At 42.0% G+C, this 226,169-nt stretch overlaps 2 protein-coding genes across 4 annotated transcripts; one reads left to right on the forward strand and one right to left on the reverse strand.

Moving 5' to 3' along the window:
• Nucleotides 1-7,685: 7,685 nt before the first annotated feature.
• Nucleotides 7,686-16,458, forward strand: CHST1 (carbohydrate sulfotransferase 1). Of its 3 annotated transcripts, none has more exons than XM_058829303.1 (2): nt 7,686-7,923; nt 14,445-16,458. In XM_058829303.1, the coding sequence occupies exon 2, from the start codon at nt 14,489-14,491 to the stop codon at nt 15,746-15,748; it is 1,260 nt and encodes a 419-aa protein (XP_058685286.1). In that variant the 5' UTR covers nt 7,686-7,923; nt 14,445-14,488; the 3' UTR covers nt 15,749-16,458. The 3 variants fall into 3 exon arrangements, with proteins under 3 accessions (XP_058685286.1, XP_058685287.1, XP_058685288.1); XM_058829304.1 differs by lacking the exon at nt 7,686-7,923 and adding an exon at nt 7,976-8,255; XM_058829305.1 differs by lacking the exon at nt 7,686-7,923 and adding an exon at nt 7,976-8,251.
• Nucleotides 16,459-18,813: 2,355 nt separating this feature from the next.
• Nucleotides 18,814-221,537, reverse strand: LOC131574081 (transmembrane protein 263-like). Its single transcript, XM_058828464.1, has 3 exons — nt 221,405-221,537; nt 208,541-208,631; nt 18,814-23,669 (listed from the first exon to the last, which is right to left on the reverse strand). The coding sequence occupies exons 1-3, from the start codon at nt 221,408-221,410 to the stop codon at nt 23,383-23,385; spliced, it is 384 nt and encodes a 127-aa protein (XP_058684447.1). The 5' UTR covers nt 221,411-221,537; the 3' UTR covers nt 18,814-23,382.
• Between the last annotated feature and the right edge of the window lie 4,632 nt (nt 221,538-226,169).

Genomic DNA, 226,169 nt, shown 5'->3' on the forward strand with positions numbered 1-226,169 from the left:
CCTCACCACGGGCACGGCATCGCGTCTCTTGGCGCTTTCCAAGCTGACTTTGTTGGCCGTCCCCAGCCCCTCCATGTGAAGCTGCAGCTCTGCTCAGCAAGGCCAGCACCGCTCCAGTGCTCCTCAAAGCTGCTGATGGGCACTCCCCGAGCTCTCTGCTCCCACTCTCCCTGGGACAGGGCTGAGTGGGATCCAGCCTGGCTGGGGAGGGAACAGTGGCAGGACTCCAGCTCTCCCTGGCCCTTGGAGCTGCTGCAGCCAGCAGCACACACACAAATCAGAGGAAGGAAGGACGCCTGACTGGGGATGCTGGCCCCAAGGCTTCCGGCACCTGCAGCCAAGGGAGGCCAGGCTGGGATGTACCTTGCGAGGCATGGCAGGGTGCCAGAGGCAAAGCCCCCCAGATTCTCCTACCCTACTCCCCTGAGAGGTGTGTCAAAGGAAACATTACTTCCACGGTGACCTGGCTGCATGACCTGTCAAATGGTAAACAGCATTTTCCCTTTCCAGCTCCTGTGCTAGGACACGTGGGCAGTGTTTCAGGGATTGGGTGTTTCAGGACAGGGTAAGCAGCAGCTCCCCACCCTTGCCAGCACAGACCCAGAGGAAAGCAGGTTCATCCCCTCCTTCCCAGGGCAGCCCTGCACACTCGCAAGGAGCGGTGCACAGCTGCCACTGAGGAAGCCCTTTCCAGGCTCATGGATGCCACGGTGTTTTGGGCAGGGAACATAGAGCTGCTACCCAACACTGCACAGGGATTCAGTGCACAGCTTCCTGCACCCTCTGAGCAGCAGCTGCAGGAGGCAGGGTCCCCTTGGGGACCCATCTGTCTTTAGAGAGACAGGCAGATGCTTGGGGCGCTTTCTGGGCTTGCAGTGGCAATGTCATCAGCTCACGTGCATTTCAGTGATGTGCAGGTTCCCGCAGAGGCTTTGCGAACTTCAGGCAGTTTAGGATGAAATGAGAGACTCCACTGATACTGAGCTAATTCAAGGTTCTGCAGAAGTGTGACAACCACATCAAAAGGGCTGGGAGGCAGAGCGGATGATGTGCATGCCGGTGATGTGGGTCACACCCCGCTCTCCAGCTGAGACACAGCTCTGGGATGCTGGGAGCACCACTGCCCTGGATGCTCTGCCAGAGATAGTCCTTGCCTCTTGGGGTCAGGGCTGGGGGCACAGTGGGTCACATCACCTCCTGCTGCTGTATGGCCAGGCCAGCAGCCCCTCCCTGGGCAGGCACCCTGTTCCCTTATGGCAGACATGGCCTCACCAGTGCCATCCCTGGGCTGGAATAGAGGCAAAACTATCTCAGGACAGAACTATAGCACTCCAGTCAGACTTTCTCTAGTCTCAAGTACTGCAGACAGGATTCAGCAGCCTCCCCACCTTCCCTAGGGACTGGCCAGTTCTCTCAAGATGCCTCTGCTCTGTGGGAATCCCTATCAAATGTGGTGGCCATGGTCATACAGAGCAACTTAAAAACCCCCAAAGCACTGTGAGTAAAAATAGGAACAAACAGCACCACATACAATCTAAGACCTTGCATCCTTGTTTTTCCAATACGAGAAACTAATCTGACCCAAAATGCCTGAACACTAAGACAGATCTGGTCTAAGATCCAGCAGAGCCTACACCTCCCTCTCTGGCCAGCATCCCAGCCTTGGCAGTTTGCAAGGAGGGGCTCTCATTTCCCCTACATCCCGGCCTAGCAGGTGGCAGGCTGTTGCCTTGGTCCTTGCAGAGTCTTTTCCTGCAAATATTAAGACTGGCGGATGCTAGACAAATGCAAGCTCATGTGTGTATGAACTTGGGGAAAAGCAGAACAGGGGCTGAAAGAAGGGCTGTATTCATAAGCAAGGATGCATTTCCAGTTAGTCAAGCAGAGCACCGCCAATCCCAGGTCTGATAAGCCTCAGGACAAACGCTGTGTTAGCAGAAGACAGCAGCATGTTATTACTTCCTGTTAACCCAGCAGGAACATAGTTGCAAAAGACAACTCTGAACAGACAGACAATATCAGTCCAATAAACTGGTTCAGGATTTCCCAGCAAGAGGAATGCAGGAATCATAGAAAGGACCCAGCAACCAGCATCCCCTGTCCTCTGGGTCACAGAGATCCTGGAGAACCCCAGGGGATGCACATCTTGGTGTTTGTACATAAGAGAACATGAATGGGGAAACACATTAGAGATTTTGTATGATAAAGTTGCCTTCCCCTCTGCAAGACCTTGCTGTCTTGCACCATGATTGAATGACCCCTGCTCTTCAATCACTGACAGGAATTTTCAGGACACGTGAGTGTGTGAATGTGGAGCACCTTACCCTGGCACAGCATGAAGGCAGCACTCATGGCTGGCTTTGATGGCCCTGTCATTTGTTCTGGGATCAAAGCAACCTATGTACGTGATGCCACCAAGAATTACTGAGAGATAGTTTCTGAGGGCTTTTCTACCCATCTGAGGCAGCTGGGAAGGCTCTGTGGGGCTGCCATGGAGGCAGCAGCCCAGGACTGGTTAGGAAGGAGTGTGGGTTGTCAAAAAGACAAATTGCTCTTTAACCAGGCTTTCAATCTCCAGCCTTCACTGGCACTTTCACAAATTCCCCCTTTTTCACTCCAGTGAAATATGGAGCATCTTAGTAAATTCACACCCAACCCCTGTGCAAATTTATAATATGTGAATGATTTTTATTAAAAACACCAGAAGCAGTGTTAAAGTCACTACTGTATTTCTGACTCCCAAGGAAATGGGACTACAAAAGATACAGGGTGAGTAAAAGTGTTGACTTGGATACAGCATGATTTATGGGGCACATTTAACATCGTGAAGCCTGAAGTACACCTTTAAAGAGAAGAAAACAAAAATACAAAGATATGTGTAAGTCCAGTATGGCTTTTGATACTGGCTTGGGGTCTCCATCAGTAGGTGGTTTTCCTCTTCACCTCAAGGGAGGTGGGAATGGGGCTGGGAGGGGCTGAGCAAAGTTGGGGAAGAACTGCACTGAGTCCCATTTATGTTATTTTCTGTGCTAGGAGTAAGGCAGACCCCAGGAGCTTATCAGGTCTGACCTTTTCCTGGGAGGTTTCTCAGGAGCAAGATGGGAGGCTAGGGAGATGACCAGCCCAGGCTGTTATGGATCACAATGTGCCAAGCAGATGTGCTGAGTCAAGGCAGGATCCTCAGCTGAGTTAGCACAGCTGCTCTCATGGTCAGTCCCAAGATGCTGGCTGTGCTTCTGGGGTGTGTGTTTTCAAACATCAGACAGGCTGGAGAGACCAGCAAGAATCATGAAAAGCCCAGAAAACTCTGCTTCAGTATGGGAGATAAGTTTTGTCTATTTAACTTCTCAGAGAGAAGGTTAAGAGGTGCCTTGATCATGATCTATTAATACCTACACAGGAGAAACAGTTCAGATAGTAGATAGCTCTTTAATCTAATAGGCAAAGGCATAATGTGATCCAGTGGCTGGAAGCCAAAACTCAATGTCTCCAGCCTAGAAATAAGGGGAATGTTTAACCATCAGGCACATCAAGCTCTGGAACAACTCACCCACAGCAGCAAAGGCATCTCTCCTGAGACAAAGGTGTGCCCATGCTGACAGCTCTGGCACGGGAATTACTGGGTACAAGACTGTAGCCTGTCATCCACAGGGGCAAGGCTGAGCAGCCACAATGACTATTTGGCACTGAAAATCTGGGATTTTACAAATCGGTGATGGACTGAGTTAATTTTTGTATAGAGGAGTGGGAGAATTTCTCCCACCGCTCCTGCCCAGCAATTTAAACCTGATCTGCAGCCACGATTCTGTGAGTATGTCAAAGTGACTGCATAGCACTGAAGCAGTTACTTTTGTCCTCATCCATTTCCTTTACCTTATGTGTTATATTGACTTCTCGTGGCTCTTGGGAGGGCAAACCAAAGAAGGGGGAGTGAAAGGCAGGGGTAAATAAACACATCCTTGGGACATTACCACTTCTGCACACACAGAATTTATAAGCTACTCAAGAGAAGGGATTATAGCATGAGCTGTTTATCTCCCCTTCTGAACTACAGAAGCATGATAAGACTCAAGTATTTTGTTAAAGCTTCTACATGAAGGCCAGTGAGAAAGAACATTTTCTGAAAGTCACGTGTGCCCACAATATTCCAGTCTTTGTCCCTTAAGATCAAGATATCAAAAAATCACCCTGTGAGAAACCTCGGCGGGCGCTCCTGCAGGGCTTAGGAACGATTTCAGTAAGCCCATGGGGCTCTGGCAGACTTTCGAAACTCCTCGAGGGGAGGTTTGGACCCCCCAGCCCCTCAGAGGGAGCCCCGGGGCGGGGAGGAGGCGCGGCGGCCCCGCTCCTTCGCAGCGCTCCCGCAGCTCCCGGGCTGCTGCAATGCCCCAGCCGCGGCCGCCGGCAGCGGCTCTTCCTCTGCTACACACCTCCCCGTCCTCCGGGGATGGCAGCGAAGTTTGTCCCTTCCCGGCCCGGAGAGGCGCTTCCTTGCAGCATGGAAAGCCTGAGCCGGGGGGGATCCTGCGCTGCTGCCGGCACTGCAGCCCGGGGAGAGCCTCCCCTCTCCGGCACAGAAAACACGGAGCACGCAGGTGGGCTTACAAACGCCACACTGCCATCTGACACAGACTTGCGAAATGCCGTGCTTAAGCACACAAATAATTCTTTCTGTTGGTTTGCCTTTAAATTTACGTGCCTTAATGCATCGCTCTTTATATTACCGGCGTTTGGCAGGATACGCGAGGTATGTAACGTGGCCAGGTTACTGACGGAATCATAACTTTGCTCCCGACTGCATTTGGAGTGATTAGAACAGTAACCTTCATATCACCTTAACAGCCACGTTGATATTTTATTACATATATTCCCAAACATGCTGTTAAAGTAGGTTTTTTGAACGTTAAGAGAAGAAAATACAAACCCTTTGCAGAAGTCTGTTGCTGAAGAGCATGAAAATTGGATATTTTCAAACTGCATTTTGGCTCAGATGAAAATTTACAAGGTGAGTTTCCTTGACTCACCAACTCACCAGCAGTCTCTCTGCTCTCCTGCCTGGAACCACACAGGGGAAAAAATGATGCCTTTTAAACAGAAACAAATTTTCTTGATGAGGGTGAGGTGCAGCCACAGCAGACCTTCCCTCTGAAAACAAACTGACCACAAACACACACCACAGAGCCTAATTAATATTTTAATAGTCAACAGTCAGAGATAGAGAGCTGTAATATGTACTAACAAACAGCAGCTCTCTAGATTAACACTTAAAATACCAGGGCAGCATCAGAAAACATGATCATGCCCAGCTGAAATAATCAGAAGCATCTGTTTATCTTTCAACCCTGATTGTAGTCCTCATTTTTTTGCACTATTCTCTCAAATTGCTTTCTTTTGTGTGAGACAGCCTCTATAGCACCTGTGGGTATGAGTCCAAGGATCTCTGGGACTGTTCCAAGTTGTGGGATGCCCTGGATTTTTGCAGATGTACTTTAGAGCAGTCTCAGTGGTGTGTAAGAGAGGAGCAAACCCTGGCTCCTTGGAAAGATCGGGAAGCACGCAGGTGCCTGCCTGGTCTCGTATTCTTACTGCAAGCCCCTTGATTTCTTCCTGGCAGTGGTCCCTGGATTGGTTTATGCCCCCTTTGGCCAAACCCCTTGAAATCCTGCCATTCCTGCACTTCCAGTGCCTTTGCCCCCAGTGGCAGTGGAGCACAGCCATGGCCGTGGGCCAGCTGGATGCCTGCTCGCAGCTGCTCCCCACCACTCGCTGGAGGTGCCAGGGAAGTGGGAGCCCAGGTCAGGTGCATGCCTTGGGCACCCGGAGCTGTCTCAGGCTCACACGGGGGTGGCACTCAGGGCCATTGCACAGGTACTGTGGGCTCACAGGGACCAGGTGGGCTACACCAAGGCAAATGAATCAGCGGGAAGGTGATGGCCTGAGCCAGCACATCACCTGAGAAGCACCAGGGCCACCGGCTTGTTTCCAGCAGCAGCTGGTGGCATGGCTCTTTCCCAGCTCCAGGAAGAGTCAGACAGGCAGGAGCCTCAGTCCTTGTCCTTTGCAAGGTGTAGGAAAACAAGCAAGAGAGCAAATGGCTTCAAGGCTTTCTCATTCAAAACAGGGATACACCAATGCAATAGCACTGTATAATGAACGCTACAATGGGGAGCTGTTGCTATGGTGAGGGAAATAATATTTAAACACCAACTGTTTATAAATATAAAATCCCTACAAAGTTTTCTAAAATTAGATTAAGGGGGCTAGGGCTGTCAGGATATTGTAAAAAACTTGTGAAATACCAGTATTTTTGAACACACAAGATCTGGGTACTCCTTAAACAGCAAATGTGAGTCCAAAATGCTAAACAACGAACGTGACAATCTGCCGTTGTGCTTCTCGAGTTTTAAAGGCAGTCTCATAGCTCTGAACTCACTGTTGCAGCCTGGCAGGCCTCTGAGAGTGGAAGGCAAGACCGGTGTTCCCAGGGATTTGTTCTTCTTTTGGCACAAGTGCAGCGCAGAGACCTGGGCCCCACTGCTACTCGTAGCCTGCTCTCTGCCAAGAGTAGTTCTGAGCTGCTGCCGAACATGCTGGTACTGTGATCCCATAGTTACATGTAGCTAATCCTGGAGTCAGAAGTAAAGATTTGGAAATCCCTGAGCTGGGGAGTCAGCTCCTCACAGAGCTCAGGGCTTTTTCAGGAGATACATGTTGTTCACATGGATGTAAGAAAACTGTTGTGCCCAGTGCCCAGGCAGCTCCAAACATGCCCCAGATAAAACAGGGATATAAAAAATGAATATCCATTGTAGCATCTCCAGAATCACAACCTATCTTTTGCTGGTAGCTGCCATTTCAGCAGAGCTGCAGTTAAACTGCTAAAAATGCAGTTTAGTTGGCAAGCGCTGGACAAAAGGGAAACATTCAAAGTTGCCAAAAGTAAATGTCTGACCTGTTTCTAGGGGTCGAACAGCAGCAGAAGGAGCAATGTGACTGTCAGAGCACAGCCACTTCAGCTGCTCTGACACACTCCCGTGCTTCTTTTCCTCTGTTCTATCCCACCTTCCAAGGCGGGATGGATGGTGGGAAGGTGCCATCACCTGTCAATATTTTGGCACTGGCACCACTGAGGATGGTTTTGGACCCTGCCCGTGGCAGTGAGCCCTGTTTTAGGCAGCACAGGGAGGATTCCTGGCTCTGGAGAACTAGTCCCCATGACAATATTGTTTTTGATGAGCAAAGGCCACCGGAAAATGAGGGAATGAATATGCACCATCATCGCTACCAAGTCAGGCAGGGCCGGAGAGGCGAGGAGGGTGTGAGGTACCCGCTGCCTCGCGTCCGGCCGCTCCACAGGGATCCATCCCTATCAGAAGCCAGCCTGGGGGACACATTTCACCGGGCCCCCCTCCCGCCCCCGCCACGGGAGGGAGGGGCTCTGGCCGCCCCGGCCGGGCGCCTCGGGGAGCTAAAGAAGGAAACGGGGAGTTTCCTGCTGGGCAAAGCCGGGGGGCCCGGCGGCCGGGCTGGGGTGCGCGGGCGGCGCGGAGCGGAGGCTGTGCCGGAGCGGTGCCGGTGCCTGGCGCTGCGCTGCGGGAGCCCGTGCGCGCTACCGGGCGGAGGGAGGGAGGGAAGGAAGGAGGGAGGGAAGGAGGGAGGGGAGCGGCGCAGCCCCTCGCCGCCCGCCCGCCCCTCGCCCGGCGCGGCGCGGAGGGCGTGGAGAGGCGGCCCCGCTCGGCGGGTGCCCGGGCGGGCAGGGCAGGGCAGGGCTCGGCGGGCAGGGATGAGCACCCGCAGCGCCGCCCGCTGAGCTCCGCCGGCTGCCGCCCCCGGGCCGGGCCGGGCTGGGCCGGGCTCGGCGTCCCCCGCCCCAGGAGCCGCGGCCGGGGATGCGGGGGGCAGCCCGCCGGGGCGTTCCGCCAGGTAAGGGGCGCAGGCGGTAGGGGGAGAGCGGCGCAGAGCGGTGGGGGTGCCCGGGGGCGGCGGGCTGGGGCTCTCTCGTAACCCTTTCCGCGCCACCAACTTTCCAAGGCAGCGAGACGCCGCCCGCAGCGGCGGGAAGGACTTTTCCCTCTGGTGCCCAGCCCGGCTGCGGTGGGACCCGGGGCCGGGCTGAGAGCGCCCAGGGGGAGCCGCCTCCCGGGGCTGCCTTAGCGGCGAGGGCACGGCAGTCCTGGCCCCAGACCTCCGGGGGAACGAGCTGCCGCCAAACTTGGGCTGCTGTTGGGCGAGGAGCTGCTGCCTGGAGCAAGTGAGTAAGTCCCCGGTGGCGCGGGGAGGCCGGATGCCCTGCCCGGCCGTGTAGCCGCGGCAGCCGGCGGAACGAATGCCCCGGTGTTCGCTGTCAGACCTCCGGGCGGTCTGACAAACCTGCCGTGAGGGCGCAGGCTGACGAGGAGACCTCGCAGAGTGGGGTGCAAGCACGCCATAGCATGGAGCAATCCTACGGGAAAGCTGTGCGGTTCGAGATTTGGGCTCTTGACGCGGCCGGAGGCTGGGGACGTCGCAAAAAGAGTGTTTTGAGGTGATGAATGAGCGCGTTCATCCCAAAAGAGCCTTCCCAGCTCCTGCCAGGGAGTGCTCTGGGAGTGAGCGGGCACCAGCAGGCTGGTGGAGATGGCTCAGGGGAAGGTGGAGAGCACAAACCCTCTGTATTTGGTTTATCTAGGCGTTCGTATCCTCGGGAAGAGGCAGATGCAGTTCAGCAGATGAGGGATAAACAGACGCAGCTGGATGTTGCGATAAGAAAACTCTGGGACCGGCTGGGGCTGGCATTACTTGAAAGTGACTGATTAATTAACTGAAAATGTGTATGCTGTGTGCCAGTAGGAAAGAGACAGATTCCCTGCTGAAAGTCCTGCGATTCTTTAAGTGCTGGTCAAAGTGGGCAGCAGTCTTCTGGTATTAAAGGATCTGTTGGTCTCTCTGAAATGCAGAGGGAATGAACAGAGATAGGGGAACAGGGCACACACAGTGTGCCTTTGAGCACAGGAGTCCTGTGCCTTTTCGTAAGAAAAGTGCTCTAGGAGGTGATGGATGCAAGAGCAGAATGAGTCTGGGGGCACGAAGCACCTCTGCTAGGCACACGGTGAGGCACCTGAGGAAGGTGGTGGGCACGAGTCCCCAGCTGGCATTTGAAGCTGTGACTGTAGGGAAGCTTTAGTCCTGAACGGCTGAAGAGGAGGAGGCAAGGCTGAAAATTCATTCCCAACACGTCAGGATCTCACATTGGTGGGGCTTGATGAGGGGGAGGCTTGGGGACAGAGACCAGCCCTGCTCACATGTCTATGGTGATGTCCAAAGTCAAGTAGTGCCTGTGGTGAGGGGATGGGGGACAGCTTGGCGCTGCTTTTTCTCCGTGATCTCTCCTTCCTCTGGGGAGTGGTGGGGTCCAGCCAGCCAGCACCCAGTGTTTGGTGTCTGCCAGCCTTTGCAGAGCTGGCAGCATGACTAAGCCACTGCGATCAAGAGGGATGCTTGCAGCCCACCAGAAGCCTGCCTTCCCTGCCTCAGTGGCCACAATGTTGTTTTATGGGATAAACTCTTTGCTCCGTGGGAGAACGCTGGGATGTGTCGGCCTCTGCCAGTGGGTCACTGGCTGAGAGCTGTTTTACAAACCTGCAACTTAACTTTTGTGCCTGGGTGGCGAGGTGGGGAGGACTGGGGCTGCAGGAGGGAGCTGCTGGCTGGGCAGCACACAGGGTGCTGGCTGCCACCAGTCCCCTCCAGCAGCCCTCAACAAGCCGTACGGCTCTGGGCAAGGCATGCAGGGGTGCTCCATGCTGGGCAGGGGACAGAGGCGCAGGTGCAGGGCTGAGCAGGCGCTGAAGTTGGTGCTATGAATTCTCTGGGTGACTACACATGCATGAGTCCCTGGGTGGAGGAAGGGAAAGGGGGAAGAGGGGTTGTCTGCCATGAGTCAGACTCACATTTTGGGATGTGTCCCCTGGTGAGCCTGCTGCAGTCTCACTTGTGTCAGGAGAGGGGTTTTGCCTCACAACTCTTGGCCTTGTGCAGGGTGTGCCGTGTGCTCCTCTGTGCCGGGGTGAGGGCAGGTGGGCAGCCCTGCCCAGGCCCGCAGTCATCCACCGCTCTCCCTGGCACCGAGACCCCGGCGCTTCTCAGCTCACTCAGATCACTGCTCACAGTTGTGTTTTCCAGCTGGGCCCAAAGTCCTGAGTCACTCTGTGGTTTCCATGGAAACAGCCTTGCTGGCGGGAATCAGTTTTGGGGGTAGAGGGTGCCGGTAGCTGGACTGGCACCAGGCAGGCTTGTGGGAAGGACTGGCAAGGCTCAGGCACTCCTCCAGTGCATCATCTTTGTGCCAGGGCTTTTACAAAGGCTGGAGCAGGCGCCTCTGTTGCACAGACCCTCGCACCTTTTTCCGCTCCCTTTTCCCTTCCTCCCTCCGTGGGGGAGCAGAGAGGTTTCCCTGGCAGTGGTGAGGGAGCTAAGGATGAGCCCAGCCGGGTGGAGGGTACAACTTCTGGGGAGCTGTTGAGAGAGGGGGACAGCCTGGATGGCAACAAAAAAGAGCAGGGTTTTTTTTGACTGCCTGTGAGAGCCTTGGGAACAGCAATAGCAGCGTCAGGAAGTGCAAGGGCTTCTGCCATCACCCCTGAGTCGCCTGAACACAGCCACCTCCGGGGAACAAGGGAACCTGCAGGGAAGGCTTGGGGCAGGAGTCAAGGCAGCTGCCCATGTGGAGACGCTGTGGGAGCCCCCTGCGAGGATGAGTGTGCCACGGTGCCCTGCGTAACACTTAGCTGCTTTTAGAGCGCAGGAGACCTGTGAATTGTACTGACCCCTGCAACTTCCCCACAGACTCCAGCCTGCCTGGCAGCGCCTGAACTCGGCTGCCACTGCAGCCTTCAGTGCCACGGCCTGGCTGCGTGGCTCCAAAAGCAGGTAATTCCCATCAAACCTAGGAAGACCGTGCCCAAAAGAGGAGCCCCCGGTCCCTGCTGCACGATGGCTGGCCGGCCGCATTCACTGCTCCTGCACCGGTGACTCACAGATGCCATTCAGCTTAATTCATCACCTCCGATCTCCCCGGCGCTCCTGGGCTGTCTTGCTGGCTTCTCGCCTGCTCATCTCCCTCAGAGCAGTGCTGGGAGTCAGTGGAGGAGGAGGAGGAGGAGGAAGAGGAAGGCAGGTGATTACGCATCTGCCGCTGTTGGCAGGTGCACAGGGTGGGGGAGGTTGCACTGCTTGCGCCCATCCTCTCCCTTCCTCCAGGCTCAAGGCTGCGGGAAGTGGGGCAGGGGAGAGGAAAGGCTCAGCACCTTCCTCTTCCCACAGACAATGCTCCTGTCCCTGTGCCAGGCACTGGCTGGCCTCCTGCTGCACTTAGAGCCGGCTGCCGGATGCCGTGCATCCCTTGTGGACAGCCCGGTCCCAATGCGACTGCAGGCAGCTGCACAGGAATGCAGGCACGGCAGCAGAGTGCAGTCTGGCATGCTGTGACCGCAAGGGGGTTGGGGTTGGGAAAGGGGCAGTGGTGGCCCCAGCACAGTGCCAAAAGCCCCCACGTGCCTTCTGGCAGGCCCCTTGCAGTACCAGCAGTGCCAAGGGCGGGAAGGTGTGAGAGATGTACCCCCACCCCACGCTCCATCTCACGGTCCCAGCTGCCTGCAGGGACACACTGAACTCGGCTCCCACCCTTGGGCTGAGTTTGCTCATCATCTTTGGTGGAGCCGAGCTGGAGACAGAGCAAAGGGTGATTTTGACTGGGAACACTTCTAGCACGGAAACATCTATGAGGCCAGCGTTCCAGATGACTCCCATGGTCTGGGGCTGAGGAGCCAAAACGATCCATGCCTCACACAGCGCCATGTGGGCACGGCTCTCTCTCCAGCTGCTGTCTGAACTGCTGGCCCTGGTATCAGTGTCTGAAGAGGAACAGGCCAATTTAAGAACAAGGTTCCTTGGGGCAGGAACGGGAGTGTGAGTGGCTGTCCTGCTGTGCCTGTGTGCAGGACACATCCTCCTGGGGCCTGCTGGCCGCAGCCACTGCTCAGCCTGCCCTCTCCAAGCCGTGTGGAGCCCTGCACAGCTCCTCCTTGGCAGGTGTTCACACCAGCCTGGCTCTGTCTGACAGATGAACAAGGGGTGGTGGCAGTAAAAGTGATCCTCAGTTGTCCTGGCAGCTCCCAGGTGCCATGTGCTTCTGCTGCCCCAGGAGCTCCTCCAGAGCACTCAGCTGCCGGTCACCATTGCCTCTGGAGCCCAGGGCCGGATCGAGCAGGAACTGCAGCCCCTCTGCAGGGACAGGCAGTGATGGGAGGAGGCAGGAGAGCCAGTTGGGAGGTGAGAGGAGATTCTGGCTGGCTTTAAAGGCCACAGATGAGACATCAGGGAGGGAAGTCTTCTCCCAAAACCTTCCCCTCCCTGGTTGCAGCTCAGCAGATGGGCAGGGCGCACGCCAAGGGTGTCAGGGGCAGCAAAGGCTGAAGCTGTGCTGTGGTTTAGCACTTGCTCAGTCAAGGAGAAGGAGGTGAATCAATTCTCCATTTCCCCCCCTCTGCCACCTGGGATTTTGCAAAGGGGAATGGGTCAGTGTGGGTGGAGAACCTGAAATGCTCATAGCCATTGAGTGATTTGGTGGGAATTGGGACCGAGAAGGCATCTAGTCTCTGGTTTGCCTTTTTTGGGGAGCCGGAAGCAGGTTTCTGCTGTAACCAGGACAATCTGAGTCTCATCTGCTCCAGCATCCATCAGCAATGAAGCAAAGAGTAGGAGTTGAGGTTGTGTGTGAGGGATGCAGTGTGGTTGGCCATCACTAGAGAGCAGGAAAGCATTCCCACTGCAGCTTCCACCTAGGCAGCATGCAGAAGACACTTGGGTTAGGAGATGCCAGCAGGGACTCTCCTGTTCTTGTTCTGCCTTAGGAGACTTGGAGAAACACTTTATCCAAGGGATAGAATATATCATGTGGACACTGGGGCTGGGTTTCCCCTTTGCAGGGTGGGTAACCCCAATCCAGCAGCAGCAATAGCCAAGCATCTCTGACTTCGGTCCTCCAGCCATGTGCCACAATCCTTGGCAGGCAGCAGTCCAGGTGAAAGCAACCTGTACTCAAAGCATCATTTTGGGTCTAAAGCACAGCTCTTGGTGCACTGGCACAGGGAGCACTAGTAGGGGGCTGCATGCAGCAGCTGTGCCAGACCCCCTGTCCTGGGGTCCTGCTCTAAACCTCTGCTCCCAGTGAGAGATACTCTGGAGTTGATAGTTCCTGAAGCTTCCTGCCTCCACAAATCAGCTGGGGCAATCAGTAAACAATAAAAATATTAATTTTAAAAAACCAAGGCTTTTTTACTCACCTGCAGGTCTGAGCTGCCCTCCTGGTGTCACTTGCTGGGTGACAGGGTTTCCCCGGGGACTAGAACATGTTGAGGATATGAGAACAACAGACCGTGGCAGCTGCTACGGGCTCTGCAGGCACCACATGTTAATGAACAGCAGTAATACTGAAGCACCACCACAGTTACATCCCTTCCCAGCAATGGAGCAGGCATGACAGCTACTACCCCCCTGATGGTCCCTGAGCATCCCATCCAAGGGTCCTGCTCAGTTTCCCCTGCCCTTGCCCATGTGTGGGCAGCAGCAAGGCAAAGCTAGCACCACTGAAGTTGTTCTTTGACCCACTCTTCCCTGCACCCATCCCTGGTGCCAAGGGCTACTGCCCTGACTGGCAATAGAACATAGAAGACATGCAGTTCTGCATGCTTCCTCTGCAGTATTGTTTTTCCCCTCGGGTGCTCAGAATAGGAGAGCCCTGAATCCCAGAGTGGAGCAGGATCTTACCAGCCCCATGAGCTCATTGCTGAGGGCACAGCTCTGGCTGTGCTTGTCCCCAGAGGCTGACAGACTGAGCTGGCTGTTGGACCTCTGTGCAAAGAGGCTTGCAGCTCCAGGAGAGACATTGCCACTCTCCCAAGCATGAGGTGGCTGGCCTGGATGGGTCATGCCTTATCCTGACAGCTGGACAGAAAGGATGGAGACAGGATAGCACCATCCTCTGACCTTTCCCTGCCATGGCTCCTGCACTGGGTGTGAAAGACACTGTCTGGTAGGGTGACAGGTGACTCACAGGGCAGCTGGGGAAGAGAGTTTGCAGCAGCTGGATGGAGCCAGTGTCACCGCCAGGTTCTAACATCCCCCTGCCTGGGTTGCAGGGCATGGGGTGAGCTATGGGCCACAAGATTTATGTGCACTCACAGCCTGGAAGGAACCGGGCTGAAGTCCTAGCTGTACATGTTTCCCTAGGCTTGCCAGCCTCTGCTTGTTATTTTTCTTGTCTGAAATGGGGCTCTGCAGGGAGTGACTGGGATTCACATGGTTATGACTGGTGGACATACATTAGGAGGGCATTTGTTGATACCTGCATCAGTTGGATATTTGGCAGTCCATGCTCAACCTGTGAACTTTCTGTTGCGTTGCAGACACCAAGACGACCTGTGAAGAAGCTCCATGAAGGTGACCAGCCATGCAATGTTCCTGGAAGGCTGTACTCCTCCTAGCCTTGGCATCCATTGCAATCCAGTACACAGCAATCCGGACCTTCACTGCCAAGTCCTTCCACAGCTGCCCCATCCCTAATCCTGTGAACTGCAGCCTGAGCCAGGACACCGATGTGGCTGACAGGCTGTGCGATGAGAATCCCACTTTCCCGTATAACCTCTCCAGGAAGACTCATGTTCTCATCCTTGCCACAACCCGCAGCGGCTCCTCATTTGTCGGGCAGCTGTTCAATCAGCACTTCGATGTCTTCTATTTATTTGAGCCCCTCTACCACGTCCAGTACACCCTGATCCCAAAGCTGACCCAGAGCAAGAGTACGACGGACAGGCGGGTCATGCTGGGGGCCAGCCGAGACCTGCTGAGGAGCCTGTATGACTGCGACCTCTACTTCCTGGAGAACTACATCAAGCCCCAGCCTGTCAACCACACCACCGACCGCCTCTTCCGCAGGGGAGCCAGCAAGGCCCTGTGCTCACCACCCGTATGTGAGTCCCTGGGAGCTGTGGATCTCCACTTGGAGGAAGGCGACTGCGTGAAGAAGTGTGGGACCTTGAACCTGACACTGGCCACTGAATCCTGCAGAGAGCACGGCCACGTGGCCATCAAAACCGTACGGGTGCCCGAGGTCAATGACCTCCGGGCCCTGGTGGAGGACCCACGGCTGAACTTGAAGGTCATCCAGCTGGTGAGGGACCCCCGGGGGATCCTGGCATCCCGGAGCGAGACCTTCCGAGACACCTACAGGCTCTGGAGGATCTGGGATGGCACCGGCAGGAAGCCATACAACCTGGACGTGACCCAGCTCACCACAGTGTGCGAGGACTTCTGGAACTCTGTGTCCACTGGCCTCAACCGGCCACCGTGGCTCAAAGGCAAGTACATGCTGGTGCGGTACGAAGATCTGGCCAGGAACCCCATGAAAAAGACTGAGGAGATCTATGATTTCCTGGGCATCCCCATGGACAGCAACGTGGAGCGCTGGATACAGAACAACACCCGAGGAGACAGGTCCTCCTCCAAACACAAGTATGGGACGGTGCGCAACTCGGCGGCAACGGCGGAGAAGTGGCGCTTCCGTCTGTCCTACGAGATCGTGGCGTTCACCCAGCACGCCTGCCAGCAGGTGCTGGCACAGCTCGGCTACAAAACTGCTGGCTCCGAGGAGGAGCTGAAGAACCTCTCCATCAGCCTGGTGGAGGAGAGAGACTTCCTGCCCTTCTCCTAAGGCAGCCCCAACGGGCCTGGTTTTGATGTGTACTGTTTCTAACTGATGCCTTATTTTATTTTCTTTCCTTTTTTCCCCCCCTCTTTCTCTCTCTTGTCTTTTCCTCTCCAAAATTTGCACTAAATCTTGAGCGGGAATCTCAACGGCCGAGTCCAGGGGAAGTGACTGCTGCCCCTCAATACATTTTGGATGCCAGGAGGAGTTGGGTCTCTCCAAGCAAGAGCTAGAACTCTGGATGGGTAACAATGTTTACAAAACACACAAAATGTATAAAGCAACCTTCAAGCTTTCCAAACCGAAGGGTATCTGGGGTACTGTACTTTTGCACTGTTTACTTTTACAATGTAAGAGGTAAATATAAATATAATTTATGAATGGTATCATCCCCTCCAGAATTAAGTCCCCCTGCCCCCAATGAGCAGGTTAGACTGGAAGCTGAAAGCGGAACAACCTCCTCATTTTTTGATCTCAGTGCGACATGTCTGTCTGTTGAAGTCCTGTTATTGGGCTGGGCAGTTGGTCAAGCTGCTCCTACATGGTTGTTTGGTAACACCTGTGATATTTCTTTGTGCCAAAAACCCACAAAAGAAAAAAAAAAAAAGGGAAAAAAAGCGATTGGGTCATTTGGTAAAAACCCAAGACATTTAATGCTTTATTTCTGTGTTTTCTGTAAATAAAAGTGCAATAAAACTGACCTAGGGGTGAACTTCGACTGAAAGACCTGAGCGAGTATACTGAGGTGGATGCACCACCAGGCAAACAGCAGCATCTCCTGCTTTGCTTGACTCCTTTGAGGCTGGGAGCAGGTAGGGCAAGGCTGGGGGAGGAGACACCACAGCCCCCAGGGTGGCAGGGAGCTGCAGCTACCTCCTCGGGGTGTGTGCATGTTTGCATCTGAAGTGTGTCAAAAATGCAAGCAGTTAAGTCAAAAGCAAGAAGCCACGGTTATTTGCTGACCTGAAAGCTTGTTGGTTTGCATGGGGGCATGGGACTTGCTGAAGTGCCTGACTCCAGAGTGCTAATGGCACCAGCACAGTGAAACCATTCCTGTCAGGCTGCCCCCCCACCATGTCTGACCGTGCTGATGCTGGTGTTGGCATGGCCTGCCCTGGCAGACAGGGAAGTGCTCTGGTGCAGGTCATGAAACTGCCAGAATGAAAACAAGCTAACAAGATGATCCTGGCAATACACAAGTATTCCTTCATGAGCTGCCTGCTGCCTGCAAGACACCTGGGCCTGTGGGCTGGGCAGGTCAGAAAGCTGCTGAGGGGGGAGCCAGGCATGCAGGGCAGGAACGCTGAAAGTCTTACACAAGACATTGCTGGTCCACTTGATCCCTGTCTGATGAAAAACTGGCCAGCTCCTCCAACCCAGCTGTCGGAGTCCCAACAGTCGAGCCCTTGAGACATGTCCTGCAGACCACAAGCAGGTGGGAAGCCACTGGGGCCAGTCCCCAGGGTAAGAGTACAAGAGTGCCCCAGCATTTTCCCCGTTGCTCCTGGAGCCAGGCAGGGCAGTGGCCCACAGAGAGATGAGACCACAACTTCTGACATCTACTGACAGCTGCACACTCCCAGCTTTGGGCCCTCTCCTGGCCCAGAAGTGTCTGAGCCACCCACAGCCCACCTGCCTGGGCAGGTCTTCTCTTCAAAGGTTTCTTCTGAGCTTTGCTGCCCACCAGCTTTTGCCCCACTCTGATTTGGGAGAAGAGTGGGTGCTGCAATTGCACACAGCGGGATGGGACACACTGCCTGAGTAAGACAGGGCAAAGCTGTAACTAGAGGTGATTTTGCACCATCCTTTCACCCCTTAAAAGACCTCTGGAGGAGCGGCTTGTTAGTGTTGTTTTGCAACTTGGCTTAATGTGGCAAACCAGCTGGGCTGCAGGAGAGGTGAGAAGCTGTGATGTACCTGAGAACTTCTCAGGGCTCACAGCTCCAGCACCTGTACTTCATCTGTGCTGTCTGCAAGGCTACATGGATGGCTCTGTGAGGAGGAATGGGGGGATAGCGTGCACTTGCTGGGGGATGGGCACTGACTTCCCTTGTCTCCCTCCCCACAGTGGGCATAGGGGCAGCTTCTGGAAGAGACCTTCCCGTCACTGCCAAAGCTGCTCCTGCCACCAGCTTGGTGCCTCCCAAGCCACACTGCCAGGCTGAGTCTGCAAGAGAGGATGGAGGAAAGGGGAAGGTGGAAGAGGTGGCTGCAAACAGCCTTATTGCTGCGCTGTGTGCTGCTCTTCCCAAGCAGCTGGCAGCAAAATGCCAACCAAATAAATGGCTTGATTGCCCTGTTATTAGTTACTAAATTAATCCTTTTGTCAGCACTTAACAAATGCTGAGCTGTTTGCTCCTGGCCTCGACCCAGTAAAAGGGACACCCTGTCTTGTGGCTCATTCAGCACTGCCTGGCCACTGGGCTGCAATCCACCCTGAGGGCTGAGCATTCCCGGGAGCACTGCGTAGCTCTGGCCTGGGTTAAGTGCCCATGGTAGAGCAGATGAGGTGGCTGGAGTTGCTGGCTGTGCTCCCCAGCACCAACACTGCCAACCAGCCAGCAGAGGGTCAGGCTGGCCCATGGGGGCTCGCTGCAGCTCTGGGGAGGAATGTCAAACTGCCATCTCCCGCAGAAAGAGCAGGCTGCTGTGAGGAGAATTTACTTCCTCAGCTGGGAAAAGTGGCTATGCAAACCTGCCTGAAGGAACAGCGGCTTCCCATCTTCAGCTGCCGAGATCCCACTTTGAGGGCTAGGCCAGCTGTCCCCAGCCTGAAAGCCCTCTCATGCACTGGTCTTTAAACCAACACAAAAAATTGAGTTTAGAAGTCTTATCCAAACTGTTCTTACCATTCCAATCAGGAAAGGCGCCTGCAGCAAAATGGCTTTTGAACTGCAGTTGAAAGCTATGTCCTAGTTTAAGCAGCGATGGAGATTCATCCTTGCTTGGTGCCTCATCTAGAGCCCTTAGGGGAGAGATTTAATTTCCCAAGGAATCTCTAACATCTTCCTTCAACTGTGCTTCCTCTCCTCATTTCCCCCCACTAGGAACAAGAGCCAGCATAATCACGGTTTTTATCCTCAAATTTTACTGTAATTAAAATACAGAGATGCAGAATATTCCCAGAAACACACTGCAAAACAAACCAAGCAAACAAATTCAGTAGGAAAATAATTACAGACAATGAAATGATAAAGAACAAAAGTGTTCTCTGGAGCCCAGCACTGTGCATGGGACCGCGTCACCACATTTCTGGGTTGCCAAAGGCCTCCTCAGCTCCTACAGAAGCAGAGTTGGGCCCTGGCTCTGCAGCTCTCTCTAACCATCTCCATATTCCCACTCATGCTGTTGTTTTTACAAGGATGACTTTGCAATGGAGACACAGAAATGACCCACCCACAGGGATAAGAGCCAACAAGGGAACCCAGAGAAAAAGAAGTGGGTTAAGATTTTCCACACACAAAACACAAGGGGACAGAGAGGGGTCAAAGACATGCACTCCTCTCCCAGCCAGGGGAGCTGTGGGGGCAATCACCTTCTTCCCCCCTAGACACTGCGAGTGTGGATGTTTAATGAAGGTCTCAGCAAAAGCTTTGGGGAGCTCTATCCACGGGCAAGACCAAAAGCTAAGGGAGGAATAAAAAAGTAAAGGATAATGAGACAAAAGTCAGGGAAAAGGAAGGAGAGGATGCACCTGTGGGTCTCCTTTCAGCTAGGGCACATTCGTTGAGCACAGGGACCAGCCAGGCAAGGTGGGACACAGGGCTGTGAACAGGGCCACATCCCACCTCCACCATGGTGGAGACCCAGCCCCATCATGGGGAAATCATAACAAAAGTCTGGGGGAGACTGGGGAAGGGTGGGTGATAAGAAGGGAGCTGATCTGATGCTTCAACCATCCATTGATCTGTTTAAATGGAGATCACCAGCAATCATCATTACTATGGAAGCAGGGCACAAGCTGGGCATGTACCACCACCACACACTAAAACCCACACTGACCCACTCCCCTTTCTGTGCTCCTCCCTAGGACAAACTCCATTGCATTCATCTTCTGATTCAAAGCCTGTCCTAAGAAACAAATTCCTTCCACGGTCCCTTATTTTCTTGTTCCTTCACTCCTCAACTCCTCCTGTCACACCACTCTCTCCTCATCTTCTCCCAACTCCCTTTAATCCTTCCCTCTACCCCAATGCTACCCGCTCCTATTTTGTACCAAGCGACCCCATCTGGTAGCCATGGGATTTATGCACAAAAGAGTTTTTGCCTTTTGTACCACGAATGGGCAGTGAGAGAAGGGCTGCACCGGTGGCCCAGGTGGCTGGAATCTCTGTAGTGGGAGAAGAGGAAAGACAGGGCATCTGACAAGAGCCAGCAGCTTCCCCATCCAATCCATATCCCACTGTCCTGCAACCAAAGCTGTCAGAAGGCATCTTTACTTTTAAATTGGGAAGACTGACCCTGTTTTCCCTCTGCTCTGGCACTGTAAATGTCCAGAAGAGCAGGCTGGGACTGGGTCACCATAGTGAATTGAGCAGGCCTAGAACAGACTTTCTTAAAGCCTTTGAGTCCTGGAGAGTTACTTATTCCTGAATGCCTGTTTAGCAGTGTGAGGCCTTGTTTTTGGAGTAGATTTAATCTTCTACCCCTGCCTGCTAATTTGATCTCTTGCTACTCATGGTCCCTGCGCTCTCCTTTAGCTGGGCTGTAAGAACAGTGATTTAGGCTGTGAGTTCTCCTCTCAAGCTCATCTCTACTACTCCAGGCCATCCTGCAAGGAAATGGCAGTTCCAGACAAATGGTAGGCTTTATTTCCTGCAAGGATGCACAGAAGAGAAGAAATAAAAAGATGAGAAACGCTCAGGGCCCCTGTGGCCTTCCTTACATCACCTTTATCCCACTTGCCATGCCTGCTCTGCACACACAGTGCTTGCAGACAACAGCTTGGGCAGGAGGTACTGCCTCTACCAGCAAGAGCCTGTGTGAGACACTATTTAGCCAAAAGCATGATCAGCCTCTCACCACCCACCCAGGGCTGGCTGCTGAAGGTTCTTACATTTTATCTTCTCCTGTGCAAGACCTGGGAGAGGCATTAAGGAAGAAGACTCTTCTGTCCCAATTGGCCAGAAGCTATCTTTCTCAGACGGCTGGTGACAACATAGCTAGTTACACACAAGCAGCTTTCAGCTTTAGGGCTAGAGCTCGCTTCAGGGACAGTCTGTGATCTGGAATAAGAGATGAGATGTGCTCAGGGAGAGCAGTGAGCAGAGATCCATGCAGTGCAAACTGTCCTCCAGCTTTGCAGGGTGTTTGAGACAAAGGGAGAACAGACAAGACTTCTTCTGGCCTTGACAACTGCCACGGGCATCCCAGCAAAGTACAGGCACACATCAAGGCCTGATCTTTTCTGTGAAGCTGCTGCCTTCAGAGACAAAACCGACATGTCTGGGTCAACTTGGCCTTCACCAGAACAAAGGACACAAAGTGAGGAAATGCACACACCTACCAAATGCTGCTTCCTCTTCAGAAACAAAAACGTAAGTCAAACCTCTCTCTTGCTATCAAGTGTAGCAAACTGTAGAGATCAGCAGCTTCTTACCATCGCAAACAGCAGGGACTACCTAGCAAAGGGTATGGAGAGTGACTAACACCAGCATGATTATCAGGGGGACACAGCAACAAACATCCCAAAATGTGGATTTAATAAAGGTCAGAATGAAAACTGCATCACAAGCTCAAGAACATTCAGCAAAAACGGTGGTGGGGGTGTGTGTGTGTGTGTTGTACTTAAATATTCCCTGATGTCTAAGTCCTAAGCACAAGAGAGCAGTCAGGAAGTGCAACAACCTCCAAGGGGAAATGAAGATCAAGAAAGTTGGCTTCAACGTCCAAAAGATAGGGCTGAGAGAAAACAAACAGCACAGACAGGAGAAAGGGGATTTTTCACATTCCTTTGGTTTCGATAAACTATGCTCTTGGGCAAAAGAGGGCAAAACATCCTCTAAAACATGATTTTTCTTTTGACCAGGACCCTATATAAAAACTATAAGCTGAAAGTGCCAAAGATGACTATGTAAACTCCTCTGTGGCAGTGGCACATGTTTGTTTCCCTGGCTGAAGACATGCCTGTGGACTAACATGTACACATGCACGCTAACACAGATGCATATTTATCAAATACAGCACAAGCACTGCTTCACTTGCCTATGCATCCAACACCTGGCCAAAAATAGGAGCAGCAGAGTTAATGTGGGGCCTGTGGTTTTCCTCATCCCAAGAATTGCATGGGACCCTGGAGTGAGTGAATGAGTGAGTGAGTGCACGTTTGTGTTTGTATGTGAGTGTACAATGCCACATGGCCCCTTGAGCATCATGGGCCAGGCTGAGGATGGCTGTGACTCCCAGATGGATGCAGGTGCCTGGGTTTCTGCAGCACTACGACTATGGGTGGGCTATTTAGTGCAATGTGGTCATTTAGAGGAGCTGGGCTGGGGCCCCAGGAGCAGCAGAAGAGGAGTTGCTGGTGCCCTGTGCAGGCTAAGTGCTGTTGGAGCATTCTCAGCCCCTTGGGAAGTGTTCTCCAACATGGTGCAGCCCACTCAAACCCAGGCCACCACTCCCAGGGTACTGAATCGTGGGGAGAGCAACACTCTCAGCTTCTCCTCCATCCCTGCAGCAGAATTTGGGTGCATTTGGGAACACACTTGCTCCTGGTTGCTACTGACATCTGTGGAGTGTGAGTGTGGCCAAGAGACAAAATGCCCTTGTTACAGACAGGGATACTGGAAGGACTTCAAGGGTCAAACAAAAGGCCTGGTCTCTCTATGGAACACCACTGCCTGTACTGCAATATCACAGAGGCCTGGCAAGTGCCACTGTCAGCTCCTTCCCCAAATGGGAACATACAGCAGCTTTTATATTTCTCCCCCTCACCAAGAAAATCTGTGCAGAAGTTGATGGTCTGGGATGTATCATATTCTGGTGTGGCATCACCCCAGAGCTGCTCTGCTGAGAGTTCCCTCTCTGAAAGGTTTAATTCAGCTGGGGAATAAGTGACTGGAAGCAGCTTGTGGGGATGGGCCCTGCAAAGAAAAGGTAAGAGGTGCAGGGCAGGAGGGAGGCTTCCCCCTCTTCACAGTATCTCTCCTTTGTGTCAATGGGACTTCTGCAGCTCTCTGCTAGGCACACCTCCCAAACACACCTCCCAGAGGGAAGGGGTGTTTCAGAGGCTGTCTTCCCAGCTGAAGTTGAATTTGACTACACAACCCACACTTCAAGCCAGGCATAGTTTGCCCCCATCCCCTGTTACTCCCTTCACCTCCAGGCAGATGGAGCCTAATGCCTTCTCCCATCCCTCCATGCTTACAAGAGCAAGAAGGGAGGAAGGAAACTACAAGACAGAGATAACTGCGCCTTTAAAGTCCTCAGAGTAAAGATGGTTCCCAGTAGGTGATGGGAGTGAAAGGCATTGACAGTGGCTCTGTGAGCTCTGAGCCAGGCAGGCGGTGCTGAGCAGGCTGCAGCCGGAATCTGCTCGGGTGCTCGACCCTCCCTGAAGCGGCTGGTTCCAACTCAAAGAGGTGCTGGGTAGGGGGAGAGTATGGGCAGGTTGATCTTTTGGAAGGGACCTGTGACAGGGATTAGTCAGCCTTGTCCTTCTTCTTTGCAGTGAAAGGGACTTTGCTGGCGACCGCACTGCCCACAGCTCCGACGCCGCCGGTCACTGCTGAGACGCTGCCCTTCACCAGTCCAACGCCGGCAGCGGGGACACTGGTCACAGCTGTTTTGGTGAGCTCCAGACTCTTGCTGCCCACCCAGGCAACTCCTCCCAGTGTCGCCCCCACAGCTCCCCGGGTGATGCTGAACAGGCCGCCTGTCACTCTCCAGATGACTCCTGCCTGCTGCTGTGGGTGGTCCTTGCTGGCATCTGTGGGGAGAGAGAGAAAGGGAATGTCAGAAGTGGTCATGCTGGAGACCTCCCTGGGCACCTCTTCTAGCCCAGGATGGTTGTCAACCATGGCACATGCTCTCATATGCATAATGCCTCGCCTTGCAGCCCTAGACCTCTTGGTCCCTGAAGGAGTAACCAAGGTGATCCCAGGCCTACAGCATAGCAGGAAAGGACTTTGAGAGGGTAGGAATGGGAACAGAATTGCCTGTGTGACAGAGAAGGGAAGAAGGCGGGTCAGTTACAGCCCCAAACTTGCAAACCTTCATGCTGCAATGCAACACAAATCCCACTTTACAAGAGATGTAATTCCCCTCCCGTGCGTGTTGGCTAATGCCAGTAAATCGCAGACTAATGCCAGCACAGGAGGCATGAACTACAGACAGCAACAGCTGACGTTTATGTGGCCTGCAGGTCCTCAGAGGCATCTGTTTGGAAGCAGGTCTGGGCTCATGTCAGATGTGGAACTGAGGCACAGCACAGGCTTATCTGTGAGAGTAGTAATTGAGCGAGCAGAGATAGCAAACTGCAGTAAAGATACAGTGACAGAAACGTCACCTCGGGTTGTACAAGCCCTCCAGAGATCTCAGCTATGTATTTAATAGTGTTAAGACAGTGCTTAAGTTACTATAGTGTGTCACTGCTGGCTTACCTGTGCCAGCTGGATCAAGGCCAGCATGATATACCCACCCAAGCTGCCGTCACACCTGCCCACAACACTGCAGACATAGCGTTCACAGCTCACCACTTCTTGGGAAACGGTTGACTCTGAACTGCTTCTCATGGGATTCAAACCTGACAACGCTCCTGCTGGCCCATACACAACCCTCTCCCTTTGCATCAGCCAACAAAGTAGTGTGCAGGCAGCAATGCAGTCTTCGTGGGGCAAGATATTTTGGGTACTCAGCCTTCTGATTCCCTGCCAGTTCTGTCCATGAGATGAGTTACTCATAATTGCAAAAACACAATAAAGTAATCCTGGCAGGAAAAAAAGGAATGTGTTCACCCTGAATTGCACGGAGAGCTGGTGTGGAAGGTTTGCAGGTCTAACTATAAGAATTAATTTCCTGCTTCTATTATGCCACTGTAGCTTGTGCTGTGTTCAAACACAAGTGACAACACCCACAAAAGTAGAGGTGGTGGGCAGGTGATGTCAAATCCATTGAAGTTTCCATTCTGGGAGGGTGATTTAGTTCAGAAAGTGGCCAGTCCATCCTACCTGTTAATGTTTCTAATTCTCCAGCATGAAATAATGCCCCTGACCTCACAGTGTAAGAAAATAGCTTCAGCTGGGGTAATGAATATTGTATTTCTGGCTCTGTTACAAAGACAGAAAAGTGGTGAATGTTTGTGCTTCTGCAACTGCAGATGGTGCTAAGTGGGAATAATTTTTAGATGGACAAGTTGTGTCAGAGGAGAGGAAAACCTAAATGTTTATAGGCTGTGCTTTTTTTTTCTCTCCAGTGACTCACAAAGTGAGCATCAGTAAAAAAATGCAGACAAAAGAGGTAAAAAGAGGTAAAAAAAAAAAAGGCAGAACATGAGTTAGGTCTGTAAAAAGCTAAATAGCAGTTACTTGAGAATGATGCTGGCACGTGTTTGGTTATCCTACAGCTTTGTTAGATCTTTTCCTGAAAAGATTATTCAGTGGAGAATCTTTTTAGGTGGAGAGGACTACAGACTATTGCTGGCTGTTCAATCACTGCAGTTTTGTTGTATTGGCATAAAGCAAAGCTATATCAGACTCCAATTTTTTGTGAAAGCATCCTGATCCTGCTTATCACAGCCCAGCAGAAGGTGCTGAAATATTCCCCATTAGCCTAAGAAGAACCCTAATACATCACCATGGGTTTCCATATCAGAAAAATGTGGGAGCAGCAATGTTGGGGCCCTGTTGGGGTTGCCTTGGGATGTCTTTTCCAGCCCCAGTGTTCCTGGAGCTGTAGGCTCTTTGACTCTCTTAATCCTAACCATAAACCAGAATCAGGTTGTGTGATGATCTTTCCCTAGGTATTTTTGTACTGGATTCATCTAAAATTCTTGAGAGTTTGGAGTTTTCTTGGATTCATACATTTTCCCCTAAGCTTCTCCCAGTCTGAACAGAGGTCTCCCTCAGGCACGAAGTCTGATGTTCACTAGCTTTGATGACTTGGAATAAGCCTTAACTTGCACATCTATCTGATAACATGGACTGCAACATGGAGTTGGAGAAGGGTCAGTACAGTTTCCAGTGTACAGTTCTACCCAGTATACAACTTATTCCTTATCTATTCCTCAACAGTTTCTCAAGAGGTTTTCTTTTTCTCCTCTCCCTGTTTCTGAGACCCATCGACACCATGTCCAGTTTAGCTGCTAGTCCTCAACTGCTCCACAGAGTTTATCCAGTATGGTCATTTCTGTGTTTTGTCTGCAGTCTGAGGGCAGGAAGAGCTGAGGGGTCCAGAAATCCACGCAACTGTAAAGCAGGACTAGGTAAAAGCCAGAGTGGTCCCGCAAACAAACACCGTTTCAATGATGACAGCTCTTGTGTTCCTGCTCCCCTGTGTGAGGAAGCAGATCCTTCGTGTCCCAGAGGACTGCAATGCAGAAGCTTTGGACATTAAACACCTATTGGCATGCTCAGCTGCAGAACCAAGACCTATATCAAAGTAGCAACAATCTTTCTGGCTCTCCCCCAGTAACACTGCATCTTAGGCTACCTGGAACCTATCTATAGGAAGATTTATGCCTCTGGAGCTGCCCAGCTATCTGAACTACACTAGTGTGAGAATCTCTCACATGGTATGTGAATGCCTGCAGGTGGACAGCCTATGGACCATAGAAAATGTGGCAGCTGCAGAGGAGATTGAGGGAGGATGTTGCTCTGCCAGCAGAGAGCTAGAACATATTGGACAAAGTATCAGGAAATACTAATTTAGACAAGACAAGGCTCTTTCTGATTAACCTAGGTAGAGACAACAAAGTTGCAGTGTACTGGAGCACCAGTGCTTGCACACTGCCTGCACCTGATCTGCAGCCACTTTCACAGTCCTTTAAACTCCTCAGGGAGAAGGGATGGAAGAACTGTCCCTGGGAGGTGGGATGCTATTACAGAAGCACTCTAACAGCTCCAACACAAAACAGAAGATGTACCACACCAAAAAAACCCTAAACAGATCAACAAAATCTACAAAAAAACAAAGCAAAACCCAAACATGCTCAGGTTTGAATAGATTTGAACAGAAGAAGATAAATCCCTGGTGACCCCAAGCACAAGGGGCCACATCCTAACCTGGTGGCAAACTGAAATGGGTCATATTTGTTCTATATTCCAGATGATGTGTTGAAAGCTTTCAAGCCATCCCTGGTTAGTTTGTCTTCAGGATTGCAATAAACCCCACAGTAAGCTGTCATGTAAGATAAGCATCAGATTTACAGTGCAAATTAGTCTCTCAGACAATGGAGCGAGCTAAGCATTTTGTTGGCGCAGAGGAGCCCAGATTAAGAGCAAGACAGACAGCAGAGATGAAATACACAAAATAATCAGAGAGACAGACACACCGCCTAAGCAGGGGAACACTTCTGTTCCCTGGAGCTGGCTGCAGCCCATGCTGCTCATGAAAGCTCTTAACAATCTATGGAGCCCTTTTTCCTCTTCATCAATGACCTGGCCTTTTCAAGGGTCCCTTCAGCTTCACTTCATCCCATGTCAGCTTAGAACAGAAGAATAAGTAGGAGAAAAGAGTTGAATGAAAGGCTCTCCTGTATGAATGCCTGCATTCTGGGCTGGGGCCAGCACCCCACACAATAGAGGTATCTCCCTACACCCTCCTCCTCGGCCATTGCCACCTGCACTCCCCAGTGGCTTCTCTTCCAGAGCAGGGGTCATGCTCACCGGGGCAGTTCTTCTCACCTGATCCTAACAGCATCTATGACTTGGGCAGAAGTGAGATTGTTAATAACAGATACAACTTTCTGTGTTGCCGTGACACTCCTGAGGGCTTTGCACTGCATTCATTTGGAGAGACAAAATGCGAGCCTGTGCTGGTGCCCAGTACAAATGGCACAGGCACTACTCTTGCCCTCAGCCCCTGCCAGCAGGTGATATGACAGGCAGGGTGAATTATTTACTTTCAGAAGGACTTGTGCAAGTTGCTCTTTCCTACTAACTTATAAAAACAGCCCCAAGCCAGGAAAGCAGTGTCAGGGAGCAGCACTGGTTTTGCATCTTTCCATTCCTGTTGGGACCCAGAAAAAGCAGCCAGGCTGCTCAGAGACCTGATGTAAACAGTCAGTGTCATCAGTCTATCCCTCAGCAGATGTGAGAGGAAAGGGTGAGGTCACTAGTTCAAACCTGAATCACTCCTCTGACAGCTATTAAGTAGCCACTGGTTGATTTAGGCCGGTTCCCTCACCTAGAAAAATGTTTGGTCTGGAGGAATAAGAAGGGGATGGAGGGTCAGCTACTCACACAGTTTAGTCCCAGCTTTTCCCAGCTCATTTTTAAGCAACACTGAGCAAGTCATTCTGACCTTTACTGCCTCTGCCCCACTGTGATTGAGAATGTGTGATTTTCTGAAAGCCTTGGTTATTGAGTTACAAATAAGCATATATGGGAGTGAAGTTTCAAGTCCTGATGTTTCTTGGAGAAAAAACTGAAAGTTTGATTCAAATGCACTCTTAATGCTCTGAGAATCCCAAGAGGATTATTGTTTTTTTTAACCTTGTGACTTTTTCAAGCCTACCTCAATTTGAAATGCATGGGGCTGGCACTGATGTTTCTCTTCCCTTTCTGTAAAGCAAAGCTGAAGTTAATGATCCCTATTTCCTTGTATTGCTGTGCTGTCATGAAGGTTAATTAGGTACACTTGGTGGAGTGCTTTAAACAAGGAAATTTTACTTGTATCCTCATGACTGGCACTGATATGATTCCTGTTCCCATTCTCAGTTGAGACACCAATGACAACTTCCAGTTTATCTCTGGAGAAGTTTCAAATTTCCAGACAAATCACAAAGGTGAGAAGAAAATTTGCCCCATCCCCATGCATGCCAGCCTACTATCGTAGGGCCACACAAGTTCATCCTGCAGCCAAGACCTTCTTGTTGGGCAATATGCTCCTTGGCTAGCACAGGCAGCTGAAGCTGGAAGAGACCATTCTGACTGCTGGGCACAAATGAAATCTCACTGTCCACCACCTAGCATCACCCATCTCCAGAGAATGACCAACACCATCTTCTTCCAAGCCTGTCTGCTGCTGGAGACAGCTTAGCTGAACCTTGCAGGGCACATCTGTAACAGGCATTTATGTCTGAGAGGAAAGAACTGCTGTTCACATCCTTTTTGTCATTTTTGGATCAAAGATCTAGATCCTGCAGTGTTACAGGCAAAATGTTAAAGGGAGCGCTACAAAGGGTTTGTTCTTCAAACACTTGTGCTTCACTCCTGTCATCAGTCCCATGCTGCAGCTGCTGGAAAAGGCTTTGCAGGCTCAGCAGCTGGGTTCTACCCAGCCCTTCTCTGCCCAGGCACCAAATGCTACAAACCATGACGGCTGCCACCAGCAAAAAGCCTAGAAATGCCACATTGAGTTTAGCCCTTGAGTTTTAAACTTTAACTCTGCAATCAGCAGGACATACTCGTCTCTCTGCAACAGGATTGTTCAGGAAGCTGCTGCACACAGCAAAATGGGGGCAGCTGTCTCCACAGCCCAGCTCACCCCAGGGCTCTTCACTGGCACAAAGAGCTTTAATTGCTCCTTGTACATGCCCTAGGAGCAATATTAACTGCTGAAGCATCTACCTTGAAACACTGAGAGACAGGGTTCAGGAGGGTAAACGAACAGTGATATGGAGTGGCTTGTTTTCCTCCCCTGAGCCCCGGGGGAGAAGCAGCTGAAGCTCTGACTCTGGAAGTGTGAGGCTTAGTTGTTTGGGAGCTTCCTGACTCTCTTTTTTAGGAAGTTTAGTGTCAACAAAACAGAAACTCTTTGTAAAAACACGATGGTATTCTTCAAACTTTCACTGAGGAAAGAATTCAGGGAGATTGGCCTCAGAGCAGGTAATAACCTGGTGGACAAGGGATTCCACCAGGCTTGAGTCAGCCCAAGGACACTGCTGGCCACACACACACACACATGAACACACACACTAAATGACCCAAGCGGCAGCTATTTGCCCCTTTTTTTAATAACTGTTTCACTTAGCAAGAAGAGATACTAGTTGGAGGAGAAACATAAATTTACCCTCTTACTTCCTAAACACTTTCAAATACCAAAGCCAAGATCTCCCCTGATACTAGTTTCTGTTTCTTGAAAAATAGTTGTTCCTTTGCTCTGCCATTCCTTTGCAGGAAGTGGCTGAGTTTTTTGATCTAGAAATATCTCTTTTATATAGCTATAACAGTTCATCAGGAACAGCCAGAGTCTCCTTCAACCAGCATATAATGGGACCCTTTCATTCTTCCAAGACTTCAGCTGCTCTGGTGTATAGAGATGGTCTCTAATGAAGCTGAAGACAGGATGTCGCACAGTCCAGAAGTAATGCTCCATGTGCTCCAGAAAAACACAAGTGAGTTGCCAGACATGTAGTATCATCTACTAGAAAGGATGTGGATGAGGCAGGAGCCTGGAGACCCAGCTCTGCTATCAGCATTGTTGCTGACAGCTATATCTCCTCTGCTTCCTCTCCATGCTCCTGGCCTGTTTCAGCCAGGGATGGTGTGACTGCCCAGACAACATGCAGGGGATCCTGCATGACCTGCAGTGCAGTGGGCTGGCAGGCAGGAGTTAATCCCAGCTCTGCAAAGCCCAGCAAGCTGGGAAAGGGACAAGTGCACCCTTTGCAGAGGAAACACTATGAACACTAACTGGTTGGCCTTGTGGTACTTAGAAACAATCCCTCAGCTCCCAGTGACGTACTTAGCCTCTCATCTTGGAGAGAAACAAATGCACACCAGGACAAAGTTCTCCAAAGCTTGCCATCCTTCTGATGCAGCTCACAAGGGCTTAAAGGATGAGGATTTACCCTTTCTACAGGCAGCTGGTTTAAGACTCTTGTCTCATTTGATGCAAATATCATCTCTTACCATGGTGTGTATAGGTTGTAAGAAAGATGAGCCCGCAGAAAAGAACTAGAGCAAAACTACGAGTGGTGTTGGCCCTTCAGGAAGAAAGAAATCTGGACATTCCCTCTTCTATTTCCATTGCAATATATCTCTCCATATGGAATAGATACAGAAATGGGCTTTTGCTACTGGCCAGTCAGGTCATTAAAAAGCCTGTAGGATGTCTCAAGGCTGCTGACAGAGTGGAAAGATGATCTCAAAAGGCAAGAAATTCCAGCTCACCACAAAGAACTGTGCACAGTGACTGCTTCCTCCCTACCCTCGCCACCCTCTGGGCCCTGTGCTAAAAAATGCACTGGTGCATTATGGCAAGTATGAACAGCAAGGGGCAGCTGGGCTCTACCTTTCCTGTACTTGTGTTAAAAGCATCAAAAGTGGCCATCACACTTGACTTGTTTGAACTTTATGTTCCTGCCTGTCTTCAATTTCTACTTTGTGCTCCACCTACAAGCACTTGGATCACTCAAGAGGCTTGCTTAAAGGCTTGGCAAGAAGGAGCACATAAAGCTGCACCAATGGCTTCTTTTCCTTTTGGACTCTGATCATTGCTGCACTGAGATGTGGGATCACAATGACAGGAATCACCTTTTGCCATGAATATGGACTCTTGATCCCACTTGGGGATCTGTGGGTGGAACAGGAATAATCCAGAAGACTCAATGATTTGCTGTGGCCTTGAGCTTTAAAGCTATGAGGAGGAGAGCTTTCCAACAGCAAAATTTATTCCTTACAAATAACCCTTCCTAGCATTTGTGCCCAGGCTGAAGAGACCATCTTTTTAAGCTTGCTCTTTGACCCATGCTAGCTCAGCTCTTGTCAGGGCACATCACCTCCCCTGTCAATTCTGTAGCAGTGGTTGCACATTCTTCACTGAGCTGCTTTCAGCTGCTTGTGATAGTACCTGGCACAAAAAGACCACAAATGAATCAGAGGATCTTGTTAAACAGTCTTGTTAATTCAGCTCTGATAAAGACACGGGAGAAAAAAAAAAAAAATCAATATTTGTAAAGTGAAAAAAGACAAAATCCATAGAGAAATAAGGTCATTTTCACGGTTCTATGAGGCCCCTACAAACAATGGAGAGTAAATAACATAATCCAAGCTTATGTAAGAAATAACTTTTCTTCCATGCTCTAGTGCTACCCAGTGGATTTCAAACAAAGGCAGACTCGGTTAAACCTCCTCTGTCCAGTGAGGCTAAAAGTCCTTTCTGCAAGAGTATTGCTAACTCACAATTTATCAAAAAAGCACATGAAGTTAGGTCCCAGCAGCAGTCTGGGGAGAAGCATAGGAGTGAGAAGAGACTAACTAACAGGAAGATGGTCTAGGCTTTAAAGATCAGACATCAAAAAAGTCCCCTGTATTTGTTCACCAACTGCCATTTTGAGTACTCTGCCATTGTATTATTCAAGGCCTAATCTCTTAATCTCTGGAAACACATGATTGTAATTTGAGCATTTTACAGCTGAGATATCCAAGAATTTTTCCAAAAATACTCCTAGTAAAGTTGGGAACATATCCTGCCTTGGTAGTAGGGAAGGATCCAGGTCCAGACATTTCCTCTTTCCATTCCTGGAGCAGTTGAGCAACGGATGCTGATGCTTCTCAGCAGGATGGCTGGCACCAGTGAAATATTCAGAAATTATGCATTTATTCTGATTATGTGCTCCCTACTCTTCTCCAAGGCACATGGAGGAATTGAAGAAAAAAATGAATGGCAGCTCAAAAAGCAAAGGCAAAAATTTTAACTGACCTTTGACTCAAAGAAATGACCTGTTCATCCCAGAGGCTATCCAGGGGGTCTTCCTGTCTATCCAAAGGATAACAAGGCAGTTAAGCTAAAAGCTGTGTCCTATAGAAGAAGCTGAGCTGGGGATTTACTGGGGAGGTACAGATATGCTTGCCTGCTCGTGCTCCAGTATGCCAGGAACAGGCAGGATAGGCCTTTATTATTCTGCTAGTGGATGGCATTTGATGGCCTAGTCTCAAAAACTCATTACACATCTCAGCTGACAAGGGGAGAGCACTGCAGTCATGAGTGGGCAGGTATGCTGCCTCTGGGAGCAAACAGGTAGAGCATCCCTCCCCCGCAGCCAGGCTGAACAGAGGACAGGAGCCATCCGTGTCTCAGACTATTAGATCTATTGTAGTGCAAAAATCATCCCCTAGCTCTGCACCCAAACCTCTCAAGTGTCCCCTCACCCTGTCACTTCAGAGAGAGCCAGCTGGTCCTACCTGTCTTTCCTCTGTGAAAGTCACCTGGAAATCTCAGCCCAGAATGCATAAATTAGAGATAGCACTAACACTGCCCAAAGAGACATCAAACCTCCACCTCTGCACTGCACAGACAAAGAGCTGCTGCTTAGGAACAGGAACCCAAGTGTGACAGTTCCTTTCACTTCCTTCCATATTCATGTCCTTTCTCTTTCCAGGGCAGATTTCAATACAGCACAGCAGGGATCCTATGCACACTTGGCTTCTGGGTGGTTACTGAAGGGCTCTCCCTGGTGCTGAATGGAGCCAGGGTCTAGTTTGGCTCTCAGAAATGCTAAGATATCTAGGCCTCCCTTTAGTGCTTCATATAGTTGGAGGAATATTTGGAATAAGAGAGACTCCTGCTTGCTGCCACCAATCAGTCCCTACATTCTCAGTCTCTCATGGGAGGGCCTGATAAACAGGCTGTGCTTTATCTGAAAGGGAGAAGCCCCTATTACCTCTTGGCTTTCTCCTGAGCCAGTGTTGACTCTAGCTTGGGATATCCCCTGCCACTGCCTGGAGACCAGCTGACCATAAAGTAGTAGAATCACAGTGTGTGAAGCGAGAGAGACCAATTTCCTCTCTATTCCAGTTTCAGTTCTCCTGAAGAGTTTCTATCCTGAAGTGCATCTCTGTTGCACCAGGAGGGGGAATATTAAACAACCTCCTACCCATTTCAGCAAAACCTTCTCTAACTCAAAGATGTCCTTTCAGCCTGGTAAACCCAGTTCCCAGCAGGGATTTAATGTAAGACCAGTTTCAAAAACATTGCTAATACTTCTGCTCTCATTTGGTGTAACAATTGCTGAAAATCTTCCCGTATACCTGACTGGGATAGTGATGTGCTGCAGAAGGCTGAAAGCCTGGAGAATCCAAGACCCCTCTGGATCCAGTCTGCCCTTCTCTGGTATCTACCTGTTGTGAAGCAAAGCCAAGCAAAACTGCACTTGGATGTCAGAACAAGGGTTCTGTGAAAAAAAAAAAAATCAGCTGCACACCTACAGCAGCCTTTCAGCCTTCAAGTTAAGACATTTTCTGTCTTGATTCTGTGGTGCAGCCCAGCCTGGAAATGCTGTCATGCTTCTACTATTGGGAAATGAAGAGCAGCATTACCCTCCTCTACTGATTCCCCTAAATTTTCTTCTGCAGTTCTGTACACACAGGGGAGCAACAGGGCAGAACAACTGATTCCTTTAAAAATGAGGGAGAATCCAAGGATGCTTTCAAGTATCACACTGCACAGCTGCAGGATCTATGTGTTAGGCTTTTCCCAGATTTCACATAAGGATGCCCAGCTCAGCTTGTGGTCCACATGCATGCACATGCTACCCTCATTCTTGACAGGACAAAACTTTTGAAATTCCAGATCCCACCATGCCACATTCTAGCTTGGCTAGTGCAATCATCACAGAAACTCATTTGCACCTCTATTTTCTTCCATTTGTTTCCAATCAGATGCATACAGGGAGTGACTGGAATGACGTGAATCTAATCAGAGACTGATGCCACATCAGAAATCCCATCAAGCTATCTTCCAGTCCCAACAAGCTTTCCTCTGTAACAAAACATCTTGTCATAGCTTGGAGAACCCCTGTGTGTATTGTGTTCCCAGCAGGGTTTCTTAAAGGGCTCAGTAGTCAGAAACTGAGTTTCATTTTACAAACTACAGACTAAAAACTTTTCTATTTAAATACCCTCCTAGCTCTTATTGGTGTTTTTCTGGACCATTTCCCTACCAAAACCAACTCTGTATTGAGAGATTCCAGGCAGAGGAATCTTAATTTTCCAACAACACAAAGCTTAAATGGCCTAGGAGCCTATGCACTTAGCATTTCATGCCTGCTATGCATAAGCAGAGCCCAGCAGGTGTTGGCTGGGGGGAGCCAGGCAACCTCTACAAATCCCCTGCTTTCCTTTCAGGCATACAAGTGGAAATCGCGTCCTGACCCACACCTGAATGATGCCAGGGGCAAGAAGAAGGAGGGGCTAGAGGGGCAGTGCTCTGGCCCCAGCAAGCAGCTGGGAGGGGCAGCAGGGTGGGCAAACCTACCAGTGCCAGAGAACCAGGCAGCCTTGCCTGGTGCTCTGGAGGAAGAGGGGCTGCACACCCCTGGCACCTGTGGAACAAGAGAAGGCAAATTTGGCCTCTCTGTGCATCAAGCAGGCAACCCAAACAGAGACTCTGGCACAAGAGGAAAATGCAGCCACTCCTCCAGCTGTTGACTAGGAGACACTGACAAAGACCCCAGCACAAGAGGAAAATTCAGCTGCTCCTCAGCTCATTGAGCAGGAATCACAGACTGAGTCCCTGGCACCAGGCGCTGCAGTGAAGCCCTTCTGCACATGGTCTTGAGGAGAGGGCTGGAAAGGGCAGCCTACTGGGAAGGACACTGGCCTACTGAGTGGCCACCAGGTGACACCTACATCTCACAGGAGCTCTGGCACATCTGGAGGAGACAGAAAGCTCCCTGGGCCCAAACCAAACATCCCACCACATTCTGGATGATGTTAGGACGGACGAGGTGTCATGCTTCTGCTGCCCAGGTTACAGCAGGGATCCGCACATTCTTCCCATGAGGTAAAAGGCACCCAAGAGCAGGCCAAGAGGGATCTTCAACTTGGAAAATCCAGTTATTATCACAAAAACTAGCCCAGGCTGCAAAACTTACTAATCCTAAATGCTAAGTCCTGTTTCTGAAATGGACTAAAAGACACATGGCCTTCAATACCCAACTTCCAGTCTGATGTTTAAGAAGTTTTATCAAGGCTCCTGAGGCTGCATTCAAGCATCTTTCCAGCTTGGGGCCATCCTGTGCACGCACAGCTGCATTCTGCCAAGCGCTAAAGGCCTTTCTTCCCCTACAGCAACAACTTGGCTGCCCGCTCCCTAGCTGGCTGATGGCAGCACCTGGATGCTGTCCAAAGGCAGTAAGTTTCTTGCAGCTGAATATGTTTAGTCCCTCTCCTAGGGCATGCTCTCCATTACACAGCTATTGTTTATGACCCCAATTATCTCCCAGAAACTGGTCCTTGCCTGCAGTTAATAACCAAGGCTAAATGATCAAGTGTTAGGGCTCAGGCAAACTGGTTGTTAACTTCTCTGTCAACCAAGTTCAGAGTCTTTTACTGCTATTAGAAACTCAGATTAATGACGCATAACAGAAATGAACTCTCCAGTGACACAGCTAGGTGAGGTTAGGAGAGGGGGGAAAAGAATCACTCCTTTTACCTGGAGGTATCAGCTGAGCAAGGAGATGAGCCCTCCTTTAACTCTCTTCTCAGCCTCCCTGATGTCTGGGAGACAAATATCAAAGAATATCTTATTTTGCAGAGTACTTTAAAGTTTCTTAGGGTCTGGATCATGTGGGCAGATCTGTAAGTGAAATGGGCTCACTGACCAGAAGCTGCTTTCAGAAATTTAGTAGATTTGCATGGCAAGGTTTTGGTAGCAGGGGCATTACAGGGGTGGCTTCTGTAAGAGGCTGACAGAAATATCCCTCATGTCTGACAGGGCCAATGCCAGCCCACTACAAGCTGGATCCATCACTGGCCAAGGCCAAGCCCATCAGCAATGGTGGTAATGTCTCCATGGTAACACACTGAAGAAGAGAAAAAAATTACTGCACAGAAGTACTTGTGGTCAGAGAAGTGAGAATATGTGAGAGAAACAACTGCACAGACACCAAGGTCAGTGCAGAAGGAGGGGCAGGAGGTGCTCCAGGAACTGAAGCTGAGATTTCCCTGCAGCCCGTGGTGCAGACCATGGTGGGACAGCTGTGTCCCTGCAGCCCAGGCAGGTCAATGGGGGTGCAGAGATCCTCCTGCAGCCCTGGAGACCCCAGTGCTGGAGCAGGTGGGTGCCCAAAGGAGGCTGTGATCTGCTGGGAAGCCCAGGTTGAAGCAGGTTCCTGGCAGAACTTGTGGAGCCCATGTGGAGCAGCTTTGCTGGTTGGACCTGTGACCCTGTGGCAGATCCAGGTTGGGCACTGTTCTTGAAGGACCGAAACTCATGGAAAGGGACCCAAACTGGAGCAGTTTGTGAAGAACTGTGGTCCGTGGGAAGGACTCGTGTTGAAGAAGTTTGTGGAGGACTGTCTCCTGTGAGACCTCACAACGGAGCAGGGGAAGGTGTCTTTCTCCTGAGGAGGACAGCAGCAGAAACCATGTAATGAACCATGACCCCCATTCCTGTCTCCCTGCATCACTGAGGGGGAGGAAGTAGAAAACTGGGAATAAAGTTAAGCATGGGAAGGAGGGAAGGTTGGGGGGAAGGGTGTTTTTAAGATTTGTTTTACTTCTCATTATGCTACTTTGATTTTGCTTTGTAATAAATTAAATAATCTTGTCATGTTGAGTCTGTTTTGCTTGTGATGGTAAACAGTGAGTGATCTCTCCCCATCCTCATCTCAGCTCACAAGTTCTCATTATATTTTATCTCCTCTGTTCTGTTGAGGAGAGGAGTGAAAGAGGGCTTTGGTGGGCATCTGGCATCCAGCAGGGTCAAACCACTACAAGGGACCTCTTCCAAACTGTAATTCCTGCCCTAATATTTCAGATTTCCAACAGTTAACAAGAGCTGGTGAATTCTGCAAACCCCTGTAGGGCAGGAAAGCAAGACCTCACTTCAGAAAGAAAGGCTATGAAGAATGAACATGCATAGAAATGAATGTCAGGTTTCAAAGGGAAATCTACCAATAACAGACGTATTGTCAGCCTTTCCCAGCCTACTCCTCACTGGTTCATCTGTAAAGCAGCCCTCCAACAACTCCTCAGAAAATAGTAGCTTCAATCCAGAAAATGTTGATGCTGAATCCCTCTCACAGATCTTTCTGAACACTAATGGGAGACCATCACCCTTGTACTTACAGGGGCCACTAGGTATCTTAGAGGACATAATTTTCTCAAGAGATCCACCAACTTCTACCCATAAAGTACAGAAGCCTGACTTTGGGCAATTACCACTATGGCTTTGGTAGTTGGTTTGACTACTGGTTTTGACTACCCAACCCATACATAGCCACTCTGTGAGTACCAGAAAAATAAACCAGGCAGTGCAGCTGTGCAACCCTGGGATCTGGGACAAATGGACAAGGACATGAGAAGAGGAAGAGTAGCTAGAAAAAACATAAAGATTTATGTCTGGATATACATAACAGTAGGAACTGCTGCCTACAAACGACTTTGGGTGTGATGAGCTCACTGCCTGAATCTTGGAGTATGACTATCTCTTCCTGCCACCACAGATATGCTGGGAATGGGAAAAGGAAAGGTGTTGAAAGGTCTTTTGCAGCCAACCTCTCCTGCTCAGATACCTGTCCCTTCAGCTCTCTTCTGGGACAGATGATACTCCAGACTCCTTCTTTTCAAAATCTGCCAGATACTGCCCAAAAGGCATTTATTCTCCTACCACTCCACGCATCAGCTGGGAAAAGGCAGACAAGGAAGGAAAACTTGGAACAGAAGAGGGCACTTTTCCCAGTCTGATCAACTGTTGGATGACAGAAGGCCACCGATGTGTGTCACCATGTGTGCCAGGCTGGTAAAGATGGATGCCTCTTCCATCAGTAGATGGTGAAGGAAACACCAGTGATACAGGAAGAAACAGATTTTCTGGTGGTGTGAAGAGGATGCAAGGATCATCCTGCACTTACAGAGCAGCACTCAAAGCATGCAACATTTCTTGCAGAAGTTTGCTTGTACTTTTTCTGTCCTGCCCAATCCATTCCCAGCCACAACCTTCATACCCGTGTGAACACAGTGACACTTACTAATGAAAATGGAATGCTATTTATTATTTATTCAGACTGCCATCAAGGGAGAAGCCCTGTTAGTACACACACCAGCACTCAGCTGCCCCACAGAGACATCTGAAGGGCAGCTGGAAGATGTACAGATAAATGCTTTGGTGTCAGGCCATGCCTGTAAGACAACAGCCATCAGCTAGGGAGCTTGTGGGCTGGCTGGTCCCAAGGAGAGCTGAGTGGTTCCTGAGTCCTCAGCTGCCATCCTCCCGCAGGGCCTGGCAAAAGCAACCTGGCCACCACTCCTTGAGACTGCTCAGGCAGCTTTAAAAACACACTCTTTCATCCTTATGCACGGATTTACTTATTCATGTATTCTCAACAGAAGCACCATCGGCCATAATTGGATCCATTACTGGGTTATTAGAGCTCTCAGTCACTGCCTCTGCAGCTTTGCACGGTGCTGGGGGAATGCACAGGAAGAACAAACAGGGCAGAGGCACGGCCAGTGGCTGGGGCTTTAAAAATCCATTAAGTTGTTGCTGTGGCAACTAAAACAAAATTTCTGGCAGGAGCTACTATATGTGGAGAACTGTAAACTTCTCCATTTGTGGAAAACATTGGTCATGTGTCTGAAAGGGAGGTGGCAGAAAGAATGGCTCTTTTCAGAGACTGTTACAGTAAGAGCCAAAACTGGTCTGCTTACAAATTTATTCTTATGGCAAGCCCTGACGATGGTTGGATTCTACATACCAGAGCTTCCCAGGAGCCAGTGCACCGAGACAGAGCTGGCATGTTTGGAGGAGCATTTCTAGGTATTCAGTCCAGCTGCTCTTGAATGCCAGGAAAGCCACTGAACTGCAGCACAGACACAGCGCTGCAGTCCACTCACTTCTACCTTCACCTGCCTCCTCTGCCCCACAACCTCTCCAGGGTCTCCACGGAAAATTGAAGCTTGTCTGGGAATTAGCTTTCACCAAGATGACAGATTCTGGAACACCAAAGTTTCCATCCATAAACAGTGGGAAATGAAAAAGCAGTTGTTAGGTCTGGAAAAACTAAAATCTGTCTAGAAAGGCTGTTTCTGGTCTCAGAAAACACGACAAGTTTTTAAGAGTGGTCAGCAGGGCAGTAACCACCTAGATGAATAGTCACGTAACCAAACTTCAGAAAGTACCCACTACTTTAACATCACAACAGGGGTTGCAAACTTTCAGGCATCTCAAGTTCACATTTAATTATAATGTAAGACCTGCAAAAACAGAATCTGTGTTGATTTAATGTTGATTGATTTACGCTAAACAAGCTGTGCTGTGCCACCTGTTTAATTTTCTGGGAGATCTCCCAGATCAAGTCTGAGCCTGCTTAGCTAACACAGACCAACAGCCCCACACCTAACTTTTCCTGTTCAAGGATCATGGTTCATCAGTTTATTATTTATGAAGCAACTCACTCAGTTTGGAAATTCAGAACAGCACAGATTCCTGATGTGTAACTATGAATTCTCTCAAGTTTAGTGTATAGGTTGGAGCTACCTAATGGGCACTTTGCAAAAAGATTCAAGAGTGACAGTGGACACTGCCAGCAGAAAATTTGCCTACTGAGAGATATTGTATAGGCAAAATGACTGATGACAATATCTAGCTTTTTTCTGGAGTCAGCAACTTAAGTACAAAGACTTTACTGCACGTTAGAGTCCCTTGTGGGATTGATTTCCACTGTGAAAGGAGGCATAGAGGGAATGGGAAGACAAAGATATGGGAACTGGTGTTGGGGTCAGCACAGGGAGTGGCATGCAAGCAGCCCCATTATAATGCTGCCAGTCTCCTCTCCTCTGTCCCCTGGTGATATAGAGGCTCACAGCTTTCTGACCCTGGCTCTCATGGCTCACATGACTTCACTGCATTAATGATCTCAGTGAGAATTTTTTAAGCTGATTGACAGAAACCTGGAAAAAAACCACCTAGGAGCTATGAAATGGCACCATTGCCAAAGGGGAGCTCAATACAGGGCAGAAAAGAGGCACTGGCTAAAGGCACAGGAGATTTTTAAATAGACACCCTAGGTCTGGTCTGTACAGCATTAAGGATTGTGGTGAGTGTCTGAGGTCAAGGTAAGAAACTAATACTTACAAAGCTCATTGAGGCTTATGTTTACAATACAGCACTAATTATCCTGTTAATCAAAGTAAAAATCCTCCAGTTTTGCAAATCCATCCAGCAAAAGGCTGCAGATCCACAGCTCAGACATTTAACCCCCAACTACCCTATATGCTAGAAAGCAAATTAATAGGAAAGTTTGAAAGGCTTTGAAATTTTACTGCACTCTACCTCCTTAAAACCTTCTGCCTTCATTTCTATCTTACACCACTCAGATAAGAAATTGTTAACAAGGAGGTTTAGAGAAAAAATATAAGATGCTATCTGCCTGTAGCTTTTAAAATCTTAAATCTGTAGTATATGAATGTTGTTTGTCTAGACAAAAATCTTTTTTTGGCATAAATATCCCCCTCAATCCATACTTCAGCCATACACCTGAAGTGTATGTCATATATCAAAATCTTACGTATTTTATTTTGGTCAATACAGTTCATTGTGTGGTTACTTCTAGTGAACAACAAAATTTTCTTCACTGCAAGCTACCTCTTTTAAAGTAGCCTGCTGCTTTAGAGACACACAGACTTTGGTTTAAATGCTACAGTAAGGAAGGGAAAAAATCAGTCTATCAAACAAGAGAAAGGTAGACCACACACAGATCACTTCTCAATTTTCAAAGTCACTGATGCGTTGAGGATATATGTTGCTTGAGAACAGGCTTGTCACTGGCTTTGGGTGGTGAAAGATCAGCAGCAGTTAAGGTTGGCTGGGAAATTTTCACTGGGCACAAATGACAATTTGAGTCTTGATATTATAGCTGTTAACACCTGCACCTAAGCATTTCCCAACTTAGAAGCAGCCCTAGGCCTTGAAAAAAAGAGACTGCTCTCATAAATTAGGACCCCATCATAGCTAATTAAGTAAGTATGAGTTTTACTTTAAATTCATAATTTTGAGGGTTGACCCTTGTTTGTTTAGAACTTCTTTTTAATTATGAAGAATTAAATGGTAGAAATTACAGTGAAGCACTCATACATATGATGTCTCTGACTCTGGAAATATCAAATATGGAGAGTGCTTTTTTCAGGCTGATTTTCCCATATGCAAATATAAACCACATATAAATAATTTTCAGTCTGCCAGTGTCAGGTATGGTAGTGGAGGTCCCACACCTAAGCACAGTTTTTTTGTTATTATTAAAGTAACCAAATCCCATTATAGAAAGAGTTAGGTTATTTGCCCTAGTATTTGTACTTGGATATCTAAATATCATACTGGTTTTTTGCTTAGAAACTTAATTTGCAGCCTAAATTTATTCATGGGCCATTTATACCCATTTCCTCTTGTGGCAATGTTGTCTTTCAGTTTAAATTGCTGTTCTCCCTCCCTGGTGTTTACTCCTCTGACGTATTTATAGAGAACATTCATATCTCCTCTCAGCCTCTGTTTTGCTGGATTAAACAAGCCAAACACTTCTAGTTCTCATGTATATAATAGATTCTGCACTGTCCCCCTTATCTCAGAAGCCTTTGATTTTCTTGTGTCTGCTGTTGGGTAGTGTGCAGAGAACTGACAAAGCCATGATACTGCCTTCTCCCTCAAGGGACAGCTTGCCTTATACAATCTAGAAGTGCATTTGGTTTTCAGGATACTGGTAGGGTATAGGAATTTCTGTCATTAACTAACATACTCTAACCTCTAATCCTACTCTTCCCTCAACCCCCTAATGAGCTTGCAGTTTATACCACACTTCTTGTTACAAGTCCTTAGGTTATAGTATGTTTTTTTTTCCTGATAATGTTAACAAATGTTGCATTTATGTTATATTTGCCATTAGTCACCAGTTTTTGCTGTATGACATCCAAGCATTACTCTCAGTAATGGCAATATTCTAATTGCTTTGTACGATACTTTTTCATATATCCATATCCAACGAAAAATCTGAGCTGGAATCTAGAAATGCTGCAAGTCATCCCAGGCAAGTACCTGCTCCAGACTAGGAAGAGGACTGGCTTTCTTCCAGAACCAGCCTCCACCAACTGAGAAAAACACCATTTCATCAGCATGTGATCTCCTCCTGAAATGGGCACAAGCTGCATCTTGCTACTCCCCAAGACTCCAAACCCTCTTACAAACATACTGGATCCTGGCTGTGAGACTGGAGACCTTGGGAAGAAGCCAAGGTGATGTTTTTGCATCAGTCTGGTTGCAAAGACAGAAGAGGGAACTGTCCTGTCCAACAATGTTTTCTGAGTACCAGCTTACCTTCCTGTTCCAACTCCATGGGCAGAGAGAACCACTCAAAGAAGATCAGGCATGCCTTTTTGGTCCTCAAAGCTCTTGCAGCTTTTAATTTTGTGAACCTGTTGAGCTCTAGGCTTTTCACAATTTCCTCCTTACACTGTGGTTTGCTTTTGGATGGTGGGAAGAGAAGCTGCTTTCTTCTACAGCTACTATATCTGACACATTTGCAGCCTTTGTGCTACAAAATTACTTTTCTCCCCTAATTATTTCTCATTTCTCCACTTCTACTTTACTTGTTTTGTTGAGCTGAAATTCTTGAGGGGAGCATGGCACTACAGCACTCATCAGAGACTGCAGCATGCAACTCTAAAATACAGCAAAGGTAGTAATACTTCTCTCAGATCACTCACAGTCTTGCTACCATAACAAAAAGCATGTGGAAATATTTATCAATAACATTGATTACAGCCCAGATGCTTAGGCTGGCTAAGTATTCTCTAGTGCTCAAGAAAGCTGCTTGAGAGTGATAGTCTTGCTCTAGCAGGACTCAAGTTGTTTTAGATGACTTTGGCCCAAAAGCAAATTGGTTTAATTAATACCCTATCCATATGGGCCTGTAAACTGAAGAGCAGATGAAGCTCTCGTGAGAAAGGAAGAGAACAGAAAAGCCTGGTCCTGAGACGGCTGTTTCCAAACCTGTTTACTTAACTATGAGTGAGGGTGGCTTCTCTTTAATTTATTTACATAGAATGTTTCTGTAACCATCTGCTCTTAAGCTAAACGAAAAATTATCATCTTTCTCCTGCTGCTGCGGAGACTCCCTTGGATGTTCTTAGTAATACAAAAAAATCTATCATTTTAATGCAGACAGCTTGGCTAATAAAAATGATCTGTACCATTAGTAATTATGCCACAAATACAATGCAAACAAGCAGCCTTTCCCTGAAGAGGCCAAGCATAAAACACTTCTCTCACCACCAGGGGCCAGAGATGATGGCGCAGGTGCAGGACTTGGCTTCTCAATTCTGTACCACCAAAGAGCAGAGGGCAATTTATTGAAGTTCCTATTACTGGCTTCTTCAACAAGCTTTAGGTGCTTCAGTCAAACCTGCCCAGGCCCCATGTTCCTAGGGAGTTTTTCTGTTAATACAGAGCCATGTTCCTGAAGAGGGATATCTTGGTGTCCCAGCTTCTACAGTCTTCACAGTGTCAGAACCCTTTATGGCTCTGATGTATCCACCTTTGCAGTGAGGCAAGCTGATGCAGCTGGTCCCAGTTAACATATGGGAAACTGAGGCAGACAGCAACTTAAAGGACCAGCGAAGATGATGAAAGAAAGCGCTTAAGCAAGAAAGTTCAAGCCATGAAACCATTAATGAGCAATTGAAAACATCACTCTAGGTAGGGCCTTCTTAAAAAAGCCCCACCATGGGCAGTTTGACTAATAAATGGAAGGACAGAACTACTGGCCCATCTGTTGCCTGATACCACTTCAGTGTGGCCAGTGCTGGAGCAGCAGATGTGATACCTAGATGATGTTTCTCATCAACTGCTGCTTGCTTCTACAAATGGCAGCAAATCACTTAACCTCCACAAGTCTGTTTTCTCCCCTAAAAGAAGAATTAGAATGTTTAGAGATTCAGGGATGAATGAAAGAAAAACAAACCAAAGCAACAGAGGATGAACTGCTGTTTTCTTTAAACAAGTACTAAGGGGAAAGGAGTGAGATTACACCTCAAATTATATCAATAAAATATGAACATACCTCTTTACTAAATAATTCAATTGATAAAGCAATGTGTTTAAAGAAATATAATCAATGTCTTGGGGATTTTAGACACTTCACAGAGATGAACATTCTAAGAAATAAAATGCAAACAAATTGGAAGGCCAGTACATGTCCTGAATTCTTGTGGCCTAGAGGTCTGGCAATTCCCATGTGCTGCATGAAGAAATGGGAGTGGCACTGGCGGCTGGGCAGGGGGCTGCTGAAGGGTCGCTCATGGAAGCACAGTCCAAGAAGCAAAAGATTTAATCATAACTGTTTGTTGATCCTAATTTCCTCTGCTTCTGTGTCTCAGTCTATAAAATGGGGCTAGGGGAAGGTCTGCCGTGAGATTCGGGGATGGCTCATATCTGCATTTCATTTCAAAAGCTAAAGATGCACAAAGGAGGGCACTTCTTTGCTAGGCAGGCAAGAAAAGTGAGCTACAATGGATGATACCAGGCAGGCATTAATTGACTCCTCTGTGAAAGTACTGCAGAAAAGCATCAAAGCTGGTGCATCACAGGACAGATCATGCAAAAACATAACCAGCAATTTCCCGAGCTATAGCTGAGGAAGCAATCCATGCACAGGGAGATGGAGCTGTGGCTGTGAGCCAGTCCAAGAAATGCAGGGAAAAATATAGGAGCTTTATCTGCTGATGTTTTATACTGGTGTTAGAGATCTAGAGAGATCATTGATATGGATTGGTATCTTGCCCATGAAGGGGATTATAAAGAATAAGCCAAGCTACTATTAAAAACAATGCTTTGGATAGCTGAAGTGCAGATCTTGGCTTGGTTAGGGCTGCTACGGAAGATTGACAACTGGTGCATAGGGATCAGCTACTTTAGTTGCACTCATACCTACACAGAGGCTGCAAGCTGCAGAGCTGAAATGGGTTCAGGTAAGCTATCAAATTCCCAAGCCCCATCCCCAAATCTGGCAGGGTTTGTGAGTGATGAGCTGCAAGCAGAAGCAAGGTGAAAGGGAAACTGTTGTGCTACATCAGATAGCAGTTGCTCAACCCCCATCTCATCACCATTTTTGCCTTGTATTATTTCAAGGCATATTAATATTCATAAGAGCTGTTTTATTGTGTTTGCACTTTTCTATCATGCTCACAGGCCTGATCCCTTTTGCCTTAATAGGATGCAAACCTCATGATATCAGATCTTATTAGCCAAACTCCATCAGACGCCCTCAGCAACACAGTACCTCAGTCCCCACTCCTGCTAAAGTGAAAGGGAAGCCTTTCACAGTGTTGACATGTGTAGAACTTTTAATCTAATACGACATTTCAATCTTAAGAGCAGAAATGAATAGGAGTTAAACACAGTGCAGGGAAAGCCACTGAATGCTGCTGAGTCAAGCCCCACAGCATCACAGCCAAGAGATGCAGAAGTCCTTAGAAAAAAACTTTCTATTCCTGGCTTGCAACAAACCTGATCGAACAAAGGTGCTGGTTCATTAAAATCTTTATCTCACTGGTGGAAGACTGCTGACTTACCCCCAGATGAGTTCCTCCAAACTGTCTTAGACCACAAATGTCTCGGCTTTGTCCCACATGACAGTGATTCTATCCTGGTGTACAACCTCACCTCTTGGGGCCTTACACCAAGAAAACAGAAGGGAATGAGCAAGAAAAGGCAGTGCTGAGAAGTGGTGATTTTATCCACCATCTCTGCTCCCTGCCCCTCCTAAGCTATAAACCTACTGATTTGACAAACATGCATACATTTTCAGCTCCTGGTCTTGCAGAGCTGAGAGAGGAGGAGATTGCAGCCTGCAGTGCAGCACCAATGAGGATGCTCTGCACTTCTAGGACACGTGCCTTGAGTCCTGCCTTATGTCTGCTCCACACCAGTGACGACAATGCCATAGATTGATTTTTCCAGATCCCAGGTGAAGTCTGTGCCTCTGGCAGAAAGAAAAATCATTGCTGGAGATGGAAAGTGAAGAGATTTTGTAAGTCAGTGAGTGAAGACAAATACAAAATGTAGAGTGCCACACTGCTGCTCATTCGTTTTCCTAAGTAGAACGGTATATTAACACACTAATTTCAAAATAATTTCCAGCTGCAATAGCTAGCAAAGACCTCTATATGAGACTCCTACTCACTGAGTAAGACCTGAACTGCCTAAATCCTTTCTGCTTAATTCGCGACCTTCTCATTGGATCAACAATAACTGATAGCAATTTGATGGAAAATTGCTGACCTAATACTTGGACACTTTGCCAATCAGGTTTGATACAGAATCGTTCAGCGGTGTATTTCTCCCACTCTCAATACAAGGGAGCACAAGCTCTTGCAAAGATCACATCTTATTCAATAGATGGTTAAGAAAATGAGACTAGGCCCATATGGATCCAAATTGCTGGCAGCAGAGCTGGGATTCAGTCATAGCCTTTCTTGCTGTGGCGGGGTAAAAAGCTCTTTCAAATAACCCACATTATCAAGAGGTCCCAAGTGCAAGAGCTCAGGAGTATCTTATCTTTAGTAATTTCTAGTCACAGGCTTTAAAACATCGTTTTAAAAAATCTGTTCTGTGAACATCAAAGGAATGGAGAAATCTGTTGCTATTATTATCTGTTCAAACTTACAGCAAGGAAATTCAGCCATACTGTACGACCATTTATCTCTAACTACAAGGATTCTTCTGAGTGAGAGGATTAAGGGGAACTGGTACTGTGACTAAAGGATAGCTGTGAAATTCCAAAAACATAGTCAGATATTTAGATTTTCAAATTATTGTAAAAGGTATGTGCTGCAATTTATAGCCAGTTGAAACTGCAAAAGTTAGCTGGACAAGAGTAGATTATTGTATTGACTAAGGCTTTGTACAAGGGTACCACCCCAATTCAGCATCCCAATGTGTAAGGTTGGGAGGGACAGGGAATTCTGATACATAAGACAGTTTCAGGAACACTGTTAATCTCAGCTTAATTGCCACTTTCTCTGAATCAAGATATCTCTGATTCATTTACAGACCTCACAAAAGGTTTCTCTAAAACATGGGAATAGGTTCTCCATAGGAATAGGTTATTGGAGCAGAATTACCAGGGTACTGCAGCAGCTGCTACCTCAAGGTTGTACGTGTAGCACACTGAAATCATCCCAGCAGAGTATGATAAAGAATGCCCTCCGGATCACAGATATCTTAAACAAATGAAAGCTTTCCCAAGCCTTTCAATCAGTGTCACAGACACACAAAACCACCTTTCAATACCATGTGGTTGTCGTTACTTATGTAGTGCCTGAAGAAAAAGATGTGTTATGCTTTTTCCCTGTTGCATTCAACTAAAACTTCAAGAAACCTGTTCCTCAAGCTGTGCCAACATCATTTAGGTTGTTGGTGTGCAAACAAGGAGGTAAACAACAACAACAACCACAAAAAAATCGTGTTAATTTCAAGCTCCATTAGAAATGCAGGGTTTGGCAGCAAGAAAAATCAATGTTTGTCCACTGGAAAAAAAAATAAACCACCAGCACTGATAGGGACAAAGGGCTGTTTTTAAGAGGATGTAAAAATCTTGGTACTCAATATCCTCTGAGCTGGGGAAAAATTATTTTCTTACCACAGAGACTATTTGATTCTGACACAGGGAGTATTTTCATGTGAATTATCCAGTCCCAGATACTGTCTGGTGATGTTTTCCTTCCTTTATACATCTGATCATCCTCCCTGGCCTCATTTAGGGAAGCAGCATTTTAATTTCTGAGAAATAGCAGGTCTCTATTAGACTCACAGTTTGTTCATCTTTAGGAAAAATCACAGTCATTTGCTGCCATGACTATGTTAATTTGTTTAAATGCAGCAAAACTCTAAAGCTCTGGGCCCTCCCAAAGCACCAGTGTGCATTAGGCTAAACTGCAGTCTACCTCATGTACCAATTCACCAAACATCAGGGCTGTTGCCTGATGGGAAAATCCCAAGACTTGCACTCCCCAGCAGCCTACTTGTGTGCTTGGGGCCAGACCCTGCCCTTGGCTATGCAAACCCAGGAAATCCCTCTCTCTTTTAATGGGCTCTGCATGACCAGGAGCCTGCCCCTACGGCAGAACTCAGCTCTACCAAGTTGCTTGGAGCATGGTGACCGATTCACCCCCTGCAGCTGCCATCTTGAGCACTTACTTTTCTTTACAGAAGCACTAAAATAACCTCCTGGGGAAAAAGACAAAAAAAAAGGAGAACGAAAAAAAAACCAAAAAAGAAAAAAAAGGCAAGCCAGAAAGCCCAAATGACTGTTTAAAATAAAACAGATTTTCTACCCTTTGCTGGAGGTTATTAGTTCCCTGCTGGCACAGTCCAGCATGGACAAAGTGACAACTGTGTATTACATGAGGAGGCTGCAGCTAGAAAAAGTGTATGATATCAGCTGTGTTCTTCTGTCACTGGCTGGAAGTTAAACACTCCTTGCCTGCAGGTATTCCTACAGGACTGTGAAGACTGAAGTTCATCCAGAGATGAAATCCAGCTGCTATGCTCAGCAGTCCTAAACCAGAGACCTCACTGCCAAAAAACAAGAAATAATTCCCCTTTGTTCTCAACAGATTGTCTGTCTTCACTGTCAAAAATGAAAAATATCCCAGAGAACATCCATTTAGCAGAGATGACACATTAAATGACCCATACCAGGGAGGGCTAATACCGTCCTCTGGCAAGTGCACCTTAATTTTCTATGAGAAGTATCACATCATGTGTCAGCTTTCAACAATCCAAGGATCTCAAAGTAAAGTGGAACTTGTGGAAATCAGAGAGCCAAGATCAAAATGAAATGCGCCAAGCACTTTGAGTTAAAGCTCTAAGTGTTGGAGCGTTTCACACCTCATATCTCAGTTATGAGGAGGAATCCTGCTACTACTGAAGAGACCAGCATCTGACAGTGAAATGTGTAAGCCAAATCAGAATGGTTAATTTCCAGATTTAATGTACAGTACTGGCATGTGTAAGCTTCCCCCTCTACTTGTAAAGTTAACTGGTTGCTTTGCAGCTTGACTTCCTGCGTGCTTTCAAATGAGCTATAGCTAAAGTGAAGATGCTCAGTCTCCAGTGCAGACAAATCCTAGTGGGATATCAAGGAGAAAGCATATGCTAACACGTGCCAGGGATCCACCAAAGTCTCAGATTGTATCAATAAATAAACAGACAGTTTTGTAACTCTTACCAGCAGATAAGAACGATGTACACTTCAACAGCAATACAGCATCTGTTATGCACTATCAACTAAAGAAAAGACTAGGCAGTTCTTGTGAGGGAGGGTAAGGTCAGGAGCTGAAGAGATTCAACAGCTCTTGCTTCAGAGAACAAGCACAAGCACGTGTCAATTCATTCACGGATTCTGACACCAATTTAGACTAAGTCTGTCTTTAATTTATAACTTTCTGAATTTTGACAGCCCTCTGGGACTGTTAATTTATTTGGTGTCTGTAGAGTATGTATCAAAGGATGGAAAAAAGACCAGCCCAAATATATTATCCAGGCAGCAAAGCAGAGAGAAGACACCTTTGTTAGGAAGGCTATTTTTTTTTACCCAATTAGAGAACTTACTTTTCTTTAACCTAAAATACTTAGATGTAAGGTTCAAAGGTGATTCTTCATTATAAAGCTCTATTTCCAACCCAACAATTCCTCAAAAGATTAACCTCTCATATTCAAATTTCACAGTCCTGCACCCTCTTCAAAGACGCTATTTTCTTGGGACACTTGATCAAATTGCTTCTGACCTTTTCCAGTATGCTGAGAAGCAGTGAGGAAAGCAAGAGGGAGAAGGATGGTAGGGAAGGGATATGGAGAACAGGAAAAATTCTCACAGAAGAAGAATTCTTGTTAGCCTATTCCTGAACAGCTCCACAATCAAAAGGTTTTGAAGTAGAAATTGGCATGGAAATATTTCTGCCTGAAGGATTTCAAAGAATAATCCTGGAAGTGTTCCTTGGGCATGGCTGGACTCTAGTGGGAATTAGTTTTGATTTGACCCAATTATACATGTTTAAAAAGCACATGCTGAGTATGCCTGTGGGGTTTTCTGTTAAGCTCATTAAAGAGTTGATTTTGTCCTGAACTAAGTGCTCTACCTCAGTCCTGAAAAATGCTGCCTAAAACCATGAGACTCATAAAAGTCCATAGGACATTGCATATTCCTTAAAATTAAGCAGGTGCCTTTGTGCTATGCTGGATTAGACTTGACCTGTGGTTTTCCATGAATTCAACCTTTGGTCCCAGAATGGCTTTCTAACAGAGATCCTGATCTCTCTGAAATTTTGCAAATGTGGCATTTTACAAATGCTTGCAAATATTAAGTAACCTGAACAAACTTTGCAGACCCATTCAAAATAATCCAAAGCTGGTCCCAACCTAGATACTATATACTAATGATGATGATGATGATAACAATTATAATAATACTACCCCAAGCATGTTGAAACAGGTACATTTTGAAAAAAAATATTAACTAAGAGAAAGATCTGCTTCAACTCAAGGTCTATATAAAATCTTTCAGCACAGAGAAGACAGAACCAGAAACCATTGCCTTGCTCAACAGGAAACACTCTAGTTTATCCAGAAAACAACATGCCCTTTATGGTGCTTTTTAGAAGGAAAAAAAATTTATGAAAATGAATGGTTGGATTCACAAAACTGGCAGTGCATTAAGTTTTATGTAACAGCTCAGAGGTGAGAGCATTCACCAAGGATAGAAGAAAACTAGGCTTAATGGCCCTAAAGATTCAAATTTTTATCTCCAAACTGCTTGTGGAGTACTCTAAACTAGGCTACCCTGTTTTTTGGAATGGACTTCATTTAGCATTTTTTTCTATGCAAAAATAATTAAACATGCAATGGGGCAAGAAGTGGAATTAAAGCACTCTCCCTGCCAACTTGGCATTCTCACCATCAGTACCTTCACAAGACTACAAGAAGCATGACTAAGGGCATCGGCCTCAAAACAGTCTCTCGCTTGTTAGAAAAGCAACTTTTTTAAAGAATGGAGAGCCCTCTGACCTGAAAGGATGGACTTGCATCTGCCTCTCCTATTTTTCCCATGAGCACTTAAGCTAGAAGTCTTCCATAGACAGGATAGGATCCATATAGTAATTTCTTGTAGTGTCTCCTCAATTCCCTCTTGCTGTTTCCTCATTGAACATTACTAGAAAATAGAGGTTTACATGAGAAAATGGTTAAGTAATTGCCTCCCATCCCTTTCTGCAAACATACTCACATTATAAAAAATGTTGCCAAGCTCAACTAGATATGAAAAATAATTGCAGTTAACAGAATGTAATTTAAATTTCAGTATAAGCAGACTGACCTTAACAGACCAGAGGTGGACTTTATTTCACTGGGGGAAGAAGGAAGTTGAATCACACATAGGGTTAATGCAAGTCTGCAGATAATTTAGAACCCTATTTATTTACCTTATTCCCTAAATTACAGCTAAGGAGTACTGCATTCACCGTATGTATGAATAGTCAAATCAGGTACATCATTAGCTGCCTCAGCTTCAGGGAAGAACTTATCTAATAAGGTTACTTGCAAAATTATTAGTGCAAGTGATTTACTGAGAATGTCTGTAAAAGGTCCAATTCAGACACCCCATGACAATGAAAACAGGGAGACATAGCACAAGAAAATTAAAATCCTACAAATGTTTCTAAACTTGCATACAAATTACCATATTACATTATAATGTATTATTTGAGAACTATTGTCATAGTATTATTAAATACTATATTGTAATGCAAATGCAGCAAAAAAGCAGAGACAGGATTTCTCTGCAAAAACTGATGATACATAATTTCAGAATTTTGTAACTTTCTCTTGCCTCCTTAGTGTTCTCCTACTTTCTCTTAGACTCTCTAGTCCTGTACTCTCTACTGATCCATGGTAGGGCACAGACTATGAAGTTCAAGCTCAGTATAAACTACTGGAACCCTACAACTCTTGGAAAGCACAATAAATACAGAAACTGCTACTGGGCCCCAGACTGCTGCAATAGTAAGAGTTTACAAGCCATCTACTGAAATAGTTTGCAATGTATTTTCACATTTTCATCTGGGGGTGAGGGAGGCAGGGGGAGAAGGCCATGGCTGCATGAATGAAACACTAGTGGCCTCACAAACTACTCCTCTGCTGGCAACAGCTGCCACTAAAGAAGAAGCTGCTAGAAGAACAGACCCATTGGGTAAATCCACTTGCTGCAAGCACCAAAAGGTCCAAATCTTCTGTGAACCATGAAACAGACAAACAAATGTTTGATAGAAATATAATTCAAGAAAATAAAAGCCCTGCTCAGCTTAGCAATGAAATATACTGGTTATTTGGAGGAATAAATCTGCAGCATGCACCGATTACATGCAGACTGTAATGTGAAAAATCTCCTAAAATGTTTCCTGAGGAAGCAACATAACCTTTAACATGAGAAAATTTACCGTATGTTGGGACATTGCATTTCAAGGGTCACTGCTGTTGCAGTTTAATTGCTTGCCCTGTAAGTACTGCCCAGACATTGTGTTACACTGATGTACTATTCTACTCCATGAACTGAGGTCCTGCCAAGCTTAGAGCAATCTTTTAGAAGTCAGCCATTAGATTTCTTCCTCAGGATGCCTTTGAAAGGAATGATGTAAGACCAAACACAAAAATTGGGCATTAAGGAGTGGGAACACTGGAAAATGCAGTGTAATAAAGTACACTGGACTTTTGTTAAAAATGGGATTTTATCTGGTTATTTCTTGGTAAAGGGGTAGAAGAAAGTGCAAGAAACATGAAATGTGAAAGAAAAATTAAGGTTCTTTAATGACATTTAGAAATCAGTGGACAGGTGGCAAACATTCTACCTCTCACATCAGTTACATAGACCATCAAGGTCTGCATAGTCCTGCCATTATTATCTAGTTGTGTAAGCTCAGGGAAGCGATGAAGACCTTGAAAGCAAGAGCTAGATAAACAAACAAACCCACATACAGAAGCCTTGCAAATGCCATTACTATCTCCAGTATTTTCCTAGTAGTCACTCTGAAGATCTTCTCTCTCTTTGCTCTATCATCTCCTGCTTCATTTCACCTGTTCTCATCCCATGAAGACCTGCTTCCATGGGTACCATGGGAAAATCCTGCCCAATACATCACCTAAAGGCAGGCAAACAAGGAGCCCTCTAGCCAGTGCAACCATGCAATGCATCACCTTGCATGGCATTTCTCTTCCTCTGGACTTCCATAAACTTTCTGGAGAAGAGACCTTCATTTATTTGTCATGTCCAATACTTAAAGAGAGAATGAGAAGATCTGAAGAGGTGACTTCCGTCTAGCTTCCTGACAGTCACAAATATAATGAACAGAAGTAAAGCTTATTCATGGCAGGAGACGCAGAGCAGAGGCCCATACAATTATTGTGTAAGCCTAGGTTTGAAGGCAAGAATGCAGAACTGTGTCTGCAAAGCACAGGAGGAATCCTGAGATGAAATCTGTTCACTGTTTTGAAACATGTCCACAGAGGTATTGTTTTGCTCTCAGAAGTTACAAAGGAGAAGGAGGCAGGGAAGAAGCAGAAACCAGATAAAGAAAATTCCCCATAGATGTTTCCTCAGGATTTTTGCAGCTACCATCTGGTTTGAAATGAAGGGTTTAATTCCATAAATTCACAAGTACAGCACATTTTATAAGTAGGAATAGGAAGGGAAGGTAGTTTGGCATCAGGGTAAGAATGTAGAAGAGTATGCTGTTAGTCTGTGATCCAGACACAGAATTAACATCTCATGAATGAATCATGCCATACAGACTGACAATCTGACAAAGCTAACCCGAGCTACACCAAGAAATCAAATCTCTAGAACTACCTAGTCCTTTGTCTTAATCTGTGCCTGTGTCTGGCACCTCTTCATCCCTGACGCAGTTTGTTTATGCAGTTTATGGTCTCCAGGCCCACACTGGTAAAGCATGGCTGACAGTCATTTTGAAACAAGCAAAATCCTGCAGCATGGGCTGTCTGAACACATTTGGTTGGTGTCTGTGTCAGAGATGGTTGTGCTCTGATAGGAAAGATCTAAAAAGGCACTAGAGAGAAAAGTATCTAAGCAAGAGCCAGAGCCAGATAGACAAGCAAAGTCCTTACATTACTATTTGTCCCTGAATTAAGCCTAACCTGAGAAGAGGAGTCATGTACTTGGGATTAGATTCACTACAAATAAGAACCATTATAGTTCGTACATTAAAGGATCAGGCAGCACCTGTGACCAGCACTTGGTGCATATCAATTCTGCATTTCCATGCCTGTGGCACCAGAGGAAAAAACAACATTATGGCTACAACTGAATCATACTCTTTTGATGATTCACTCACAATAACCCTAGGGCACAGTAAAAAATTGTGGCTTCCATGGTCTGCTGTCTCTCGTAAGGGCTGAAATTTCAGACAGCCATGACTTGAGTTCAGATGCATTGCTAATGCATCACTTGTGCATTGCTGTCAGCATGGGGAGGGGAAGAAAGAATGAAAGAAAGAAAAGAAAGAACAGAAAGAATGAAAGAACAGAAAGGAAGGAAGGAAGGAAGGAAGGAAGGAAGGAAGGAAGGAAGGAAGGAAGGAAGGAAGGAAGGAAGGAAGGAAGGAAGGAAGGAAGGAAGGAAGGAAGGAAGGAAGGAAGGAAGGAAGGAAGGAAGGAAGGAAGGAAGGAAGGAAGGAAGGAAGGAAGGAAGGAAGGAAGGAAGGAAGGAAGGAAGGAAGGAAGGAAGGAAGGAAGGAAGGAAGGAAGGAAGGAAGGAAGGAAGGAAGGAAGGAAGGAAGGAAGGAAGGAAGGAAGGAAGGAAGGAAGGAAGGAAGGAAGGAAGGAAGGAAGGAAGGAAGGAAGGAAGGAAGGAAGGAAGGAAGGAAGGAAGGAAGGAAGGAAGGAAGGAAGGAAGGAAGGAAGGAAGGAAGGAAGGAAGGAAGGAAGGAAGGAAGGAAGGAAGGAAGGAAGGAAGGAAGGAAGGAAGAAAGAAAGAAAGAAAGAAAGAAAGAAAGAAAGAAAGAAAGAAAGAAAGAAAGAAAGAAAGAAAGAAAGAAAGAAAGAAAGAAAGAAAGAAAGAAAGAAAGAAAGAAAGAAAGAAAGAAAGAAAGAAAGAAAGAAAGAAAGAAAGAAAGAGAAAAGGGTTTCACATTTGGGCTTTGTGAAGTGAAGGAAGAGGAGATATTTTAATGAGCATCACTGAGGTACATTATATGACAGCACGTACAGGTTCTTGGGAAAAAACACTTCCCCAAACACCTGGAAAAAATGGTGCTCTAAGAACCTTAGGAGAGAGGAAGAGAAAAGCTAGGATAAACAGAGTGTTCAAGGTGACAGAAAGTTCAGGTGTCTCTTTACACAGAGAAGTTTTCTTTCATCACTGCAAGTGGCATTACACCACTGGGGACAAAGCCACCCTGCAGACTCACTGTTGTTATCCCCGTCAGGCACTGGACAACAGAAAATCTCAAGCAAACCTATACAAGGAACTTTCAGCCCATAATTTGATACATCTGGCTTTCCTTCTTTTTTCTCCAAGCACATCCTGTCAGGCGGCTGACTGCAAAAATCTTGATCTGCTTTAAAGTAGTGGCAAATGCTTTCCACAGCCTGTTGTTCTATATGGAAGCACTGTGCCAGTGTGGTGGGTTTCAAACTGTATCCTGTAGAGGGTGGGTCATTTGTCTTGTGACTGTCCATCTCCAGAGTCACTGGCAGCAAAAGGGCAATGCCAAAGAGAAAAAGGAACTTGTGGCTTCCAAGAGTAATAGAGCTGGGCCACAACTTCCTGCAAGAGTTCCAGGACAAGACTCAATCATAATAATAACTGCCCAAGATACAGCGCCTTGCTTTTACTCTTCTGGAAATCTTTAATCTCTGTTAGCTGAGTTCACCTTTCTGTTAGCTAGAGTTTTCTTAGACGGATGCAACTGTGGAGTCCTTGAGCTGCCAATGACACAGCCACCCCCTCCCAAGCACATCTCTGCCACTGCACTTCTGCAGCAGGTTCCCAAAATGTCGTCTTGAGAAGATGTTCCTCAAGATCATGTTTTCCTAAGTTTAGAACAGTGGCACAAGAGATAATGAACCAGTTTAGTAGGATGTGGAGTTTGGAGTGGGGGAGGGAAGCGACAGATGAAAGAAAAGGTTTGGGATGTGAATGCAATTTCCAGTATGAAAACAAATAACATTCTGAACTTAGCAATTCAATTCAGTCTTCAGAACTCATGCTCCTTGAACATACAACTCAAAGATTACCTTTTGTCGGTAGGAGGGCTGGCAAAGCTTGAGCGCTGTGAAACCCGCCAAATGCCAATGGGAATGACAAAATCACTCTTAAATTAGAATGTGCACTCATGCACTGTGGCTCATGCCACAAAATAACTGAGAAATATAATTTTTCTCATATTCCCTGATTGGTACCTCTTAAAATAGGAGGAAAGTGGTCTTCACTGAAGAGATGGGGGTTGCACTAAGTTCATACAATAAAACAAATTCTAGGCACTCAGCCTTCTATCTTAGAGCAACTTGCTATTATTAAGCAATAACTAGAGCACCTTGGCATTATTAAGCAATAACTCCTTGAAAATAAAGCTTCTGAAGTGAAACCAAATAGCTCAGAAATGCAAGGCATCCAGGAGTTAATTTTTCTAAGTAACAGAAAAGTAGAACCCACCTACATTTCTGACATCTTCCATTAGTAAGTTTTCTAGATGAGCAATTCATGACACTGAAGAAACGAGATCATTAGAATGTGAACTGAAGGGTGATGGATGGAGACCGTAGCAAAGAAAATGATAAATCATGATCTGAGCTATAGATGTACAATTCGGGAGAATGTAGCTTCTTCTGACTCCATGGGATTGTGTTAGACCACAGCTTCCCAATTACATTCCTCTGTAGTCTTCTGCTGTGAAATTAAACTAGGGCTGTAGCCCTCATGAATGAACTACAACTAAGAAAGAACTAAGAAGTCTTAAATATGCTACTGTATAAATCAACATGAAGCACATATCTACAATACTATGCACAATTATGATTTTTTCACCTTGAAAAGAACATAATAGAACTAGATAAAATAATGTTGCAATTCTGTTGGCTGAGAGTTACAAAGCAGCTTCCAGATGAGAATGAAATAAATAGTTTATATCTTTGCAGCTTGGAAAAGATATGACTGAAGATGAATATGATAGAAAGCTTTAAAACCATGAATGGTATACAGAATCTGAATAGGGGATGATTGTTCATTATTTTTTATACCACACGAAGTAGAAGGCAGCCAGTAAAATTATCAAGCAGCAGGTTTAAAACAAATGAAAGAAAGGATTTTTTAAAAAATAACACACACTTGAATTGGGGAATTAGACCACAGGTTTCTCTGGAGGTCAAAAGTACAAATGGCTCCAAATGTAGTTACATAAATTCATTGAGGACAGGTCTATCAGTGACTATCAGACATGATGGTTCAGATGGAGTATTTGGCTCAGAAAATGCCTAAAATGCAGATTGCTAAAAGTTAGAAAGATACATTGGGGAATATTCACCCCAAACCTCCTCTAGCAGTGGAGTAGAAAACACACAATAACATTTAAAAGTCTCAAAAACATCTCACTTTGAAGGGAAGTCTGATTACTGACCCAGGCAGATCCACCATGCCAGTGGAATGGCATGCCTAGTATACAGATCACCTTGGGAGTGCCAGCTGGAAAGAGATTTAAGAATAGGATGAATCAATTTCACTGGATTACAGAACAAAGGCAATTATTTGGATTATGCAATTGAAAGGAAAAACAGGTGCAGTAATTCTGAAGGAGCACTGCCATAGACTTTCATTGCCTCCTTCAATCTTGGGAAGTGTCTGTTTTGTGCAGTCTTCTGGGGAAATGAGGAAAACAACAAAGTGCGTTAATATCTACTTGAAACTTAATTCTGATTTTCTGCTCTGGATTCTGTCCAGTGCTTCCTCCAACATCAAGGTGTAGAGGACAAACCCAGCAACACTTCACTACTGAGCATTATTTCAGAGAACTAAGCTGGAGATGCTCCCTAAGCACTGGCACAGAGGGCTTGAATTCACAATGCAATATGGTGTCTCACGCATTCAAATCATGACTCAGAAGTATAGTCTCACTAAATGTCTTTTTTTCCCTTAGGGCATTTTTTTCTTAAGGCATCTGATACTGCCTTTCTTATCCCTCACCCACTTCTTAATACAGGTAAGTACACTTTTCTGCAGCCATAGTTAAATGAAAAATAGGAGGAAGGCAAAGGAAACAACCCTAAATGCATCTAGGGGCAAGCTCACTTTTGGTTGCTGGGGGAGACTCTTTTAGATGCAGTGATTTATTATGACTTACTACAAGCTTGGATTATCACAGATTAGGCTGCTTCCCTAGACAACAAAATCCTCTTTCTGATCTCACAGTGTCGTACGAATCACCAAGCATAGAACGTATTCATGCTATAATGATTTTCTGATAATCTCATGACCTCTAACAGAGTGCACGATGCAGCTAGATATGGTACACATCACATTAATATTGCTGACAACTCACTTGACAACAGGGAGTTCACACATCATCACCTTTTTCCTACAATACAAACAAAACATCCCATACTCATCTGAAAGTTTTTTTGAGCTGTTCAAAGCATTTTGGGGTTAACTATGTTATACTTAAGTGTTTCAACACTACTATCACAGAATCAAAGAAAAATTCATATACCATTGCACTTGTGATTTTCAACTTGTCTTGGCAGCACACAGAGACCAAACATCATACACACACCAGACAGGTGTCTGTCCCATGCAGAGCCCTGCTTGTCCAGTGGAGGGACAACCCTGTACAAAGCCATCTGTGTAAAGCACCAGAGTAACAGCTCTATTATTTGATGTGAGGAACCTATACTGTTACTTAATATACATGTGCATCGACTTCCTGATGCAACGTGCCACTGAGCTATCTTTGTTTTCCTCATTTCACTTCCTTACATTCAAAATGTCACCAGCCATCACTTCCCAATAGGCATGTCACACTGAAAAAGGCCAGTGACTCCCAGACACTAATTTTTTTTTTCCAGCACATTAGGTATGTATGAAATCCATTCAGGCCCAGTGTCTCTGAAGACAATGTTGTTCAGGTCTCCATGGCCTCCCTGAAAAGTCCCTAGGCCTGTCTGTGCCACATCATGACTCTCAGCCTCTGCAAAATAGGGTTGTTGCCATATAGAACTTCATCTCCTCAAGGCCAGTTTCTCTTTCTTATCCTTCAGTCTTCTGCACTTTGACTTCTTAAGGTGTTTGTGAATTCTTGACTGAACATCCCAAGCTCCGAAGTGACGGGTCCAGCACAGTCTCACTAGGGGTCAGGCAGTTCAGCAGCCTGAAGAGCCATTGCCAGGAACTCTTAATATTGGTATGGCCTCAGAATTCATTTGGTGCTTTTGCCTTCTATTTAATCCAAAACTTGGATAAACAGTAACTAGGATGCCAACCTGTGATCTTTGTTCTCTCATGCACTTTCTTTCTTGCTGCATTCTCACTGGATAGATTTTTCCCTTTGCTTGGACTGCAAGATCTATTGGGACAGAAATATCTCTCATATTCTGGGGAAAATCCAGTTCATATTGCCAACAACAATAGGTTTCAGTGAAAATTCTGCACATGAAGAACTATGGAATTAGGTACAACCTGACAGTATTTGGTCATAATATCTGTGACATCTTTCAGAATGATCCAATTTGGAAGAGTTACCAGCAAAGCAAAGAGACAGCACCCACACAGTGTGATTCCATGGACTCACACCTACCTTCACCCACAAGCTTCTTGCAGTCATCGTGAAAATGCTGAAACACATCTTTTCATGCCAAGATCTCTCACCAGGGAACAGATACTGTGAATGGCACAGACAACGCTGGGTGCAAGTTAACTAGAGTATGGGCTCAAGAGAGTCAGGCTGCTGCACCATGAAAGAGAAGACTACCAGGACAAACGCAAATCTGAAGCAAAGTGTCAGTTCTTTTCCTCCCAGAACTGCTCAGTTTTGTGGTTTGCCAGTCAGGAAATCAGAGTGCACACAGAAAAGCAAAGATCTAGTGCTCATAAAAAACTGTTACATTTCAGACACATTCATTTGCAAGCATCCCCCATGTGAACAACTTCTGATACTTAAATTTTTCTTTTAAATGCAATGAAAATAAAACTGTTGCACATTAAACCAAAAGAAGATGCTGTGTTATCTTATTTTCTTCATTGTTGTCCCTAGAGTATCAGCCTCATCATAAACAATCCTTTTGTCCTCCAGGTACACCACAAACAAATATCTGCAGACAAAACCATTTCCAGCTCTTTTTTCATGAGTGAACGTTCTTTGCACCCTGTAGTGCATTATCTCTAAAACGTCTTCCAAAGATCAAATCCATCCCACGGTTCCTATAAAAGGTCACGTTTTGCAATGTAGCCTACAGAACAATGACATTTCAGGGATCAAAGAAAAGGTTAAAATATTCCTATAAATCTATTCTTGGGATTTTTAAGTATTTTCTACGCAGAGGGAAATGTCATTTTTCTTCAGGAGCAACTGAGGGCTCTGTGATAGGTAATGGGTCTGTTACGTTTTATATGGTGAAAGAAAGATGCACTTTACTCCCCAACTCATGCAAATGAAACCTAATTTAATTTTAAACCTCATTTATTTATTTAGATTTAATCTAAAACTCCCACATCAAAGCAAACAGAAAAACAACAAATACTATTGGGGCCTTAATAAAAAGAAATTGCGGCAAGCCAAAATAAAACTCAGAGGAGCAGCTTCTGCATAACGTTATAAATTATGGCCTTGTAGAGCACCCCAGCCCGTGAAATCCTTTACTCAGTCAGGCTGACGCCAAGTGAATGCTGAGGATTTAATTCAGTCACTTAATGCGCTGTAAATCTGAGCTGGCATTGAATTTTGAGATCTGGAGCTTGGTGGTTAGAATTACGGCAGTGAGGTGGAGAAGCTTTTGTGGTGAGAAAGCAGACGGTACCCTCTCTGGGCTCCCAGGAGGCCATTTCCAGGTTCTAAATGAAATGAGCTTATGGCTCCCACTCACTTCTTAATTAGCACTAAATTACACTCACACAGACGGCAGATACTGTACACAGGGGAAAGAAAGTGGCAGGCTAGAAAAGACTGGGAGATGGTGAGAAGCCACACTTTCCATTTCTGCTGTTCACAGTAGCATGACAGTCCTGCCCCTGCTGCTCAGGTCCTGCTGGCTCACGGTACATTTCTAACTTCACATGTTCTTTACCTGAAATGATTTGTAAAAGAGAAACTGAATGGCTCAGGAATCAGAAGGAATATATAAAATTTAATTGTTTTAGCTGGAACTGGATTTATTTACGCCAGTTCCTAGTGAGGCAAAACTCTCCACAACAAAAAACTAAATACTGCAGATTCTAATGGGTTGCTTCACTCTTGGCAGTCTCACCAGTGCCACATGGAGGACCAAACAATCAACCCAGTCTTCAATTCCTGCACACCAAGGATAAAACCCATTGGCAAGAGAAGCACTGTGCATTTTAGCCTGTTTTGATGTTCACTGTTACAAAGCAGAAGAGTTACAAAACAGAACTATTTAACTTTACAGTGCTGACATGAAAATCTTTAGGAGTTAGGTATTGAGGGCACAAACCTGATAATGGCCAGGAGAGAAGCTTACCTCATACCTGACCAATGGGAATTCTTCAGAAAGGAAAACAATGTTCCCCCAGTTTCCCTTATGAGTCTGAGATCCCTCTATTTCATATTTGTGGCTTAGGTAACTGGCCTCTGCTCCTTCTTGTAAACATCAATGTTGGGCTGGCATTGGTGCCAATAGTGGCTTTATGTGGCACCTAAGCAGAGTCAGGCTAAAACCAGAACACCAGGAACCAAGTCTGACAACATTTTGATCACCCACAGCACCTTGTGCACCTATCTGTAGGCATCCAGCACACGGACCACAAATACTCCCACTCAGCCCAGACACAACCTCCACATGAATCCACAGATGCTTTCATGTTACACAGACCATTTCTGTGAATTCCAGATGCTACATAAAGCTATACTCAGAATAGCTGAGACCGCTGTGACTAATTGTAGTTCTAATCATCCATGTTCTAATCATCAAACTCAGTTACAGGTTACGTCAGAGGATTCTGACTCTAGATGGAGAATCCTCATCCCAGGCATCTGGATCTGTCCCCATGCTCTTCTGCATGGCTATATAATTTTCATAACTTATTGAATCCATTCATTGTTGTTTGCTGTTGCTTTTTGTTGGGTTGTTTTTTTGTTATTTTTTTCATATTTTCTTTCTTTCTATGGATCTTCCTTACTTATTAATTACCAGTCATTGAATCATGCCAGAAGACTTTCCAGACTGAACTGCTGAAAGGTTTATTTTTATACTTCCTCCTCTTTTCTCATGTCCATATAGCCTCACTTACCACACTAGTGGTGTAAATTCTGGACATGTTCAGAGTTGCACCAGACTTCCTATTTGTGTCTTTTCCAAATGTTGAAGCATCCAATTCTGCTCTCTTTTCCCTACACTGACAGTTTACGTGCACTTTATAATCTGGAAAGAACCCCTGCAATTCTTAAAACCCATGGTCCCATGTCAGATCTTAGTAATCGTAATCTACAGACAGGACTTAACTGAGCTGTGACTAGGAGACAAAGGATTTTTAGCCCTAAGAGCCACTTTGATATACAGAAATAGAGTTGTACAATACAGTATGTGCTTGTGCAAAAGAAGTCATTGAACCTATAAGGACCTGTTAAGACCAGGGCTCACTTGTCTTTTGTGCTGTCTAGTGCTTACAAAATATGAAGACATGAACAAAAGATTCTAACCTTCAGCACAGTCCAAAAAAAGACTTCCAGCTATTACCAAAATAAACAAAAATAAAAAAACCCCCACAACTTCCCCTCCCAAAACCCCCAAAACCCCAAACCAAACCCCCCCCCCCCCCGCTAAAGTTAAGGAAACTATGTTATTTCAGAATTGGTTCATTACTTCTGCTGGATGACTTTGCTCTGTAACACAACAATGTATTCTGTTCCAGTTTCTTAAAATAAACAATTGGTCTGTAGCTTGTCAACAAAGCTCCATTTTCAATCACCCAGAGAGACAAGGCAAAGCACATCTTGCAGCGACCCCATTGCTATAAGAAGGGTTTGGGGACACTTCAAGCTGAGAATTTCTTTTGCTTTGCCTTAGAGTGATTTGCTGCCTAAGTTATGATAGATTTGTGTTGACAACTGGACCTTACAAGTTTAAGGAACTCTTAAAGCAAGAGGGGAATATTTATTGACAAGCTTATGTCTTGCTCTGGATCCAAAATTCTCTTCCTTCTAGACCAGAGCACCCATTAGAACAATGAAAACTGGGGATGATAACACAGGGGCTAACAGGAGAGTGGACGGTGTAAGGGCAGATCACCTTGCAGAATTTGATTCAGAGTACTACATGTCTGTCACAGAAAGAGTAAGGATAGTTTGCCACTTTCAACAGGCCTTGTGGCATTTACTTTTTGTATTGAATGTTATACCTTCACCTTCTGCAGACTCAGGCTGAGAAGAGAAAAAACATGCACCAACTAGGATTTCAGCAAAGAAAAAACTACCAGGGATGCAATGAAAAAAGAAAAAAAAATCCATCTTTCCCTTTTACTAACGAATAAACCATAATCCTACCTGCACATAATGTAGAACATCTTTGAACTTTACAGCGCTGCCAGGATTGAAGGAGATTAATTTTTTAAAAATGGGAAAGATATTAAGATTCTTCAACATGTATAAGGCACAGGCAGCAGCTGAGCTATATAGTTTGAGCTGAGAAGCAATTTGCATTATGTGTGTGAGGGAAGAAGGCAGTTGCTCACCTGTGCTGCCTCATGATCTTTACAATCAACAGACATAGAAAAGACACACTGACGAAGGCAAAAATTTGCAGGGGAATTCGGAAGACAGGCTGCCCTGTCCCCTTCTTTTAGAAAACTCCAAGAATAAATCAAAGAAAGGATGAAGAGAGAACAAGCGCAGGGAGCTGTCAGCACATTGCAGCTTTTGGCTGTTCAGTTTCCACACCAGGGAATCAGGGATCCATTTCATGTGCTGACCTGACCAAGGAAAATGACAGTGAAGGACAAAGACACGTAGGAGGGTTGCTAGCTTAGAGTTAGCAGTACCAAAGGTCTCGGAACTGGTCTGAATAAATCAGCACAATTAGACTCCAATTACAGCCTTTATGTGCTACCACAATATAAATATTTAATAAGAAGCTTGATGGCTAGAAGATGATTAGTAATCTGCAGCTAAGCAGTATTAGTGAAAGCAGAGCTTCCGGACAAGACAAGATATTCCAAAAAGTTACACAGGAACACAAGACCATACATTTAGAACAAAGACACCTGGAAAATTTGGCACTATAAATGCACATGCTTTGGAGGTGGAGATTACAGGGAAGAGGCAGAATACACTCAGACAATGTGAAGAACAAGCCCCTAGCTGAGACCATCTTCTTCTTTTGCTCAGATTCCAAGAAGACCATGACGTGGAGTGTGCAGCGAGAGCTCCCTGGAGAGCATGGGTGAAAGGGGAAGGTCCAGACCTACAGGTAGGAGTGAAGGAGCTGGAAAGGTCCTCAGAAATAAGACCTAGCTGGAACCTGGAAACCCTTCAAAAGCTTTCCATTCCAAGAGTTAAAGGGAAGACGCAGACTTTAGCAAGACTTGTAGTTTTGGTTCAAATGTGAAACACAGCCCTTGTAAGAGACACTGTAAGAAATAAAAGGCTTTAAAGACTTTTTTTAAAGGCTTTACAGAGTAAAGCAGATTCCAGCTAAAGTAATGTCCTTAAAGTGGCTAATGAAATTCTTTAAAATTCTGAGACATGAGATAAAAGACACAGGAGGACGTTGGAAACGAGAAGTTAAATTACAGAACTTCCTCAAAGCAGAGGAAATTGTTCTCTGTAGTTCAAAAGATAAAAAGCATATGGAAACTAAAATAGAGGCTTAAAAAAAGCCTTTTAAGCTGCAGTCGGTATGCTTTCAGCAAGGTACATATTTCTCAAAATTTTACTGTATATTTGTATATAAATAAGATTTCTTAATAAAAAAGGTCCATTAGAAAACATAAACTTACAAGATTAATTTATTAGAAGAAGAGTTTATAAGAAATTCTGGGCCATTAGAAGTAAGTAGCATGGCAAAAGACCCAACAGACAAATGAGGATGGTCATGTTCTTCCCTACCAGGTAACAGTCCGTTCTGATAAGAAGAGAGTCAAGACAAAAGACATCTTGTGTGACAGGACAGCAGCAATTCAACAAAGCACCGAGCACAGAAGACAGCATGAGCTGTTGAACACAAGCACGGTGCTGCCTGCCTTCAGGCCATGCAGATGAGAGAGCACTGGGGGACACAGCACATTCGTAGGGAGCACAGATGGTACACACACTAATGTCTGTTACAGGGGTTCCAAATGCATGGGCAAATGTGAATGAAGGCACCCTTTGCTTTTATTTACAAACTGGGGAGGTGAGCTGTGAGGTGCTGTGTAGTACATTGGTTGTCATATTGAACCTGCATTTGTAGGACTGCACCTCAGCCCTAGGCAGGATAGTGAAGGAAATGTACTGTGCTTTCAGGGAAGCAGGAGAGGAGACAGCTCAGGTTCCCACCCTGGACCAGTGAGACTGACAGGTTCCTGAAGACACACAAATTTTCAAGGAAAGGCATAGGTTGTCTGAAGATTAAAGACAAATTGTCATAAAGCTTTAAGTAAGTTCAGTCACTCCTTCCTTCCCTCCCAATTTTGTTAGTCTCTTCAGTGTAGGGGAGATCAGGCACTGTATCCTGGGCTGGGAATGTTACAGTCAGACAAAGAAGCACAGCTGCACTATCCTTCTTCACCCGATCTCTGGCTGCCAGGCTGACAAACAGGGAAGCCAGACTGAAAAGCTGCTTGCAGAGACAGGAGACACCTGACAAAAATTCACCCTGGCTGATAAGGCATTGTTGCAGCACACAGCATTTTTCTCAGTTGTCAGAAGAGGTGCTTCCTGAGAAGCTTCTGCATAAAGGCATGCAGACTCTTTGTTTCAGGAAGGCAGAGAAAGCAAAAAGCTGAAGAAATGCATTATGGAAAACCAAGAATTTCTATTATTATGACGACACCTACAGAATTATCGAATTTTAGAATGGTTTGGTTTGGAAAGAACCTTGAAGACCATCCAGAGCTGAACCCCCTGATGTGGGTAGGGACACATTCCACTAGACCAGATTGCTAAAAGCCCCATTCAGTCTTGCCCTGAACACTTCCAGTGATGGGACATCCACAGCCTCACTGAGCAACCTGCTCCAGTGCTTCACCACCCTCACAGTAAAGAACTTCCTCCTAACATCTAATCTAAACCTAGTCTCTTTCAGTTTGAAGCCATTCCTCTCTGTCTTGTCACTACTGGAAGGTTGCAGTAAAACCTTCCTGGAGCCTCTCTTCTCCAAGCTGAACGGCTCCACTTCTTTCACCCTGTCTACACAGGAGAAGTGTTCCAGCCCTCTGATCATCTTCCTCACTTTCCCCTGGACTTGATCCAGCAAGTCCATGTTCTTATTTAATTGGAGACCACAGAGCTGGACTCAGTACTTCAGATTGGGGTCTCATGAAAATGGAGTTGAGAGGGAGAAACATCTCCCTCAACCTGCTGTTCACATTGGTTTTGCACAAATGCCCAGCACATGGTTGGCCTTCTGGGCTGCAGGAGCATGGGTTGGGTCATGTTGAGCTTCTCATCCACAAACATTCCACAGTCCTTCTCCTCAGGGCTGTTCTCAATCCATTCTTTGCCCAACTGTGTTTGCACTTGGGATTGCCCAACCAAGGTGCAGAACCTTGCCCTTGGCTGTGTTTGACCTCATAAGGTTCACACAGACCCATCTCTCAAGCCTGCCAAGGTGCCTCTGGAAGTTATCCCTTCCCTGCAGAGTGTCAATCACAGCACACAGCCTGGTGCTGTCAGCAGCCTTGCTGAGGGTGTGATCAGTCCCACTGTCCATGTCACTGACACAGGTGTTCAACAGTTCCAGTCCCAATGCCAACCCCTGGGGAACACCACTCATCACTGGTCTCCACTTGGACATCGAGCTGTTGACGGCAACTCTTTGAGTGTGACCATCGATTCCCTACATCCACCAAGTGATCCAAATAAGTTGTATCTCCATGTATGCTACTGACTGAGCTTGCATTTTGGTGCTTCCATAACACAAGCACCTTTAGAGAAAAGCTAAGTCTCCCAAAGTTAGCATTTTTCTTTCCAGAAGTAGGCTAGGCTGTTTTGAAGTACTCTGCTGAACATTTCATATATGTCTTTATATGATGAACTAGAAAAGCCATAACCAGGATGGATTAAGTTGGAAAAAGATATTATTCATGACTCCACAAACACAGATCTCTTGGCAGTTATATTACAGTACTGGGGAGACACCAGGATGTGGTATGGGACCCTGCCAAAGTTGTGCAACCTGCCTCTAACAGCTCAAGTGACACACATGTAGGACTGGATACAAAGTAGAGATTATTAAAATCAGATACTAAAGATGAATGGAACTTTTCTAAAGAAAGATATTATGCAACAGGATAAGAATTTGTTCACTGGGTAAACTTGTCCTGAAGCTAAAGTAGGGATGCCTGACCCATCATAGGAAGTTCAGGGTCAATAACAAATTAATGGGATCAGTGGCCCCATTAGTCTTCCTATAACGAACACAAACTCAAATCAAACCTTCCCAAATACTCAAAGACATTTTATGCTGGCAACAAATTTACCTTAGTGAACCTAAAATCATATAAAAGTGATTTAAATGTACTGAGCTCAGGACACTCCCTGAAACGCAGAAGGCACTTTGAAACAGTACCCCAGCAGAAGGTAGGCTGATACCATAAATTAGTGCATTAACCTTCAACTCTTGGAGAACTGAGTGAGGTCACCAGAGTAATAAATTTTGGTGTTGCCCCCACAGGCTTTGGTGGATATTTGCCCGTTGCAGAAGTTACACAGTATGGCAGCATGCTGCAAATGGCATCGTCCGCTCAGAAATAGCACACAGCTGGGACAGATGGGGATAGCACAAGCAAAGCTATTCTGAGTTCGCAGCCTTGGAGAAAAGGATGGATAAACAGAAATAGAATATGAAGTTTACAACAATGGAGGATTAAGAAGTACTGGCAAATTATGGGACACGACATGCCCATTTCCTGCTCTGACTTCCTTTCCTTTTCTGGTTTGTAGTTACAATTCCAGCTTTTATCTGATCTCTTTCACACAAAAGTCTGTGCAAGCAGTAATGAAACCAGGCTTAACTGTTCATATTACCAAACTGAAATGGCAGTTTCATTAAGTCCAGCGAGCTAAAAAGACTGGCTAGTACAAATTACCAGCTGCATTTCTACCTCTCCTGATTTCAGTGATTTCTGCAGTTAAGACACAAAATAAGATGTCTGAACAGCAGCTTGGAAGTTTTATGTTCAACCTGCTCATCAAGCACAGACTGGAAGTAGATTTTGAAAATATTTTATTTCCCATGGAGACACTTAAAAGAAATAGCCTGATTCTCAGTGGGAGCTGGATATTGCCCTCATGTTAACAACTTTTGAAAAAAAAACTGGTGAAAAAACCCAAACTTTAGGACAAACATAATACTTCTGGAAGTCGGTTGCCATTACCAAGATGTGACTGTTGTCCAGTTGAAAAATCATCTTGAGCACACTTAAGAGCAATGAGGATATATTTTCAATTGCAGAAAGACTCATCTCTGTGAAGACCTAGGGCTTCCTGTGTCTTGGTAAGAAAAGGAGCATGAATTAAAGCCAGTTTGTTGCTTAGGGACTGCTTTAAACTAAACCTATGTTCTCAAGAAACCAAGTACTGAGGGAATTAAACAATAAACCCAAGCAGTATTTTCTCACTTATTACTGATTTATTCCCTTGCGTTGCAGGTAAGGAAAGGCAAAAAGGAAAAGAGGGGAATCAAATATTCCTCCACTGCTCACATGCATCCCTCATATCGGCACTTAGGACAACACCAGCAGTTGGAACCTTGCCCCCGCTCTGGTTGAGTGGTTTTAATAACTAAAGGAAAGTATGCAGACCACTGCATACTGGAGGTTTACTGGAGGTTTGAGATCATGTGAGAAAAGTCTCCCTGTATTACTCAACCTCCTACCAGAGCACATTCCTCTAACAGGACCCTGCCATATTTTATAGCAGAAGAGACAATCTATTTCATTGCACGTGTGCTCACATCTGTACTGATGTCAGGACTCCAACATGCTTTCCCCAGAGTGCACTTGGTTTTGAACACACCTTTAATCTGGCAAAGCCACAGAAAGCAATGCAACTGGTCCTCCCTCTCCACCAAAAATGACACCAACTGTGGCATTGTTTTATTGGATCTATGGAAAAAAAAACCTTTTAAGCTACTCACAACATAATACCTTGCTCATTAGCACTGGCTAACAGCTGGAGCACACCCCAGCTGTGTTTGCCTGGACAGTCTCAATTCTGTGCATTTTACACTGTGAATTTACTTCAATTATAGAATGGTGAACTCAGGTGCTGAATGTAAAACTAAGCCAAATATTCTTCCACAAAGTAGCATGGAGGAGACTGTTGAAGGATGCTGCCACAGAAAGGCCTAAGATTACATACAGACTCACGTCCCACGGAGACCTATATGCTAATTCAAATGAGATCTTAAGAATTTTTTACTGAGAATTTCCATTTTCCATTTAAATACATTGTGAATCTACGTTCTTAGCCAGTGAAATTGCTTAAAATGGCATGAAATTGAATGCCCTCCCAACAAACACCACCTCACAAGACTGATAAAGCAAATGCTGATATTTAGACTAGACAAGATTAAATTCTATTATTTAGAGTGTAACAGTTTGTAATTAGGGCAGCCCTGGTCTTTGTTCGAAATGTAAAATGTTTTTGTATCAAATGCACAAGAAGGATCATCAAATTCTATCACTTTTTCATAGCTTTAAATAAAGATTTTATCATATACTAGGGAACTTTCTTTAATAAACACTTGAACTGATAAAATAAACCTATTAATATTGAATAAATCCCCACTAATCTACAGATGCCATAAACAGCAAACTCAAGATGCAGAAAAGGACAGAATGGTTCAATGAAAGTTTCTGCTCAAATACAACTCTTTGTTACAAAGAAATTGCACTGAAGACACTGGACACCAGTGCATTTTCCTGACTGGCTACCAAAGCCACCGCTTGCGCATTTGCTGTGTGCACCACACACAGCACACAAACAAATGAGACTATAGTGCTATTTGCTTTGTGATTTGCATTTCACAGCAGCAACAGGACAGGCCAAACAAAGCATTTCCTGAATAACAATTATTTACTCCCAGACAATTAAATCACTTTGGTTTAGCTTGTATTTATATCAGGGTTAGAAGCAATATGCTGTAACTGTTCAAGAACATGGATCCTTACATGGTTGTTTCTATTTTATAATAAACCAGGAATCTATTTAACTAATACCTGTTCAAGTAACTAACCTATTATAAAAAAAAAGTAAGTCAATGTACCAAGGTTATGCATCTAAAAGAACTTTATTTTTGTTTCTTTCATTTAAATTTCAAACTCGATGTCAATGTTTTTTTGTATCTACAAAGACAATTATTTCATGCTCTGTCAGGTTACTTGCAAATCATCACAAATACACCAGGGTCTACCAAGATACTGATTTCAAAGTGCATTGATATTCCACAGTCTTCTCCCTCTGTAGTATCTGGATGGATTGGATTCCCTAGTCTAGCTTTCACTTATTAAAGTTTTCCTTCTTCCAGATGAAGAGAATGAATACACAATGCAGACATGTTATGTGATCCTTGGCTTTTCAAGGTTTGATCTCTGTAACTGCAGACTGTCTCTGAACTGTATTGCTCATTTTCATATGGGCTGACTTTTGCAGTCTCACAGCTCTCCGTGAAGAGATGCACCCGTGCAGGACTGACACACTACAGTAAAGCTGATGGTCTGAAGAACAGCACATTCTTATGCACTGTTACTCTCCTCTTTTCATACTGTGTTGCTTCACAGGTGTTGCTTCAGGGCAACTGAAGATAAGCTGTCCCAGGTTTACATCAATTTCATGCTGGTAGAAACAAAACTGCTTAAAATTTTCCAAGTTGAGTACTGTGTTTTAGTAAGAGCTTGTTGTTTGGCTCCTTCTGATTCTTTTGAAAATAATTAGCCGCAATAAGAACTCTTATAGTGCTCAAGAGCTGTCCTTTGTAGCTTGGGCCTCTAGAAATTGAAGTTGCTTCCTAACATATTTTCAAAAACAGTATTTATTTAAAAATGTTTAAATGCATCTCTTGTGTTATGTAGTATTAATCCATAGATTAAGACTACTTTGTCCTCTGTACAAAGAAAGTGACAGAGGCTCTTTTTATTCAAAGTGAATAATCTTATCATAAATAATTCTGATACTTGATCCTTTGCTTAAATTGAATCCACATTAGATCACCCTAAACAATCATCCATATTCCTGTTACTTTTATAAATTGCCTTGTAGTCAAGGTACACCTATGTAAGCTTTTCAATGTCTGTTCTCCTAAGTCATTCCCACACCCTCTTAAGTCATCACTGCTGCTTCTCTGCATGGGGTTTTCATGCAAGTATAAGCAGATACAGATACAGATACCAAAGGCATTTTGTGTTGTCTTGTAAAGTGCAACAATTGAGCTCACTTATGGGGACACAGTATTGAAAAAGATCTGTCAAAATTATTTATTTACAAGCCATGACTGGACTATTATGGATCGCTCTGGTATCAAGAATAAACAGCTGAGGCTGGCTAGCAGAAGGGGAGTGCACTGACAGCCAAGCTCTGGAATAAGAGCTTGCAGCAAAGTCAAAAGCCTGATGGTTTTCGTAAAGAGTTATGATTCTGACCATTTTTTTATCCCCCAGGCAACAATGCACATCTACCATCTTCAAAAAGCAATGTACTTGTTGCATAAGCAATTGCTGTGTTGGTCCCCTACTTTCTTAGTGACCAACCTCAGAGATGAGCTTTCCATTTCAAATACCATAAAAGGTGTAATACCATATTTGGTTATTATATATGGCATATATACCATATATGGTATAATATAGTGAGGCTGCTATTACCAGCAAGATCTTGACACACACACAAAACCTGCTGCAAAAGTCACGTCACACCTTCCCAAACCAACAGCTCAGCATATGCTTTTTCCTTCTGATGCATGCATTTCATTCACAAAGATAGCTCATAACCCAATGACATTAAGAAAATGACTTTGGTTTATGGTTGCCACAGATCAGAGCCTATCAGGCAACTTGTAGAAATGTAAGCAAGAGAGCTCTTCCTGAAGCCCTGCATCCAATCTCACATGCCAGCAGCTACCCCTTGCTGCAAGCGGACAGAATGGGAACGTGCACATCACAATAAGCTCCAGAGCAAATCCTGCTATCTGATGAGCCTTTCCCATGCAATCCTTCCCTCTCCCAGAAAACCAGGAAAATAGTGCAGAAAGTTCTTAGGGAGCCCCTTTTCAATCTGAAGAGAGCCCTTCCTCAAGCACTGCTTCTTAACAGGTGGACAACTCCCAAAATTCAACAGTAGGAAACACTTTACCTTTAACAAGCTCCAGCCACTCTAACCAGATTGTCAATAAACAGAGCATATTGCACAGATGGACTAATAACGCAACCCTAATTCAATTGCCTACAACCATCTTCTGTGTACACTCTATTAAAAGCAGCCACTCGGCTTGCAGCAGCTCAGAAACGAGGACAGGGTCCCCTTCTGAAGGAGAGCAGGGAGGAGCGCTGAGTCTGATCAGCTGGCAGCTGGGAGACAGCTCCCTCAGCACCACACTGACAAGCTGCCCGCAACCTTACGCCTGTGTGTGGTGGCCTGCAGCCACCACAGTGGGGAAAGCAGCTTGGTCTTTATCCTTGGCTAACCTGTCAGCTGTGTGGCTTTTAAGTGACTCAGCTACCTGAATGAGAAGTCTGACAGCCTCACCCACCATCTGCATCGATATCTGCATCTGAAGAGATAACAGCAAACACTCAAGCCCTGTTAACCGGCATTCTCCTCCTTGTCCTGTTTTCCAAGTAGCCCACACAGAATGAAGGCTTCCAAAGAAGTTGGTGTCCCAGAATTATGGTCAGGTCATGGTGTGACTCCTTGGTCTTTAGCTTATATTCGACTTCTGCATTGATTTCCATATGCTTGCCTTCTCTCAGCACTAGCTAGGCAGCATTATGAACAACGTTTAGGTATAGGAAAGAGTGACAGGAGCCAAAACCCGCTGGTATTATTTTCAAAGTTTGTTCTACCTCTTTTAAAGTCAGACTGCCAGAAGCCACAGGCTGATGCATAACATTCATCATTATCTTTTGCAGACAGTACCTTTGAAGTGCTCAAGATTCAAATCAGTTGCAAATAGGGGACCTGAGGCCCACTGACAGCCATGCTGCTTGGGGCCAGGAAAGTCCAAAGAGCTGGCTCATGCTTGCATCTGCACTCCAGACTGTGGGGATGTAACACAGGCCACAAAGAGTCTGGCTCTCTTTCCAAATGCCATTTCCCTGTCTGCCCTGGATTCAAGGTTGGAGCTACACAGTACCTGACACAAAGCACACCACCACAGCACACACGCACAGTGTAGACTGATTAGAGGAGCTTGAAAAGAGCTTTTCATGTCACTTGCTGTTTGTGTTTCCTTGTTGTGAGAGCATCCCAGAGCCTCCATGATTCTTCAGAGAGGAATGTATTTATGCAGAGCCACGACAATTTTTACTTCTCCCTTAATCTCCTTTCAGGAATTGTCATGTGGCCTATGCAGTCTGCCCCCTTTGAGCATTTTCTCCTCCTCTCTCTGCTCCTGGACAGTACTAGTATCCCTAGGAGAACCCATAGCTGCTGAGCACCCCTTTGAAGTTAATGTGACTGGATGGGCTGTTGTGGCCAGCTGGGATCTATCCACTCCATGCTCATGGCCAAAAGCTCTCTTTAGCCCATGGCTTAGTGGGATTAGCTACTTCTTTGCTGCTTTCCCTACCTCATTTTTAATATATAATTGACTTTAGCATTACCCTGGGGCAAAAATTACTGAACGTTGTCATGGATGTCATCCAGGGTAAGGGTTTGGATTTTTGCCGCAGCTGTCTTCTCCTCTGACATCTTGACAAGCTGTTGGACAGAACTGGTTGAGAACTAGCAGCACTGTTTGCACTTCCAAGAGCTCTTTTACAACTGCCACCCACAGGAGAAAAGGCCAGTGGATGAGTAACTGAGCAAGAAGAGATTTTTATGTTAATACAGCCATGTCCATGTGTTTTTTAAGCAGTATCTTCAGGGGGAAAAAAAAAAGAGGCTGTGCATTTATAGCCAGTTCTTTTGAAAAAGCAGCTGCAATAGCAATGGAAAACTCAATTTAGTCAAAGAATGCATTGTGATAACAAAAAAATTAGTTGCATCCAATGCCTATGATAGCCTCAATAAGCTGAGGTAGAACTAAGCATAATGTACATAGATAGTTCTCTCAAGTCCTGCCAAAGAGGGGACTGAGTACTAAATACTGTTTTAAAGGATTAGGGCTCTCCAAATACTATCCCACTGCTTACCTAACCTGAAGCCCTGCTCTCTTTTTTAGCATAAAAAGCAAGGAAAAGTGTAATTTCAAAACAGGTGGCATGGAAGGAGAAAGCATTTAACATGTTCTAGGCAGAGTCTCTCCAGCTCATTTCACCTGTGATCCATGTAAAATCTGAGATTAAATACAGTAATTCACTGCAATACTTATGGACCTCAAACTGATTAAAAATGAGCAAAGATAGAGATGTCTGACAGACAGAAATTTAGCTGACTGATCTTGCATGCAGATAATGAGCTAAAAAAAAAGTTGTTGCAAAAAGGAAAAATGTCTATCAAAGTCCAAGTATGCTAATTATTAAGAATTTAATGGAAACTCACTTCCTGACAAATTACATGTTAGGAAATGAGACAGACAGCTGAATATCTTAATATCAGGTCTCTCTGGGGGAAAAAATAAAATAAAAAGAAAAAGATCGTTTTCTTCATTAAGAAAAAGAAGTCTCATTGGAAAAGTTAGCTGTGGCTAGATGATCTCTTGGGAAATAAGGCAATGCAATGCTCATTTCAAGAATGGATGATGATGCTTCTAACAGAGACCTGCAGCCAGGTCCATCCTCCCATAATAACCCAATTAAAGAGTTATCATTCATGCAAGGGAGACAAACTAGTTGAAGAGACACAACAGATAACATGACAAGTGAGCTAGGCCAGCTGACAAGTACTCCAAGGAATCAAGTCTAAGAGAAAAGTGAAGTTCTGAACACTAGTGATTAGACAGAGCCAACCTCTCCTGCTCCACGATGCTGACAGCACCGGATACACTGACTGAACTGACTGCCAGAGAACACGCAAGACTCGCTTTCCTTTTATTAATTTCTTCTATTGCTATGCAAAGTCCTAAGTAAAGGGCATTTGGTTCTGTGCAGACACTTAGGAATGGGTTCTTCAGAAAGCACAACTGATGAGGCTTCTATGCTCACAGCTGTAGATAACCTTGGAGCTTTGCAAGAAGAGCAAACAGCCAGATGAAAATCCCATTGTTCAAGGAACTAGCTGTATTCATACCAACAGTTCTGAATACAGTAACACTTGGCTAAGTCTACAAAGCTTTTCAAAGGTAGAAAAGGCTGTCTAAGTTTTAACAGATATTAACTTAGAAATAAAAGAATTTAAAAAGTCACCCCCATCTGCTAATTTACCATTTGGTGATTGCAAAGTTTCACAATTCATAAACATATGGTATTAGAGACTCACAAGGTACTGTGGTTTGGGTAGCAATTCAAAAACTATCAAGTTCTGCTTTGTAGGTGGTGGTTATCAGTGGAAAAGTAAAGTAAGCTAACATAAATCCAGTAATCCTCTTTCACAGGAAAGTGAAATCAATCGAATGACCTCCTGTTGGATAAGAATACACAAGCAAGAAGCTATTCCAGTTTGATGGACACAGATGGGCTGGATCATGAATCAGAGCCCTCACTTTGAATTCAATATTTTTCCTGAATACTAGCTTTTGCTTGCCTGTACCTGTAGCAAGAAGCAGGAAAGATGCTGCAGCAGAAAAAAAAAAAGGAAAAAAGGAATTTGCATTAAATTAAGAAATCCACAGTACTAGCTCTTCTCACCCTATGACTGGCCAAAGACCTCCTAAAAGCTCAACAAGACTGACAATGCTGGTAAAGGGCAGATCTCGAAACAGTAATTGCTTCAGAAACCTTCTGAGGAGTAGCAAGCTTTACAAGGATTGGACAACATCTAGAAATTTTGACTAATGGACTTCATCCCTGCTACCTCCACACCAAATATGATTTGCTAGAAGGAACTATAATTCTCCAATAACCAGTGTTAAGCTTCTGTTCAATTGGACAGTTTTAAACCAATGCTTTACTGTTTGCTTTCATATGTAATGATAAGACCACCCTGGGTTTCATATTTAGACAACTAAATACAGTTTTCCATCTGAGATCAAAGACAGGGGTTGAAAAAGGAGGTTGTGAACACAGGGGATTAGAAAGTACTAACATTCTCAGAAGCAGCTGTCCTGGATGTAAGACACCAGAGAGAGGGAAAACACCACCAGCAACCCAGATTAAGATGAGTACATCTAAAGTCTCAGTCACAAACATCTCCAGCTGGCTCACAGAATTAAATGGGGGATTTAATTGGCAATATAGAAGGAACTGCATTAATTCTTATTTTCAAGGACAGTGATAAACCTTCAGTTTCACATATAGCAAGGATATTCATCAGAATATTTAACTGTCTTTAAAAGGGAGCCAGGACTGTGACTGCAGAATAAGTGAAACCCCACACCTGCCAAGGGAAAAGGAAAAACTCCTATTCTACAACTGATCACTCCTTCCTCTGAGCTCAGGAAGATTCCATTCTGTTTATCAGTTATTATTAGTCTGTATTCACATGATCCACTCCTCTCCTAATCCTGCCCTGCTATGTTGCCTGCCAGCAATCTCTTTTCCAGGAGGTCAGTGTCAGGGGATGTGGGACCGCAGTGTGAGGTGCCAACTCATGGCATTGCAGCTGAACTACTGGGACATGTATGGTGGGATAGTACACAACGGAGCTGGGTTACCATGTCTAATGCTGCAGCAAATCTTTGGGACATCTGTATATTCTGTAACTTATGGTAACAGTACTGAAGTTACTAAGAACTAACCACAAAAGCCTCCAAAAAACCAGCACAAACCTAATGTCCTTCTAAGGCACTCAAATGACAGTCAGTACTTGATTAAAATAAAAAAAAAAAGGCAATTTATAGTTTATAAGCCCTAAATTCCAGTGGTCTCTGATGTGTGACAAAACAAACATAACACCATTATATAAATATTTAAGAAGGAAACAAACATGAGAGAATCCAGTTGAAACTGCAGAGAGATGCACACTGTCATAACCACACTCACTGAAATCCAACCAGAGCACCAGATTTCAGCAGCTCAGTTCTTTTTGAAAAGGGACCAGAACATCTAAGAAGACCTTGGGATCCAACCAGATTAAGAATGGTGCTTTGGATGGAGAAGCGTGAGGAATTCTGAAAAGCAACATTAGAGTTTTGGCAATCCTTAAATCTGAAGTTGGTTACAAATCCGTCTCCATTACCACAGTTCCTGGTAGTAGATGAGTGCTGGAGAGATAAAACTATCCCTACCAGACACAGGTACTTTGCAACGTCAGTGTGGCACTAACTGTAGTTCAGTCCCTTCCATCACAGCCCAGCCTTCATGTCTGGATGAGGGGATCAAGTGCACCTCCAGTAAATTTGTGGATGACACCAAAATAGGTGGAAGTGTTGATCTGCTGGAGGGCAGGGAGGCTGTGCAGAGGGACCTGTACAGGCTGGATCCATGGGCTGAGGCCAGCTGTATGAGGTTCAACAAGGTGAAGTGTCAGGTCCTGCATTTGGGTCACAACCACCCCAAGCAGCACCACAGCTTGCAGGGAGAGTGGCTGGAAAGCTGCCCAGCAGAAAAGGACCTGGAGGTGCTGGTTGACAGCAGCTGAACATGATCCAGCAGTGTCCAGGTGGTCAAGAAGGTCAACGGCATCCTGGCCTGTATCAGCAACAGTGTGGCCAGCAGGACCAGGGCAGTGATCGTCCCCCTGTACTCAGCACTGGTGAGGCCACAGCTCAAGTGCTGTGGCCACTTTTGGGCCCCTCACTACAAGAAGGTCACTGAGGGGCTGGAGCATGTCCAGGGAAGGACAATGAGCCTGGTGAAGGGTCTGGAGCACAGGTCCTTTGAGGAGTGGCTGAAGGAGCTGGGGTTGTTTAGTCTGGAGAAGAGAAGACTTAGGGGAGACCTTATTGCTCTCTACAGCTCCCTGAAAGGAGGGTGCAGCCAGGTGGGGTGCAGCCCCTTCTCCCAGCCAAACAGCAACAGGACAAGAGGCCATGGCCTCCAGCTGTGCCAGGGGACATTGACGCCAGACATTGGGAGGGATTTCTTCATGGAAAGGGTTGTTAAACACAGAAATGAACTGCCCATGAAGGTGGTGGAGTCACCATCCCTGGAGGTGTTCAAGGAACAACACAACATGGCACTTAGTACCATGGTCTATTTGACAAGGTGGTGACCAGTCAAAGGTTGGACTCAATGACCTCAGAGGTCTTTTCCAACCTAAATGATTCTGTGTTTCTGTGGTGTATTTAAACATGAAGGGAAAAGTTTTCAAAACAGTGAATATATAAAGAAGGTAGAAAACAAACAGAAACAAAAAAAGAAAGAGCAAGGGAGCATGGCCAGATTTCAAGGGTCACATTAGAAATTGTATTTCTTAACAAGTTCTTCATCAACACAGCTATTGCTCAGGATGGCAGGGATGGTGACACGTGAGGGGACACACAAATTCTATTTCAGATCAGAAGTAAAGACAACTCTCCACTCTAAATCTTGTTGATGTGTAAAGTTGCTGGAAAAACCAACATTTCATGAGGCCACAGCTTCCCTTGCAGTTCCCAGCATTACCCTCAGGCAGCTAAAGTGCCTTTTGATCCTTCCCAAGACCCTCACACCAAATGCCAACACCAGCCTGCTCCCAAAACCCCTCCTCCTCTTTGAGTGATTTTGAAGGATTCTCTACCATGGAAACGAGACTCTGGAAATAAAGAGCTGACTCTAAATGGTGCATGCAGTGAAAATTCAAGGACCGATATTTGTGTGTGCCGCCCTTCCCAGGAATGACTAGCTAGCAGGCAGGACAGTCGTGTGGTCGGTGGAGATTTGCAGGAGCATGAAACACAGATTTATGTGTCTTTATCTATGGTTTATGTGTTGCCTAGTAATAACATGCTAGACTGGATCACAGATGCATTCAAGTGGCTGGAGGCTTGGATAAGCAAGATGATAGGTGTTCTTTCAGGTAAGTAAACCTCCCAGAGCCCACAAGAAGGTAGGCTGTACTCTAGCCAGAGAAACAGATGGCTTCTCTCCGCCCAAATATTCACCTCTTGATCCCCAGTGTGATCTCTGTGTCTCCATGGGCTGTGCACATGTCAGAATAAAACTTCTGCCATTTTAGTAGCCAAGAAAGATGGGTTTGCTTTCATCTTTCAGCACAAATTCCAAAGGGAGACAGGCAAAAGGGGGTTGTAGGGAGAGACAACATTTTGAGAGTATGCAATAATAAAAAAAATGACAGAAGCCACAGACAGAGGAGCAAAGAGCCTCCTTGCTTCCCATGCACAATCACAGATGAAAAGGAATGGATGACAGATCAGGCAGCAGCAGGCTGCATTCAGAACAGACAGTGCACTGCCTCATTCCACTGGGACCACCAAGTATTGAAGAGTATGCATGCAATTGCTACATCAGTTCCATGCTTTTCCTGAATTCTTCGCTAGCATGGATAAGGATAGTTGGACTTTTTCTGATGTTATTGTAAAGGGTAATAATCTAGCCTTAAATTACTTATGCTGTGACCACATTTGGACTAGCTGACACTCCGGAGAAAGCAATCCTCCTGTCTCCATCCCAAAGTGGGTCATTAATTAAGGATCTTCCACTCTCCAGACTGTACCTGAAAAGTGGACAAGTGATTTTGCTGCAGGGCAATATTCAGCACAGTGACCCATTAAACCTACTTAGCCAGAACAGACTAAGTTACAGTTGGAATTCACAAATGGAGCAAGACCTCCAAGGACTTTAAGGGTGGCACAGGAAAATCTTAGCATTTGTCAGCTGAGATCCACTGCTGCATTTACATTTCACAGCTGCACAGTAATTTCTAGCATGGAAAACATGAAATAACTGTTGAAAGATCCAGTTCAGCTCTCAGGAGATAGCATCTGCACCATATTATTCAGTAGAGTGGCCAAGGATGAAACCGGCCTTCCTCTTAAGGAAGGCCACTTCCACTTAAAGAAATCTTCACAATGCAGGAAATGTAGAAGAGCATGAGGTAGAAGAGTGTGGGGCAGGTGCAAGTACATGTACCTGCTGGGAGCACTGCTGCTATCAGTTAGTGCTTGGTGGTCTGGTTCCCTCTTTCTCAAAACATCTTGGAGCTGCTTTGGAAAAAGAAGATGGAAAGAAGATTTTAGGTCTGGCAAGGGATGATCTGAGGGTTAGTTATCCCACCAGGAATTACTCATTCCTTCTTAACCCAGCTAACAGTGCCCGCCTTGGAAGCATCTTTCAACTGCACCAGCTCAGGACTGTGATGTCCCTTGAGTCCCTCCCCTTTTCCTGCCTCCTACCCTACTTCTGTGAGCATTATCACTGTTCTCCTCTCCAATGCTTGTGACGTCAAACTTTGCCAACTTTTCCTGTCCTCTTCTTCTACTCCATACCCAAACTGTTACTAGTCCTTTTCCTCTTCAGGAAATAGGATCCTGGCCAGTGGTACTGTCACAATAAGCACTGTTTTCAGAAGGCCCATGGGAAAGATGGATCATTACATGTCAGGACACGTGCTCATTATTATGCAAGTCCATCGTTATGCAAGTCAATGCTGGAGCCATTTTGTTTCAATTTGCTTTTCTTCAGGGCCCAAGGATCTGCTCACTCATTATACTAAATGAGGTGGTTTCCCAGCTTGAAAGTGCATTTTTAAAAATCCTACTCTGCTTAATGATTCTTTTTGTTAATTTTAAATAGATTTTTAGAATCATTCTTTCTGCTGGTAAAGTACCCACAGCAGTGGAAACTATGTGTGGAGCTTCTGCTCCATGTAGTGCATCCTTAATGACTCAAATATTTTCTGGAAGAAACGTCTCTATATATGTACAGGTGAGATGTGTTTCACACTCCTGATTTTCAAAGAATGTCATTCAGCACAGGAACTGAGGAAGCTTTTCCTTACAGGAAAGAATCAGAGATGTTGAATAGAGCACTGGAACATCTGAAATTCAAACTCACACTGTGACAGTGTTGCAACAGGTATTGCAGGTGACAGGTCTATTGCTCAGGATCTGTCTGTGAGGGAAATACAACCTCAGAGATCACTTCTTAAAGATTGCCAGCTGCGAGTCTGATCAGTCTGCTGATGTGCACTGATAAGGCACAGGTGTCCAGGCAGAGTCCAGCTGTCAACGCAGGCCAAACCGCTCCCCCACACCTGGCCCTTTCCAGAAGAAGGTCATGGATGTGCCAGCCCATGTCTTTCTTTAGATCTGTCTTCAGCAAGGGCAGGGACTGTTCTGCCCTGGAGAGGAGCTGCTCCAATAGATGTTCCTGCTGTTCAGCCACTCCCCACAAAGGCTGTAGGGGCAGAAAGATGTGCTGGCACAACCGCAGCTCAGCACAGAAGAGCCCAAATGGCCTCAGAGGAGCTGCTTCCTCAGACCTGCATTTTAGAATGAAGCTAGGTTAAGATGCAAGCCAATAAATTGCAGGAGCAATGGCACTTCCTTCATCTTACCTCAGAAGAGCTTGTGCTGCGCTCTCCAAGCACGAGGGACAGGCCACAGACTGCTGGACATTAATTGCTGTGGCATTAATTATTGCACATACAGAATGAGGCACTGGAGACACTCTTCTTTGCTAACAGGGTTGAATGCTATTAATAGTTTAGCCATATAAAAAATGCATTTTGAACTGGCAAAAGATGCAGGAAGACAATCCACATAATGAGGTATTTGTGTCACTATTTTACTCCTCTGCTTCCCTGTTGCATTCACTTGATGGGTTTCATTGTAGAACACTGATAAGTCCTTTGGACCAGAAACTGTCTTGTCAAAAGCATGTAAAGCACAGACCACAACACTCACCTGAACTTGGTGCCAACAGGTTCTATCTGATACAAGCCACAAAATCTTAAAATTTGAACAAATCTGAAATAGTATTACACTAGTCAGCATCTAGCATACATCCAAAACAAAAAGACCTCAGAATCAAGATATTCCCCTTTTCAAGCCTGTTTAGGCTCTCTGTGGCGGATAAAAAATTGGGAACTCCATGGGAATCAATACGTGACAAATGCTTAAGAGCCCAGAAAATGCTAAAATCGAAGTGAAGTAGTGAGAGAGAGGGGACTACTAAGTGACATTCAGATTGCATGTGACATTGCATGCTACAGACACAATATTCAATTAATATGCAATAATATTTAAATGGTAGGTTCAGTGAATATTTGTCACCACTTGAATAACTGTATGTTCAAACATAACAGCAAAAAATACTTGTATGCCTTCAGGTTTTAATGGGAGGTTTGTAGGGTGATGATTCTCTCTTGGTCAGCTAATTTAATCCTTGGACTAACAAGTTTTCATCTTACCTTCCAAGGTTTGTCTTTCCTACAAGCACTGTCTGCCTTTACACATGAAACTGGAGCAATAGTTCAAATTATTTACTCTACCTTTCAAAGGGGACTGTGTTTTAAACAGGGTTGAAGTACAGCAGTGCAACCAGGAGCACTGCGACAAGTTACCTTGTTGAAAGTGCGTGGCTCACAATATTCCTGGGCAGCTGTTCTTCACTTCAAAGTGGAACCTAGTGTTTGTACCTCAAAGCCATGGCATATAAAGCTAAATTTCCTATTGATTGCATCTGATAGCAATGGTAAGCACTAGAGCTAAGCTGCAGCAGTTGGTTAATTTTATTAAGTTTGGGTACTGAAAAGCCCTGAAGACTTATAGAGTGGACTTTAATATTTCTGTTTAACAATTTGAATCCTTTACTGTCTCCCCTAATGTGTTTGTGCCTGTTTAATCTTCTGTAAACTCTTATCTCTGCCCTTCTGATGTATACAAAGTACATTTGAAGACGGCAACAAACAGAAATGAAAATTCTTGGTAAACAGAATTCGACACATCCCTCGAAGGAAACGTTTGCTGCCCACAGTCTGCACCGAGTGCAAAACACTACATTGTGCAAGTGGGGGTTTACAGACCCCAAGCCAGACCACAGCAAAAGCCCCACATTAAAGTCTGCCTCAGGCAACCATTTATTATTTCAAGATACACCTCTGAAAAATACTGATGCAAAAGATGTTATCCGTTTTGCCACATGTTCAGTTTTTCAAAGTCAATTCCATTGTCTCAGCAAAACTGGGCACGTTTCTGGCTGTTGTCATGTGAATTTTCAATTCATAGAGTAAGGGGAAAGAAAATAATTTTGTTGCTTTGATGAAGACGCCTTGCACGTTTTGACAAACTCAAGTCCCTCCAGGGTGCTTACTGGCCATGAAGCTCTTTCATATCTCATTCATTATCAGAGAGAGACAGGAAAACACTTCCTCATTTCTCTTGCGAATGAGTAAATTAGTGAAAACCACAGAGACTGAGATTCATTAAAAGTGATGGAGTGAGACTGGCTGCAGCCACTGCACAGTGGGGACCGGGCTGAGCTGACTCAGTGCAGTCTGCCTGGCAAATGCAGGTAAAAAGATTAACTGGAAATTTCTCTGCTGAAGCGCTAACTGCTTACTGCAGCCAAATTCCAAGACAGCTTGATGCTGTAAAACCTGAACTCGGAGCCCTCAACTCAAAAGCTAGTTGAATGTGTCGTGTTCCTCAGCTCCATCACTGCACAGATTTTAGATGCCCATATGCTAGACCTGCATTTCCCTGCAAGTTTCAAGCCAATGCTATTACCATCACCAACTGTTATCATTTCTACTAAGTGACAGCCGATGGCTAATATTTCTGAAGCATCTTTCCTCTCAAGTTTGCCAAGGGAAGTAAAAGCCCCCAAAACCCTGGGGATTAACTTCAAGACCAGCTGTCTCCCATTACAAAGCAAAGAAATGCTTGAGATGCAAGTGAAGTGGGACAAGCCATTTGAATATAAGCTAAGCCAAACCTCTATCATTCCACTGAAAATTTGCTAAAACCTTCTGCTTTTCCTGAAATTTTCACTGTTGCTGTGTACCTCCATGATGAACAGCATCACAAGAAACAGGAGTGAAAATGCTGATGGTAGTTTAAACTCCTGCCTCTGTGGTGCCTGGGCTTGCCTGAACAGAGTGGCAGGAGTGTCACTGCCTGATAAGGTTTTGTGTAGATAATGGGTCCTATCTGCTAGTTTTCACTGGTGATGCTCACAAGAGCAGGATAATGCAGACGGCTGATAAAACCTTATGTTACAATTATATGTGAATACCCTGAAATCCACAGGGAGAAGAATCAGAGTGAACTGTGGGTTACAGCAGCAGCCTTTAATTTCGGAAGTAGGGCAGCAAAGGAGGAGGAGTAATTGGAATCACTCTACTCTGCACCATAATGTCTTCACACCAGCGGACAGCATGATGCATACCAACCTCATAACTACGTTCAGCCCTCAAGTCAGGCTCTAAGCTCTCTGGCAGCAATAACTGATTATCTGGCAGTAGGTTCAAGAGAAGCCTAAACCTGGCAGTAGAGGCACTGCTGTGGTCTGTGACTTAAGCATACCCTGATTTCTAAATGTGGCACGCTACCTATCTATGTTATGTTTGACTCAATCTACTGCTCCAAGTCTTTCGGTTTTACACCTTTTTCTTCCTAGTCCCTGCTGACCTCAAAGACAGCAAAATCAAGGTACTGGCAAGTTATTTATTCAAGTGTGGGTCTTGATTCCCATGATGAGTTAAAAAAAAATCCACATGGATTAGATTGTCATAAGATCCCCAACCAGGTGGCATAACCCTGTTTGGATGACTTAACACAACTGACTTCTAGCTCTACTCAGCTCCAATGTCCAGAAAATCTGTGTTCCTACTGAGTGTGATAATATATTGCACATGCTCCTTTTCCAATGCTTTCTCTCAGAAAAAGCTCTGATCCTTTTGTAAGCTGTTCTCTGGGGAACTCTCTCACCTCATGAGGCTCACATCTCACAAGCTCAGGAGCCATGGGCATTTCACAAATTACTGGGTCAGATATGTGAAAATGTGAGATTTTGGAATATCCAGTATACAACCCAGTCACCTAGGTCCTGTTATGGAGTATCCATTAACCTGCTGTGCTAACATCCATGGAAAGCAGGAAGTAAGATCCATGCTGAGCTGGGTGCAAATTCAATCCTTAGAAAAACACAAGGAACAGCAACACCGTCAGAGGAGAATGAGACAGAAACATGGTGATCACCTTTTTAAACAATTCAGCAAAACAGTCAGCCTCTGAGGTGGAAGGGTAACAAAATATAACCCCAAGGGTCTTGCTACTAGTGGGCATCACAAGGGATGAGCAGTACTTTTCTTCTATTTTTGAGGTAATTAGAAAACTTTTTCTCACTGAAAATTAGTAGGCACAATGCTCCTGGTGAAAATAATTCAAACCACCCCTTCTCCAAGATGACTGATAAGACAACAGTACAGTGAAGCTGACATGCAAGTGGGTTGGGATATGATGGGGAGGGTAGAGATGAACAGCTGCTCTCTGACAAGATGCCTGATGTATGCTGCCAAGAAAACAACGCCAACTACAGATAAGTCATCTCAAGTAAGCAGATAACAAAACCATGAAGGCTAAAAAAGCTTATTTTCAGGTGGGAAGACAGAACAGTGCATGATGTGAAGGTATGATGCTGCCCACAATGTGTCCAAGAATATACCGCTGGTGCATGTAATGCTGTGCAACTCCCAGAGACACTACATGTCCTATTATGAAATACATTATTTTGAGCTGCACAACCCCAAACCACCTTTATTTCACAGCCCAGTGTTCTTTTGTGCAGAAAGTTAGTCTACATGAGTTACTCTCTCATCAGTATTCAAGAGATATATGGGCAGCACTTCCATTTCATGTTTGGAAAGAAATACTAATTCTGAATTACATATAATTTCTAAAGAAATACTATGCTGAAAAGCAACATTTCACCATTAGCAGAAGTAGTTTTCTCAAACAATGTTGTCATAAAACAGCCGCTGTGTTATTTTTGAGAGGCAACTATACTTGAGCAGTGGGAAACTTGACTCCCACATCGTGAGCAAAACTGTGGCCTTGATCCAAAGTGTGGTGGTGTCCTTATGAGGTAGATCTAGGAGCTGTTCTGCTGATTCAAGGCAACGTCCCCAAGGGAAAAATCATGTATTTCTGGCAAAAATGCCAGATTAATACCCCTCTCTTGGAGCTTGCTGACAGACAGAAATGAGTGTGTAGATCTGGGGCCACAGGTTTCCCTTTGTCCAAATCCACCTCAGCTCTACAGAAAGATACCAATACACATTGGGAGGAAGCAATGGGTCTGACTGACACTATGTCTCTGCAAATCAAATATGAAGCTGGAAATGAAAGATAGGAAAGAGGACGAAATGAGAGCCATGTTTGAAACTTTTAGGCATAAAAGAGTTGATAAAAGATGGGATTTTCTCTCATTTTACTCCTGTTACAAAGAAAGCAAAAAACACCAAACTTGTTTTGAACCAGTTGGATTCAGTGACTGTACCCCACCTTCAGTATAATCCACAAGGGTTATAGAGATGGCAAAAGGCCCTGAGCTACTACTGGAAAGCTGCTGTTTAACCACCTAGCGAGGACTCAGCTCTTCATTTCTTTGCTTTTGCAGGCTTGTGTTAGATGTGTGTGTAGCATCATTCTGCTTCACAAATAACGTCTGTACTTGAAACTTCGGCTTATTTACTTACTTGGAGTGCTTAGCCTCCGAGAAAGCCTTCATACACCACACAGACCAAACATTTCATCTTTCTTTGTTATTGCAGAATGTTTAACAAAGAAGCATAGTGTGTGAAAGAGGGAATCTTGTGTTTGCCAATTCATACAATTGACCCATTCAATCTTGTCTGTTTCCAACCCTCCAGCACTTAGGCTTATACATAAAAAACAGAAACAAAAGATAATCCTAAATCCAGCATTAAAAAACAAATATGTACACTGTGGCAAATTTACTCAAGATTCACTTCTGAGAGATACTCACAGACATGGACAATGCTATTTTTTTTAATTCTCTGGTCAACACTGAAAACCAGGACTGCCAAGAAATACATAATTCAGCCTTAACCAAAACTCAGTGACTTCATGCTAAGCTTTTATAAAGAAATAAACCAAACAATTACAAAGTAATATTTAAGAACTAAATCTATGTGTAATCTGTCCCTGGCTACCCACCTTCTTTCAAAAGGGAAAAAAATACACTCCAATTAAAACTTCTCTGAGCGCACAACTCTAACCATGGTACTGCTACCACACGGCATCTGGTTTCAGCAAGTTTCCCAGCTGCTGGATTATTCTGCATCAACTAGGATGCAGGGAGTTTCCCCTCAGCCACTTGCATTGCATCACATGCTGTCAGGGTCAGGGTTACATGAAAAAAAGAAATCAGATTCCAGCTATTTGTTTTCACCACAGCTTCAATTCTTTCACTCTAAGAACTGAAAACATAAATTCAGTTCTGGAGAAGCAAAGCACAGAAAATCAGCAATGAAGACTCAGGCAGACTTCAGATGGGGGTAGATGACCACGAAGGGATGCAAAGCCTCCAATTTAACAAGCCAAATCATTCTACTGTGAGCAGTGAACAAAGGTGTTACTGTATGACCAAGACTATACAAGATTGCTTTATTCCTGTTTGTGTTGAGACAGTCACTTGTTTAAAACCACTACCTCAAATATTTCGAAAACCCAGTGACGTCACCTAGCCAGTTGGAGTCAGTCTATGGAAAACTCATTCACAATTCTTCCAAGAGCCCTCCAAAGACAAATCATACTGGAATGAAGAAAGGGAACACTGATCCTTCCTCCCCTTTTCTGCATATGACACTGCTTCTCAATATTTTGTATCAATACTTTTTCAATCTCAGTTACTCCTCTGCAAGAACCTCTGTACTGAGGCACAGATCATAACTGATGCCAAGAAGTATACCAGTAAAGCCAGTAACTTCCCAGGATCCAGACAGTATCAGCTACTGTCTACCTGTTTGTCCACTGGCTTCTTTGCAGTGGCTTGTTTACAGTCACTCCTCAAGTGCCAGTGAGCCAAAGAAAACGTCTTTAATGCAGCTCTGCTGCAATATCAGCCCTTTGCCTGTGGCTGAATGACAATTATTATGACCACAGTTATTTTTCTGTTATGGCTGAGATGAAGCATGGTGGTGTCAAAGACCCACAAACTCACCCTGAGAGTCTTTCACATGTGTCTCACCCAGTATCTTGGGACCGTAAACAAACTTGCACCGAAGTAAAAGCTGTAAGAATTAAAACTGGTTACTTCTGTTCAAGTTCACACAGACATTTTCCAATAAAAGTATCTAAATTCAACAGGTACTTCCAGTGTGGCCTTACACAATGTTTTTCCAAATAAAACTATTGGATGAAAATCTCTCTCTAGACATTCTAATTTAATCATAAAAGTATTTTGTATTTGACCTAAGTATTATATGTGCCTTCATATATGAATAAAAGAGAAGAAAGCTGAGGGATAAAGAATTGACCATGTGCAAGAAGCTGGGGAGAAGATGAAGTGGGACAACCAATTTGGACAACACAGTCAGCACACAGAGATAAATTATACCCCACATTATTATGCAAGAATGTCCCAGGCTTGTGCTAGGAACAGCAATGCAGAAATCTGCACATATGTATTTACTCTCCATGGCTGGGAGAGGATGACAGTGGGTTGAGAATAAAGCAATGAAAAATCTGGAAAGCTCAGTCCTGGCTTGGATGATTTTTTTAAAAGAAAGAGACCAGGACATGAATGGTCATGCCCAGTGGTTAGGATCAATGTCTGCAACTTTGGATGCCGAACAAAGACAGGAACCAAACTAGAAAGCGAGGTTAAAGTCAGAATATAAGATGAGGAAAATGATAGATACAACACAGAACAACAGCCAGAAGCTCAGCTGTTAGGCTGAGGAGCCACCTTTAATTCAGCTTTCATTAATCACCAAAACCAGGAACTCAACATGCTCATCCATATCTACCACTGTTCAACTGTAAGGCCAGCTTACCTTTTAACTGCTTCAAGTCTCAGCTGAGGGGCAACTGGTTTTAAGGCCAAGGCTCACTGTCATTGTTTAAAGAGAAAACAATGTACTTATTGTGAGGGAAAGGAAGGTGAGTGGTTTAGACTGGCATATTGCAATTTGCTTTATAAGGAAATAACTGCAGTTGTTTAATCCTGTTTATTTTTCTGTTGGGTGATGGCTACAGATGGCAATTTTTCAATCTTCTAGAGAGTGAGTGCAGCTAAGAAAGAACAATATGTTATTTAATTTACCAGTGCATTCAACATGGGCAATTTATGGGTAAGTCTGAGTTTAGAAAAATGTAATAGGGAAGGATATAGCATTTTATATATTAATTTTTATAAGAGAGGTGGAGGGGGTAGCAATAGGTTTGGAAGACACACATGGTCTTCAGGGAAGCAAGAAGACTCAGCTGTCAACAGGCACGAATTCTGAGGGCTGCATGCAGAAAATGGGTGCACCCACGAAGTGTGAGGGCGCGCAAAAGGAGGCGGCTGACTCAGCAACTGTGCAAGTATCTTCCATAGCTACAACAAAAATTCTCATTCCTGGAGGATGACATGTTCTCCTGGTGTGGCAGCTCTCTGAAAACCCAATTACTCCATCCAGTTTGATACATATTAGGTATGCCTCAGTGATGGATAAGCTTGGCAATAACTCTATCTGCAAGAACTCTCATCGGAAGAGTGAGCCCCCAGCAGCAAAAATAATCAAAAAGCAGGCAGGAGCAAGGCTAATCCATTTAAGCAAGACTAAAACAGCCATTATTAATAATAATAAAAAATAGGCTTAACTAGTGATGCTAGAAATTATCTGTGTCGGTCAAGCGAAGCACAGATCATGCAGCTACTGAGTGTAACCAGATCTGTGGGTAAGGAAGGAAGAAAAAGAGAATGGGAACTGAGGATACTTGGAAAAAGACAATACACTATCAGCTCTCTCAGTCTCTCACAGCATTTCATTGGCTTCACCCCATCAACTCAGAAATCAAAGAGCTTCAAGCATCAGACATTTGCGTCTGCTCCATCTTCATCACAGCCAGACACGGCCCTGCGATTAAAAGAATGGAGAAATAAGGAGCTTACAGATTCACTTTCCTCAGCTGATGCAGTGACTCACAGCACCGAGGTATCGATCCACAGGTCTGGCCTCTGCCGATAACTACACGCCACGGGGGTTAATTCAACTCCCCAACACCTGGCACTGTCTCAGACACTTTGCAGAGAACAGTTATAAATTATATAGCACTCCAAAGGTGCAGAGCAGGAGAGCATTTTTTCAGCACATTTCTTTTGTTACCCATCCTCCTGCAAACAGATCTGCTTTGCTGCTTCCAAGTCTCACTTGTTTTCTTCCTGAACTTATATTGCAGCAGCACAGACTGCTCACAGGACACTGTAAATTAGAGTAACAGAAAGGAAAAAGGGTAAAAAAAGAGTAGCCTTTCAAAACAGCCAGTCATTTTTATTTAATATACCAGAGTACAGACATGCATGCGCATGCATGCATACACACCAGGGAAAGCAATTTCTGCAAGGAAGCTTAAGTAAACATACAACTAATCTTCATCTTACAGACATGCTGGTGATTTTAGAAATAGCACTACCTTGAAAGAATATAACAGTGAAAAGTGAAAGGACACAGACAGAATTTGTTATAGTGATAGATTCTCCACTTCAATATGTCAGCGCTGTACAGCAAAGGGCAATTTGGAAAAAGAAGATCAAAGCCTCCTCATTTTAAAACTTCCTTCATCCAGTCCTAACTTGTACCTGGTTTACCGATAAAAAACCCTTTAAGGTCAAACAGACCTGGGTTGAAACCAGTTCAACCCTTGCAAACTTTTTGATTGTATGAAATAGATGTCCGAGTTTTACAGATGCTCACCATGGTATCTCTCAGCAGAATTTCTGGTGTATATAATCTCATGGCAGAACTGAACATCTGACTACCCATTAAACTATGCTCCATCAGATTTATGCTCGTGATCTTTCCTAAAATCCCATCTCTTCCATTCAGCCTGTGTACAAGCTACTGCACGAGTCTCACTGATATCACTGTTTGTTTCTGAATCTAGGCAAACATTTCCCTTGGATATTACATGCTAGAGCAACTGTCATCATGTGCTTTCAATTGTGGTAACCTGTGAAATGTTAAATTGAGACATGGACAAAAGCTTTCCTCTTGGAGTGTGGGCGATATACCATCCTTAATTAGAGTCCAAGGAAATAGGACTTCGTGTTTGGTTGTTTCTTTTTTGTTTGTTTGTTTGGTGGATTTTTTGTTTTGTGTTTTTAAACATAACAGCCTATATGTTTCTCTTTATTTGTAGTGATCACCATATCCTTTACCAAGTTATTGTATTTTCAGGTGTTTCTGCAGTTTAAGACATCCTCTTCCTCCCATTGCCCTGGCACTCAGGTATGAGCTCCAGCTTAAAATCTGAGAATTACAATAGAAATTGCCAGACACCAGTATTTTACTTTGGCATTTCAGATTTTAAAATGCCTGCATTAGAAGTATTAAAAAATGAAATTCTGTTTTATGCAGTCTGTTAGCCCTGCCTGCAGCCCTGCCACAGAGGGCTTAGCTCGGAGTATAAAAATTCCCATGTTCCTGAATCAGTGAGAGACTGTCTAGCCTGCTCCTCTATCTCTGACAGTAGTCAATACCAGAAAACTTAGATAAGAGTGCAAAACCACACTGAAGCAGAGTATTACAGAATATTCTGCACACAGTATAACTTCTCCCTTTCCCCTTACTCCTTTAATTTCAAGTGCTGTGCAGTTTTTTTATGGATATGAAATTCTTTCTTTACCATCGGTGATGATTGTTTCATGAGCAGAGGTAACTAACCATACCTGCTTGAAAGGGAGAACAGGACTTGTATCTGATAGAGAGTGACTACTGCTCTCCAGACTCTCCTGAGCTATTATGGCTTATTTCACTTAGAGCATGTCTACAATTAAAGGAAACTCAGGCAAAGTAAGCCAAATTAAGTACAGGTGTAAGCTTAAGATGCATTAAGTAAGGAACTCCCATACAGATGTTTTCAGGCAGAAGTCAAAACGAGTCTGAGCAAGCTAATGAGAACTCAGAGCAATTTATTTCTTGAGAGTGTTGACGGGGTTTAGTGAGTTCTAATATACCTGAAATTCAACTCTTTTCATTAACTTGGTTTCACTTAACCGAGTACTCCTGGGTAGACAGACCTGTGAAATCTGTATGTGACAGTCCTTGCTGAACCTTTACAAGTCACTCAAGCACTCGTGATTCTCCTGGACGTGGCATGTGAACAAATGGAGGAAAAGACTAATTCATCTCTGCATGTAATTTTGTCAGATCATATGCAGATGCTTGCTCAGGGCTGAGATTTGTTAGCAGTAGACAGAAAAAGGAGATACATACCTCAGCTTGAGATTTTGGCAATCTTCTGCATATAAGCATGTGTAAAATGCTGCATAACAGCCTTTTCATTTCATCTCATTCTTATCTGTGATGCTTTCAGAAACCAAAGTATGACATTTGTGCATTTCGTGATTATAATTTTATTGACAGAAGAAGATATAATAGTTACATCTAATGTATCCCTAAGGGTTGATAATTGGATGTAGATTGTATTCTGGGATGGGAGATCTGACATAAATGCATCTAAATCTCTGAAATAGACTGGAATGTGATGGGCCGGAAGGTAAAGGCAGGAGAATGATGCATTAGGTATGAATATAATGTGCACTTTCATTTCATCATTTCCAGCAAAACTTAATAGTTATATTCACTCACTGTCCCACTACAGTCTCCTCTCAAAAGTATATAGCAAACAAACAAAAAGAGGTAATGAAGACTGTGAAAAAACACGAGAAGTGCTGGGGCTCTTCTGGCTGGGTAATTTCTAAGAGGAGACAAAAAATATTAGCTTATGAACTCAGTCTCATTCACAACCACCATTTTCTGAGCATGGACTACAAATCAGAACATTACCCCTCTGGCTTTGAAGCATTTCATTAGGCACCAACAGCAACTGGAAAGATGACTGGTCAGTCATGCTGCTGCCTCCTCCTGGCTGGTAGAAAGCTTCAGAGTGAACAGGCATAATAGCTAGAGAGACACATCTACCACCTGGTGGTTTCAATCTCAGACTAATGCAAAACAGCTTTTGCAAGGAGTTTGCGTGCCAAACTCCTAAGAAACCAAGCACTTGGTTTTTTTTAATTGATTGCGGGGTGAAGTTAGGATGTGTAACACTGGGGGTGAAAGGAGCATGATGAGACATAAAGGGATAGTAAAGTATCACTGGGGACTCAAGGAAAGACACAACCCCTTGGAATGGGAAGCACTACCATCTCAGCTGTATAAGAAGGGTTAGATTTAATTTCTCAGTACCATAAGTGGTACTATACAGAGATGACAGCTAAACTAGTTTTAACCAGTTATCCTGCATATTAAAAGCTATGCAGCTGCATTTAGCACTGAAGTCCTTACGTGAAAATTCACCTACGCACTGTACAGAACAAGCGTAGGCTAACCTGCCAGAATACTGAAGGAAAGCCTACGGAAGTCAACAGGTGTCCAGATGCAAGACATGGTGTGTCTACAGGTGAGTGGCAATTCATCCCATGCCACTCCAGAATTCCATACACTCTCCTGAATGAAAGAGGCTTTTCAGATTTTGCTCCAGACCAAGCAAAAAGGCTTCTAAGAGCTGCCAAGTCATTTAGTAGCCAGAACTCTCACCTAGTCTCGAAAAGTGAAGTCCAAGCCTTTGTTTTAATTCAGAGAGAGGAAGAAACTGAATTGCGTTCTCTTACATTGCAAATGACAGTACTGAACATAGAAAGGAGCCTCTTGAATTTTTCTTGAAATTTCTCCCTGGAAACAGGATACTATTCCAATGAAAGTCTCCACAGTGCAAAACATTTTTGTTTGTCAAACCATCATTTCCTAAGTATTTAGTTTTCTCAAAATGCCTTCAGGTAGCTTCAGGCACGAGCTTTCTGAAGCGTCCTTTTGCAGTCCCTGTTTCGCTGTCTGTGCCACACTGCCCACCAGACTGAGAAGCAGCCTACAGCAAGCACATGAAAGACCAGGTGTGAAGACAAGTGTAAAGTTTTGATCTAGCAAATAAAACTGCAAGTTCATTTTGTTTTCAATTCAAAGGATTTAAGAGAGATGCAGATTTCTTCCATTTCAGTAGAATGTCTATCACCACATTTGCTGTAACTCTCACAAGCCAATATATTACAGCACTGTTAAGAGAAGTGCTTGGGCTTCACTGTCAAAAATGCTTTTGTCTGTTGCATTAACACTGAGAGATTTAAAGGTGATTTCTAAGTGCAGAGATTTGTTTTTCCTTACACTATATTACTCAGTGTTTGTCAGCCTTTGCAATTTACAGACCCCTGAAGACATTTTCCAGGGTAGGTGCAGAGCCTTATACGCAAGCCTGAGTCCACAGCCAATTGATTTTTCTTAGTTGCTTTTAACAGACTCCCACTGCTCCCCCTCAATTAGCACATGGGTCCCCAAGGGCCTGCTGATTGCAACTTGAAGGCTGCTGCTCTGCCATAGCAAGCCAGTTCAAGAGTTGTTTACATAGAACACAGCACTGGCCTGACGCTGGTGTAGGAAGCTGGACACCTCTACTGAGTTCAAGAAAACCTGTGGCAGCACAGCAGAGAAGGTAGTCAGAAGTCAGGCCAAGTCAGAAAGCTTTTTAAACATTGTACTTCTGGAATTGTAGTTCTGGAAATACATATAAGATACACATTAATAAGTATCAAGGATTGTGACAATCAAAGCATATCCTGTTCTGCTGATAAAAAAAATCCTTTGAGTAGAAATGACTTGTCGAGCCAGCTAGGTTTTTTCCTACAAAAGCTTACACTAAAAAAGCCTCAGCTAAACTAAGAAGAATGGGAGCCGAGATCCAAGTGAAGCATCTCCACTCTAGAGAAACCCAACAACATGCACATATAACAGCATTAGAAAGCTGCTGCCACCTATAGTTAACCACCGGCTTTATCCACCCAGATCCCAGTTGTGAGAGGCATGCAGCTGCCTAATTGGCTCATACAGTATTCAAAGGTGAGCCAAAACACTTTTGCACACCCACTTCTTACTATCAAAGCAGCTTATTATCAACATGCCTACAAAATAATGGCATGGGAAAAGAGCAGAGGTTAATCTGTAAAAGGGGCACAACAACTGATGAAGACCCACAGCTGCTGCCTCTGGCAGCCAGTCCATACAAAGCAGGTCAGCAGCTCCACTGGGAAGACTACGCTCAGGCTGGCTGATGGGGTCATAAAATAGACTCTCCTGTCTCAAAATCACTGTAATCAACTCTGACTAAGGAAAAAGCAACTCTAGAGCTGCTGAGGCACTCAAGAACAACAGGAGCACATCAGGACAAGAAAAAAGTAGAAGCAGGCAGCACACTAAGTATGCCTAGAGTCTCAGCTGGGAGCCTCAATCTGTGCTTCCAAAGACAAAGTAACACAAAATAAAAGTCACCAAGAAGCCAAATCACTTTAATTTAACCTTAAGGGCTGCAAGTGTCATAAAAAGGAAATCCAAGTAAAGTATGGAAATTACCAAGCTTCAAAACACTATTGTATTGAGACAAGAGACATTTCAGAGGGAACCTCATAAACACAATTGGAAGAGAACCACTCAGGCAGGAAGTACTGAGTGCTTTCAAGCAGCTTCTCGTAGAACTCTGCCCTGTCTCGACTCCTGTGGAAATTTTATTGTGAGATGCTGAAGAAAAAGGGCAATTCTTGACTATCAGACTTACAGTAAAAAATTATTTTAAAACATGAAAGGACCAAGAAGAGGGGAAGCAAGAGGAGTTCAGGAAAGCCCAGGGCTGCCGAAGAATCAGCTACTTGCTCACCCTCTCACCATGCCTCCCTGGAGAGACTGTTTGCTGCAGGTACCAGCTACCGAGCACACCACCTACAGACAAAAGCAGAATAGTGAGGAGCTACATTTGAACAAGAACAAACAATGAGGAAAGCTGCCCAAAACCTTTAGTTGCACCAGCCTGGTGTTTCCCAGTGATTTCCACTGGCAACAGAAGAAAGATGTGGTGATCTGCATGCACTGTTTGCCTACTCAATTGTTACTGCTCGTTCAAGCTTTGTCTTTCATACACTACTCCATATTTCCCCTGTCAGAATGGGGGAGACATCTGATTAGCTTCTAGAAGCAGTTTAAGCAATAAGGACATGGTAGACTGAATTTCTGGGCAGCAAAAGGCCACCTTGGGTACTATGACAAGGTATTCACTATCTGATTTCGTAGATTAAGGAGGAACCTGGCTCTTTTGTCTCTTCAGTGTGTGTGCAGCTCCCATTAGCATTAATGCAGGCTGTGTACAGGCACTGAGAGCCTGCCAAACAAGTGACAAACAGCAGCTTTTCATTCAGCATAGGTGAGGAAAAAGGGGGCACAAGACACTCAGCCATCTATTGCAAGCACCTGACAACTATTTAAACATTGAGTCAAATCCAGGAGTTTTATGTAACAGAATGACATAGAAAACATTCACTGGGAAAGCAACAAGAATACAATACATACCCTGTCACATGTTTCTGCATGGAGAAGATAGTTCCAAAATGATGTATGATAATATAAATAACAAAAAATCAAAACTACGTTGATTTTTTTTTTGAAAGATTGCCCAGGGCATAAATCCTCGGACTCCAACTAAGCCAAGCTCTCCTGAGACTAGTATAAATGATCCATTTTCTCCTCCAAATAGAATATTAAATTTTTCAGCCTACACATTAGGTATAAATTTGGAATAAAGGTATAACCACTGTTGAAAAAAAAAAAAAAAGAAGTGCAAGTACCCCAAAACAACCAACTTAAAAACAAAGCAAAGATTGAAATGACTCCCCATCTTTGACTTGACATTGAGACACACATGACAAAAGGAAACAAGAATTTCTCAGTCTCTAAGATGTGGAACAAGAACTACCACATTTCCTAGAGCAGCCTTTCCTAGGAAATGCCACTCCTCTACTAGGAAGGTTTGAGCAAGCATCCACAGCACAACCTGACATCAGTAGAAATTTGTAGGGGCTGTCAGCCAGACAATCAGCATAAAGGACTATCATCTAGAACCTGAAAACCAGGAGCAGCCAAACCAGCATTTTGTTCATTTTGTGCCTAGGCTGCACTTCGTGATTTTATGCACAATTTCCACCCCTGTTCCCCTGCCTGGGGCTGGGAGAGAATGTTACCTATTAAAGGAGCAAATATCAATGGTATTATGCTGTAAAAAGAGACATTACTACTAACATCTGCAGTTTTATGCTGTACAGAAAAATATTTCCTGAAATGATAATAATAGTAGAAATAATAATACAATGCTGTGTAAGTTTATTGAATACAATACATTCTACAAAGCCTCAGATAGCTTGTTAAATATTTAACAAACACAAATATTTAGTATTTAATAAGAACTAAATATTAGTGGAAATAAAAAGTAACAGGCATTTTTCTGATGCTTCCAAAATTAATTCCAGTCAAATGATGCCCACCTACAAGAGATATCAGAAACACTGCTCCAAACTGGGGCATCTAAGACGTTCAAAACTGTTGTAAGGCAAATGCTGGTAATTTTTTCCATCAATTCATAGTTATTTTAACAGTGGCTAAAAGTTAATTGAAACAAATTCTTAATAAATAGTAATAGATTTACCTTCCCACCCTCAGGGACTGTTGGAAGGATTAGTCAATATTTGCTCATAGCTTTCAAGTTGGAAATACTGTATGAATGCAATTATAATATTCTTATAGAACCCTTCTTTAGCAGCTTACTCTTGCCTGTAATTAGATGTAGTGATCAGATTATATTTTATATTACAGTAGCATTTTCCTTTATCAACATTCAGCAAGTGGCTCCAGAGGGCACCTATGGCCCTTTAATGACTTTACTGTTTTTCAGTTAGCAGCCATCAAATAGAGTAATCACATTCACAAAGAAAATGAAGTAACCTGCAGGTATACACACAGCAAAAAGCAGAATGCTTCCCTTCTTAAACTAACTGAGCTAACGATAATAGTTTAATAATGAAACAGATGCTCAGCATGGCTTGGCTGCTTTATCCAGAAACAGCCCTGTAGGAACCCCCCCACCCTTGCTCACTCCATAAGTGAAGTTGATGGCAGACTGCAGAACAACCTTCCCTTTTATTTTTCACCTCCTGGAAGTGACAGGCTGTGTTTCGTAAGTTCTTGCCATATATTTTCTCTACACAGTCCTCCCTCAAATAGAGTTGAGGAGACTTATTTCTAATGGAGCCTGGCAATCTTTTACCAGTACTATAGTAATGGGGAGGAAACAGCAAAAAAGACAACCGGACTGGTTCTCACTGTGTACTGAAGGATGCAGTGTCAGAAATCATATTCTCACTGCCTGCTCTACGTCCCTGACTGAAAGAATCTAAGCAGGAGAGGAAAGGTTTGTGAGAAATACCTCAGCAGCAAAATTACATGAGGTTTGTGCCTTTGGAGAAGATGGTTCAGTGCTGATTGCTCTTGTGGGATGAAGACAGTACAGCTGCTCTTGTATTAGCTGCTCAGGGTCATACACCTCCAGCTACCAAATCGCTGCTCACGGATACACCTGGCACAGGATCTGTGGCCATGAGAGGCCAGTGGGAGCCTGTATTGGCATTCCATCACTAGCCTGTATGCAACTGGTTGTCCTTGCATGGCCTGCATTTCTCAGTGTCCTGCTGTACCTGCCTGTGGAGGCTTTAACCAACCATGCACTAAATATACCAGGGGAAGACAAAAACGATGTGCTTCTCTCATCTCTCTCCTCCCTCCCAGGCTCTGAAACATGTACACTCTCTGTATCACATGATGAGAAAGGACAATCCGTGATATGTAAAAATGGGAAGGAGCTTCATATTCTGCCATGTATAAATCCCTGAAGATCATGTGTGTGGGATACAAATTAAACCTCTCCACATTTTTAGAAAAATCCAACTGCCAGTGCTTTAACACAACAACAAAAAATTTAAACATTTCTGAGGCAGCTCAAATAATAGCCTTGCAGGCTGAATGTGATAGATCTTCTATTCCAATTCTACACCTCTCATCTCTCGGCCACACTACAAATGCAAGAGGGAGGCTACAGGGTATTTGTTTCCAGCCATCAATAAATAAGTGAAGTCTGTTTCAATTCCTCTAAACCAATCTGCTAAAAAAGATTAAAACCAGCTACCATTTGATGCTACTGTGACAGGTCCAGGAGAGGAACTGAACACAGCTGAAATATTTATCTTTCTAGAAGGCTTTCACTGATTCAGGGAAGCAACATCACCAAAATATGCAGGCATGATGGTCCAGGGCAGAATTAGGTTTTAAACCTGCTACAGAGCAGTCCATAACAGCCATGTTTCCCTAGTTTTAAGATTATAAAGACTCACAGGAAAGCTGGTGCTACTGATTTCCAGATTTCCTGCTAATCCACCAACTAAGACCAGAAGAACACTGAACTAGCACTGTTTCAATGCAAAGTGCAGTTTTAAATGTGTCACTTTTGCAGCCATTTTTAGTCCCAGGCAAATGGCATGGTCACAATTTACACTCACTCTCACTAATGTAGAGCTTTAAATAGGGGTTTTCCAGCCTTAAATCAGTGTCAGCCCATTACTAAGGGAGCGTATAGCAGTCAGGAATTTAATGGATTTAAAGGGCGGATGTATTGATGGCTGTGAAGTGGAAACTATTTATCCTGTAAATACTGTAACAGCTAAGACAGCTCATTATAATTTATTTGTATCAAATGTTAGCCTAGGGAAGGGTTGGCAGCTGCAGGTTCTGTTACTGGAAGAGGTGTGGAACAGGGGCCTGCTGCTGTAGGCATGGCTGCTGGGGGTGACCAACAGCTGGGAACCTGCACTTGCACCTTTTACCCCAGCTAACCAAGAGTCCTTCTCTGAGTAAGTCAGACACATACATATGCCTTCAGGTCTCCAAGCTCCACTACCTGACCTTCTCCATGCACTGCCATGTATGACTTAAAGTGCTGCATGGACCAGGCTAGACTGTGGAATTCCCACCCCAGGACAGTACAGAGGTCGTCAGCAAGCCACTGTTCCATTTGGAAAGCATCATATGGAAATATGTAGTTTAAATTGAAAGTTGTCATAGCCATTTTCAGTACTCTTGGACAGGCTGAGATGTCAGAAAGTTGGGATGCTTGCTTCCCCCTCCTGTCCTTGCCAAACCTCAGAAAATGACCTTGACAAAAAATTTTAGAAGTAGGAAAGATGGATTTTTCAGCCAACTAGTAGCACATCCAATAACTATTGAACTGTTCTGGCTGGATAGGAGCCTGAGAGCATCTTAAAGCCCCTAGCTTAGTGATTCTCAGTCTCCAAATTGTTCAGCTCTGTATAACCTTTCAACTGAATTATCTGTGAAAAAATTGGGAGATAATCCCAATGATTTCCACATAAAACCCTGCTAGGCCCTGTGAGCATTAGAAGACTGGAGTGGGAATGAGAGGGAGGGATGAAGACAGTAAATACTGCATACTTCATTTTCCTTCAAGGAGTGCAATATTTATAGTTCTCTTTTAGGTTTTTTTTCCCTAAGATTTGTTTACTCTGCTTTGTTATCAAGCCAATTAGGATGCAAACCTACCTCCTGCCTCCACAAAAAGATGTCTGCGGGCAAGTGGAAGACCTGATATTTCTCATTCCGTGCAAAGGATGATGCAAATCAGCATTGTCTATTAGATACTCTTTCAGCAATAACCCCAGTACTGGCTTTCCCTGAAGCTACAATTTTATGCTTTTTGACCACAGAAATACTTTGTTTTTACATGAAAATATTTAATAGTTATCTAGTGATCAATACTTACAAGTTTGGGCAAATGCTTCACCTCTCAGGAAGAAAGGAATGATGATTCTGATAACTCTTGGGTATATAGCATCTAAAACATGTCTCCAAGGCCTGCCTTGCCTCTCAGTCAGCAGTCTCCTTGGAGCCACTGAAGCTGCCACTGAGACTCTTTCCAATTGCAAGACACATGTGTCAGGTTAAAGTCTAAAATTAGAGGTGTGTGTGGACATACTGTGATGCTCAGGCCAGTTCAATGCACTTCATGGCACCAAAATTCATCAACACTACCTCTCGTTTTGTTGCTAGCATACAAGAAGATGTTCTAGAAGGAACTTGATACAAAAATACAGGGATGCTTTAAAGCTGCTACAAGAGGTACCAAGACTTTAATTCTCACATGTTACTAAAAAAAAGAAGCCCTTCCACTTTCCCATTCTTGGCTGTTAACTTTCATTTGTTTAGATGCCAGCACACTACACTTCATAAAAATTAACACTTTTTTTTTCTTTAAACACTTACAAGCTTATTTTCCTCTTGCCTGTACCAGCTGTTTATCTCCTGACTTGATGATTCTCTTTGGAAATGTGAGCTGACATCTGGGTATGAGCGGATGCTGTAAATTGCCAACATTTCTGTCTACTTATGCAAGCAAAGATTAGTTCCTCCAACTAGAGTAGCATCTCTTCTAAGAATGCTAGCATTATGATACATAACAACCCTCTTCTTTCAGTGCTATTACCCCTTTCTTTTCATTCAAGTACCTTTTTCTTTTGCTGAAGGCAAAGCAATGCATTAAGGCACTAGGCAATACAAATAAACATAATTTAAAGAGAAAGCTTTCCAGAAAGTTCTTTTTCTCATTTTCAATAGGCAGTAAGGGGTAGGTGTGAATGAAGTACAGCTCTTGGAACAGGTCAGAGGACACAGGATGAAGTGAATCTATGGGCTCTGCCTAACTGAGCACAGCAGCTGAAGAAGCCTCTGGTCTGGACCCAATTCTTTCCCAGGACAGAAAAAATAGAAAAGGGAGAGGCAGCTGCAGAAAGCACCAGGTACTTCAGTGTGACCCTGGATTGCTCATTTGACCAGTCAGAGGAAAATACTCCATATTTGTTTCCCCTCATGCTCACTTTTAACAATTTTTCACAGCTTTTACAATTTTAGGTATCCCATGCTTGGATAACAGCGGGGTATATACACATAATGCCTATCCCCATGCTTCATGCATTCCCACAGAACTGCTGTGTCTTCCAACACCCAACACACACAGGAGAATCCACCTTCTCCATCCTCTTAAAGAATGACATATTGAAACACTGGCAAGACAACATGAAAGGTATCACAGTGCCAAAGGCTTCCAGTTAAACTGTTCCTCCTTAAGCCAAATGGTTGTTAGCAGGATGGGAAAATCAACAGATGCACCTGAGCTATACTACTCATCCTATTTCAAGCTTTAAAGGTTAAACCCAACACCTTAAATTAGATGAGGAATGCAAGGCAGGCATGGAACTGAAGTGTCACATGCTCCCTTGAGAGAAATGTGTCTCAGACAAGGAACAACACTGTCAGAAGCAGTTTTACACATAATCTTTGCAGACAGAAAATCAACACTTTGAGGTTTATTCCATGACTCTTGGATTTGGGAGAATCAATGTAACGCAGTGGTCTCCCAAATACAAAATAGTAACTGTTTTTCATAAGCTGAGAGGGGATTTTTTTGTGTACTAAATTAAAACTGTCAAAACTTTTTAAAGCTTCCACGCCCAAAGCAAGGAAAACTCTAACATTCTTTGTACTTGGAAAAGCTTTCTGAGTTCATAAATAATAACCCTGCAAAAAAATCCCACCATGTTGAGCAGAATAGAAAGCACAGAGCAGCATGGAATAAGCTGTGTGATTGTGGTTTCTACTGAAGTTATTATTTATCTACCATTGGATATGGAGTACAGTGAGGAATAGAAATGAAGAAAAGGAGGAGGAAAACAAGTTGGGTCTCTGCCCAGAGAAGGAAGATGCTATTTAGTTGAACAAGAATCAGCTCCACAGAAATACTGATGGATGGCTGGGAAATAATGTGCTGTTATGAAGGGGGGAAAAATACCATACATAAGTTTTATAGGCTGTTATATACGAATGATCCCTTAGCCTCTGCTTAAAGGCAGCTTACCATTGTGGTGTTAACACTGGTGAGAAAAGGAGCTGATGCAATCAGGCCTTCTACCTACTATGAGTATTCATTGCCATTTTGATAACTTTAGAGTGACAGGAGCTCTAGCTGATCCCTCTGCCACAGACTGTTCCAAATGCTCAAAGCTGAGGCCACTGCATTTTAGAGTCTCCTTACCACCTTGTTTCTACACTTCAGGAGGGAAGTCAAGTCCTACACAGACATCTGGAGACACTGTGGGAAGCAAAAATCATGACCAGGATTAAATGCATGCAGGTTACATTGCACTGTAATAGAATGAAATACTTTTGATGTAAGGAAAAGGAAAGCAAGAGGCACACTTTGCTATTAAATTACATAAACATTGCTTTGATTGAACTGAGACTCCCCTATCAACAGATCAACTTGCTTGCTCACTTATCTCCTCCTGCTTCACACTGTTCCCCCACACACTCTTCCAAAACAGCCTCCCTTACTCATTTAGCTTGTTCAACCATACAGGAAAATGTTTCTGAAAATAAACCAGTTCTGACATAATTCTGAGATCTTAAGTTCTTGCTTTACCCAACAGCCCAAGTTACTGCTCCACCCAAAGCAGAGTATTCAGGTATGTTCAGACGTCTGGGAAAATTTGTTTGTGTGATGCGTTATTTGAAGAAGGGCTAAATTATTTGTGATTCCCAAAGCCCAGGAGACAGTAATCAAAGGAGGCACCACAGACACAAACTGTTCATGGAGCCTCTTTAATGTATTATGCTTATCCATTGTAAGCTTGCTGGTCACACTGATATTTTTCCATTTTGTTTTTGCATTACTTACCTAGAGATGAGTATGGTTCTGAGCAGAGATCAATAAATGTCTCCAGGAATGCACATAACACAGAAAGAATCAGGAATTTTAGTGCTTACCCTACTTGCTCAATGCCCTTCTCACCTTGCTTGTAGTCACACTTTTTCACAGCAGCAGTTTTCCATAGAAGTAGTGTGACATAGGGCTTGATGCAACATAGACCTGGGATTTGTTAATGCATCGAACCATTTGGAGAAGTGAGAGGCAAAAATCCTTTTTGAGCACAGGCAGCTCTGGCTCTCTTCTCACACGAGACAGAACAAAATGAAGGACAGTGAAGGAGACTGGGGGAAAAGGAAGATTTCATGGAATGAAACTGCAATGCCACTGACATTCACCTTACTCTTCTGCTTATGCCAAGTAAAGACAGATGGAAAAACAATCCTGACCCAAGAACTTCGTTAGGTGTCTTGAAGTTGATGAAAAAAGAGCACGAGTCCACATACACCTCTGAACAGGGTCCAGCAACTACTTGTCCTCCCACAAGACATAAACAAACCAGATGGAAACTCCCTGCTGAACACACAAGTGGTGATCTCCAGGTTTTCACTACAGTGTTAGTATCTCTTCTGAGCTTATGTTGTCCCCACTGCAATAGGGTATTGATTCTAGGTAGGTGACTCTGCCCTGTGCCACGGCCTGCCCTAGAGCAATCTCATGCAGAACAGAGCTTGCAGCCTGTGTTGGCTTCCATTGCCTCAGCTAGTAAGGTGATCATCAAATGCATGGAGACTGCTCCTCTGCCAAGAAACACTCCCATTCCTTGCAAAGCACTTGGTATGTCACAGGACAGTAATTTAAAAGCATCACTGCCTCCTGTTTAGTATTATTTTGATTGAGTGGCAACAAAGAAGTTCTCCATTACTAATAAGAAAAATAACTAAAACCCCTGAAAAGGCCTGACAGCTCACCAACACAGGGCAAAGCTCCACAGGAACTGTCCCCATGGGAACTGGCAAGTACAGTGCACAGGAAAATGAGAACTGTTTGAATTAACAGGGAACATTTGCTCTAAATAAAAGCTATTTTGAGGAATTAAAGCAAACAAATGTCAGCTCCGTGTTGCAGCGCGTTGGGATGTGATGTGCTGTAATGTGTTGTGACACTTCACTTCATAAATTAAAGCTCTTTTTTCTCCCCCAGGGAAAGAGAATTCAAGTGCAGTCAAACACTTGCACTTGGAAGGTCTGCAGGCTTGACACTTACCCGTTTGTGACTCCGCTGATCCCCCTGAGAGGGGACACCTTAATGCCTGCCCTGTGGGCTCCTCTGTCCTCCCTTGGCCCCAGGAAATAGCCACACAAGAAGCCTGGAACTCGCAGGCAGACAGCAATGCCATCACCTCACCCTGGCTGCCAAGCTCCAGATAATGCTCATCAATTGACAAGGTGAAACCAGCTGATGTCACAGCCAAAACTCTTGGTCTGAGCTTACACTTATTTTCTATCCTACTTATCCATCCAAGCACATAGCATTCATTTGCGATATTTACTGTATATGAAGCTAGCAGTCTCACAAGACTAACTGTGGAATGAAAGACCAAACCCACCCACTTAGATTATCATCCTGCTTCAACTGGCATGATCCAGAGATGAAATGAGTGTGGGCTTAAGTGTCATCACTCAATTCTCTGGCACTGAAAGTTGAACTGCACAACAGTAACCCTATTGCTAAACTAAACTAGATCAACACAAGGCCTGTAACACTCCGTGAGGAATGAAGACAATTCTGCTTTCCTGATGCCCAGCACAGAGGAGCACACATACCCATCATGGTTGTTTGTCATGCACAGGTCATTGAGAAGACCTTCAAAATAGAGAAGGAAACAAAATGAGAAAAAGACTTAAGAAATAAGACACTCTAGATGACCTTATTCTTAAAAAAAGAAAAAGGAAAAAAAGAAAACACCCAAGAACCACCACTTTCCTCAGAGCATTCAGCATTTTCCAGTCACTGCCTGGAAGGTGCCAATAATGAGCTCAGAGCTGTACAACCTAAAGAGACGCCAAGGCAGTTCATTAATTAGATATGAAACCCAGAAAGCCAAAAGACACCATGAAATTACACAAGTAGTCAACTTTAATTTTTCTATCCCCTCTGATATTCTGTATACAAAATTCAAAGAAAAAGTCTTAACTTCAAGTATTAACTCAAAATGGAGCCCGAAAGGGTTTTTATGACTTGGCCCTGCAAAATAAGAGGTATAGGCAACAGTGAGATGTAACAAAGCTGAGTCAGACATAGTCACAAATCCCTTTTTAAGATCCTTGATATGCAGTTACCATTCTTGCAGTAACGAAAACTGAGACATGGCTATAACTGCAGCATAGCATGCAACTGCATCTCTTATTAATGTGCTGAACATTTAATGGTAAATGTAACATGTCAAAGCTTGCTCAAGTGTGCCATTGTGTCCTTACAGTGCAGCCGTGGCAAATGACATTTATGTGAGGAGACTTAAGGCTTCCTCCTTGTGTGGTGTGCACAGCAGGGACACAGTTACCTGCTGGAAGCTGAGACCTGGTGGGAAATGGTGCTCAGAAAGCAGCTTCTACACTTTAGTGTATCCACAACAGAACTTTGCCAGGCGTGGGAATGCAACCATGTTCTGGCTTGGGCAGAGTTTGAGAGGCAGCATAGTCCCAACACACCACCCTGGATGAGACTTCAGCCCTCATCCCCCTCTTGGGTGCTCCTCCCGCTGCTGGTACTGCCACAGCTGCAAGCTAGCACCGCCCATGGTGCCGAAGTCCCACAGAAGAAAGCTAAGGAATCTAAGCCAATGAGCATGGCAATGACCTCTTACATTTCTGCCTTCCCCTCATAATTCTCAGCCTGTGCAGTGCAATGCCAGATGGAAATTCCAGTGTAAGTCCCCAAAACAGCAAAGCCATGTCACTGAAGGTGTGTCCCTGAGTTCATCAGCCTTGTATCTCACCCACCCCTGTAGACCAATAGTTTCCAGCTTTGGAGCAAACCCGCCCACAACTACCTCACAAGTTTTTGTATCATAATGTGTGGATGTGCCCTTTTAAATATTCAGGGAAGCCTCACCCAATACACTACCTCTGATGGAAAGAAAGAGCCCTTATCTGCAGATCTCCACAATGTCACTTCTATTTCTGTAGTTAGGCTCTTGGAACAACAAGAAAAAGCTTTCTGCCAGAACCTACCAGAGGTCTTTCTTATGCTGTGAAATGGTTTGGTTAAGACAACAAACTCCTTCTAAAAAAGTCCACAGCAGTATTCTCCCTAAGTTTGGTCACAGCAGGACTATCCTTTTCAGCTGGAACTCTGTGACTACCCACGCAGACAGGCTCACAGAAAGATAGCTGCTGAAACCTGAAGCCTTTGATCTATTGCCTAAACTCTCGAGCAATAAGGGACACTTTGCTCCCACTTGTAAGCTCAGACCACTACTAGGCTCAGATAGATGCATCCTCAGAGTTCTCAAGGGAACATTTCAAAGTTTTAATGGCAGTGGCAGCTGCTCTTTATAAGCTGAAGGCAGCGACACTTCATTTTTTAAATGGAGGCACATTCTGATTTATAAATATGAAAATTGAATGTATGCAAAAGCACAGCCCTTCTTCTCTTTGCGCATACACAATTCAGATAACTGAACTGATCAGTCACCAAACTGTGCTGAAAGTCATTATGCCGAAGAAAAGACCTTGCTTGCCTAACCTCAATCCAGAATGAATCTAAACCTCTACTTTCCAACCCTCCGAATATGAATAGGGACAGCATGAATACGCTGACAGGTCTTTTATTATAGCTAGAGGGTGTAGTAATAATTAAAAACCAAATCTTGTATGTATGCAGCTAAGACACTTTGCAAAGAAATACACTTGACTTGGTCTTTTTGCAAGATTAGGTTGTCAAAATGGTATTTTTTTAAGTCAGTAAGATAGCACAACACCTGGGATTTCCACATAAAGGAAGCTTAGAGACACTGCAAAAGGGACGGATGACTACTGTTGTTCTCCAAACTTCCCTGTGCTAGTCTGTGCATGTAACTGTGTGCAAAACACAAGAGCTCAATGTTGCAGCTCAAATGTGACACACAAAGATAGGGAACTTCCAATTCATGGTTTCTTCAGCAACAATTCACTCCTACAAAGCCTGCATCCATGCTTCCTGGAGAAAACACACTGGCATTTTGACCAGGTTGCTGTAGGAGCCCTAACACTTGGAGGTTTACTACTTCAATTAGGAGATGAAGCATAACCCTCCACCTACATCATTCTAACTAATTTCTCAGCTGATCTTTTGAGCTCTGCAGAGAGCACATTTCTCACTGAGCACTACAGGTAGCACAAGCAAGTGTGTGAAGTCAAAAGGGATATGAATTATTAAAACATCTGAGCAACTGAGGTTAAAGGGGAAAAAACAGAGAGAAGAAAAGCTCTTTTTTTTTAACTCAGGAATGACAACATAGTTATTTTAAAGCATGCAAAAAGGTCTTTTCAAGGTTGAAACAAATGGTGAAAGAGAAAAAGCTTGCACATTGAGAGTTCTGGCAGACTTCAGATAAGGGCAAGGGCACATGGAGATCATTAGCTTTGGGATGGGGGTCATTTCCCGTGTCCAGAGAGGCTTCTCCCATAAATTTCACAACTTTGCTGATGTCTGGTCACAAACGTGGAGAGAGAATACAAAAACAAAGCAAATTTATGTCCAACTATTTCAATCCCAAATGTGAACATCAAGCAGCAGCCATACAGACTTGTGTCAGACAGTGCTTCAGAAAAATCAGCTGTTCCCAAGTCTGTTAGTCAAACTTATCCTAATTGTGCTTGGGAGCTGTTTTCGCATGTGTCACCCTAAAAGACATCACAGCTTTGTCTATAAACTGCTTTCAGCGTATTTCTGACCAATAATAACAGCAACTTTTCCTGGCATAATAGCTTGTTTATCAATTTAGAAATGGCAGTGGGCTAATATCTGGTGCTAGAGCAGTAGCTCTAGGCAGCATCTCAGAACGGCTCCTCGGGTGTTGTTTGCACAGACACCTGCACTCAGCAGGTCACTCTGCCCTGGCCCAGTAGGTCACAAAGATTTTGCCACACTGCTACAGAACTCATCATCTACATCTCGCTTTCAAACCACAACCTTGTATCTGCTGCTAAATGCAATACTTTTTAAGATAATAACTGAATAGCCCATGTTAATATCCAACTCCCCCTTTTGTTAGGCTCCTGAAGGATTCCAGGCAGCTGCTTAATGCTTTCCATCTCTAGGGATTTATATTTTCCCATACGCTACTGAGCTGCAAGTTGAACAGTTGTGTTGTACCACACATGCCTGGCAGAAGAATGAAACGTGATGGAAATTTGAATTATTGCCTCTGAGTCTTTAAGACTTCAGTTTTTCCTCATCTTCAGAAGACTCTTTTTTCTTTTTTTTTTTTTTTTTTTTTTCCCTTAATCTGTCCTGCTCCTTCTTTTCATAAGAATACTGTTGCCTGAATCAAGAGAGAAGCAAAGACAATCTGTATTAGGTCAAGCAAATTGCAGCAGTGGGCAGCCCAGCTGGGGTCCTCATCATGGACAAGCAGTTGTGTGCTGCAGACAGCTTTACCTGGGATTGCAGAGTGCCCCTGCCAGGCTCCTATCAAGGCTCAGAGGACAAAAAAGTATCTCTAATAAGCTCCATTTTTGTGAATTGTTGAGGAGGAGGAGATAGAAAATCATTCCTGTAACACCTCTGGAAAACTTGAAGAGGCTATTGCTATGGAAACTGCTCCAGCAAAGCAGGTGCAGAAAAGGGGAGCAGCAGAGAGATGCACAGTGCACAGAATAGAAATTCTTAACACCTGAAATTAAACCCTGCACACCTCTGGCAATGCAATCTATTTTGGATAACATCAACAATCTGCCCTTGGTTTTGTATCAACAAAACCACAGGTAAGTGACAATGAAATGAACACATTAGGCTGTGCAGGAGAGCACCGGCTGCAGAACCACACTAAAAATCAGTATATATGGCAGCAGAGAATATCTGGTATAGAATAGGGCTACGTGTTTTTAACTCCAGCTGAACTAATGCAAACCTTACAGTGGAGCTTGTCAAATACAAGCAGGGAAGCAACAGAGTTTCTTTTCATCAGCCTTTGATGGTAAAATAAAGCTAGGCTGGAGGAAGCCTTTAGCACAAGAATGGAACAGAGGAGCTCTGATTATGCCACACCAATGGCTGTGCCACAGAAAGAAAATACCCTACTGAAATAGGGATTGGAAAAGGAATTGTTCAGTGAAGAAAGAAAAATCAGTTAAAAAATGAGGTGACAAACAAGAAACTCTTTGAAAGTGACTTTACCCTACCAAAAAAACCCTGTGAATCCACATCAATGGCTTTATATCAGTTTTAATACTGGGTATAAAATCTCTTCCTTTGAGCATACCTGCCTGTGTGTATACTTATATTTTTTCCTCCACAAGAGTGTGGCCCCAAGTGTCCCCAAGGATACTGTGAGTGACAAACACATCAGTTTGTCAGATGGGTAAGGAAATGGCTGACAAAAAGGGTGAGCACAAAGGGTGATACTGAATGGGTTTACATCAGGCTGGCAACTGGTCACTAATAGGTTGGATATTCGGAAAAGGTTTTTTCACCCAGAGGGTGGTTTGGGCACTGGAACAGGCTCCTCGACAAAGCGGTCATAGCACTGGCCCTGACAGAGTTCAAGAGATATTTGGACAATATTCTTGGGCACATTTTGTGACTTCTGGGATGATCCTGTTCAGGACCAAGAGCTGGACTGTGATTCCTGTGAATCCCTTCCAACTGAGCACATTCTGTGATTTTAAATGCAATATTCAATCACCACAGCAGAGTTTTGATATGTGTTTAAATGGTCTAAATCGAGGCTTGTGCCTATACAAACACATCCACAGTAAACTGGAGGAACTGGAGGTTTTGCATGAAAAGATGGAGTCTTTTCTGGTGCAATGATGTCATTTTGGTGAGCTGAAAATCTTTACATGAACTATTTCCTAATAGAGGATATGTTACCAAGAAATGGGGGGAGTGAAGAACTACAACACTAAGAAGCTTTCTGAGGTCTTCATATCTTCAGGAAAATAAAAGCCAAGCTCCCCTGGTGTACATTTAACAACGTGCCTTTAACTTGGCTTGTTTCCTTTTTCGCTGCATGATCATCTGTAACTCCCAAATTCCTGTTGCTATTCCCACCAGCTGGTGCAACTGAAACTGATCCAGCAGAGGAAGTCTGAGCCCCACCAGCACATTGAAAAGTATAACCCCATTGGGCACGACACAGCTCCACCATGTAATATATGATATTAATATATCTATAATATCTAATATAAAACCATGCAGTGCATTTCCAAACTTAAACAAATGCAAACCATAAACCAAAACATGTCAGAGACACAGCTGTAAGGTATGGATGGGATGAATCATTTGCCTTTCCTTACCAGAGAAATCACACAAAGGTAACAGTAAAGGTCTCCCGAGGAAGGCATAGGTGATGTAAACTACTCTGGGCTGCTAAGGGTTAACCTCAGCACTGGCAGCATGTTTTCAGTCAAGTGTCTAAGCTTCTGCTAGAGGGGAATTTTACAAATAAACTTACAGGCTTTGCAGATCAATTTTCTACTTGGTTTTATCACTCTTTTCTCCTGAACAGACTGACTGCATCTCAGTTTCCTTTTCGGATGCATTTTAAAGTTTTAGTGCCATTTTTGAAACAATACAGGCCCCCCAGTACTTGAAACCACATATGGAGCTTTGGTAGTATTTGTATTTCTATCAAGAGTATTTAGTAATAAACAGCTATGATAAACATTACCCTCAGGCTCCAGCACTGTGGAGCATGCAGTACAGACCTTCACTGACTGAATACTCAGCAAGCATTTAAATGATAATATTACATTAGAGTGGTGGCTGTAGCTGTGTAAATAATTGTGCATTGTCCCTGCTCATTGATTTATTTTCATACGTGCACACGTACACGTCTGAAAAAGCACTTAAAAAAATTCAAAACCCAGACAGCAATAATCTAATAAACTCCAAAGTGAATCAATAGACTACTTAACAGCAGAGAGATAAACTGCATTTAATAAGAGTTAGAAGAGATGGAGAGAAGGCTGTGCAAGATTCAGCCAGCAATACCAGAAGCATAGAGACTCGAGTGAGAGAGAGGAGCCTGAGATAGGTGGAGAGGGAGACCAGGCAGCACAGGGAGCAAAGCACTTTGGAAAAAAAAACCTTCCAGTTTTCAAAGTGATGTTTACAGAGCAATAGGAGTCAGGAGATTTCTTGACAGACAAAAAAAATGTAACAGAACCCAGTAAATATTCAGGACAGGATGACCTTCGAAGGAGCTCTCAGCAGCTGATAAATTTAGTTTGTGCTAATGCAGGGGCTCTCATACAGCTGTGCAGAAGTCATCTAAAAACTGGGTCTCATATAGTTGTGACATAGAGGTTCCCTTGTGAGAAAGCACTGAACGTTTTTATTCCAAAGTTATTTCTAGGCACTCATGGCATTTAAAGGTATTGAAACGGAGGCACAAAAATTAAGCAATGTGCCAAAATTTACAAAGCATCGGTAGCAGAGCTGAAAATGGGTTTATTTCACTTGACTATCAGTCCTGTGCTCTGTCACTGGCCATTTTTTCTGTTTTCACTGTGCCCTACAATCTTTAAGATAAAGAATTGACTACAGAATACAGATTCCTGCATGCAATGCAAGCAGCACACTAAACGAGAAAGTCATGTATGGCAAAACCACCTCTTCAATACATATGAGGACACTGTAGCACAATCTCTTCATAGTGTGTCTTTAACTTACAATTTATGCAGTTTCAGCAACAATTCATAACTACCCTCCTCTTAGCAGTGTCAGCAAAAAGGCCAAAATCAGAACAGACTGTTCTGGGACCAAACTGTTTCACTCCCTCTTGCCATGTTAAGTCTAAAGTACCTCAAGCAAATATGAAGAAGTTGAAGGATGAAAAAAAATTCTCCTTTGTTTATTTCTTCTTACAAATGGACATCTATGCACATCTAGTATAGAGACAACACAGTAATATTTCAGTATTTCAGGAATTCTGATATGTTACATTTCTTTATTATTACTAAACAAAGCCTTGCAAGGCATTATCATTGTGATTCTGTGTTACAAGCTCTCCCTGACAGCAAGAGCCTGAAAGAAACTTTAAAATGTTTAGAGAACAACTGAGTGCATTCATCTCTGATACTATTCCTTCTCAGTTAGCAGAAGAAACAGATGAGATGCCACCTGAACCACCGTGTTTCTCTCATGTCTGGCACTCATGCTCTGATTTTCCCCTTAGCTGCACAGTCTATAAAAATTATTATTAGACAAACATAGTTCAAAGATCTTATCCTGAACCTACAGTTTGAGTCTCAGACAATCTGGTTGCACCCTGAGCCAGGCTATGTCTTATTTCAGTCTCACATTTAAGTTACCTCAGACTAAACAACTCCAACCACGCCGCTTTCACAGGACAAATTTTCAGGGCTAATATCCACACTCGAGGCCCATTATCTATGGTTGTAGCACCAAGGTGCTCTTGCCCTGCAAGGAAGGTATGCAAAACACACAGAGAAGATTTAACAAAGCCTTCTGTAATGTCTTAAACATATAGAGCCCAGTTTATTTTAAAAATAAACCTTCTGAGTGTAACACTCCACTCTGTACCGCATCCTTTTCTTCCAAACCTTAGCAGAAGGACGGAGAAGGGGGAGACGTCTTAGCTGTAGTAAGGAAAGTGAGATTTTTCCACTGCCTCCAAGACCAACTTTAGGAGTTCTTATAATCTTAGCCTAGTGAAAATTCAGTGAAATAAACCATCTTCTAGTGTCTTATAACGTTTGGGAATTTCCTGGGACTGAAATGAAAGTATCACATGACACCAACCACATTGAAACGCTAGATCAACTTTTTCATTACAGGCATTTCCTTAAGGTGTCAACCTCAACACAGACAGAAAAAGCATTAAGTAACCTCCAGTACCCAGTGAAGACCTGTCAAACTACACAGCTGCAGCTGTGAGCCTCTCCTTTACCTTCCATCTCTTCCTTCCAAATAATGTTATTTGGAATTACATTTTCTTAGTCTCCTTCCAGCGATTCTTCCAGTCTTCTCATCAAAGCAGCAGAATGCATGTCATCACCATTAACACAGTAAACGTGAGGTGTGGATACATCTCACAACAACGTGGTGATGAGCTGGCAAGTAGGACCAACTACCTTGCCAGGCAGTCCAGACTGTGCTCTCACACAAAGTTCTCCATCTTCACATCACATTTTCTACTGCAGTGGTATCTGGATAATGAGCAGGTGTACTGACACATCCATGGATGAGCTACAGATCATGCTGCCTTTCAGCAGACTTTATCCTGTCCAGGCTACTTCCAAACAGCAGCCAGCACCTCTCTCAAGGGACCTACCACTCCTTCCAGGTGCCTCTGAGTTGATTAACACTACAGATGATGACTTAATCAAAGACAGGCTTTGAAGGAAGTCACAATGTTGGGTTAGGAAGAGTAAGAAGGGGAGGAACAGGGCAGACCACAAATCTGCTGATGTTGGCAGCGTGGTGCTTCATTTGCAAAACCTCGGTTTTTCTTCTTTCAATCCCAGTTGCTGGCAGAGTGCACTAGAAGTGGCATTTTGGAGCTACAGCTAACTACTCTAAGAGCACAAAATAAAAGGCTGTGGCCTGCGAAAACAAAATACAAAAAGAATAAATTAAAAAAAGAAAAGAGAGAGAGAAGGAGGAAACAAGTTTAAGGTTAGTTCCTCTGGTTTTACACTGATGGAAAAAAATGATAAGTAACTTCTGTTTTCAGGCTGAGAGACAAAAAAACTCCATGAACAAATCACCATGGATTTCCAATCATACTTTTCCTAGCTGTCTCATTGAGCAATCCAAAGTCCCAGCTACTTCTTTTCTCCCTGAGTCACACATATGAAGCATTCTGCCAAAAAAAGCAAGTGAAGATTCATCTGTCCTAAGGACTACTGGATTAAAATCTCCAAACCCAGCACTACCATCAGATACTTTTCTCGAGTGTATTAAACACATTTAAACAATATCCCTTTATTGCTGGCAAAGTCTATGGCTTCCCCTGCCCTGCCTCCATTCTCTTTCCCTTTCTTTTGGGGAACAGCAGCTGGTGAGAGAACAGAACAGTGTTACTAGATGCACAGCTCTGCTGCTTTTCACTACACTAAAACATAAGTGAATGTTGTATATACCGAATGGAAACTGAAAATCAGGATTGCTTCAAAGCAATGTAGAATACAGCATCTTGTCTCGAGGAGTTGATTGTACATACACCTGTCTTGAGAACATAAAGCAAATAGGCTATCCTACCTTTTGTGCCATGGATTGAAAAAGGAAGGGGGAAAAAAAGCAAGCCCAGATACACAACTTTTTGGCACAGCAGAAAACAGCACTTGAATGCAGTGATTCAGTTGAAAGAGCAGTTCAGATTTACACAGGTAATTACAGTGTCCAAGCACGAACACAACCCTATCTCACACTGAATCTCCTCTGTATCCCAACACATCCAGATAGGAGATGAAAAAACCAGAGAAAGGGGAGAGACATTTTGTAGTATGTCAGTCAGCAAATTCACAGAAAGGAGATAGAACTATGCAGTTAATGCAAAGCAAAGGAGCCATGCTGACACTGGTGACTGTACAGTTGAGCACAGAGATCTTTTCTCATAGTGAGCACGTAGTCCATCTGCAAGGAATAGTCACAGACTATTTAATAAGGTGCTAGCCAAGTCTTTCTAAGCCATGGAAAACTAAGCAACATGCATACTTATGACTCCAGACTGCACAGGCTAGTAATAAGCATACTCGAAAGGAAAGCTAAAAAATCAGTAAGTAGAGAAAAGGAGAGGCAGAAGATGCCCAGACGACAGAAGAAATTCATATAAGATGTTATATAGGAAAAAATTAGGGAAGAAGATTGAAAATGACAGGCAAGTAATGATTGAAAAAAAGCACAGTGACTAACTGCCACTGGAGCAACCCTCACCCTCCCAAATTCAACTAAAGGAGAGAAAACAAAAGGAAAGATAAGGCAATGAACTATCTTCCTTTTACCAGGTGCTAAGAACTTTAAAGGTACAGTCTAGAAGACACAGAATGAATTGAACCCATTACAAAATTACTTTTGTTATGTGCACTGAAATTAAAGATTATCTCAATTCCAGATGCTTAAATAGCATCAAGTTCATTAGTTCCGTGTATTTTCGCCACAGAATTCTCTTCATTCTAATTAAGTAATTCAATAAAATTAATTGCATTTGTATTTGATTAATGAAAATATACATTTTGTAACAGCACCCATGTAAGAAAAGCCTGGATTCAGATTGCTCTCTAGCTGCTTACATTATTTCACTAGAAAATAAGAAATATTTCAAAAACTATTCACAGGGAAGTAGAGTAAGGTCAGGTCAGCAGAGTCCTCAAATCAGTCAGGGACACTTATCCATAGATTTTGCTTTGGGTTTCCCTGGTAGCACTGGAATTCCAGTCCACCTTATTTCCTCATCCCAAACTAAGTTGAGAGCACGAATAGGGATTGCGAAGAAACTGGAGGACATCTGTGGCTGCTACCTATTTCTGCTATATTCACTATTTTTGATGATCACATTCATGACTGTATTGACATTTCACACTGAATGAAATGAATTTGGTTTCCTAAGTCTTTCCTCAGCTCAAAAGCAACGAACAAGCAAACTGTTCATGCTCTATTGGTGGGCAGCATTAGAGGGCATTTAGATTAACTGTTGAAAAAGGGCAGAGAACAATGAAACACCATGCTTATTTCTGCTTAAAAATTTATGTAATTTATTGGCCCTGAAGGTGACTGCCAGTTTACATGAAGGATATGTTTTTCTAGCTTATCTAGACTAAGATAAAGGAATGAAATGCAGGAAAGAAGCTTTTCTGTACAGTGAGTCGTATCAATTAACTTGGTTGATAGGAAATACAAACACATTTGATCATACATCATTCAAGGGGACTTCTTACTTAATAAAAATGCAAAGTATGTTTTTGGAAGGATTTACAGCTCCTTTCTGCTCACTAATCAGCCATTTACTGGCCTTTATAAACCAGAAAGCTCCCTGATGTCCCACGAGGGCACAACACACTTGAAAGAAGGCAAGACTGTCAGTGCTCATTTCCAGCTCTGCTGTGTTCCTTATCACTTACTTCCAGCTGCAATCCAGCATCTTTACAATAGAAGTGGAAAAAGGTCCCTCTCTGTCATCTTATGTACATTCTATCCTCTTGAACATAATCATTATCCTCATAAAAAGCATTTGCCAGAACATGGGCCCTCAGTTCCTCCCAGACTGGTTACCTGGCAGATGACTAGTGAATCTGGAAGCCCTCTGTGAGCAAAAGACTTGATATTCTTCAGCCCCAGAATGGAATTACAGCTGTGTCGTGCCCATGGTTGACATGATTCAGAGCAGAACTAAGGAGCCTGACACAAGCTAAGTTTATAATCTCTTGGTGTTGAAGCAGGCACACATGCACATCGAAGGCAAATGCGCACAGGGCAATTTAAAAGGTCAAACATATACTTAATCCATCCAGAGTATTATCAAGGGGAAACTGGTTTCTAGGATTTGGATAGATTTTTTTATCCAATTTTATATCGAGCCTACAGTGGTTTGCAAAAGTCAGTTTCAGGAAATGACTGATGCTTCCTTTCTGAAAAATCCCAGTGCCTCTGGCTGCAGTATCACTAATGGGCAAAGCTGCCATAAGCTGACATTGCTGCTGGAAGCAGTCCTTCCTCCCTACCCCAGCCTCTTCTTACTACCCTTAGGCTGCCCTGACCAAAAACCCCACGTCAGCTTCTCAATCTGATTTACTATAAAGTTACACAAACTTTTACACTAACAAAAGAGATGAGCAAGGGAACGAATGGCTGGGAGCAGAAATTACTCCTGTCAGAGGCAAAGTTGACTGAGAACATTATCTTAACAGAGTCAAATCACAGCTAAAATACCCAGTGAAAATTTAGAAATTGCTTTATCACAGCAAGCAGAAATTCTTCAAGCTTCTTCTGAAAGCAGTTCTGTCAGGAAATCTTTCCTCACATCAGCACTGTTCTGGTTACAAATAGTTATGTGAATACACAACTGTATACGTAGCTTTACATACCCACATGGTAGACCCAAACAGGATGATTCCAGTAGAGCCCAAAGCTGAGCTTCATCTCCTAAAAACAAGGAATCTGCTTCACAGTTGTCAGTATTTACCATAAAAGCTGAGAACAGGCGGCACTATAGCTGTACTTAATAAGAAGACACTCTAAACTCTGTTTGCCATCAGTAGGATGTGTTTACTTAAAACAAAGCCACAAACAAAAATGCAGAAGTCCCAAATCCAGCAACAACAACAAATAAAACCTGTTCCATTTCATATATACTACATCATCTCCTGAGTTTGTGACAAGCATCGACAGATAGAACAGTGACCTTATGTAAATTGAGTCAAGCTTACACACAGTAGTATGAAATTATTTTCAATCAGGAATTGGCTGCTTTCCCACACTATAATCTGCACTTTTGAGAACAATTATATTTCATCCCAACATGGAAGTCTTACATTTTATGTTACAGAAATTTTTTTGCAAACTAGCAAACAAAAAGCACCACAAAATTTATGTAAGAGCAAAGCTAGTTGGCTTGAAGAACTGTTATGATTATAACTTCCAAACCCAGAAATAATAATCAAAAAGCTTATGAAGTCTCAGGTAAAGGGGAACTTTTGCATGACAGACAAATTGACATCATTTTGCAAATGGTCACTGCCCTGAAAACCAAATTCATGCTAAGAAAGAAAATACCTCGTGACTTCACAGATAGCATCTCCAAACTACTCCAGCTGGTGCCCCTAGATAGCACAAGCAAGCCAACACTGCTGACGAAGCTGCTGACTGCAGAGAGAGACATGGCTGGAGCTGAACTGGCAGCCTGCAGTATGGAACCACAGAACCAGGGAACTGGTCAGCTTGGATGAGGCCTCTTCAAACCTCAACCCCTCTCCTCAAAGTACAATTAATCAAAGTAGAGGTTGGCTATATACATAAAATAGATTAATGATCTTCCATAGAATGATCAGGATTAGGAAAAAAATAGGCCCTATCAACATAAAGACAATCTAAAATCTGCAAGCCAGTCTAACTGGGCCATATTCAACCTTCTGCAGAGTTCAAACAATGTTCCTGAGAACTCTGTATGGCCCCACAGGCTCTTGACCAGACAAGCACTTAATAAAACATTCATCTAATTTAGCGATTATTTTTGTGGAAAGTATTATTCTGCTCCATCAAAAGTGTCACACCTTCCTCTGCTGTTTCCAGCCAGGACCTGTTTTCTTGCTCTCTCTCCCCTCAGCTCCCATCGCCCTCCCCCTGTGCTGCCCCACACAGGTGGGCTGAGGGAGCTGAACAGCTGCTGACTTGGCAGAAAGATAAATGGCTGGAACAACTCTTCCATATCCTGGGACTCTTCAAATGCAAGAGCCTTAAATAGCCCTTCAAGCTGAGACCTTGAAATATGGGCCAGGTCACACAGATAAGGGAAATTAAGGCTATTCACAAATATAATTGACACATGAGAAAATTATGACTATTTTACCAGCAACTATTTTCAGCAGTGACTCTACCTGCATCTGCTTGCACAGAGTGGTACATCTTATATAACAACAGGCTAAATTAACACTGCTGCATCTTTCAGAAAGTTAAGAAGATCTCTTCAGCTCCTCTGTACCTTCCAGTACACGTGACCCTGCTACAGATGTATCAGCAGGGGAATCTCACTTTTTTATCATCATCTTTTTTAAACAAGCTTTTATGCTGCTGATAGTGGTTCCTCCTCTAAAGGCAGAACAGACAACCTTGGATGAAAAGTGATAGGCATGCCCAGGATTGAATTAAATCAGGTACTAGAGCACTGGTCCAAGGCTGACATTCTGCCCCAAGTCCAGAATACACATATTTATTTGATTCTCCTGCCTTCAAGGAAGCATGGTAATGGGTAACAGGGAACTGAGCCACTACTGCTGAAGGTGTAACATCAATCAGACCAGAACAGTGACTCTCCTCAGTATCTTTCCTATGCCCTTAAAAGTTAGGAGAATTATCAATTCCCTGATTGATGCTGAAAAACTACCTTTACCTTTTGGTATTCTGTATTAAAAAAAAATAAACCAAAATTCACAAAAACTGTATTTGCAAAATAGCTCCAAAACCAGTAACTGACCCCATGAAAAATACAAGTTTCATTCCTATGGTCCCAATACAGCAAATGCAGGTATGATACAGACAACATGAGGCTAAAAATAATATAAAAAAACTATGAGAATTTTTTTAGTATGGCAACAAAGGTATTATACACTTGTGAGTGTCTGTGTGGAAGAGTATCAGTTCAAAGTCATACAGACATTGTGAGATGCTTCTCATGTGGCTTCTGAGAGGGGGGTGACATAGCAATTTTTGTGAGCATTCATTCCAGTTTGATGTGGACTTGGTCAACGGGGCAACGTGCTGTTAAACAATATAATAAAACAAGCTGGCCAGCTCAGCACATTAGCAATGGAAAATTGAATTCCTAGTTTACCAATCTGAATATTATTTAGACTGGAAAACAACCAAACATTAATAGTGCTACATGCAGACTGGGTTCTAGACCCACTTCCTGAATTATCACCAAAGCTAGCCAACCAGATTGTAATTCCAGGATCAAAAAGGTTATTATTACCTATTTTTCACCTGTATTAGATTGTGAGGGATCAAGTCAGATGATTTAAAAAGTGAGATTTCCCTCATTTTTGCCAAACTTTTATCTCTTCTGGAAATAATTAACTGAAGTGAGTTTGAGACTCAAAATCTCTCACAAGCTCCAAACATACAAAATCCCTTTATAAATCCACCTTGCCCACGTAATCTACTAACAAACCTGTCACAGTCATATAGAAAACCGCTTCTGGGACCTCTGTAGTTTATTAGCATGAAAGCTTCTGGGGAAGAAGGGTTGAATGCAAGAGCTTCTCACAAAATATTCTTTTCTATTTAGTTAGAAAGTGAAAATACCATGAGCATATTTCAAAACTAAGAACTAATCCTTGTTTAAAAAAACTCCTTAATAAGAAGTGTCTCTTTTTATGATTTTCTTTCTTTGACTCAGTGCATTGGCAAGTACTTAGTAGTACTGGGTATTTATTTTCTTTATTTTCATTTCTTTCTTCAGCTCTGACATCCAGGCAGTCACCAGGTGTATGCTGAGGCTCCACACTGCAAACAGACCAGCTGCTGAATCGTATTTTATGGGCCTTGTTTCCTGAGACAGACCTCTTGAACCCTTAGCAAGATGGATTCTCCCACTTACCAAGGACAACCTGATGGTACAGATAGGAATGCTGGAACTGAGCAGTGAAAATCATAATGCTATTTATGAGTGAGCAAAATAAGGGAAAGATTAAAGACTTTAAACTTTGAAATTAACGGTGAGCTTGCCATTTAAGTCTGACAGAACTCAAGGTTGTGCTAAATGATATATACAACAGTGATGAAAAACTCCCTCCTGTGACATTCTACATGCTGTTTGCTCTCAGATGATTTTCATACACCTTAAAAAAACAGAACAACAAAAGATTTTTTGAAAGTCATCACAGGTCTTGAAAATTCATTATGTTTATAATCTGGAGCAACTTAGCCTTCTCCTCATAGCACTGTCAGTATTTTGGGTTTTGTCACAAAGCCTACAGTATTAGCATTCTGTATAAATCTTAAGCTCCCAGAGTTATACGATGAGAGGAGGATCTCATCTGGAGTATGAAAAAAAAAAAAAAAAGCTTGAGTGTGTGATCATTAAGAACAAAAATATAAATGATGTGCATTTTTATTTTTTATATAAGATCTGCAACTGCAGCATCTCATTATTATGGCAACCTCAGAATTTCCAAAAAAAAGGGTTCAAAGGCTACAAAAATATTTCATTCTCATCTGTGTCTAGGGTCTGAAATTCCTGAATCTCATTTTTCAAGGTAAGACTTTGTCCTGTCCACAAACCACAAGTGAAGGTCTCAAATGCCTAACTACAATTCATTTAGATGTATATATATTTTAACTACTATTACAGAACTAATATCTTTTGCCTCAAGCCTTCACTCTCACTTAAGGATCAAGAAGTGCATCACCAGCCAGCTGAAGCACAGAATTTATTCTTGTCATAAGTCTATCTCATAGCATGCACTCCAGACACTGTGAGTTGCAATGTGATAAGGGTATAAATGCATTATTTACTTTCTCCTTATGTGTAGCCTAATATTCTGAGTTTTTATATTCGCTTGACAAGTAAAGAGCAACAAGTCATGGGGCAAGAAAAACTGGAAGTCCCAACCTAAGTTAAGTCATAATTTGGAAAATCTGGCAATGTACAGATAAAGAATCATCCACAGCACTGAAGATCACATCAGTACATGTGTGAGGCTAAAACCTCAATTTTTCAATGTATAGCTTGTTTAGTCCCTGCTTCAGGTGGCACTTCTCATGTTCAGAATCTTCCCATGACCATCCCATACAAGATGACTTGTTTAGCTCTGCGGCCCAGTTGTTCTGGATGATAATGTAGCTCTTTAACCAATGTGCCTTCCTCCAAAGAAATAATTATTGAAACTTAAAAACCTTCAGTTAATTGGTCACTGATAAATATAAGGACACCCCTTCCAGGACTCCATCCCTGAATCAGAAGAGAAACCATAACAAGATGACCCTGGGCACCCTCACTGGAACACTCACTTAAGGGAGACAAGGCAGTTCAGCCATCTGAGTGTCCAGGTAATCAGTATTACTTGCAGGGCCAAGCAGCTCAGGTGTCACATCTCAGTTCTCTGACAAATTGCAGACCTGCACCTCAAACACTGTCTAAATGCAAAGAGAGAGCACGTACCTGAACTGCCCTTTGACTTGAAAAGATTAAAATTACATGAGTAAAATAAAATGGCTCTCAGAATAAAAAAAAAAAATCAAGTTTATAAAACACAAAAGAATCAAATTACAGATTTAAAATTTCAGAAGTGAAAAAAGAAAAAAATTACAAAGGATTACATATCCCATGGATCTGAATGTGTCAAATCCCAAGCAAAAAGAAGCTGTTGCTTTTTTATGAAAAATAAAATTGTATGTAAAATCTATTTTAAATTGTGCTGTGAGTTTCTTAGCTGGGGAGCAGTATTTCTCAATGAACAGAAGAAAATTATCTGGGGAACTACCAACTCCACGGCTGTTACTCTACCGTTGTTAGATTACACCAGAAACTACATAAGGAAAGAAACGGAAAGGTCAGAGCTCTTTTAATGATCGTTTTACAGCTGAACAGAAGCAGGGTACACTGCGTGACACAGAGTTTATCTCTTAGGTCACTAAAAAGTGCACAGCTTTGCAAGACGGATGGTGCCAGCAAAGCCATCACACAGGCAGACCAGGGAGACAGACACCTTCTTGTCCCTGTATTTTTCATTTAATGGCAAAATGTGATCTTTCCAATGTTCAGCCTCAAAGTCAAGCAAGACGGTAGAATAATTTATCAGGCAAGCCCTTTAAGTGTTTCTCAGACACCAGTAAATATGAATGTCTCAGTGGAGCACAACCAATTTTAGGTCCCTGCCTCATTCCCAAATCTAAGTTCCCTCAGAGAACTATGTGCTCTCTATTGGACACAGATGTTAAATGTCAATGATCAGCAACTTCTTAATGAGAAACAGGCTTATCTAAAGAAAATGTGCTGACCTTTGCCACCTGCAAGGCAGTAAATAAACACTAGTTTGTTTGGGATTTTTTAGAATCCTTCAGAAAAATACAGATATCAGACCACTGTTCAATCAATCAATCAATCAATCAATTACAATCCTCTCACAAAATACGCAGAAGTATTATGTGCTTTCAGAAACCCAGTGATAACTGCACATTTTATTTTTAAAATGTAACTAAGATTTAGTCAGTGAATTGATCCTTCTCTCACTGGCAGCAGAGGCACCTCCCCCTGTGGTCCCTGCCACATGCAACATCTTTTCTAACTATGTTCTCCATTAAGCTAACCAGAAAATGTTTCCCCTCTGTTGTTTACATCTGTCTTTTTAGCCTCTCACCTTTGGCATTTCATTATTCCCACTAAGTAAAATGGAACTGTATTTTTAAAATAAGTTTGCAAGGGAAGAAAAAGGACCTCTGCAGTCCCCTTTGGTGCAGATGAAAGTTCTTTGCTCTCCTGGGTCACCAACTAGCAGAGATCCATCCACATGGGTTAAAGCAGACACTTAAAGAAAAGCCTCTCTTTGTTGAAACAGCAGCAGAATGAAACATGGAACCTTTATCACAGCTGCTCTGCAGAGTTAATCCATTAACTCTCCTTTCCCTTCTGCCTCTTTTCTTTCAATTTCTAGGTCAAGCTATCAGGTTTCATTCTGCTAACCAAAAGAGAGGATTTAACACAGCTTCCAAGCAATCGTGTGCTATGAATCAACTACAGCTTTTACAAAACTGGTCTTACAGAAAGGCATGTTCAAAAGATGGCTGCAAGGAAGCACTACAAGATGGTAAACTAAGTCACGCAGGAGCTTCAAGGCAGAAGAAATCAGATGGCCAAGATCTCATGGGAAGACAAAACCTGCCCAATGCTGGCTGAATTCTCACCAGGCAGCAGGACCTGGTGTGGCAGAACCAAAAACACCGAAGTGTGTGATGGTGCTCATGGACTCACTGCAACAGCCCTGGGAAAGCTCTGATGGGGCTAACAATAAAAGGTTTTCTGTAGCCTATTTCTTTAGCGCTCTTTATTTAGACTACACCCATTTGGGGCTAACTATCAGCCAGTTTGCATATGGTAAAATCATGGCTTTACCTTTTATTTTTTTTTTTACAATGTAGGGAAAAGTGTAAGATGGGTGCATTTCCAGCACTTTTTGGTAACTCCTTCTGGCAGTATTTTATGATCTCTCCAACCTTGTATTCTGGCCACTACTGACTCTTCCCTTTTGCCCGTATTTCTTCTTTACTTCAAAGTCTGTCAGGAGACTAAAAGGTAGAAACATCCTCATTACCATTCCAGACACAAAGTTGTCTTTTATGTCACCACCTAGACAATATTATCTTTATTTCAACACCTCTGAATACTCTCATTAGGCTGTTTTCTCTCAGATCTGTGCTCTGTTTTCTGCTGTAGCTAAATGTCATAAAAAGTCAGCATTACCAAGCAGACGATCTTTCGCAGCCACCTCTCCAGTTGTCTTTGATGTAGCACACTGGTTTTCTGGGAAATCCACTAGAAACAGATAGGCTGTTGGTAGACACACCTCCTTCTGGTGTTTTGTAAAAAAAATAACAAACAAACCAGCCGCTAGCCCCTCTCTCCCCATAAAAATTTCTACTCTGAATGATAATTAGGTTTCCCCTGTTATCTTCATGAAGTGCAGGAGCACCAGTAAGGTTATCAGTTACACTTAAAAATTCTGCATTTTAATCCAATTTGTCACCCTTAACACCTGCTTGCTTTAGTTAATGTAAGAACAGCCCTGTTTGCTAATCCAATTCATGATATTGGACTAAAATGCTGAGACTTCAGGATTTGCAGGTAAAATTGCCTTTATCTCTCTTTCTTCTCAGGATAACATGTACAGTAAATAGTAGTTTTTGTGTTCCTGAGAAAACTGGTCTAACTGAGGTAAGTGGCCCCTTAGGATTCATCTTCTCCAGCTGACTAAACGATCTACACAACACCTGAGTTAAAGAGAACAAAAGCAGATGTGTCCTTAGCAGTCTCACACCTTTTCTAACCTCATTCAGGACATTTCTGAAGGTGCAGCTCCATGGGATAGACTGCCCCAGCAGATGGGCTCTGCAAGTTAAATTCAACTATTCAGTTATGTAAAAGCCTGCACACTTGTCCCTTCCACATGTTCATACTCTAAAATTTAAAATCCCACTACTAGTGGAAATAAGTTTAGTTAGTGCCTGAAGTGTGAGATGCAAACCTGGCTGCTGGAGCTTTGGTCACAGAAAAGCTGTAACCTCCCACCTGCACATCTGTGCACATTTACTGATGCAAAAGGGGGCTTCAGGGTTCCTGGTCAGCTTTTTTCCCCACTGCAACTGAGCCTGTTAGATGCCAAACATGCAAGTTAAAACCTGACACCTTCCACCTCCCCTACATTTTTTGTTGGAGACAGAAATGAAAAATCACATGAAGAAACAACAGCTTTATTTTTTAAATTGGTTGAATTTTACATCACTTTTGGCACTGTCATCATTTTTCTTCACCATCAATATTACATATAATTTGAACTATGTCCAGATGTTCCCTTCTTCACAAACAAACCATGTGAGCTCATCACCAGGGCTTACCCTGCACTGGAGGGACTGAGAAGTTTCAGCTATTGCACTACGTATCTCTTAGAGACCCTGTCAAACTGCTGGCTGTCCTGTCATGTCACACCACTCCAAAAGGGCTCTGTGTCACTATTGCATTATTCCAATTCAAGCACAACTGCTGTGTAACTAAACTGAACAACCCATGACACAGTCACTAAAGGCAGGTATCTTGTCATGATGTGATGTCTCAAAGACTTTCACCTGAAGGAGCATGGCTCCCAAGAATAAGGAGTTCTAGCTGCCCAGCTGCCTCTCCTCCACCTTTGCTGAAAAGAGATTTAACTAATTGCACTGTGGAGCCCTGGGTGTAATCAGAGAACAGTTTAGATTGGAAGGGACCTTTGAAGACCATCTAGTTTCCATTCTGCTGGCATGAGTAGGGACATTTTCACTGGATTGGGTGATGATGCAAAGCTCTGTGGAACTTGACCTTGAACACTTTCAAGGATGAAGCATAGTTAACTTTTCTGGGAAACCTGTTCCAGTACTTCATCACCCTCTGAATAAAGAATTTCTGCCTAAGATCTAATCTAAGTCTACCCTCTTTCAATTCACCCTTGTCTTGTCATTACAGGCCTTGGTAAAACGTCTTTCTACAACTTTCTTACTTTTATATCGAAGGGTGTAGTGACAACTCCTCAGTGCTTCCACAGGCTGAACAGCTCCAACTCTCTCAGTCTTTAATCATAGCAGAGTGCTCCAGCCCCGATCAACCTTTGTGGGCATCCTCTGGACTTGTTCCAAGAGGTCCATCCTTCCTGTTCGGAGGACTTGAGCTGGATGCAACACTCTAGGTTGGGTATCATGAGAACAGAATTGAGAGGAAGAATCATCTCCCTTGACCTGCTGACCATGTCTTTTTAGGCAAACTGGGATTTGACTGACTTTCTAGGCTGTAAGCACATGTTCCCAGCTTATATTTAATTTTTTCATCTACCAGTATCCCCAAGTCTTTCTCACCTGAGTTGCTCTAAATCCATTCATCACCCATAATCTCTCTTCACTACCCAGTGCTTGCATTCTGGCCAGGAATTTCTAATGGTTTTGAATGAAACAAATACAAGGTAGCATGGTGTGATGAAAAGATTCCAAGAGGTGGTAAACAAATCATACCAGTCATCTTAAACAGAATAGAAATATTTTTTTTTTAATCCCATCTACCATGCTGCTCTATTTTAGGCTATTTTAAAGAGTTCTGTGGTATTTTATTGGTACTATTTTCCATATGGCCTATAAAACCAAGTCACCTTAATACTCTAAGTCCAACTGTGCATGCCCTGGCAGCAAAAGAAAATTTAAACTGTTCTAAAACCTGTAGCATCTCTACAATAGTTGTTAAACATATAAGAATGAACTTTTAGTAAAATTCCAGATATCCAGGCACCTTCCAGGATTAGAAGCAAATGCATGTGTTCTGGCAACATTTTTTTTTTCCAATAAAAGTGCCTTTTTGGAGCCCTTCTAATTCTGGAAATTACCTAATACAGACAAGGCTGTTACTTGAAAAAGATGTGCACAACTCAAGCTTATGGTCTGTAACCCCAACCTTACAGAGCTGTAACCACTTGGATAAATACTTGCTCCTCTGAAGAATCACATGCACTTCATTACTACTCTCTAACATCACATAATGCATATAATGAATTCTGCATATAATGAATTTGACGATAAAGGAAGAAAATACAAAAATTCTAAACCATAGCAATAGTGAGAGAAGCAGAAAACAGACAAGATTGGAGAAATGTAAAAGGTACTATTCCAGGGATTTATGCCTTGTACAAAAATGCACATGTTTGGGAGGCATATGTGACAAGGCATTTAGATTATAGTATGCACAAATATATTCACATAAAGAAAAAGCAACAAGGCTGTGCATGCAGTGCTAATGCAGCTATTGCCTGAATTTTGAGCATAAAAATATGTGAAGGATAATATTCTCAGGCTTCTTTTTTTTTCACATTGCATGCTCAGACGGTAGAAAGGAATGCTAGAAAGAAAACTCCATATATAACACTAAGATCCAGAGGGCTTGTCTTCCATTGAACTATAAGGACTACATATCAAAAGTATTTGTCTTCATGTTTTTTTTCTGAGCTGGACATCTTTTCTTAATGAGGTCATACAACGAATCAGGTAAAAGGTCTTCAAGGAGTCATACTGCAAGCACCAAGCCAGCCCTCACTGGAAGATGCAAAATCACTTATCACATGGAAGCACTTATGTGATAAATTTCAGCTTCTTACTCATGCAATTCTATTGATACAACACAGCTCTGAAAAACTTCCCACTGTCTTAAGACACCTTATTCACCCCTCTTGCGGTCAGAGAAGCCCCCTTAAAATTTCTCAAACATATTTACATTTGGGGGAAAGCAAGCCCAAGAATGTAATGCCTAGGCTGACAAGGAAAACAAAATTAAGTAACTGAAAGCAGGTTATTATACTGGGAATACTGAGGTAACTACATCCTGTATAGGTGAGGTCAGATCATTTGTGTCAATGACAACACATGTAAAGATACATATCACAGGGAAGCAAAAATGTAGCCATTCTCACAGGTAACAATCTAGCTTGGTTCCAGCTAGCTGAAGTTACCTTTGCACCACAAACTTCATTATGGTAAAAGATTCACAGGTTGTTACAGATAACACAGACGTTAAACATAAAAGCACAAGTACTAAAACAACATATTCTTCTGTGCATTTAAATATAAGACCTTATAAAGTGAACTTACTCCTGATTTTCTACACACTTCCTTTCTATTCTTTCAGAACAGAGTTTTGACTTCACAGCGTAAGCCTGAAATTGGATTGTGGGTTGGAAGCAAGAAGACAACTTCAATATGATGGAAAAGCGCTCATTTAGCTTTCCTTGTGAAGTCTGAAATGAGACAGGCTAATTATATGTGGGGAATGTGTCCTATCCCTGAAGACAATGACTATTAAGGGGTTTAACAGAAAGAACATGTCAGAAACAGATTTTCCAGCAGTTACATTGAAATTACATGTGTAAAAATGTACACTTGTTTCTGTCTAAAGCATCACCAAAAAGCCAGAATCTGTCCATAAGTAGTTGTCCACTGACATACAATTTGAAGACCACATAAGAGAGTATATGACAAGCCATTCTCCTACTCAACCAGGTTTATAAGTGGACTGGTCACTTCTTAGAAACATAAAAAGGAAAACAGCCAATTTCTACAGTCTATTTTCAGAATGCCTCTAACTTGTGCAATCCTAAATAAGAGTCACTATTTAGTATGGAAAACAGGAGATGGGCAATGCACTGGATTGTTTTTCTGAGTGTTTCAGGTACACACAGTCCCAAACTCCAACTGTCACACAATCCTTGCCAACAGTTGAAAGGGAGAGGCAGAGTCATACTTCGGCAGTTTTTGGAAATAACAAGCCCCTTGAAAATTCTTGACTAAACGTCTGTTTAACTAGGGTCAAACTTCTCACTCTAAGTTTCAGGATATCTTAACAGCTGCCAAAGCTAGATGCCAAAAGCTGAACTCCAAGCTGTGTAGTTGGACACCAAAAATGACCAACTCCTCACACACACAGAACAGAGCCCACTAAAACCAATATGAGAAACAGATGCCCTGTGTTCCTGAAAACATGGGTTGTATGTCAGTGGACCAACAATAACTCAAAACCAACTTTTAGAAGAGGAATAAGGTTACTTTGCTTTTTGTGGAAAACAGTCAAAAAGGCACAGTGAAATCAGCAAGGTTTATGTGAAAAATGCAAGTTATAACTTAAAAATAGCATTACTGCTGCATAAGATGACTACTGCCAATAAAAGCCTCACTTTTCTGAATAGCAGTGTATTAGTCATCCTCTGATGCCTAACAGAGAAAACTGGACAAGCTGCAAGAAAGACCAACCGTGATGGATACTGAAGAGATGCTAAGAAAACTGTTTCAGGCTTTATACTTACTGTGTCAGTGCTTTAATTCCACCTGCTTTCAAAGATTCTTCTATCATTTGTCTTGCATACAATTATATCTCAGAAGGTGGGTGCATTTCCTCTACCTTTCATCACTCTTCTGGCTAGGGATTTATGTGGGTCTATCAATGACCAAACAAAATTAACTGCTATAAATGGCAGCTGTACTCAAGCATTTAAAAATAAAAATTAAAAAGAAAAATGAAAAAGTCAGTAATCAGTCATTTGAATTTCAGAGAGATATAAAGACAACATTTCTATAGCAATTTCAGGATTGCACAAATCACTCAAGGAGAGATTTTTAAAGGAAAATAAAGAGTCAGGTACTGAAATACTATCAAAAGTCAATGCAGGTGGGAAGCAAGCATCTTTAGTGTCTCCCAAGAATTTCAGCATTGAGGGAACAGCAAACTCTGCTTTCCTTCAATGCACTGGATATAATTACTGGAGCCAATCTATTGCTTCTCATTCAGTTCCATACAACATAGTACAAGTTATTTTGCAGGGCAAGATGATTATTAGGAACAGGCATTGTTGTTAACTAATGCCAGCAAATATCTGCAGGAATGGCAAACTTATTGTGAAATAATGGAGGTGAAGCCCTTTTAAAAAAAACTTGGTATTTACATATATTAATAGTAAAAAACATTAATGAGCAAAAACTGGTGCAGCAAGGAACCTCTCAGAGGCTCTCGGGGGATCAATTAAGATAGACTTATTTGAAATACAACTGTTTAAAAGGACACATTAAATGTAATCCAGGGCAAGGAAAATTCCCTGTTAAAAGAAATGGTTGTTTCTCATACCAATGATGAGCTTTCTAGACTTGTTTTGTAAATACAAAATTACAACAGTTCCAAAAGACATAGAAGGCCTGAATTGTAGTTTTTCCATTTGTTGCTTATTGCCATATAATGAAGGAACACATCAACTTAAGAAGGTGACTTGCATATTATTTCAGCAAAATACACCCTAGGAAGTGGTAACAATTATTTTGCCATCCAACAATGGTTCACCTAAAATCTGCCTCTCATAAGGTCCATGTTTACCTCAGAACAGAGACCATCTTTGCTGAACATTACTGGAATAATGGTTGATCTACCAGCAATAAAATTTTGAAACTGGAGTAAATCAGGACATGACAAAAACATAAAGGACTTAATCTAAATACTCATCTTGGAAAGGTTTACTTGAGGGACATCTCCAAAGATCCAAAATAAGATATGTTCTCCTGCCAGCAAGTGTGCAAACTGTCTAATTAGGAAATGCTCTCAGCTTCCAGACACAGGCTGCTTCACAGCATTTCTGTCAAATCACTGTAAAGGAGATGTGTCCCAGTCTTTGTAAGATGCCCACTGCAGTTTCCCTTGTTGAAATGCTAGACATTCTTCTCCACAGATCCATCTAGATAGTATTTGAATTAATCTTCTAATTAATTCACTTTTCAATATCATTAATTAAAGGCAGATTCTGCCTTGCCTATTACAAGACCCCTAATTTCCACTCCCCCCACCAGATTTAATTAGTACTGGAGTTGGTTGAAGCTCCTGCCTCTTCTATGCTACAAAGACTGATGTTACTTTTGCCAGGAACTGCTCTAACAACCAACTGGGACACATTCCCTGGCATTTCATAGTATGGGGAGCTGAAGGAGCGAGAGTGTTCAAGTCAAGGAGATCTCTCACAGTTTAGTGTGGAAGCCAAGTTGGAAGAAGAATAAAGAAAGAGATGATGCTCTTTGGCGGCACATAACCATGCTGCAAGAAATTTACAACTGGTTTCCCATAATGCCTCCCCTTTTATATCATCATTATCACAAGAGTAATTTACAATCAGACTCACCAGTTGCATTAACAGTCTCTTGCAAGTTTATAAAAAGAAGATTGTAGCAAGAGATGTCAATTAAAAACACATTAAAACAGATGCACTGTGAGACACATCAAGGTTCCAGCCCCAGCTTGCAGGAGGAACAGGTGGCACATGCAGTCTCCCATTCAGCGTTCAGCAAAGAGAGACCCCAAAGGACTCCAGAGGGAGCTTCTTACTTGGTTGAAAGGTGATCTCTAGGATGCAAGGAGAACAGTGGAGTATAATTAAAAGAAGATAGTAAATTGTCTCGTGGATGCAAAAAAAACCAGTAGATGTCTCAGCAACTTGACACTGCAAGAATAATACAAATTTCTTTGATTAGGTACAGCTACTTCCTAATTAAGTGAAGGTTGGGATCAGAAACTTCTTTCTGAGCTCAGAAAGTATACCAACAGCTACACACATCCTCCAGGTTATTGTAAATGTCAAAAAAATTATCCACCAATACCATGCTAATTTGCACAAAATTAATTTATGTAAATATAACTAAGGCAGGATTGGGACTGTGAGTCAGAGAATTCGGGCTAACCTTCTTCCACTCAGCCTGATTAAAGCAAGGATCTGAAGAAAGCAAGACATGGGTAGCAAATTGTAGCAACAGTTAACCTCAAGTGGGTGTTATTCTCAGAGCAGAGAAGCAAAAGAGGAGTGGAGAAAGGGCTTGTGCTGACAGTGCTGATGGTCCATTAAGTACAGCAGTTCTGCTGCCCAAATGATCAAACTCAGGTTTAGCAGCAGTACATCTTCTCACTTTACAAGGAAGGAACAGAAGGGGCTTGATCCAGCTTATCAATTTTGAGCTTTTAGTCCAACTGACAAGAATCTACTCATTAACAGAGACCTAAGATCTGAAAGAATTCATGTTACTGACTTACCATATCACCCAAATATAACCTCCAGATTCCCTAATTGCTCTTGTGTTTCTCTTCACATCACTTGAGCAAGAGAATCAAGGATATTAAGACCACTTTCACGCACTTGATTAAAAGAATACAAACTACACTAGCTGAAAGCTTTTAAAAGCCCTATAGGCTTATGAAAAAAGGTGAGGTCATTATGCTCTGGTATTCTCAGCTGCCCTCAGTGGGTATCAGTCATCATTACAGCACTCAGAATCATAATGGACTCCAACAGTTTAATAATGATTGCAACACCCTTCCTAATGAGGTTGGTGCTGTCCTCTGATGTGAATATTCATAAAACTGGGCTGGTAATGGGTTCTGTCTTGATTAGCAGGCTGTGGTTCTGTATCATGTTTGAGAGACATCTTTTGATGCAAAAAAAAAAAAAATCATCAAATTAAATCCTTGTTTCAAGCTGAGTAAATGAATTTGACTTTAGGTGATCAAGAGGGGAAAAACTTCTAATTAGAGACGCAAGCAATCATCTTGTTCAGTGTTCCTTCACAGAAGGGCTATAGGGACAGAGAATCCTAATAAACCTTCCCTCAATCACCTTTTAGATAAATGTTAAGGATTAAAATTAAATGTAATTAAAGTTTGTTAATCTGATATGGTATCCACTGATAGTCCTTTTTTTTTTTTTCTTTGCCCTGTTATCCTTTGCTTATTCCTGAGTCCCTCCCCTCTTTTACTACCAGTATCATCTCATCCACCAGGGAAGGCAGAAAGGCAAATTGCTGCTTGGGATATCAGACCCCAGTGGTAATTAAATCGATGGATTGGCACTTGCTCACACCACACTGCCCCCACACTGCATATGGCAGTCACTGCTGCATCTGCTTTGAACATGGGGGTTTTCACAGTTTCCATCACTGCAGAATCAGAAGTATGTTCCAAGTAATTAACATACCAACACTTCTGGTTCCTTTTTTTTGAAGACAGAGGTGGGTACCTAGTCCTCTCTTTGCAGTTGTTGACAATTTCACCTCATCACTAAAAAAGTATATGAAATTAGCCTCCAAATATTAGGATTTAAGCTTCTGACCATTAAATTCATACAAAGACTTCCATTTTTTCCTAGGTCCAGAATGAGGCCAACACACCCTCTGGGATGCCCTTGAAGCCAGCCGACCCACAGAGCTGGAATTTGTGGGATTACCCTTATAAATAAGAAGTTTTCTGTCAAATAAAACAAAAATTGCAGCTGTCCTGCTGTTAATCTTGCTGGGCGGAAAGAGACTGATTTAAGCTAAGCTTCTGCTCGCTTTTGCAAAGAAAAGAAACCAAACATTTATCCCCCTCTGTTCACACAAGATGTTCACTGCACAACAGGAAAAAGAAGAGGAAGACAGGTTCTTTGTTCAACAGTAAGAACTGGACTGGACTGAAGAAATATTAGTAATTATAACAACTGTAATAATGATGATGATGATGATGATGATGATGATGATGATGATGATGATAATAATAATAATAATAATAATAATAATAATAATAATAATAATAATGGTTTTGCACTCCAACATCAGAGTCACAGCAGAAAGAAGCCTCCAACGTGGAATAGATTTCTAACCAAATCCCTCTAACGGGCAAGAGGAGAAAGAAAAGGAAGAACTGGAAGTGACTCTAAATGAAGGAAGCTCTTTCAGTCACAGTACAAAACCTGAAACAGATACCTAGTACCTCTAAACCTCTAATAAGGTGCTAATTTGAGCTATCTATCCCATTGCAGCTTCATGTAGTACTGATCCGAATAAAGGGGACGAGACTGCCAAAACCACAGAGCAAACAGCATCTAAGAGCCAGGATTTTCCTTGCCCTCCTCCATTTATAATCAGCCAGAATTAACTTGGGCAAAACACGTCTTCCCATCCCTGCTCGGATGCTCAAAAGCGTGATGAAATAATGAATTCGTCACGGACTCCAGGCCTCTGCCCAGCTCCCAGCCCGGCCTGCGCTGCTTGAAACCCCCGGCACGTCGGTGCTGCGCTGCCAGCGCTCGGTACAGCCGTGGCGAGCGGCTGCTGTGTCACTGCCAGGCCTCTTCTCCTGCGGCAGAGCCGCCACTGGCCCCAGCAGCTCGGTGCCAAGCCCATGGACCACCGGGGGCCAGCAAGCAGATGGCTTATCTCAAAGTCTAATTATCGGTGCTGACTGAAAAGCCTGCAGCCGAGAGCAGCGTGGGGCAGGACTCTGCTGGGTTACTGTTTAGGAGAAAAGGTGGAAAAATAGGATGGGTTAAGGATGGATGACTTGAGATTTTCCTGCCAGGCTCCCAGCGCACCACAAGGTGTTAGGAAAAGCAGGGCTGAGTTCTGGTCTGGGTTCTGCTGACATCTGGCTGCTTGTGAACAGCACCCTAGGAAACATGAAATGGCTTTTACAAAAACAGAAGCAAAATCAAAATCCTCCTACCATTCTTTTCAGGTTTCACAGAAAATGGTGCAGCAGGAATTAACTATACTTCCTTCTCTTTTGTCTGCAGTAAACACTGCATGTTGCACTGAGCTGCACAGACCATATTTGATCTGAGCTGACAGCTCAGAACAGATTCCGCCCATTCCTTTTTTTTTTTTCCCTGAGCTTGCAATGAAAAACCCCAAATAAGTGAGCTAGCGACTCAATTTTAACCACACCTGTTTCATTCACTATAAGAAAAGAACAGCAACATAGGCAGCCACATTAAAATGAAAAACCAGTCAAGAAGTTCTGGGGTTTGTTTTTAAACCTAGGCAAATTTAGAGCTATCTCTCAGCTCAAATTAAGAAGATAGTAAAGCTGACCCAAAGTGAAATCAACCCAGCATGCCAATGCCTCTCTGTGCTTGTCAAACTACTGCCTCAACATCCTTGGGCTGGTTTGGGACCTCCCCTGTTCTGCACGGGACCTTGTTTGTAACACCGCCTGCTCTCCAGGAGCAGTAGGTACTGAGTCTTGTCCTAGACACCACTGATCTCATACTTCCTCCTCCATCTGCAAAAACTCTAGGTTTCATCATCTAGAAGAGTGTGGATCAGGCTAAGAGTCAAGGAACTCATTTTAGTTTGGAAAAAAGAGACTCTCCTTTCCCTTTTCAGACAAATGACAAGTTGAATGCTATCTTATCAGTAACACTGTACCCCAATCTGTGGTGAAAACCATCAGTTTTCTTTCAATTGTGTCACTTACCCTTCTGTATCTGAAAATGCTAATAGCTGCTTTATTCCTGTTTAGCAACTATGACAATAAGAAATTCTCCAATGACAGAACAAAAGCATCATTGTGGCAACTCCTACAAAGGAAAGAAATTTCACAAAAGCAAGGAGAACTGCATTGTAAGAGCTGGCCTTAGTGAGACAGACACAAAATAAAACTATTTAAATGAAAAAGTGAGGAAAAGAAGACAGATCTGAAACTCAAGCAAAATATTCCCTAATTCTGCAAATTAATTGTACTAATGAAGAAGACAAAAAAGGCCATATGTTGTTACATGAAAAGGGCCATGTGCTGTTACATGACAGCCACATGGCTGAGGGCATCCCAAGGCTTTTTATAGAGGAGAGCATTTGTATCGACATCATGAATTAACATTTGTATGTATTGCCTTCTACAGCCTTGAAGCAACCAACATTTGTTTTCCAGCTCAGTATGTCACCAATTCTGTGTACTTCCCATTAACCTGCCTTTTTGCACTTGTGTGCAAAACTGTCTGTGACAGGCATTTATAAACTCCATTCCACACATCCAGACATCACAGAGTAGAGGAGAACAGCAGCAAGAGATTGCTTACCCCATCTTCAAGGTTAGGGAGATTCATGTAACTGGACACTGAAGGGGAAGGCAGAAGAATCCCCTCTAGTTGAGTATCTGTCTACCTAGAATTTTGTAAAACGCATTACATCGATTAAAAAGAGACCACAAAATGTTAGTATGACTTGACAAACAAGCTGCTTATTCCATTGTACAGCTTATTCTAAGTGTGCCCCACAATAAGTTGGAGCAATCTGGGCATGAGAATCAGCAGGCTGGCAGCGCTCTCCAACAGGCTGCCTCCCAGTCAGGGGCTGGAAATGCTACAGTGAGAGAGCTCTGCAGGACACAGCTCAGATCTGCTCAGGACATCTTTGAGCAGCTAGTTTGAGAGTAAGATGTCCAGAGCAGCTGCAGTTCAAAGGAGGTTTGGACCTGCCACACTAACAATACACCACTGCTGCTGCTGCTTCTATGACCATAAATCAAACGCCTTTGGAAGTGTTCCCATGCTCAGGTATATTCAGTTCTTCATTTCTGTTTCTCCTGACAAAACAGACCAAACATGAGGCAAAGACTGGAGCTTCAACACAAGGCATTAAGTAGGAGTATGTAACATTTGTAGCTCTAGATTTCAATTTTACAATAAAGGTGTCAATAAAAAGAAAGGAAGAGGAATTTAAACACTGTCAGTAAAGTACTCTTAATTATGTATCACCTCTGTCCCTAAGAGCCTGTATGACTTTAGAGATCACAGTATCTTTTTAAGAATTCCAGCACTTCCCACAGTTGCACAAAACACCATGGGCATAAAAGTATTCTATATTTTTAAAAAAGGAAACTTATGCTGGGATGCATGGGCAGAATGAGATACAAAGCACTGGCTGGAAGGGATAATGGGTAGGATTCAGCAGACTGCTTTCCACAGCAATCATTATCAGATGTTTACAGGCAGATTCTGAAAAGCACATAAAGGAATTAACTAGCCTAAAGGAAACAACAATTACATCCTATAGCAAGAACCTTGGTTTTTCTTTTTTTTAAAGTGCAAATGATTGAAAACTGGATCAGACCAAAACCCTTGTCCAGTATCTCTCTCACTTGGTTCATCTGACACGTCATGGTTTCCCAGCCACCCAGTCGCCTCCACAGAGCTCCAGTAAAAGCAATATTGTGAAGTGTTTAATCTCATCTGTTTTTTCCTCCTTACCAGTTTCAGGTTGAGACTATGAGACAACATGCTTGCCATTAAGCATTCCTTGCTATGTCACCAACTTCACTTATTTTACTGCTAAAAAGAATAAGAATTTTTCATCTTGCTCCAATTCAAAACACAGAAGTAAATAATTGTGCTTTGAACTCTCACCAAGCCTTTGACTTCTACCTATGTAACACTTGAATATTTAGAGGTCTAGCCTATATATGTCTCCATTTTTTTTCTAGTCTCTTTCACAGATCTCTAGGCTTGTAGAGATAGACCTGAAATCTTGTGAAGGCACTCTTGTCACAAGATTAGCATTAATATTCCTGCAACAAAGATAAATTATTAAATTAGGTGCAGAAGACTGTTGTGGATACACCTAAGCATAATTCCAGAATCTCTTAATATAAAAATGCATCTAAACATTTTGACAGAGAAACTTAAGGAAAGACAAGTATTCCTCCCTCCTTCTCTTACCCTACTATTCTCTGCAGATTCAAAGCAGCATCTCATGAACTCAAGTACTCTGAGAGTAACATTGTACAACATGCTACATCCCAACAGACACCTGTGATTAAAGGTGCCTGATAAAAATATTTCGTGGTAGATTCTTGATTGCCTCACACTTGGTCTCTAACACAGGAGACTGATGAAATCAATATTACAGTATATAGTTCCAACTCAGTAAAGCAGAATAGTCACATTCTACTTGCTTACATGAATATAAATTAATATAATCAATAAATGAGTATAAATTGAAACATATTTCTGCAGAAGCATCAGGCATGGATGTCTACCGCCTATCCTCTCACAAAGACAAATTAAGATTAAAAAATCCATTAGTAAAGTGAGAATATTATGTCTATACTTTTACTGCTAATAGATGCATTTCTTCTACTTTACTCGTTCACTTCTTCTCACTTTTGGCTTGTCCTTCTGGTAGCTAGGAATTTCAGAAGAATCAGCAAGTTGACTCACTGGATGGGCCATTAGTCAGTCAGTATAAATCTCTTTTTTCAGTGTCAGAAAATGATCTTGCTCTAGAAGAGACTGACCTGCAAAGAGGAGCATAAAACACTCAACCAAGAAAATACCCCATACACATTAGAAATAGATAATTATGTGGCAAAATACCCTCATATTTAAAATGTCTTTAGGGAGAGATGCACTGATTTAGTTTAAGTGTGTCTATTGCTTTGAACATTGGCTAAACGGTACAATTTCCTAAGCACACTACCCATTACCAACAAATCCAAAGTATTTCAAGCAGACACAATATACAATAATGTATTTCAGCTGTTCTCTCTAGCTTTATTTGCATCCATAATGTAATGGAAAACACACCTGTGCTAACTTAGATTTTTGCCTGTCATAGCAAGCTGGATACTTTGTTTGTTAACTATTACCGTGCACTTCTCTTCTTCCAGCAACTATAAACCCGTCTCTTGTTTTGTCACTATTCATGCCATCCTAGAGCTTCTTCATAGTTTTAGGAGACTACCCCAGTGTTTAGACACATGGGAATGAAACTTGTCTTTTGCGAAATCCAGTGAGTCATGTGGTAAACTGGAATTCAGTTGTTACTGACAGGTGCAGGGGCAGCTGGGCCAAGAGCACAAGCACAATTCCTTCACTGAAGTCTCAGAATACTCACAGAGTGTCTGGAACAGCCAGCTTATGCAAGGTGACAAGCGCACACCTTTCTGGAGAGTAAGCACAGGCTACAGTGCTGCCCTATCTGCTGGGCCACGGCCTGGAATTTTGTGTAGCATCTCTGAACAGGTGAGGTGTTGGGATGGGTTTGGGTCCAGAGTCTCTCAGGCAGGGCCAGGACTTTCAAAATTAAATTTCTTTGAATTACGGAGCTAGTCTGTATAACTTAATTTGGATGAAAATGTATGCGTCAAAATTAAATGGAATCATGCCTAACTTAGAAAATTAAATTCTTGCACTGCAGAGACAACACATACAAAGCCTGTCTGTGTAGGGTACGTTTGCTATGGGAAACCAACCACAGCCATTTCTAAGTTAATTAATGTTTGGTGTTAACAGATGCTTCATAACTGAGCTGCCATTTTCAAAATTCCCGTTCTTGTGCTGTTGAGTCATTTGAACAAAGCGAACGAGGCTCAGCAATGGTTTCACTGATAATCACATTCCTGTATCTGTTCTTCAGGTTTCATACACTCTTCTTCTGGGGTATCAAAATTCTGGGGGTTCTTGAGACAAGGACTTATTCCTAATGCTGAAAACAATGGTGTTCTATGACCCACAACTACACCTATGTAAACGTAATACTTTGGGGGACTTCAGGTTGTAAGCTTAGAAACTAAAAAATGTATCAAAAATCCAGTTAACTATTTTTTCCTGCTTTCTCTAAGATGTTTCTCTCACCAAAGGTCTTCATTTCCTTTTAGCACAGCCTGAAAAATGACAATAGAGAAAACTATATATGACCCTTTTTATTCCATCTCAAGTTATGAATAAAGCTATGGATCCTTTTCTTTACTACAAATTTTCAAAGCTGTGAAGATTTTATTGTTTGTTTTGTTGGGTTTTTTCCTTTAAATTATGCTACCCAACTGTGATGGGGATAAAGAGAAAAATTAAATCATATCTACAGATAGGCAGTGAGCCAAGCAACACGGTGAACAAGAAAATCCAGTGGGGTCCTCTTCCCCACCCCACCTAATTTAATAAAATCCAGACTACACCCAGTCAAGGACAATCATGGGAGCAGGAGGGGATACTGAAGTGCAAAGCAAATTAACTTTTTGGTTTTGCTAGGACAGGTTGTTGGGAAAAGACAGATTAGGAGGGCTACCCAATACCCTCATTGTTGCAATTCCCCAGGGATAAATGAACTTTTTTCTGATGAAATCAGAGTATGCAGGAAATTTAAATGACTGATGAATAGGTAACACAAGAATATTCTGCTCATTTCTAAATAGGCAACTAAACCAAGATAACTTATCTGTTCTTTATGTGCACCCCTTACATTTAAAAAAAATCCCATTTTTTAAGTAACATGGAATATGACTATTAAAAACATATTTCAGTCAATGAGTTACTCAGAAATTATTCTAATAATCATTATTGCTGAACTTGAACATTGTGATTCATCATCTTAATTTTGAAGACTTTCTCTGTTCCCTGACTAGGCTTCCTAACCACTCCACTGAAAATACACAAAAGGCTTTCTGTAACTGCTTCCTTCAATTACACTTCAGAACGACGAAAATACTTCCAATACTTCACCGGTCTTAAATAAATTATGAAATCCTGGACAGACTTTCCAAAATAGAAATGCTGGCTTTACCAACTGCACGATGGCTTTTATTTCCCTGGTCATGAAGGGCTACATTTTAACACCATCTTACAGGAAAGTAAAACCTGGAGCAAAACTCGGAAGAGATTCATAATACAAGCAATGGCAGCTCCAGAGGAGCTGCTGGCATTAAAGTTTACCCAAAGCTCGCTTGTTGCCTCGGCTTTCACCAGAAATCTCTGACTGCAGTAAACTCAAGCAAACAGAAGATGACAAGGACAACAGAAATAGTTTTTTGTTGTTTTTTTTTTTTTTAAAGAAAATCCAAACATCCTGTAAAAGAAATTTCCCAATAAAGCATGACACAGAAGCTAGGTATCTTTGGATATTTCAGCAGGTCTATTGAAACAATCTCCACCTTGAATTGACAGCAGTCATCTAGTCTTTGTGCTTTGCAAGGCCGCTGGCTCTGCTTAAGAACTCCCAGTGGAGAACTACAGAAGTTCTGTGGTACACATCCACCTTAGAAGACTGACCACCATAAAACAAACCCAAATTCTTCCTCTTTTAGAATACAGTTGAGGAAAAGAAGAATACTATAGCTCACAAAAGTGAATTTGAGTGGCAAGTAAGTACAATATAATAAGGAAGAAAGGGAAGACAGAATACAAAGTTCTTGGCAGTGGGAAAAAGGAAAAGAGCCTGCATAGGAAGTAGTACAATTCCACTGGGAATATGAAATGGAAAGGGCATGTTAAGGGAAGAAAGATGAGAAGCACATGTGAAGGGGGAGAAAGTGTAAAGCAGAACAAAGGCTGCATTTAGGTGAGAACAGAACTGTGTAGGTGATTTCTTTAGATGGTAAGACACCAGATACCAACTAGGTAGATCACTACTGTTTTTCTAACAGTGTCTTAGGTTTCTAACAGCATTCATTCCTTTTCATTAATGTGGCCTTTCTTTTACTGTTTTGCTTCATTGCAGCCAGGTAGTTCAGTGCCTATGAAGGTTACACCTCTGACCTGAACTGGACAAGTACGAGATTTATTCACAGAGCATTTTAGAATTATTATAGTGAACTCACTGTCTAGTGGCTGCCTATTCCCCATCACATCCATTATCAACAGCTATCAAATCCTCTAAAATACAGCAGCTCTTCAGAAACTGATGTTTTCCATACAGAAAGAACATGTTAGACTTGAGTACGGCACAGAGACACTCAGCCACATGATCAATGTTAATCATGTCTCAGCAAAATTCCGTCACTCAATATGGTTTTATATCTGCTTTACACAATATAGTACAGTTTACTAATATATTTATCAGAATTGTGCAGGAGTAAATGACACTACAAACCACTTGTCCACATTGACATTTATTTTTCCTAAGCACACCAACAAGTCATTAATCTAGACTATTTGTAAGTAAACAGCTACATGACCTGAACTTTAAATTAAACCAAAAGTTTGAGCATATATATAGCAACATTTCTTTAAAAAGATCCATCATCAATACATATGTTATGCAAAGCTAGTGGATCACATTACTGTATACTCATATCTTTTAAAATTTACTTTTCTAAATATTGCTTCTGAAAGTCCTAATATGGTCTACATATAAATCTTCTCTAGTCTGCTCTAGTGGATAGTCATCCCTGATTGCCATTTTAGAATATCTTTACCGGACTTATGCATTCATTCAACTGCTTTTCCAGGTTCATTTTAATTATTAAGTAAGTTTAACATACAAAAAATGCCAAAAAAGGCTAATTTTAAGAAAGTTGTTTCTTTACATGTGTTAGCATATTTAGATGTTGAATGCTATGCATTACAGAACTACTGAAAACCCTCTCCAATAACAGTGCAGATGGTACATAAAGGTTTGGCATTTCTTCTTATTATCTTTTGTAGGTTCACTACAGGAACAAAAAGGAATAAATATTATGAAAGCTCACAAAACTAATGAGTAGCTAGTGCTGGGAGGTAATACTGAAACAGGAAAGAAATTCAAAATCTGGTATTTCATATCATATCATATCTAGATGCTTCTCATATATACATATACAGGTATAATATGTGCATGCATATATATTTTATAGATGGCACAAAACAAAATTTGAATGGAGGAGCTAGAAATAAATTTTTAAATTAGAAAATTTCTTCTTTCAGGGGAAACTCCAAGCCATTAGATGAATACACTTAGAGCTGTTTTCACTGTCAGATAAGGTTTTTGCTTCAGGGAACTAATGTATAGGAACTTCTTCAAAGTAAAGGAGTGAATGCAGGCACAAGATAAACTGGGCAGGCACAGTCTCAAAAATAAATTCAAGTCCTGACCTCACCTAAATTCCTTTGTGGCAAGATGGACAACTTTTTTTTTTTCCCCTTGTTATGTCAAAGTAACTAATTTTCATTACAACTAAGTGGACTTTTCTTGTTCATATATAAATCAGACATTGAAACCAACATGATGTTGTTTTGTGACACTGTCTACATATAATCTCTGTTCCCGAGGAAATCAGCTGTCCTCTTAGTAGAATCTCTCATGAAGAATTCCAAGTTTTCCCTATTTTCTTGCTGTCTCTGGCACCCCAAGAATTCCTGTTTCCTTTTTGTCTCTTTTAACTAGGAAGAAACCTAAGAAACTCAGATACAGTAATTCAAATCTTCCTCTGTCCTTTTCCCTTCTTATTTTGTCTCTGATAACTCACTCTGATTCTTTTGCTGTCCCTTCTTCTAATCCATCCAGGTAACAGCAACTTCAAGCTATCCCTTCCCCTTGTTTCCAGTCTTCACTGTACAACCTCAGACTCCTTCACTGCTGCCAGCAATGACATTTCACCATTCTCTTGCTTGCCCTCTTACTTTCAACTCCCAGTTGCTTGTCCACTTAGACTTTCATTTCTATTTCTTAAATTCCACTTTTTCCTGACACCTTTTATAGGACATCCATTTCACTGTAAACATATGAAAACTTTGGTACAGCTAACTCCTGGAACTTAATGCAATACTCCTAGCTACTGGTTTTATCTGTCAGAACACACCTAAAAGAGGTGAGTTTAGAGATAGTTGAAAAGGTCTGTATTTTTCTTTAATTATGGCAGAATTTACAGGAACTCATGTAAGTTAAAGAGAAGAGCAGTGCAATGCCAGATTATTATTCACCAGAGAAGGCCTCAAGAAGCTTGGAAGGTGGTAGTAAGCTACAGCCCTATGGACAACAAAGGATGTACTCATGGGTTGCCACACTGCATTGATTGTTGTATTTTATTCAGGAGATCTTTGCACAAAAACTTCTAGTTTGTGAATACTGGGCCATATGGACCTGGCTGGGCAAATACCATCTGGGCAGATTAAAGGCATCTGAAAGCAATTGGGTAAATAAAATCATGAGAGGAGATAGTAAGAGTAATAGTTTTTGTCTGCCTTAGACTGATAAATATTAAAAATGCTTGACCTGTTTGTGAATGGACATGTTATGTCCTTGTAGGAAAAAATTGTCTAATTAATTTTAATTTTATTCAGACTACATATTTATGGTTTCTTCTAGTCCCATGCAGTGATGGTCATTTTCTGTAAATAGCACAGAAAGGACACTAACTCTCTATTCAGTGAGGATAACTCAAAAACAGATACAATAGAAAAAACATGCTCATTTTAGAGGAGGCAGACATCAGGCATGTGTTTCTCTAGGAAGAATATTACTTAAAGCTGAAGTTCTTAAAGTATGGCTATTCCTACAAGGCAAAGAAAACTTCAGATAGACTGTAGCTGAGCTCTTAATGATCTCTTCTCTTTCATTAGCTGTGGGTAGGAAGAGTAAGTAAAGGACTGCAAACGTATTCATGACTGTCATTAGCAAAAATGGCACTGTGCAAATCAATTTCCATGGATCCTGCTAGGATGGGCTTTCTAATTAGTCCATCATTAGACAGCTAACTTCTCACCACTTCTCAGACATCAAATAGTCCATCACCAACACATCACCCGAGTTAACAAGGAGAATTTTAATGAAAGCAAGGCAAATTGGCTTCTACCACAGAAAGCAGACAATAGGCTTTGTTACTAATCTTTCCCTATCCTCATTTCTATTCGTTATTTTAGTTTCTGTTCTTATAAACCTTTTAGTTTGCATCAATAATTTTTTAACCTCCTTTTACTAAAGAATAGAGCAGCTGTAGCATGGAGGGGGTGGGGGAAAATGCTCGGATAAAGCCAAATAAGGTACAAGCTGAGATTGCTTCTGGGTATTTCAGAGCTCTCCATCTTATGATGCTGAAGAGAAATGTCAGCTTGCTGCTTGTGGTTTTAAATGGAAACAGCCTGTGAAAAGCGTTGGACTGATTGGCTCAGCAGTGTGGTTTAGATGAGCTTCCACCATGGTCATCCTGCTTCACACAGGGCAGATGCTCCAATCCAAATGGTGGAGTTTGGACTTGAAAATCCTATCAGCAGGCACAAAAAGGGAAACTCCCTTAAGATTAAAAGTGACTTGACAAACAGATACACAAAGGAATAAAAGAACGCCTACCAAAGATAAAAATCTCTCCCTGAACAACGCAGTCATCTCAGTATTTGAGTAACAACATCAGTATTTATAATTTTTTTTTTAATTGAGGAGAAAATATTTAAAAGCCTAAATTCTACATGGACATGTCCTTAATTTAAAATAGCTGTTCCTGCCTGAAGGAAAATCTGCTGCCCTACTGTTCAGACACAAGTCTGCCCATACCAATTTTCTGGTTTTCTGTATTTCACCTCCCTTTCTTCTTCATTACCAAGGACATTTACATGAAACAGCATTTTTGCTCTTAAGAGTTCATCTGTTCCTGCTGCTTATCCCCCCACCTGAAGTCATAATCCTCCATTTGTGATGACATAATAATTTCCACTGCAACCAATTGTGATGCCACAAACGGAGGATTATGACTTTAGGTTGGAAATAAACAGCAGGAACAGATGAACACTTAAGAAACAAAGATCCTGTTTTCATGCAAATGTCTTTTGTCATCAAGAACAAGGTTAGAGAAATTCAGAAAATATACGATAAGAGCAAGCCAGCAAAATGGGTACTAAAGAGAAACTCTCCAAATTTTCCAGGAGGCATTCAGCTGCTCTTTCAAATTAACTTCCTACATAACTAGGAATTTTAAATGTTTCTGAAACATAGGTAACTTCCTATTGGATTGAATTGCCAGCATAATGTGATCTGAATTATTGACGTCTTCTCACCAGCAGGGCTAAGGCACTTTGCCATAGGGGTCATGACTGGATGAAAAGCCCCCTGATAGTGGGAACAAAGGGAAATCATCAGAAATAGGACCAAGAGAAGTTTCTAAAGCTCAGCTGGACTATTTTCCTCCCCCTTCTTCAAAACCAAAATTCTCCAATTTCAGAAGTATTACTAACTTAAGAAATACTCAGGTGATCCAAACAGCATGAGCAGCAGAAGCAATTTGTGTTTTAATTTAGTTGGATCAATTTTGAGGTTGCTGCAGTTATAATTACAGGGCTGCAACGAATGGTGAAGCTCCCTCTAAATTTAGTCTGAACACAGCCTAAAAGACGCAGTCCAAAAGGACACACCTAACAAAGCAAAGCAAGTATTTTTGCTGTGGTTAATGAATGGATGGGAAAAAATGAATCCACGAAGAAGAAAAACATCTGAATTTATCTTTCCTCTTGGAATAAAACCAACTCCTAAGCAAAACAGTTTAAGAAAAATTATTGACATTTTCACTATGAACTTTTTTGCTTTAAAATGGCAGGTATTCTAGAATAAATATTCAAAATACAGGCTCAGAAACATTTTCTGTGTTAAAAAAACAACTGTTTAGGTTAATTGCATTTGGTTTTGGTTCTGATGCACTCATAACATCACCACAGCGGTGATAAGAACTGCTCTCCTACTTCATGAGAAGTAGAACTGGGATGGATGGATGGATGGATGGATGGATGGATGGATGGATGGATGGATGGATGGATGGATGTGTATGACCATTCTCCTCTCTCAAATAAAGATTCCAGAAATGGGAGAGAGTGGATGTTGGGGAGAGGGGACTGGCTGTTGAATGTGTATGTATACATTTATTTATTTTACTACAGTAAGTAGTAAATATACTTACTTACCATACTAAGCATTCACCTGCTGTGAGTTTCCCATCTGGGACTTTTGCCCACATGAACCATGGTAGGCTCTCAAATGCAAACTGTTGTGCCTGTCTAAAGGTGGGAATGTGGCCTGACACACCAAGAGCACACACAAAATGGGACAGGGGCTCAGAACTCTGGTATCTTGTGTTGAAAGGTCACCTCATGTCCTGAAATGGATCAAACAGACCAAGGCAGGTAATAGTAATGTGATTTCTTGCTTGTTCTTTAGTTTTTACTTTTCAAAGATGCAGGACCTTGGCTTAGATCTATCCAGCCTAGTTTTAAGCAGCTGGCTGAATTCCTGAATTAAAGACACAATTTTCCTTATCTTCCTACACAAACAGGAGCTCCAGAAGATGATTCACACCAAATTCTGAATCACCCTTGTGAAGTGTCTCACTGACCACAGAAGGAAGGGAGTGATGAACATTTATAAAGGACAATGTCTACCTGTGCGTACCATTCAGGTCTCCAGTCCCCAAGCAATCTAATTCCATCCCACTTTCCCTCTCAGACACACAACAGGTGAACCATGGTCTTCCAGTGCTAGCAGCAAACTTTTCAGCCTGCCACTCACAGTACTATGTTCAGACAACCATTCTGTGGAGTCTCTGCTGAGAAACAGGGAAAAGAAAATTATCCCACTATTACACTGTCACATTTCATGAACATCCTAAAGTCTAATTTCTGAGAGTATTTTAAATAAGTTATAGGCAAACTACACCTTTATCTTCTAGCTTTTATTGCATAAGTTTTCTTATTTTGGTTTTAAAGTAGTATTTGAAATTCAGAAAGAAAAGGGGGAAAAAAGAATATAAAACCAAAGGTGCAATTTTTAAAGAATGTCTTTTTTAAAATGTATTCTTCCATACAGCTGCTCCTTTAAGCCAACAGCAGCGCTCAAAGAAGCACAGAAATCAGGTCTCTAAAAACGGGTGTTTAATAATTAAGTTACATAAATTGAACATAATTAAGTTATACCAGCTGGGCATGTGCTATGTGTATTTGAATTAGGAGGTTGGCAGTAAAAAGCAAAACAGAACAGATGATAAGGAATTTCTATACAATACTCCACCTATATTAAATAGGTGGAATATTGTATATATAATGTATATTAAATGTGCCAAGATATTCAGACTCTAAAGGAGCCTTAAGTAGGTACGGGAAGACAGTTTGTATTTTAAATTAATTTAATAGATCCAATTAAAAAGTGAAATATGAAAAATTAAAACATCTCTCCATTATTGCCAGTTTGATAAAATGGAAATGAAGAGGGACAAATGAAACTATTTCACTCTCAAATCTGCCTGCAGTTTTTTACGTGACCCCAAGCCATAATTCTCAAATCAACACAGAAGAAAAATTACCTATTCTTGATAGTCTCTAGAAGTCAGTTTTCTTAATAAAAGCATTTTTGCTTTTACTACTAGATCTAGTTGAGAATTGTTCAGAGAAATTTGGACCCAGCAGACTAAATCATAGTATTTTATACACTTGAAAAGACATATACCATATCCAAAATGTCTCATCCATAAAAGCACTTCAGACAAATCTGCAGTGCAACATGAAATGCTAAAAATAAATAAACCACCAACAAATAAAAGTAATCCAAACCAGAAACAAACAAACAAACAAAAATCCCAGAAATTAAAGGGATACAAGAAATGATAACAAGTTGTCTAGCCTATCCATTGTCCACAGAAGAATCAAGGTTTATGGTTTTCTTGAGAAAAACTCCAACAGCACTCCAACAATTAAGACTCCATGATATCACAATCTGCTTCACAATTTGACAGAATTCCTTCTGTTAGAAATATTTTCCCAACTTGCATCTACCTTTCTAGAGCAGTTTAGAGTTCTTTGCCACTTCTCCTACCCACCCTGTACACAAAGGATTTCTTTTTTTGCAACAGACTTTTAAGTGTTTGAAGATTATTTTTTAAATCCCCTCTCCCATCTTGTCTTCTTTAGATTAACCAGCCCAGATACTTCAGTTCTCCTCCAGACACCAAGTTATCTAAGGCTGATTATCTTCACTGCTCTCCTCTGTACTCCCACTGCTTCACCTCCTCCCTGAAGGATGCACAGAAGAAAACACCACACTTCAGTTTAGGCCTTAGGGATTATTTCACAAGGTTTCTTGTGTGAATTCTGATGTCCTTTTCACAAATTTAACCCTTCAGCCTTGGTGGACCACAGACTAAACATTAACATCAGATCTTTTTTCTACAGAACTGCCCCCTAGCCAGTTATTCTCTACCCTATGTTCATGCATTTTATGCCCCTTATTGCTCTAAAGTCTAGGAATTGATGCTTCTCTTTACATGGTGTCATCCCACTTTCCTCCCAAACCACTTCTCCAACCTGCCAAGATTATGCTCAATTCTCACTGTGTCCTTCAACGTATTTGCAGTCCCTCCCAAGTGCGCATAATTTGCAAATTTAGTAACTGTAATTCAGATGACAGAATGAAAAGCAGTAATGATTGTGCTGAGTATTACTGGTCCAGAACTATCTCCCTCCCTCCAAGAGTGACTCAACGGGTCCAGCAAGCAGCCTGATTTTACACTCTTCACACTGGAGACTGAGCTTTTTTCCAGGTACAAATACTACATCAGAAATCTTCTACTTTATTTCCCAAAATAGATCTTTGGCAGACACTCAACTGCGCACAAAATGATACCCAGGTACCATTAAATATGTTATTGATATTTATATTGGCAGAGACAAACGGAGCAATCTACTGTCTCCTCACCAGAGGACCTCTGTTTCAAGCTTTATCTGAGAATGTACATTTATGTATGAGCAATGTACCTTCACATACAAGGCAGTTAAAATGAACACACTAGTAATAAATTCAAGTGTTGAACATTTTGATAGGCACAAAAAACTCCAGTGTTTTAGTCTTTCTATAACCAGAAAAAACAGGGATTCTGCATACAATTGCACTGTGTTCATTGTACATTAATTATTTTCTCTGTTCCTCGTAAAGACGATGACAGACTTGGCTTTGGTTTCTCTGTACCTCAAGTGAATCTAGGCATTTGATTATGTCCACAGAAAGGAAGTACTTTAGCAGGCTTCATCAAGGAGATGTCAAATGCATATTATATATGCATCCATCCTTACTACAGCTCTTGTTTTGATATTATCTGACTTTAGAGAAATTGAGAAAAAGGCATCACTTCTTCAGAAGGTAAAGTATATTAACTAATAACAGTGCTTTACTGAGACTTTTTTTTATAAAGTCTGCTAAGGTACATGTTCAGTAACCACCCATGGCAGAACCAAACACGGAATTGAGATACCAGCCACTGTTAAAGCAGTTAAAAAGGAAGTAAGAAATTTTATTTGTACTGGAATTCAAAAACTTATCACTAGATTTTTTCTAACTCTAGCTCATTAGGATTACTATATATGCCATGTATTTTTTAGTATGGTGTCAGGAAAAGAAAAGACATTGCTAAAACAAAATGGCAACAAAAACATTAGGTAGACATCTATATGTCTGCCTTAGAAACCCAATACAGTATTGTTGTAATTTGCTCTCAATAAATGATCATTAACTAATCTTTTATGAGAAGTTTATGGTGATAAGCTTCTACTGATTTTAAAGTTAAGAATATAACTGGAAAATAACTGCATGCAGAATGCCTTCCAAAAGTGTAGCACAATAAATATGCTTTGCTTCCCGCATTAATCTCTGCAAAATTATGTACTGAGATAAGATTAAGTCCTTGCTCAACTCACAACAATGCAAGCATTGCAGTAAACTGCAGTAACTGTGGAAAAAGCTGGCCCTACTGATGCACTGGGAGCTCTTCGTATTAAAGAGGATTTCACACATTCTAAGCTTCTTCAATCGAAAAGGAAATCAATGTTTACCACCCAGAGCAACACATGGAATTAGTTCTCATCCAACCTCTGAAAAGTCATTTATTTTCTATCCTTGAAAGAGCTCTACATCTCAGAAAGTTAAAATACATTGAGTAAGGTCTCTACAAATAATCTTTAATCCTCCATTTCAAAGCCTTCACTCTACCTCCACAAGACACATTTGGGTGAATAATAAATTTTCTAAAAGAGAATTGCATAGTCTAAAAGCTTGTTTTTAACCAACTAATAATACTAGAACCATTAATAAGGGGCCTTTTCTTCCAAGGGCAAATGCATTGGAAATACTACCTCCCCCTGAAGCACTCACTAGAAATTAATTGTTTCACAATTTATAATCAAAGTATTGACCCAGAGAAAAGTCACAATCTAAATTTCTTGTCAATGATAATCAAAATATTGGAAAGATATGCAATATCAGCTATCAGAAATATTAGAGAGAAGCTTACATTTTAATAAAGCTGACTTTGCAAATTCCTTTGCATTTAGACCTCTATCCATGTTATATTGCTGTTGTCGTTTATGAACTTGTGATCCATTACAAATTTACAAGTCAACAGAGCGTGCCAGCTGAATTTAGATACAAATGACAGAGATCACAAACATCTACTGACCTTTCTGCCAGAGGGCAGGATCAGGAGGAGGGGGAGGGAGTCTACTTCTCCATTTTAACTGCATGCCATAAAAGCAGAGATTGGAAAACAATTCCTTTACTGTCTTCCCAACTAATAAAATACTTAAATTCTGGAAAACTCTTTCCAGTACTACTAGAAAGTTCCAGGATTAAACATCAGGTTCATACACCCTGAGAAGTCACTGGAAACTATTCTCTCTCCATTACCAACACATTCTTTGCCCCTCTGCTTACACACAATTCACATGAAATACACATATGAAGGGCAATGTTTGAGGATTGTCTGTATTTGATGTTGATTCATTACGAACAAAATGTTACCAAGACTAACACATCATCTGACAAACCACAGGCTTGCAGCTTTCATGATAGATAAATAATGGCTAGATAAAATGATAGATGGCTAGATAAACTTGCTCAAATCTGAAACTCAGCCAGTATCCTGTGAGATCAGCCCCATTTGATCAGTCACTCCCTGCCATAAGCAAGGCAAGGAAGCTGTGAGCTGACAGTCTGAGAGCTTCCGCTGCGCCACGAACTCAGAGCTTCTGCTCTTCAGCGTAACTTTCATGCACAATCTTGACATAATTATCTACATTTAAAATCTCTTCTGCAGAATGTTTGCAAATTTTTAGCCCACTTCTTAAAATTCAGATGAGAATTCCACAGCTTGACAAGCTTTAACTTCTTCATTTCTTGAATGAAGAGTTCTGGATATGGAAAGAATAAATACTCAAAAAAACACTCCGTATCTGCTTTAAGAACTAGATCACAGTTCCTGTGAAAACTACTGATGTTTAATTTAGCATGATCAGATTTATTTTTTTAAATTTAGATTTACATTTCCAAATCATCTTTAGAGGGGAACAAAATAGCATGGCAGTATTGTTGGGTAATGCTGCATTATTAATAATATAAATCCCTCCAAAATGAAGATAAGTCATCTTACTTTTTTCCAGTATTGAAAAGAGTAAAAATGGTTTCCCAAAATTTCAGTAGACAATTTAAACCTTATTCAACCAGCATGTTTTGGTTTTAACACTTCATTTAACTAAAGAAAGTGTCTTGTTGCCTTCTTCGTTTCTCTGAGGAATAATGGCTACTCTCTAAAGACATACAGGTTTGTAAAGCCCATGCTCAGAGCAGTCAAATTCATGTCATAAAACCAACATGTGCTCTAGGTACCCAAACTTTAACTGGATTCAACTGCTGTCTGAAACCACCCAATTAGCAAGTCTGCTGTCCTAAACCACTGTTAAAGTGACCCAACAATTAAAAGGTGCTCATATACCACAGCAGAAAATTAGTTTAAAATTTAAGTAACATTACTAAATTAGGAGTTAAATTGTCCACAGATGAATATAGATTAAGGGCATTTTTCTGTTTGGGGTTTTGTTTGGTTTGTTAACTGCACTAAAAAGGAAGTCTTTCTACTGAGTTAATTTAGGGCATAATTTTCAGAGACATGCATCCACAGCATGTGCGTGTTACAGCACCTAATTAAACCACAATCAATCAACTGCTGCTCTTGCTCAGAAAAGTTACAGCAAAATTCTGAACTCTAATTTCCAGCAAGAAAAAAAAGTACATTATGCCTGCCCCTCCTCCACACCCCCAGCTCTTTCAAGGCAGTCTTCCAGTCTTCCCTTCCTCCAGCTGCACATAAAGATTACTCCTTTCCCTTTCTTTTTATATATATACACCACTACATATAAAAAACCCCTTACTCTCCCTATATATATCTTTATATATAGTCTTTCACCTGTTAATTAGTTTTCTCACATGCCTAGGCCTTACCATTGGTTTCATTTAAATTCCACAGCCTGAGAAGAGTGTATGTGCTAGCAAGACATCCAACCATTTGTTTCAGCCTTGCCTGAGAACTCGAGCTGGGGGCGGCCGGACCAGAGTGCACCTGCCCTGCTGAGGAACCCCACTGCACACAGGGGCACCAGCACTCACACACCACATGGAAACAGGTCACAGCTTCAAGGAAGTCATGGCAAATGCCTCCATCCCACCAAAGGGAACAGAACAAAATATTTACATGTTAGATCTCTTTTCTTGGAAGTACACGCACAATTTTTTCTGTGTTAAATGGACACTTGTTTGTGAAGTAAATACTTTAACAAAACACTTCAGTATGTGCCAAAGTTAAACTCTTTTCTGTGACCACTTCAACAGGATTTGCAAGCTTGCCTGTGCCTCCAGTGATAAGCTCCAAACATATCTTAACCTTCCTTTCAGAGCTGCTTTCAGTGTTTACATCCCGTTTCTGTGACTGCTGGTGCAGATCCCCTGTCTCATGTCTGTTGGGCACCTTTTCCTTTCCCTTTACAATGTGTCCTTTCTCTTATTGCTTTAGTCATGGTCTTCCTTTCTCAGGCTTCCCACCTCCAAAAGCAGCCTGAACCTTTGTCTTCTCTTAACCTCCCTATCCTTCCAGCAGCAGAAAGAGAGAGCAGAGAAATACAAGCAATAATGTATCATAATTTAGCAATGGTGTGCAGGCCTAAGAGTCCCTATCTGTCAGACTTCCAAAGCAAAAATGATGAAAAAAATCTTTTTTGGTCAATTTTTCATCCAGTTGGCAAAAAATACCAATACAGGAGAAGTTCCAAAGGAAGGAGAAAACAAAAGACCAATTTCAAAAGGCAGCAAATGTCTGTAACTCTGTCCCAAGTACCCTCATAGGGGATTTTGCAGCATGAGGAAGAAACATGCACACATCTGCCAACTATATTTGAGAAACTAGGGAGCAGATTTGTTTCCATTTCATCTCCATATGATTTGGGTGCTCAGCAGGCATCTGTGTCTGTTTCAGGACAGATTTACAAATGAGCAGTATTTTGACCTTGGTAGCACCTATGCAGAGCCCAAGCAAAAACTACTCTGCATTTACTCCAGTGTTTGAGAGCATTTGATTTGCTGTCATCACAAGCCTCCCACTCCATACTTTCATTCTCTCCTCGACAGAGACTCTGCACTGATTGCTCAAGCGAGGAGATGGGAAGGTAAGCCTGGTTTTGTGGTGGATATGCAGTACAAAAGCAGAAAGATACCAGCAAATCAGGCAGGAAAGCTTAGTGAAACAGTTGCAGAGAGAGACTAGGCAGCTGTAAGAGCCCAGAAATTGTGAGAGCAGAGAACAGAGGACTCCAGTCTAGACTGTCAAACCTTGGGCTCAGGAAAAAACATTGCCAAACACTTTTCCCAACCTCATCTCTTGTTTTTTAGTGCAAACCTGTTGTGAGATAAAATTCTATTGCGTGTTCTGGCCTCCACGTTTTCCTCCCATGGGGTGGGAGGGTGGGGGTCTGGACACATGCACAGAGTAACACCGCAGAAGGCAAACAAAACTTCAAGATGATAGGGAATGGACCACTCCATGCGCTGCTGTTCTTTCTGCAACTGTATGGACAGCAGCCTAAGTGCTGTGACCTGCTCATGATGATGTTAAATCACTTAAAATAATTTGGAGAGGAAAGAAACTCTATACCGTGTCACCACCTCACAGTCCAGCCACGATGCCAGGAGGTGTTTTTGCCTTGGGTTTTGCCATTCTCTGTGATGAGACATACAGTCTAATTCCTAAAACAATCTACAAATTTTGGCTAATAAATGCTATGCAAATACATTGGCGTAACACTCTAGTGATATCCTCAAATGTTCCAGCTCTGCTTCATGGCACATTTTAGTTGCAATATCTGGTGTTTTATTACAGGTTATCAATTCATACTACATTGATAAGAAGCATATTATCACCCATAATATGTGGAGTTCATTTTCTGTGACTATTTCTGAGTTTAAAACAGTTGTTGCTGCTATAGAGGAGCACGCTCAATGACCCAGCAGTCCCTCCTATCTGTATACTCATGTGCTCACATACAATAAGAGTGATAATGCTGTGCAAGTTGAGAGTCCCTTGCTAACACTTACTGTGATGTCAACTCTCCTTTCTCAGAGCATGTGCTATTTGGAGGTGTTAAAACAATGCAATTCAAGTGCTAGTATGCATTTAATAAGATAAAAACAAGCAGTGAACATTACCCCTCTACATGCATCACTGGAGTTTTCAAAGGCTTTTCGTTATGCAGCATTTTTCACTTATTTTTACCTAGATAGTTTTAGAACTGCCTTTCAAATCACATCCTCCTCTATTAGAGATATTCAAAAGCAATCCTTCAGATTTCTTTTAAAGGGTGTAGAGCACTGAGACACATGGATGCAATTAGCTTGGTGATGGGCATGACTCACAGAAAGCTGCACTCGCGGGGCATTCTCACCAGTTTTACTTGGAGTTCACACATGCAGTGTCTGGCTGTTAAGCAAGATCTTCCAGCCACATCTGTGTACACTGCAGGGAAGGCTGGTACTTCTGTTAGCAGATGGCAGCTGACCACCTCCCTGCGTTGTCCAAATGGGAACTGAATATCCACAACAATGACAGAAATTGGAACAATTTTACTGGGAGCATTGGAGAATCATGTTCTGAAATAGCTACAGAAATGACGTTTATTTCCCTATTCATTGCTCTTCCCAGTTTTCACTTAAACATAGTGAATAGCTTTTAACAGGCTATGGGTCATTATGCTGCACAACAGATCTTGGAAGAAGAGTTCTGGATCATTCCTCCTCTCTCCTCTACTTTCAGCACTTCTTTACCAGAGCTTTGGCTGAGAGGGTCTTACACTCTTCCCCTGGGAGTGGAAGTGGTTTTAGTACAGTTGTCTGAGAAGCCCCAGGACCACTCCTTTCTGCAGGTAGCCAGAAGACATGTCTGTCCTTCCACATCAACAGCAGGTGAAGACTTTGGCTGAGATCCATAACTCAGGAGAAAGCCGAGGCTCCTTTACAAAACACAGTACTGGCATAAGGAGAGCATGCCAGCCCCTTTCTAGGACAGAAGCTGCAGTAGCTGGTATTTCTTTTCAAAGGCTTCAGAAAAAAGTGACCCATGTAAACAGTCAAAGCCAATCCTTTGTCAGGAAAAGAGAACATGTTGTGAAGTTATAATTAATAACACTTGTTGCAACTTACTAACATTTATTAAGCATGGGAAAACACTATAATGTCCCATGGGAATTAGGGAGATAGAATGGGTTTGGATTTTGCTGGGGGTGGTCTTTTAATTGCCCTAAATATTTAAACTGCAAGGTGGAAGAGCAGAGATGAGGGATGTACTTGGACATAAGTTCTCCTAAGGACAGAAAGAGGCTTTGAGGATGAGTCCCCAAATATCACTGTGCTGCCCAAACCACAGCTACCCCACTAGAGACACGAACATCTCTGTACTTTGCTTGTGATCAAGCACCAAACCCACTGGCTCTACATGAACCTCTACATGAGGTGCACAAGAAAAAGGAACAAGGTGATAGTACCTGCCACTTGCATGTCAATGCTTGGTTAGCATGAAAATGTAAAAGAAAAACAAAACAAAACCAAGCCAACAAAACCACCAAATCACAGACTAACAAACTGTGTCTAAATTTCATCAATCTACTCAAAGTATAAATGGTACCCCTGAGATCTCTCCAGATGGAAATCAATTTAGTTAGTCCACTGAAGGTGGGCAAGGGAGGAATCAGTACTGCAAGCATACAGGCCCCCTAAATTATTCCATTAATTCATTTCCTGACTCAGTATGCAGTGGGCTAAACAAGCTTTTCCCCAAAGTCATGAGACTTCAGATGAAAAGAAGCAAAATGAAAAGAGGCAGCCATGAATAACATTAAAAAAATACACAAGCAGACAAATGAAGACAGAAAAATATTTATTGTTTTGAAGGTAAAGATATGAGATAGCAAGATAATAATTTGTCAATCAATACCTGCTGTCTTTGGAAAGGCAATAAAATATACTAGTCAAGATTTTAGCAAGAACATAACTCTGGAGAGAACAGAGTCTTGCTACAATGAAAAGCTTCTGGAGTTTGAAGAATGAGACTATGGCATACTCTTCAAGGCAAGAGTGCAAGCACCCACTTCTGGATAAATATTCAGAAATAAAAAAGACAGGTCTTCATAAATATTCAGTAGAGACAATCTCACACTGCACAAGGACTCAGAAGAGAGTAGTTGACCAGACATGTCTTCAGTACCTCTTATAGCTGGCATTAAATTAGTCTGTAAAATCTAATCAGAGCTGAAGTAGGGACATCTATGGAATAATTCCAGCACCAATACAAAAGAAGCCTCCCTGGAAATGTGAGAGGTCATTTTAGCTGGACTGCGGGCTGGATGGCTCTAAAACACACCCTCAGTTTATCTACAGAAGAGATGCAACAGGGACAGGAGCCTCAGGAAAGCTAACAAAGGTAGCAAACAAAGGACAGTACTTCAGGACTAAAATTCAGCTTATTTGCTAATAAAGCCCTGTTGCAGGTGGCAGTGCTAACAAGATGGATGAGTAATAAATACCGTGTCACTCTGGTAACTGGTAAGCAGATCTGGGAAAGGATAGTTCAGCAGTTAAGTAACTCTCAGGAGCAAGAAAAACTTTGATTTTAGACCTTGCTCTTCATCTATTACCCAAGAGGTGCTAGACAAGCCACATGTTAGCAATTTAAACAGCATTCAGTACCAGATACTTGATCCGATTATGAAATTTGTCCATTAATTTAATCATTAGGTTATGACTATGTTTTTCTTTAATCCTACCATCAAGAGCCTTTCAAAACCCACTTTTCATACCCCACATCCCTCCAAAGCATCTTGGCATTGCTTTAGAGATTCTAATACTGTTCTACCGAAACTACAGAAGTGGTCATGGCTCGTTTGTTCCTTGGCATCTACCTTCTTCTAGAGGAGGATTACATATAGATTTGAGCTCTAATGAAGCATAACAAAACTGAAAAGAAGAACAGTTTCTCAGAGATCCAGCTCAGCCTTAAACTGGCAGAGGCACATAGGACAAAGGATCCTCAGAGGCGCATGCACTGACTAAATCAGAAGTGTAAAGAGCTGGCTCCAGCTATGAGGTTGTATGGGTGGAGACAAAGCCCCTTTAAAGCACTGCAGATGCTTAGGGCAAAAGGGCTCCCAGTGCCTTTCACAGCATTTCCACTGATCCTGCTCAGTTGACCTGGAGCTCTCTGATCAGTAACATTCAGCATTGCTCCAGCTCCAGTACTTTTCATGCCTATTCTTGCCTGTCTGCCTGGTGTTCCCTAAGACCTTGGTTTCCCAGTTCAGGCAAAATCCCAGCTACAACTCTAAAGCCTGGCAAGTAAACTCATCCTCTGCTTCTGCACACAACAGCTGCAGATTTATAAGCTAATTCTCCTGCTAAAAGCATACAAGGTTGGCTCCACGCTTTGTGGACTCAGCCTTATGGATCATACCATAAAGACAGCTAAGCAACTCCCAGCTGACTTCATGCTCTTTCCTGGCTCCTACTGAATGGGAAGTGAGGACTGTCCAGGTCCCACGTGTTTATGCAGTTCTTATTCACTCTTGGACAGAACACTTTAATGCTCCCCTGCTTCTTCTATGCTTGCCCTCCTGCCTTTATATTATTTTTCCTACATTGCACAAATTTTTAAAGTTACAATTATCTGACTGCCTACATCCCTTGAGTACTGTTATGATTATTTTCACTAAATAAATTTTTATTTCGATATATATAGTTTTCATTTTTTATAATCTCAAATGTTTAAATAAACTCTATTGGGAGCTAGTGACACCAGAGGTTAAACACAGAAAATAAAGGGATTTTGTTTGGGTTTTTTGTTTGCAGATGTAGTATGGAATATCTATCTTATTTGACACAAAATTATTTTATTTGGAACAAAAGCTACTCTAGCACATCAGAAGATAAAATTTCACTCCTTACAACAATTTTATCCAAGATGGAAAGTCAAAGCTTTTCCATTACTTCAAAGAAAAGTTAATTTAACCTGAGAGTAACTAAACAAAAGTGTTTCACACCACCACATTACAACTGCTATATGTGATGTGATACAAAAAATACCAGTGCAGTAACTTCCCTTGTAGAAAAGGAAGAAAACCAAGAATAACCCTGGCTACAAAGGAGTTACCTCATTACACATTATATAGGTCAACAGAAACAGAAAAGAAAACCCTGCAAAAGCAGTTTATCATTACCTCCCACAGAACATTGATTTTATTAACAAATGCTTGTGTATGTTCTCTTAACAACTTCAATTGGTCCTCTGTTTTCTATAGGCTCAGAGATACTCACAGTGGTGTCACCAAGGCATTCTCTATGAAGTTCCGTAACAGAAGCGCACTTTTGTGAGGAAAAAATAGTTGCCACACGTTACCAGCGGAGATATTCAAACTTCTGCAATTTGGTATCCAGTTGTTTTGTATTGTGACCAGATAGAACTAAAACGTTTTGGGTGGCAGGTGGAATTAGAAAATGAAGGTGTGAATGATTCACACAGAGACATTTGGCCCGTTAACAATTATCAAGGACTGTCAACAAAAGAGTGACTTTACATCGAGATACAATCAAAGGCCAACCACCACTCATTAACTTTTAAAGATTATCAGCAAGCTGGAGGCAAAACATGTGACAGCTACATAACACTTGTGAGCCCCGATTCTCCCACTCTGAAAAAATCTAAAACACTGTGGATTTATTTGTTTACAAGCTTTTGAAAAAAATCCATTTTACACATCTCAGCGGGGAAGAAGATCACAGCCTCCCACTCCACCTGCCTCAGCTGCCTGGAGCGGAGCCTTCAGAGCTGTAGCACAACATTAGGTCAAGGCACTGGAGCAGGAACAGGAGGAGCTCTGCTCCCACCCCACCCTCCTGCCAACAGGAGAACACTTCCCAGCGAGCCGCTGCGACGCTGAACGCAAAGCACAGCACAGCGGAATCACAGATCCCGTTATGCTGCGGTTTCTGTCGGGATGAAAATACCTTGTTTCACTGCTACGAATGCAGCTGTACCCACACTTGGCATTGGTATCACAGTAATACTACAGAACCGCTCCTGAGAAGAATTTCTGACCTCACCATAAGATTTGCACTGTGTCCAGTACCTAAGATGTAGTCACAATAAAAATAAAAGCCAATGCACCAAGGCAGCTGTTCTTTGAGAAATTACAGCAGTATGTGAACATGCTACTAAGCAGTATCATAATACAGAACAGAGCCAGTCGCTAAAGGTTTAACCAAAGCTGTTTTAGAACAAATGCAGCACTTCACATTCTTTTAATGTAGTCTGGGTATATGCAGACATTCTAACATGTTAGCAGTGGACCAAAATAATAGCTATCTTAGAATACAAAAATATTGGCTGGCATAGCTAAGTGCGTGATTTTTGATTTGGTTTTTAGATTTTTTCAAGTAGTGTAGGAAAAGACTGATAAAAGGGAGAGGAGACAGACGAGAAGAAGCATAGGTTCTACACAAACAAACCTCTCCACTCTTTGTACAGGTATTTCAGTAGAAAAATATTTTAAAAATATTTAAATACCAGATGATAAAACTGTGAGCAAAAAGCAGTACTGAGTTCACAAGCATTAAATGTCACAAAGTCTTGCCCACTTTCTTTTGGTAAAATTAGTGCACTAAGTGAGTGAAAGGGATCTGATAGATGCAGTTTTCAACAAATGCAGGTCAAATGCATCTAATACTCTGAATTAGCAATGTCTGAAGTGCATATTTTTGTCCCTTATCCCTCGCAGATATTACATTCTCATTTGTCTATCTTGTGTCAGAACACATCTTTTCAGCAAAAATAGCAGAGAGCAACACTGAAAACCACATGGGAATATGGGTGCTGCACTCAACTGGCTGGCATTTAGACTTAAAAGTATTTTGCTCTAGAGGAGCATATCTAATTTCTGTCCTATGGAACACCGCTGTCTTTCACATAAAAGCAATACGCTGAGAGGCAACACACCGCTGTTTCAATACTATTTAATTTACCTGAGAGATGAAGAGCTTAAAAAATCTGAATCAGAGACAGGGCCAGGACTGAAAAACATGATAGATGTAAAATAAATTCAAGGCTGTGCACTCTAAGTTTTTCTTCTTGTGAAATGGATTATTAAGAATACAATGGGGCTGTCAGCAACACAGTCATCTAGTATGTGCCCTTTTTAAAACATTCTCTTCTCAGTGTTTTTGCTCTATCTTTTGAGCATGCCCTTTCAAGGAAAACATCAGAGCTGACAAAGCTGAGTTGTCATCTACAAACACTGCAAAAAGAGTCTATATCCTTCTCATTTCTTCTCTTGTGAAATCCATAGAAAACCCTTACACATAGTATATGATAGATATTTTTATATGAGCATATTTTAGCACTCACAAAGGCAAGCTCATACACTAAAAATCCAGCAGAGAGAAGGCAGATGCTGTTAAAACCTTCAGACAGAGCCCTGATGACATGCCTCAGCTCTGACCTGCAGTCCAGACAGCTACTGCAGTTCTGACCCCTTGTGTTAAATTTATCTCTGTGTCAGTTTCTCTTATTCCTGGACTAGAAGAAGCTGTTGAAGGCCAATTCTAGTCCACTTCTCCACCACTTCTCTGACACTGTACATCACACCTAATTTGCAAGCTCCCCAATTCTGTTATTCCTCTCCTGAGACTCATTTCAGCAGACTGATGTTGTGCTGCACTATGTACTACCTAGCAACACAGAGTATGTTGTGAACCAAAAGCAATTAAGATCTCATCTAGAACCACCGATCTCATTTCAGCTAAAAAAAAAAAAAATGCATTTCATATTGGATGCTGCACTTCCAACACATTACTAAGAAAACAGCTATGAGAAACTGAAAATTTGAGGGTGAGATTGAAGCATGCATTGACTGAACCTAAATTCAGAGTTTGGGTTTTGCATTTCTCCTGTTACTACAGGAACACAGTTTCAGGAAAACTGTGAAGAAATACTGTAGGTGTGAATTTTTCAGACCCACACTATTCTTACTGCCACTAAATCCAAGGCCAGCTGCAGTGATCTTGCAGTTAGGTGTGAAATCTGTTGTCTTTTTTTTTTAGATGCCACAAATCATGCAGGCTTTTAATAATGGATTCTTTTCATATCACTAGATCATTTTCTGCCCCAAACAAGCTGAAATGAGACAGATAAAAACAATGAGCCATTCCAGCAGCTCTTCTGCAGGATCAAATATTGGACATGAAGACTGTATTACCCCTGGTTTCCACAAAGCAGCAGCCTGCATTGTCTCACAAGATACCTGATCTCTACCTGAATACTCACGATTCAACTCTTTAAATTAATTCCATTATTTATTTTTCTTTTTTAAAGACTGAAACACAGGAGTTTTTCTGCAAACAAATTTCAAATTGCCAACTGCTATCAGTGTGTCACTACAGTGGGTTGACCAGCCACAACTTTTACCCTTTAAGCTTGGAAATAGCCACTAAAAGTTTATGAGTATTTCAAAAGCATCATGAATAGTCATTAATGCAGAGATCCTTTTCTTCTGACTGTCATTAGAAATTCAAATTCCAACAACTGCCAACCTCACTGCAGCCTCATCTTAAGGGAAAACAGAGATAGAACTGACTGTCCCCAAAGAGTTATCCAAACAGCTTACCTTTAAAAGGTTGTGACATGAAAGTGACAGAGACAGATAAAAGGAACAGAAGGCTGAGATCATAAAATATACTCAGTGTTTGGCACAATAATTTCTGAGGTAGAGGAAAACAATAGGATTTTGATTGCTGTATAATTCCGCTAGTCACGGAAGAAAATGCTAGGAAGCATATGCAAATAAAACACACCGCGTTTTAATTTTTAGCATCTAAACCAGAGACTGTGTTCGTCAAAAAGGGCTGGTCCTGAAGCCTGAGAAGGAAGTTGTGACTAATCTCTTTGCAGTCTCAAGGATCCAAATTACTGACATGCTCTACTGCCCTTTTACACATGGAATTAAGAGATTCTAACTACAAGAGGAGATACTTAGTACAAGGACCAATAATTTAACTAGCCTCAGGAGGACTTCTCATCATTTTATACAGAAGGTTATATCACCCTGCCTGATAAAAAATAAGGTACCAGAGTTGCACATTATAACACATGATGAAAATACAGGTAGCAAACTTATCCATACGCATTTTTAGGAAAAGCTAGAAAAAGCCAGGTTTTTTCTGAAGGCTGTTCACAGGTTTCAGATCATAAGAACACCAAGTCATTGATCAATTTTATGATTTTACAATGTAAATATTACAGCTGAGTTAAAACAAAATGTCTGTATCAAACATTAGAACTACTGAAGTGAAAGTTCATGGTTAGAATAGGCCAGCACCACTGCTTTCAACACTCTCTTTCCTGTTGCTTCCCTAAGGCAGACAGAGAATTAATCTAGAAGGTTAAAGCACACATTTTCAGCTTTTCAAGTTAAAAAAAAATTAAAAAAATAAAAAATCACTTGAGTCCTGGACACTCATCAGTAGTCTACATCTATGTGCTTGGTTAGAAACTCAAAATACTGCCCAATTTATCTACAGTCCAGATGCTTGACAGAGCTAGAAGGTCCCATGGCTGAACCTTTCCTATCAGCTATTAAAAATACTAGGCAATGCCTAAGCTGTAACGTTTAAACTTCATAAGAAAAAGCAAAACTGCTTTTGTAGGTTTGGACTTAAAAAATGGCTGGTCTGGAAAAAGCCTTCCAGAGTCCTCAGAGAATAGGCCCTTTACAAAGCGGTCTATTACCTACTTTTGACAGCTCAGGAGGCAATTTATGCAACCGAGGTGCAGAAATGAGACAACAAACTTGATTCTGACGTAAAAGAAATTAAAATGTAGAGACCTAAACTCCTGATTGATACAGTGAATCGAAAACAGCAGCCAAGTTAGCTGACTCTGCGAGACACTCTGCTTAAACAACACTTCAAGTCATTTTAATAAACATTTTAAGGCATCACCACCACCAGTGAGCAGCAGGAGCCTTGCAAGTGATACAGAATCCGTTAAAACTCTATTTATATCCTACCTGCAGAGTGACAATATAATCACATTCTAGCTTTGTATTGATGCTCTCTACAGAGACAGCATTACGTGACCAAAGACTGACAATGGACACCTGCATGCAGCTGGAATCTTAGAAAAGGTAAATAAGATTTGCTCCCCTCTAAACCTTTGCTTTTATTTTAAACTGGGTTATTTAAACGTTGCTTCTGCAAGAGTCCAGATTCTGCTCAATTTTGATAGCAATGTACCACCACTGTTGGTAAGGCTGATTTTCAGATTAGGGCATAACTTGAATGTGTCTAAAAACTGAGCATACAATAACTGAACATCAAGAGTTCCTGTGCAATAGAGAGTCATAGAACAGGGAATAGATGTACCCTGGAAAAAAAGATGTCCATTAAGCTCTTAGAAACTTCAGCCTATAACAAAAGACTGAAACCTCACATGTATAGACTGTGCCCTTTGAGTAACAGAAGACAATACCAAAACTACTTCTGGTGCTATCAAGATGATCAAAAGTAAATCCCTTGTGTCACCTTTTAGTTAAAAAGTGGCATCATTATGAAATGAACATTCTGTGACTTTACTACCTCAAACCAGTCCCATAAACCTTGGTTAAAAATACTGGGAACTGTTTATAAAGCATAATAGTAGGTTGTGGATCTGCAGCTGTACCACACTCCATATAGTCAATACAAGGAGATGAAGAATCTTCTAGGAGGTAATCCAGAACAGCTACATCAGGCTCTTGCTTTATTGTCTCCCTCGGGAAAACTTTTCTCTTTCCTTCCACTGATAGTGGAGAGTCAAGGGAACAAGCAGTACAAAGATGAAAAAAGAAAATTGTTACTTAAAGACTAAAAAGTTTTATCTTAAAATCTCTTCCTTGCCAAATAACAGAACATCAGGACATGAATGCACTGGTAGCCACACACATAAGTTAGAGATGGCCACAGCTTGACAAGAAGTCTTTATTTTCCCATCTTGGCCTAATTTGTTAGTGTTTACCTGCATCACAGGTGCTCAGAACACATGGACTGTCCCTGGCATGGATGATAACCCTGCATTCTGGCAGAGACAATGCTGTCACGACAAGCCTCCAGAGAACAGCATGGGCAGAGCACATGGCAACGAGCAGCTGTGGAAAGTCTGTATTGGCTGCCTTCTCGGGGTTCAGTGATCTGCTAGTTACAAACAAACTGTGACTTTCAGGATTAAAGTTTATCATTGCATCTGGTATTTTCTGATGGGAGAGACTTGGAGGGCCTCTTGGGTGAAAGGTCTTTCATGCCTGATTGCCAAGATATTATTCCTTTTTGTGGTTTGGCTGCCAGGAGCAGTAACTTGAATTTGACTGGTGAACCAATTTGTTCAGAATTTGTTCAGCTCTGAATTTGTTATTGGTGAATACCTATTTTTGGGGTTAATTTTAAAATTAATGAGTAATTCTCTGCATAGAAGTTGGGATGAATATCATCAAGTGACTGATTATAATGGTTTTTCCTTCTCATTTCTAACAGCTCTCCCAACAGTACAGTATCTCTAAAATGTCTTTCATAATGTCCTTCAGTCCATCTACTCCAAGAAAAAAATCCAATATTCACATGAGCACAGCCTATGGATAAGCAAAGCAGGACACACTTCACCGCAGAATGGAAAGACGGAAGCGGAGTGATGTTTGCTAAAGCTTGTCTCCACTATCGGTGAGGGAAAGAAGAGTAATAGCAAGCAAGGAACAAATTACATGTTATTAAAAAAGTAAATCAACATAAAAGCAATCATGAACTTTTACTGTCGATTTCTAACAATACATCAAAGCAGATCTGTAAGCCTATCTGCAGTACAAAAACCAGTCCCACCTATTGTGCTAGCTATTGGTACAAATCTAGTCCTCAGGACTAGAAAGTGTTGCTGTAGGTACTCACACATGAGCATTAGAACTCATCTATATAAACAGTTTTTAATAGATCCCTGTCAGGTGACTGCAGCTTTGTCCCTGTGGAGAGCTGGGACACAGGAAGCTAATCTGCTCTAGTTCAGCTCACAGGAGCTTTTGCGTCAAAGGAATTTTTAAAAGGGATGCAAATTAAAATTTATGTCTTCTCATCATTGAATCAGACTTCTGCACCAATATGTGCCAGAGACTCCAAAAGACCCAAAAGGGCTACTTAGCAAAAGCATCAAAATCACGTATTCTTGACTTTGAGGAACAGGACTTGATCTTTACAAAAGTAAAAAGAAAAAAATAGAAAAGAAGAAAACAAAACTACTTTGTGAACAGTCTACACTAAAAAACTGCAACACAAAAAAAATGCACTAGGTTTGATTGCAGTGTGTATTCTGAGGGATTTAAGTGTCACCTGAAGATCTCCAGTACTTCATGCACAAGCTAGAAGTCACTGGAATACAATGTCACCTGTGAACTACCTTTACTTGTGAGGAAGAACTGCAAACAGGTGTGAGGCAGAATGCTGCCTCCAGTGTATAGAATTTAACATGAGCCTTACAGTTCTCAGCAACAATGATCTGGTTGCCTCATGAATGCAGATAATTCTATAAAAGAAACTGAGTTGCAGATTAAGGGAGAAGAAAAGATTGCAAACTTTTCTTTGAAATCTGTCCCTAATTTGCTTGCTTATGGAGGACAAAAAATTAAAATTCAGTACATTAAGTCAAAATCAAATCCTATGGGTTACTTTTCTTGAATAATTTTGAACTTGAAACATTTGTTGTTGAACAATTTGTTTCTTTTCTCCCTCTCTGCACCCTCCCCAGCATTCAACAGTACCTCCTGTGATTATGCTGTGTCCTTTACTTCAGCTCTCTTTCAGCTTTTGGTAGTCTCCCTATTAGTGTCATGGCAACAAGCATGAGATGCAGGCTCCAGTCAGTTATACAATTGCTCAAGCCACTTCAATTTTCTGGTGCTACACAGACCTGGAAAGTCACTGTTGGATCCCTTAGTCAATGTACATAAAGTTGTGCCATGAAGTAACTACATCTTGAGAGCAGATGCATCCTGAGTGATGCTCAAGCATCAGAAACTGCAGGATCTCAGGTTAATGGAATCTCTGTTTTCACACACGCTGTGTCTTTATCACATTCCTCCTTCATCTTCTTATTAATATGCAATAGCAAACAGGGGCCTATTGTAATTCGTAAAGTAAGTCAATCTTCAAATTCTTGATTCATTTGTGTAGACTTCACAGGTTTCAACTCCTGTCTCTGCAGGGAACTAAAGACCTTCACTCATTTCTGTATTATTAAACACAAATATATAAATGCTGTCATTTGGTCTGAAAGTGATAATAGCACAGAAACGCAGTTGTGTTGCTGCATAGCAAAGATTTGTCTTAACAGGTAGACACAAGAGGCTTAGTCAAAGACTGCAGAAGTCTAAATTTTCCATTTCCTTCTTTATAGATTTAAACACTTTGGAAAATGGTTTGTTTCATGCTGTAATACATCTCCATCTCCCAGATGGAAGATTTCAGGTAAGACAAGCAAGACGATTGCCTCAAGCATCTGCCAAGACTTCTGTATACCCAGGCCTCCCATAGTTCTTCAAATACCCATGCCAAACACTTGGTTGCTGAGTAGATAATTAGACTAGGAAACAGCTAGACAGACATTCAGTGGCCAATTGGTTACAGGAAAACATTGTTGAAGAGCATTTAAACAAGGAATAGGACAACTACTGTCCATAGGCAAGTGAGTATGAACAACAGCCTGAGGAAATCATGGAGGCTAAGACGTACCATGAGGATGCACACTTTGAGAAGATAGAGACAACTCATATGACATCCCAAGATCAAATCTAAATCATATTTTTCCATTTTTATGTCTGCCAGAACTAAACCAGAAGAATACAAAGAGAGGGGAATAGGGCAGAAACTAAAACAAAACCTTACCTATCCAATTCATGCAGATCGTAAGTTTTCTACTTTGGTCAAACTACTGTAAAACACATTACAACAATCTGGCTGTACCCTACACGTACAGAAACATTGACAGCAAAGGCTTTTGTTTCCCTGAAAGAAACTGGCATAATCATGTCAAGTATAAACAAAAGAGTCCATCCTCAATGTGATATGTTTCTTAGCATAAATGCAAGGCAAAGTTTAACTTTATTTTGCCTAACTGAAATATACACCTATGTATGTAACCCATTTAAAGAAGGTCTTGAAAGCAGATGCTGGGAAGCTCTAAAAGCACTGTATTCCCTACTTACAGTGACATATAATCAGGTCATTTGTTACAAAATCTTAACATGATTTATTATTTTATTATGGCTACTTTTAGAAAACCAGATCAAGAGGTTGGCTTGATTAGTCAAGAGCCATACAAGCACATTTGGAAAATCAGAGACTTACCACCACACAAACCTCTGGGAACAGTAAGATGATCTCAGATTCAAAAAACACAAAAACTAAACAACTCCTTAGCTGTTTTAAGGACTCTTAATCTTGAAACAGGCTGGAATTTGTCATACTAGACTTTTGCTTCCCTAGCTCTGCAATCATGACCTTCCATATGCCACTCTGCTCTTCTGTTTTCATATGCATGAAATTGATCTACTTATCCTTGGTATCTAGCCACTGATTTGACAGAAGTGCTGCAAGTATTACATTAGTGTTTGGAAAAGTACTTAAACACTTTCATGTGGAAAGTGCTGAAGGCAGACAGAGGATTACATTACATTCTCTGCAGCTAACCTGCTTTTAAGGGAATATTAGGGTGGGGATTGCTTCTAGGCAGAGAACTTCTACATTTAGTTTCAGCCAGAAAGCACTTCAAACATCTGAGCTTGAGGATAAGCCACTCACTGGGGAGATCTATAATGGAAAAGCTGAGCTGAAAGTACTGTATAGAAGTCCTGCTGGTTGATACTACCATCTTCAGACAAAGTCTTCTATGAAGACTGTGAAGAAAAGACATTAAATTACATTGCAGACATACCTGTAACTGTACAAGGTTTAGCTTTCTCTCAAAAGCAACACATGGGAGGAACAGCTTAGCTTGCAGAGATCATTACTAAAGTACAGAGAGAAAGTACAACGCCCACAGTAAAGTCTTAAGAGAAAAAGTACTTTCACTACAGCCAGAGTCACTTGAGAGCTTTAAATACCCTGCATTACTTTGCCTCTTAATAAAGAGTTCCCTTTGATCAGATGAAACAACTACTTCAGTGTCCTTGCAGGAACAGAAAAAAACATTAAATAGCCCATTCTACGACAACAATCTCCTAAACAAAACTGATTTTCAACAGTTAATCAGATATCCTGTTTATTCTTAACAACAGTGGGAAAGTGCAGTTAGGAATACCTATGATAAATCTGAGAATACAAATCCTGCCATGATTGCACCATGGTCCTTTCAAAGGAATGATTTTCTCCACAATTCCAAACCTTCTTCAGAGTTTCACTATGAGATAAGAGCTGCTCTGAGCAGAAGGCAGAGCAGTGTAACTCAGCTTGAGCACCCAACTCAGAGTGTACCAGAACCGCACAACTGACATGATGGCTCACTGGGACATAACCAAGTCCACAAACAATGCATTACAACCCTTGTTTGGTCTAATCTCGGGAGCTAGGGAGCTTACTCCTTCCTGCAGGAACAGAATGAATGCTTCTGGAACATTTCAAACTGCATCACAGTTTTAAGGTTATAAATGCTGCTTTGGCCAGTCAGAGTTGTCAGAGTACAGGGTACAATATTAAGGATTCCCTGCCTTCACCACTCTCTTGTTGTGTAGTTTTGGACAATTCAGTGAACTGCTTTTGTATTCAGTTTTCTCACCCGTGAAGTAGGATTACCTGTGCTTCCTTTCTCAAAAGTCATGGGAATCAACACTTAGAGAAGACTTGCAACAATGCTTTAAGTGAAACACACAGAGAAATGGCCATATCTTTCTTCTTCTAAAGAAACCTACTCCTACAGTTTGTATGCTTTGGACAGAATGGCAGAAAGGGGGTGGGACATAAAGGGCTGTGACAGCCATACTCTGCCTAGCTCTGCTGCACACAGGAAGAAGAGAACACCTCATTCTCTTTCCATCTGAAGTTTTACTATGCACAGAGCATTTACAGAAATGTCCCTGGGAAGTTTACTGCAAGGAGAAAAAATGAATTTAACTCTATCCTTAAAGAGTTTGTAAATTGAGAGTTTATTAAAAACAAACAATTAATATGCAAATACCAAGGCAACTTTGTTCCCAATCTGCTGTGGCTGATAAGACAACCTACAGGGCACCTTGTCACTAACACAAGTTCATCTTTACACTGTGAACACTTCCTTTGTATCAGTCTTAAGATCTCTCTGCAGTCTGGTAAATTCAGAGAAGGTGCCAAAGGAAGGAAAATAAGACAATTACATAAGAACTAGTTAACCAACTAGTTCTTGTCTCCACTTCGCTGTTCTAAACATCTTTAGCCAAACTAAGGCAGCTTCTCTGCCTATATGCAACTCATTATCTGCTACAGATTTCTATGGCTATATTAATACTGGTTATGTATTCAAATGTTACTTCTGAAAGATCAACCAAAAAAAATCCAATAGAATCCTTCAGCGACAATGGCACAATCCATGGAGATGACTGACATACCAGAAATGTATTCAGGTTAGAAAAGGAGATGAATGATGGGCTTGAAGGACATGCCCTTTTTTAGGCAGTGTATACTTGAAGAGATTAAGTTACCTGACACAAGGAAGATTCACAATAATTTTATTCAAGTAAAGGATTTTACAAGTTTCTCTCACTTAGCTGAAGTTCATCCTTCACATGAGTAATAGCAAGTAATCAGTCTTACTTGTAGGAGAAAAATATAGCCATCTTTTACTGAGGAGGAAAGAGTGTCATGAAGGAGAGAGATAATATAACAGTTTCATACCTATGAAAGAAAACAGTCTGCTAATCCTGATGAACAGTGAATTCTCTTTAAGAGAATTTAACACAATTATGCTGGATTGGCTGCCACTGTTCTGCCTGAGCCCATGCTGAAACACAATAAACATGAGGACAGGGGCCAAACTCTACCATACTGTATCAGTGAGATATGCTGTACTCTGAATAATGCAGATTTAATGTCAACTAAGTAGGTAAAATTAATACATAGCCCTGTTTTGTTTGAACAGGCATACAACTCTTCTTCTGATGGCACAGCCTTACACACCCACAAGGGTTTTGCTGCTCTGTTATTCTGGATTGAGGGGTCATTCCAAGCATGAGCATGCATTTAAGATTGCCCTAGAGCCAAGCTACTCAAGAAATTAATTTCTACTATAAGTGGTTTGAAGATCTGGAAACAAGCATCAGTTCACTTGCTAAACTTGCTATATTGGACAAGCTGTGATTTAGTTTAAGACTGTGAGCTAAGATTGGGAAGTAAGATAAAAAAAGATAATTAACCTGGACTTCTTTCAACTTCAACTTCTGTTTTCTAGACTATTTTAAGAAAGTCTTCCGAGGCCTTTGTTTATTTTCTCCTAGTGGTAGAAGTCATTCAATGCCCAAAGGCATAATCAGATTGTTTGAAAAATTAAAAAAAAAAAAAAAAGAGAGAAGTCTGTCTTTGGGCAAGGATCTCTCTTATTTTATTTCTGATATTGGAAACACATACACATACATGATCATAAACACACATTCATTTCAAGGTGGCAAGAATCCATTTGTGTGTATACTCATCAAGCTTTATTATTGTAACAAACACATTCATGCCACTTTGCAAAGATGGGGCACCCATTGTAACACATTTTCATTCTTTCACTGAAAAGCAACAATTTAAATGATTGTACTTCTTATGCTTATGGCTCAAGGACCAGAGCCAGCAGCTCAAAGGAGACAGAACATTAGCACAACACAGTGAAGAAACTTGTTCTCTCATCTTGAGCTTTTTCCATTGATCTAACACCCTGTGCACAGTAATAAGAGTGAATTTATTAAAGACAATAAAGTTCATGGGATAATGGCAATGCTTTAGTGCTACAACTCAATAATGAAGGCAACAATCAGCAAGCAGATCAGATTTTCCACAAAGCGCAAACTAATTAATAGGAGAAAGATAGGAAGGAAAGAAAACCTACAAACAAAATGCAAGCAAAAAAAACATTGGAGACACTGCACCATCTCTGAAAAGCTATTTCGGTCATGGCTTACTCTAAAAAGGTCTATACAGAAGAAACACAAGACAAAAGAGGTGTGGCAAAGGAAGAATTTCACATAGCTCTCCCCAGATACATTCCTCTTTGTAAAGGGTATCAAAAAACAGGGGAGCTCTCAACAGGGAGGAAGCAGCCTCTCTGCTAGTTGGCAAGCACATTTTTATTTCACTTTTTCTTCCTGAGGAAGCACTCAAAAAGCCTCAAAAAGACCACAACCAAAATAGCCATGCTTCCTATCTCAAGGAACACAGAAAACATTTACAGATATGATACAACAAAAAAGCAATAAAGACACAGGCAGAAAGACGACCAAGAGCAGCTGCTGAATTTTCAGCAAAGGTTATTATATAGAGTACCAGAGTACTTTTCTTTTTGTTTCCTTAAGCGATAAACTGAGTGAATAAACACCAACCCCAAAATTAAGTGGCTGTGTTCTGGTAGCCATCCTGAAGGAGAATTATGAACAGCTCAGCTTCCCCACTTCACTATTCATACAACTCCCCAAATCTACCATATCTGTCACAACAGATGCATTGCAATATCTGAACACAGCACATTGTGTGACAAGAAATGGTACAGATCAAATCACCTTGAACAAATCTGTAAATTCAAGATTTCCTATGAGAAAAGGCCTGGCCCCACAAAAGCTACTCATCTACTTCTATGCATTAGACAGCCTGGCATAGCATCTGCACTCTGCTTCATCTCGCCCTTTTTCTCCCTCCCTAATACTTCACTGCACACAGAAATGAGTCAGTATGATATTGCAGCCTATGGCTATGACAAACATCTCTGGACTATTTTTGTTCTTTGATGCTATGAATGTATTTGATATCCACAACCAAAGCTGTAATTGAATTTGAGGGGGGAGGAAAAGGCCTATTTTCTTTGCCTGCTGCAATGGTAGCTGAAACCAGCAACAGTAATCTGCCAGCACTAAGCACAAGAATGACAATCATATCTGACACCATTTTCCAAGCCAAGATGATGATGGGTGAATGAACAAATCAGTCTGGACAATCTCATGCCGCAGCATTAACAAACACCACAAGGGTCTAATGTTTCATGACCCAAGCATCAGCTGAGGGATAGACAGGATGACTTCTAAGTCTTTTCCACCTTTAACCCTATTTCATTAAAATTACAAAATCAAACACCTGTCTTGGACTTGCAAATTAACTCTGTGAGGTTACCACTTGCATTAAATCTGTCAGAGAGTTACGCAGTCCTTTCACACAGAGACTGTTTGCCTTACAAAGCATGTACTCAGTCACAGAAAGGAAGAGCCACAGGAAGAAACAATGTCGTGAGATGACGTGGCAAGGAAAATATATTGATTGATTTAAGAATTTAAGAATTTCTTTCCCAAAATTAAGACACAGTGAGAACTCATCTGAATCACACCACTGCATCTCTGCTGCAAGTCTGTTTGAGTCAAATTTAACATTATCCTAAAGTTCCTAAAGTGTCATGTCCACCCATCAAAAATGGATTAGAAATGGATTTCTAGCAAAGCAATATAAGAAGCACCAATCTGAGAACTGGTAGATCCAGTCTTTATTGAAGAAACACTGGATCACGTTAAGATTCAAAAGTTAGCAAAGTTTGTCTGGAAGCTGTACAGTGACTTCCCACTGTGCAGCATGACATCTTGTACTAGGGACAGGATTTCACTTCATTCAAAACTGGAGTTGTTTTTTACCTTGACACAAGACCACCAACATTCATATTGGTACACTGAACACAAACAATACAACCAAACAATACCCAAAACATTAGGAATCAATACTAGTATACTCCCACAATATTCATGCTTTCTGTGCTGCTTTGCAGCCTGTTGGCCTTGTACATTGGCCCTTATATGGCCTATCTATTCCAGCACCAGCTGATGCCAAAAATAATCTGACACTGTTCTTCCTCAACGAATGTCAGATCAAAGCAGTTACTTGTTGAGTTTTTGTTTGTCTGTTTGGGGGTAAGGGAAGGGGGAGTGGCAATGTCTGTTGATACTGAAAATGCATGAGAGAATCATACCAATGTAATGGGTTTCCCTGCCTCGAGAAGATAAGATCCAGGGAAAGGGTTCCACCACCACTTTGTATTGCTGCTTCTAGCCTAGGGTAAAGTACCCCAAAGAGAGTTTCTGGTTCCCAGCTAGATGATAATCTGTGGAGAGCTGGATAATTAATGAAGTGGAAACAAAGAACTCCCTCCCTCCAAGACAGGCTACAACAATTGCCTTCCTGCACTAGTATTCTCCTAGAACTTGACCTTATAATAATCTGAATGAACAAAAGTACAACCAGCTTCCATTACTGATCAAAGTTTTCATCAGCCAAGATTATTTGCGGTTGCTCAGATTTGAAGTATCCTACTTTGCCTGCAACTTTGAGCTCCTGTTTAAACTATACTAAGCTTAAGTACTGCACGTATGGTACCAGAATATGCTCTTATCTTCTTACATTTATTCCTATTGTGTGGGCAATAGTACATTTCTCCAGAGACATGGGGAACTTGTAAAAGTAGAAAAATAACCTACCTCCTATTTCTCCACCCACACCTGCATAGCCATGTACAAGTAAAAAGCTTAACATCACAGACGTACTGTTTCTGTATACATAACAATTCGAGGAAGTATCAATATCTTCAATATCAGCATGAAAGAGAGCAAAAATAGATAACTTTGTAAAATTATATGCTGCCTATGGTACCTAACAACACAGCCTAGAGGAAAAGAGACCAGGGTCATTTATGGTTATTGAACTTCAAGATATGGTTTATCCTGAAGATACTCAAAGTTTCACTAGTATTACAAATGATCCCTGGACCAAAGACCCAATTACACCAATACTTCTTGCTGTAGTGAAAGCTGCCAACCCTTTGGAGCATTTCTGTCTAGTTGTGTTCACTGGTAATAGTGTACAGAACAGCATGGTCTGCCTTTGTGCATGGCAGATCCACAGTCTCATCAGCATTAAAGATAACCAAACAGCATGAAGAAGTATGAAGAAAAACATTGTTCTGGCTCACAATTTCTCAAAATTGGAGGGGGGATTGAGACTGGAGAACGAAAAAAAATTGGAATGTCATCCCACAAAGCAGAGAGCACAGACCCAGCACTGGCACTGCTGGATCAGCATGAGCTAGGATAAAGTACTCTTATCAGAGTGAAGACTTCAGCATGGCTGCCCTGTAATAAAGAACAACGCAAGCCTCTGCTCTTACTGTGGGGTAAGATTACATTATCCACAGGCTTCTGAGCAAAAGTCATAGAGTGCTGTGTAAAGAAGCACTATTCTAGCCGATACAGCAAAACAAAATACAATACAACAAGGTGTCACAGTGCTAGATTCAATTTAGGAACTTTAGAATCACAAAAACTGCCAGGTGACAGACGTTAGGAAGAAACTGAACGACAGGAGCATCAGAGCTCTCATACTGCTTTGTTACAAGTGCCCCTTTGCACTGTTTGGATTTAAATGCAAGGTTGGCAGGCTGGATTTATTTTCATGTTATTTGAAGTTAAAAATTTAGTACAGCTGTCAAAGTAGCAGAGCCCTAGCACAACAGCTATCTGAGGACGAGCTACAAACAGAATCGAAGCAAGATAATTTGGCTGTATAATATAAGTAATAAGTTTGTTATCTTTTACCTTCAAGAAACCTTGTGAAGAAAGAGGGTGCCAAACTACAGTGTAATGTACAGCTACATGACCACAGGGTAATGTTCTGAGAACTGCAAAGATGAACATTCTGGACAGGGCAAAGCATTTCACACTGTCCCACATGACATCCTTGTCTCAGATTAGAGAGGTATGGGCTAATTTGACAGATGGATGACTCGGTGGACAAGCAACGGGCAGGATGGTCATGCTCAAAGAGTTGTGGCTCAATGTCCAGGTGGAGACCAGTGATGAGTGGTGTTCCCCAGGGGTTGGCATTGGGACTGGAGCCGTTGAACACCTGTGTCAGTGACATGGACAGTGGGACTGAGCACACCCTCAGCAAGGCTGCTGACAGCACCAGGCTGTGTGCTGTGACTGACACTGCAGGGAAGGGATAACTTCCAGAGGCACCTTGGCAGGCTTGAGAGATGGGTCTGTGTGAACCTCATGAAGTTCAACACAGCCAAGGGCAAGGCTCTGCACCTCAGTTGGGGCAATCCCAAGTATAAATACAGGTTAGGCAGAAAATGGATTGCCGACAGCCCTGAAGAGAAGAAATGGGGGGGACTGGTGGATGAAAGGCTCAATATGACCTGGCCATATACTCCTGCAGCCCAGAAAGCCAACCACATCCTGGGTTGTATCAAAAGCAGTGTGGGCAGCAGGTTGAGGGAGATGATTCTGCTTCTCTGCTCCACTTTGGTGAGACCTCTCTTGAAGTGCTGCATCCAGCTCTGGGGTCTCCAACATAAGAAGGGCATAGACCTGTTGGGGCAAGTCCAGAGAAGGGCAAGAAAGATGATCAAAAGGGCTGAGCACTTCTCATGTGAAGACAGGCTGAGATAGTTGGGGTTATTCAGCCTGAAGGAGAGAAGGCTCTGAGGGATCTTAGAACAACCTTCCAGTACCTTAAAGGGCACCTTGAAGAAAGGTGGAGAGGAATTTCTACAAAGGCATGTAGCTTTAAGGACAAGGGAAATGTCTTTAAACTGAAAGAGGGTAGACTTATTTTAGATACTAAGAAGAAATTTTTCACTCTGTGGGTGGTGAGGCACTGAGACATCCCAGACAAGTTGTGGATGCCCCATGCTTGGAAGTGTTCAAAGCCAGGCTGGATGAAGCTTTAAGCAACCTAGTCTAGAGGAAGAATCATCCCACACATGCCAACTTACTGGGGCCAAGTAGTCAATGATCCTGCTTATCTACATAAATAGAAGCCTCACCACTAAAAAATAACCTCATCTGAAAGTTTTCAAATGTGTTAACAGTGATGGAAAGCAAGGAGTTTGCTATGCCACATTCCCTCAGCTACGCATCTTCAAGAGTATTATTTTGAGGACATAGTAGAGTGCCAACATCCTTCTGTCTTCAAGCTCCTAAAATTGACAATTTGGCTCCATGACCCAAAACCACACTGCAAATGAGGTGACTTATGAAAGCAATGCTGTACCTTCAAAAAAAAATCAACAGGAAAATAGATGTGGGAATGTTATCACTTTCAGAGGCCACAACCTCCATTACAAAGCCCAGCCAGTGTGTGTGCATGCACCTCCTATCACAATCCAGCTCAAACTCACCTTTTTCAGCAGCTTAAGACAGTGAAGTGAACTGGTCTGAAGCAGCTAAAAAAAGGGATGCACTTCCCATTATTTTCTGTGCTTAGTGATAGTGAGAGCAAAACAAAATGGTGGTAGTTGTTGTTCCTAAATGCATCAGATCTTAAACTTTACTTAAGATCTACACACACTGCTTAAGATCTCAGTTTAACAGTTGTGCATTTTGATTTTAAAGAAAATTGCTCTACAAGGAGAACTGGGAAAGGTAATAGGATGGAAGAAATAAAAGTTATATATTTAAACTGTATTTATATACACTAAACAAAATAATTTCAGATGACTTTCAGAAGAACACTGTTACAGCATTCCCTCCTAAGTTATCCTCTAACACATCTGAGACATGGTGAGGTTTTACTTTTAGATTAAGAAAAGCCTTCTCACATGTCCAAGGTACACTACAGCCTAGCAATGCTTGGCCTGTTGCAATAGCATTTTGGTTTATTGTTCTGAAATCCAAATGGTATGTTAATACCAAATAGACACTGTGAAATGAATCCTCTTGTTACATGGAGTGACCGAAGGAGCTATCGAACAAGCTCTCCAAAAGGAAATTTAGTTCAGCTAACAATACAAATGGGGGAAATGTACCAACTTGGAACCATGTGGATTCACTTTTGGAACCTGACATCAGAGTTATTCACACAAAAGAATAATTGTTCTGGGTTGTTATTGTGTGAGAGAAGGAAAAGGTTATCCCTTCTCCTTTCTGCCAATCACACATAATACAGTTTATGCAATGGAATAATTTGCTTCCTTTTGCCTGTGCAGTGGTCTCTACCCTTTATTTTTGTGCCTATTCAATATAATGTTTGCTCTAAGATAATATTTTCTTTAGCCTAACGAAGTGTTTATTTCCATCATTCTGTATGTGCATTTTTAACACGAACATGTGTTTGTACTTAGAAGTGTATACAGAGTGCTGTTTTCCAACCTCTACACACTACTAGTAAAGCAGAAAGGCAGTCACCTATAGACAAGAGACTTATTCACGAATGACACTTCTTTACTGATGATCTCAATACCATCTTTCACAACAACTAAATTAATAAAACTAAAGGAGGGATACTCATCATAGCAAGAGAGGTCACAAATTAGTTATATGTCTCTATAATTATCAATTCAGAGTCTTTCTGATTGTGTCCAGCTTCCTCAGTTTAGAGGCTGTCCTTCTACTTTAAAAGCCAGAAATATATTTACTTTGTTCATGACACCAAAACTCTAGGCTTTTTTTTAACCACTGGCTAGTTTACCCTCAGCATTAAACACCTGACAGACAGTACCAGAATTCAGCTGCAAGGCGACACTCACTACCTTTGCTGTGACTAGTGTTTAATTTCTTTTTATTCACCAGGGAGTTTCTGCTTTGATTTTTCCCTTCTACTGATTTTTGTGGGTTTCAGCAAATGAAGGAGTTAGGCATTCTGTACAGGACAAATTAGGAACCTGATGACCAGTTACTGAGAATTTGACTTGAATTTCAGTGGGCATGGTTGCTGCAGTCAGGCAGGCAAACACAGCTGATGAGCTAACAAAAAGAGTTCCCCACCCTCTTCTCCCATACAAAAGCAAGGGGAAAGGTACACCAGCAGATTCAAGACATATAGATGTTATATCCTTGTTTGATAAGTGTGTGTTTTTTCAATATTCCCTAGATGTCAATTTATCCAAGCTCATTATGACAAACTCAACATCAAAATGGAAGTACAAACATTCTGCATACTTATTTCCTGCAAAAAGATGCTAGTTGTCTAAAACTGCCAGAGGAACTCAGAGGAACTGTGGTGTCCTGGGGTAACTTTATGATACTGGTATTCCCAATCACCTGCTCTATATATATTAAGTTCTGCACCTTTAAGATCAGCTTTGGGAGCTAAGGAAGCTGAACTGCTGAAGGCTGATGGGAGTTTTTTCTCCTGACTAATAACTGGCCATTTCTGAGAATTAACAGTGTTTTTGACCATTGAAAAATGAGATCAACCTGTGACCACCTACCTTAAGATGTAAGCCCGGGAATTTCTGGCTCTTTTTGGTTTCTGGCTTCTGAAGAGGTAACAGGCTCCGGCTCGGCCTCCTCCCCCCCCACCAGGCCGGACAAGGCCGCAGAGGGTGGGGGGGGGAAAGCGGGGCCACTGGGCTCAGGCCAGCCTGGCTCAGTTTGCTGTTTCTGCCACTGAACTGAAACCTGACACCATGAACATCTGCAGCTTGAGCAGACTTTAACTCTTTTACTACCTGGATGAGACTTAACAGATTATTTTTTTTCCCCAGAGAAAGAGGAGAGAGAGAGAGGGAGTGATCAACATGTAAGGAGACACCATAAAACCATCAAAGACAGTGAAGACAGGAATTAAGTTTAGAGGGCGAAGAGAAAATAAGGAGATGCTTTAATAAGCTGAAATATTTTTCTGTTAAAGTTATGGAGGTGGACAATAGTGTTCTGAAAAAAATGCCTTTAATTCATGACAGAGTATATTGGGAGGAATGGAGTGTTCAAAGGGTGGATTTTGAGCAAATGGTGAAGTGGTTGTGATCCTGTGAGGTGCTAGAACAGAGGGGGAGAAGCAATAGTTGAAGATTTGTGGCCTTTAAGAGGCAAAGAGAAAACTTCTGTTTCCAGAGAGGCTCACAAAAACAGATGAAGAGAACTTTTGCCTTTGAATAACTCATCCTTAAAAAATGACATCCCTAGACTCATGACCCATACACACCTCAAAGTGATGTGAAATGGGAGGAGAGAACTGATGGCAGATTTTCAGGCAGCTGGCATCAGAGAAATAGAAAGCTATGAAGAAAAAATAATTTTCTTGTGAAAAACTCCATAGATTAGCACAAGAAGACTTCTTTTTCTCTACAAAGACTGATGAAAGATTATAGCAAGAATTGGGATAATTTTAACCACCAAAGTTTTTTTTTGTCTCTATGTTGTCATGTGAACAAGAGAATGGTTGGGTAGTTGAGGGAAAAAAGGGTTTCTGGAGGTTTTATTCTGGTTTCTTATTCTTGTAGTTTTTGTTAATAAACTTACTTTGTTCCTTTTAAGTTTTAAGCCTGTTTTGCTCTTGTTCTAATCCATATCTCACAGCAAGAAATAAGTAAGTTTTCTAGTGATTTTTTAGTTACTGCTTTAAAACCACAACATTTATTTGGTGCATTGGCCAGGAAACGAAATGGCAAATCTAAACTACTACATGTAGCATTCTCCAAGTATGTAAAAAATACCTAGATTTAAGAGTGCTGTTCCTAAGTACCACTATAATTTTAAAAGAGACAACCAAAAGAGCTAGAATGTATGGCAGTGACAATTAGGTATCATCCCCTTTGCTGCAACACAGGGATTGGATATTTTTTCCTCAAAAAAAGTCCTTGGGAAGCTAAGGAGAAATGACAGACACTCTGCACTCTTGGGTGTGCTACTCTTTATGCAAGGGAGGGAAAGGTGTTGAGTGATAAAGGGCTTCAGAAAAAATCCCTGTTCCATATCAAGGGAAAACAGATGAGCCCCATGCCAGAAAAGCCAGATTGTAGGAGACAGAGCTGCACTCTGGGACCACTTGCAAACAAACCTGGTAGCAACTGTGATTCACACTAGCACATATGCTTGTTTTGCTGTTGAAATCTCAGTCAAGGACTCCATAGTCCTAAAGAAGGAACTCTAAAAGAAGGAGTAAGACAAACAATTAAACAAAAATACTGTTTTCATCTGTAAAAAGCAAAATATTGCATGTGTTAAAGGGCTATATAAACAGACATCATCTAACAGAATGGTGAGCAACCAAGCAGGAAAACTAACTTAATAGTACCTGGTGCATCAAATGCTTGTAAAGACCTTGAAAGACCTCTTTTCTACATCCAGGCTGTTAGCTTCAGAGATGAAACCCTTACTCATGTTTTCAGAAAAAAAAGTTTAAGAGATTTCTGAGCTATAGGATTAAATTATTTAAGCATGTTTCATCAGATTTCTCATTGCATGATTGACTGAAATCTGTTAATAAAAACATTCTCTACAACCTATGTTGAAAACAACAGATCACAGCGATAAAAAATGTAAGCAGACAACAACTTTCTCCAAATGTTACTGTTCTTGTATTTCTTGCATTTTCTGTAACATAGCAAGGTGAATTAAGGACAAAGCAGCAGTTCCTCTGTTTCACTCATGGGAAACATAACTTCAAACCATCATTTTAAATGCAGTTTTCAAATATATATTATTTAATACAGCAGCAACACACTGCACCTTACAACAGTGCTGCTCTCATTAATGAAGTTTGCAGTGCTTTAAGAAAAATGTGAAGAGAAGTGCTTTCAGCAGAATCATTATACATTAAAAATTAAGGAATCAAAAAGAAAGCACAGCTCAGCACACTTGTGATAAACATATTTCTCATTTAAACAGATCCAAAACAGCATCCTACCCTTAAAGCTGGTAACAGATGACTACAATGTGTGAACAGCATCACTTGTCAGTGTTTAGCCACCTTCTCTTTTTGCACTCATGATGTTAAAAAAAAAAAAAAAAAAAAGGCATGGCGGGAGGGGAACAGGAGAAGAAGATAAGCACTAACAATTTATGGATCAGCCACAACTGATTTAATCCAAACGGCTTTTGAACAAAGATGGCATTAGAAAATGCAAAAATTCAAATAACTTAACGCTTCTTCCTTCCCTTTCCTAACAAACTGCTGTCATCTCTTTACCTCTCTCCAGCTGGACTGCAGACCTCATGAGGAGCCATAACAAATTAGTTCATGGCTGTGTAAGCTTCTGCTTCATTACACAGCATAATGATAATTCAGGGAAGAAACTCCAGCCCTGCTCTCTTTACATCCCCTCTAACTCCCTACAGGAAGCACTGTCTTCTAGTGATTTTGTTAATGGGTAGCAAGTTTATCTGATGTTCGGTCTTTTATTAAAACTTCCTAATTGCTTTTAATTTTTAAAATCAATTGAAAAAGATTGATGGTTAAAAGGGGAAAAAAGTCTCTTGTTCCAAGGGCAACACATGCAATTAGGAATACTGACTCAAAAAGAGCCCAGTCCATCTGTGTGCATTCAGACAGGGCACAGCCCTAATGACGGTGAACAGGGTTCCTAAAGTGTCAGTATGAAGAAGCATAGATACTGAACAAAACCGCAATTTTATTGCAAGTTAAGACTGCAATTCCAGTTTACACCTTAGAGATCTAAGAAAGGCCGTGAGTGTGTCTCTTAGGCTGGTGTTAAGTGTATGCTACAATCCTTCAGCACCAGTTGGTATCACTGCCTGCCAGGCTGTAATTAAGTTCTGACCCAAAACTGTGTTTTAAAAAGGACAGATTTCAAAACACTGCCCCCTAAAATGTAACAAGGTGCAGAAGCCACCACCAAGTTATTGAGAGTCAGGGTGCAACTGATGCCTCAAAGGCTGCACCATCTCAGAAGGACCAGTCTGCAATGGCAGGAGAGTCAGCTAACACCACTACGCACTTACTCAGGATTTTTGAATCGGTGATAAACTCACATTGGTCCCCAAGGAGTACTTGCAAATGTAAATAGCATGAGGCTAAATATCTGCAACAGAGATTGCAACTCTTCAGCTGAGGAATATCAAGAGTTTCACAGTCAGGAGGAGACCTCATGCAGCTTCACCCTTGTTTGCTAAGTAACACTCTTGGCTCTCAGCTGCTGTGGCAGAGAGCTGTTTCCCAAGCTTTCCTTTTCAATATTTCTACAGAGAAATAACTTAGTTTGACAACTAATATTTATATCAGCTTCCTCATTTTTAAAGAGCCGCAGCCATTGCTCTGCAAGCCTCGTGGGATCACATGCAAAGTTGCCTTACAATGTATGCATTAGACCTTCTATGTTGCTTTGGCCTCAGTTTCTTTCTCAACTTGAAGAAAGAGACCTGCAACCAACAGGACCATCTCTAAGCTTCCTTGAAAGTCTGCTTCTCACCCAACGTTTACTAATATATCTTTTTATTTCCACTTGTAGATAGTTGAGTTTACAGTTTTCAGTCCCACTAATGAGAAAACAATTTTAGTTGTTCATAAACACAAGAGAATTTACAAAACACTGCACATCTGACTTGAGTCAAACAAAAATCCCAGAGCTCTCACAGATGTTTGACTAGTCATGCCAGAAAATATCTTCTCATTTCCGAATATGACCTAAAACTTCCTTTTTGCAATATTCCATATTCAATAGTTGTGGATGCCTCTTAGTTCACAGCTCTCTAAAAAACACATCAAGGTGGTCAATTTTTTGTAACTTTCATACCATGTGATGCTGCATAAAAAACCAGCTTTAGAAAGACCCCGGTTTGGTCACTTTTCAGTCACATGGTTACGGCACCAGCTACGCTCCTCTGCATTGCTTCTGCCAGAAAGGAAAACAGGGAATAGAGAGGAGGCAGGATGGGAAGTGCCACATGTCTTTTGTTTAGTACTTTTCAAAGGTTCTCAATTTAGATAATAAATAATGAATACATTTAATTTACTAAAGCAGTATTTATTTACATAATAATAACGTTAAAATCTCTCCAGATCGTTATTAGTACAACACTATTTTCCCCATATAGATGGAAATTGTAGAACTACTTCTGGTACAACATACTTAAATATCAGTTTCTGTTTGCTTTAATTTTTAAACTAGAGCAACCACATCTACTTTACTTTTCTACCAAGAAGTGGACAAATGAACACAGCCACCTACTGTATGAATTTCTGGGGCTAAACCTGCAACATGGGATCTTAAACAACTCTGATAAAATCAGAAAACATGACACAAACCAGGAAAACTGAAGAAACAAGAACATCCTGTTTTCTTTGGTAAAACAATGTTCAGAGTCCCTCTGAGTTCTCTGACCCTTATTCATGCATAGAGATTTCATTCTTTCCCAGTAATTGCTCTTTGAGATTACTCGAAAAGTCCATGAAGCCAGAGAAAAAGTGATAGGACACCAGTAAATGAAGCATGAGTCATTATTGTCTGCCATCACTCAAGCACATGAATGTGAATGCTGGCACAAGCCTAGACATTAAATGCACTGATGACACTGACTCATAGGGTGCAGCAGTTAACTATCAATGTAGTCATCATCCTCTCTGTACTTCAAGCTTCAAGTGCACTCTGTAATAATGAGATTCTTCATGCTCTAGACAAATTCTGCAGTGGAAGGCCTGAGGCTTCACATCAATTCAGTTTGTGTCAATGGTTTAAAGAAAAAAAAAAAAAAAGAAGACCTACCAAGGTACAAATCCTTTAAGTTTGAAAAGGAAAAAAAAAATGCAGTTTATTGTATCTTTTACCCTTCCAAACCCACTACGGAAGTAGAACCAAATAAAGCAAGGAGAGGAGGAGAGGGGGAGAGGAAAAGTTAAAAACAGCTTCTTCTCCTCTGGGAAAAAGCCAGTAAAACACACCAACAAACAGAAAAAAACCAAAACAACCACCTCTTTCTTAGTATTACCTCATCCTGAAATGAAGCACAGGAGAGATTCAATTCTAAAACAGATCAAGACAAGTGAGGTCATATAATAAACAAAAGTGAGGCTGTGGGAAACCAGCATGGGTATATGGCTGTGTGTATGTAGTGAATATACAGTAATCTCAGAAACACGCTTTTGCCTGATGCAATAGCTAAAAGGAAAATAATATTTTTCTAAGATGGGAAAGAGGAAATGAAGGGTAAAATACTGATGCTTTTCAAGTCAGCAGAATTTTTGAAATCAACTTCAAATGGATTGACTATTTAACCTGAAGAGAAGCTAAAATTAATATTTAAACTCATCAGCATGAAAAACGCTGTAACTGTTTCTTTGGAAAACTGGTAACTAATTCTGGCTCAATGAAAATTGCTACAATCTCCTCTATCACAACTCATTAAAGATCGAAGAGTCTATAATTGAACCATAAATCTCCTTTGTTCTTAGAAAGACTAACTGAATAAAACAAAACTGTAGATATTTACAGTGATATACTTAGCAGTAGCAAAACAAAATATTATTTCAAAGTAATACTATAATGATCTCTTATTAAAATCCACATCAGGAAAAAAATAGGAAGAAAGTATGAAGAACAAAGAGGAATGGCTCTAAAACTTGGAGTCCTTGTGTCCTAGTCACAATTTCTTGAGGATAACATTGATACAATTAATAATCAATGAATTAATAACCTTTGGGAAAGAGGGATTATAGTCTCTACTTGGACAGTACCCAAGACATTCTGAAGACTACTTTAATCTAAATTAACACAAGCTTCCCAAGAAACTCTCTGAAGATCATCTTCTAATTCTGAGTCACTGAGGTTACCCAGTGAATCAGAACTAAAACAAGACAGAAAGATGAATTCTACAGAGCAACACACAATAGTAATGGCTGAGGAGGGCTCTGGGAGACTGTCTCTAACTAATAATTTTTACAAAATTGAGTGAAGTTCCTGGTAACTCTTTGAAAATAATAATAAAAAATTTCTCATCTGTCTCTACACTTGCAATTAAGTTCCTGACCTTTGGCCTTGTAACAGTAAGCACTCTTTGCCTTCTGAATCTGCTGTGTAACAAGCAGGAGGTTTCAAGACAATGGCAGGCACATGACACTGCATGCTCCAAACATGAGTTCATTTATACTGACAAGCAAATTTCCTTCCACCTCACACTGATGAGCATTTGAAGGATCTACTCACTCTTACCAACATGTCAGGTAGGGGAGCAGCTCAGGTAACAGCCAGAAGACAAACCTTTTCAAGGCAAATGCAACTCATGCTTTTGTCAAGAGCATGCTAGTGGAGTACAGTGGAACACAAAGGTGCATAAGATTACAGGGGCTGGGAAAACCAACAATTACTTTACAAATTGGCAAACTTTTGCATAACTGCATAGCACTGAGCCCCCTCATGAGACCACGAAACACCAACTGAAGCAGCACAGCATTAATAACTTTTGCTCTTTGCTTGAACAAGCAGTAAGCACAATGAGAAAACTTCTCATGCCTCTCACCATTATAAAGTTCTGCTGACATAGAGAGGCCAGAGTAAGTAGAACTGCTTTCAAGCAGCTCCATTTTTATAGTTTTCTGATTAAACTCAAAGGGTCGTTGTGCCAATTGTTCCTTTGCCCTGAAGCATCTCTTCTGAAGATAAAGATCTCACTGTGTTTGAGCACTGTTGGGAAAGTTCATGGAGAGACTGGGGTTGTGGCACAATCAGCATGCTGAAGTCCTCAAGCTCTGTACTGCCACTTCCAAAAGGATTGAAATTCAGGAACAGCGATGTCTCGTCTGGTTGGACACGGAGCTTGAAGAACTAACTAGTGGCACTAGATGAGCTAGATGAGGATGCTAGAAGAGTAGATACAGCACACTGTTGATCAAAGGCTGACTGCTTCACATAACATAGGCAAGCGTTTTTGTCCTGAACAAAGGCCATGTTTATATTACAAAACAAAGTTTTAGACACAAGGTTCCTCCCCCAAAAAGAATTAGCTCTATGCTTCAGGTTTCAAACATTCTCACCTTTGACATGTAAAACAAAGATTTCACTTCTTGTATCCAACGACTCCAACACAACACATACAGTGAAACAAATTAAAGGTACAACTCAAGTAAGCTGCTACAATGTCAATGGCCCCAAACTTTACAGCAGCATTTCTGATAGGCAAAATATTGATTTTCTCCTGTCAACAAAGATGGGCAAAAAGCCCTTCCACAGATATTCCCTATTATTTCTGTAAAGACTATCCTTTGCTCTTCTTATAGTGAGAGGGTCATAGCCTCCCTGTGGAGATGCCTTTATGTTCTGTGTAAAATTGAAACAGAGAGCCTAATGGGTCTTGTTACAGATTAAACAGGCTCACTGATACCTAGTTGAAATTGAACTTAACACCTCAGGTTGCTCACGTCAATTTTCTGAAACACAGTGAAAAAAGGTAATTGTCAATTAATGAACCATTGACTTGGGGTTGGTAGAAATCAATAACATGAAATAATATAAAACTATACAATCTTAATCAGTATTCTGTAACGAAAAGGCTTTTAGACGGACATAGAGTAATTGGCTGTTCCTTTGTGGCCCATCCTCTAAGCTATACAATTGTCCAATTAAAATATAACATCAGCAGCAACACAGTTGTTCGTTTTGTGGTTTGGAGATTTTTTTATATGCACTAGGTTACATTTGTTAAATCAAAAGGTGCAGACACTGAAAGAGCGTGAACAGAAGGGTAAAACATTAATCAAATCCAAGGGATCAAATTCAGGTCAGATACCACAGTTATGAACCTTAGCCTCCCAATTCACTATCCTTCTAATCATATGTAGAAGCTTGACGATAGAATTCACATCTCTAGGGTTCCACCAGAAACATAACATTGCTCAAGTAGAAATTTCTGTTGTAAAATCCTCTCAGGACAACTTCACATCTTTCACAGAAGAAACAAGACAGATTCAGAATAAACTTATTTCCACCAAACAGTAAGCATGCACATAGTCTCACTATGAAAACCAAGAAAAAATACCAAGAGTTCTTGAAGAGGATCAGAAAGGTTAGACATGCACTAGAGAAAGTATGCTCAGGAAAACTTCTCCAGCCCTTTTCCACTCCTCATGATTTATGGTAAAATAAAAGGGTCGTATCAAAATGGTCCCACTAGGCTGCAAAAGCAACAGAAGTTCTGGAATGCTGCAAACAGTGTGCCAGATGTACCAGAATAAAGGTCAACATTTCCTTACCTAGACCTACCCTTCCTCATTATTGACTAAAGCATTCTTAGACTAGTTTTGCCTACTTGAAAATTTTATAATACAAGGTAAGATAAAAAATTTATTACATACTTGCACTGCATACTGGCCACTTATAATAGAGCAAATTATAGGGGGGTTGGTTGGGTTTTAAATGATAAATGATTACACTGCTATCTCTAGGACTGGGCAGGATGCCCATGAGAAATAATTAATGTTGGAAAAGACCTTCATGATCATCAAATCCAACCTTTGACTGAACACTACCATGTCAACCAAACCATAGCACTAAATGCCACGTTTCTTGTACATTTCCAGGGATGGTTACTCCATCACCTGTCCAGCCCATTCTGATACTTAAACCCCTTTACAGTGAAGAAATTTTTCCTTATGTTCAACCTGAACCTCTCCTGGCACAACTTCAAGCCAATTTTTTTTTGTCCTATCCCTAGCTGCCTAGGAGAAAAGGCTGACCCCTCCCATAAAATATGATCTTTTAGATCATAATCCATCCAAACATGCACTTGTTTTAACAGCTTGAAAGGAAACAATGAGTCATTTAAAACACCAAAGAAGTAATTTATTTTGTTGACAAGTTAAAAATTAAGCTAGATGGTTCTTTTTTAGCATATGTCATTTGAGACTGTCAGGCATAGCACCATAAGGAGGTCGTCATCCAGACCCAAAGAGGTAGTAGCCTGGTACTTGAAGAATGAATGGCAGAACTGAAAATTACGTTGTCTGTCCTGTGACACAAAAGGCCTCAAAAACTGCAGTTGTAACCCAGTCCATTATATTCCAGTAAAAATTCTGGCTGATCAGCTGCAAGAAGGAATCCTTCACTTCACAGAGACTGCTCTTCAGCAATCCTGTATGCTTTATAGATGTTACACAATAGAATGTATTTCAGATTTCCTTAAACCTGGTGGGTGGGCTGGAAACTAATAGCACATGGACAAGGCTACACTTTTAGCCAATCTTACACAAGATGCCCACAAAACATTTAGGCTACAGAAGATGGCAGATTAAGCACATTCATTTTAAGAGAAGGAAAAAAAAAAGTCAGAAAAATTAATTTTAGTTACTTTTGGGAGCTGGATTCTGCATGTAAATTTTGACAGTGCCATGCCAGTGCTAAGGGGTTTTTTGGTAGAAACCCACAAATGAGGTTTTCTTTTCTGTTTTAATGAGAAACAGCACCAGGTTATCACTTTCAGGCATCTAGATTTTATTATCTCTGATGCAGCACTTGCAAGGAAATACAGTAGACCTAGCAGAAAGAGGCAAACCAAAGAAAAAATGTTGTACTTAGTAAGGATTAAAATTCCCAAGGTTATTTCAAAAGATTATTTAAGCCCTCTGAGAAGGAAAAGCATGGAAGTGGTGTCAGCATTCCATTAACAATGCACTTATTATCCACCATCAGCTGGAAATACTAGAGAAATTGGCATCTTGTTAACACCAGAATCACTCATTTGATTACACATAGATTCTCACCCTCTGAAATGAAATGAATCCTAAGCTTTGGGAACATCACAGCACATTGGCCACTGTCACACAGGCCATTATGGTTTTAATGCACAAGCTAAGCAGCAGCATGGCTACATTTCACAGACAGACTGGAAAGCCGTATCTGAACAGCAGCATGAAATTGTTTCATTAAGGACATTTTTTTTAAGAATTATTGAATTTATTAAATCTAATATAAGGCTCGAAATTAAATACCCAAACATATTAAACATTAAAAAACCCCCAAGAGTGCTACCTTAGTGTCTCATAGTACATCTCAGCTTTATCATGAGTTCCATATAGACACAAATAAGGAAAAGGTAAAGAGTTTGGGGAGAGCAATCAACACAAACTCTATCCACGGTTCTGGTCTGGGGGCTAAAGCTGGTGGAAAAGATTCAGAGTATCACAGTTGTTGTTCTAGTGACAACACTTTATAGAGAAAAGGGGAAATGCAAAGTAGAACTGGTATTACAGGAAAACTCTATTAAAAAGGTAACAGCCCCCTTTGGGAAAGGACATTTCTGTAATGGTTATTCCTTTTGTCTTTTTAGAGCCATTCTTTTTGGGGTTTACACAATTAAAAAAGCTTCACTGATATTGGAACATTTACCAGCTCTGTAACTTCCTTATTTGTTAAAAAGTGTAGGAATCCTACAACCTGGTTTAACATTTACAGGGCTTGTTAAAGGTCAGCAGCAAACAGGCATGAAAGCAAAGAGGCAGTGGTAGATTATCTTTTCAAATTGAAAGAAGGAAAGAATCACTAAAGATAAGGGGAGGAAAAAAAGGTCTTATGTCCAGTAGCAGCAAGGAGTGTGAAGAAATTAAATCATCCTATCCTGGCAAGCATCCTCATTCTTCTGCAAATACCAAGGCTTTTATCATGCAGCTGTCAAGTACCAAGACACTGTTTATCATGTAGTAGGCCAGTGCAAAATTCAGTGGTAGAATTTTCATATTCTGCAAAAGCTTATTTAGACAGATAAAAGGAAGCTCTCTTATAGATGAATTAAAAAAAAAGAAAAAGTCATACACAACTTCCATTAATTTCAGTATGAAGTCCAGTATGTTTGATGGCATTTCTATATTCATTTCCTGGTATGGAAAAGTTTTATATTTTTAATAATAGCACAGCAGACATTGATAAGGAGCAGTGAGCCTCAGAAGATGCAGCTGAGAGTTAGAGGGTCCTGCAAAATTAACGTACAACAAGCTTTCATTTGGTGAGATAAAAAGGATAAGATCAGTCTTTTTCAGAGACTACTAGTTACATTTAAGGTATGTGTCATTAGAGAAAAATTCCAAGAAACAAAGAAGGTAACACGAAGATTTTGTTTCAAGCTGACTACTTGACCTCTTTGCCCCTACTGTGACTTAAGTTAGCTCATTGAAGTGCCCTCTGCAACCAGCCAGACCAGAGTAATCTTTGGAAAAGATTAAAGGGAAAAAATATCAACCTATTACTCATTTCTGTTTCTTAGATGACTATAACCATGCCTTTACTTCAAGAAAAAAACAGCTAACTTCCTCAGATACCACAGGTTTTGTGCAACAGTTTTACACCTGCCTTACACTTCATTCTGAAGTTTTAAAGACTTCTGAATGACGAAGCTGACATCCCAAGCAAGTCCCAAATGAGCCAGCAACAGAACTCCAGACATATCAGTGAAACAATGACTTGCTGCCCAACTGTGCAAACCTTTTAAAAACCCCTCAATTCCTGCAGTTTTCTGCCCCACAGTATTCTCTCAGTCTGAATGACATGCTGGCTGGGCTCCTGAATCTCCTAAAGCAAACTGGTGTCACAGGCAATACCACTGCATGTTTGCTTTTGTCTGCAGTGCACCAGCACTTGGGATCGACTAAAATCTCCAGCAGACCAGGTCTAGAAAGAGACATGGTAATGGACTTCAAGCTTTTAGTAAATAAAGCTGGGGAAAAACAACACCAAGATGCAGAGTCTACCTCAAAAGAGACAGTAGGTCTCTGAAAAGCCTACAAGAATGTTAATCCAGCAAAAGAAACCATGGTTTAGAGATGCCTTCCATTCACTGGAATTTCAGAAGGATTCTCTGAAAAACACTACAGCATCTCATAGGGGCTACCCAACTTTACATGGGCTTCACCTGCTTGCAAGAAAGGCTTGAAGAAGAAGATTGCATTGTCAGAAATGGTTTGTTCAATGGCTTTCAAAGCATTTGCACACTGGATCCGCAGGCCAGGAGCTAAACTGGTACGGTCAGAATGGAAAAATACAGAGCTCTACTGATCCTCACACTTGTCATTCTCACCCCTCTCTCCTCCTGTATTCATGGATGCTCAGCCATCACTATATGACACGTAATTTGGTTACTTCCTGAATACATTTTTGGCCAGTAGCAAAGAACTGCAGAATAGAAGCACTATCACCACCTCTCTCGACATGAAACCTGCCTGTATGCTCCAACAGGCACCACAACTCATAAGGGATTACCCTGGACTAGTCTGGACTGTTTAGTGACCAGAGCCAACGAAGAACCCCTAGGGCTTATAAGCCCTCTTACAAATTTTTACTACAGGTTCTCTCCACTTCTCTTACTCACCATCAGAATTCTAGGGTTTTGTGCTTTGGTGAAGTTTTCTGTTCTGTTGTTCACTGACACAAGAGCACATTATGTTTCTATATTTTGAAATACAATAAGCTGACAATGTCAATTTTATATTCTTTAGCATTGGTCCAACTATCTCATCATTCCCTTCTTGTATTTCCCACTCTTGCCCCAACACTACCCACAAGAAAAAGTGGTGAAAACGGATCTGGCTGCAGTATTGTGAAACAAAAGATGCAACTGTCCTTTCTAAAGGGCTGACTCTATGACAACAACATTACAAGACAGTCATACAAAGCAAATTCAGTACATGGAGATCACAGTGATTAAGAATATGCAGATAGAAGGAGCATATTTTCAAGTAAAGATTCATAAAGTTTTGTTTCAGGAGAAAGACCATGAGATGGATTGGGGGTGCACAAATTGCACAGTGTGATATTTTCTTCACTGCTTATTTTTTGTCTTTGAATTCTTTCAAGTAAAGCCATAGATACTTCTCTTCCTTGTGATCTGAAAAGATCTCAGACAGCAGAGGAAATTCATGACTCAAGTTTCATACAATTGAGTAGCCTTCCCCCCATCCTACCATTACACATATATTAGGGACACATTTAGACTGCAAGACTGAAAAGGAAAATATTTCTTAAGCCAACTCTGTGGCTGATGGCATTCTGCTCCTGTCAGTGTGGCAAATGGAGTCTACCACAGTGTAGTCTTCTGTATTGAGAGAGAAATTACTCCTGCCCATCAGTCACAGAGTGGATGAAGTACAAAATCCATTCCCATGATGAATAAATCAGAGTTAAAAAAGGTCAGGATGTCTTCAGTGTCTGCTGGGGACAAATCTCATTTAAGATTATTACATTCTTGTCAAGACCTTCACCAGAGTCAGTTTACTTACCTCCTTCTTCTCTTCCTGTACTTCCTCCCTCCTTTTCCTAAAGCCACTCAGCTGTGCACATATTTATTACTTTCATTTTTAACATCACATTGTTTTCTCTAGCAAAGTAGGGTATCTTGCCCTGGCTGTAACCATGAAGACAGCTTTAAGCTCAAATAGTGTCCATTCCAAACTCAGCACTGGAAATGGAAAAGTACATGGGGTGAGGCTGACACCCCTCAAACCCACCCTTTAAAGACTGTAAAACTCCTAGCTGTCCAACAAGAGATGTATTTCAAAATCTGAAGGGCTGGATATCTGAAAGGAAAATTCTGACAAGTTTTATCAACAAGAGCTAAATCTGCAGTTAAAAGTTGCTGTGCAATTCAAAGATTACCCTTTCCCTATTTATCAGTTGTAGTGGCCCAAAAAGATCCTAGGTACTCCAAGAAAGGTTAGAGATTTCCTTTGCTGTCAACTCATTACTTACAGTTCCATTTCCAGTGTGGCAGAGAGAAGCAATGTAGCTCAAGTGATCATCTGAGAACAAGAGCTTGTTCAGGACAAACTGAGGGCAGGGGATGGTTGGCTTCTCTGAACTAAAAGCCTTCTCATGATCTCAAATCAAACCTATGACTACTGATGGACTCCAACTAGGTCCTTCTGAGAGGCTGTCAGAATATTTTTTCCAAATATTTCCAATATTTTTGCAAAACCCTCCTTATCTCCATCTGAAGTCCTCAATTTTTTTGTACTGCAGGAAGAAGTCAGGTGAAGAAACACTCTGCTTTAGTGTTCTGAAAATAGTTTTTAGCCAGAAGCTACTATAAATTCACAGGACATTTAAAAGAACTGCTGGTATGTCATGGAGACTCCAACTATTTGGAAACACTCTTATTTGTTCCACGCTTTAAGTGTCTTTACAGATTTCTGGTCTTGGCTGTAATTCATGACAGCAGCAGGAAAATGTGTGTGTGTGTGTCCCCTACCAGCAGCTCACTTGCTGCTGCTGTTTTCCCTCTAATCTAGTCAGTCCTTGATCTGCAAGCATAAAATTTGTTCCTTTGGGGAAAAAAAAATCATTACACACAAAAGGCTTAAAATCTCAACTTGGGAATTAGCAGGAACATTTAAAGGTTTTTTTTCCCCTGGTATTTGCCTCAAATGAAAAGAAAGCAGATACTGATACTGAAGAACAAGATAGCTTTATACAAGGCTTGCTTAGCCCTTCACCAAAATACTTTCTAACAGAGTCAATAACCAATTAAGGAACTACTCTACTTCAGGAACAACTCTACACACAACCTGGAAGAAAAGGTTTGGCTACAGAGCTGAGAACAGCCCCGCCACAGCCACAGGAGCCAGGTGCTGAAGCAACCACAGGCCACTCACGCTGCCAGGCATAGGGGTGTCCTCCTTCCTGCACCTCTCCCAGCACGGTCCCTTCCAGGGGACACTGACAGGGGCCCTCCCAGGCCAACCACAGAATCGTAGGTCAGCAGTTCCACTCAAGAGGATTTGTGAATTTTCACAAGCGTTGCGCATCTGTGCACAGGTCAGAGGGCACATTTTGCTTTAAGTGTAATTGAAAGTGTCCACTGAATCAGCAGAAGGGTTTTTTTAACACTGTGAAAGCACACTTCAGCTAAGGAAAATAAAGCTAAGGGTTACCAACAGCTACTGTGTATGCCGTGGCTTTCACTCCTTTGGACGCTTAGTACCCACAAACCCAGCTCCCTGTTTGGGTAACACTACCTTTAAAAACACCCTGCTGCTGACTGAGAAACGAGGAATTGTTTCCACAGCAAGGACCCTAACAAGAAGAGGTTAAAAATCTTGTCATAAAGAAGGGAATGAGAAGGGAAAATAAGCTTTGCTAACTCTCCAAGTCGTATTTATGAAATTAATTAGTTCATTACAAAATAAGCCCAGACCCATTTCTGCCGTCCCGGAATTTAAGCTGAGGAAATCCACCAGTGCAGTCGTGTGATGGGATAGAAGCGGCAGCACCGCGGCTCCCGCGGGCCCGGGCGGGCGGAGGAGCCGGGCGGCCCTCGGCAGCCCCCTGCCGGGCTGCGGCAGCGCCCGGGAACGCCAAGGAACGGGAACGCCAAGGAACGGGAACGCCAAGGAACGGGAACGCCAAGGAACGGGAACGCCAAGGAACGGGAACGCCAAGGAACGGGAACGCGGCCGCAGAGCATTCCCGCTCCGGACGGAGCAGCACCGCGCTGCCCGGAGCTGCCGATAACCCCTAAGAACAGCTGCTTCAGCGAGGGCGGTCTGCTTCAACAACGCGCCTCGAAGTTGCCATTTGCCGTTCCCACATTCTGTCTGGAGTGTTTTAACTGCGCGAGAACAGCCGAATAAAATGTTTTAAAACAAATATCGGCAATCCAGCAGTGAGCTGGGAAGGTGCCGAGGCAGGCTCAGGAGAGCAGCGGGTGAGGCCCGTCCCAGTGGAGTGGCGCAGGGCAGGCTGCTGCAGCCCCTCCCTGCGGCGCGCTTGGCAGGCGGCTCCTCATTTAGCTTTAAGTGTTTGTTTTTAATCGCACATGTCGGCATGCCGGGTGGTTAACTCACAATGTGTCACACAAAACAAGCCTCCTAGTTAATCAAATACCAACGAAACGTCTCATGTCATATTAATGATACTTGGATCAGACTCAGGAGGAGTAAGTTTGAAATCCAAGATCCCTCTGCTTTCCTCGCTATCACTGTGCTATACGCTGAAGTTGCTGGAAACGCGAACATCAAGAGCTGACCTCTTGTATGCTATCACAAAAGAGGTTTTCAGCGATGCCTGCGGCTGCATTTCTCTTCCTCGCTAGAGCAAGGGGGAAGCCAGGCAAGCTCTGCAGCACACATGGGACCCCACAAGCGTGTCCTTGCGTTCCACACAAGCTCACACACACATACAACAAGTACTACTCAGCTGGACAGCCCAAACTTCAGTCGTGGGAACGACGGGAAGGTTCACTCACTCCAGTTACACCCACTCGAGACAGAGGCATTGTGCTTCCGTGGGCACTCAGCAGCTTTTGTGCTGGCACCCAAGTACACGTGGCCATGCAGTCGGGTGAAACTGGTAAGGTGCAGCCAGAGCTGAATGCAGCAATATCTCTTTCAGGACCTGGGTGGAGCACATGTCAAACCAGTGATCAAACACTATTTTAATTAGACTTGGGTTCAGCTAATCACAACCTTTTAAACATCTCCAGATATCACAGAAAACAGATTTCTCTTTATAACGTAAAGCAGATTCTTAGACAAAATTCTAACTTAGTAGATGTGGCTTTTTTCCTTTTTCAATGTAAAAGTACAAGATCCATAGACTGGAAGATTTTAACCCTTTTCCTGATCAATTAAGTCTAATATTTAGAGCAAAAAAAAAAACTCTCAGGATGCTAGGAACAAAATACTGTAACAACAGTAACATTCTCAACCTATCAAAACACTAAACCTAACTTGGAGCCATAATATGCATTTCCCAAAGCGAGCCCTAACTTTAACATATTGTAGTAACATTGTATTAAATCTTGGAGGTTTGTTCTTCCGCTTTTGGAGGGGTGAGTGAGAGGGTCTTTTACAAAATTACACTTTCCAGTACTAGATACCTATGAACAGCTGGCTCAGCCAAAGAGGATGAGTTCACATAACCAACTAGAATTATGCCACTTCTGTATCCAAGAGGTACAGGTACAAATAAACTGATTAAAAAAAAAACAAAACCAAAAACCCAGAACACATCACTATCTCACAAATCTCCAGAGAAATTGGGATGATGGGGAAAGAGGAAGGAAACAAACAACAGTTTTGGCCTTGAACTTCTGCACAGGACAGAACCTTTATTATTTTGATTATACTTTTACAGTAAAATTTGAGTTTTGGAAAGACAAAAACAGTAGAGCTCAACAACATTACCAGTTCCTTAGAATCATAGATGGATGAACAGGTATTTAGGTGAATGCCTCACTCCAAAAATGAGGTCACATTTGCTAAGAAACAAAATAAGTTATAGTTCAATACTATAAATCTGTTCTTTCTACTGTAACAATATTCCAATACACTCATTTAACAATCCCATATGCTAAGACCCTCTCACATTTCACAGGAATTCCGTGGCCAAATCTTTAGCATTATCTGCACAATAGATGTAAAATTTTATGTAAAGAATACTTATTTCCTTTTGGATACCATCTAGAAAAAAATACATTAATTTTTCATAAAACTAGATCCAAAAATACAAAGCCACCTAAACTTTTTAGAGCAGGTACACCCTACTGAGTATTACATACTATGGGTAAAACCTGAAACAAGTAGTACATGTTACTGGTAGAGAGAGGGCATAACGAAGAAGACCAACTTAAAACACAGCCTTAGATAAAGTCTTTCTCACCACACAAGTATCAGATAGATAGAAAGAGGACAGATTCCCCATAATATGCCAAATAAACATATCACAATAGTTTAATAAGCCTACATATTAATAAGGAACATGCACTGGTCTTCAATGTGTTCAGAAAATAAAGAAGAGATAGAATTACACATGCCCATACTAGTGCAAGACCATTCTCTGTAAAAATCGCTCTAGAATTCCACTCAGTTTCAAATTAGATTATTTTCTCTTACAATATTGTCCTAGAGGGTGAGCAAACTGACACAAAACCCCTCACTTTACAGCTCATTCATAAATTCATAAACAGCCTTAGAAAAAAAACTATTCCTCAGAATCAGATTGGTTTTTGTGATCCAAAATGATCAGTCCAGAAGAGGACAAATTGATTCAATTGTGCAATCATACTGGTAATCAAAGTAGTGCCTCAAATTGTTCACAAACAGCTAAAATCAAGGCAGGCAGCCAGGCTGAGACTAAAGATGTTTATGAAACGTTAACTGGGCATTTCACTCGGTTCTGAGGCAGAATTAACAGCCTCATGTACCGACCTTATGATTTAATTGCCTGCTATAATACTCTGATAGTTTAGCAGTTCAAGATATCATCATTGTTAACACACTGATATATTGATTCAATTTCACTCCTGACCTGGATTTACTGCATTGCTCATTCTTATTTAGTACTTCAGACTGTAGCTATATGTAAAAGCGAGACTTACTTGACTCTTTTTTTTTAGTCCATTAGGAACAAGCAGAAATGGCTTCCTTTTTCAGCTTTCAAACAGGACTGATAGCTATAAGCCTAAAAGATTAATTGTGCTGCTTTTGGCTGGGGTAGAGTTAATTTTCTTCACAGCAGCTGGTATGAGGCTATGTTCTGGATTTGTGCTGAACACAGTGATGTTAATATAGAGATGTTTTTATTATTGCTGAGCAGGGCTTACGCAGAAAAACCAAGGTCTTTTCTGTTTTCCACGCTGCCATGGTGGTGAGGGGACTGGGGGTGCATGGGAGGCTGAGAGAAGACACAGCTGAGACAGCTGACCCCAGTTGACCAAAGGGATATTCTAGACCATATGGCATCATGCTCAGCATATAAAATGTGGGGAAGAGGAAGGAAGTGGGGGATGTGTGGAATGATGATGTTTGTCTTCCAAAGACCCTGCTCTCCTGGGGATGGGTGAGCACCTCTCTGCCCATGGGAAGCAGCACATTAATTCTTTTTTTTGCTTTGCTGGTGTGCACAGCTTTTCCTAGAAAACTCATGTGTTGAGATAAAGACAGTTTAATAACTTTTGTCCTTCCGATTCTCTTTGCAAGCCCACTGATGGGGGAGTGAGTGAGCAGCTGTGTGGATTGGGGTTAAACCACAACATTTATTTAAGAACAATTGTCTGCATCTTTATGTTAATGTATTTGCCCCCCAAAATAAAAAATACATAGTAAAAGAACATACATTCTTTTACACAATTTCATATATCTCTAACTAATATAAAAACAGTGACAAATGTCTGCCACTTCAGCCAGGTAGTAAGTTACACAGTACAAACCACTATTATTAGAATAAAACACACTCACTAGTAATTGACCAAGAAGTCCCTTATGACAGAGGCTTCCCACTGACCTTTCACTCTGAAATATCTTTACATTTGGATCTCACACTTTTCTTACAGTTACTGTCCCCAGGCAAATGCTAAAACTACTGTTGCCCCATCCTATGGGCAAAGACCCTCAGGGAAAACCAGATGGTCATGCACACACTTCACAGTATTTTTGTATTATCCACTGATAAGAGGTTTCCCACACTTCAGTTATGAGAACTGTTCTTCTGGAATCCACCAGGCACTTGGAAGCTATTTATGCTGCCCTTAACAGCATATGCTGTGCACACATACAACACTTAGTGACAGAATGATTTGCAGGGCATGGAGTAGGTTAGAAAAAAGGGATGCTGAGCTGTCAAAGTAACCTCTCATTAAATCATATGAAAACAGTGGAGAGGAAAGAATAGGACATAGGGAGAAATGGAATAAAAACAATTTAAATAGCTTTCATGTTAGATTTGTTTCATGTTTTCAGTCCTAGCTGTTTCTAGGAGACTAGGAAATATAGCTGCTGAATGGAAGATGCCTGTTGTCAGCAACAAGCATATAGCAACAGGAATACAGAAGGGCAGGGGGCTGAGAGAGGGAGAAAAGGGTACACAGAGACACTGTTTATTAATCACATTTCAGATTGTCAATTTCCCCCAGAGAACTAAATTAAATAAAGCATGAGTAAGCCAATATAGCCAATGGAGAATCTAAACAAAGCTTTACTAAAATGATGATAATAAATTTAATAGAAACACATTAGAACCTTTGATGGATATGAAAGTGCTTTATAATCTACCAGAAATACTAAGCCAGACTTTGTGCACAAAACTGAGCTGACACTACAGGTCATTTCTTTTGCAGAAACAAGAACGGATTTGGCCAACAGAAGAGCACGGCTGCAAGGAATCAGTGCCTTAGAGACAGATGATACTGAAATGTTGCTCTTCAGCCTCAGGGCATTTACAGAAGTAGCTCAGGAAATGCTTTTACAGATGAGAGGACATGCCAGGTACATAAAGTCCCAGTTTCAAAGAACAGACAGCCTCACTGCTAATTTCTTTTTCTGCTTTTTAAGAAACCTGCCTTTCTATTTAAGGTTATCTGACAAGTCCAATCACCTTTTTGAGGACTCAAAAAGACAAAAAAAAAAAAGAAAAAAGAAAAAATTGACAAGTTATGTATCAGGCAAAGTTCTGTATTATTTATACATTACAATCACAATTTCTGTTTCTATTTTTCAAGTATCTTTGACCTATAAAAGCCCAAAAACTTAGTTTGCTTTCTCACCCTTCTCATTTATAAATAAGAACAGTAATTTCTGTTTCATACACAAATAATGCTATGGTTCAAGGACAGCCAAACCACTTGACTAGAACCACAGAATAAGTTAACAATAGAGCTAGGAATCATAGAATATCCTGAGTTGGAAGGGACCCAAAGGATTATCAAAGTACAACTCCTGCCCCTGCACAAGACAACCCCAAGAATCACACCATGTGCCTGAGAGCATTGTTCAGACACTTCTTGAACTCTGTCAGACTTGGTGCTATGACCAGTTCTCTGGGGAACCTGTTCCAGTGCCCAACCACACTCTGGGTGAAGCATCTTTTCCTAATACCCAATGCAAACTTCCCCTGACCCTTTTCTTCCCCCCCACAATGAAGTTGCAGCCTCCAATGACATTTCCCCTCAGTCTCCTCCAGGCTGAAGGAACCAAGTGACCTCAGCCTCTCCTCATATGACTTCCCCTCCAGGCCCTTCATCATCCTCATGGCCCTCCTTCAGATGTCTCTAATAGTTTAATGTGTTTCTTACATTGTGGTGCCCAAAACTGCACACAGCACTTGGGTTGTGCCAGAACAGAGCAGGACAATCCCCTCCCTTGCCCAGCTGGTGATGCTGTCCCTGATGCACCCCAGGGCATGGCTGGCTCTCCTGGATGCCAGGCCACACTGCTGGGATAAATTACAGCTGTCTCTTTTTCTAGTCTTTTTCTTTTGTTACACGACCACAGAACTACAGAGGTCAATCCAGGCTGACTGGCCATTAGACAAAAAAAGCAGATCATTTAAAGAGGTCCTCTGTAGAAGGATTTGTCTGTTGGATCTTATGAAGTAGCACACTGAAGAGAGTGGTTTGACTCAGGAGAACAGAGGAGCGCTTAGCAGATACCACAGCTTTGTATCTGCCAGCTTCACAGAACTTCAAGATACTGGTCTGATAGACTACATACACACGTACTTACCTAAGTATGTAGTATAGGACACTAAGTGCCACAGGCAACTTTGTTAAGTTACTTTACACCCGAAAAGGAAACAGAATTTAGCAGAAAGCTTGATATTGAAAGGAAATTGAACTGCTATTAACTGCATCGTTTTCCAAGGTCATTTCTTTGAGGTTATTTGGATATAGGCAGTTTGCAGACAGACATACAAAACATTACTTGCAATAAGAAGATGCAAAACAGTGCACATAAAGTTTGCAACATTTAAATCTTGGAATGGCAATTGTTGCAGCAGACATTTGGCCCAACAATAATTGGAAAAGTGCCACCTATTCATCAAAACTGGATCTGTTTATAGGCATATACCTTTTTAACATTAAACACCTGTATCACGGATTTCAACTGAAGGTTTCATCACAGATATGATGCCTGAAAAGGCATGGTCCTCTGGCATCTGCTGGTTTCAATAAATTGTCATGTTCTTATAAGAGAATACACCAACATGAAGTTAACAGTCTAATTAATTTCAGACATTTCAAATGGAATGTAGTACCTCAAATGAAACACAACTGTACTTTATTTTAATTAGATCCATACAGATCTAGGTAAAATGGCGGTATCAAAACTCAATCCTGAATGAGCAATCCACAAAACTCCCAGATTCTTTGGACTGGAGATTCTCAAACTGTAAATAAGGAGTCCTAAAGCTTCCTACAGAAGCATGCAATATAGGTTTATCCTGCAGAAGATATAAAACAACAAAGGCTACATGCCTCCATGGAGGCAGATTATAAGGCTCACACAAGATACTATGTTCTAAACTACTGCAAATCATCTGATTTACAGTAACTATCTCTGTGTATTCTTTACCCACAGCAAGTGTAAAACAATTTGAATTAAGAACACCACAGTTATTTGGAAAGTAAATTTCCCAAGATCTGTTCCATGCTGCAGAGCTGCTAAGACCCATTGCTTTTAATAAAGCTTTACTCCACAAGGCCCAATCTGTCTGCAACAAAGAAGGAATATCTCTGCTAGGTCTGAAAACAACAGAAGAGGTAGCAGACAGCTCAGACACAAGACTCAGGCTTATTGCCAAACTGATCATAGTAGGTTGGCTGATAAAATCTTCATGTTTGTTACTTAAAGACCATGGAAGAAAGCACTGGTTTGTAAACTCCCAAGAGGGACTACCACTGTTGACCAGTGACATAGCTTTGCATCCAGAGCACACCACCTTGAAATGACCTTTAGTTTATGCAGTACTACTTAGTAATGCAAGGTTGAAACAAACTATATAGCCATACCCCAGTATCAACAAAGTAGACACTCCTGAAATACACAGTTTTTAGCAGTTTGACAGAGTAAAGCCACTTCTCCCACAAAAATTAGTGTAATAAATGGGAAATGGCAGCAAAGAAGGTGCTGCCATTTCCTAATGGAGAACGTCACAGAAGATTTAATCACCACCAGATTTCACTGCTATCACTTTTCTTTACTAATTCAATGGAAAAGGACAGAAAAGTGATGTGATCATATCAATTAACACTGCACTGTATTAAAGGATCACCAACAGAACTCTGAAGTGGAGAATAAAGAAGCAACAGATATAGCAAGGTGTTACTGTACTTGAGTAACTAAATCTTGTTCTCTCACTGCGATCACACTTCCATTTAAGATCACACAGAATCTACATGAAACTAGCTTAGATATGTGGCAGGCAACACAGATCAGCCATGCTGAATTTCTTACAAAGAAGCAAGCAGTTCATACCACTTAGAGCAGTGCGCTCCTCTGCAGAGCTCACTGGCTGGTGATGGTTAACCTGCTCTACACAGCCTGCACTGTCAAGTGCTAAGTACACCAGCACTCCAGATGCTAAGTGCTACTGCTCCCCTGCGCCTGCCTTTCAAATGAGGAGAGAAAAAAAAGTATGTTACAAGGATCGTAGAGACACTAAAGATGAAGGGGGAATTAAAAAAAAAAAAACACGTGAATTTGGCAGATGGATCACGATGTCGAGTGGTAAAGTGTCGTTAGGGCATAAACAGCCTTCTTGAGGCAGAGTGTGGAAGATTCCCTTGTAATATCACAAAGTAGCTTAGGGGAGAGGAGTTAATAGGTTTAAAGACTTTCTCCGCTTGGCAGGGCCGTGCGGGAGCGCTGCCTGGACCGCGGGCTCGGGCCGGGAGCGGCGTGGCCGGGCCTGCAGCGCCCCCGCGCGGCCCCCGCGCAGCAGCGCCGCCCGAGCAACGCAACCTCGCCGCCGAGCAAAAACACCCCGCTGGCATCTCCTACCACGGACAGGGGCCGCCGGCAGGAGCTGCTCTTTTATCTCATTTACACTGCTGCTCTAATTCAATACAAAAAAAAAAAAAAAAAAGGTTAATTTAACAGCAGATAAAACAATCAGATTCAGGTTACACACAGATGCCGGCCTCTGTCTTGGCTGTCTCATTTGGTATTTCTCTTGCCCCAAATGCTGCCATTCTGCACTTGGGAGCAACATTTGCTATTCCATACCAGTTGTTACCCACACATGCACCTACTTACTTAGTTATGCACAGGATGGACATGTAAAATCATCCGATTATTTGTAGAAGGCCATGGTGCAGCACTGTTTAGAAACATTACAATCTATGAAGGGCAAACTTTTATTTTACTGCAATATTTACATAGAACAGTCTTACAATTCCCCTCCTTTGAGAAGGGCAGTAGATATGCTGTACAAGATAGGAAATGAAGTTACTATGATGCAGTCTGGGGAAATAATGGATTGTGCTAGACAGACAGACTCTGAAGAGCCTTCCATCCCTTATGCACTCATTACCAGAAGGCAAGCAGACACGGTCTCCAGTTCATAGATCCCAGGAAACAAGTAGTCACAACGTTGTTTTAAGCATCTGATATAACTAGGGAAGCGCTGTCAGAAGAAACCAGAAATCTGAAGAGCAGCAAAGATAAGAAGATGGTACTCTAAGTGGTATTTAGAACTTCAGAGTTCTTTTCCCTTCATCAGATATTTGCAATCTTTATAGGAATTCTGGTTGGTCTGTTGGTAGACAGCAACTTCTAAACAACACGTCTGTTACTCAACTCTACCAATACCCAAAGTCAGCTATAAACTCAGCATAATCCTTTGGATTGCTCTCCTTCAGGATAAACTCTTCTATTTCTTCTCCCAAGCAGACTCTAGTTTCAGTTGTGCTCTCAACATCCTCCCTATTTTGTTGCTCTTGAGGTGTAAATTCAAAAGGTACATACTGAGCTCAGACTTCATCTACTGCTTAACCAAATCAGCTCAACTGCTACAGTTCTCTTTCCTGACATCAACGAAGTGGATATATCCAGACCACATACTTCTCCCAGACCATTCAATATGTCACAGAAGTAGAATGTTTATACCAACATATTTCATTGCCATTCAAACCAGCAGGGTTGCAGGCAAAAGCACTTTCATTTTAAAAAGTTAGTGTGCAAAAATACTGAGTCACACTGAAAAAACCTCTTTTGATGATACAAGTCAAAGCCACAGTCCAAAATCTAAACCTATTCCTGATAAACTGAGACAAGAGGGATCTTAGTCTCCAGGCTCATGTAATCATCAGCTTAAGCTAGTGACCAGAATTCTTACTTGAACAACAAACTGTCATTACATGCTGACTTGGCATTACTTACAAAGAAAGGAGGGGGAGGGAATATTAATATTATATCCTCCATGTATATACAGAATCATCACAACATCCTCCACGTTTGTTTCCTTCTGTTTTTGTAAGAGTTGCAAAAGAAACCTACCTTTCACTTACCTCTATATGCTGTAATTGTCACCAAATAGTATATGAAATGGCAGAACAAGAAATTACAGCTTAATAAGAAAACTTTAACAGAATGCTCAGCAAGAAAGGATGGGAGCAGCAACTTCCTAAAACCATCCATTTAGTTCATATTCCCTTTAAGAACAGCTGTCAGTATAAATGCTGTATCAGCACCTTTTTCTCTTAAAGGAAAAATATAAAACACATTTATGTTTCCCAGAGACATGTCATGGTATTTTAACAGTAAGTTGCTAATAACAATCTCAGCACTCTCTGGGTTGTTTAAGCCATCCACAGTGATATGAGTGATTGTGTTTTAGAAGCCACTGAACTGAAGACAAAGCTCAGGATATATCATCACTTGCAGCAATGTTAGCAGCTTCTGTTCAAAAGAAAGCAACACTTCTTTTGCTGCGTATATACAATGTCTGTGACTTTTGCACAGTGGGAAAAATCTGTTCCCTGTATAAATCCAGGGCATGTCATTGCAAACAAGGTTTTTAATTAAAATTGGCATTTTTGAGCCTCCTGCTGACGGACAGCATCTCATTGCCTCCTCCTCAGATGGCTAAACTGGCTTCCAAGAGAGACAGTGAAAAGAAAAAATCACTAGAATACCTAACTTTGACAAGTCTCTGCTGGGGACAATTTCAATAGCAGGATGCTGCAGAGAGAGGTAAAGAGAGAAAAGAGGACTACCTAGGAAGTCTCCCCTAATGAAGACTCAAAACATCACAAACAAGACAGTAGAGGAAGCATTTTATTCCTAAGCCTGAAGACAGGATGATCAAGCAGGGTAATTTTAATCAGAAGCCATATTGTTAAAGAGAATGCAGAGCTATGTCTGCACCTCAGTGGGTAAAGCCTTCTTTCGAATGCAAAAGAAGGCTTAGGGGCTGGCTAGACCTCTGGCTGGGAGGCTGGTTAAACTGTCAGCTCTCACAAAGCTCTATCCCTCTCAGAAAACAGGCAGATACAAGTTCAAGCCAGACAGAGAAATCAGACTTCTTGACCAGAACATTTTTCTCAATTGATTGCAAAGAGTTTATATTGACTGCCAGCACTGTACCTTCAGGAGGCTCTTCCCGCAGATGAGGAGGCAATTCTTCACCTGTAGTCTCAGTTTCATCATCCACCATCTGTGTTTCTAAGCTAGGGCCCTGCAGAACAGAACAGCAAGAGGGGGTAAATTGCAGAAAGATCAGACAGGAACCACAAAAATGGTTACAGGACTAGAGAATATGCCAGACAGCAAGGACACAAGGAGCTCACTTCAACTGATGAGAAAGAAAACTGCTGGGAAATTTGTTTGCAGTCAAATTACAGAAAAGGAAAAGTGGAAAAAAAAAAAAAAAGAAAAAAAAAAAAAGAGGACTTTTCAAGATAGCATGCAAAGTTACAATGGTCTTAAGCGACTGAAAATGACAAAATTAACAGTGAAGCACAATACCTAAACTACTATTTCCAAACACATAATGCACTAATAAATTAAAATTTCCATTTATCAAGGACAGCAGCAGATCCACCATCAACTAGAATTCCAGCCTTCTTGATCCTGTAAAGAGCCTGCAGTGTTACTGCTGGAAGAACATGAGCAGAGTCAAAAGATTTGCAGCTGAACTCACTTCACACACACAGTATTTTCATGTGGAGCTATAAAAGTGTAGTTGCTCAAACTATCACAAGAAAAAAAAATACCATCTTCCCTCCAACTTACCTTTTTTTTAAGTAATGGCAGAGTAAGCACTAGGCATAGCTAGACAACTCCTTTAAACAAAAATGTAACTTCCTTTGCAATGTTAGTACAGTGAAGAGTGAAATGACAAACTTAGCAGTCATTAGGAAATGAAGCTTTTGTGCACTTTGAAAACATGACTGGGTTTGTAGTCTGAACCATCTGAAAATGTGTGCTAACATACGCAGCTGGAATGTTACAGAAATACAGCTGGTACATCAACAGCTTGCAAAATGTTATTATTTGAACTCAGGAAGAAAAGAAGCTCATAGTCCTACACAAAAGGTACCATCACTCTTTTCAGATGTTTTACAGCAGGGAAAAAAGAGACCACTCAGGTGAAGTGTACAGGTCTGCTGTGATGTGCTAGGGTCACAAACTGGATTTCTGCCACCTGTGACTATGCAAGTTTTACCTAGGCTATTTACCTATTTCTCCTCACTTGAGAATGCCCAGTATCAACACTGCCCAGCTTTGGTCAGTGAACAGTTCAAACAAATCATGTCTTGTAGTAGCTATCATGGAAAGGGAAAAAAGGTGTTTACTACATGGCACAGATGGGAAAGCAGTAAGTTCCCTTAGTCCAATTAAAAAAAGAATTAAACCCATGAGTCAGTAATCAACATGAAGATCTAACCATCTCCTCACTTCAACTCAATAATGTGATCCAGATTTTAAGAACAAATAAACAGTTCTGAATAAGAGCAACAAATTTAATATAAAGTATGTGTTTGAATAAGTTTCTACATCAACCACAGGCAATATATGAATTTACACTTCTTTCCTACCCATCAGTACCACAGACAGAAAAGAAAAAGGGAAAATGAGGCTACAGGAGTATACCAGACCAGATTATTTATTTTTCATACAAAACATGTAGACATATAAGTCATGAGGCACCATTATGTGCCTTGGAAACATTGTGAACAACAGTTATGGAACTCCTAAACTAGAAGGGGTCTTGAATGTGAATCATGTGCCTGTACTTTCTGGTTTAAAACAACAAAATTATTTTAATTTTTTAAAACAATTAAGAGTCATCTGTACATACTAGCTATATGCTACCCAAGGAGACAATCCAACTTCCAGGGACTATGGAAAAGCCAGTAAGGAAAGTATTATCTTCTTTTCTTCAAAACAGTCAGTATTCTCAATTTCCTACGAGACAAACCTGCTCAGCAGCTTCTCCCAATGACAGCCCATGCTAAGTGGAGCTCCCCTGGTTTACAGTTGCTGTTTGCTGCATAAATACAAAGAGGATGCAAAATGCTATCAGAAGTGAGTGGTGGCATGTTTTTTCCTCCTCCTGCATGAACTACTTACTGCTTGGTGTTCACTAGCAATACAACACTCCAGTGTGGTGGTTATCACTGACAACACTTACTCCAAAACAAAGATTTATCTTAGTTGAAGGTCAGCCTTGTACCTAAGCTAGTATTAACAATCCCAGCTATGAGAAAAACAGAGCCCATTACAGACCACTGTGAAGTCTGTGGCTGAGACGCTGTTTGCCTGATACCATCACCTATTTCCCTCCAATTCACAACTTTTAACACTTGCTACTGGAATACTACAGAAGGAAAATGCTCAGTCCAAAACTACTACTTTGACAGAACATGCTGAATATCTAACAGAAATTACCAGAATTTTTGAGGATTTTTTTTCACTACTCAAAAACATTTAATCATAATACAGCATATTTTAACTGTATTTGGTATACATTTCTTGTATGGTTTCAAGAATTCTTCCCAAAATAATTATTTACAATTTTTTTTTCTCAATTCAATGTTAAAAAGGAAAACAGTCTAAACTGAAGCATGGACATGTCAAGTAATCACCAATTTTAAGTTTTTCAATAATTGTTTTGCAAGAAAATGAAATCTTGAGATTTCCTAGTTCCTAAAATGAAGTTAGAAATGTTTTCTACAGAATAACAGATAATACATGTGAGTTCTTAACTCACATATATTACCACAATATATATTCACCTGGGATACAGGGAGCTTCTAAAAGTAGTCTTGTAAACATCAGTTTATCAGATTTCAGCATGTCTGTCTAATCACGGTGGCCAGTGAATAAGTGCGCATACTGGTACTGAGATTCACTAATGAAAATGTAAAACAGTTAACAGTATAAGAAATTCTAGGTTCTTATATACATATCTAGCAGTAATATTTAAAGCTCAAACACTGACAGGTGTCATTAACAAGAGTACAAATAGCTTTTTTTCCTTGTGCTAGCATGTCCATTGCTTTTTTAGTTATATCTGCTGAGTTCAATTCACTGGGCCTGCTGGAAGCTTGGTAAAGACATCTACCATATCTACAGTTCTGACAGCACAGTCATCTACAGCAATCAAAAAAAATATCCGGGAAATTATCTTCTGAGAAGGTTTATAACTGTGCTAAGGTTGAATCCAACAACTTTGCCTCAACCTTTCTTTTTACACTATCATTTCAAGAATGAGGCATCAGTTACACCTTCTTAATTCATTTTTAAGGATCCATGACAGACAAGTAGGGGAATGGGATGCACACAACTGTGTAAGTTATTGGCTTGCAGGTTCTATAATACTCTGGAGCTGCAGCGGGGGCAGAAGGAATATACACAGATTGCTTCTGCTTTGACACTCCCTCAGGAACATCTAGGATGCAGGAAGATGTATCAAGAGCTCAGAAATATCAGCAGACATTATTGTACAATATTCTTTCAATTATTTAGGGTTTGTATGGCCTCTTAAATTGGGAATAAGGTTCCATTCCTCACTAGAACCACTGGAAAAGCACAAACTTAAATAGGTGTTATTACAGAAAGTTAGGTTATGGCACAGAGCCTAAGAACATAAAACTAAGGAAAACCTCTTGGCTCTTTAAAGACAGTCCCTGCCCTCAACAAGCAAGTACTTCATACAATTCCTTGATGACTACTTGACTGTGAGCACTATTAAGATTTAGTGGTAATTTTTCTATGTCATTTTAACACAATCTCCAGGCTGAACAAGAACAAGTAAACTCAAGCAGAGGCAACACCCACCCTTTCAAAATGAAGTTATAGATGTGAGATTTCAAGGCAGCTCACTCCCTGCCAACAGTTTCAATGAACTCTTAAGGAAGCTGAAAAGCTTTGTATCAACTCAGCAAATGATAAAGATCAAGAGAAAAATCACATAGGAATTCTCACAGAAACTACCTGAGAAACATACAATCCCCTGTTCTGATCACACTACTTGACTACTGACCTTACAATGCAGTTTAACCCAAATGCTATGGACTGCTGTGACCTGGCAAATTAGTGTTTGTGGATTTATAATGTGTTTCATAGATGACTATGCATTTATGGATAGAGAGGACTGCCAGTACTGAACTAAATAAGTGTGACAAATTGCATGCAAGCATTCAGAGTATCCCTCATGCTCTTCCACAGGATACAATATTTTGAGAATAATTCTGACCAGAACTTTAACTATATGCTCAGATTTTCAGTATATTTGAGGACTGTATATTTGACAAGTGCTGCAGTAAATGCATACACAACAGAAAGCAAGTTCCTATCCAGTCAGGGTCTGCATTTTCCACAAGGTACAGAGTTATGTTTATGACACTGAAACCAAGAGCTCCATTTACTACATTTGTATTAACAAGTGATATCAACATGGTCAATCACAAAAAGAGCCACACTATCTCATTCTCAGCAGAGTAATAAGTACTCAAAATACCCACACAGTACAGGAGCAATCCCAACACCAAGTGATCAGTGTCAGCTCATTTTGCTGCTATGTCAATACTAACATGAGACTGTCACTGCAAATGCCCCAATATGGCTCATCTTTCTAAAGAGTCCCTACAGGCCATCTCGAAGCAACCAAAAAATCCTACCTGCACCACCACCACTCTTAGGCCTTTTAGACTCTACTTTCGTACTTAGCATTACATTAATTATGGTATATAATCTTAAACTGAAGTCTGTCAATTGACCATTCACTAAGTCAGGAATTCATTTTGCTAATGAGCAGCAAAATACAAGACTCCAAAACAAAGTCCAAGAAGGGCGACAATGAGGGAAGGCAATAAAAAAAATGTTTTTTTATTAAAGAATACATGCTGTGAAAAATTATTAATGAAATTGAACAAGTTTGGGACAAATAACTTCAAATTGCCTTCAGAGAGCCACGTATCTTACAATTCTGATCCTTCTCACCATTCCTACTCAACTCACAAAAGACAAAAAAATTATTTTTAAATCCCCTACCATAAGCAGAACCAGAATGAAATACACAATGTAAATACTCTTCCCCATTATACTCAAACTGGCAAGTAATCTTTTCCCCCATTCAGAAGAGAAGCTGGAGGAATCTAAAGCTCATAATCATGGATTCAGCAGCAGTTTGCTGTCTCAGGTCTGAAACTACACTTGGGGAATAATTCTAAAATCTGCAGCTTTAGCTACTACTTTCCCTGTGTACTTTCAAGTGAATATGGTATTTATTTCCTGATCTAAACCTCTATATTTCCATCCTTGCTTCTAAACACTATATTCCAGTTTCTCTTTTCTGTCATTATTCTTCATTAATTTACATTCTGGACTTGAGCCTAGAATCTTACTTCTTCCACTATAAGAAACTGCCTCTTTCCTCCTAAAGCCTCTCCTTAAGAGCCCAGAAGGTCAGACTTGCTTCTTTCTATGCAAAATCTCAACTGCCAGCATGAATCACATGTCCTCTGTCCTGCCTAACAGTGACTTTCAGACCTGGTATTCTATGTAGGCACAATTCCAATAAGGCAATTAAGCAGAGGAAAATTTGTGGCAGCCCAAGCTTCACACCTCCACATCTGTGATTTCACTTGTAAGCTTCCCAGCACAGGTCCAATGTCTTTTTAATACAGTATCAAATATGTCAACTGATAATCATAAAGATTAGATGCACCCCTAAAGAATGACAAGACTCAGTGAAGAAACAAGTGAAGGAATCCCCAAACACAGGACAGTTTTTTAAGTGCTTCTCAATGCTAAAGTATCACAGTGAAAGCATTGGATATTTGTGTATCAGGTTTAAAAAATACTGATTTCAAATCCACGAGACTAAAACCCACAATTTCCTGCTCATTAGCATACTTTGCCCCTTCCTAACACCACAAAAACAAAACCCAGCTCTTTTCGACCCAACTTCACTTTCTCCAGTTGTGTGAGAGATGATATATGTTGTGACTGGGCTGAATGTTTGCAGATACCAAAAGGCTTGTCAGACCCAGTAACAATGAAGCTGACCTTCATCAGGCTTTCCTAAAATGACATCACTATTAATTTGGGAGCTCTCCTCTATCCAGTCACTGTAACAAAGTTTCTCAGAATTTATCTTTGATATTACATGTTTACACCAATTAAATTGTTCCATCTTCCATGTCTGAAAATGGCTTGTGGCTTACAATGCTCTTTCAGCTTTTTACACAATTACATAAGGTCTCAATTTCTACAGAAAAAAAAAGGGGGCTGTTCTTTAAAGAAAAATAAAAATGAAACAACCAGTCACTGGGTAGATAGCTTAACATGATGATGACGTTTTCCAGGGAGCTGAGGACCTACAGGTGCTTCAGATGAAGCATGTAATCACCCAACCATCTCCTTATTCTCTGCTGCTCAGACAACCATGCTCAGACACTAGAAACAACTTTATATCTGTACTTTTGTTAGGCAGTTTGCAACTGCGGCTTTTACTTCAGCAATGAATTTTCAGCATGTTAAGGAACTAAGACTTTAATTTAAAGTTTTCTAAATGCAATAGGAACAGTCCATTGAATCTGCCATCATTATTGATTGCATGTCCACATCTTTCAGATTTCGAATGTTGGTTGGATTTTTCCTGCAGAGAGAATAAAATTAATCTGCAACCATAATTTTTTTTTTTTTTTTTTTTTTTTTTTTGCCTTTCTCTATGTTTAAGAAAGCCTCTTGATAGATGCTTTGCTTTTAATTTTGCAAAACAAAGTTCACTTATAATGAGAGTTTCTGTGCCAGGTTTCAGCCCAGGGGAATTGACTTGCAGTTATAAATCCCCTGGAACACTAAAGGAAAGTACAGAAATAGAAATGCTGAGGATGACAGTAGTGTAAAATTGCAGCACTTTGTTCCAAGTACAGTATAACAAAGAATAGAAAAGTTGCTTAGAGTACTTGCTCTTTCCTGAGTTTGGACAAACACATTAGGGAGGCTACAATTTTAACAATTTTGTCTTGACAACAGGATTAGTGGAGATAGGCAATGAGAGAAAGATTTAATGTTGCAAATACCAAGTCAAGATTGACTTATGTTGTTCTTAGCAGAACAGTCAAGTCATATTTTTACAGCAATAAAACAACTTTGTACTGTCAGTAATCCAAATTAGAGTTTATTTGGGATAAATAAATTGTCAAGAGTACTAATGACACCACCATAATGGTCCATTCTCCATTCAGCAAGCCAGTAAACTGATGGTTTACACTTTTCATGTTAATGTTTTATGAATAATATCATGCTTTAGATAACCCCATTTATACAACAAACAGCCAGTACAGTCTGCCCAGTGGTAGATCAGACAGTGCTGGATTTTGAATTAATTATTGTATTGAATTTTGTCTTGATCGACCATTTATTTTCCATCTGGATTTTACCTACTAAATCAATGTTAGCGCAGGAAGAATGTAAGAGTAGTTTTCAAAACCCAAACCAAGCAAACCACATTTCATTTGATCATGTACTGCCCTGGCCCAAAGAGAATAACTTACATACTGTATCATAACATACTATAAATGTACTTTTCCAGCTTAGTCCTTGACAGATGGATTTAGTGATTAATGCCGGTTTTACTCTGACTAAAGAAATGAGATAATACACTCTATGGAAAGAATATTCTCTGTTTTCCTAATAAGATGTTGAAGTATCACTCTAGGGAGCTGCAGACAGCATGAGAAATTTGTCTGAAAAATGAGAAGTCCTTTGCCTAATAATATAGGCATATATGACAGAGGTCATTAAGATTTTCTCAACCATGCTAGAGACTTAAAATAAATACCCTTTTCACTATCCTCAGTAGGGTCACAATAAAAACAAAAACAAACAAAATAAAACCAACAAAAAGGTCATGAAAAGATGCATTAAGCAGTATTCTATAACTATGGTTTCATATGACCCAATTTCCATGCATTTATTTCCTTAAAAGTGCGCTACTACTGTTTTAGTGAGCTGAAATTTAAGTAATTTTTGAGAGCTTTTACAGCTAGAACATCAGAATTTTTACAATAAGACTTGAATTCAAAGTACATAAGCATATATACAGCTTGAAAAATATTAGAATTCTCCCCCAAAAGAGTCACAAGAGACACCACTGCAAGAGTTTGAAACACAGGTCATCTTGCCAAAACCTGAATTTCCTTTTTAAAAATTTGACAAAAAAAAAAAAAAAAAGAAAAAAAAGGGAAAAAAAGGTGGCAAATCCATTTTTTAAAAGTTGTTTCAAAACCCAAAAATGTAATTTTATATACTAGAAATTGAGGATAGACAGAATATTTTATTCAGGATGGAACTTATTCCTGTGTCTTTATTTCATTACATATTTCAAAAAGCATTTTCTGCATTTGGGAATTAGCTAGGAGATTACAGTATGATGTATTTATCACACAACTTTTAAATTTATTTTGTTGATGGCTAAGTTGTTAAATATTTCCTTCCTAACAAATGAGTTTTGAACTCACATCAGAGATTTTCAAGATCAGTGTTGCCTGTCATTCTGTGCACTTATTGTACTGCTTTAAAGAAGAAACATTTCAGATAAAATATTTACTAACTCTACAGAACAAAAACTACATCTTCTGGTACTGTTAAGCCCTCCAATTTCACACCTAGCCTGCACAGTCAAAATTTGACTGCCAGAAGCACTGCCAGCAGTAACACCCCTTTTTCAGGCTGCAGAGACATCTTTTTCTCCCAAGCTCAAAGAATTAGTAAGATCACAACTTTCTGCATACAAGATCCCAACCAGAGCTACTACATGCAGCAACCAAACAGCCATCAGATAGAAAAAACAGTTGACCACTATGATTACAAGCAACACACAAGAAGAATTAATCCAGGAAGCAATAGCTTTTGGTAACTGCTGCCTTTTACTCTGAAGATCTGTGAGGTGCAAAAGTTCTTCCTCCAAAATGTTTTTAGAATTAATCAAAGCCTAAGAATTGCACTAGACCTTGAGCAGCTCTGCAGATATATTAAGACTGTAAGATTTACTAGCACCAGCACAAGCCACTTCTGTGATGCCCACTAAGCTCAATCAGAACATTTCTTTTGAAGAAACTTAAGAGCTCTACTATTTGTCCCCATCTGTGTAAGAACATACCTTGCCCAGAACTTCAAAGGTATGTAACCCCTTCCCATCTCTCTGAATTTCAGCTGAAATATCAGAAAAGAAAACCACTACAAAGTTTGTAAGGCAGTTCAACAATAAAGAAAAACAGATGTGACCAATCATATGCAAATATTTAAGTCAAAATTATCTACAGAATATGTACTCTGTGTTCCATTTTACTCTGTCTCTTATATTTACGTTCCTCCTGATTCCTAGACCACATTTACATGCTAGGAAAACAAAGTATTACTGTATACTCCATAGAAAGCAATACCTCTTGTCTCTTATTTTTATAAGCTGTTTCTTTCCCAAGTACTTTTCATTTCAACTATAAAGAGGCCTGCTAAAAAGGACTTGACACATGTAAAGAAAAAGGTTACATATACATCATTTTGACAGGACAACCCATGACATCCTTAAGGAACAGAGTTGTCTGTAAACACAAGCAAGAAAAATATTTACTTGAGCTCTCCATAAATTTGATACTTCATGTTCAAAATATCTTGCCTTATTCTGATCTCTAAAATTTATCAGTCAACACTCACTATCAGAGGCAGTCAGAAAAAGAGAACTATAGGCAGTAAGTTCACATTCTCTTTTAAATATAGCTTTAAGTTTCTCAAAGTAAAATGTCACATTTATGACACTTGTTGTATCCCAAACTACATAACTGTGAGCACATGCCAAAGCACCACAAGCTGTCACTCTACCTTGAAGAATACTTTCAATAAAGAGGGGACCAGCTACTTAACTGAAATCACATCTTGAGCTTGCTTTCACAAACAAGAATTTCAATACAATCTGTCACTCTCAATGCCTTTCATTTCTCTGATTTTGGGTTTAGGTTAGACCAGTGACAGCAGCAGCAATAGAAGCAGTCACCACAGCAGAACCGTACCAGGAGCTATCCTAATGCCTCAGCTCTTTCACCCATTGAAGATACAGCATGAAGAGGTTCTATTAGCAAGCACACAAGAACCTTCTCCAGTGCTGTCTAACACTTGAGGAATCCAGCATTTAGCCACAAGACATTAACATTGGAAAGATACTTTGTTGTGGGACAGTCATTAGCAGCTGACCATGATAGATAACCAAATCCACGCCTATCTCCCCACTGCCCCAATAAATGGAACTGCTCTCCCCACAGCACAGACACATTACCCAGACTCCTAATGCAGCCTGAAAAGGTGTATCTCCTTGCCACCAGGATGATCTGCCCTTGAAGGAAAGCAAACTTTATTGACATATTTAAAACATATCACTTATTACTACATACAGAAAAGGCCCATTTCCTGACACAATCTGAGCTGCTTGCCTCTCATTCCTGTCCTATGAAGCAGGGAAAGGGACTTTAAACAGTTTTGTATTTTGCATAGCCTGTAAGGGCCCAGAGATAACATCCTTCAGCACAGACACAACTCAAAAGACATGGGAACAGAAATAAAGTACACATAGAGACTACCTTGATTCCAGTCCAGCTTCAACACCAAGTTCTAAAGCACTGCTTTGCCATACTACTGTACTTCACTCTATCTTTTCAACAGGATACTTATTATGTGATTGTCTTAAAAATAAACTATATCAGGCTTCAGTTTCCTCAGCAATGATCAGCATTAGTAATGGATCCTGAAAGGATACCTGCTTCTTCCCTTCCCTAAGTAAGCAGACCCTTTTGATACACACTAGCATTAACCTGTTTTCTTTTGACTGCTCTGCCTTCTCAGCAACACGCTAAGCAGCATCAAAACCAATGCTACCAGAAACAACAAACTCAAATGTATTTCCCAAGATATAACAATAACTAGGAAATAGAAGAAATAGACCCAATGACTTTTGAAAAACTTAGTTTTGATGCATTTCTGCAATGATCAAAAACTTAAACTTATTTGTTTTTAAGTTAAACTGAACTACTCACAAGCAGGCCCATAAAAGGGATTCAGATCCAACTCACACCACACAGACACCTCTTCCTTCTCTTCTCCTTTCCTCACCCTTTTAAAGGGTGAAATTTAAAGGGTGAAAATACCGCATATTTCAATGCATTCCACATGTTAAATGAAAAGGTTATCCCCACCTTAAGACTTTAAATGATGCATCTGCAATGATCTTAGAAGAAATTTGCAAAGCAACTCCTACAGTAAAAAGTGGCACACGTGGAAAGAAATGTGCACTGGAAGAAATTACCCACTCAGAGGAAAAGAAAGTGAATCCTTTTATACTGAAAATCTCTACAGTGCTTATATCTGAAAAATGATTGGTTAAAAGCAAACAACTTTCATCCCAAACATACGCATTTTCCTTGCAGGCAGAATACGATTCCACTCTCATCTTGTATTTTGACTGAGCTCATCTTAAACAGCCATAAGCTTTCCCCACTCTAGTGGGGCAAAAAAGAAATTCAGCAGAAGTAATAGGTTTAACAAGAATAAGCAGCTGTTTACTCTGCATGCAATAAAACAGAAGCTGAAGGAAATCTTTTCAATTTTGACCTCAAGCTGGACATACCGCTCAGATAGCACTCTGAGATTTTTGTTTTACAGTGTAAGTCAACAAATCACCCAAAGCCATAATGCCATTTATCAATAACATTCTCAATACATACCTTTTATTATCCTACACTATTGGAACTAACAAACATTGAGAGAGAAAGAAAACACTTTTTACTATCAGGCTTCGTACAAATGCACAACAAAATATAACACTGCATAGAAGGAGACACTCTTTTTACATATATTTATTGACTGTATGCGGAGGCTGCCCCTTTTCTTTCATCCATCTGCTGTGCAGGTATTTATGGTTAAGAGCCCCTGGTGCCCAGAGAGAATTGTTAACCTTAGTGACTGCCACACATGCACTTCCCAGAACCTAACACCTGCACAAGCTAATGAACTTCTAACACGCTTACTTGACTCAGAGGCTTGGAAGGAAGGCCTGAGCCAAATTTCTCCATCTGGATTGATACAGACCTATCCAGTTTCTGCCTCAAAGAGCTTACAATCTAGCTAATACATTTTTTGTTTTACTACTGGACAAATTCAGGAGACGGGGAATGCCTGGTGTGCCTCAAATTTCAGTCATATTAATGAGAGAAAACCCCTTCAAAAGTCATACACCTGAAAATTAAAGAGATAGGACAATACAAAGTGAAGGGGGAAAAAACACAACAGCATTACTGACAACTGAAGACACAACCTCGCATCTGAGTGTTACATATTACTACTTCTATAGTCCAGCCAGCCTCAGCATCCACACCATGGCCGGCTCAGGTTAGACATTCTCTATCCTAATAGTTTTCCACAGCAAACTACGGAGAACGGCGACGATGTCCCCCAGGCATAGGGAAGGGCCTGCGAGAGCAGCAGCACAGGTGAGCGCCGGAGCAGCCCCGGCCGCACACCAAGGCACGAACCCCACGGCTGCCGGGGAAGGGAAACCGCCCACGAGATGCCGTGGGTGAGGGAAGATGCTCAGGGAAGGAGGTCGATTTCTCCGTGGAAACACCAGCCTAGAAGGGCAGCGGGCGCAGGCAGCTTCCCCCGGCTCTCACGCTACTCCCTTCCCGTCTCAGCGCCGCAGGAAACGATCCGAGTTTTAATGGAGAGAAGGGGGGATTCTTTCTCGGGAGACGGACCCAAGAAGCGACACCACAACCCCCGCGGAGTTGGAAGCTTCTGGAAGTTGCGTGTTTCGTTATGAGCGCGCAGGGCCACCAGCACCTCCCGCCACCGGTTACCGCCGGGGCCCGGCCCCCGCCCCCCCGCAGCCGCCGGGAGCCGCCGCGGCCCAGCCGAACCCCCCGCCCCGGGGACAGCCGCCAGCATCACCTTCATGCCGCGTCTCCCGGAGCACCGCCCGGCGGGGATGGAGGGAGGGCGGGCGCCCGGCGGCTGCGTGCCCGTCTCCCCCGGCGCTGGGGCTCCGGCTCCTCCTGCCCGATGTAAACACACACCGGCGGGCGGGGGGAGGCTGGGCCGGGGGGCAGCGCCATGGCAACCCGGCCGGAAGAGGAAGCGCGGGGGTCAGGGGCGCCATGTTGGCGGGGGGCTCTGGGCTGGCGGTGATGCTGAGGGAGGCTCGGAGCCCACATCTCCCAGAGAAACCAGAGCTCCGCGCAGCTTTCGCCGAGACACCCACCAGCCAAAACCGCTGCCTGAGATGGCAGTGAAGTGCTTCACCTGTGGTAACACACTGGCCTCTTCCAGTTTCCAGTGTAAACTGCTGGGGATGCTGCGAAGGGAGATGAATTGACTCAGCCATAAGTCAAACATGGAAGCAGTGTTTGTTTGGCCAAGATGCGGAGGCAGTTCTCCGAGCTCTGCCCTCGCTGCAGGCTTGCCGGCATTCACAGAATCGAATAGAATCAATTGGGTTGGAAAACATCTATGAGGTCACTGAGTCGAACACGAACACCCTCACCTCAGCTAGACCATGGCACTAAATGCCACACCCAGACTTTAAACACCTCCAGGGACTGTGACTCCACCGCCTCCCTGGTCAGTCCATTTCGGTGTCTAACTACCCTTATTGTGAAGAAATTCCTCCTAATATCCAACCTAAACCTCCCCTGGTGCAGCTTGAGACTTATGTCCTGTTATCTTGTTACCTGGGAGAAGGGACCAGCCCCAGGTGGCTACAGCCTCCTGCCAAGGAGTTGTAGAGAGGGGTCACCCCTGAGCCTCCTTTTCTTGGGGCTAAACATCCCCGTGTCCCACAGCTGCTCCTCACAGGACACCTCCAGACCCCTCGCCAGCTGGACAATCAATCCTAGTCACAAGCCAGGGGGCTTTCGAGCCCTCTCCTCCTGTTATCCTTAGCCGATGGAGCATGGCTGCATGGTGGGAGCAACACCCATGCTGCTGCTTCATGCAAGGGAGTACAGTTTGGTGGCAAAGATAAAAGAATCTGGACATAATCTTCGGCATCTAAAATTTTCTTTCTCGTGTATTTCTTTAAAACTATCACTGAGCACAACCACACATGGATAGAAGCATGTTCTGCTAGTGGATGGTTTGCAATGAGGAAAGCCGGACAAAGCAAAACAAAAAGAAGAGTGGTTTGAAGTAATGATTCCTTGTAACAGGGAGAGAAAACAACATTTAGTGAATGAGATGCTGATTAAGAGTTCATTTTTCTCAGATTTAATATTATTCTACACATGATGCTGAGTTAATGTGTAGAGAACATTATTAACTCAATGAATGGTTGAATCCAAAAGAGGAAAGCCTGCTTTTGTTCCTTTCTTTAACTTCTTGACTAAGAAATGTTGCATTTTCTTCTCTAAAGAAGTGCCCTAGGCAGCCATATATGTCTTTTAAGGCATTCTGGAATACAACAGACCCCATTTAGTCAGAAACCATAAAAGGAACAATTACATCACTTAAAGTCCAGGAATACCTTCTCTCAGTGCACAGTTAATTTTTTGTTTGTCCCATATTGTAATTTCAAATTTCAGAACCTCCTTGGAGTGGTACTGTAAGACTGGTTTCCATTTTTCAGTAAAAAAGGAAACTCTTGAAAGACACCGAACAAAGTCATTCCCTCCCCTCATATGGACTGACAATTGAAAAGATTCATATCCTTTGCTTTTCACAACACACCCATGCCTTACATAATTATCTGCATCACTTCTTAGAGGAAGTCCCTTCCTGGCACAGATTCTCATAGCAGAATTTATCATTTCTTACACACATATAAAGATATTTCACTTCAAGCATGTGAATCTTCTCAGAACAGCAGCAGTGGAAGACAGTGAATCCAGCAAAGGTTTCACATACCACACTAATTTCTACAGATCTGCACATATATGTGTGTGCAGATACATAAGCATACCTACAACATGTGTGCAACATACTACCCTCATATTAGATATTTAAAACTGTAATAATCAAAATGTAAGTAATTCCTTCAAAAGAAATAAAGTTTGTATCAAATAATCTTGTCAGTACTATTAATAGCATTATATTAATTTTTAATTGTGTAATGCAAATCCATATGTTGCTGGGTAGAAAGAAGGTCATATAAAGTTTGTGTTGAGTTTAACATGTAAATTATGGCCTGATTAACAATAAAATAATATTGCCTAAAGTATTAAGGGTTAAAGAAGAAAATATCTTTTCCCTCATTCAGGTTATATTATGCACTCTAGTGAAGTTCAAAATGCAACTTCCTCCATATAAAATAGTGAATTTCAGATGAATATAAATTTTTTTTTGCAAGTTCGTAAGCCCATAAAATAAAATAGATTGAAGTGCAATCTTTTAAGTAAGTTAACTTTAGATTGTAACATTTTCAATGTCTGCAGAACATTTAAAGAATGTTCCAGCTGAGAAATCAGAATATTCTGGATGATAGACAAATAGGGGATGGGGGGGGGGGGCAAAGAATGAGAAAGCAATTTGTTTACTTTGTGCTAAGCACAGAAAGTACTTTACTCCTGAAACGATTCCAGCAGCACCAAAATTATTACTTAGTTTCATCCAAAAGGATTTAATCCATTTAATGCACTCCACTCCTGGTCTGGTGAGATTCACCCTCTATTGGAGCAAAATGGCTAATGTATATGCTTCCATAAACTCCACTGTTTGTAAATTAAAAGTGATGTCTTTTCATGGAGAAATTCTCTTCCCAGCCTTCAAGAAGTATGGACCAACTGGGGAGACTGGCCTACCTAGAATTTTCAGTGAAGGCTGGGGTCTCAAACATCTTAAGTAAAGCATTGTTCATTTATAATTTTCTTCAAGGTATTGAAGTCAGTGAAAAAAAAATATATTTTACTTTCAGATTTGGTCACAGTACATTCCCAAAACTACTTATTTGAAAAAGAAAGACTGTTTTATAAATGGTACTGTGTTTTGCATAGGGGTGAGCGTGTGTGAAAGAGTGATATTCAGGTATATCTTTTTCTGTGTAGACTAAAAAGTCCACTCCTCAGGTGCAAAATGACTAGCAGCTTCTCCCTGTCACTTTTACTAACTTTAGGAGATGAGATTTCAGCACTTTTTACCTATGCTGATAACGACACACTGGCTCAGAGATAAGAACCCAATCAACAACTGAAGTGCCAAATCACACCCCTACACTGATAGAGCTTTCCCTTAGATGTAGTTGAAAAGACTGAGATAACTAATGATTGTTTTAAAGTACTCAGGTGGACAGAAACATTAAAACAGAGATAATTGATACTAGATTAGACTGCTGCAAGGTTCAATTTCACCTGAGTACAAGTGGCTGGCATCATCAAGCAGAATGGCCCTACTTTGTTACCCGTTTACCCCCATGTTTTCATCCCTAGTTTCTTAAGTCATATTCTTGCCCTGTGTGACATTTGAGCAGCCTTATCATTGCCTGCTGTTAAAAAGCATAATGCAGCAAAAAGAAATGCAAGTGCCAGCTGGTGTAAGACAGGAAAATAATACACAGTAATATTTCATTGGAACAGGTGGCCACAGTATGGTGGCACTAGTTGGCTCATGTGTTAAAGGGTCCTGCTAGAAAGGAAATTATTTCCAGACAATGAAGCTGCTGGTTAGTAATGACTTGAGCTTTTACAACCCCTCCAGACATCTGTTCCAGATGAAAAAAATTTCCCTTACCTTGAGAAAATTATTTTGCCATTGGCCTTTTCAAGCATTCCAAGAACACCCAACAAATTAGCCACAACTTTGCAAACACATAAGTATTAGTTTTCCTCATGCTACATCTTGGTGAAGGACTCGTGTATTGAGAGACCTACCCTTACTTTGTACGCCTTACAGGCCTCTACAGCTGTCAGTAAAGCAGCTTTTGATTCTCTCTTCCCTAACTTCATATCTACAACATCCCTGCAAGGTAGGAAGGTACTTGCTGCACCAGATATTGGCTACCATTCCAACTCCAGCAGAGAATTAATAAAATTCTCTCTGGCATGAAGTTCAGCTGGAGGCACAAAGGTAACTAAACCAAGGGGAGCTACAGACCTACAGAAGTCAGTTGCCTAGACACCACCTTATCCTGGAATCTGAGCAAGGTATCAGCTGCCACAGAAAATGTTTGTGGCAGAGCAAGGAGCATCACTTAGCTTCTTACATGCTGAACAGCTTAATTCAGGAACTAATTCATTTTAAGGGGTCCCTATTCATTTTAAAACACCCTTAAATCGTAATGGTATAACAAGAACAGCATAGACAGCCTTGTGATTTGGCTGAATCATCAGATTCAGAGTTGTAGAAAGGACCATTTAGAGGTCAACAGGTTTCCACCTGCCCTCTCCTGTTGAGGGGCCCATGGTATTCAAGCTGAAGAATTTGGTGTGCCAAAAGCTCATATGCAGCAGGGTTTTTTTCCCCCTCTGTGAAAATTTCAGTGTTTCACATAGCATTTTAGCATTAGGTACAAAGTATACAGGTATGTTTAAAAGCAAAAAATTGGCTTGGTGTTGCATGAAATAAAGATAAGCTACAGTCCCCCCGGCAGTGGGAAGTCTTTGTATCAAGATATAGGAGAGTTATCAAGAAAAGGAATGGAATCAAGTGTAAACAAGTGGTCAGCATATTCCTGAATGCCTTGTTAGGGGTTGGTAACTATAGAAGATTTAGTAATAGTTTCTGAAAT

This window comes from Poecile atricapillus, chromosome 1 (genome assembly GCF_030490865.1).
Source record: "Poecile atricapillus isolate bPoeAtr1 chromosome 1, bPoeAtr1.hap1, whole genome shotgun sequence".
Lineage (NCBI taxonomy): Eukaryota > Metazoa > Chordata > Aves > Passeriformes > Paridae > Poecile > Poecile atricapillus.

Bases quoted from the DNA above. Each gene is read 5' to 3' on its own strand.
- CHST1 (XM_058829303.1), top strand. From the start codon at position 14,489: ATGCAATGTTCCTGGAAGGCTGTACTCCTCCTAGCCTTGGCATCCATT.
- LOC131574081 (XM_058828464.1), bottom strand. The intron at 23,670-208,540 runs GTACAGTGCTGG...CTCTCCCCACAG, and splicing joins GCGGGAAGAGCCTCCTGAAG to ATGCCAGCAAGGACCACCCA.